This window comes from Abramis brama (genome assembly GCF_963993115.1).
Source record: "Abramis brama genome assembly, chromosome: 24".
In the NCBI taxonomy this organism is placed as follows: Eukaryota; Metazoa; Chordata; class Actinopteri; order Cypriniformes; family Leuciscidae; genus Abramis; species Abramis brama.
This window is the reverse complement of record NC_139986.1, coordinates 14,519,545-14,807,902: the sequence shown is the minus strand read 5'-3', so window position 1 is coordinate 14,807,902 and position 288,358 is coordinate 14,519,545. Positions and strand designations below refer to the sequence as shown.

At 37.6% G+C, this 288,358-nt stretch overlaps 6 protein-coding genes across 9 annotated transcripts; 3 read left to right on the top strand and 3 right to left on the bottom strand.

The window, feature by feature from the left end:
- Nucleotides 1–86,681: 86,681 nt before the first annotated feature.
- socs6a (suppressor of cytokine signaling 6a) lies at nucleotides 86,682–93,015 on the bottom strand. The gene is made up of 2 exons (XM_084102673.1): nucleotides 92,636–93,015; nucleotides 86,682–91,283 (listed from the first exon to the last, which is right to left on the bottom strand). Exon 2 carries the CDS (start codon nucleotides 91,164–91,166, stop codon nucleotides 89,592–89,594), a length of 1,575 nt encoding a protein of 524 aa, XP_083958799.1. The 5' UTR covers nucleotides 91,167–91,283; nucleotides 92,636–93,015; the 3' UTR covers nucleotides 86,682–89,591.
- Nucleotides 93,016–100,356: 7,341 nt separating this feature from the next.
- rttn (rotatin) lies at nucleotides 100,357–160,959 on the top strand. Of its 2 annotated transcripts, none has more exons than XM_084103407.1 (49): nucleotides 100,357–100,493; nucleotides 100,967–101,154; nucleotides 101,402–101,597; nucleotides 101,824–101,901; nucleotides 103,140–103,230; nucleotides 103,323–103,437; nucleotides 104,236–104,383; nucleotides 105,078–105,243; nucleotides 106,849–107,033; nucleotides 107,154–107,269; nucleotides 108,653–108,823; nucleotides 109,084–109,296; nucleotides 110,072–110,184; nucleotides 110,301–110,427; nucleotides 111,976–112,101; nucleotides 112,370–112,486; nucleotides 112,931–113,070; nucleotides 115,690–115,861; nucleotides 116,029–116,128; nucleotides 116,684–116,772; nucleotides 120,583–120,700; nucleotides 122,157–122,253; nucleotides 123,133–123,198; nucleotides 123,369–123,560; nucleotides 124,837–125,076; nucleotides 126,219–126,363; nucleotides 129,179–129,351; nucleotides 132,833–133,052; nucleotides 133,643–133,771; nucleotides 134,247–134,357; nucleotides 137,981–138,139; nucleotides 140,067–140,144; nucleotides 140,314–140,491; nucleotides 140,777–140,874; nucleotides 141,674–141,770; nucleotides 141,887–142,082; nucleotides 142,744–142,831; nucleotides 147,488–147,638; nucleotides 147,740–147,877; nucleotides 148,478–148,686; nucleotides 149,665–149,770; nucleotides 150,305–150,402; nucleotides 151,348–151,425; nucleotides 152,996–153,122; nucleotides 157,314–157,522; nucleotides 157,687–157,963; nucleotides 159,964–160,067; nucleotides 160,525–160,594; nucleotides 160,741–160,959. In XM_084103407.1, exons 1-49 carry the CDS (start codon nucleotides 100,463–100,465, stop codon nucleotides 160,821–160,823), a joined length of 6,717 nt encoding a protein of 2,238 aa, XP_083959533.1. In that variant the 5' UTR covers nucleotides 100,357–100,462; the 3' UTR covers nucleotides 160,824–160,959. The 2 variants fall into 2 exon arrangements, with proteins under 2 accessions (XP_083959533.1, XP_083959532.1); XM_084103406.1 differs by having other exon boundaries at nucleotides 151,345–151,425.
- A 298-nt stretch (nucleotides 160,960–161,257) lies between these two features.
- cd226 (CD226 molecule) lies at nucleotides 161,258–171,198 on the top strand. 2 transcript variants are annotated; one of them, XM_084103408.1, is made up of 6 exons: nucleotides 161,258–161,462; nucleotides 162,696–163,022; nucleotides 164,665–165,021; nucleotides 168,618–168,714; nucleotides 169,265–169,319; nucleotides 169,937–171,198. In XM_084103408.1, exons 1-6 carry the CDS (start codon nucleotides 161,396–161,398, stop codon nucleotides 170,066–170,068), a joined length of 1,035 nt encoding a protein of 344 aa, XP_083959534.1. In that variant the 5' UTR covers nucleotides 161,258–161,395; the 3' UTR covers nucleotides 170,069–171,198. The 2 variants fall into 2 exon arrangements, with proteins under 2 accessions (XP_083959534.1, XP_083959535.1); XM_084103409.1 differs by having other exon boundaries at nucleotides 170,666–171,039.
- Nucleotides 171,199–171,408: 210 nt separating this feature from the next.
- Nucleotides 171,409–255,290, bottom strand: dok6 (docking protein 6). 2 transcript variants are annotated; one of them, XM_084103410.1, is made up of 8 exons: nucleotides 254,975–255,290; nucleotides 214,319–214,426; nucleotides 207,926–208,040; nucleotides 202,135–202,254; nucleotides 195,534–195,723; nucleotides 195,102–195,240; nucleotides 193,241–193,349; nucleotides 171,409–175,124 (listed from the first exon to the last, which is right to left on the bottom strand). In XM_084103410.1, the coding sequence occupies exons 1-8, from the start codon at nucleotides 255,038–255,040 to the stop codon at nucleotides 174,976–174,978; spliced, it is 996 nt and encodes a 331-aa protein (XP_083959536.1). In that variant the 5' UTR covers nucleotides 255,041–255,290; the 3' UTR covers nucleotides 171,409–174,975. The 2 variants fall into 2 exon arrangements, with proteins under 2 accessions (XP_083959536.1, XP_083959537.1); XM_084103411.1 differs by lacking the exon at nucleotides 193,241–193,349 and having other exon boundaries at nucleotides 174,973–175,124.
- Nucleotides 255,291–260,497: 5,207 nt separating this feature from the next.
- LOC311075757 (uncharacterized protein) lies at nucleotides 260,498–269,015 on the top strand. Its single transcript, XM_084103342.1, has 18 exons — nucleotides 260,498–260,673; nucleotides 261,886–261,961; nucleotides 262,068–262,197; nucleotides 262,500–262,568; nucleotides 263,013–263,405; nucleotides 263,536–263,637; nucleotides 263,718–263,950; nucleotides 264,283–264,461; nucleotides 264,717–264,810; nucleotides 265,286–265,412; nucleotides 265,502–265,713; nucleotides 265,937–266,054; nucleotides 266,144–266,235; nucleotides 266,315–266,432; nucleotides 267,598–267,702; nucleotides 267,811–267,996; nucleotides 268,084–268,263; nucleotides 268,434–269,015. The coding sequence occupies exons 1-18, from the start codon at nucleotides 260,603–260,605 to the stop codon at nucleotides 268,682–268,684; spliced, it is 2,736 nt and encodes a 911-aa protein (XP_083959468.1). The 5' UTR covers nucleotides 260,498–260,602; the 3' UTR covers nucleotides 268,685–269,015.
- A 3,190-nt stretch (nucleotides 269,016–272,205) lies between these two features.
- On the bottom strand, nucleotides 272,206–279,480 carry LOC311075690 (uncharacterized protein). Its single transcript, XM_084103237.1, has 10 exons — nucleotides 279,340–279,480; nucleotides 278,095–278,177; nucleotides 276,482–276,616; nucleotides 274,911–275,076; nucleotides 274,270–274,672; nucleotides 273,838–273,899; nucleotides 273,403–273,470; nucleotides 273,057–273,100; nucleotides 272,534–272,594; nucleotides 272,206–272,345 (listed from the first exon to the last, which is right to left on the bottom strand). Exons 2-9 carry the CDS (start codon nucleotides 278,170–278,172, stop codon nucleotides 272,534–272,536), a joined length of 1,017 nt encoding a protein of 338 aa, XP_083959363.1. The 5' UTR covers nucleotides 278,173–278,177; nucleotides 279,340–279,480; the 3' UTR covers nucleotides 272,206–272,345.
- Between the last annotated feature and the right edge of the window lie 8,878 nt (nucleotides 279,481–288,358).

Below are 288,358 nucleotides of genomic sequence, written 5' to 3'. Positions count from 1 at the left end.
CAACTCTCCTATGACATGTTTCTGTGTGCTTCAGAGCACCCAACTCTCTTCCACAATCCACCCACAGAATGCCAATGATCGGAATAAGGGTCTCAGCTACAGATACAGCCACTCAGGTATGACTGGATGTCAGAAATCAGTCTCACAAGCTGCAATTACACTATTTTCCTCCTCCATTGGCAGGTCCTTGCTAGCTCCAGACCGATGCTCTCATTTACATGACCTTTGAATGGGGTGGTTCATATTCAACAAAGGCCCTGTACCGGAACCGCAGAGGCTGCAAACGCTAGCTGTTATTATATCCTCTACTGCTCTCCCACATAATACGTAATGAATATTAATACACTCACTCTACAGTACAGACTGATGGGTTATTAAAGGTAATTATGGGTAAACTTTGCCAATACCGAATCATTGAAATGTTCTTCTGTGTATAACAGTTGGAGTAGTAGTTATCTGTTGGAAGAAATCCTGCCACTTCTGCCATCTCTTACAGCAAAAATGAAAATTCTGTCATCATGTACTCACGTTCTGAAATTTATTTTTTTTAAAGACTGTACCAAGGCTGACATCAATAATTCGAAAAATCATTGAAAACTCATGTTGTGCCAAATTTGAATATGCACATATTAAAATCATACAAATCTACAGATGAGGGGAAAATGAATGAATAATTGTAATATGTAATAATGATTATAATATATAAATAGTAGCAATGAACTCTGCTCTTCACACAAAACTATTGTACCAGCAACTGGTGTGCTTTATTTTATTTTATTTTTATTTTTTATTTTTTTATTATGTATTTATTTTTATCCTGTTCAATTTAGTTAGATAGATAGTCATTTTTGGTGCTTGACTGATCACTATTCACTTTCATTGTATGAAAAAGAGCGGCATTAACATTCTGCGAAATATCTAATTTTGTGAGCAACAAAAAAATAATAAAGGTGAGTAAATGATGACAAGATTATATTCTGGAGGAGCAATCAATCTGAATCAAGTAAAAAAAATACAATAAACTGTTTCGGAACATCAAGAACCAAACTAAGGTGGAAACATACTATAAACTGAAGTAAAGCTGAAGCATTATTAGCATAGCTATTTTAAAAAATCTGAGCGATTGCCACAAACTAAGTGTGACACATCAAAGGTATTTTCTTAAAATATGTATTCTTTAAAGTTACAAAATTAATATCAATGAAATACCTGTTAACACAGAGTTTAACCAATATAATTTTATTAGCATAAATGCTAAGTGATTACAGTAATGATAATTTGAAACCAGCTAAACATAGGAGGAATAGGGTTTTTTTGCACGACCCCATTTATGTTGTCTGACTGCATCAGAGTTCTCCATGGAAGAGCCTGCAGGGTTCCTGTACATCTGACATACAGCAGCCATATGAATAAAATCTGGAGCCACAGCCTCAAAGGAATCCTCACAGAATACATTACTGAAAAATAAAACTGACTTTTCAAAGTATTACCAATGTCAGGTAAGAAATTAATAAGCTTCAGAACCGCAGCATTTGAAGATGGTTTCAAGGTAGCAATGTTTCTTTCATTTGATACTTTCCTTCATTTCGATTGCTCCGGTGCATATTAAGGAAGAGACGTCAAGAAGATCGATGGATCACGTTTGCATCCACCCAAATTTCTACAAAACAGCCATCTCGCTTTTAACTCGTCAAAGAAAATCAAATATAGCCATGCATTGTGGAATTGAGACGAACATGGGACTAGATCTGAGCGCCGGTCCTAAAAGACATGAACCTGCAGGGTTTGGCTTTCAGCATATGTTCAGAAATACCCACGCACTCAGCAGGATTTGTGCATAAAGAAGAAGAGAAAAGAGAACGAAGGAGGGCTAGTTTTGAGAAGTAGAGGAGGGGTTGCGGAGGAGCTGTGAACTCCAGGGGCAGGGGGTATTGGAAAGAGAAGGATCACACCACAGATAGCGAGGGCGGTACAACTGGAGCCGGCTTAATTTGAGGGGTGCTCAGCTTGGCCCTTCTTCTCAAGAGCCATGGAGAGGTCTTGCGGCAATCCACTGATCAAAATGGCAAAGGAGCTGGAGAGGTACAGCACAAACATAGAATATCAATCATCCATGGATGAATTTGATGCATGTGCGAATGGTGCAACATGGTTCTTACCAAGTGGAAAACATTTAAAAACGGATGATAATTCTGAATAGCAAACATGCATTCAGTGTTAGGTCACGCTTTGTTTTCTGCACGTTCCTCCTTGTGATTCGTTCATCCCTGCAGAGGAAGAGGAAACACCTGGGGTCGGCACTCCTGTTCCTATTCCTCTGTTTCTGCCTGGCTGACTCACCTCGTCATAGGCCGTAATTAAAACCACAGGTGGGAGTTGCAACACTCTCGGTCTCCTCCCGTCACAGAAGGACACCATATGGTTCAAAGGAAGGTTATTTATTCAAAGAAAAAGAAGGGGTTAAAACATCAAAAGGAGCTAACTTTTGATCAGACTGAAAAGTGCAGGCTGGAACAAAGGGGATCACTGTCCTTCAAATCATTCTGCAACATAAAGCATGAAATCTGAGTTGTTGTCCAGCGTGGCCATGCTGTGATTGTAGTTGGACCGGACTTTTCCCCTTAACACCTCATGGGATCGTGTTGTTTGATCCGCCCTGCAACAAATACTCCTGACGATATCATTCAAGCGTCCATGATCACACATTGATGACCAACTTTTCATTCATTCAAGCAAAACAGGTCAATGACATATGAGAGTGTTTATGATAAAGAAAGGAGAAATTGTAATAATTGTAGCGCATGTATATGTACAGTATAGTGAGAGAGAGAGAGAGAGAGAGAGAAACGTCCTCCCACTTTCAACTGCTTTTTTTCCAGCAAATAAATTTAGTATGTGTAAATATTTGTATGAACATAAAAAGATTCAACAACTGGGACATAAACAGAACAAATTTCACACACATCTGACAAACAGAAATGAAATAATGAGTCTCTGAACAGAGCGGGGGTCAATATCAAAAGTAGCAGTCAGTGCATCTCATCTTCATGGACGGAGAAAGATTTGCCAGCTCTTGCTGTGAGATGTTACTTTACTCTTTCGCAAGGCATTTGCAAGTTCTCGATCACATCTGCGGGGACATATGGTGACATGTGGTTTGGCATTGCAAGGACAATCAGCTGTCCTTCCTGTTTCTCTGTAGCAGTCTCTTATGCGTCTTACATTACGGACATTGCAGTTTATAGTTCTGGCCACATCTGCAGATCTCAAGCCTCCCTGCAGCAGAACTATGGAATATTTTTGCAGGTGTTCAGGGACCCTAGGCATCTTTCGGTAACACTTTATTTTGATGGTCCCTTTTGAACATTCTGTTGACTATAAGTAACTTTGCAACTACATGTGAACTAACTCTCATTAGAGTATTAGTGTACTGTCTGCTTAATATCTGATAACTCTTTATTGTGATGGTCCTCCAACAGACACTCTACTGACTATAAGTAACTGTGCAACTACATGTCAACTTATTCTAACCCTAACCCTACCAGTCTACTAATACTCTACTAATACTCTACTAATACTCTAATGAGAGTTAGTAGACATGTAGGTGCAATGTTACTGCTAGACAACAGAATGTGTTAAAGGGACCATCAAAATAAAGTGAAACCCATCTTTCTCCTTGTGTTTTTCAGAGTCAGTAGAAATGTCCTTGAAACTGAAACCTTAATTTTCTTCCACCTGTAAACTGTTATTGTGTTAAAGGGAACCAATCATGCAAAATTCACTTTTATAAGGTGTTTGAACACAGATGTGTGTCCACAGTGTGTGTAAACAACCAGCCTATAATGGTAAAAATCCACCCAATACTTTTTTTTATAATCCCCATAAATCATTAACAATCTCTCCAAACACACGGTTCCAGATTTCCCCCTACTCTTGCGTAAGAGTAGAGAAGCTCCACCCATGACTGGTGAGGATCTGCCCCGAGTGAGAAACACAGAGTCCGCTATTTCTGTTTACTCGCTGTATCAGCTAGAGATTAAATGTCTGCGCCAAAAAAACATTACAAATGTTCTGTTGTTGAATGTACCAACAAACAAAAGAGTCTCCATAGACTCCCGGTGTCCGAGTCACTGAGGACACCATGGTTGGAATTTAATTTTCAAAGGAAATGTCCTGAAGAAAATCGATAAAGTCTTATACAAAGAGCATAGTCACCTCGATAAATGTTACATGCGTTCTGAAGAGAATACATGTTTAAACAAACAGGCTCTAGTCCAGGGTGGTCATTCATACATTTGGGAGTCTGCTTACGCTGTTGCTTCCGTCTTTTCACCTTTATTACAATACAGTACTGTAACAGTCACAGCCTGTTACAAGGCAGGCTATCTTTTTCTGGGGGCTATGTTCATCCTAGCCACTAGGGGTCACTAGTAGCACTCCATGTTTAGATTTAAAAGGGGAAGTAGCAGAAGGAGAATTATACCCAGGGGGCCAATGTTTCGTAAAAATTTGAAGCTTCTCCGGGCGCCGCCATTGATTAGCGGACCCCCACCTGCTGTTAGCATTCCATTGACTCCCATTCATTTTGGCGTCACTTTGACAGCGAATAACTTTACATCTGAGGCGTTTAAGTTTCTCCTGCTCCTAGCTCATGGACACCTCCTACTCACACTCTCCGTCTCTGCAAGTTTCAGAAGGGAATGATTCCGATTTCTCTCGGCACAGCTACTAGAAGACAGACGGGTTGCTCACGTCACATCTACGTCGTCAATCTCAGGGTATTTTGCAAATATGATCCCCTCTTTTATTAAGTGTGCTTGCTGAAAGCAGCACACTTATTGTTCTTCTTAAGTTTTCTTCTTCTTCTTCTTCTTCTTATTCCCGGGAGATAAATTTTGGCCAACTCCTGCGCCTAGGCCCTTTGAGACAGAGACACCGTTCCAACTTTAAAACGTATGGTCAGTACCGGTGTAAGTTGCTCGCAAAGATGACATCACGAGTCCATGTCGTTCGTCCACCATAGTGGATTGAACAGAAAGTGAAACTAAATTTTCACAGGTCACAAATTTGGTCCGAACTTCACGAAACTGGACGTACATGATCCTTGGACCAAGCCTCACAAAAGTTAATAGAAGGATTTTTGATTTTTGGAAGCGTTTGCCCGTCACAGCCAAACGAAATCAGCGGCGTAGTCGCCAAACAGGAAGTCGTCCATATCTCAGGAACTCTGTCACGTATCGAAACCAAACTTTGTACATGAACTTGGGACTCCAATGTGAGGAAGCACAAGATCTGATTTTTTTTGTATTTTTTTTTATTTCAGGCTAATTGACAAACCCATTTACCTATGTCTATGCAAAAGTTTCACCTCACACTTTTAATGTTAATGCATTTAGACAGTAGGTCGCACTGTTGGATTACATTTCACAGAGCTGCCAAGTCAGTGTATAGACTGCATTCGTTTTTACTAGGTTTGTCTTAATAAATGCAGGGCCTGAATTTCGTTTTTTGCATCGGTCTAATTTAATCATCTTCATTTATTAATATATACAGATTTGTATGCATGAATTGTGCATTTCCAGTTCTCAAAACAGTAAATAACAACAACAAAAAAAACTTTATACAAAATACATCATGCTCTTCTTCGCTAACCGAACAAACAATTCATTGTCTGTGGCTGTGTTTGTGCGCACGGGAAATATGCTGCGCATAACAATAAAAAAAAAGGAGAAAATGCGCAGTCACATGCTCAAACAATCAACAACGTTGCTCTAGAGGTGCGTTGTGGACTGCGAAGTGGACTTCACAGGGTTTTTCGCCATCTTAAGTGAGATTCCAATCTGAAGGGAGCGAACATGTTCAGTTCGAAGGGCACTGCGCACGGCATAGGGAATAAGGGAACATCGATACATTGTCACGGTTCACGAATGCATTGCTTTCTTTTTGTCTCGTGCATTTGTTATTTGTGTATGTGTGTGTGTGTCGCGTGGATCTGTGGGTGTGGCCGGAGCAATCATGCTCATTCATCAATCTGCAATCATCATCGGCGCCAGCTGCGACTCATCATCACTTCCATAAATACTCACCGTTTTCTCCTCTCCATTGTCAGATCGTTGTTGAAGTCTTGTGCTGTCTGGTGTCCTGATCCTGTGTTCCTGTTCCCGTTTCTGTGATCGTGTGGTGTTTGTTCCTGGATTCCTGTTCGCTGTTCTGTTCGTCATTCACGCCGGAATTCACCATCACCGTCACTTCACTCAGCACCAGCCCAGACTCACCCGTGTTTGACCATCGAGGTCCCTGCGTCACCCGCCAGTGTTGTTGCCTTGTATGTTCATCTGTGTTTCAAATAAAGAGTTTATTGCACCTGCTATTGCTTCCTCGTTCTCACATCATGACAGAACGATCTGACCATGGCATGGAAGCAGCAGGCGGAGCTCAGATTTCCATGGAGACGTTCGTCAACAGCAGTCTTCAACGCATGGACGCCCAGGAGGAGGGGCTTTAACAACACTGGCCGTGCTGTTCAGGCTCTGGTGGCGCAGGTGTCCGAGCTCACCCAGCAAATTCAACAACTGCGAGCTCCCACTGCGCCGCCCACACCGTTCGTTCCTTCCACACCATCTGATCCTCTCTCCCAGTCGGAACCTCGTCTACCTGTGCCTGAGAGGTATGCCGGAGAACCCAGTTTCTGTCGAGCATTCCTGACAGGATGCTCCATGCACTTTGCACTGCAACCTAGAACCTTCAACAATGAGCGATCCAAGGTCGCATTCGTCCTCTCTTTGCTGACTGGGAGAGCGGCACTTTGGGGAACGGCGGTGTGGGAAAACCAAGACCCATGCTGCGAGTCGTTCCAGGCACTCTCCGCCGCCATGAAGCGGGTCTTTGACCGTGCGGTCGCCGGAAGAGAGGCGGCGAGGGTGCTCGCTGAACTTCGCCAGGGAGAGAGGTCAGTTTCGGACTATTCGATCGAATTCCGGACTCTCGCGGCAGAGTGCCGATGGAACGACGAGGCGCAGTGGGATATGTTCCTGCATGGGCTGGCTGACTGCGTCCAGAGGGAGATCTACGCCCTGGACCTGCCCACCACCTTGGATGAACTGATTGAGTTAGCACTACGAGTTGATGCAAGACTGTCGAGAGTCGAGCGACGCGTCCTTTCCAGTCGAGCTCTTGGAGGAGCGGAGAGTCTGCGGTCCAGTGGCACGGACGCGGTCAGCCCTACCTACGATCCCGAGCCCATGCAGGTAGGGCGAGCTCGGCTTTCCCGGGAGGAGAAGGAGAGGCGGAGGTCCCAAGGCCTTTGCCTTTACTGCGGCGGAGCTGGACATTTTCTGAACACGTGTCCGGTAAAAGGCCACGCCCGATAGTAACAGTGAGGCTACTATCGGGTGGGATCTCCGCCGAGAAGACCTCATCGACATCTACCCTCCTCCCGGTAAGACTAAGATGGTCAACACGTCAGCACGACTGTCAAGCACTATTGGACTACGGGGCGGAAGGTAATTTTATGGACTGCACCCTCGCACACCACCTTCAGATTCCCCTTCAGTCACTCCCACATGACATTTCAGTTCACGCACTCAATGGTCAAGAGCTTCCCATGATTTCACTGTCTACTGGACCCATTACCCTCATCACATCTGGTAACCACTCAGAGACTCTGACATTTTACATCATGGACTCACCTCTTGCACCCATAGTACTCGGACATCCGTGGTTAACTCAACACAACCCAAGAGTGGACTGGCTCCGGAGGTCCATTACGGAGTGGAGCACTAAATGTCATGAGTCCTGTCTTGTGTCTGCCTGTTCGTCTGTTCCTATGTCTGTGTTACAGGAGAAAGCAGTGGATTTGTCTAACGTGCCCGCGGAGTACCACGACCTGAAGGAGGTGTTCAGTAAGTCTCGAGCTGCTTCTCTGCCTCCGCATCGTCCCTACGACTGTGCCATAGATTTATTGCCAGGTAAATCTCCGCCTAAGGGCAAGTTATATTCGCTTTCTGCTCCAGAAAGGGAGGCCATGGAGAAATACATTTCTGATTCTCTAGCAACGAAGTTCATTCGCCCTTCCTCTTCTCCAGCGGGGGCGGGGTTCTTTTTTGTGGGGAAGAAGGACGGATCTCTGCGACCTTGTATTGATTACCGGGGGTTGAACAACATCACGGTAAAGAATACTTATCCTTTGCCGTTGATGTCTTCAGCTTTCGAGAGGTTGCAGGGAGCATCACTCTTCACGAAATTGGACTTGCGTAATGCTTATCATTTGGTCCGCATCAGGGAGGGGGATGAATGGAAGACTGCTTTTAACACCCCCAGGGGTCACTTTGAATACTTGGTCATGCCCTTCGGGTTGTCCAACTCCCCAGCAGTCTTCCAGGCCCTCGTCAATGACGTGCTGCGAGATATGGTCGATCAGTTCATATATGTCTACCTGGATGACATATTGATTTTTTCTTCTTCTCTCCAGGAACATGTGCAGCACGTCCGACGAGTGCTTCAGAGGTTGCTAGAGAATGGGCTTTTTGTCAAGGCAGAGAAATGCGAGTTCCACGCACAGTCGGTTCCATTTCTGGGGTACATCATTTCGTCTGAGGGAGTACGTATGGACCCTGAGAAAGTTAAGGCTGTGGTGGAGTGGCCAATCCCAGATTCCCGCAAGGCCCTGCAGAGGTTTCTGGGATTCGCCAACTTCTACCGACGTTTTATTCGTAACTTCAGCCAACTAGCCGCACCTCTGACTGCTTTGACCTCCCCCAGAACTACGTTCAGGTGGTCAGACGCGGCAGAGGCCGCGTTTGCCAAACTGAAAGACCGCTTTGTTTCGGCCCCAATTCTGATAGCCCCTGATTCCTCACGTCAGTTTGTGGTGGAGGTCGACGCGTCAGAGGTGGGGGTAGGTGCAGTGTTGTCCCAACGTTCTTCCACAGACGAGAAGATGCATCCCTGCGCGTTTTTATCCCATCGCTTGTCCCCAGCCGAACGTAACTATGACATTGGTAACAGAGAGTTGTTGGCAGTCAAGTTAGCGTTGGAGGAATGGCGTCACTGGTTAGAAGGGTCGGGGGTACCTTTTATCATCTGGACCGATCACAAGAATTTGGAATATATCAGGTCCGCTAAAAGATTGAACTCCAGGCAGGCTCGGTGGGCACTTTTTTTCGGTCGTTTTGATTTTACTCTCTCGTACCGCCCGGGTTTCAAAAACATCAAACCCGATTCTTTATCACGCATTTTTGATCGTTCCGAACGCCTGGTTACTCCCGAGTGCATTTTACCCGAGACCCTATTTGTCTCCACACTCACATGGGAGGTCGAATCGAAGGTCAAGAAGGCCTTAGAAGGGGTAACGCCCCCGGTCGGTTGCCCACCGAACCGTTTATTTGTGCCGGAGGGATTACGGTCAGACGTTATTCAGTGGGGGCATTGTTCCAACGTAGCCTGTCATCCAGGAGTGACCCGTACTAGTTTTCTGGTTAAGCAACGATTCTGGTGGCCACTTATGGCCCGGGACATTCACAGTTTTGTTTTGGCTTGCTCGGTTTGTGCCATTGGTAAGTCTTCCAATCGACCCCCAGATGGGTTACTCCAACCGCTGCCTGTCCCTTCGAGACCCTGGTCCCATATCGCACTAGATTTTATTACCGCCCTCCCGCCCTCTCAGGGCAACACGGTAGTTTTAACCGTGGTGGACCGGTTCTCGAAGGCGACTCACTTTATTCCCTTGCCCAAATTACCCTCAGCCAAGGAGACAGCGGTGACCATCGTAGATCACGTCTTTCGTTTACATGGCCTCCCGATTGACGTGGTCTCCGACAGAGGACCCCAATTTGTGTCCAAATTTTGGCAAGAGTTTTGTAAATTACTGGGCGCGACTGTCAGTCTATCCTCAGGGTTTCATCCCCAGAGCAATGGCCAGACCGAGAGAGCCAACCAGGATCTGGAAAGAATGTTGCGGTGTTTGGTATCCAAGAATCCTTCTTCCTGGAGTCAGCAACTGTCTATGGTGGAGTACGCCCACAATACGTTACCAGTGTCATCCACGGGCCTGTCTCCGTTTGAGTGTAGTGTAGGTTACCAGCCACCTATCTTTCCCAGTCTGGAGTCCGAAGTCGCGGTCCCCTCCGCACACGCCTTTGTCCAGAGGTGTCACCGCACCTGGACTAGAGCCCGTGAGACTCTACTCCAGGTGAGGTCGCGCACCAAGGCTAAAGCCGATCGCCACCGGTCTAAGCCTCCCGTATACGTCGTTGGTCAAAAAGTGTGGCTTTCTACTAAGAATATTCCTCTCCGTTCCGTCTCTAATAAGCTCGCACCCAAATTCATTGGCCCGTTCACTGTCACCAAGATCATTAGTCCGGTGGCAGTCCGCCTCAACCTTCCTCCAGCGTACAGGAGAATTCACCCCGTTTTCCATGTATCCAAAATTAAGCCTGTGTTTCGATCAGCGATTAACCCGCCAGTCCCGGTTCCTCCCCCGCCGCGTCTCGTAGATGGGGAACCTACTTATTCTGTAAATCGTATTCTGGACTCTAGGCGGAGGGGACGCGGAGTCCAGTACTTGGTGGACTGGGAAGGTTACGGTCCGGAGGAGAGGAGTTGGGTACCTACGAGAGACATTCTGGATCACTCCCTTATCGATGATTACAATCGACAGGTAAGGGAGTCTGGGAACGCCAGGAGGCGTTCCTAGGAGGGGGGGTACTGTCACGGTTCACGAATGCATTGCTTTCTTTTTGTCTCATGCATTTGTTATTTGTGTATGTGTGTGTGTGTCGCGTGGATCTGTGGGTGTGGCCGGAGCAATCATGCTCATTCATCAATCTGCAATCATCATCGGCGCCAGCTGCGACTCATCATCACTTCCATAAATACTCACCGTTTTCTCCTCTCCATTGTCAGATCGTTGTTGAAGTCTTGTGCTGTCTGGTGTCCTGATCCTGTGTTCCTGTTCCCGTTTCTGTGATCGTGTGGTGTTTGTTCCTGGATTCCTGTTCGCTGTTCTGTTCGTCATTCACGCCGGAATTCACCATCACCGTCACTTCACTCAGCACCAGCCCAGACTCACCCGTGTTTGACCATCGAGGTCCCTGCGTCACCCGCCAGTGTTGTTGCCTTGTATGTTCATCTGTGTTTCAAATAAAGAGTTTATTGCACCTGCTATTGCTTCCTCGTTCTCACATCATGACATACATCACTTCACAGGAAGTGGAGAGCGATGATCACCCAACTGTCGCGCACCACGTCATCACCAGTCAGAACGGTCATAACTAACGATGGAGGAGTTTACGTATGTGTGTAAGTATTCATACATTTCGCCATTGTTATACAAATGACAGTATTTTTAACGGTTATTGTTGTGAATATTACATATACTACTTTTGATGATTATAATTTACCTCAGTGAATGCAGCCAGCTTAGCTAGTTTGTGAAGTAAAGTGATTTTATTTTAGGTAGTTGTAAAATAGTGCAATATAATTGTAAATATATAATATAATAATAAAAATTAAAATATGAATGTAGTCCTATATGTATGTTATATCATAATCTGCGCGACCCCGTCGTTGACTTTCTTTGATGACGTTTGCAGGGCGTTTCAAATGAGCGGTTATTGTCAGTGAAGTCCACTTCAACTGATATACCGTGCTCAGGGAGTAGGGGAGCAGTGAACACTGCGTATGGACCCTGTCGAATGGAACGCACCTTAGATGTGTAAAAACAAGTGGAAAGCGCGGGCGCGCCACTCTCTCCTTTCCACAAGCGCTTGCTGTCCCGTGGCGTCTGTCGTTGCTATGCAACCATGAACTGCGCTCTCCATGATGACAAGGAAGTATCAGCAAAAGATTAATTGATTTCTAGCCCTTGCATTAGCTTTACTACTAGATATATTTATGGAGATGAAAAATAATAAGGCGCCCTGTAGCTATGATCAGCTGTTCGGCTGAACATTCAATGTTGTTATGCTGCAAGCTGATCAGTTGGTTCGTTGCTGCCGCACTCTATCACTCGCACCATAAAGAGCAAATTGTTTTTTAATGTTTCAATTTAGTGATTAAAATGACATAATTTGGAAGCGGATAATTTCTTCACAAACAGCTCATTATGACTCAATGTTAGAATGCTGCACCTACACTCGATAGTGTGAATAAGATCAGCGCAACGCAGACCACTGCATTGACAGCGTGAAACATGATCTGTCTACGGCCAGGGCTCAGCGGAAGACAGAAAATGCCGGTCCAGCGCTGATTGAGAAATTAAATTAGAAAATAAAAGACAGTTTGACATATTTTTTCTCGCATCTGTGAATTTATTTTTTAATCATTTGCTCTGAGATGAAGCGAATATATTTGTGCGGGAATTTCTCGCACTATAAAAGCTAACCTTGCGGGAATGGTTTAAATTATGCGCAATCCCCACATTCCCGCACCAAAATTCAAGCCCTGAAATGGCAGCGGGATGTGTAACTCTAGCATATGGCGCATATGTCATATAAAGTTAGGCAAGGCCAAACAGCGTTATCCATGTTGTTGCGATTGCATCGCTAGAATAAGCTAATAGTGAAACTGATAGCGTTTTTCATTTAATTACAATATGAGGACTGATGGTAGGCTATAAAAATCAGCGTTTCTGTGTAGGTGATTACAACCATCTTGACAGCAGCAATCAAAGCATCGCTAATTACGGTAGACCTTAATTTGAGATAGTAAATTTGTTCCTAATCAAAGGGAACACTCAACCACAGAACAGCTGGGTGAGTTTTGTATTGGCTTATTGGATACAGTAAATTAAGATTGTCAACTTCTTTTCAATACTATTTCATCAACCAAAACACTCCCACTCTCTGCTGTATATTCATAACCAATTATTTCAAAACCAACAACCAAGCCACATAAACAATGCCATTGGCACTAGTCTACATTGCAGACATGTCTCTTAATGCACATAACTTTTCACCTTTTTGCACAATCTTGAAAAAAGTACTATTGTTGAAATTCTCAGATCAAGCAAACTTCAACGCACCCTTATCCACTACCTGCTAACGTTAGTGAACCGCACCCGAGCAAGCACACTTTGCAGTTCCTCCGGAAATGCATTTTTCTAGTTTATTTTTGTAACTTATCAGTTCTAAGCAGCTGGGACAGTTACAGTACATAACACAAATGCAACAGCATGTCATAAAAGCAAGATGACAACATGAGCTATAACCGTAATTAAACTAAACTATAGCCTACCTGTTCTATCTCCATGCAGCATACAGTATATTCTCTGGCTCTATAGGCATTTTACAACAGTTCCCAAACAAGCATATGTTCAGTGATATAGCCTATAGATTATGATGACGGAACATGCTAATGTAGGGGATCTACAAATTCTATGTGAAGATTTTCATTTAGATTTTTGACACGGGTGCCGCCATTTTGGTATGACTAGTTGCACGTAGAGAGAGTGGAGAAGAGCAGCGGCGAGCTGAAGAGGAATGTTGATCTCGGGTATTTAATCACGTTAAAAAGTTACGTTTAGACCCGCGACATAAATTATTCTCGTTCACTAAGCTGAACAGCCAATCAGAGTTCCCTCTTTCACCGACGGGCCGACGCCGATTCAACATGTCGAATCGGCCGAAAAAAAGCTGACGAGGACCAATTTCAGCCGACGGTCCGGAACACACTGAGAAAACTTAGTTGGCCGACGCACAAAAACTACCATTTTCTGTCAGTGAGTGATCAGGGGCCTCATTTATAAACGTTGCGTACGCACAAAAGAAGGCGTACGCCGCTCTCTACGCAATAATTGGTATTTATAAAAAGCAAACTTGACAGGAAAATGTGCGGTCCTTCACGCAAACTCTGACCCAGGCGTACGCACAAAAACGGGTGAAATGAGAAATGGCGACACCGTTGGCAGATGGAAGAAACACGTGAAAGTGTGTGAAACTGTAGAGCGTTGTGTAAAAGAAATGGTAATACTGCCTCTCATAAATAACATGAAGACTTCACAAAGCAAGTCTTACAATTAACAGCCTACACGAACACCCGTTTGATCGATCTGCAGTGTAAAACAAACAAAATCAAACGAAGATTACAACAGAAATGCAAATTAACACGTATTTGCAAAAAGAAAAGTGAAATATGTTCTGCAATAATATTGGCATGTTATGCAATTCATCCTCTGGCGATGGCGCGCTAGACGCTTTTTTGCATCGACTTTGATGTCCGACCATTTCTTTTTATTTCGGCCACTGTGAGGCTGCAACATTAACGGTGTCTGCAACCTTTTGCCACTCAAGTGCCTTTTTGGCATTAGTAATGCCCACACTGTGCCCTCCAAACAACATTTTACTCCTCTTTTCCACCTCGCCAACGATAATTTCTACTTCACATTGAGTGAAGTTACGTTTCTTGGTTTTACTCTCTGTGTTTGCCATGATTTCGCAATCGATGAATATTAACTTGTGGGCATTTCACGGACTATTTATGGGCAACTACGGGCGTGACATGAAGCCGCAAATGCTGCGCTACATTTAGAATTGATTGTGATTTATTAAGGGAAAACTGCGTAGGATGTGCGTGCGCACGGTTTTATAAATCTGAATATTTCTGTGCGTATGCACGTCCTATGTTTCATCCATATGCCACTTCTGACGCAAATACTACGCAAAGTTTTATAAATGAGGCCCCAGGACTGAACTGTTCAATCGTGCAGTTATCTTTCATGGAACTGTGATTAGTGAATTTTCCTGCAAATGGATTCATAGACCTTCTTTTGTGCGCATACCTGAAATTTTTGGACCCGTGAACTCATGGACAGAGTATAACTTGTTCCTTTCTATTCCTGGATTTTTGAATTGGTTCTTGGATTTTTGAACTTCTGAATTGAAGTGAACTTCCAAGTGAACTTTATTTGAAAGGTTGAGTTAACTGAATGTATCAGTGAAACGTTTCAGTCTAGTAAAGAAGTGGCACTGATTGTTATTTTGTTGAGATTGAACTGAAACCAACACAAATTTGTTGATTTTCTCTCTTTATTGTTTTCCACATTTTTATTTCACTTTGATTTGACTGCACTTGAAATAGTTTTTATGCTTCCTGTGAAACAAAGAAACAGAATAATTTCAATTCATGCCGTATAAATAAATGTTTTTTTGTTAGTTAAGCTAAAACTGTTTTGCAGTCAACTAGGTTTAACTCCTGAGTTTTCTACATACGCACACTTCAGGTGGCTGTCGTATATTGAGTCAATCCTGAAGCCCACCTCGCCGCCTCTTGAGCCTTTACAAGTTGCTACACAATAGACACAAGCGTGCCGCACAAGCCCTGAAAAGTAAAGCCAAAGCGTCTCGATCGCCCCCCGGTGACTGGTCCTAGTATAGGTCATAAACCCCGCCTTCCCATGTTATTTAACGGCACGTGAGACCATCTTTTTTCCAAAGATGGTTTCTGTCATTTACTGTAGTTTTTATCATGCTGATGTAAGTTCAAGTGTTTGTTTTTAAAATAAGTTTGTTTTTAGTTTGTTATTACTCCGGTTCGAACATAGTTGACTGACAGTTTCTGACATTTTCAGTGCGTGAGAGAACACCGGAGCATGAGCTCTTGAAGCTCCGCCCTCTTCTTGAAAGGGGGCCTGGGAGCACCAGCTCATTTGCATTTAAAGGGACACACACAAAAATGGCGCCCCCAAAAGTGCCAATTTTAACATGCTATAAAAAAATTATCTGTGGGGTATTTTGAGCTGAAACTTCACATACAAACTTTGGGGACATCAGAGACTTATTGTAAAAAGGGGGCATAATAGGTCTCCTTTAAGGACTGATCCACAGGTGCATGTGCAATAATTGTTTATTGTTCATTGAATGAGCATGAAAAACATTGTTTAAACACTTTCAAATAAAGATCTGTAAAGCTCATTTGGATTTTACAAAATTCCTGAAATATCCTGAAAAAGGATTATTTATTTTTTTATTTTATTTTTTATATATTCTAAATTTATAAACTACATTTTATGGAGTCAAACCACATGGCATTTTACAATATAGACTAACCTTGCCTTGTCATCAAAATGTCAAAGTTTAAAATATCAGATATTTTAAGACGTGTTGACCTGACAGACAGACAGTCATGAGTCATTTTTGTTTGTTTTTTTCAAATATTGATAAAACGTTTTGTTAAACTATTACATCATCTTCCAGGAAGCTACTTCCGATTTTTTTTAATGTTTTTTCTTGCGCCTCCAAAAGATTATAACAATGAAATTAATACAGAAAATAAATGCATGGTCAATACAGGGGTGTATTCAAGTTATCATACTCATTTTCATTTATTTTTATTGGATTATTAAATAAATTAATAAATTGGATGAAAACAATTGTCATGATATTAACCTAAATATTACCATGACAAATCAACAATATGCCTCAGATGGTGAAGCACCAAGCTAGTGCTAAATTTAATAGTTTTTTTTTTTTTAAATTGTTATTATTTTGTGTAAGAATTTCAGCCCACCGGGGGAGCTGTTTTACACTCTTGTAAACACAGAGAGCATCGCTCCCCTGTGAAAGCATCATTTAAAAATGTTGTCTCAATGGGATGATAAAAAGCCATCCAATGTGCTACAATTTAAGCTTGCATGAAATCCCATTGTTCTCAGACCAGTGATGATAATCCCAGCTGTAAGAGTAGAGAGCATTTGCACCAATGAGATTAAACCCGTGCTGGGTTTTTTTCTGTTGTGTTTTCTCATGTAGGGCCTGCAAGGCAGTTACACAGGGAGCGTAGTGTTCAGAAAGCATAAACAGAAACAGAATGCTTCATCTGCTGGATTTATTCAATGTGTCTGCAGCATCTGTTAAGGCCAATACCAATTCAAGAGCTTGTGGGGGCAAAGAATTTTCCTAATATTCTTATTTGAAGTGATTTATTGTATTTCTGTAAATGGGAATGGGTTGATTTTATCAACATCCATTTTTAGCACAGGACATTTGTGAATTATAAAGTTTGGCAGTCACCCACAGATAAGGCCTAGAATACAACATGGATATTCCAAAACTGATTTTTTTAATAGATTCTTTTATTTTCTATATCTCAATATGATGGTGAAACTCCTCCCATTATGACATCACCACATACACAATAATGAAGCCACACCCACTAGGTGCTTTTTACTTCAGGGTGAAAATAATTGTTTCTAAATGAGCAAAATTCTGTTCAACTTTTTTTGCCCTTTTTTAGGACCTCTCTGTTTCTGACATCTTGCAGCTCAAATGCTTATATGCAGGACGCAGAAGCCAAAACCGCAGAATTCTGATCAGCCCGTTACCCTGTGACCCTGCCGAGGCAGCGTTCACATAAATCAATATGTCCATTTGCTCATGGTAACACCCATCCGCTCAGGGTGGCAGCTGTAAAAATATTAGCAATGAGGATTCTAAAATACCACATGCATTTCAATACCTGATTCTGGAGCATGCATTTGAATAAATATGACCTACAAGAGTGAAGAGGAGTCATTTTTATTACAATTGCAATAAAAAGAGTGTTATTTGTTCCTAAAATAGTTTTCAAAGCTTTTTGCCCACAGTCTCAAAAGCAATATGTTTCAATTAGTGGGAAAGCTGTTCTGAATTTAAAGGCTTTTCCTGGTTCGCTAAGTGCCTTATTTTGCATAAGGTAACTTCATGTAGTAAAACATTTTAATAAATAAACCAAAAACCTATATACAAGCATATATAAATAGCTGAAATAACATATTTTGCTTTTAACATGGTGTGAATCATGTTCTTTCAATAGCTTTTGAACAAATGAAAAGCTGTTCCCCCAACAATCAGACTGCACCTGGTCTTGTAGGCTATATACAGAATGTCTTTGAACCTATACTGCACGACAGAGACCATTAAAACACAACAACAAGAATATCTATCTCAGGTCCCATATGGTTTACAGCTACCTCTATGAATCCCAGCACGGTTCTCCTGCCTGGATGAACTCCCATCAGATTAAACCCACTCTCGCTGACTTGAACTCACCCCTCACCTCGCCTTTCCCCACATGACCAAACCAGTCCCTGGAGTCCTAAACTCACCCATCTATCCATCTCTCATCTAGCTCACAATTCTGACAACTTTACAAACCCAAATTTCAGCCCAAATAGGGGTGCTGTACAACCATTGTGCCCTTGATAAAGACACATAACCCCTGCCTGCAATGATGATACTGTAAGGGTTCGACTTCGTTCACATAGAACACATTTTTTCCACTCCACTGTGCTACTTTTCCATTGTTTTTCTATGTAAACGCACTAGAAGGGTGTATTATGCAGCGTCTCACATATGACATTTGAAAAAGACTTTAAAAAAAACTTGTTTCTAGACCTTATTTCATTTCAGTGACCTGCATCTCTCTCAAAAATGTGTTCTGTGTGAACCGTCCCTTAACTCCTTCCCCAACATTGATGAGATTACTTTAGAATAAAATGCATCTGTTAGGGGCCGTTCATACAGAACATGTTTTTGTATTCAACTGTGCTACTTTTCCATTGTTTTTCTTTTTAAACACAGGCTAGATGGACACATTTCACTGATGCGTTTGTGGCTTTTACAGCATCTTGTGCATGACATGGCGTTCTAAAATCACGGTCTGCAAGTTAATAGAAGTGAAACTTACAAAAAGTTCATAAAGAGATCGTAAAACTAATCCATATGAATTGAGCAGTTTAAAAATTTTGGACGAATTAACCCCTTGCCATTAACATACCATTAAAGAGAAAAATGTTGAACCCGGTATACGACTGTGCAAGCTTTAGCGGTGTTGGACTCAATTATGTTTTGTGGAAGTGTTGTTTCGACAACGACAGCGAAGAATAGAAAATATCTGACAGCTAGATGATGTGACTGACCAATCAGAATTGAGAATTCTAAAGAGCTATCTAATAAGGTGTGATGTTAGGCAAGATACCAATGCAAGAATCAAAGATTCTATGAATGATTGATCACTGAAGGACGAGTGAACAATGCTCACCGAGAACAGGGTGAACATTTTGAGTATTATTGTAGATACTGCATATATACCTCATAACATCAAGGCCTTACAAAAATAATTCCATTTAAAATGTATTGATAGCTGTAGGTATCGGAGCAGATTTTATTTTTAAACAAATAATTTCTTACTAAAAATCTTTAGTGGTGCAATTCAGTGGCTGTCTGAGTGATGCTGCACATCAGTAAAATCACTGTGAAACATTTGAAAACCTGAAAAATATTCTGACAGTTTTTATAGGTAGAATGATATCTGAGAAGTGTCCTTGATATCAGAAAGTTTGCATCTAGATAAAAGTTCTCAAACTTTGAGAGAAAAATAAAACAATTTTCTATCCTTCTACCTTGCATTTCTACCCTTGACAAATCTGAAATAGGTCGCAACATCAATGACTGTTTGTTTTCTTGTGGTTTGAAGTGAACAAGAGAAATCAGACTGAGCTTTCGAATAACTAAGACTAAATGTCACACGTGAATTGAGAAGAGCATTGAAATCAAATTAATCATTTAGAAATGTTTTAGTCATTAATTATGAACTAGACATTTTATTTAACAAAAACATTTCAAAATACAAAATAATCAATCCCCCCAAAAATTTGTATGCAGTCAAAGCAACACAAATTGATTAAAGTATCTATAATTTAGACAAAGCCGCTTCCAACACACCATTTACATTCATACTATGAAACTACGCTCTAATGTCAAATACTGTATTTTATTTAAAAGATGAAAGTTTTATTTAAAAGCTGATAAGTAACTTCACCATTCACACTGCCCTAAGCACCCTCTTTCAAAATCTGATCATGATATTATATCCACATCAAGGCTTAGTAATACCTGCAGTTAATTTGGCTACTGTCTCATATGCATTCCTGCTAAAGATTTCTAATTTATACACAAAGAGAACCGACAAACACCACAGAGAGGAGATACAATTCAAATAAATAAATGAGTAATGTTACTGTTATTCACTCGTTCATGTAGATTCACATCTCCTATTTCTTTTTAAACCATAGATCATCTTCCTTTGCTCTCCTCGGGATTGTCATGAGCCGTCATCAGTGCCACTGAACCTTGAACCAGTCTGCAGATAAGGAATTTCAGTCTACTGCATAAGTGCGCGGCACCCTCCGACTGCAAATGAAGTCTGACGAGACTTAAAGGCTTCCGTGTCAAATACTCATCAGAAAACATGACACATGTCTTTTCCTTGAAAAGGCCATCAGCTCTGCTTTAGATAGATAGCTGTTTCTGTTTCATCCCATGCCTCCTGCTAAAATCAATTTGGTTTCATATTTAGCAAATTTGGAGAGTAAAAATCTGCAAATGTGAATTGCACAAATCTGAGTGAACAGCAAAGATACTTTTATATTATGTTAAATTTTCTCTGATTTCTGAACCACAAATGTTCAGTCTTTGCACTCTTTGGCACCCAAGAGACAAATGGAAATCTACCAATGTAATCTCAAGAATAATCAACTGTGATTGTCCCATGTGATCCATCGCTATCAGCATAATATGTTATTCTCTTTTCTATTTCAATGACTTGTACTCAACACTTTTATTGCAGCAATTTCTTCGCTGCCATGTGACAAACCCCTTGCCCCTGGAAAGAAGGATGGATGAATAGAACAAGGAAACAAAAAATGGATGGATGCATGGATGGTAAAGAGTGAGGAAAAGGATGGAACAAAAAAAACAGATGGATGGTTCATGGATGGTAAAGAGTAAGGAAAGGATGGAACAAAAAACAGATGGATGGAAAAGGGAAAGAAGAGATTAATGGAACAAAAACGGATGGTTGGATGGATGGATGGAAGGAAGGAAGGAAGGAAGGAAGGAAGGAAGGAAGGAAGGAAGGAAGGAAGGAAGGAAGGAAGGAAGGAAAAGGGAAATAAGAGATTAATGTAACAAAAAATGGATGGATGCATGGATGGTAAAGAGTGAGGAAAGGATGAAACAAAAAAATAGATGCATGGATGGAAAAGGGAAAGAAGATATGAATGGAACAAAAAAAAGATGGATGGATGAAAAGGGAAAGAACAAAAGAACAAAAAAACAGGAACAAAGGATGGATGATGGATGGGAACAAAAAAGGATGAAAGGAAAGATAGATGGATGGATAGAAAGAGAAAAAGCGATGGATGGGTCAAAAATAAAGGATGGATGGATGGATGGATGGATGGGTAGAAAAAGGGATGGATGGATTAAAAAATAAAAGAAGGAAGGATGAATGTTTAGATGGAAAAGGGAAAGAAGAGATTAATGGAACCAAAAACAAAGGGATGGATGGATGGATGGATGGATGGATGGATGGATGGATGGATGGATTTAAAAAACAAAGGAAGGAATGTACGCATGGATGGATGATGAATGGAAAGAAAAGAGGGGGAAAGGGATGAAAGATGAATGATGAATGAATGGATTAAACTAAGGACAAGAAAAAAGAAAGAAAGAAAGAAATTATTTCTCCAGTCACAGCCATACTTTGTCAGCGTGATGCATCTGTCTTAAGGGTTCATGAGTCTCATTGACTCATCAAAGCCTGCAAGCATCTGCTGCTAGAATATTCACACACACTCATTCCTGGACTCCTGTAACCAGTGTTTTTACCTTCCACCAATTCCCTCCAGAAGAGAACTCCACATATTAGTAATGTGTTCCCGGTACCCTTACCACTGGCATCAATAAAGCAGTGTGTGCAGCAGCCTGTGGGTATAGAGTCACTCTGAACTGTCATGACACACACTTCACGTGTCAAAGTCCTCCAGCATCAGACACATTCCTCACTTAGCCACATCAACTAGAGGATTCCTCCTGAGCAGAAACTGTGCCTTTGTCACCAGCAAAAAATAATGACAGGGTTGGAAAAATGTGCTAGTAAACCCCACAGTTTAAGGCTTAAAATTTACAAATGCAGATTATGAATATAGTTTTACTAGTCACAAACAGTTTATAACCATCCACCATGGGAAAATCCTGAAAAATCGCAGTTAAAAGGATAGTTCACCCAAAAATGAAAATTAACCCATGATTTACTCACCCTCAAGTCATCCTAAGTGTATATGACATTCTTCTTTCAGACTAAAACAATCTGGCCCTATTTTAACGATCTGAAACGCAAGTGTCAAAGAGCAAAGCGCAAGTAACTTTGTGGGCGGGTCTCGGCGCTGTTGCTATTTTCCCGGTGGGATAAATGACTTTTGCGCCCGGCGCAAATCTAAAATGGGTTGGTCTGAAGTAGCTTCATTATTCATAGGTGTGGTTTGGGCGTAACGTGAAATAAACCAATCAGAGCGTCATCTCACATTCCCTTTAAGAGCAGACGTGCTTTTTCCTTGGCGTATTGCTATTATAACGGCGGATTTGCCAGACGCTCGCCAGGAGCGGTTCACAGCCGAGGAGAGCAACGCTCTCGTCACGGTCGTAAAAGAGAGAGAAGTGACATTGGGGATGGAGAAACACACCCAAATTAGCTTCGGTTAAACAGGTATATAATAATGTGAGTAAATGTGTAAGCTAGATGCATGCTTTTATAATAAATCTATCTATCTATCTATCTATCTATCTATCTATCTATCTATCTATCGTTTGTAATAATATGATTTGCAAAAATGAAAACTGCTGCTTCTGTGTAGATTAGAGAATCAAAGTGTATGCGCGTTGTGCACGCTATACATTATGGTCAAGCATGCGCCCTTAAAATAGCATAATGAACAACGCGCAACGCGCCACTGACTTTAGACTAGGTTTTTTCTGGCCAGTCGCGGAATTGTTTTCTAAACCTGTAAAATAGCACCAGGGATTGTTTGCGCCGGAACACGCCTCCTTTTTTGTGCTGAACCGCCCTGGGAGCGCAAGTTCATTCCCTAGTTTAGCGACGTGCTTCTGTGGAGGGAAAAGCGCGCTTTGCGCGGGTGCAAAATAGGAATGAAACATGCGTCGGTGTACAAAGTCAATTGCGCTGGGTGCAAGATAGGGCCCTCTGTCTTATATTTAAAAAAAAGTCCTGGCTCTTCCAAGCTTTAAAATGGCAGTGAATTGCTGTTTCTTTTTTGAAGTCCATAAAAGTGCATCTATCCATCATAAAAGCGCAACAACCAAAGAACATATGCAGTCTACTTACGCCTAAAGCTCAACTTACTCAACTTGTGACGTCGGAAGTAGCGTAGTGCATCATGGCGCAGCGTAAATATCAGCAGTCATCACATTACTCGCATGAGTTGCGCTTTAGACTTAAAGGGGTGGTTGATTATGATTTCACTTTTATAACTTTAGTTAGTGTGTAATATTGCTGTTTGAGCATAAACAACATCTGCAAAGTTACAATGCTCAAAGTTCAAAGCAAAGGGAGATATTTGCTTTTAAAGAAATCACTTTTTAAGGACTACAACAAACGGCTGGTTGGGACTACACAACATTTCTCCCGGGTTAGTGACATCACCAACCCTAATATTTACATAAACCCGGCCCCGGAACACGATTTATAGATTATCAAGACAGAATATGCTAATCAATGACTAGAAGATAACTACACATAAGCTACATAAATTCATCAACTAACCATTCAGAAACGTCCTGTTGCATTCTACATGTTGTTACCTCTTTTTGAGTCTCTCCATCATTGTCTGAATTCGGTTTGAACATAAAAGGCTAAAACTTTTAGAAATTTTCAGTGCATGTCTGTGTGAGTGCAAGCTGTTGAAGCTCCGCCCTTTGTGCCGGGAGCAGCAGCTCATTTGCATTTAAAGGAACAGACACAAAACGGTGCGTTTTTGCTCACCCTCAAAAAGTGACAACTTTAACATGCTATATAAAAATATCTGTGGGGTATTTTGAGCTAAAACTTCACATACACACACTGGGGACATCAAAGACTTATTTTACATCTTGTGAAAAGGGCATTATACCACCCCTTTAAGTGGAATTCGTATTTTTGTTTGACCGGAAGCTAGTTATTTTACTTTATAAAGTTTTAAATATGGATATTTTTCTTACACAAACACAACGCTTCGCTTCAGAAGGCCTTTATTAACCCGCCAGAGCCTTGTGGAGTTCGTTTATGATGGATAGATGCACTTTTATGATGGATAGATGCACTTTTATGATGGATAGGTGCACTTTTATGGGCTTCAAAACAGAAACAGCCATTTACTGCCATTATAACGCTTGGAAGAGCCAGGACATTTTTTTATATAACTCCGATTGTATTCGTCTGAAAGAAGAATGTCATATACACCTAGGATGACTTGAGGGTGAGTAAATCATGGGCTAATTTTCATTTTTGGGTGAATTATCCCTTTAATTCACCCCCACAAATCACTCGCCTTCTGTCGCGTGTTTGTAAAATTGCTCGTGCCCATTTTCTTTATGATGTCCAGTGAGTAACTGGTTTTCTTTTTATGTTGACATTTATATGTGCAGGTTTTCCACAAGTTAACGTTCAGCACTAGAACCCTTCAGCATGCTCATTTCTTCCACCCCCTCAGTGAACTTGACCTCGGGACCTTTCTATGCTCTGGCATGGCTTGCCAACAATCTCCTTTTATTGAACTCAATACTGCAGTTCTTTGGAAGCACTGGAGACAGGGAGAGCAAACCAGACTAAATTGGGCATCAATATTTAATCATAACAGACTCAATATCTAGCGCAATATTTTTAGATCAAGAAAACACTGGTGTGATAACAAATGGATAACTTAATAGAATGTTTTACTGGAGCAATTAACCTCAACACCATATAATAACAAATTCTCATCCATACTAGACTAAATGCTGGACTTTAGCAAGTAAGAAGTCGTCTTCAAACAAACTTACATGAGGAAAATTAATTATAATGAGTGCATTATTCAAATATTAATGAGTCGGTTTATTTTCAATGCACTCTCCATTGCAGAATTACATATTTGTGCCTTTCATCAAATGCAGCACAATACATAAAATGTGACTATGGCACTTTTTATTAAGTTATGAAGGCATTAATATGTGATGTATATTCTGAATACAGACACACACTACAAGAAAATTTTTTGGACGTAGGTCATTTATGTTTATGTTATGCAATTTGCGTTTCTCATAAAGACTTTCCAGTCTAAAAGCTTATGGTTTAATGCTTGAAATTAGGTTTGTAAAGAAATATAAATTGTGCATACATTAATTTCTTTACAAAACCAAATTCTGTGGTTGTTTTTTAATAAATGTGTAATCGAATTAAATCTATAATTTAATTTTTTATTCTTTTTTTTAATAAAATGTTATTTATTTTTTTAAATTAATTAACAGATAAATTGGATCGGATAAGGAATGTGAACTCTATAATATTTTACACAAAATTGGGACAGTCTATGAAATTAGTGGAAAGAAACACCATAAGATAATGAAATGGTTACAGCTGACTGAGTTAAATACATTAACATAATACTCCTTTAAAACAGTCTTCTCTTTTTTTCTTTTTTAAATAATTTGTTCTTTATTTATGCAAGAACTGCTAGCTACTCTGTGCATATAAACAGGGTTTGAAATTAACTTTTTCACTCGCCAGCCAATCTGGATACTACAATTTTAAGTTACCGGCCATTCAGGACTTCAACTAGCCAAAAAAAAACTACATTAACTACATCAGACCTTATGTATGTATTATAAAATTTGGATTTCATACATTCATTTCTTATTCAAAATCTCCTCACTTCCTCTTTCATCCTCATCACCAAAAATGTATTTTAGGTGGACAGATCAATACAGTACAAAGAACATAAAAAAATGTAGGATGTTGGAAAATAATAATGTCTTTTCTGTTACCCAATTGCGTTTTAATCTTTGCTATTGCTTCAATGCAAATGAACAAGCACGCCATTATTTGTTGTGTAGTGGCAGATTTGGCTTACATGAATGAACTTCTCCAGCAAAGTGAGTAAACATAATAAGTAACCTGAAACATTGGCTAGTGATTTGACAGCGTTACCCGCCACAGTTGATTTTTACACGCATTTGGCAGGTGTTAATTTCAAACCGTGCACATAAATATATAATAAATATCGCACTGCTATTATCTAAACCCTCCCTGAATATCAATTAGAATTAAAATGCAGTTGTGAAAAGATGAGTTTGCGTAAAGCTATGAAATGTGTATAACTGGTGTAAATGAAGCCTCTTAACCTTCTCTCAAACTTGCACATCTTCCACATATCCCACAATTCTCCACAGATAAACCATGCGGGATGTTGAAGTTTTCTGACAGGCGCTTGCTTGAAACCGTTATAAACACCATCACTAGCGTTGCACCGCCACTGTTGTGACAAGCTGTGGCAAATATAACATGACATGACACTGTGGATGTGATAACATGACATTCTCCTTCTGGTTCCAGTGAAATCACCTGATGTGTGGCCAGTAATGAGGGCATGCCTTTGACGCGTGGTGTCATGCCGCAGAAAAATCAATTGTCAGGATCTTCAATGTATGTCAAAATCATTCGTCATAATGCACGGCAGCTTATTGTCTCTGCTCGCAGGTTCTCCGCTCAAAATTCCTGACTCAAAATGCCAGCCCAGGTGTATGCACTATAAAAAGGGGTGAAAGGCTTTAAATCATATAGGTAAGTCATTTTTAAATCACAAATAATTGGGTTTGTTTCAGGGTTAACTTGGAAATACACCTCCTAAAGAAACACAATTTTTCCTTTTTTTGCATGTAGCTTAGGACAAAGCATGTCAGTGTGATTTACCATCACAGACAAGAAGTCGTCAAGCTTTCATGAGTTATTCCCAGCAGCGCCAAAGCTCTTGAGTCTTGCATCCATTTTACTTCATATATCAAACTACATCTCAAAAAGAAAACATAATGGCTGCTACTGACAAATCATATCTGTCAGTATGTTCGCCAAATGTCGGAAATGCCACCACCAGCAGAGCAATTGTTTGTTTTGAGAGAATAATGTTTCAGGAGCATTTTAGGAGAACGTTTTGTGAGTATGAAGAAGCAAGTAACAAGAACTGGGTTTTGATGCATATTTTCTTATTCAATCCTGATTTGTTTTAAGGATAATGAGGAATGTAGTTATCATGTGCCTACATGAGCAACGGCATGTGTGCTGTTCATGTTTTGTAATTTCAGGTAAGAAATAATTGCAAATACATGCACAAACTGTTGTATGAGAAGGAGTAAGGCATAAGTCAAAGGGTTAGTTCACCCAAAAATGAAAATTCTGTCAGTAATTACTCACCCTCATGTTGTTCCAACCCCGTAAGACTTTCGTTCATCTTCGGAACACAAGTTAAGATATTTTTGATGAAATCTGAGAGCTGGCTCACACCTTCATAGGCTGCTAGGTAATCGATATCTGCCATCCCAGAAAAGTTAGTAAAGAAAGTGATGTGATGTGTAGATGTGGCCTGGATCTGGGCCGACACTATGTTGCTGTCCGGGTAAAGAATCTTTCCAACATTCTCAGGAGTTGGTGTTGCCACTAATGTGTGTTACAGTTTCTCTCAGCTATGGCTGACCCTTTAACTTTGCACATTACAAAATTATTAATTAAAAAAGAATTACATTCAAACTATCCAGTTCATAAAAATAAACGTAAACACACACACGTCTAACTACGGTTGCAGACGCACAGTTGACTACGGATCTGTGTTTTGAATATTCTAAAATGGCAGATTGCTTTGAATTAGATGCTGTACTTGGTAGCGCAGGAGGCTCTGGTTAGGACTCTCAAGGACATTCACAGAGTTGTCCATAAGCCACTCTTGCATTTTCTTAGCTGTGTGCTTAGGGTCATTGTCCTGTTGGAAGGTGAACCTTCTGCCCAGTCCGAGGTTCTGCGTGCTCTGAATTAGGTTTTCATTAAGGATATCTTTGTATTTTGCTGCATTGAGCTTTCCTATAGCCTGTCGTGTCCTTCATTCCCTACCGCTGAAAAACACCCCCACAGCATGATGCTGCCACCACCGTGCTTTACCAAATGGTAGTGTGCAGGTGATGAATGGTGCCTGGTTTCCTATAGACTTGACGCTTGGAACTGAGGTTCATCAGGCCAGAGAATCTTGTTTCTCACAGTCTGAGAGTCCTATCGGTGTTTTTTGTTTTGTTTTATAAATTCCAAGTGGGTTTTCATGCATCTTCACTGAGGAGAGGCTTGAGCCAGGCCACTCTGCCACACACCCCAGACCAGTGGAGTGTTGCAGTGATGTTTGTCCTTCTGTAAGCATCTTCCATCTCCATATATGATTATGGGAGCTCAACCAGAGTGAACATCAGCTTCTTGGTCACTACTCTAACCATCAATTGCTCAGTTTGGCCAGGAGGCCAACTCTAGGAAGATCTTCTTCCATTAAGCATTATGGAGGATCCTACAGGACCCAATGCAAATCTCACAGAAGCAGGCGTTTTTTATCTTTGCAGAGGGTGGGAGTGGGCGGTCAAAAATTATAGCGTAGGTCCCATGGTCCTGTGGTCCCGCAGTCCTCCGATTTCCCACGTAACAAGAAAGGAGTGACAAATGAAAGTTCAACGCAGTCAATCAGTAACATTCTCTTCCTTCAATGCAATCTGGAATAGGCTAGGCCAAATTAATAATTTAATTTAATTTGTTTAAGTACGTTTAATGTTTTTTTAGTATTTATTTTCTTTTTGCTATATGTTACCATATTGTTCAGAATATAAGACAACCCTGACAATGAAAATAATTTTCATACTGCATAATTTTCATATTTAAATTTTTGCATTGAAAGTATGGTAAATACTGCTAAAATGGTAAATGGACTGCATTTATATAGCGCTTTCAACAGACCCATGGCCACCAAAGTGCTTTACATATTGCCTCACATTCACCCATTCATTCACCGACAGCAGTGTCAGCCATGCAAGGCGCCATCCAGCTCGTCGGGAGCAGCTGGTGTTAGGTGTCTTGCTCATGGACACCTCGACACTTGGTCAGGTGGAACCGGGGATTGAACCACCAACTTTCCAGTTTGCAGACAACCTACATGAACCACTGAGCCACTACCGCCCCTCAAAATGTTCCAAAGATCACATTTAAAAATAAACACTTTTTGGCATACCATAAAAATAACCTGTAGCCCATATGAATAATATAACAAAGGCTATCCATATCATAGTGAAAACTTGTAGCCTACCAAAATTTCATTAACAGCAGAAGTGAAATCTTATTTGAAATCCAGGTACCGTCTTACGTTTTTAAATCACATACAGGGGATGTTTGGTCCTGTCAGCGAGGCACGCAAACATGTCGTGCGGCTCTTAGACATTAAGCTTTTCTTTGACTGTTTGCGTTTTTAAGACTGTCTTTTTGCGCTATCTTCTCTGACACATTGTATTTCTCGGCAGACTCGTTTTATGCGTATTTGGTGCCACCTACTGTTGAGGGTGTATTACTGACATGTAAAAGTCTAGACCCTGAATATAAGGCACCGTTTACACGACACCGTTTTCAAATAAAAACGGAAGACTTTATGCATTTTGGCCGTTCATTTACACGACAACGGAAACTGAACATGCAAACTTTTGAAAACTGTTTCAAAGTGCACGTTTTTGAAAACGACACCCTTATCTCTGTGTAAACTACAAAAACGCGAATCTGTGAAAACGGTGTTTAGTCTTTTTTTTTTTTTTTTTTTTTCAAATGAAAGGATACAGATATTGACAGTAAGACAATAAGGGGGGCATACAGACATCATCACAAGTGGTTGTAAGAATTACACAAATCAACACAATATTTTGTCATCATGAAAAATTAAAGGTTCCTACAACAGACTCAAAAATGATGTTTTCGAAGCCATTTACATTTTCTTAAAGGAAAAAAGGGACTTATATCAGAGAACATTCTAAAATTAGGATTACAGTGAATGTTTCTGGCTTTGTGAAGATGACATGTACCCAGAAGACAAAGTAATAATACAGCATTATCAAGATTAACATTAGAATTAAAATCGTACAAAAAATTATAGATTATGTTAATTTGTGTCTATAGGCATGTGCATTCGGCTCGAGTGCACTGTTGTAAAAGAACGTTTAATTATACACAATGTTTTATCTCTGTTATTCTGAACATTTTGCATACCCTAATGTCTGAAATGTTTTCACAATTTCTACAAAGCTGTAACAGAACATTTGCGGGTGCGGGCAGGAGTGGGCGTTAATGGTCAGAAATTCAGCGGGAGCTGTAAGAAAACAGTCCAGTGCAGGGCTTCCTTCAATGCAGCAGAATTTTTTTTGTAGTCGACCTCAGATCTGTGTCTCAACACAATCCTGTCACTGAGCTCTGCAGGCTGTTCCTTTGACCTCATGGCTTGGTTTTTGCTCTGATATGCAATTTCAGCTGTTAGACCTTTTATTGACAGGTGTGCCTTTCCAAATTGAAGTGTAAAAACATCTCCAGCAAAACTGGAATGCCCCTGAGCTAAATTTTTCAAATAGAATTATTTCAGTTTTTTACTTGTAATACATTTTTATCAGTTTGTCATTATGGTGTATGGAGTGTAGATTGATGTGAAAAAACAACAACAATTTAAAGCAGTTTAGCATAAGACTGCAACAAAAAAGGTGGGGAAAAAAATGAAGGGGTACCAATACTTTCACAAGGCACTGTATATATGCTTAAACTATATGAATCCAGATAAGTATATGAATTCAGTAGATGATTTGTCAGACTGATTCAAACCTGTAACTCCTGATTTTGTGAGTCTTTCTGAATGAATAATTAAAATAATCATTTGTTTGAACCATTCATGAGAGTCAGTTGTTTGTGAATAAGAGTAAGACCACACTTGTGCCACGGCCGGCGGCTGTAATGAAAGCGCACGATGACGAAGATACTCAAATAGTCTTTAATCCAAGAATTCAAAACAATAAACAGGAGAATAACTCAAACACAACCACGAACACATTAACATCAAACAATACAAGACGAGGAACAGACTGGACCTGAGGGCTTAAATGCACGGGCAAACAAAGGAGCTAAAGAGATGGATTAACACGACACATCTGAACAAAATACTCAAAGCAATCAGAAACCAGTCACAAACAGGCAGGGAACGGAGGAGAACTGAACTAAATAACAATCTAGAAGATTAACAAAGAAACTCAGACATGATCAGGAAAGAAAAACAGGTTGAAAAACACAAAATATGACAGCTTGTTGCACTGTATGATTAAAAAACAGCTTTTAAGAGTCATTTGGTCACATGCATGCACCACCACTGAAAAGCAATGAAGGAAGCATTACTAGAGTAAAGATTTTAAGGATTTTAAGAATTGATAATGAGACTGTTCAAATTAAGATTGCAATTAATTGAAAACAATATATATATTATCCATCCCTCAAAGTCAGTTCTTGACAAAAGCAGAAAATTCCTGAACAAAAAAAAATGTATGAACAAATTCCTAAAAAGCTCAAAAGTCAGACTACACTCAGTCCAATAGCGAGGCATATTCTTCCAATTACAGCGGTAAAATATGGGTATTTCTCTGTAGGGAATGTGTTCTTTAACCCAACTGATTTGACACAGAGGAGCTAGCTTTCAGCCAAAACAAGTAAGGGCTATTTGAACCAGGATATGTCAACGAATTAAACAGGAGGAGGGTGGAGGACAATGCCTGGCATACTCTCAAACTCTCAGTGGGGACCCCACACTTGTCTGCGAGAGCTGCCATCTCCCACTGCACCTTGACGTGGGCTGAAATATTGGTTTTCACATTAGCGGCTAATAAGGAGCAGCAGCACTAGCGATGCACCCTACTTGTGTCTTTCATGTGTCCAATTACCGACAGATCCCCACAAAATCATATTCACCTCTTCCTGTCTTTAATTACATACTCATCACTCCACTTTTCCCATGTGTCAGACTCAGGCACACCAACCCTTATTCACTGCTACCACCATGACTGAGATTGTGGCTTTAATAAAGAATAACGATGCTTACAGAAACATCAACCCATGGATCTGTGTGGAGGCTTTTGGCTTAATGTGTGAAGTGCCTTTGTCAAAGTCACACAAACATATTTAAGCACAGCGGCAAGGATATGTCAAGAGATAAAAGGTATATAGTTGAAATCCCTTATGCTATAGATGCATGCAGTATTTCAAGAGAAAGAATGTAGGGGTCTGACAGCTACGAAAGATGACAGTGCAGGTGATTTATGAATTATTAGGCTGAGAAAACCTTGTTCGTAAGCAGAAACAAGAATATCAAGTAGATCCAAATCTATAAAAGATCAAAAACATACTCCTCAACGCTTCAGATTAGTGAACAATGACATCAGATTCTGGATGGCCTGCAAAATCAAACTGTTGCCGACAATGCTGGACTGTAACTAATTAAAGGCAACAACTACATTTCGCACAGTAGTTCAGCTGTACAAACCATTTTTTAGAAACATGCTAAATTTTTCCTCAAGTAGTGGTGTCATATACACAAATGGTGGTGACAAATACACAATGTGTATGTTAAATTGTATTTGGCACGCAATGTTACTGTAGAGTTGAAGGGATCAATTACACTCTCCTAAAAGGTCCTTTCTATCATATAGCGTTAAAAAGTCAGAGTCATGTTCGTGAATGAATTTGTTCATGGAGTTTCGAAGAGATTCGAACAGATTCGAAGGCATCAGTTCAAGCAACAACTGACCAATATACTGTATGCATAAAAAGCCTGAACTGTTTCGGCTCTGATTCAGTTAAAAATGGCACGTAGATTATGTAGTGTCGTGACTCAGGCCAACCGCTGCCTTGATTGTAGGTAATTTACTGTAGGTTATGGGTAGCGTGTGGATAAACAGTGGTTGCTCTGAAGCCAATGAAAATGTAGTTGGCATGGGCCGTGTGCTGTGACAATGCATTCTTCCAACAGCATGGTTTAAAGGTTATAAATATATTATTCATTATATTGATCTATGAATGTTATTGATCTATGAATGCATGAACTCTTCAGAAAATGAAGTTCCACTTTTTTCACCTGTCTGATAATTATTGTTAACAAGATTTGCTTCTGATTAAAGAAAACAGTTGTTGCAAAAACACATCGACATCCTTGTATGCACCCAATGGACTGCCTGTCCGTTATTTCTGTCCTTTTTTTGGAAATAAAACTTTAACTCTGTCTCTTTTATTTTATTTTTCTTCCAGAAGGAACTGACTTTGACGGTCTGTCTAAATGAGGTGATTATGAGTGATCTTATTGGTATTCTATTGAGTTAAAGCAGGTTGGAGTTACTATTTCAACACTGTGAATAAGGTGAGAATCATCATGCAGAAAGTTGATTCAAGGTCAGAGCAAAAAGGGCATGCACTACAATGAACATGCTCTGCACGTACTTGAAAGTGTTTGTCAAATTATACAGAAAAAAAAGTTTCCATTCTGTTCTATGGTGACACAATTGCTTTATGTAAAGTCGAAGGCTATCCAACAACCCTGTCTTGTTCTGGTGAAAATATCATGTCTTTCAATCACCCTATCGGCTGTAAGCTGTGATGAAGGATTGACCTTTTCCTGTTCTTTGCCTTCGTTTTGCTCAGGTTTCTGCTGAAATGAAGCTGATGGTGTGATTAAGATGCACACGCTCAGAATGAAGGATCTGGACAATTCTGGGAAATGGAAATTGACACAGCAGCCAGAAATAAAGATGCTCTATTTGGTCAGAGGACAGAGCTGACTAAAGAGAGACTTTAGACATTTAACTCATATTATTTATACTGCAGTTTAAGTGGAAGTGTGTCATTATCTTGATGTTAATAACTAATAACTACTAGTAAGCCATTTTTTGTGCTATGAAGTTATGAAAACATTGATGTTTGCTAAAAGTCCCCTTGCAGTCAATAATTGTATGCTTTAAAACTCATCTTTGATCACCAAAATGACATTTAAATGGTTTTTTTTCCCCTGTGAAAAAAGATTTATTCATGCCTTAAAAATAGCTTAACTCTGTTATAGCGTAACTCTTCACCCTTGCTTCATTTTGTATACGCAGTTCCCCGCCTCCACTCACTCATACAGAATCGTCTACAAATCGATGTATCAGAATGGTAATGCATTTTATGTATTGCTCTCTACAACGTTGGATGCATAACGGTAATTAATATGATTAGCCTTTTGCTTGACTACGTTATCAAACAGCTAATAATGTGTTGCTAATGTTACACAAACCATGTTCCCGTTCGCCTTCTCAGAGTCAGACAGGTGCCTTCTAAAGATCAGCATCCTTACAAATGCTTTGAACAACTCAGAACGTCACTGGAGAAAGACATGTAGTTCATCATAACATCGTAATATACATCATATGCATAATTCACCCGCTATATTGCTAAAATATACCCGATTTTTCATATCAACAGAAAAATATACAGGGATAACCTGGCTTCTCTTGAGACTCCCCTGATTCGCAGCATAGTAACCAGTGCTGAGGAAAGTTACTTTTAAAAGTAATGCATTAATTAATATTGTGTTACTCCCTAAAAAAGTAACTAATTTCATGACTTTTACAGTTACTTTTTATGGGAAGTAATGTGTTACGTTACTTTTTCTCATGTGGGCTGGGCTTGTTTGTTTGTTCTTTAAATCACAAAAAAAGTTATATTTCAGGCAAATACAGGACCTTTCACACCAAAAGTGAAATGATTAAGACTCAGGCTGAAGGAAATGCAAATTCACGCCTGTACAGTAGAGGGCGCAGCTCAAACAAACCTTTCAGCTGTGCTGCTGTTCTGGATCGCAGAAGAATAGAACGCAGAAGAAGAAAGTTCAACTTTCTTCAGCAATAAAAAAAAAATCACAAATATTATGTTTGTCCAAAGCCATTTTGGCTTATTAGTATGGTTGAATTGGTTTATCGAAAGTCAGCAGCAAAAACCAACATGTTCACACGGCGCACACAATGTCTCTGAACTTACTCCTGATTTCTCTCAACATGGGGACAGGAGAGAAGTCAGTCAATTCATGGGAAAACAAAGTAGCTTGCGTTACTTGAAAAAGTAACTTTAAAAGTAATGTGTTACTTTACTAGTTACTTGAAAAAGTAATCTGATTACATAACTTGCGTTACTTGTAATGCATTACCCCAAACACTGATAGTAACGATATGCAAAAGCCCTCCAGCACAATGACGTGATTGGTTACAGGGTAGTTTGTGACGCCAGAAAAAACTTTCACTGCAGTTTTAAAGAGAAAATACTCAGCAATGGTGTTGACTTATGAATTTGCACATGGTTTGTTTTAAAGCATATTAAAACACCACATAGACATACTGTATAACAATAAAAACTTGATTTTCACCATAGGGGGTCTTTAAGAATCCTGATCAGTTCAGTATAGCAACACTGGCTCAACCTGTCAATCAATCTGATTGTCCAGCCAATCACAGACAGGGTTGAAAGCAATCAGACTTTGCAATTGGATTTGGTGTAAAAATTGCACATTCAACTGTAAATAGTCAGACTAAAACTTCAGTTTGGTAATTTGTGAGAAAAAATATTTTGTTTGAAGAGGTATCCATTCTGCACGCTGTCCTACTGTAAAAATAGACATTAATAAGTAGATGCCACAGCTGCTTCTGATAATGCGCGTTCACCACATTGGAAAGGTTAATATTCACCCATAAATTAATTAAAGTGAACTGACAGAAATATTGATGCATGGTTATAAACAAACTAAAACCATAAAAAACTCTTAAAATAAACAGTTGAAATAAAATATGATATATATATTTTTTAAAACAATTGCAATGGCAACCTTTCTCATTTTCATTGAGTTTAGACTTGATGTAATAACTAAAACTAATAAAAATGGCAAAAAAACTAAAACTGTACAAGTAAAATTAAAATGGAAAATATAACAATAAAAAAACTATAATAGTATCTCAATAGTAGTAGTAGTAGTATGATGGATCATAGCAAATGTTATTACAGTGTTCCTGTTATACTACAATATAAATAATAATAATAATAATAATAATAATAATAACATTACATTTCCATGACTTTCCAAAAGAGGAAAATAATGAGAGATGGAAAATGGCAGCCAGAGTTGAGAAATCCACAAAGCCTGAGTTTTATCTGAAAGAGGGAGAAAAATGAATCATGTTGAAGAAGGGATGGTTTTCGTCATGGCTTGTTTGGAATAATTGCAAGCTTTTGTCCTTAAACTATATAAGAGTCTAAACCTTTAATTAACAACCGTGCACAACCTGCATAATAAACCTTCCTATACAAAGACCTGTATCCTGTATCCAAAACTTTATGTAAAATATGCTGAAAGGTATCTATTTATATAACATGGTTACTTTTTGTCATTACAATTTAATGTCATAATTTCTCACACACCATTAATATAAAACTACTGATCATTCAGAAAATGAGCTGACAAATAAAACAAGAAAATATTTACAACCACCTTAATTGAAGAGATATCAGTCAAAAAAGTTAGTACTTCTGAGTATGTCTCTAAAGCCAATTTGGGAAAACCCAGCTAACACGGAACGTTCTCAGAACTTTGGATAACATTTGGTCTAAGGTTCTCGAGTCTCAAAGTTATGAACGCTACTTCATCGGAATGGTACGAAATGCTGTGCGATTTGCGGCAGACACTATGGGACCACAAAAAAAACATGGACTTGATTCAAAAAACCTAAATGGTCGTTAAAAAAAAAATATTCACACTTGTTTTGTTCACGGTTAGAAATGACTGCCATAGGAAATGAATGGGAAATACAAAAAATATAAAAAAAGAGCAATTTTTACAATCTAGAAATCAGCCACAATGCATAAAAAAAGCACACAACAGTAAAGGGGTGACAGTCAATGATCAAGAGTATTCTGTCCTCAGTGTGTGTGACTGTACACAAATCGACAGATAGCTAACATGCTTCAAGAGAAAGTCAGAGGCTGGAGTAAAGTTCAAGGCTCTTTACTGTTGTCGTAATTCTCAAGAAGGAATCTTTGTAAAACTGAAATGATACAGAAAGATAGCACCAATCACTGAATGCTATTCAAACACGTCATACATTAACAGACATAAAATAATACACCTTTAAGCTACAAAGTTGTAACATATATTACATTCAGCTGGTATGTTTATAGCTGTAAATAACTTGTAAATATAGTATGTGCAGCTCAACAGCTAAACTAACAAACTATGAAAGGCTATACAATAGCAGTTTTCACGTTAACAAATAAATATTCAAGTAACATCACAGAACGTCTTACATGACGCATGTGTATCAATGTAATTAACTATAAATTCAAATACAACTTACAAGCGATGCTTTCCCAAGGCACAAACAGAAATGGAGACAGGATAAGGTGACTAGAGCTGCAAGCTGACCGCATGGAATATAACTACTAATGTGTTTCCTGATCAGACTGCATCATGTGATAAAATCAACCAATGAAAGCAATGAAAGAATTATATATGAACACAATGAATTACTCCTAGATGACCACTAGGGGGAGAAAGTAACAAACTAAATGCAAAGTATTCTTACAGAACATGACACTCCCCGCCTGGTATTGATTAAATACCACTATCTGAATAATCTTATTGTGTCTGAATAAAAAAGGGGGAACTAAATCAGTTTAATTCCTCAGCACTCTTGAGAAGGATCGTCTCAGAAACAGGTCTCAAGAAGGTCCTCGCTGATCCAGATTTTGTGACCTTGAGTTCGATCTTCCTGACCTTCCCATCTTCATCAGGGAATGTCTTTGTAACCAGAGCTATGGGCCATTCATTCCACTTCGCCCGGTTATCCTTAAGCAGAACCAGGTCACCTTTCTCAATGTTAGTTCGTACGTCCTGCCACTTGCTTCGGCTTTGCAGTGTAGGAAGGTACTCACGTCTCCATCTGCTCCAAAACGTGTTAGCCAGATGCTGCACCCATCTCCACTGCTGGGGGTGAAGGTCTGTGCTGTCAAAGGTTCCCGGAGGAGGAGGGTAAGTAGACATCTTCTGAGTCAGAAGTGTAGCAGGGGTAAGGAGAAAGGGTGACTCCGGGTCTGAAGAAATAGGTGCAAGTGGCCTAGCATTAATAATTGCCGTGATCTCTGCCATTAAAGTAGACAACACCTCATGAGTGAGGCATGAAGGGTTGGTTTGCATGAGCATGGAGTTGAGTATCCGTCTGGCGAAACCAATCATTCGCTCCCAAGATCCTCCCATGTGGGAGGAATGCGGAGAGTTAAACACCCAAGTGCAACCCTCTTCACCCAAGTACCTCCTTACATTGGGCTCTTTGGGATCGGTAAGGAGTATGTGCAGCTCCTTACAGGCATCTGTAAAGTTGGTTCCACAGTCTGAACGGATTTGCTTAGCAGGTCCCCGCAGAGCAAAGAATCGGCGCAACGCATTGATGAAGCTTGACGTGTCCATCGCCTCTATCAGCTCTATGTGCACGGCCCGTGTGCTCATGCAGATGAAAAGTACAGCCCACCTTTTGCTGTTAGCCTGTCCACCGCGGGTTTGTCTTGTGGTGACAGCCCATGGGCCGAAAACGTCAAGTCCCACGTAGGTGAAGGGTGGCTCTGTACTCAGACGATCTGAGGGTAGATCTGCCATCTTCTGTTCAGCGCTTTTCCCACGAAGCTTGTTACATGTAACACATTTGTGAAGGATACTGCTGATACATTTCTTAGCTCCAATGATCCAGAATCCAGCTGTGCGGACAGAGCCTTCTGTAAAAACACGACCTTGGTGCTTAACCTTGTCATGGTAATGACGCACGAGCAATGTTGCAACATGGCTGCGACCTAGAATGATGAGAGGGAACTTTTCATTAGTGTCGAGTACCACATGGTTGAGCCTGCCTCCTATTCTCAGGAGACCCTCTTCGTCCACATAGGGGTTCAGCTTTCTCAATGAACTATCTTTTGAGATGTCTTTCCCAGCAACCAAGCAGGCGAACTCTTTGCTGTAAGTTTCTCTTTGCACACATTTGACAATAAGAGTTCCTGCCTTGGACAGCTCTTCTGCCGTGTGAGGTTTTTCGCATTGATGCCAGCCACTACAGATGTCATCCTTGGTTTTTACTGCACTTCTTTGAGACTGAATGATGTGTGTCAGGAATGCTATAGCTCGCACCAGAGACTTCCAAGATGAGAACCGTTCAAAACGATGAGATCCCAGACTAGATGATGGAGTAGAGAGAGTGGTGGCATGAGAACGCACATCAACATCTGCATCTGGATCAATGAGTCCATATGACTCCTCTCCTGAAGTGGCTACTCCTTCAGGAAGGGACAAAAACAGAGGCCCTGTGAGCCAGGTTGTGCTAGCTAATTCGGCCGCAGGTACAGAACGTGTAGCATGATCTGCCGGATTCTGTGTGGTGCAGACATAGTGCCACTGCTCAGGTTTGGTGGACTTCCTGATTCGCTGGACTCTGTTGGAAACGTACACATAAAACCGCCTGGTCTGATTGTATATTTAATTTCATTTATTTAAGGACAGTGCACATTAATCAACATTTCTGTAAATGTGCCAGTGTTAGCCAGCAGGCTAATTTTCAACTGTAGTCCATATGTACCCCAAGACGACCTTGCTGTCTGTGTAAAACCGCAATGTGTCTACACTGATGTCCAACTCACTCTCTATCAACTCTGCCATTTCTACTGCCAATACAGCTGCTCCCAGTTCCAATCTTGGGATAGTGTGAGCAGATGAGGGCACCAGTTTTGCCTTTCCCAAAACAAATCCCACGTGACACACTCCATCATCGTTGATCACCTTGAGGTAAGCTACAGCAGCAATGGCCTTCACCGAGGCATCTGAGAAGATGTGGAGCTCTTTCTTTTGAGTGTTGGTAAGGGTGGTAGGTGTGTAAGCTCTTGGAATCTTGAGCTCACTCAGGTCTTGCAAGGAGTCTTTCCACATTCTCCATTCAGTTTCTTTCTCACGTGGAAGAGGCTTATCCCAGTCGAGGGCTTCAATGCTAGTGAGCTCTCGTAACAGGAACTTCCCTTGTACAATGATTGGCGCCACAAATCCGAGAGGGTCAAACAGACTGTTCACGGTGGCTAGAACGCCTCTACGGGTAAAAGGCTTCTCGGTAGATGCTACTCTGAAGGTGAAAACGTCATGTTTAAGATCCCAGCTGAGCCCTAAGCTGCGTTGAATGAGGGCTGAATTGTCATTGAAGTCTAGGTTCTGCAAACCCTTTGAGACTTGAGGCCGTCGTCGATGTAGAAGTCGCGCTCCACAAAGTGTTGGGCCTCTGAGCCATACTCACTTGCTCCATGTTGTGCCGCGCGACGAAGACCATAGATAGCTACTGCTGGCGACGGACTGTTGCCGAATACATGGACTTTCATCCTGTACTCAACAATCTCCTTGCCAGGTTCGTTGTCCCTGAACCAGAGGAACCGAAGGAAGTCTCGATGGTCTTCTCTGACAGTAAAACTGTAAAACATCTGCTCAATGTCTGCTACCACTGCTACTGACTCTCTGCGGAAGTGTAGTAAGACTCCAAGTAAGCTGTTGTTCAGATCTGGGCCTTTAAGTAACACATCGTTGAGAGAAATCCCATGATGCTGAGCACTGGAATCAAACACGACTCTAATCTGATTCGGCTTCTGAGGGTGGTACACACCGAAGATGGGTAAGTACCATTGTTCCTCTCCCTCTTGCAGCGGTGGAGCTAACTCTGCCTGGTCGTGATCAAACATCTTTTGCATGAAGTTCACAAAGTGAGTTTTCATTTCAGGCTTTCTTTCAAATGTGCGGCACAAAGAGGCAAGGCGATTAAAAGCTTGCTCTCGATTGTTTGGCAGCTGTCGCCGTGGTGATCGAAATGGAAGAGGCGCCACCCAGCTGTTGGACTCATCCATAAACATTTCTTTATCCATAAGCTCCAGGAAAAGCTCATTTTCGATGGAGAGACCCACTTTGTCATCATCCTTGGTTCTCTCAAAGATCGTGCTGCCGAGGCTGCAGTCATGGAGGACTGGGGTATGGTGTGTAAGGCCGTGAAGAGATGTGCAGTGTAGTCCTTCATTGCCAAACCTCTCCTTGACTTGAATATGATTGGGACATGGAGTAAGGAGAGATGGACGTCCATTTTCAAGCACGTTAGTCCGAAAAGAAGTCACAGACTCTGTCTTGTGGGCTGAGCCCAAGCAGACGTTACCTATAACAACCCAGCCAAGGTCTAATCTTTGAGCGTAGGGTGCTCTCGGTGGCCCATTGCGTTGTTCTCTGACTTTGTGAACCTGGAGGATGTCGCGTCCCAGAAGAAGGAGTATCTGGGCCTCTAGATCTAGGTGTGGTATCTTGTGAGCTATGGACTTCAGATGTGTGTGGTGCTGTGCGGCTGCTGGAGTTGGAATCTCCGTGCGGTCATTTGGTATGTGATTGCATTCAATGAGTGTGGGAAGCATCACGCTTGTTGTTTCATCCAGTGACTCCACCATGAACCCTGTGGCTCTTCTACCAAACGCTTCAGTGACCCCTGAACATGTGCGCAGAATGTATGGCGAGTTTGACCCTTCAATTTGAAAGAGGTCAAAGAATTCAGACCTGGCCAAGGACCTGTTGCTCTGATCATCCAGAGCGACATACATTTTCACAGCTTTGTCAGGGCGTGCTTTAGGATAAACTTTCACTAGGCAAATCTTGGAACATGATCTAGGTTCCTTACCGTCATCACAGACCTCTGTGCACCTAGAGGTGACTGCCAGCTGAAATGTTTCTCCTTCACCCTCCCCGCCATGCTCTAAGGAGGGACCTCTCCTGTCCCATGGTGGGGGTCCAGGGTGCAGTGCTGCAATATGGCTGTCGCTCTCACATTCTGTGCACTTCAAAGCTACCTCACAGTTCTTTGCCAGGTGAATGGTAGAAGAGCAACATCTGAAACAGATCCCATTTTCTTTATGAAAAGCCTTGCGCTCTTCTAGTGACTTACTTCGAAAACCTCTACACTTTTTCAGAGGATGTGGTTTCTTGTGGATAGGGCATTGTTTGTCTATTTCTCCTCGCCTGCTGCTTGAACTGTCCGCCTGAGAAGCTGTTTGTAGCGACGCGATTCCAGTCTTGTGAGCAGAGACATAGCCTTTGCCATATGCTGGTCTCTTTTCCACTCGTTCAAACTTTGTTGGACCTGTAGTGAACCTGTGGGAACTATTCAATGGGGTTACAGGGGCTGTTGAGAGAGTGAAGCTTGGGTCGTTTCTTCGGCGTGCTTCACTGCATCTGAAGTCTGTGAAGTATGCAAATGGAGGAAAACATACCTTGTGTTGCTCCTTGTATTGTGAGCCTTGAGCTAACCACCTCTCTTGCAGACCAATTGGCAACTTCTCAACGATAGGGTTGACACCCCTGGCGGTGTCCAAGTATGAGAGCCCTGGCAGATAACCCTCAGATTTTGCAGACACTAACTCCCTTAGCAGGTCTCCCAGCTCCCTGAGCTTTACGGGGTCCTTATGACTGATTTTAGGAAAGTTCTCTATCCTCTCAAAGAGAGCTCTTTCAATAACCTCGGGGGAGCCATAGCACTCCTCTAGGCGATCCCAAGCCATTCTTAAACCTATATCAGGGCTGGCAACATGCACAGAACGAATCCGTATGACGTGCTCTGAAGACTGATTTCCTAACCATTTTGTTAAGAGGTCAAGCTCCTCGCCAGCACTTAAGTTCAGTCCTGCAATAGCATTGCAAATGAAGACTTCCATGCCCAGTAATTTTCTGGACGATCATTAAATTTGATCAGGTCAGAATTCACAAGCTCTCGACGTACCAAGTACCTGGCAATATCACTCATACCTGCCCTGTCGCCCGCATGCCCTATATGTGGCTGTAATGAGGCTCTACTGTGCGCAGAGCAAGGGTGTGGATGAGTAGAGAGGAGGTGATCAAAGGAGTGATGATGAATTGCTGGCGTTGGCCTTTCGGGCTGCTGCGCTTTATGGCTATCGTCCCTTGTGGTGAGTTGACGAACCACGGCCGTCGCTCTTTCTGGCTGTTGTGCTCGGCCTGAATTGCACCCTCATTCTTGGGTAAGAAATGAGAAGCACTGCTGGGACCAGGGAAACGCTCCTTTCTGTCTGATTGGACATCGGGTTTGATGAGCGGCAACAGTGATGGCGTGTATGGTTCAAGTACTGGGGGTTTTTCATCACTGAGACGTAGCTGGGAGTGGTGTTCGACGTATTCACGGGTGCGCTGCATGGCGGCTTGAACTGAATCGTGGAGACTCCTACTGCCCTGTGTACCTTCGATCTCTGCTGCTGCCTCAAGAACTTCAGCTTCAGCCAAGGCTACTGCAATCTCCCTCTCATGCTCCAAAGCTGATAACTCAGCGGCTATACGTGTCTCCTTGACCTTCAAATCAGCTGCAAGATGTGCCTCTTTTATCTTCAATTCAGCTTCTCTCTGAACGAAGGTGGCACGTGCACGTGCAGCTTCAACTTTAGCACGGGCCTTAGCAGCGGCCCTGCTAGCTGAGGATACTTTAGATGTGCTTGATGAGGTGGAAAGTTGTGATCTTGCTTCGCATGCTGTCTCTTGATCTTTAACACCATCGTCAGTGATGGACGATTTTTCCAATCCAGCTTCACTGGTATGTGACATTATGGTTAACGATCCTCCAAGATGTATTAGAAGGGATGTATAAAGAGGCCTTAGTATGCTTGAGAGGGTGTACTGGCTCAGTTCCTAATCTTCTTGTTGCTGTTTTGCCCGCCGTGAAGTCGCTTTTTTACTATTCTGTCCTCAGTGTGTGTGACTGTACACAAATCGACAGATAGCAAACATGCTTCAAGAGAAAGTCAGAGGCTGGAGTAAAGTTCAAGGCTCTTTACTGTTGTCGTAATTCTCAAGAAGGAATCTTTGTAAAACTGAAATGATACAGAAAGATAGCACCAATCACTGAATGCTATTCAAACACGTCATACATTAACAGACATAAAATAATACACCTTTAAGCTACAAAGTTGTAACATATATTACATTCAGCTGGTATGCTTATAGCTGTAAATAACTTGTAAATATAGTATGTGCAGCTCAACAGCTAAACTAACAAACTATGAAAGGCTATACAATAGCAGTTTTCACGTTAACAAATAAATATTCAAGTAACATCACAGAACGTCTTACATGACGAATGTGTATCAATGTAATTAATTATAAATTCAAATACAACTTACAAGCGATGCTTTCCCAAGGCACAAACAGAAATGGAGACAGGATAAGGTGACTAGAGCTGCAAGCTGACCGCATGGAATATAACTACTAATGTGTTTCCTGGGCTGCGTTCAGCCCCGACAAAACGTTGCACAACGTTTTTTAAACAGAAACGGTGATGCGTTGAACACATTGTTCTGATGACGCAAGAGTTGCAACTATGGCAGCTGAGAAGGCTATTCTTTGTGTTCTTTGTGAAGAATTTTCGGAGCCTGATGAAGTCGGTATAAATATGTGTTTAATACTACAAAATATGCCCGATGTTACAGTTACTGCACTTGCCACCCAGAACAAAAGAGAACATCCCAATCGAGTGAAGGGATTGCTGAAACTGAAATGGAAGCACACATCTTACCTAATTCAGACTAAAACACATCTATTTAGCCTCACAGATACTTTATTTGTAGTTCATACTGTTTTAATACCCTGTATTTTCTTTCTCATTTTTAGGAAAAGCACTTAATTACCATTGTTTATTTCTATACCAATACACTTGCAATGAAGCTAAAAATATAAACAACTACATCATTTTGTTGATATCCTATATTTTACAATAAAACTTTCGACAAACATGTCTTCTAATATCCTCAGTTGTTGCGTATACCGAGCTGCATCGAACACATTTGTAAATGTAATACTTTCCTTGAACCCATTGTGCGAGTTCACTTTAATACCACGTGCTTTATATACATGTTGTTGCTGATTGGACTGCAGTTCTGACACACCCACCAAACAAGAGAAAACGTACCTCAAACCCCGTTGCAAAATTACCTATTAATTGTCATTTAAGTGAAATTACAGAACTTAAATATACGAGCTTGATAAAAATGATCATTCTAGAAGAAATTTTCAGATGGCACTTAGAGGCTTTTGCATCTGAACTCTTCATATATATACACTCACCTAAAGGATTATTAAGAACACCATACTAATACTGTGTTTGACCCCCTTTCGCCTTCAGAACTGCCTTAATTCTACGTGGCATTGATTCAACAAGGTGCTGAAAGCATTCTTTAGAAATGTTGGCCCATATTGATAGGATAGCATCTTGCAGTTGATGGAGATTTGTGGGATGCACATCCAGGGCACGAAGCTCCCGTTCCACCACATCCCAAAGATGCTCTATAGCAGGGGTGTCAAACTCAGTTCCTGGAGGGCCACAACCCTGCAGAGTTTAGCTCCAACCAGCTCCAAAAACACCTGCCTGGAAGTTTCTAGTAATCCTGAAGACCTTGATTAGCTGATCAGGTGTGTTTAATTAGGGTTGGAGCTAAACTCTGCAGGGTTGTGGCCCTCCAGGAACTGAGTTTGACACCCCTGCTCTATAGGGTTGAGATCTGGTGACTGTGAGGGCCATTTTAGTACAGTGAACTCATTGTCATGTTCAAGAAACCAATTTGAAATGATTCGAGCTTTGTGACATGGTGCATTATCCTGCTGGAAGTATCCATCAGAGGATGGGTACATGGTGGTCATAAAGGGATGGACATGGTCAGAAACAATGCTCAGGTAGGCCATGGCATTTAAACGATGCCCAATTGGCACTAAGGGGCCTAAAGTGTGCCAAGAAAACATCCCCCACACCATTACACCACCACCACCAGCCTGCACAGTGGTAACAAGGCATGATGGATCCATGTTCTCATTCTGTTTACGCCAAATTCTGACTCTACCATCTGAATGTCTCAACAGAAATCGAGACTCATCAGACCAGGCAACATTTTTCCAGTCTTCAACTGTCCAATTTTGGTGAGCTTGTGCAAATTGTAGCCTCTTTTTCCTATTTGTAGTGGAGATGAGTGGTACCCGGTGGGGTCTTCTGCTGTTGTAGCCCATCCGCCTCAAGGTTGTGCGTGTTGTGGCTTCACAAATGCTTTGCTGCATACCTCGGTTGTAACGAGTGGTTATTTCAGTCAAAGTTTCTCTTCTATCAGCTTGAATCAGTCGGCCCATTCTCCTCTGACCTCTAGCATCAACAAGGCATTTTCGCCCACAGGACTGCCGCATACTGGATGTTTTTCCCTTTTCACACCATTCTTTGTAAACCCTAGAAATGGTTGTGCGTGAAAATCCCAGTAACTGAGCAGATTGTGAAATACACAGACCGGCCCGTCTGGCACCAACAACCATGCCACGCTCAAAATTGCTTAAATCACCTTTCTTTCCCATTCTGACATTCAGTTTGGAGTTCAGGAGATTGTCTTGACCAGGACCACACCCCTAAATGCATTGAAGCAACTGCCATGTGATTGGTTAATTAGATAATTGCATTAATGAGAAATTGAACAGGTGTTCCTAATAATCCTTTAGGTGAGTGTATATATATATATATTATACATTTTTTATAAATATTAATTAGTAACATAAAATTATCTTAAAATACAAAAGAAAAAGCAAAAAACACTTAAACGCATACCTCGGGTCTTTAGTGAGCCGGGACGTTGTTCACTACCCTCCCACTTATTCATTTTTTAAAGTTAGACGTCAACCTTCTTAGTATTCCTCAATCAATTAATTAAAAACAATATAACAAGGAAAAAAATAATGCATCGCTAACAACCCGTGGTGTGTAACAGTGCAAGTATATTTTTTCTGCACAACAATAAACTTTGACTGAATAAGTGCAATTCACATTTATTCCACAAGATGGCATTGTCTGATACACAAGGATGAAGTGATGTTTCACTCATAGTTACTGCAGGCAGAAAACAAAAGAATGGGATGTATCATCAGCAAAACTTTAAATGGCTCAGCGATTACCTGCAGAGCAAGTACTGAACGCAATAAAATATTAGTGGCACTGTCAAAATAATGATTTTTGAACATGTTGAAAATGATAGTTTTGAGAATTTGTTTGAGATCGCGAATATGAGCCAGATGCTGAATGTACTGGGAAATGAGCTTGAAAACTGAAATGCTGTTCATTTCATCACAGCATTGCTGTCGCTTACCATGCTAAATTAAAGCGAAGACACATCATCAAACTTCTTCCTGTCGCAAAATTCTTAATTTCTCTTAGAAAACTTTCTCTTAGAAAAGCATTTGCTTCCTTAGCGAACTCCAAATGCAAAGCAAATCCTGGAAAGCCACCCACTCTAATATCAACACTGTCCAATCTCACAATGTTTCATTGAGCTGAACACGCTTCAGCTTTCAGATACTATCCCGCAATGCTGGCATAAAAAAAGCCCAGAACATTTTCTAATTAAAGTGCCAAGGACCTACTTGCACCTGCAAATGATTAAAATGAAACAGCCATGGTCTGCCTAATTTGCACAGTCACAGATGTATTAAGATCATCTCTGTGGACATCTGCATATTCATAACACTCCATGACTCAAGGGAAATGATAATGTTCCTTAAATGCAGACATTGCAAAATTTGCACAATTAACAAATGTGTGTGTAGAATCAAGGTTTAGTAATATCAGGGAGAAGGCTTGGAAACTACCCTTGTGAGCTGTGTGCTGAGATTATTTATAGACATCATGAAAGCCTGTGCACTAGGGATGGGCCATACCACTTATATTCATTTTGATCCCATATATGAAGGCCAATACCGATACCAATATGATACGGCTATTAAACATAACTTCTGATGATACATAAAATGGCAAGGTATTTAATATTATATTTTAAACCTTGAAATTACCATTTAACCTGCCATTAATCAAACTTATGTTTTTGTATACCTTATACATTTTATGTAAAATACACACATATATATAAACACACACACACACACACACACATATACATATACATATACATATACATATACATATACATATACATATACATATACATATACATATACATATACATACATATACATGAGTACCATGAGTCCAGCAGGCGTAATGATATGACGCAGCGCCTGAAAATAGGTCTAATAGGTTAGACAAACTTAGTCCCGGTCACGTTGGAAGTTACCGAGCTGGGGACTGTTTTCAGGCGCTGCGTCATATCATTACGCCTGCTGGACCCATGGTACGGCAGCAAAGTTTCTTGATTATTACGCAGGGATGAGAGTATAGTTCCTAGCCATATCAGCCTAGAAAATCGCAACTTTTCATTTTCCGTCGGTCTTAGTACACGATGTAACTACAGAAGAGTCAAGTTTTAAATAGGAAAAATATCGAAACTCTTTGGGCATTTTTTTGAGAGAGATGCTAATGGTCCTGTCCGATTCAATGATCTATGCTAAGCTATAAGTGGTACCGCCAGACCCGGAGATTGGCTGAATGGATTCGAAAACGGTAAAACTCAACTGTTTAACTCTGGGGGAGTTGGAAAATGAGCCTATTTCCAAAAAAAGTGGAGTATCTCTTTAAATAAAGTCTTAAATGACCGTAAAGAGTTGCGAGGACATCTGATATGTGTCAGATCATGTGCATCAGATCTTAAAGTGATAGCAACCTAATAAAACTGCTACTGTGATGTCTGTCATTATTAATCATTGTTAATAAAAGAACAAAAGACAAAGAGAAAATCACTCACTGCTCTTGATTGAATAACATTTGTAGCTTTAATAGGGATTAATCTATATTTAAATTATAATTTATGCAGTGAAGACTGTGAAGTGTTTGATAACTTTATTCAATTTCTGTATACCTGTTAGATCAAATATTTAAAATATACTGTATGTTGTTTCTACATTAATTTTGAGATTAAATGTGAAATTACTACAATAAAAATATATATATTTTTTTTTTTAATGGTGCAATTAATCACGATTAATTACAGAATTTTTTTTGATTAATTAGTTCATATATATATATATATATATATATATATATATATTCAGTAGTCAACATTTGTAGTGGATCAAAACCTTTCATCAAAGTTATACATGAATTTTGAACAATACCCGTTCTTGTCTTAGGACAACTTTGATGAAAGATTTTGATCCACTTCAAATGTTGACTACTGAATATGAACTAATTAATTGCAAATTATACTGGCCACCTGTTGCCTGCTGCTAAGCATATAACTGTAACGTTCTAACACCGGATCCTAAATGAGGGTTTAACATCGCGAAAGCGGCACTAATCCTGCTCCAGGAGCAGAGTTTCATAACCCTGGGTAAAAAGCTGTGCTAACCCTTACTTCTAAATTGCAAGTGTGAAATGTTCCTTTACTCTGAGTTAAAAGCGGTGTTTAGGACAATGTTAACTCGTGGTTAAGTGCAGTGTGAAAAGCCCTATAATGAGCCCATCTCTGTGTGCTGATTTATGTCACTCTCTGCTGAGCTAAGCAGTTTGAGCAAAGCATCATGGGGGGTTGACATCTCACCGAGTCTAAGATGAAATCAGGTGTCCCATACAGAGGGGGCACAGTCGACAAGAAGCCATTTTTAACACCCTCAGCAAAAACTTTATTTCATGAACAAAATACAAACAAGGCCCTCCGTTTATAATAACTCAAGACAAACACGCCACTTTCTTGGGAAATTAAGACTTTTTGGATTTTTTGCCGTAGTGGCAGAATTTCCCAAACCTGAATTACAGAGCAATTTGCAACGTCTTTGATGTGGTAAATATAAGGCCTTGCTGAAAAATATACAGACTGCAGGGTAAGAGTGATCAAGGCTGCTCCACGGCAGAAAACACAGAACTGGAGTTTGCTACCGGGCTTTCCTTTCGTGCAAAAAAAACTGCTTAGATCAGAGTCCAAAAGCATCTTCATCTGCTTCGATTATACCACTGTGGATAGAAAATTTGATGACTATTAAGGAGCAAAACTAGGATGCTGACGTGGTAACCTCCAAAAGAGGGACAGGGCATTGTGGGAGGAAGGCCAAGGGGGTGATAGACATTCTAATGAGGGGATATACTGCACACATTCATCTCTGGATGTTTGGCGCTTTCTGCTATGAGCTGATCAGCGAGCCTGCTTTTCCTTCAAGTAGTTAAAATAAAGCACATTTTCAGAGAAAAACTGATTGATTTGTTGATCAGAAAATGCATTTGTGCTTTTTAATACTTTTATGAATTGTTTTCCTTTTTGTGAGCTGGTGTTGTTGCGTCAGCACGGAGCATGGATGTATCAGGAGAATTTGTGTTATTACTGTCGATCAATAGGGGCTGCTCTATTGGTGAGACACTTTGGTATGGATGACGGGGCATGGCAGTTGTTGGGAATTAAATTAGGGGGAGGAGAGAGAGAGGCCGGGTGATGAAGAGTATCAATCATCCTGTCTCGCATGTGAAGTTATTTGTGGGTTAGACAGAATCGGCAATAATGAAAGTTCACTTGTTTTCACACACAAAGGGTTTGTGGACAAATGTATTTCTCTGGGAAACGCTGTGTGTGTGTGTGTTATTTAGCTATAGATTGGGAACTAAATCATCCCCAGAAGTTTACTGAAAACAAAACCTTCTATTGGGAATTTCCTCTATTGGAAATTACTTGGAATGAAGAAAAAGGTATAAAACATAATATTTAGAAAAAATATTTAAAAATAAATAAAAGTATTTGGGCCGACTTTATATTGTATTTAAGCAGTATATACTAACATTTAAATTAATAATTTAACACAATGCACATATTATGTACGTTTTTACATTGTACGTATTTTTTTTTATTCCTGCATGTAGTTTACAAATAATTTATATAATTACATCTCTAATTATACTGTTGACCCTTCTCTTACCCCTTAACCCACCCTTAAACCTACCCATACCAATAAACCTCTCTAACCACATCCACATCCCACCTCAGTAGCAGCAAAATACAATACAACATGAAGACAATAAGTACTGTACATTGTACCAAACTATTATTTATTTATTTTTGTAGCACTTTATTTAGAAGGTCCACTTTAGTTATTTTACTAAGTAACTTTGCAACTCAACGAAAATCAACGACTCAATGAATATCAAAAAGCACAACTTTATCACGTTTAGACTCAGAGAGCACATTAACATCAGTTTATTGAAATTGCAAAGAGAATGACCACATGTTGATAGCAGGCGGAAACAGCGTGATGAGGGATGTCTGAAAGTAATAGTCTTTTCCTGAATATAACAGAGTGGGAGAATGATGGTTGAGAAGCACAAACCTCAGTTGTCTTTGACCAGAAGGAAACCACAGTGCCAGGGAAATGCACGGAGACGAAGGAGAACGACTATGGAGATAGTGATGGCAATTTTAAAACACTGCTTCATGAAGCTTCGAAACCTTTAGGAATCTTTTGCTCCGAATCAATGGTTTGGAGCATGTTTCAAACTGCCAGAGACACATGATTTCAGTAAACAAGGCTTCATTACGTCATAACTGTTTCGAACCGTTTTGAAACACTTCGAAATTTCAATGGTTCACTGCTGTTGAAAATTAACGTTGCTCTTTGTGTTCGCTCTGTGACTGCTATGAGAGACAGTCGCAGTTAGATTGATATTAGAATATCATATTAATAAAACCTGGATGACTTGTGTTGCTAAATGACATGCAGTTCATTTAAAAATATATTGTATGATGGAGAAAGCTCTCTCTGATTATGCCATGTTAGCCAACATAGTAGTGTCTCTGAGGCATGGTAAAAACATGGTACTCATGGTAAATCAAGAAAACAAATGATTCAAACAATGAGACTAACCGTGTTAAGCTATAAAACAATGATTAGTTTTCTCTTGATAAATGTATCCAAACAGTTGCTCAGCTGTCTAATAAAACATAATATATTAAAGTGTCTTTGGTGTTTCCATGTTTTCTGCAAAAGTAAAACTGGAAATCGAGGGTAACTCGTATATGACATTATCGACAGGCGACACAATGACACGGTCCGTCTTCTGGTTAAAATTGCTGATTTCTCTGGATTTAAACATTGTTGGAAACATTTAGGATAATGCAAGTACAGAAGACAAAAAATATATATTACACTGTTCTAGTGGTTGTTGGATATTAACATCTTACATATTGCTTTAAGTAAGGACAAGATAGTTACAGACACCTTTATGTGTGACCAAATAATCTATAAAAAATATTATGAAAATTAATAATATATGTATAAAAATCAATTTAGAATAAAAGTACACATTTCTTCAGAAAGGGCTTAGATTAAGCCAGGAGTAGGCCTTATTTAAATTATAGGACCTTTAAGTAGCTTTTTTTAAATGCACCTTTAAAAAAACATTACTGATGTGCATCTTGAGACAAAACAATGGCAATGACATATTTTAAGATATGTCAGTGTGAGTTGCTTTCAGTTAAGACAGCTCAAACATCCATTTTAGTCCGGGACTAAGCTTAAGCCTTGCCTGGGAAACCGGGCACTCGCTTGGACCTCGACTTGAGTGTAAAAGAAGAAAGTAAGAGAGAAAGTGAGAGAGAAAATAACCAACTTGCTGCAAAAGTCAAAAAAGCTATTGTCAAGTTTTAAGTGTTCTTTTTTAATGATCTCTGAGGGAGCTGCCCTTGTTTCCCCACAACAAGCACTACCAGCTTTTCTCCATAGGGTCCTACATGACATCACCGCTACCAGTGATAAAGACTACAGTGTCAAGAGTTTGTTTAATGACACAGGAGAGCAGAAACTCTGGCAGTATTTATGTTCCTTGAACAGAGCATTTCTATGGCATCTGTTCAATGAGAGTGTTTCTTCAACTATGGCCATGTTTGCCCCTGTGGACTCCTTTAAACTCATTTAAAACAGTTTTTACATTTGCATTAGTTTATGTAATCTGTCCACAGAGACTGTACTATTTGTATGAAAAACTTATCAAATTTATCATAATTTTAACATCATGTAAAAAAAAAAAAAAATCTGCTGTTCTAAATGATGCATAATATAAATAATCTGTTCTGTTTCATCTCAAGCTCTTCACTGAGCTCCTTGTTAACCAAGTAGGCTACAGCATGTTGGTTGTGATGGAAATGACAGCACAGCTGAGTGACAGTCGTAAATTGTGTAGAAATTCAAGTTTTTACATAAAAATTTAAATGACTTATGTTTATTTAACTGTTAGTTTAGATTGACTGCATTTTTATTTTTTACGATGGATTTTCATAATTTAAGGGCAGCGATTACAAAATCTGTGTCTGGGAGATCTAAAATAAGAGATCTGGAAAATCTATATGTAAAAGGCATTTAAAAGACAAAAATAAATAAAAACGAATGCAAAACTTTCCAAGACACTTTCATTCTGACCTTTATACACCACCATTCAAATGTTTTTTGTTTTTTTACGATTCTGTGATAAACTGAAAGATCAAAAGACCAGCATTTATTTGAAATACAAATCTGTTGCAACATCATAAATGTCTTTACTGTCACTTTTGATGATTTTAATGCAGTCTTGCTGAATAAAATTTTTCTTTTGTTTCAAAAGAAATAAAAATCAGACCCCAAACTTTTTAATATAATTGTTGAAATCTATCAGTTTTAATGAAAATCAAACCATGGAACATATACTAAGTGCATATATTTGAATAAACACCCACATACAACATGCAATTCCCTGTTCAAAATATGGCAATGAATGCTTTTGTCAGGACCAGTTCCTCCTAGTACGTTTAAAGTGGCCCTATGCTTTTTTAATATTACCTTTCTTGTAGGGTGTAATATAGTTTGTGAAAGTAAAAGGTCTGCAAAGTTTTAAAGATCAAAGTGCACAACAAATAAGCTCCTAAAACAACTGACAAAAGTCATCAGCAATTCCAGTCTTACTTCCTGTTACAAACCCACATATGTTTGCAACAGATTTGCATAATGCCAGCCTATGGTCTTCATTGGCTGCCCATGAAAAAACGTCTACTTTGACTGACCCTCAAATACTGTAGTTGTAGCTGAGTCCTGGAAGTGTTAAGTTCGTGTTGTCGACATTTTGAGAAGACGCTGTTTTCTGCACTGCGAATCCACTTTGCATGCACTTCCAAAAGATGAGAACTCGCGCTGGAACTGATACAGTAAAACTGACGACATTGTTACTGTTTGTATCACTATGTATACAAAAGCTGATGAAGCCTGTGGAGATAAAATTCATATATGGTAATAGGCGTTTCATTTCTGCCACGCGCTGTATGTGGTAGACCAATCACAACAGACTGGACCGTCTGACCAATCAGAGCAGAGTAGGCTCTCAGGAAAGGAGGGGTTTAGAGAGAGTGGATCTTTTATCAAGCCATTTCAGACACTGTGAAAAAAGAGGTGATGTGCTATGTATATTATGAGTAAATTTAAATGTTTTTTGACCTTGTGTGCATGTAAACCTGTTGTAGGAGACCTCCAAAACAAAATGAAGAACCTTTAAAATTGCAAGTTTAAAGAGATCCAATCACAATTTTTCTCTTTCAAAAAGAATATTTGTGGCATTACTGTTTAATTGCTTATGAAGCAAAATTATCTGTCAGTGTGCTGTGGAGGTTGGTGATATAAGGTTTATCTCAAATAGATTGATCCCAGGAAGCCAGATGTCTCAGATTTCCAAAGCTGTGGAAGTGGATGGAGTCAATGAATGGATCAGAGAAGAGGGAAGGGTGAAAAGGAGGGGATGCTGGCTAAATGCATTTGAAAGGAGGGCCCATAGGCTGTGGATCCACCCTTGGGTCCAAGACGGCAGTGATTCTGACAGCTGGGTGAGAATGTGACTGATGTGTGACAGCAGAAAAAGTGGCGGTCAGGGAAAAGCAGCTGTTCACGACTCGGAGCACAAGTGGATCTCATAAAGCAACTCAAGGAAACGATGGACCTATGATATCTGTGATATCTTGGATGGACTACATACAGTAAGGTCCAGAAGTCTGATATTTTTCAGATTGCACCATGAGTTTACTGATGACATAAGCAAATTTGTGACAATTATCATGTGACTCTGTCACGTCCGTTTCCACTGAAGCTCAAGTCAAGATGTTCTTTGGATCATTCTCACATCATGCTGGAGAACATGATCATCAGGATTTACACAAACTTGCCGAGCTCGAGTTCTGTTGTTAATAAAGCAAAAGACAAGCCAAATACTAACGCATTCATGTTAATTTTTCAATTCTACTTTACACATTATAACTTTTATAATCTAATCTGAAAAGCAGCATTGTCATAAATTGTCTCAGACTTTTGGACCTCAGTGTATATCTGATAACACATATCTGATATCTTATTGTGCATAAGTTGTGCATGCTATTTTACATTTGTACAAGATGTGTTCCACACATTAACTAGGCTACATTATAGTTGATTCTGACATAAATCAATAAACTGATCTGTCTTATACTGCCAGGTTAAGTTGAATGCAAATGTAATGTAAAATGGACAATTTATGCACATATTCTACTGATGTAGCTGTAACACTTCACCATAACTGCCCAAATTAAATGTGAGGAGAAATATGATTAAGGATTATTCATAATACTGATAATTTCCATAGACAGGTTACTGTATAATTCTCTCACTAACCTTTGCATCTACAGTACAGTTCAAAGGTTTGAGCTCACCAACGCTTCATTTATTTGATTAAAAAAAATTGGCAAAAACAGTAATATTGGCAAATATTATTAAAAAATTTCAAATAACCGTTTTATATTTGAATACTTAAACATTTAATTTATTTCTGTAATCGCAAAGCTGAATTTTCAGCATCATTACTCAGTCTTCAGTGTCACATGATCCTTCAGAAATCATTCTAATATGCTGATTTGGTGCTGAAGAAACATTTCTTATTATCAATATTGAAAACATTGAAAACAGTTGTGCTGCTTAATATTCTTCTGGAAAATGTGATATTTTTTTCAGAACTTAATTTATTTGAAATAGAAATTGCTTGTAAGGATTTAAAAGTCTTTACTAATTCCTCCTTGCAGAAAAGAAGTATTAAAGGGGTGATTATGATTTCACTTTTCTAACTTTAGTTAGTGTGTAATGTTGCTGTTTGAGCATAAACAACATCTGCAAAGTTACAACACTCAAAGTTCAAGGCAAAGGGAGATATTTTCTTTTAAAGAAAAAGCTTTTTAAGAACTACACAAACGGCTGGTTGGGACTATACGAGCTTCTTCCCGGGTTAGTGACATCATGAACCCTAAAATGTACATAAGCCCTGCCCCCGGAACACGATTTATAGATTATCATGACAGAATATGCTAATCAATGACTAGAAGATAACTACATATAAGCTACCTAAATTCATCAACTAACCATTCAGAAATGTTGTCTACATGTTGTCACTTCTTCTTGAGTCTCTCCATCATTGTCTGACTCCGGTTTGAACATAAAAGGCTAAAAGGAACACAAAAGTTTTTGAAATTTTCAGTGCATGTCTGTGTGAGTGCAAGCTGCTGAAGCTCTGCCCCCTGTACCGGGAGCAGCAGCTCATTTGCATTTAAAGGGACAGACACAAAACAAGGTTTTTGCTCACCCTCAAAAAGTGACAACTTTAACATGCTATATAAAAATATCTGTGGGGTATTTTGAGCTAAAACTTCACATACACACTCTGGGGACATCAGAGATTTATTTTACATCTTGTGAAAAGGGCGTTATACCACCCCTTTAATTTCTTACTGACCCCCAACTTTTAACTAAGTGTACAAAGTGACGAAGGCTCTCTAATCGAAAGACACAACTGAAAGAACCTATTTTGAGAGTCTTTGCACAATATGTATTACAGATTTGCCCATATATAAACTGCTATACTCACAATTGCTGTCACTCACAATTTTCGAGAATTATCCCAACAAGATTCGGCCTCTGTGAAATGAAGTGTATCAGGCCAGAGCTAAACAGTAAAACAGGGGCTTCCAAAGTCCGGCCCGGGGACGAAATTCAAATGGCCAGCAGCTTATCTATTAAAATATGTGGCTCGCCATGCATAATTTACAAATCATGCAGTTGCGCAATGTCAACACAAGGTGACAGCACTATATTTTAGGCCAGGTGTAGCAGTAAACTGTGAGTGACAACAATTTGATAAGCAGATGCTGGAAAAAATGGAAGTGCATCATATCTTGCTTTCCAAATAAGCGCCCTGTCGAGTCGCGCTGCAGAACTTCTCCGTCGCACAAGAAAAACTCAGAGATAGAGGAGACAGGTATATATTGTACACCTCCAAATGGGGTTTGAATCAGAAAAAAAAAAAAATCATTTTATAATACCACAAACCCATCTGGATATGCAAAAAACAGCAGTTTGTCACAGAGGTCTCTGAAATAAACTTCAAACGTCTCTCTAGTTTTAAGTCTTATATAAAATATAAGGATAAAATGCTGACATTCTCAACAATACTACTGACGCGGAAAACAAGAGAAACATTGTGCCACAACGATCCAGTTAGAAGGCTTTTCAACCCACAAATCACCAAAATTTACCATGTATTTAGACATACATTAAATAAGTTATGAAATATAGGCCAAATTACATAAATATTTGTTATAAGCTAGCATTTTTGTTCATTTGTATTCATACTAAATGTGTTTATACTGGACTAATTACCATAAAGCCATTCTAGATATAGTTACTTTTTCCTAGGGGTGGGAATCTCTAGGCACCTCACGATTCGATTACGATTCAGAGGGCTGCGATGTGATGCTAAAACGATTATCGATGCATCTTTTTTTTGTGTGTGACTACTTGGTACTTTTAAAGCAAAGTGTTTATAATGACCCATAAAGAATTTACTTCCAATACTTCCTATATTGATTTTATTAATAAAACAAATGGAAATGATTTGGCAAGTCAACTGTAGGTTACATTTGCCAGCATATGTCCCAACATTGCAAAGAACCAACAGGAAAATAAATGTGTGCCTGTACTAGCAGCATACTTGTAGTAAATTAATACAAACTTCAGCATATTCTGAATCTCTAACATTTAATAATATACTTCTAACCAACATCCTGTTATGTGCAATGAGTAATATAATCCTTCAGACAAAAAAAAAAACATTTTGCTGTAGCAAAATCACAAAACAGCTTTCGTTCAAAAATATAGAATTATGTACCAGCAGCTCTCATACAAAAATGAGGTAACACTTTAGAATACTGTTCCTTCATTAATGAATAACTACACAGGAACAAATGAGTAATGCACTATTAACATTGTAGTAACTACTATTAACTAACAAGAAACTCTGATTAACGAATTAGTAAGTAATAGCGCTCAGTCGAATGTGGTAGTTCACTATTAGCTAATCAGTAACTACTATTTTTCATACCTCACTGAAGACTACTAAGAACTACTATATACAGGTTCATAATTAATATTAATAATGCATAATATATAATAATGTAATGGTAACTCATTAGTAATTAATCAAGTGTTACTACATCCTTCTAAAGGAACTACTAATAATTTGGATCAGTATTATAAAGTGAAAAACATGATAACAACCTAATATTGACTGAAGTCATTGTAAGTTTTAAGGCTTTTGTAAGGTTTTTGATAGTAATGACTCAAGTGTTACTACATATTTCTAAAGGAACTATTAATTATTTGGATCAGTATTCTAAAGTGAAGATCATGGGAACACATGTAATGACTAAAGTGTTACCAAATCCATTGTAAGGAATTACTATTCAAAATCTTACAAAAATCTCAAAAGCTTATGACTTCAGTCAATATTAGGTTGTTATCATGTTTTTCACTTTAGAATACTGATCCAAATAATTAGTAGTTCCTTTAGAATGATGTAGTAATACTTGAGTCATTACTAGTGGGTTACCATTACCTTTTATTATAAATTATGCATTATTCATGTTAATTATGAACCTGTAGATAGTAGTTCTCTGGGAGGTATGAAAAAAATAGTAGTTATTGATTAGCTAATAATGAACTACTACATTCATCTGAGCGCTATTACTTACTAATTTGTTAATCAGAGTTTCTTGTTAGTTAATAGTAGTTACTAGAATGTTAATAATGCGTTACTTGTTTGTTCCTGTGTAATTATTCATTAATGAAGGAACAGTATTCTAAAGTGTTACCAAAAATGATTGTGGACTTACAAATATTCTGAATAATTAGTAATACAAAGCCGCTCTTATACACAAATAATAAAGAGAATAATGTGCTGTATACCACAATCAAAAACAGCTTAAACAAAAAAAAGTATATGAACATCTGCAGAGAGCACAGTCAAAATGTAACTTTTTGTGACTGGCATTGCACTGATACACACTGACACTGTGACTGTGGAGGGCAGTACAGTAAACCTACGTATAACGTACGTATAACAGATCGGTTTACAGCATATTGATGTGAAAACTAAACAATACAGAAAGCAGCTCTCATAAAAAATAAAAAATAAAATAATAAAAAAATACGTCACAATGAAATTGCCAATTTTCCATGCGTTAGCTTGAAGAGAGTGCCGTTTGAATTTCGCACTCAGCCACCATGCGTCTCTGTTTGAGTTCCCAGAGTTCCGCCTTTTGCGTTTCGTCAACGTTATTAGAGAAAAAAAAAATTCTAAAATCAATTTTGGACATTTGTGAATCGATTCAGAATCGTCGACGTCCGCATCGCGATGCATATAAGAATCGATTTTTTCCCCCCACCCCTGCTCTCAAATGTGCATTTCCGAGATACACAACATGTAATATTATTGATATTAGGCCTATATGTGCGGTGCAGTGCAGTGCTACTAAATCAGGTGCTGGTTCCACTGGACTGGTCTCAAATGTTAGTCCCTGTATATAAGTTTGGACATCCCTGCCGTAAACAGAACAAATGAACCACTATCCCTGGTAATGTTACACCGGAAAGGGGCTTAAAATGGCTTATAGGGAGGTTGATAGAGGAGAAGAGGAATTACGGGAGTGTTTTATAAGAACTAAAAACGCTCAGTAAAAGAGGTCTACATCAGCAGGATCTGTGCCATCAGCAGTCTGCTAAGTTAGAGCGCTAAGTGACACCTGAACACACAGAAGATGAATGTTGCAAACAGAACACACAAGCTCAAATAATAAAACGAAAATGTGTTTGCTATTTTATCCTCTGTGATAAATTGGCGTGTTTATAAAACCATCCTTACAGGAAGTAATATTATCAAACAATGCTGCGCTTTCAGAGCCATCCACCTAATAATTCGGGAGTATGCGATGACGAGCAACTTTCTTCCCAAGGGCACTTCAAAAATTGCAGTTGATAAATTAGTCTGACTGCCACATTAATACAGAAGAACGAAAAAATTGTGGAAGTGCGGGAGGAAAAATAACTTTTTCAGGATCTCTTGACACGCCGCCTGGTGCTTTCTGACTTCTACAGAATCAATTATTATGGAAGCTAATCGAATGGAGATAATTGGTCACAGTGTATATTAAACAGTCCTACACAGGCTCTTGTGGGGATGGATACAGAGTCAGGGGGGCTGAGGGGCCACTCCAGGGCCAGAGGGCGAGAGGGGAGAGGGGATGACGCACTTGGCAGTGCCGGAGAGTGGGAGGCTCAGCTTGCGGAGTGTGCCTCGCTGCACGACTTAAACACTCCTCAAAGCTGGAGAGGGGCTCGTTTTGAGTGTGTGTTTAATAGGATATGCAAATCTCTTACAGTCAGAGAGCATGTGAGCTTCTGGGTGTGTTCGGGTTTTAATGATCATCATCAGACTGAAAATCATGGTAAAAATATAGAGCTAAAGTCGCTCTCACATCTCCACACCCCTCATCTGTAATCAATCTGTAATCTGGGACGTCTGTAATCAATATTTTATGCTTCCTCAATAAAAAAAAATAAAAACCTCTTAGTCTATATGGTGACTAAAAACAGGGCACAATTTTACCCAAACACAAAACGATCTAGGCGCATGGTCTAAAACGCACGGCGCAAGTTCACTTAGGGCGTGTCCAAATCCACTTTTGCTAGTTTAACGACGGGAAAAATGGCCTAAAAGGGTTGTCCCTATTCTCATGATGAGTAATGGGTGTGTTTTGGGATTAACGTGCGTTAAACCAATCGGAGTCTCATCTCCCATTACCTTTAAATGCCAGTTGCACTCGCGCCATGGCAGATTTGCTATTTACATGATGGAATTTGACAGTGGAAAGACCAAAGCCGTCTCCAGAGCACAACGGAACTGCTCGTGCGCGAGGTAAAAGTGCACAAGCAGACCATCTACGGGACAAGCCGGATTCCACCATATCTTTATGTACACAATAATAATATTTTACATTGTAATCCTTTTAAATATTTGGCATGTTTGTGTGCTGCTGTGCGTCCCTGTGTGTTTAATAAGCAGAGTGTATGCGCGTTGTGGACCCGCCTTTAGGCGCACATTACTAACGCGCTCATTAAATAACAAAACAAATATTTCTGTTGCCTCAAAATAGCAACGTGCCAACAATGCGCCAGAACACACCTCGTTTTCAGACCAGCACGCCCATTGGGTGCCAAAATGGGCGCAAATGCATTTGCTATTTAAACAACGTGGCACAGGACGTGAAAATGATAACTGCGTCGGACTGAAACTAGCAAAAAACACTTGTGTCGCGCTTGCGCCGGGTGTAAGATAATTTCATGTCTTTCATTTCGGGTCCTAAAATCATTTCTTGTCTTTTCTGTTAAAGGGTTAGTTCACCCAAAAATGAAACTTCTGTCATTAATTACTCACCCTCATGTCGTTCCAAACCCGTAAGACCCAAAACCCGTTCATCTTCGGAACACAAATTAAGATATTTTTGATGAAATCCGAGAGCTTTCTGAACCAGCCATAGGCAGCAATGTCATTGCAACATTGCAAAGGCGCAGAAAAGTAGTAAAGACATCATTAAAATAGTCCATGTGACTACAGAGGTTGCAATGTCATGAAGCGACGAGAATACTTTTTGTGCGCAAAAAAACCCCAAAATAACAACTTCATTCAACAATCTCTTCTCTTCCACCACCTCTGACGTAGAACCCGGAAGCACTGTACTGTGATTACTACGCGAATAGCGAAGGAGATCTGACAAAGAAGAGAAGAAATTGTTGAATAAAGTCGTTATTTTTGCACAAAAAGTATTCTCGTCGCTTCATAACATTACATTTGAACCTCTTTATTTACATGGACTATTTTAACGATGTCTTTACTACCTTTCTGGGCCTTGAAAGTTGCAATGACGTTGCTGTCTATGGAGGGATCAGAAAGCTCTTGGATTTAATAAAAAATATCTTAATTTGTGTTCCGAAAATGAACGAACATCTTACGGGTTTGGAACGACTCTGACATTTTTGGGTGAATGAACCCTTTAAAATATTTATTTTTAACGTAAGGTAACTTACAGTTGATGAATTTACTGTTGTATTTTTATGGTATTTCCCTTTACAATAAAAAAAAAAATTAAGTAGATCCATCTTTGCCACAAAGTCTTGCCTCTTTCTCTCTCCCTCCCCTTTGTTTCTACCATAAAGCAGACACAATTTACAAAAACACTAAGATTGAATAATCTTATTTAAATGCCATCTGTCCTTTTCCCTACAGCGGATAAACAAAGAACCACTTAAAAGTAATGTGTGTAGTTTTTCAATGTTAAAATACTTTCTCCCAGCTATAAGCAAGCAATTTAAACCACCTTTTCACTACTTACAGCAAACAGCTAGACACCAGAAGTCAGTCATTTCCAATGGAAAGCCACACTGGGGCGTACGCAGGATTTTCAGATCTGATTTGATGAATGTGATGTTTTCTGATCAAAACTATGACCGTGAAGTGATAGTTCATCCTAAATACCTCCTATATTGAATGGACAGCTAAATAAGTAAGAAATAATTATTTATGTTGTTTAACATTTTAGCCTTAGTGCCATTCATATTCCCTCCAAAACTAGTGGCTGTCATTTGTTCTGTATGAATAATTTATTCAAGATTATTTATTGATAAGCAGAGGGTAAATGCTCCTGTTTTCACGCTGCTTTAGTGTAAATCTATGTGTAAAAATGCGTTCATCACTTGGCGGGCGAATTATGACCCATTTGTATCCGAAGATTGCTGTTCAGGTAAACCTGTTTTAAAACACTCACGATTTTAGCAATTCCATTTGTTGACACTAGTGGCACCATTGAAATATAAAGGAAAAATGCTCTTCATATCTAATATTTAGAGGGAAAGGTGCACTGTAAATTAGGAACTTAAAATAATATGATTGATGATTGATGAAATATCAGTGTAGCTAATAATTATAAAATAAAATATTAAATGATTTGTTGTTTTAATTGTGGTGCACATGAAATGGTTGAAATAGAATGAATCAAAATGCTGCGTAATGAAGAATCATTTAGAGAGTACAGTAAGATACGAGTACAGCTGAGAATGGTGCAAGGTGCCCTTATTAATTAAAAGCTGTACACACACACACAGCCTTCTGGGACATTATCCCTTTGTATCCTCCGAGTACAGCGTTCTCTGCATCTCATAAAAAATCTGATTGTACAAATAACACTGGGTCCCCTGTAACAGAGATGGGAGACTCCTTGAAATTGTTGTTTGTGACTCGTGAGAAACGAGAAAGAGAACAGCTTGGCAGCTTCCCCGGGGACAGACATTCATGCTATTTACAGCTGGTGGTTGTTTTTAAATACTCACATATTTAATTAGCAGACAGCACAAACATTTCTCACATGCAGGCTCAACGTCAACATTCTGGCCAGGTGTAAGGATAGGTGTAGGTGAGGATGAGGAAGCATCTGTACAATGAGGGAACATTATGGTTAGTGAGTGATATTACTGTATTTTTTCTGAATATCAAACTAATGCAGAAGAAGGGATTTTTAGACATTTATTTAGAGCTGTCAAATGATTAAATTAAAGTCAAAGTCAAATTGATTACATGATATGTAAATGAATTGAATGAATTATGAATATTTGCTTATAAAACAATAATGTAAAGCATTGAGTAAACATAACAAAGAGCCTATCACTGGCCTACAGTCCACAGCAATCAAATCCACGTATGTCAATTAAACATTTTCAGTGCAATTGTGTTTAGATTTAAAAAATATATATATATATATATATTTCATAAATGTACACATCCAGACTTGACTGGTTGCTTTTTTTGATGCCATGAGCACTATAAGCATGGCCGTATCCTGATGAAATGTACATATTGTCATGATTCTGCCATCTTGTTCTTGATTTTCTCTCGTCTTGCGGCAGAATCATGACAGGCCCTTGTTTTCATGTGCAGCACATGGCCATATGTTTGGCCATGTGCTTGCGTTGTCTCGTCATGTAACCCCGCCCCCTTGTTACCCTTGGTTAGTCATTATTGTTTCATCTGTGTCACCTGCTGTCTTCATTAGTTTCTCCCTATTTAATCCCCTTGTGTTTGCTGTCCTGGGTTGGTTCATTGTGAAACCTGCTATGGTGTTACATGTTATCTGCTATCTTTCATTGTGAGACTTTGTTCATCTCTGTGAGTCAAGAGCGTCATCAAGAGAAAGTTCTGTTTCTGTATTTGCTATTTGTTTGTAGTCTAGTTATGTCAAGTCATAGTCCAGTTTAGTCACTCGTTGTCCTGTCTTGTCGTGTTTTGCCCCCTCGTGGGCTTTGTTTTCCCTATTATTTGTATATAATAAACCTTGTGTGTCCTGTAAACTGTCTGCTCATAACACATATAGGACAAAAGGAGGACCCTAGTGTTTTGTTTTTTGTATTAGCAGTTTATAATACCTCTTAGGCTACTATTCAATTCTACATTTATTTTAGTATTTTTCAGGAATGATTTAGTTGTAGTCACACTTAATTGACATTGTCCTAACCAACCCCTAACCCTACACGTAGGCCTACCCGTTTCTACATTTAACCTAATTTGTTTCAATATATGTGCAACTATTCTGGTTTTAAATTCAGGTTTCTTGGAAAGAAAGACTATTTTCTGTGTACATGCAAAACTTAATTCAGTAAACAGTAAAATAATTGCTCTACAATGGTGTGTTTATTAGTACGTTAATTAATAAAAAATAATTTGAAAACAAATACCAGTTTACAACATCCAGCAGCACAATGAACTGTTTTTGCACAGCTAAATAATAACTGGAGACTGCTGACACCGAAAGCACCACAAATTAAAGTTTAAAATGGTCATGCCTGCTCTTATGTTAAAAAAAAAAGGTTGGAAAGAGAATGAAAAAAAAATATATATATATTTCTGTGGGTCTATAGTCTTTGTATCTGTTTGTTTGAAGTTTGAATCAGGTCTCCTCTGTTGGAGTAGAGTTGGCTAGTGGTGCTATAAAACTAGGGTCCTATGCAGTCCTCAAACTGCAGCCTCCTACGGGACGTGGACGTTTGCGTTCCCTCGCAAAACCGGTTGTGAGCTCGGACAAACACTCCCTGTTTAATGTCCCGCTGGCAGTGTTTCAGACAGATCCGTACGTTAACATTGGAGCATTTCATAGTGTTTGAACTTGGACTCAAATACTGATAACAAGAATTGATGATGTATTTACACATTTAAATGCAATACATTTTTTACCAAAAGAAGTTACATAGTGTACCTTTAAATGTATTAATCACAGCATTTCATAATACCATTTATAATATTTAAATAAATGAATTAACATCTCTAATTTAAAAAAATTAGTCAAAATCATCATTCTTAATGCAACATGCACTTGAAAACTGTGTAAGGCAGGAAAGGATAGTGTCTTTCAATATGATGTTGGAAGGGGAAAAAATCTCTCCCACTTCAGATCTTTCTCATCTGTATTTCAGTCGATCCCTCAAAGAAGAAAAATCCAAAAAGATTACATCAGGTTGTCATACCTGTGACAGACAGTAGCTAACACTGAAAAATATTTGATTTAAGATGAAAAAATATCTCCAGTGCAATACATGAAGAGTTCAGATGCAAAAAAGTGCCATCTGAAATTTTCTTCTAGAATGATCATTTTTATCAAGCTCGTATATTTAAGTTCAGTAATTTCACTTAAATGGCAATGAAAATTACCTATTAATTGTCATTTAAGTGAAATTACTGAACTTAAATATACGAGCTTGATAAAAAATGATCATTCTAGAAGAAATTTTCAAATGGCACTTAGAGGCTTTTGCATCTGAACTCTTCACATGATTTGGCATATATTTGCCACATAAAATAATGTGAAAAAGAGATTTACACCTTAATGAGGAGACCGGGGCTAGTTGTCACACGGCGAAGTTTGGAATTTCAGTAACTGTAAGGTTCTGAATCAAAAGTCTAATTAAGCAAATGCATGTTTTCTCCAGCAGGTTTGCTTGTTCTAGTATTCCACGACACGACACCATATTCAACTGAAAATGGACAACTTTTTATGCATTTTGGCCTCATTTACATGACAACGGCATTTTGGGGCCATCAAAACGCAAGCTTTTGGGTTTCAAAGTGCAAGGTTTTGAAAACGATGCCTTTACCGTCGCTGTGTAAACAACAAAAACATGAATTTGTGAAGACTATGATGTCATGCGCATGCATATTTCGTGTTCACGGGGTGTTTCTTGACAGTGACATCGCCATCTACTGGCCTGGCATGCATAATACAGCCTTTCAAGTCATTTTCACAGATCCGTGTGAATGGGGATCGTTTTCACAACGTTGTTGTCTGTTTTTAGTACAGTTCGTCTTATCTAGTTACTTATTAGAAACAACTACTTCAAAAGTTCATTTTCGGTATGGGAGTGTGTAATTTACATTGTAGACCAAAACGTCAAAGTTTCAAGTTATGTTTACCACAAGCTTTATTTTACTCATGAATTGAAAAACCCCATGGGAAAATCTTGATGGAACCAGTAGTGAATTGGTCTTCCTGGTTTTAATGTCATCCCTGTGCCACTCTATAGTGGTGATCAGTTACACTTGTGCCTATACTGATTTATTTTTTAATGAAGTGAACAACTGTGTGATAATTAATTAAACTGTGTCTCTTCTATACAACAAATAATATATTTTACAGCATAAAATTCAAACAGGTACAATTCACAGGGATGCCACCACATCTGAAGTGGAAAGAAACAAAGCATATGTACAAGAAAAGCATGTGATCACTCAACCATGTGAATAATAAATTACACAAGGTCTGAGTGATTACTCATGATATCAGATAAGATAGAGGTTTTGCTGGTAACATCACTATACCCAAGACCTCACTCCGGGGAATAAGATAAGTGCACGCTAACGATATGAAACTCGCAAAATCTCTGATAGGGCAACATGAATCTGAGGCAACGTCAATTAACTGGATTTGCGGGTTTAACCTGTCAACAGGATGTCATAACAGCTTTTATCACTGTGCACACTGTTGAGTGTGAGAGGCATCATATTTAATCATGCTCTCCCTCGCTCTTTCCCCCGCTTTCTTTCTCTTTTTTACTTTTTTTTTTTTTGGAGTAAAAATATGTCCCCACGCAATGCAAACTCCCCAGACACAGTGTTGTTTACTGCAGATTAACAAAGGGGAGGCAAGACGAGTTTCTGACACCAGCTCAAGTGAACAAGCAAGCGTAATACCAGCAAGGAGTGAGAATTTTTAAGCAAAAGTTGGGCTGCATTTGGGAGAACTGTTTACTTTTGTTTGCTAGTTCGCTACTTGGACTTTATTTATTTATTCATTCATTCATTTATTTGTTTGTATATTTATGAATGTATGCAAGTGTGGTATAAAAAAAGTTCAGCTTTTGCCCTCGCAGTACTGCAGGAGAGCTAGGTTTTAGTGTTTTTCAGAGCAGAAAGCATCTGATATTGTGTACTCCTATGGGAACACATGTAAGAACTCATCCTTTAGGACTTGCGTAGGGACACATGACGGAATACAGTCGTGTTGGTAAAATAGCAGCATGTAACATGACAGCATGTCTAAGGATAACTGACTTTTTTATTGAAAATTATGGGTTGCTTACTTGCTTTTGGTAAAAATGTCTTCCAAAAGCAAATGCATACATTTTTAAAGTGTACCAGACAAATAGGATTTGAGGACAAGACTTGTTTTTTAAAGTCACAATGACATCAAAATGGACAATTCTATTTTTAAATGGAATATTGCAGTATTTATTATAAAATATTTATCCGTGCACATTATGTGCCCTCGTCATCTTTAATCAAAATAACATCCCCTCCCTCTAGCAATGAAATCTCTTCTCTTCTTTGATGACGTGTTTTTCGGCATGAGGGCGGGACAACCTGTCACTCAAAATTAGATCACAGCAATTAGGAAATCACAACGATCCAATGATCCAGTCAATTCCCCATGGACAAAATCAAGTCCTGCCAAGTCTTAGGAACAATTGCATTGCCTGCTGATGTTCCCAGCATGCAATAAAACACATATATAGCTCTGTGTGCACAGGGGCAAACAATAAACAACACTTCAGTTCTGTTTAAATGCAACCTTTCACCATGGTTCACCATATATATGAGCTACAAAATGCTTTGAGATTGGATAAATATCAGACCACCTTCCCGGATAACTGCCTTTATCCAGGGAGGTTCCTCAAGGGAGCTTTGCGTCATATATGGAGTGGGTGCTTGTGTCCTGCGGATCTGCGTTCACCGTCAAGGATACCACCAGCCTCACACCCCATCCAGTGCCCAGCCAGAACCAGCCAAATGGCGAGGATCGTTGACCTGAGCCCACCGCAGGTAGCGCGACGGAGCCCGCTATGTATGAACCTGCGCCCACAAGAGCGACCGAAGACCACATCGCCACGGAGCCCGAGCAGTGTTTGCCTGACCAGGTGTGTGAGTCGGCCGAGTCATCCATCGCCGAGGGAGTGCTGGTGGACGTCGAGGGTTCGGAAGCTGCTCCGCCTTCCACCTCGGTGTGCTACGCTCTGCCTCGACCTGTCGCCCTGGCTCCCGCACCTGCGCTCCTTCCACGCTCGACCTCGCCGTGGACCATCGGCCATTCAGTCTCGCCAGATTCCCTCGGCACGTCAGCTCCACTGAGGTCAGACATCGATTCACCTTCTCTGCGGACTTGCAGACCATCCGCTGCTCTCTGGTCCTCCACCCTTTCTGCTACGGCTTGCTCCGCCCAGCCTCAGGCTCCACCTCCGCCCTCGGTCGCTCCAACTCGCCCTCAGACCTCCGGACCCCCACCTCGCTCTCGGAAGGTCGTCGCTGCGGCTCCGTCGCGGCCACCAGGATCTTCACCATCTCTTCACCACCTCTCTATGCAATGTTTCTTGTCATTTTGCCATACCCCTTATTCTATAAAAACTGTTGTATTCGTGTTCGCTGGTGGGATTCTCAATGGAATTTGTTTGAGATCTTCCGGCCTTGCCTCTTCTTGGGGGAGATTCTTTGAGAAATGCTCGAGATCCTCCGGCCGTGATTAAAGCATTTAAGGGACATTTACTGAAGTCTGTTTGTCGATTATTGCTGCACAGCAAGCAAACTAGTTAGGGGAACAGGTATTAGCACCAAGCCGACGTCGACTGTAGACACACTAGGGTATAGGAATAGACTCAGCCGCCGTCGATGTGTGAACGCGCTAGAGTATAGGATTAGCACCCAGCCGACGTCGATGTGTAAACGCGCTAGAGTATAGGATTAGCACCCAGCCGACGTCGATGTGTAGACGCGCTAGGGTATAGGGTTAGACTCGGCCGACGTCGACTGTAGATGCGCTAGACCAGGGATAGGCAACTCCGGTCCTGGAGGGCCACTGTCCTGCAGAGTTTAGCTCCAACCCTAATTAAACACACCTGAACAAGGCAATCAGTGTTTTCAGGATTACTAGATAGATACAGGCAGGTGAGTTTTTATCAGGGCTGAAGCTAAACTCTGCAGGACAGTGGCCCTCCAGGACCGGAGTTGCCTATCCCTGCGCTAGACTATAAATATTATAGGACGTAGTTAGGTTTAGGGAAAAATCTACCACAGATCTCTTATTAATAAACCTTCGTGTTGGATATTATTGTCTGCCAGCAACCACCTGTGACAGTCATAGGAATAATATTATAACAACATTATTATTATTATTATGTAGTGTAATGTAGACCGAGGCACTATATCACAGCTAGAAAAAAGGTTTGAGTCACCTTTAAAGTTCAGGTACAAGTCAATGCACAGACTTTATGGAGTTGGAGCTCTTAATTTTGAACTCTTAAAGTGCACCAGATTGAATTTAACTTTAAAATGTACAAAAATGTACCTAAACACAAATATACCCCCGGACCCCCCTAGAAGACAGAGGTCCCCCCACTACAGTTTCACAAAATCCTGTGGGAAACACTGGAATGGTTCACTGAAAATGGTTATTTTATGGCATCATCATGAAAAACACATTTTGAAACCTTTTAAGAGTGGGAATCCATGCAATTTGGAATTTAGCGGGAGGGCGAAAGATTTCCCTACACAGGTTTCGTATTGGTTTCTGTTGCCACAAATTTGCCACAAATTTGACCAACAGACAGCTGTACATGTATCATACTACTCTATTGGCTATAAACAATGGACCCTTTTTGCCTGCGGTATTTCTGTGACATATATGTTTCTATTTTCAGAAATATTAAATTACAAACACTTAAGAGTGTCACATCTGCCTGTTGTTTTTCGTTAATGTAAAGCAAATCACTTTAAAATAACATTCTGGTTAAAATTCCATTAAAAAAGATTCAAAAATTAGATATTTTGGAGATAAGTGGAGGCTAATAGCAGCAGGCCACGCACTTCATTGCATTGTTATTGAGGTGCAGTAGGCAAAGTCCAACGTATAATAGCCCTTCACATCAGGCTATAATGTAATTAGCCACTGAACACATTTAAATGACATGAGTATAATACATCAGTACTTCCTCCACTGGTATAATTTCTTTGCGACCTGTCAAGCCACTTAGTGGAAATGAACATTATCAGCACTTACAAGAATGTAACCCTTGAATAAAAAGAAAGTGCTGCATAGAAAATGAACAGTTTTTGTCCAAAACGATCGAAAAACTGAAATCAATTTTCATAATTTGTTCAAAAGCACTTTTGTGTTTTAGAGAAGACGGGTGAGTCAGTCTGGCCGTTTTGTATTTGCAACTCTATTTCACCTATCAGTCCACTATTCATACCATTTTCATTTCATTCTTCAAAACCTCAGTTCTCGTCAGTTTAGTGATTTGAATGGCCTTTGGAACATTTGCCTCTTGAAACCACTGTTTCTTGATTTCTAAAAGTCAATAATATAAGTCCTTATTTGAAAATCATTGTTTCTTACTTTGCTACCTTTCACAGTAACTGTAGAAATACACTATCTATCAGCTCGATGCTGCATTATTTATTCCTCTAAACACCACCTACGCCTGCTCCAGATTTCGATTCTCTCTCCTTTTCATTTTCTATTTCTCTTTGCATCTATTTCTCTCTCTGTCTCTTCGACGGAGCGGTTGCGCTCATGGTGCAAGATGACAGTTCTTCTCCGTTGTGATTCATGGATCCAAATGCTGCACATATTGCATATTTTGCATTGTAAAATCATGTTTGTTGAGCAGAAAAGAAAAAGTATGTCTGACAGGAAGTATAAGCATTCATTATTTCCTTCTCCCTAAAGCTTGGTTCTTTTCAGTTGCAAAAATATAGAAATAAACATTTGAAGGAGGCTAAAAAAATATATATGACAGTAGACACCAGAGTAGTTAGACAGAATGCTAATTCTTGGAAACAGCACTGTTGATTTATGCAGCTCGATTAAATGTGGCTTATTCTTTTTTTATACTCTACCAACAACAAATATATATAAATATATTCCAATTCAACCCAGGGTCCATGCACAGCTTGGTTAAGTGCACGTAGATTGCAGGAACGAACTTGAATGACAATAGTGTGCGGTAGAGTGTTCTTATTATTGTCATATATATGTATATATATATATATATATATATATATATATATATATATATATATATATATATATATATATATATATATATAGGCTTCTTATATCAATAAATATAAGTCTTTATGGTCACTGAATTGTGATAGGTGGCTGTTTCTTCAACTGGCTCATTTGACACTATGGATGTTTAGAAAATAAACTATGTTGCACTTTTGTATTTAATTTATCTAAAGAGTGTGCAACAATGGACATGTATCACATTTAGATTCTGTCATTTTTTGTCATGTTGTCTGAAGTCACTTTTTTTCTGAACAATCAAATGTAATCTCAATATGTATATTGTATTATTATCATAATGTGGCGGAAATTACTGTTGTGGAAATGATATTTTAAACATTTTTGGAATAAAATGGCAGACTCCTGGAATATAATTGCAGTCTTAGGCTAATTTCATAGCAAGCATTTTATGTATACCAAATATGCACAATTAGTTTCACACTTTTCACATGAGGCTGAGAACACAGTGCTTGCATTCTCAGTGTTCATTAGTTTACGATCTGTATAACAGTCCTGTCTAATACGTTATTACATAAAAAGTTATTATACATAGAAAGTAGACAGTAATGAAAAGTTATTAGCGTATGCCGTGCGGTTGATATCCAGTGTTGCTAGCTGAGCAGAAATACATAATAATGTTTCGCTTCCCCCTCAAAGTTGCGTGAAGAAATATAAATTGAAAAAAAATGGATTTTCTCCTTAGCATATAGGAGGCCCATCAATGTTTTTCATGTTCGTAGAGTTAGTTTGTGAGGTAAATATATAGGCTGTAATCTGTGTGTTTACACAGCCTTTTTAAAAATGGCGGGTGCTGGTGTTTTGCGTGCGTTCGGCCAATCAGCGTATATTACGTCACTGGTAGTTCCTATTGTGCTGGTTTAGACCCTACTCTGAAGTAGGAGCTAAATTAGTTCCTCCAAAAGGAGTTCCTAGAACTAAAATCGTTTCTAGTTCCTGCGGTGCAAACGTGCCAAAATCCGAGAAATTCCACCAATAGTTCTAGGAACTATGAAAAGGTTCCTCCGGTGCGAAAGCCCCTTATATAATCTCTAAGACACGCATTGAATATTATTTTTGCTCTAAAATATCTGAATAAACTGAATACTGTCACAGATCTGCACTACATCTCCCATCACCCTCCTTGGCTCTCACCTGCACCTCATCATCACCCTCATTACCTCCACCACATATACACACACTTCAGCCCCACTCCGGTCTCGTTTACACAAAGTGGGCTTATCATCCTGTCTACAAAAAAAAAATAATCAAGGTGTAAACTAAATATTTTAAATATATATATTTCTATTGAAAACAATGGTAACACTTGATAAGTATACAGTAACAACGCACATACATAATTTCAAAACTATTAGTTTCTAGTTAATTAATAGTTTATGAATTGTAGTTAACTCATTAATAGACTAATATACAAATAGTGACTTCATTCATTGTCACTGTAATTAATGAAGTGTTATTGTTTGATTAGCTCATATATAAAGAGTTAGATAAGGTGTTGTTAACAACCTATTAACCATAATATATATATATATATATATATATATATATACATACATACACACATGATACTCAGCTCTATATTTCTTCACGTCCTGACGAAACTTACCAATTCACAAAATTAACGGAATCCATAGCTGATATAAAAAACTGGATGACTAGTAATTTCCTAATACTTAAAAAAACAGAGATTCTAATTGTTGGACAAATTAACTTCCTCACGTAATAACCTAGAATACTGTCTAACACTTGATGGATGTTCTATCAAGTCTTCGTTGTCGTTTATGGAACCTGGGTGTGCTCTTTGATAGCAATCTTTAATTTGAAAGTCACGTTTCTAGTATTTGTAAAACCGCATTCTTACATCTTAAAAATATATCTAAATTACGATATATGCTTTCAGTGACAAATGTGGAAGAGTTAGTTCACGCGTTCATGATATCAAGGCTAGATTATTGTAATGCTCTAATGGGTGGTTGCCCTGCATGCATAATAAACAAACTAAAGCTGGTCCAAAACGCAGCAGCTAGAGTTCTTACCAGAACCAGGAAGTATGACCATATTAGCTCTGTCCTGTCAACACTGCATTGGCTCCCACTCTAAAAAATGCTGGGTTAAAAACAACCCAATTTGGGTTATTTTGGCAACCCAGCGCTGGGTTGTTTTAACCCAACTAGTTGGGTTAAATGTTTGACCCAGCATGCTGGGTTGTCATTTTAATTATGGGTTAAAAATTACTACAGTGCTGGGTTAATGTAACCCAAAATGGGTTGGAAATTTAAACTAGAAATTTTAGTCATTAAAATGACTAAAATAACACATCTACTGTACAGCAATACAGACTTCAGTAATCAAAATATGAAAATTTATTTTTGTTTTATCAAGTAAAATTGTCCATTTGTGAATACATTATTTTTTTAAATTTCCCATCACTCCCTCCCCACTGACAAAATTCAATGAAAATGCATGAAACCATATCACAGAAAGACTTGAAATAACTTCTTGAAGAAAATATGAAGTGAAATCTAAAAACATTTACATCAAGATCTTGAGCATAAGATATCATGTGAGAGAAATACTCAGTAAGAATCAATTGTAGTGTAATTGTACTGTAGAAGAAAAGTACAAGTATTTAGAAGTAATAGTAAATATAAAAAGAACAACAGCATAAAAGAGGCAAGGTCGCAGGCAGTAATAACCTGTTTGTCAGCAAAAATGAGTCAGAAAAAATAACCTTTTGAAGAAAATATGAATTTGAAATCTTAAAACATTTCAAAGCATTTACATCAACATCTTGAGCATAACATCTCATGTGAGAGAAATACTCACAGTAAGAATCAATTGTAGTGTAATTGTACTGTAGAAGAAAAGTACAAGTATTTAGAAGTAATAGTTTAGAAATAATAGTAGTAAATATAAAAAGAACAAACAGCATAAAAGAGGCAAGGTCACAGACAGTAATAACAAAAACTACTGTATGTCAGCAAAAATGAATGCTCGCAAAACTCTCATTGTTGGTGTTTCATCCCCAGAAAGTCCATACACCACAGTCTGTAAAAACTGCCACACTGTGGAACACTGTTTCGGGTAGTCTATGTCAAATACGTAGAACGCCTTAAAGCAAACATCAACTGCAGCAAGCAATGTATTTTGCTCGAGTGCCTCTCCGTTTATAATGGCAAAGGCTTGAAAGCACTGGTTGTCTCCAAGCATGAGAACATGTGGAAATTCAGAGTCTTTTGAGCGCAGGTACTCAGCCATATTGGTCCCAATCTGACAACAACAAAAAAAAGAAGAGGGGGAAAAAAAAAGAATTGGCATCAATTTAGAACGCAAAAATTTAAAACTAATGTAAATACCTTTAGGAACAGTAAAGGCTATGACACACCAAGCCAACCATCGGCTGTTGTTAATATATTAAACATTGTATCATTTTTTTAATACTGCTGATTACTTACAAAGCACTAAATGGTTTAGCTCCCCAGTACTTGAGCAAGCTCTTAACGCATTATAGTCCTTCACGTCTATTGCGATCACTGTGAACTTTCCTAAACTTTGGAACAGTCTTCCTAACATTGTCCGGGAAGCAGACACACTCTGGCTGCATCTACACTTGGCATTAACATGCGATCACCATGCGATCAAGCAGATCGGATCATAAGCCAATCAGGACACGGTGCGTTTACACCTGTCCACATTAAGTCGCTTCTGTATCTGGATAACAGATCGGATCTCGCATTCCCGCCAAAAAAAAAAAAAAGGATGGCTCCGGTGCAAAGTCGACCTGAAGTGGTGGGTTTTCTTTTAAAAACAGTTTTCAGTCGTCGTACATTTTACAAATCTCGCAAAATGAGGAGGATGAAGAGGCTGCAAGTACTAATAATGTGGATAGATGCCGTAATGGAAACGGTACAGAGAAACGTATCCGAGAACGTTGGAAAAATGTGCGTTCTTTACAGAAAATGAATGGTTCTGCAACTTTAGAGTGCGAAAGCAAACATTTCATGTACTACTTTGCACTCGACTGTATCGCAAAATCACACAGCTACGTGCAGCAATTCCTGGAGAGAGGAGGGGGAATAATGACAGTGGGCGGGGTTTTGTGTGACGTCCACCTGTGAATGCAGACACGATGGCTGGATTGCGTTTACATTACACTGAGATCCAATCACAATGCGTCCTCGACTTGTCTTTTCAATGTGTATGTGGACAACATCCGTTTTCATGTTTTCCAAATTTTGCTGTACAAACTGTATATTCTATCCCCTAATCCTAAACCTACCCCTGATCCTAACTGACGAATTTTAACGATGTGCTCTAATGAGTATTTGTATGCATTTCTAACAACATTATCTTTTTTTAAGTGGTTATGTTTAGCTTTGTGGATAGGCTTAATATATTTGTAAACGAATACGAAAGGTTGGTTTGAAAGTACATTTCCCAATATTCCGTGACCTAATCTAAAGTGAGAACTATTTACAGTTAATAAGCTGTTAAAGCATTATCTAACTTTTTATACATGAGCTAATTAAAGGGGAACTTGGCAACCATTTCAACTTAATAAAACAGTTTAGAAATCATTTGGATGGTTAAATAACCTGTTCTTGTGAAAATGGTGACTTTCCCTGCTCGCCCTAGCATTCCCAGGCGTAAAACCAACCTTGCAACATGGGGACTAAAGTCCCGGTAATTTGGAAATAGGAAGTCTCATGAGAAGCGAGAACGAGCGAGAAACACAAACTGCTTTACGGCAATTCGACATAAACACACACGCCATATGATGCTGTGTATGATGTATTACCCACCTCAGTAGACATAGCTCCACACGATAAAGTTGGCTGGCTCCGATAATAACAGGAGGAGGGTGCCGCAAGTGAGTTGTTTTACGACAGTGTTGTGAAATATACGTCCCACAGCTGTAGGGGGAGCTCGTTGAGAAAACATGTGACAACAAAAGTGAAAATCAGCGAAGAAATGGCTAGAGTTGCCAAGTTCCCCTTTAAACTATAATAATTTGCTAATTACAGTGACAATGAACAAATAACTCATTGTTTGTATATAGTATATAAATGTAAATATAAACTATTAATTACCTATAAACTAATAGTTTGTAAAGGATTTGTAAATACTTTATTACTGAATACTTTTTACATTGCACAGCGCTGGTCTCAGCCAACCCAACACTCCATCACAACTTCTCCATTCAGGGTCGTCAACCATAACTACATTCAGGCCAGCCAGGAACCTTGGAGTTGTGATTGATGAATAGTTAAATTTCACAGACCACATAACTGCCCGGTCCTGCAGATTTGCCTTATACAACATTAGGAAGACCAGGCCCTTCCTATCAGAGAATGCAACACAACTTATTGTCCAAGCTCATGTTCTTTCCAGACTGGAATTTTGTAATGCTCTCTTGGGAGGCCTTCCATCGTGTACTGTCAAACCTCTGCAAATGATCCAGAATGCTGCAGCAAACGTGGTCTTTAACGAGCCCAAGAGAGCGCATGTAACACCTCTCTTCACCTCTACTAATCATAGCTTCATTTAAAATTAAGATGCATTGTACTAATCATAACTTCACTTAGAATTAAACATTTATATTCACCAAACCCATTTAATCGTGCTCAGTCAATCTATCAAGTTGAAGTGAAAAATATGTGTTGGCTGAACAAGTCCTTCATCCAAAAAACTGTATACGCATGCACAAAATGTGCCAGAGGAAAAGCATTGGTGTGAAGAATTCAAATGCGGATTCGCGGGAGAGCGAGCAGAGCCAAAACAAGCATTCCCAAGAGAATACACATTCATTGTCACAAGTTTCAAGATGTTATTGGTCAGAAATGACCATCCATTGGAAATGAATGGGCGAGATCGAAAATAAGAGAATCATTTAGTATTCAGGAGCATGTTCATCATATTCATGTTCGCACATGCGTGCTTGCAAAGATAAAGGCCTCTGACCTATGTGTGTGAGGATACATGCATACTTGCACTACTGCACATCCATCCACCCACACAAATTTTTTCCATATTTTGTTGAATATTGATGAAATGATCCACAAATAATGCTTTTTTCACTCAAAAACTGAGGTGCATGAGCTCAGAGCAATGAGGCCTATGATCAATCAGTTCAAAAAGAAACCTGTCCTAATTAAAAGAAAACAAGCTGACAATATTTGGTGATAATATAGCATAACAAATGATTTACAAAGAATTTTTAAAAGGCCGGTCATTTTTGAACGGGAACAACAAAGGTGTTACAGGGTTTTCTCTACCCAAAATCTTAAGTTTTTCTACATTTAAAATTGAAAAAATAAAAAATAAATGAAAGCAAGGTAAAAATGATTAAATAAAAGGTAAAAACATATATAATAAATCAAACCCCATAGTTGAAGAAACAACCACATGTGTGGCATAAGAAACTTCCACAGCTCATAATCCCTGTCAATCAAAACACAAAGGAGGTTCAACATCAAAAGTGAGACTAAAGACTAAGATGTCAGCTTAACTCAGGTTCGAGTTATAGTAAATAACAGTCAACATTTTCATAAAGAGTCAATGATAACAGCCAAACAGAGGTCTCCGTTTAGGGGAAAGTCTTTTTCTTTTCTTTTTTTCTTTTTTTTTCAAAGAACAGCATAGCTATTGCCTCATTTTGAGCCTAACTTGATAAGAAAATGTTTTGCATAACTCATGAAGCCTCTGTTTTCAAGTGCATATTCCCCAGTAAAATGAATTCATCAGCTCTTTTTTTTTCCGCCAGATGGATTAATGATTCAGATAAATGCTGGTAATGTAACATCAGCGCACAAAAATGGTTACATACCCCCCATTATCTTGTTTTCTTTCTTCTCAAAATAACGTTAAAACCTCACCAGGATTTCAGAGCAGCTGACAGTTTGTGGAATAAATAAATCACATGCATTCTTTTATCTAACAGACAGATATTTAACAGTCATCCTCAAACAGAATTATTTCAGTTCTGCACAAGCCAGCTCCCAAAGTTCATTATTAATGCATAGCTTATGGCTACTCCTCTTCATCAAGGCTGCATTACATTATTTACAAACCAAAAACAATTGTGGGAAAAGCATAATACAAGGCCAGGGACGCCGTTAGAAAAAAAGCAGTTTGCATAATGGATGTGAAAAAAAAGTCATTCTTCGTGCACACGTTACATAATGAACGTGTTGAGGTATTGTATATTCAAGGAAGCAGCACTTCCTAAACTCATCTATTTGTTTTAAGAGGGAAGTAAATGGACAGATCTAGGGCAACCTAAGCGGAGTCTCTGTACTGAAGAATGGTGCTCCGTTGCTTTACGGCCCTAATGGGAAGACAATTTCATAGCAAAGATTCTGGTGTGTGAGAAGAAAAAAAAGGGCAGAAATAGACATAAATGCACTTAAACAGCTGATCAAGGGAAAAATCCAAAGCAGAACATAAAATATTTTCCTTTTTATGTTTTTTTTCTGTATTGCTGCAGACTTCAGAGAGGTTTGGGACTCAGCAATCTATTACGGGTCAGGGGAAAAGATGAGACACAACTAATAATCGACCGTTTTACTGTAGTTCGCTCTGGTGAAAAGACCCAGAGGAGAGATGTTTAGGAGAGAAACATTTCACATAAAACCAGTTGCATGATGTTCACATGGGTTCATATTTTGCCCACAGCAAACTGCCTTTTTTTTTTGTCTTTTTTTTTTCACAGGGTGATACATTTAAAATATGAACTGCAAAAACAGTGGTTACTTGTCATGTTCTTTTTATGTTTGTTTGCAAGCAATCCCTAACAATCCCATGTGACACAACAAAACTGATTTGCTCAGAGCATACTTTTGAATCAACTCCACAAATCTCATACACTATCGTTCAACAGTTTTGGGCCGATAAGATTTTTAAAAATGTTTTTAAAACGAAATATCTTATGTTCGCAAAGGCTGCATGCAATTTGATGAAAAATATGTTTAAAACAGACATTTATATATGAAGAGTTCAGATGCAAAAGCCTCTAAGTGCCATCTGGAAATTTTTTCTAGAATGATCATTTTTATCAAGCTCGTATGACAATAGGTAATTTTCATAGCCATTTAAGTGAAATTACTGAATTTAAATATACAAGCTTGATAAAAATTATCATTCTAGAAGAAAATTTCAGATGGCACTTAGAGGCTTTTGCATCTGAACTCTTCATAAATAAATATATATATGTAATGTATATGTATGTATATATGTATGTATGTATGTATGTATGTATGTGTGTATGTATGTATGTATGTGTTTACGTGTGTGTGTGTATGTGTATATACATTTATATTTATGTATATATATATATATATATAATATATATATGTGTATATATATATGTGTGTGTATATATATATATGTCTATACATGCGTATATATATATATATATATATATATATATATATAAACTGAATATATCAACCTAATTAAAAGTTTTATTTATATATATCTATATAGGCTATATATATAAAACCTAATATATATATATGTTTTATATATATAGGGCGCACAAAGCACCCTTTAGCGTCCATATGAGACGCATAACCCTACCACAGACCTAAACCTACCCATAACCGAAGCGTCTCATATTGACGCTAAGGGTGCTTTGTGCGTCGGATATTGACGAACTTTCGAAAGCGTCAGTTACATGACGCCTAAACCTACCCATAACCGAAGCGTCTCATATGGACGCTAAAGGGTGCTTTGTGCGTCGGATATTGAATGTCTGAAAGTGACGATTTGGGGATGAGAATGTGTTGCATATATATAACTTTTAATTAGGTTTGTAACCTTTAAAAAGTATAGTAACATCTTGGAAACTTTCAGGGGATTTCTTAATAAATTCTGAAAGGACAAACCGTTAATACCGAATGACCTGATTTGATTTTCTAAGGCCTGTATCATGTTTCCCAATTTTAAAGAATGATTGAGTGCAGTACGTCCAATACGGAGACAAGAAATAACCATATCTACCCTTCTTTTTCTACAAACTGCTTACAAACTTCCCTTTGTACATTATACAAGTGTCTACCCTTTCCCTCCTTATCCCACATTCCTTTTATTGCTTTTTTATTAACCCTTTAATTTTAAATTTGCTTAATGAAATATTTAGTCCTATTTGTACATTTTCCAAGGTCTTGGCTAAAGCATCTGCTTCCTCTTTCCCTTCCACCGCTACATGAGATGGTACCCATGCTAAGATAATTTTGTAACCTTGTTGTTTGTAGGATTTCAAATAATATATCTTCTCTGGATGTTGATTTACAATACATTATTATTTTTAACACAGAATAGGAGTCTTAGTTTAACATTAAGAGGATTCATGTCCTCCGCACTGAATTGCCAACATAGCTAATTGCGATCATCTCTGTCATGTAAACAGATAAATGATTGGTTGTCCTTTTACTATTGTATATTTTAGGAATGACCACTGCTGAAGCTGTTCATCCAGATTCTGGATCTATTGAGCCATCTGTATATTCGATTGTATTTCATATCCATATGTTGCCTCACTGCCATCTCCTTTGAAACACATCTTTGTTTATCCAGAATTATGTTTTTCAACTGAAGATCAACTGAAGGATAAAGATATAGACTACAGCAGAAAACTGAATGATCTTCTCATAATAGTTTTTAAATATGCTTTATGCTGAGAAAATATTGCTTTTGACATTTCTATTCTGCAATCCTTCATTCTTGGTCAGCATATATATTCACGTTGTTCATCATTGCATGAGAACAGTGTCCCGCATTTTAATTGGTGCCTTGTTGTCTATGTGTAATCTTTAAGACTCACGCTGAATATTATTTTTGCTCTAAAATATCCATATCAAGGGATTTTCCACAGCTAGAAAAAGGCAAGTTTAAAAGCAAAGCTAGTTCCTCCTCTCACCCTTTAGATGTATCATCCAAGCTTTCCTTTAAAAAGATAGATTTTTTCCTTTTTTTTAAATAGCCACCTTTCCCGTTCTGACTTTTTAGGATTCTCAAAACAGACATGTCATTTACATAGAAGTCAATGATGTATGCACATAAAATCAAGCCCTTTCTAGCCTAAGGGTTGACATGTTTAACATACATGATTTTTTAATTCAACACATAGACCTACATGGCTTGAGTGAGGCTAAATGTCTGTGCCACAATAATTCGTCATCATCTGCTGTACAAGAAAGCATATAGTAAAGAGAAATAGTAAGCCACCTTTAGAACAGTAAACAAGTAAATGCACAGCATGTTAAACAGGGCAATGTCTGATGGTTCAGAACATCATTAATCAGAGCCGCATTGCTGGTAGAAAGATTGAGAGATTTGCAGATCATGTAAACGCTGGTGAGACAAAGCAGAAACGATGCAGAAAGGTAATACAGAGAAACACTGCCTAGAGGATTCACACACACTTTGTGGTGTGAAGGCTTTTGTTGGTTAAGTGTGTGACATGCTGATAAGGAATTGGTAGGGGCAAAAATTCTGAGGGATACAAGCAGGTGGGACCAAATTGTGAGCGATTAAAGGGTGTTGCAATTAAAGCACAAAGCAAATGGACACCTTAAATCAGAAGATTTTTGGTAGTGTTGTCATAAATTATGCATTTTCATTAATAGATGTGATTTTATGTAGTGCTATGATGAGAAATTAGAACAAACTTGATAGATGAACTTGAAGAACATGCTTTTAAAGGGATAGTTTACGCACAAATGAAAATCCTGTCATCATTTGCTCAGGTCGTTTCAAACCTGTTTGCCCTTGTGAAAAAGAATTACATTTTAGCATGCAGTTTTAAAAGGTGTATTGAAGAGTTTTATTATTACATATACTTTAAAAGAAATGTAATGGTTCCAGACTTGATCTTTAATTACAATTAAATAAAAATGTATTATAGTTTACATTTATACTAAATGTAAAATGTTTTTGCATTGCTTTAGTTATACAAGTTTCAACTCATTTTTTAAGTCAGTTTAATGTAATTTAAGTTGAAATGACATAAACATCCAAGTTGATTGTACTTAAAAATTTAAGGCAGATTTTTTTTTTTTTTTTTTTTTGTACAGTGTACTTGTCACCCTTTTCCATGCAATTACAATAAATATATATATATGATTTGTGTGCTATATTCCAAGTCTTCTGAACAGACTGAAAGAAAAAAAAAAGGTTTGGAACGACATGAGGGTGAGAAAATGATAAACGATCCTCAATACTTAATTAATTTGTCACTACTACTAAATTGTTCACATTGATTTTATTAACTGCATTAACCATAATATTCACACAATGGGTAGTGTCAAATTATTTTTTGGTGTGACATGGAATTTCATATAGATTACGAGTGATTGCGCAATAAAAAACAGTCTTGGCTTCCATCAGTGGTGAGAAACCAACTCTTTGGATTGGTGCAAAGGGAACATATGCCAAAGATACCTGCTCCTGAGACGCTATCAGAGACTAACTTGACAAAGGAACACCTGCTAGGATTTTATCTTTCTCTTCTAACAGTATGGCTAGGATTTTAAAGGACCAATAGTGGGGTGCTCTTCCTTGAAGTATGGCTACAGAGTTCTCCCCAACCACTTCCTGATGGGCACCACCTGTTCTCTTTGCCACATGAGGATCTGCGGATCACTGGGGGAAGGGAATATTGTCACCATAACACTGCTGGAGCCTCCTCTCTCTCTTTATTCTCTGTCACCTGTTGTCCTTCAGGTACCAGATGTGACTGTTTGCGCAATAAAGGCCATATTCTAGGAGTCTATCTGGCGGGATTCCAGCTTGAATGACTTTAGTTTCTCATACTTAAAACGATAGTCATGCCAAAAATTGTTTACTCATGATGTTCAAAACCTTCATGCCTTTCTTTCTTTTGTGGAACACAAAAGAGAATATTTATGTCTGTGAGGTCCAATGTTGTTTTGAACCCCAGTGACTTTCACTGCATGTACAATAGCAGTTGAAACAAGAAGCGAGCCTTATAGAGACTTGAGACTCTTTTGATAAGCAATCAAGCACCTAGCAACCACCCAGAACATCCTAGCAACCATATATTAGCAACATTCTAAAAACAACTCACTTAGCAACCACATAACAACGTCCTAGGATTGTGGTGGCGACTTTTGCTAGCTACACTTTTTTTTCATTAAATGTAGTTTCTTTTAGTCTTTCACAAAATTATCTTTCTGAAATTATTTTTAGGGGGCATTCAAAATGGGGCATTTTGTGCAGATATTGAATGCAAATGTCAATCTGTATCCTAATTATCGGAATATATTGGCTTCATGTGAGTTATTGATGATAGATTTCTTTTTAATATTTAATTGATCATGCTCACTTTTTTTTCGCATTTAGGTTGACTTCACCTTTAATGCTTACTGACATTATATCACATTGAATAACACTAATACATCAATTCACACTTTTGTAATGAGCCAATCTCAAAATATTTTTTCTCCATTTTTTTAATATAATGTTGTGATTCCTAAATTCAATTGTAGTATTTAAAGTTCCCCTGTAGTCAATAATAATGTTATACCTTAAAACTCATATTTGATCACCAAAATGACACATAAAAAAAAAATCCTTGAAAAAAAAATTACTTCATGCCTTAAAATAGCTTGAATACACCCTTGCCTCATTTAGTATACATGGTTCTATGAATATGCAAATTAGCCCCGCCTCCACTCACACCAGCTCCGAGATCCACTCATTGTCAAATAATGCATCGACGTGATTGGTTACAAGGTAGTTTGTGACGTCAGAAACACCAGCGATTTCAAACCATGTTTTTGAGACTTTCTTTAGTTCACTGCAGTTTTAATGAAAAAATACTCAGCAATGGTGTTGACTTATGAATTTGCACATGGTTTGTCTTAAAGCATATTAAAATACCACAAAGACATATAAACAACATTAAAACCTTGATTTTCACCACATGGGGACTTTGAAATAATTGATTTATTTTAATGAAAATAGTAGCCTATAGAATTTTAATATGATTTAATATTTATCAGTTATTGGCCATAACAAAGAACTGGCCAAAAATAATTGTTAAGTACTTGTAATACATACACCCCATTATCTACAGAGCCTAAAGGAACATGGGATGAGATGGGAAGAAAAAATATGTCAATGCTTTTGCATTTGCTGCGAAATGTTTGCGTTCCCCTGAAAAAATTGCGTTCAATTGCAAAGAACGCTGAAGTTTCTTGGGGGACCGGAAAGAAGGCAAAAGCTTTGAAATATATTTTTCCTCGCATCACCATGACCATTAGGGGCTCCGCACATATCCATTTAAAAGCATCAATAGGCCTACAATAAAAACTGACAGAGACAAAATTAAACATTGAACAACAAACTGCCAGTAACCCAAAACCAAGCCATTGTCAACAAAAAAAAAATGGCATTAATTGATTAATTAATTATGCTCAGTAAATAAGTTATGAGTGCAGGTTACCCATAGCTTCAGTGGTGATTGATTAGACCTTTGGCATGGGATCACAGGCTGTTCTCAAAAGTGAACCTTTAGTTGGCTACCCCACAAATAAAAACATCTGATGCCAGCAGGCACTTTGGGTCTCATCATTATGCTTCAGACCAAAGTTCCTTCTGCCGTGTCATTTTAAAGCCATAGCTGTGTTCACTGGGTAATTTGAGTTGTCTTCATCATCCGCTGACAAATGGAACTTCATGCAGAGGACCAGATGGCAAGGCTAAGTCATAAATCTACAAAATAAGACATTTGATTGATGACTTACGGGATAAAGAAACACGCCCAGTAAAAAACAAACCGAACAGCGAATCTATTCTCTAATCGAAACTGACGTAACAACAGCAAATCTGGAGCGATTCAAATGTAATTTGGGTTTCTCAATAGTATAGCTAATGAACTCCAAGTCATGAATATTTTTTAGTTAAATCAGTTTTGGTACTCAGGATAAAAATTTACCCAACAGTATGTGAAACGCATATTAAACAGCGTTGAAGTTCTTACCTAAACAATGCGAGGATAACAGACGGAGGCTTTGAAAACACAGTATGACAGATCCATAATACCAACTGTATCCTGAAGCAGAATATGTAGCTGAATATCAAAACAAACCTACTCTTCTTTTCACACAGAAAGTTTGGCTCACTCGGTTTGGCACATTTAAAAGGGCGTGCTATTTCATGAGGGTGGCATCCTAGTGTGACAAGTTATCACCACCTTACCATGAATAAAACATCTTGCACCCAGAAAAAGAATAAATATGTGCCTGATCCACATTGAAGAACTAAGTATATTCTATATTTTTCATATATATCAGCAGATACAAACTTTTTATGCGTTTTGTCCGTTAAAACAGCGTTTTTTGAGGCCTGAAAACGCAAACTTTTGCAAACGGGTTTCATTTTGAAAACGTTAACCGTTACTGCCGCGCAACGCGAATTTGTGAAAACGTTGACGTCATGCATGTTACGTGTTCAGTCTATAGTGTTTCTTTACAAAGTGACATCTCCAACTATTGGCCTGGCATATATAACACAGCATTTTTAGTCGTTTTCGTGGATGTGTGTGAACGGGGATCGTTGTCATCTGTATGTGGAAATTAAAAAAAAAAAAAAAAAAAAAAAAAAAATGCAAAGGAAAACCATTCCCATTTTTAGTGCACTGTTGTTATGTAAACGTAAATGAAATATAGTACAGAATAAAGATTTGAATAAGTTTTTTTATTCATAATTTATACCAGCAGATACAAAAATGTTTTAACTGTATCCAAATGTGCAAGAAAACACTATTGGTACTTTCATTGATTCAAATGAACAAGAACTGACTTTGGGAAACTGACCATGTAAACTGGAGTGAGCAGACCCTTTTCAACAAAAAGGACTGAATTCAGAGCATTATCATCACCGATTAAAAACGTTGACTACAATTTTTGCATCTGACTTTCTCAAGACTATACCAAAGTCATTGTGAATACATAGGCCTATATCTAGGTGACATTCTATCTCCCCCATTTTGTAATTAAAAAGGCAATCATAATCGTAAAGCAGCACAAATGTGTATGACACATTAAAGAAATACATTTGTAAAATTGTACCAAGATGTTTAAGAAAGAGATATAAACAAAGATAAACTAATTTGTACTAAATACATCATGTAAACATTCACCTTCATTCGCAGCACAAGGACAACAGAACATGGATCAGAAAAATAGATATTTCAGTGAAGCTTGTTAAGTGCTCAACTGTCAACGGTTCAAAAACTTCAGTAATCCGAACAAGAGACATCTAACGACATACAGACAAGGTCATGAAAATGATATTGAACGTGGAGTCCCGGCAACTTTTTTTTTTTTTTTTTTTTGAAACACATGCTCACACACACTGAACATTTTCAGTGTTCATCTAATTATGCCACACATCTGGGAAAAACAAAAGAAATTCAATGTACATTGCGGTCAAACACTCAAGTTTCACATTTATTTTTTGCATTAGTCCACTTCCACATTCTTGGTAAATGCATTTTCAACGGATTGAAAATCTTGTGCCTTGCCTAAGACATTCCTCCTTTTGTTACTTACTCGTCCACACTCTCTCATTCTCAAACACGCACAATTTAGGTGATTCTTCTGACATCCAACAACAACAAAAAACCTTCATTTAATGGGAAAATGGCCGTTTTTGCCCATTCAAATACAGCAAGATTCAGCATTTAAAATAAGCTCCTTTCAGTTGTGTAAAGGAGCGATTCCCGTCTCAAACTGTTCCCTCATACGCATCACATAAAACATTTTTCGCTGAAGGAATGAACTCTATGGGTTGTTTTCACTAATAAATATTAAAACTGTTTATTTGACAGCTAACCGTCAAAGTCTTCCCAATGTGTCTCACGAATACTTTCCGCGGCATTGTTCACCAGTTTCTGTGAACGCCACTTGGCACTTAAAAAAAAAAAAAAAGGCCCTTAAAAGCCTTGGACCATATGTGGTGTGAAAACCACAAATAGAAAGATCTGGCTGATTCACACACATTCAATATGCCAGCTAAAGAGACATTTATAAGCTCCCGTTTGCCGATTATCCCAATCTAGTCCAAAGCCAACCGGTGTCGACTTGCATGAGGACAGTGCACATGCAAAACCATTTCATGTCAAATTTATCCCAGCATTTAAGTAATGCACATAAACCACTAACTCTCACAAAATATGAGCTTCCGATGACTGACGATTTCTCCTATGTGAAGCCCTATTAAAGGCCTCTTTAAAGGATAGATGAGCAACACATAATTCCCTTTCAGGTGACAGGAAAGAGGATAGGTGGTGTGGGGAAAACAATGCACAACAGATGAATTCTCAAATATCTGAATGCAACATTTTTGGTTTGAAGCAGTGTTTATGGAATATTGACAGGCTGACATGCTGCTATTATGGAGGGCAGACGGTGAGGAAAGCCTGCTGTCGGTTCTGCGAGGGGGAAAAATCTCCCATAATCACTCAAGAACTTATGAATGCATAATTCCTTTGGGATATTTGCAGATTAATTGAATGTTTGGTTATGGTTCAAGTGTAAACAAGCCATTTAAGGTGAAATGTTTCTATAAAACTGTGCTTTTGGGTTTGGTAGGTTGTTGCGAACAATTCTTGGCATTGTTTTCTTCTCTCAACCAGAGCTTCTACAACAACAACGACTGACGGCAATCATTCCAGCACTAGAATATGAAATACTTGAAATGCTGTTTAAAAAAAAAAAAAAAAAAAAAAAAAAAATGTTTGTGAACCATTACAAATCTTTACTTCATGTAAATGAGCCAAAAATGATTTAGACAGAACAGAATACTGTGTGAACCACACTATACAATATAAATAAAAAAAACTAAACTTTTGTTCTTACCTGCTCCCTTTTTGTATAACATCACAGATTCGTGGCATTCTGCATGTATTCTTCTATAACATTTGTTTTAGATGTGATTCACAGTCCTTTCTTTCTGGCCTTCTCATACCTGACTGACTGAATTTGTTGTTGCACAGATCTACAAAAGTCTAATGGACGAATAAATGATTTACTGTAAACCTCCAATAAATGTAGAATATTAATGCTAAATAAATTCTTTTTCTCTTACAAAAGTTGTCTGCTGATATTTGACGATAACTGTATTCCACTAAAATTCTGTCATCCAGCATATTCACAAATTTCATTAAAAGTACCGATTTGTAGAAGAAAAACTATCAAAACCTGACAAAAACGTGGCTGACATCATATTTCTAGAAAGGAGCAAGTTCCTTTTAAAGGTGCAATCGCATTTACCATTGTTCGGCAAATTTTTGCAGGCGAAATCCAAGCTTTGATGTTAGTATTAGCATTACTGCAGTCAATATGAATATGTGTATTAGGGATGGCATCAAAAATCCTGACTGGTTTTTGGACATCACTCTGAAAAGCCTTGCGAAACATAAAACACTGAATCTGAGCAACAACAAATTTACTATTCATTTCTGTGGGAAGATCGGATAATCAACTTATGCAACTGATCACTTGACCTCCATACATGTAAACTGTTTTAAGAATGTGTCACTCAACAAAAAGTGCAATTTACTACCATATCCCACTACAGTCCGTTCAGTAGTGCTTCTCCTGCAAATAATCTTTCATTTTGTTTGGTAAAGGCAGTTTTTGAATCAGATCTATCCGTGTGTACTGTCGAATGACGAAGCGACAAAGATATTGCAGCGAACGGACTTGCATGAACCGCGAGACAGGATTGGTCAACCGAACGGGGTAAGTGGCGGACCCCGGCAGACGGGATCTGGAGTAACAGAAAGCGCCATTTTCTGAGTCTTTTATAGAGTGCTCGATGAGATCTACAATAGAAGTGTGACCTTCTACGTCAGGCTGCTCATAAAAGCTAAATCTGCCATTCGAGTGTTCGATCCTGGTGTGAAGCGTCTTTCCCTGTGACCGAAAGCTCAAACTGAGGAGATAGCGATCGTCTGAACTGTCCCTCACCAAAAAAGAGCCATCTGGAAGGTTGATGAGCTTCTCCTCTGCCTCCCATCGAGTTATAGGTCCCCAGTACCAACCCTGCTTGGCCAGTTTTTTAAGTTCCTCCGTAAGGCTTGTTACAACCATGGGTCCGCTGGTTTGGAAAGAATCGTACACCCTGCTAACACCAGGAGCGGAATTGGGGTCAAAGTTCAGGTGATGCCTCACTCTCTCGACAACATGAGAGTCTGCACCACTGAACCCAGAGAGGGTTCTTGGAATATCGTTGGCGGAAAGAGGTGACAGTGAGGGAGAAAATAAAGGTGTGTCTGCTCTGGAATTGGACAGGACCATTGACGGAGTACCAGGAAGGTGTCCGTTCACCGCCTGCTCCATGAGAATGTCTGGCGGCACGAGATTGTGGTCATCCGGGCACTGGTCCACGTGCGAGTCAGATTCGACCTGATCGACCACTTCCATTGGCGAGGGGCCATCCAAGCAGAAGGATTGGGACGAATTTGGGTACATTCCCTCATCTAAAGGCATTGTGTACTGGATGTAGTCCTGAGGTGTGAGTCCAATAGGCACGTGATCCTCAATGTTCAAATGCAAGCTACCACTCTGAGTCTCCATGTCCTTCAGAGACTGGCTCTGATCCTGGAACAGACCTTCTATTTGGATGTCATGGAACTCCTTTCTGATGCCATTGAGGGAGGGACTGGGGTTCGGGGAGTGGACCATAGCTTTGACTTTCACCTCCATCTTGATGCAAGCCTCCTCCGAGCTGACAGGCCGGAAAGGCCATGGAGAAGGGCTGTAATGGTGGCTTCGGAGGGACGAGGATCTTAAGGGACGCTGGGCTTTGACTTCATTGAAGCTTATCGGGACTGACGAGGAAGAGAACGTGTCATCATCATCTCCAGAGCCTACCGCAGTGGAACCTCCTTTGACTTTCGCTTTCTGTTTGGTAGACAGTCTCCTCTTTAGAGTGCCCATAAGACTCTCGCTCTTTGATCGGTTCTTATGACCCTTCTCATCCTCCCCATTAAGATCACAACCTACCAGCCCTTTAGTGTAACAGCCTCCAAAGAGAGAGTCATCCTTGGCAAACTCAGCTGCTAAAGACGGCTGCTGGAGCATGACGAAATCCCCATCTTCTTTGCCCTTTATGTTCAGTGACTTTCTGATCGTCTTCAGACTGATCTTCTTCATCCTTGTACACCCCAGGTGAGGGCATGGGATGGTCTTATCTGCTGACCGATGAAGGCTAACCTAGTCCGGCCATGTGACTTGGGAACGTCAATCATGTGAACGCCAAGCCTTTGTCATCTGCAAAAGATGAGATAAAAAAAAACAATATGAAAAAGTGATCTAACCACTAAACATGAAGAGTACTCAATTTTTTTTATCATGACATTTAAAGTCATCTGTGAAAGTGGTTGACCCATAAATGCCTCTTTTTTTTTTTCAGTTTGACCGATAAGTGTCGTAAACGGGACTTTTATTTTGACAGTGCTGAGAACCCAGCACCAAAGCGCAGATACATGACATGAGCACCCATTTTAAGTCTTCATTAGTTTTCGCTCGTTGTTTAAGAGTTCTGTATAATACAAAGGCAAACTCTATAACCATTTAATATAGCCTACCTTTGAGTTTGACATTCAGAAAATTCGCATTTATATCGAAACAGAATCATTTCCATTCCATGGACGAGAATCCATGAACCGCATTTTTAAAGGCTATTGTTTGCTTAGGTCTATTTTTATTATGACAATAATTGTATCCAACTAAACAAAATAATAGACGATTATTCAATTGCCAAAATAGTTGTTAGTGACAGCCCAAAATGAAAGAAGTGCATTAATATAGAGCAGTGATTAAACTGACTGGAACTACGGTCTTAATGCACACCTTCCAGCCAGTCAGAATCGAGTATTCAGACAGACCATGGTATTACCTATTATGTTTAGGCCTGATTTCACAGACAGGGCTTAGATTAAACCAAAATTAGGCTTTAGTTGAATTAGGACATTTAAGTAGCTTTAGGCTTTTATAAACATGCTTTAGAAAAAAAAAACATAACTGATGTGCATCTAGAGACAAAACAATGGCTCTGACATATTATTTTAAGATGTAAGTGCAAGTTGCTTTCAGAATAAGAAAGCTCAGGGAAAACAGGGGGAAATGTTATACTGTCAGATGTTTAATGTTTTACTTAAATTGTATTATGATCAAATCAACATGAGGGCTAGTCAGGCAGTTACAAATGATTTGTTTATATAAAACCATCAAATCAGTTTACACATTCTTCCCAACATTTAAAACCAGACATACTTATAATCATCCTTGATGTTCATCAAAATCAGCAGTTTACAGCAGATCTGACATAACGTTAGGCCTTTATCAACACACTTAACGTTAGCCTAAATGTTACAGCAGCATCTAACTCAATAACTATAGAGCAACATAGAACCATAAACTAAAAGGCTGAAGTTTAATAAATTATAAAAAAATAATAAAAAAAATACGTTTGAACAATCAAAAAAGTTAGGACTTGTCACGCAAAATAAACAGGCCTGGATTGAGCTGAATTAGCTAGCAGGCTACGGGACATTCATCGTGTCGGACACAAATAGAGAGTGCAAATATGCACGTACATTCAACAAATTACGTCCACTTACCACTTTAAACAGAGTTTAATCACCCTCTCTCGTTTCAGAAAGATGGATCTGGGTCGAACATGTCCGTAGACCTGACGACGAGGGTTGCATTTAGCATTAGCGCGCTAATAATAGACAGCTAGCTGCTAAGCTAATCCAGCAACAGCTCCCTCACTCGAACAAGAGCTGCTTTACTACATTAAAACCCACTACTCGTGGTCTGTCATCATCTCATGCACGTAAGGAGCCGAGGCTGTTTTCTCCTCATCTGTATTTGCCAGTTTGATGAGAGAAACATTCCTTTAATTTTTCAAGACAGCTCCATTTCTTTTTTCCCCTTTTTGTGCTAGCTAGCCACTTTGGCTACAGCCTGTTCCTCTCCCTCTTCCTTTGTTGACTGTTGCATTATGGGAAAAGACTCTGAAAGGATAACAAGAGGGAGGAGGGTGTCTGCTGGTCCACTTCTCTATATAGATCAGTGGTCTGGACTAAGATTTATTTATTTGCTGATTGTGAAATAACCAACATAAACACGTAAATCACATTTGTTGTGCAACAAACTATGATTTTTACAACGTTTGACACTTTGAATTGGCTATGCAGCAGATTATTACTTTATATTCAAGTGCTTATTGTATTATATCTTAATTGTGATATTATATAATATGTGAAATATGCAGGGGAAGAGTGTCAGGGTTGTGCTGTAACACAAGGTCAGTTTAACAAGTCAGAAAATAACTATAGTGATGTCATCAATATCATACAATCACCTGGCATGCGACTGTGAGCAATTGTACATTTTATGACCAAAAAAAAGGACAGTATTTACTATCAAGATTATTGTTGTGCCTTGCAATTGTATTATAGATGCAATTATTTGACTTACATAATATAAGCTGTTTCTCTAGTTTAATTTGATGCTGTGCATTCATGCTAACTTCAAACCCACATGCTACAGTATAACAGTTAGCTATGTTATGGCTGTTTGGGGTGGGGATAGTTTTAACAGTTCATTAAAAATGTTACAACCAACCTCTTATAATGATTCCAATGAGTCCAGTTATCAATCACACTCTTTTAAAGCAAAGTCACGTGAGTTTTTTTGTTGCGCATCTGGGGATTTATGTGGTAAATGTGTTTTCATCTTGGTTTACGCATGTCGTCTTATCAGATAAAAAACATCCGGCTCATTTGAGCGCATCCTTTTTTGTGTGCACATTTTCAGAATTACGTGTGAGATAGATTGTAACAACTAAACTCAATCTGTGGTTGTAGTACTAGTCCTAGTGAGTTTTATTTTGTAGTTGACAAATGTGGCTACAGTGTATCAAAGTTTGAGAGATCTTGCACAAACAACCATTGATCTTTTTGTCTGTCTTTCTGTCTGTCCATCCATCCATCCATCTAGCTAGCTAGCTAGCTGTCTATTTATTTAATGTGAAATAGCCAACTTAATGTAAATTTACATTTGTTGTGCATCAAACCATCACATAATAATATAATTGACTTAGTTTGACACTTTGAATGGGCTATGCAGCAGATTATTTATTACCTATATTCAAGTATTTATTAAACTGTGTATCCATCATTTATGTATTATATCAAATATGCTATAAAGAGTGTCAGTATTTGATTGTTTGTTCGTTTTACACATCTGCAAATTTGAAAAAAGTCGACAACATAGTTCACAGAAGAAGAATCACAGAATCTTATTCAAATTAAGATCTAATCACATACTAAATGGTGTTAACCATCAACACTATTAACACTGTTATATAATATTATGGGAGTGAATTATTTGGGAAATTCTGAAATTCATGTGAATTCACGTTTCACTCAAATTGTAATGCTAATAATAATATTTTTTTTAATATGGAAAACAGAATCATTTTCATTGAATTATTCACTGCATTTATTTAACAGTAGTGTTGTGTTATGTTCTGAGGGTAGGTTTTAAAAACACATACACAATCAGATTAAGTGTTTGACCATTTTAATATTATTATTTGTATCATTTATTTAGCCTATATTTATGAATATTTTGTCAGATAGCTATTTCTTTTTCTAAATGCTGCAATGTTATTAGAGACAAAGCATGAACTTTAAGTAATTCATTGGTGGCCTAATTAGTGTCAGTATTGTTTTAAAGTGGGTAATTGTGTTTACTGCTGTTGGGCTAATTTGAGCCTCACGCTCTGAGATGTGTTTTTTCCCCTCCCTTTAAGTTAACCTGTCAAGTTAATAAAATGCCTTGGTGAACCTGCTGGAGCTCTTTATGCAGAGACAGCCTCAGCAAAGAGTCTAATTCATGCCCCTATTAAGGCTTATCAAGCTGAACCACATTATATCCAGAGAGGAGGAGAGAACATGTTTCGTTAAAAGAGCACAGTCGTGCTTATAAAGTGGTTTTAGAAGACGAATCCGGATCTTTGTATAAAAACAGATTGTTTGTATGCACATTGCATGCTTTCTATGTTTTTCAAAAGCAGGAGATTATCATGTGTCATATCCTATATGATTTTTCCCTATTTTGTATGAAAGCTGCATGAGCCAGAAATGATTTGCTCAATATGTCTGTAGCATCTCTCACATTGATTTAGTCCTTCAGCTTGACTGTTTTCGCTGGGGGGGTGGTTGTCAGAGGTCCCTCGGTGCCCACCCTAATATCTTCAACACTTGCAGTGGAGCGGAAGACGTGTATTACAGACATGTCAGACAGTGATGGTACCAGTGGGACCACTTGGGTTTTTGTTGTCTGAGATTACTTGGCTCTTGCACTCCGGTCCGAGGTCATTTATTGGATTGATCATGTTTACCTCTTTAGCGTATGCCTTCTTACTTTCCTTTCAAGTCAACAAGTGCATGCTCCGGATGCATTAGCATGCAGGAAAGGCGATCCGTGAGCTAGTCCTTCAAAACCTCTGCTCGCTCCACATGGAGAGTCCTTAAAGTGTCTGAGAGAGTTTGCATTAATTGCACCTGAAACAGCTGGAGCCTCACAGAATGTAATGAGTCAGCTATAGTACGACTCGAGCTGAATGCAATCACCATGTGCTCAAAAACCAAAAAAAACACCATCGCTATTTAATTTAACCTACTTTAGCTTGTAAAACATGTTTTGCTCATTGTCTTTAAACTGAGTCTATCCTTTTTGGGTCGTTTGGGTGTTAATGTGCTTTGAAGAAGTCTGAGGATTGTGTCGGGAATGAACTCTTTGAATAAGCGTGCTTATAATAATGATGGCCTGGTTGTGAAATGTTAAAGTATGATGTGCTGGAGGCATGAGTCGTTTATGTAACTTTGACATGCACTTTCTGTTTTTACTTCAGCCTTTTTTTTTTTTCAGCTTTATTGACCCACTTCATCGACATCAAACTAGAAATGTTTGTGTTTTTACATTCATGTTATGCTGGATATTATTTAGGATCATTAAAATAGCCTTTAATTGAAATTATTTAGGCCTATGTGCGTCCATCATGTCGGAAAGACTGTATTCATGTATCATAAGCTATGTTCCATCCACAAGATTTTTATGTGCATTTTGGGATATCGGATAAAAAAAAAATATTGGATGGCCACACCAAGACGCAGATAAAGACCGATTTCATTGCATAGCATCTGAAATGTTGTTTTGGTCATTCTGAAAATGCCTTAGCCAAAGGCTGTTGTCAAAGTGGTTTGGTACAATTACCTCCTAGAACTGTCTTACACGACTGCATTCCTAAACAGCAGCCATCCGTACAACTGATGTACGCCCAACTGCTAGAGAATACCCATAATGCACTGTGAGAGTGAATGAATTCCCACGTCTGACCAGTAGATGGCGCCGGCAGCTGAATCATCCACCCAACTGTTTTACAAACCTCTGGTCCAATCAGGCGGTCAGGGTTTCATATTATTTTGAAGGTACCCCCGGGAGCCGCCATTGGCTAACAAGCCTTCACCTGCTGTTAGCATCCCATTGACTCCCATTCATTTTCGCGTCACTTTGACAGCGAATAACTTTACATCTGAGGCGTTTAAAGACTCCATTTGTCCATTGTTTATTTCTAAAGAAACACGACAATGTATAAAAGGCTCCATTACCTTGTATCTTACGTTATGGCCCCGTAGAAGCAGTTTTTGTAAAAGTAGGCTAACGATTGCGTCATAACCACGCGACTCTCTGGAAATTACCGTAGAGACAGGAAGAGAAGCTCGCAATCAATCGGGGGGACGTGGAGGCATAAAGTCCGATAAAGTAAAGGGAGAAGCCCATAGAGAGTCATGACGTTGCTCCTGCTCCTAGCTCATGGACAGCTCCTACTCACACTCTCCGTCTCTGCGAGATTCGGAAGGGAATGGTTCCGATTTCGCTTGGCACGGCTACTAGAAAACTTACAACTGTCAGGCAGGCTGCTCACGTCACATCCACGTCGTCAAGCTCAGTTTGAGTCTGCGCAGTACGCTCGGCAATCAGGAAGTGACTGCTTCTAATGTGCTTCAACTTCTCTCCGTTGAAACCTATGGGGTCGCTGTGTCCAGTTTATATACTGTCTATGGGTCCAATGTGGGTACAGCGTAATATCATACAGGGATAAATTACTTTAAATCGATTATTATATTGTTTAATTAAGGTTTATACATGACAGAGTTAAAGATGAATATTTTAATTTTATTACTGGAGCTGCCAGTTTGCTAAGTTTCAAACGATTATTAAACAGCAAGCACAAACTATGCAAAATTAAGGCACACTCAGTGTCCGAACTGAGTCTCGTTTTCATTCACTCCCTCAAGTGAATTATATTAGTAGAGTAAAGTAGGGAATAGTGAATAAGAGCGATTTCGAACACAGCCAATGTTTTCCAATTGTTTCTTTAAAACGGGTCACTGAATTGCAAAGGCCGCCTCTGAGGGGGAAGTTAAAATCATCATGAAATAAAAAATTACAATTCTTGTTTTTTTTAATGGAATTTTGCAGTATTTATTATAAATGATTTATCCGTGCACATCATTATTTAGGCCTATTTATTTTTTAATTTATGTCCCCTCACAATCTTTAATCGAAATAACTTCCCCTCCCACTTAAAGCAGCATCTCTTCTCTGATGATGTGTTTACTGACACGAGGGCGGGACAACCTGTCACTCACATGACATCACAGCAATGGCAAACCACAATGATCCAATTCCCGATGGAGAAGACCTGCCCTACATTTTTTCTTGTTCCAGAAGCCGTTTCACTCAGATATAGGTTACAATATGGAAGAAAAGACTAGGCTATCATAAACTCTGTTACATGTCGACTTTAAAAAAGAAAAATACAAAATGAAAGCTTAAACTTTTGAGCCCTTTAGGGTATTTCGATTTTAATGTTTTGACACATTTAAAAAATAATGATGTGTACAGATAAATTATTTATAATAAACACTCCAATATCCCATAAAAAAATAATAATTGTACATTTTTATTTCTTGACTTTAACAAAGCAAAAAAAAAAAAAAAAAAACTGTCATAGGCAGCCCACAGTGTTTCAAAATAACCAAATCAAAGTTTCTGGTCTTTGCGATATCAAATGTGTTTGGGTTATGTTCCATATTGGACTCTTAGTGCGGAATATTCATGATGAGCCCGGGCAGGAGCACGAGTGCAAGCCAGGGCGATAGATTTGGTTCATCAGCCAAGCACTTTATCTCACAGTGGGAGAAGACGCAGAGCGATCCTCTCCGTAATCACAGGTTCGCATATCCGAAAGAGACAGCCATGCGGAAAATAAAACAGGGAAATCAGTCCAAAGGTCTCCAGGTCAGGGATGTGCTGAGAGTCATATCAACCGGTCAGACTGCTCAGGGAGGAGACCGCAGCACTGTGGTATTTTAGACAAATAGAGTGATTTAGACAGTGAAGCTTCGGTGTACCAGAGGAGTTGATGAATCATACAGAACCCAGGACACATTCATCTGAAGGTGCAGTCTGTTTCCTCAGGCTGGAATGCTTTGAATGACTGATCTCAGATCCAGACTGATTACCAGCAGGGTCTATCACAGTGAGCACATGGTGAACATTTAGGTGTTTAAACCATATTTCATCCGCCACATACAGGCCTTTAGTTCTGATATAAAGATGGATGGAAGAGGGGAGAAAACTCATCCAGTGCTATCCTGAAGACCTGTCTATGAAATCAACTGAAATTGTTTTATAATCAATCTTTTGTGGATTGTAGGCTCATCAGACTGTAGAAAGTGCTGAACGGTTTGATTCAAGATTATTAATAAAGAAAAACAGATACACAGAACGTCAGTTTCAGTTTATTATATAATAAAGGATGACACTGGAAATGTTTGTAAGGACAACATAATAACAAACATGGCATAACAAATAAGTGAATTAGGCTAAATAGATTAAAATAACAGATAGCCTACAGTAAAGGGCTCAAAAGTTTAAGCTTTCATTTTGTATTTTTCTTTTTTAAAGTCGACATGTAACAAGTTTATGAGAGCCTTTCTTCCCTATTGTGATGTATATCCAAGTGAAACGGCTTCTGGTACAAGAAAAAAATGTAGGACGGGACTTCATTTTGTCCATCTGGAATGTCCATTTTGTCCATTTTCAAATGATAAAACTGTGTTTATTTTCAGGTTCAAATTAGATGTTTTAACAATATAGCCTTCAGTGTGACTTGTTTTGACCCCAACACATGAAGTTTTTAATTTTCTGGTAGTTTTCTGGTAAAAACTAGCAATGTCTTGCACTCCTTATCTTTCCTGAGCATGTCCTTTTGACGTATATTAGGCCTATGTTTTAAATCTACATAGATCAAGATAAATGCTCTGCCTGTTATGTAACTGCCCGTGTCTATTATTTGTAAAAAAAAAAAAAAAAAGAAAAAACCCCTGAAAAATATTTGTGCTGGATATCTTGGTCTGTATTACTAAATTCACAGCTTTTAAAAATCAGATGAAACACACTGTCTCCTGTCACCTACTGCTTATATTATAAGACCATTTTAAGTAATAAAAAGGTGCCTGCAGAGCCATCTTTCAAAATCCTTTAATTATCACTTTTGTAGGATCCCACTGTGTTAGCCTATCACCAACCAGAGTGTGAAAATGTTAGTCACCGACTCACCAAATAAATATGACCTGCAAAATCATTCTACACATTTAGAGCACGCTTTATATAGGCCTATCCACTATTTCTAATGTTTGGTAAAATGTGAATTTGCTAGGAAGAAAGTTGGGGGAATGTGCAATGATGCCTCGTGTTTGGAAAATAAAACAGATCACTGTACTTATCCCACTGTATTAAATAAGATTATTTTTCTTGTGTGTACACAGTGTAGTTGATAAAGGTATCAGTGTTGCAATAAACAGTGACATTTCTAGCTGGTGAAAAGAGTCACAGTACAAATGCCACCTAAGAAATCAATTAAATACACCTCCTAGTCCTCTAAAATATGTTCCTCGTCGTAGCTAGATCAACATGAGAGACTGCATGAAGATTATTTAGTAATCTATAAAAATTTAAAAGGTAAAGCATGGTAGGCTACTATGGCAAATTTTACAGAAGCTTTACAATACTTTTCACAAGGGGACATTCAGATAAATTATATACAGAATACAATTATTGATGTGCTTATTTATTTTGCAAACATATCTTTGTTTCAAGCAGTTGTGAAGTTTGAGCATACTCAGTTTAGCACAGCATCTCACTGACATAAACCGGAAGTGCCTGACAGTGGCGCGCTAGTTGAAAACAGACCCGCGCTGCTGCCAGCGATGATGACGAGGATGTGACGTTTAAGTTAACAGAAAACCGCCGTTGCTCACAGTAAATGTTGTCCTTTTTGTTTTCCACCTGTGAGATAAACTATGGAGTTATCATCACTCATAAAGAAAATCGGTAAGACGCTTAGTACAACAGACAGACGACTTTCGGAAGTTAAACAACAAACAGCTGATTTTGAAGTAGCTTGATAAGCTAAACAAGTGAAGCTATATGTTTTGATCAGTTATTTGGGGTAAACGTGTGCATAATTATCCATCGTGTTAATATTGTTGTCGTATCTCGCAAAAACGTCATGCTTTAGTTTGTTGAAGTCATATAAAGGCTAATGTGATGTTGCGCGTGCATTTTGATAGCTTTGTTATGAGCTCGCGAATAATCTGTCAAACTTCTTTTTGTTGTTTAGTTTATGAAAATAAAATCTAACTACACTTTTTTGTAACTTGAATAGTGTTTTATCTGCAATCTGTGTGTTGTGGCATTATGCAAATGCATGTCAACTGAGATATTGCTACGTTGATGCTTTGCATATAATTCGTTGCATTACATGATACTGTATTATTTATACATCATTGTTTTTTCTCCATAAGGACACTCCTTAGTGGAAATCAGAGTTCGGGCTCTTAAAAATATCAGAAGTAAACTGGATCATGATCTCATCGCTGTTCCTGATCTGGTCCAGGAAAAGATGCTGTTTGTTTTCCTTCTGGAATGGTTTAATTTTCCAGAAGTACCCATGCAGGAGGAAGTTCTGGACTTGATCAGCATGCTGTCCAAGGTAGATAATGTTCAGAATGTACGTAAAATGACTCGAGTGTCTTTATATTGTCAGGCTGTGTTTAGTGAAATGACAGGAAGTGATGTTTTAATGGGCCTATTGCAGTGGCACTATTCATTACCAATCAGCTCGGGAGGAAATAAAGTACAAGGGGATGTCAGTATCCACACAAAGAACCAGGCAGATTATTCTACGCGATGGCATGTTTTGAGTAGTATCTAATTTTAGTTTCCCTGTCATGTCAAAGCACCCAACCGGAGCCCAAATGCTACGAGAGGTAGGGGCTGTCGAATTCCTAACACAGCTCTCGCCTAATGTGGATCTTCGTCTCCGAACAACCGTAGACGGCATCTTCGATCAGCTCTTCCACCTCCCAGAGGCCTTGCCTGGTTGTCCACCCACCACCTCCTACGAGCCGCACTCTGTTCCCGCGCTGCAGACAGGTATAAAAACATTACATCGATTTTATATCCGTCTGTTCTGCAGATTACTGTAGATATCGATGTCATTATAACCAATGTCAAGGTTGCCACGTGGTCCTTTTAAATAGCTGTCTGACTGCAGCTTCGGAATGAACATGAGTAGACTGTATGATTCAAAGCAGAGAAGAGCTTGAAAGTGCTGGTTTCTGCTGTGCTTTTCAACTACAGCTGCTTTTTCTGTTCTCAGAAGAGGACTCGTCGGCTAGGGGATATTTCCAGTGCAGTAAACCCAAGCAGACAGATGCTCCCACCCCCAGAGTATCATGTAGGTGACATCAACATCAAATTACTTTTTGTTTAACTAACTTTAACGGAGAGCTTAAACTCATTAAATCTTCACTGTAGAATTTATGTTAAATAATCTAAACACCGGTGAATTGTCAGGACTCGGGACCGGTAGTACAGATTTGTAGAATAATGTTGTAGCAATTTTGAGCAACTTATCTTTATGTCTGTCAAAAAGATATATATTTTAAAAATTATTTTACAATTTAATACAATTTAAAAACAGTTTTCTATATGAATATGTTTTAAAATGTAGTTTTTGTTGGAAAGGTTGAATTTTTAGGGGCCATTATAGTCTTCAGTTTCACATAATCCTTCAGAAATCATTTTAATATGCTGAATTGCTGCTCAAGAAATGTTAAAACATTTGTGCTGCTTAAAATTTTGTGGAAACTGATATAATTCATTTTTCAGGATTCTTTGAGTAGAATGTTCACAAGAACAGCATTTATTTGAAATACTTTTTTTGGTAACAATTTAAAAGGTGTTACTGTCAATTTTAATCAAGTTAACACACCCTTGCTGAAGAAGAAAACTACTAATTTCTTTAAAAAAATCTTATTGCCCCTCAACCTTTTGAAGTTTGAATGGTAGTATATTTTTAATAAAGCATTCTAGTTTTTCTAAAAAAAAACAGGAATTAATTTATAATTTTCAGGCATTCTAACTGATGCTTTTAAAAATATCAAATCATTTTCGCTATTCTGTCAAAACCTTATCTGTTATCTAGCCATACAACCCTGCTGACATATTTGTGTATGTTATTTTTATTTAAGAACCAGGCATAAAAACGCATGTGCATGATCGGCAAACATATTATTTCAACCAAAAATGTAAATTCTGTCATCGTTTACTTACCCTCATGTCGTTCCAAATCTGGATGACTTTCTTTCGTCTGTGCAACACAAAAGATGTTTTAAACAATGTTCATTGTTTTGTTCATTGAATTTGCAAAAAGCTCTATTCGTCCATACAATGAGGGTCAATGGGGTCCAATGTTGTTTGGACCTAAATGTTCTTCAAATTATTTTCTTTTGTGAAGAAAGAAAGTCATACAGGTTTTTACCAAGCCTGCACTATACCTGACAGTCTGATTGGGCAAGCAACAGTCACTTAGCCCAAAACTCTTTCAAACGGGCCCTGGAACATCCTTTTTGTTGAAATTTGGCATTTACACTTATTTAAGATCTTTATATCTTTTATTTCTTTACCCCGCAGTCAATACTTCTGTTAGATGCTTGAAGTTCTCAGTTTTTCCATGGCTGTCTTTGAACACAACAGATCGACATATCTTGTCATCAAATGAAAGGTATTTGTACCCTCTGCTTTGTGTAATTTTACCACTGTTACCACCATGTATGTCTTATTGCCAAAATGACCTGTTGCTTGTTCAATCTTTAGTTCCCTTAGAAGCGGCAACCACAACTTGGTCCGAACCACATGTGAGCTGCTTCGTGACGTCATCATGCAAGACTTCCCCGCTGAAATATTCCTGCAAAGGCCGAGTACAGTTCAAGTAAGATTTAAATTTAATTTCTGTCTTCAATCTGTCAGTTGTTTTAATCCCTGATGGGAGCTTCATAAGTTGAGTGACGGTGATGAAAGTGATATTGTGGGCTCCGTAATCCCCATTCCGTTCTATAATTGAATGCCACGGAATCTGATTGGTCCTACAATAGGTTCTAGTCCTGAAAGTATTGAAATGACAGCGGAAAATCATGTCTTATGTCTAGGACTGTACCGTGATGATTAGCTGGCAAGATGACACTAGCCATTTTAGTACTAGCGTTTAAAACCAAGTGACAAGCATTGCTGTATTTCTGTCAAAAATGTGTTGGCATGGATGCGTTTGAGATAATTTTTCCGAGATACGCAAGTCGTCTCAATGCCCTCAATGAAAATAATTCATCATTCTGATGTGCTAGAATAAAGCTTTGAATTGTTTTGCAAGCGTTCTCTTTGGTTCTTAATGCTCTTGATCTTTTGTCTAATTGTTTAAAAATTGAAAGTGCCACTGATTCTGACTCGGTGATCAGTTCAATTAGGTTTATTGAATCACCCTGATTCATCGGCATACTAGCTTCGGTACCACTGGAGGGGTAGTGAATTTTAAATTGGTACAAATTACACAACTTAAAAGTCAGTGTCAGGTGGTGGCCTTTTATTTAGTGCCTAATTGAATGTTGAATCACTGCTTTAAAACACTTGCACCATTTGGATCAGTTGTAATGTTAGAACAGTTCTACACATGTTCTGGTAGGTTTACAAGACAACATCAACTTCTGTTTTCATATAGTGCTGTTTTCCCCTCTAGAGTCTGCTGTCACTTCTCGGCCTGAATGTTGATGGTGATGTCAGTTACCTGACGTTGCAGGCATTGGCCTGTCTGGAACAGCTTTGTAGGAACTTGAGGAGTCGCCTACGTTTCTACAGAGATCCAAGCTTTTGCTCAGCCAAGCAAGGTACCCACCAACACCATCTTTTATGAATGTGTTAACTTGTCCTAATGTAAAGGTTCACTCTTATGAGCTGATCTGATGCATTCTCTTGACATTATTAAAATCAGTTATATACAATACCACTGGAAATTTTGGGGCCGGTATGATTTTTTATGATGTTTTTGAAAGAAGTCTCTCATGGTCTTGTATAGTAAAAATGGTAATGCTGAGTGGTAATGTTTAAAATAACTGTTTTCTATTTTAATATAGTTTGAAATGTAATTTATTCCAAATGGCAAAGCTGATTTTTTTTGCATCATTACTTTAGTCCCCAGTCATTCAGAAATCATTCTAATGTGCTGATTTCTTCTTCTACTTCTTATTCTTATTATTATAATTGAAAACGGCTGTGCTGCTTAATATTGTTGTGAAAATCGCGATACATTTTTTTTCATGATTTTTTTCATGAATAGAAAGTTAGAACAGCATTTATTTGAAATAGAAACCTTTTGTAACGTTATAAATGTCTTTACTGACATTTTGGTTAATTTAACATATTCTTGCTGAATAAAAGTATACATTTCTTCAAAAAATTCTTACTGATCCCAAACTTTTGAACAGAAGTGTATTGTTCAGCAGTTCTTCTAAATGTGATTTTTAACTTAGATAATTTTCTAAATGCTGAATCAAAATCTTTCTTATTATTTAACCCCTTTAGACCCTGTTTCTCAGAACTCCTCTATCTCCTACCCTCATGAGGTGAGGGGTACCCAGCGGTCTGGGGTTTCTTCTCCTGAGGAAAGTTCCCCCAGACCCTCTGTGGTGGGCCGACCCGTTCAGAGGGCACGCGGGGATGGCCAGGACGGAGATGCTGCCTCTTCTAGGTGCTTACTAAGCTTTGTTCTCTACCTTTAAAATAAAATTGAAAATAGAATTTTCTGGATGATCTGTTAGACGTAATGTTCATAACACAAAGCTCCCTCCCATGGTCATGGAACACCTGGAAATTGTGTTTTCATGCCTTGAAAAGTCAGGGAAATTTCGAGTCGGTAAAAGCTATAATATAATTGGTTAAATTGCTCTTTGGACATACAATTATTTTTTTACTATCATGTTTTTATATATTTATTTTAATTTACACAGAGAAATCAAAAACAGCCCATTTAATTCAAGAGATTTAGAGAGGGGGGGTGGAAATAGTCATGCTAAACTAAATCTGTTTTTTTTTTTTTTTTTTTACAAGACATGCAAGGTGCACTATGCAGGATTTTCAGGTACTGTTTGTAAACATAACAGTCAAACTTGGCAATATAGAGCGGCAAAGCGCTTATGCGCATCCCGTGCGCAGAATGATGCGCTTGAAGCAACATGGAGTCAAATTTACGTCCACATGAATGGCATACCCAGGGTTTCCCAACAGAACATTAACAAGTGCTTCGTACTCCCTCCACCGAATTGCCGTCCCATAGTGCGTCCTGATGCCATCACTTTCACAGGTAAACAGCGCAGACGTACACGGCTGTCAACGTGATGTAAAAGAAAACGGGACTCATCTGACCAGGAGACCTTCTTCCACTGCTCCAAGGTTCAATTCCAATGCTTGCGTGCACAATGTAGGTGCTTTTGATGGTGGACAGTGGTCATCATATAGGCACTCTTGATTGGTCTACGGCTATGCAGCCACATACACACTGTGATGCACTGTGTGTTGTGACACATTTCTCCCATGACCATCATTAAACATTTTTTTTACTTGTGCCACAGTAGACCTTCTGTTGGCTCGGACCAGACGGGATAGCCTTAGTTTCCTTCTTGCACCCACTGGCCAAAGGCTGCGGCACAGAAATGTCCAGAGCACAGGAATTTAAGAAGAAAATATGAAAGTACAGGCACAGGGCATTGTCTCTGTAGACACAAATATCACTGCACACTTCTAATGGACCATAAGTAATGATTGACAGGCGCTACTTTTTTATGAGTATATACTTAAAAAAAAATAAAATCCTATAGTGCACTTTTAATGTTCAACTGTTTGGGGTCTGTAAGATTTTTTTTAATAATTAATACTTTTTTTCTGCAAGGATGCATTAAATTGATCAAAAGTGACAGTAAAAACATTTACATTGTTACAAAAAATGTAATCAGTAAATGCAAACAAACCTATTTGTTTCAGGTTTTTTCCACAAAAAATTAAGCAGCACTGTTTTCATCTTTGATAATAAGAAATGTTTCATGAGCAGGAAACCACCATATTAGAATGATTTCTGAAGAATCATGTGACACTGAAGACTGAAGTAATTGCTGCCGAAAAAGTGTGACTTTTTAATGACTAAATTTAGGTTTATGTTGGAAAAGATGAGAACTAAACAGCGAAAGTATTCGTCACTGCCTTAAGCTTTTTCTTTTTCTTTTTTTTTCTTTTTTTTATATTGCTCACAACCGTTCACGTCGTTTGCAATTAAGGATTCTTTTTGATATGTGTGGTACAGCGGTAGCAGCAGTCAGAGAGGGGCTCCCCCCAGGCCATCCCAACAGTCTCCGCTCCCGCAGCCCCACCCGGAGCTCCCCCCAGAGATGGAAGCAGAGGACTCGCTGGAGCTGCAGCTGCAGCAGTGGAGCCTGGCTAGATTCGCCGTGGCGGCCGTTGAGCACGCTCTCCCTCTCATCAGGACAGGTGAGAGTCCTCTTAAACCCTCTTTCCTGCTTCCAGCTGCTGCTGTTCCCCTCACACGTGTGCTTCCATCGCTCATCATATTCCTGTCTTCTTTTTTTTCTCCCATCCCCGCTTTCTCAGAGAGCCTGAAGGTTTTCCAACGGGTGCTAGAGCTGCTGGCAGAGGCGCAGGGGCTGCTGGGAGACAGCGTAGCCCCCGAGGTGTGGGACGAGCACAGCCTGACTGCGACAGAGCTGGCAAGTGTCTTCAACAGCACTCCTCCATGGTGCAGATCCACAGCCAATGTGGCTGATGTCTGCATTAGTGCATACAAACACACACCTGTCGCCCGCTCCGTTTCACCCACTTCACTTACTCTGAGGGACAGATGCTCATCGTAGAACGTTAAGCTATCAGCGCAAATCAGTCATGGCACGACCGTTGTTTTTTAGGCCAGGTTCACCACTTAGAAGTCCCTGAATACATCTGCTTTTTCAATCTACAGGGTGGGCCATTTATATGGATACACCGTAATAACATGGGAATGGTTGGTGATATTAAAGTCCTGTTTGTGGCACATTAGTATATATTAGTACACACCACCCATCTTGAGGAGTTTGCCCCCTCACATATACTAATGTGCCACAAACAGGACTTTAATATCACCAACCATTCCCATGTTATTACGGTGTATCCATATAAATGGCCCACCCTGTATATCATTTGTATTGGTTTAAAAAAATACAATATGCTGTAAGTCGCTTCAATAATGCTCTATTCAACAGCATTAGGTAATGCAATAGCTAACATGGAATAACAATGATCATTTTAATGTATTTATTAGTCTTAATGTTAATGTATTAATACATTTTTAACATTTCAAGTTGTATAGATTAACATTAATGTATTACGAATGAACATTAAAAATGAAAAATACAATATTTATAAATGAACCTAGATTAATAGATTCTTTAAGTATTTTTTTATTTTTTATTCGTTGTACCTAATGCATTAACCAATGTTAATGTTTTTTTAGCCTTATTTTTAGTGTTTCCCAATAACCATCTATATGTCAACATTTAGGTATAATGAACTTACATTCTTTGTCAGCATTTTATTATTATATTACGTTACATAAATTAACACTTTTCAAATACATGTTAGGTCATAATGTAAAAACTAATGTTAACATGTATTGTGTTCTTATTGTAAAGTTTTACTATTCTCATTATGCAAAGTTGATCTCATTCAGCGTATGAGTATTTTACATAAAATTACATCAGTGCATTGCATACAAAGGATTATGTAGGTCGCATTACACTGATATATCCAAATTTGCCTCGTCCAATGATGATTATTGCCTGTAGAAATCTTTTTAAACTAACTCATTGTGCTTAGTGTGTGTGTGCACACCTATGAGAACGTTCTCCACCGAATATGATTATGCATATTTCACGGCATGCCTCTCTCCCTCATTGATCTTTAATACATGCTCATGGCATTTTATCTTGAAAAACTGCTGTCATCTGAAAACTTTCTTTGAAATGCACAGGACTCTTGCTGCCCCCTGCTGGCCGGAAAAAGACATGAGATCAATAAGTCTCTTTGTAATTTAGTTGTTTTTTTTTGTCTCGTAAAAGAGGGAGAAATTACAGGCATGCATAGAGACGTTGGGAGACGTTATGTGCCACCACCATGGCATGACTTCCTCTGAACAGCCAGAATCATCTGTGATCCACCACCGAATGGTCTTCACGGGCACTGCCATTTTCACAATACGTCTCCTGCAAACCTTGTTACCTGTGGAGAAGGTGAGTGAGCATATGGCTGTGCCATTCTTAGACATTAATAAGCCGTGCCACCGTGGACATATGGCCGTGTCCTTTATGGTCATTATTAAAACAAATGAGAGTGTGAAACACACCAGAAGTCGCTGTGAAAGGGTCAATTGTTCAGTTAAGCTGTAGACCTAAGGGCAGCACTGTAATTATAGACAAATTCATTAGAGTGTGTGCTTGTTTACTGCACATATGTGTGTTTATTACCTTATGTGTGTTGTCTTTGCAAACAGGCTGAAGATAACCTTCCGGAAAGTACAGTGGCTGCCATTTTCCTCTTGTGTCTTGACGCATCCTTCTGTGTGGCGTACCCCCTCATCCATGAGTCAGCCGTGGCGTACCTAGAGCAGGCTTGCTTTGAAAGATACAGCCTGTATCGTAGAGTATACCGTGTTTCTCACTGCATGGAGGCTACATGCGCCTTTTTAAAGGATGCACAGGCTGAGGTAATGAATTTTCAAGAGCTACTAACATGTAGGATATCTGCTTGAAGAATATATTTCTTCTAGTGGATTCATTATTAAGGCATGTAGTTGATATTTAAACTCTGCACTATTGTCTTACTAAATGAGTCACCATGAAATTCAAAACGAACAATTCTTATTTTTTTAAGGAATATTGGATTATTTACAGATAAACGAGTTATCCGTGCACATCATTTTTTTTTTATTCATGCGGCCCTTGTAATTTTTAATCAAAATAACTTACCCTCTACATTTTTTCTTGTTTAAGAAGCTGTTTTAAAATTCTACACCTATTGTCTAAATAAATTAAAAAGAAAACACAAAAAACTAAAATATATTGAAATATTGACTCAAGTTGAGATTTGCTAAAGATTTAATGTTTTAGTGTTATTAAATTATTAGTGAAAGGTAATATCTAATTATGAAAATAAAGTAAATGGGCATGAAATCAAAGTAACCTCCCGTCTCTCTTGAAACCACATCTCTTCTCTTCTCTGATGACATGTCCACTGCCAAGAGGGCGGGACAACCTGTCACTCACATGACATCACAGCAATAGTAAACCACAACAATCCAACAATTCGCTCAATTCCCAATGGACAAAATCAAGTATATATATATCACATTAAGGAAGAAAAGAGTATCACAACTTCCATTTCATGCTAACTTTAAAGGACCTGCTCACTAAAAGATTATTATTTACTCAGCCTTATGTCGAATTGCAATTAGTGCTTCAAGTGGAAATTTTGCTTTACAGGGCGATAAGAATTGGCATGAGCTATTGGAGCTCGCTGACCAAGGAATAGATGCTTTTCCGTACCATCAGCACTTACCGATGGTGAAGGAATGCGTCCAAATTTGCTCCTACCTGTGAGTTTCTCACAATTACAGAAACCGTAAAAACACCATTGACATCTGCTGTTTTGTCTGGCACTGTGGAAGAAGTGTCATCGTATAAAAATCTGTAAAATCGTGTCTCTTCGTAGGTGGAAATTTGCACAAGCAAGCCCGCTCCTGCAGTCGGAGAGTCAGAAGATATTTCTGAAGCTTTTGTCTCACCCTCTGTCCCAAGTGAAGGTGGAAACCTACTCCTGCACTCTGAGCGTTTTGAAGGTACAAGATGTGCACTGAAAACTAGGGAGCTTATTTTTAACCACTTCCTGTAGATAAGTGACAGAAAAGAAAAAGGAAAAAGTTCACCTAGATTTGGAACTGAAAATTCCAGCTTAACCATCTTCTGATTTTTGCTGGAAGTATATGGTTTTTTACAGGGTCAAACTTATCTAACATTCTTTGTGGTTGATTTGCTGGACTAGTACCTGCTAGGGCAAAAGTTAACCCATTAATCCAGTGCTTCCTGCACCACAGGTCAGTGTTGACTCTCAAAAAAGAATGGTCACTATAGATTCAGGAACAAATGATTTTTGTGACGCATGTTCCAGGTCCTGCCAATATCGAGCAACTTCGCACAGCCACAATCAACAACCTTGTTTTTTATTTTATTTTTACAATACAGTAAAACTGCACGTTTTAAGCGGGTCGCACACCGGACGCGCAGCTCAGCGCCGCGCCGCGCCACGTCTAGGACAACTCTCACCTGAAAATCCGATAACATCAGCAATTTTCTGATTTCTGTAAATAAATATAAAACTAAATGTATATTGCAGCACAGGGTGAAGTCCGTATATACATTAACTACGATTTGAGACACATAAATGTAAATTTAATATAAAACTATGTAAATGGCGCTCTGTGGCGCGGCAGGATTTTGAACACGGTCCTGAGCCGTTGCTGGGCGCCGCGGACAGACGGCGCCGGTGTGTGTACTCTCATAGAGAATAATGTGTTCGAATTTAAAAGACGTGGCGCGGCGCGGCGCTGAGCTGCGCGTCCGGTGTGCGACCCCCTTTAGAGTGGCCTTTTATTGTGGCCAGCCTAAGGCACACCTGTGCAATAATCATGCTGTCTAATCAGCATCTTGATGTGCCACACCTGTGAGGTGGATGGATTATCTCGGCAAAGGAGACGTGCTCACTAACACAGATTTAGACAGATTTGTGAACAATATTTGAGAGAAATAGGCCTTTTGTGTACATAGAAAAAGTCTTAGATCTTTGAGTTCAGTTATAATTTTGTTATAATTTTGTTCAGTGTATATATTATATCATTGTTATATTATATTATAATCAAAAATGATGTAAGTATTTAACATTTTCAGTACCAAAAAGTTCACTAAAACATAATTTGAAAGAAATTAATCTTTTTTTTCGACAAGGATGCATTAAATTAAATCAAAAGATGCATTTATAATGTTACAAAATGTTTATATTTCAAATAAATGCTGTCCTTTCTATTCATCAAACATGTAAATGTTTTTACTGCATCTTTGAATACATAAATGCAGCCTTGATAACCATAAGAGACATCTTTCAAAAACATTCAAAAACCTAACCAACCCCAAACCTCTGAACAATAGTGCATATATTTAAAATGATACAAAAGTTTATATTCCAAAGCAAAGCATGCACCAAAAAATGCACTTTTACCCCCTGCAATTACACTTCCTAGCAATTCTATTACACTCCACATAGGGTGTTGGTGACTCTTGAACCCTGTAGACGGTAATATCCCCACCCTAACTTGCTGTTCTCACCCCCACAGGAGTGCTTGGGAGTTCAGAATGTGGCCAAACCGGCCTCATCCATCTGCAGCGGAGTGCATTTCTTGCTTCACTCCCGTGTCCTGTATGAGATCAGTGTGTTTGGCCTTCAAGACCAAGCAAGAGAGGTGAATAATTAATCTTCCTGTTTCCAGCGAGACCCCAAGTAATGCACAAAGAAGAAATATTTTGATACACCAATACACAGCTCGCTTATAAATAATGTATCCACGGTGTATGTTTAATGGGCTACTGAGGTCATGCTAAACCAGTGATTGACATTGGAAATGCCCCCGTCTCACTGCTGTAGGTGGCGTTTGGTGGATTTGGATGAGGTAGCTTGTTGTAAGTGCAATATCATAGTGCCATCAACTAACTTTTATGTGTGTTCCAAAGGTGAGCGCTGCTGCCAAGGATATTCTACTCTATCTGCTGAAGGGACGATTGATGATGACAGCCGCAAGTTGGAGCAGATTTAATGAGGCACTTTACCCGGTCATTCCTATATTACAGGTGCAAACACTCTTTCCTTTCTCCACATCTCTCTTCACACACACACAAGCGCATAGCAGCAATATAACCGTCAAACTTGGCTGAAAAAATAATTTCCAATGTAATATTAACATGATTGCAAGACGCCCGAGGCTGAATGGTAATATCCATGTTACGCCGCATTCTATTTTAAACATGGTTATCTTGTACTTTTCAACTACAGAAGCTGCGTTTCATTTTTTGAAGGGTGGGGTTGGAGTGGCATTGATTATTCATAAATCTTGTCAAGGTCATCACATTTGATTCATTTTAGCTGAAGCCTCTCAGTAATTGGTTTGTGCTGTCAATAAAGCAGTGGTGAAATAGTCGGAATTGTGTTTTTATTTATTGTTGTTCCAAGTTGTATTTAGGTTTTGGAAGTCTGTTTTCTGCTGTGTTAAAGCTTTGTGCGTTTATGTATATTAGAGTTACGCCAGTACTGATGATGCCCTGGGAAACTGTATCTTGCTGTTAAGTGAAGCATCTGCTGAGAAGGAAGATGAGGTTTGTTCACCGCCTACTAGACTACGGATGGCCCTCCGGCTTCTGTTCACCAAGCATCACACGTGAGTTTAAAGTGCAAATCAATTTGGATTTATATCACCTTCTTATGGCAATAATTACCAAAAGATGAAAATTCTGTCATCATTTACTCACCCGTATCATTTTCTTCTGTGAAACACAACAGGAGATGGTTGTAGAATGTTATTGCTGCTCTTTTACAACGGAATTGAATGGGAACTGTGAAAGTCAAGGTTAATAAGCATTGTAAAAGTAGTTCCACATGGATATAGTCTTCTGAAACTATACAGTAGCTTTCCCAAGTGAAAAAGAAGTGCCATACATTGTATTGTATGTGCACTTGTAGTGTACTTGTAGTTTACAAATCTTGAAAATGTTCTTGCATGAAATAATATAAATATGATGTAATAAAATGAAACAAAAGTCTACTTAACTTACACTTTTACTACGGTTTCCTTACACAATTAATCACACTATAAATAGTGCACTTTGTAATCATTGTTTTAATAATCTTTTGTCATGCTTTAAAAACCTGTTGACTAACATACTAAAGCACATGTAAAGTACTTGATCATTTTAACTAGTATTCGATAATACATTTAAAGTTAATATATTTTATATGTATTAAATTGCAACTTCATCATTAATTACAAACATATTTAAATACCTGAAATATAAGTTTTAATAAAAAATGACATTAAAGGACATTTTATTTTACCATTAATGCTTGTTGGTACATTCAGCAGTGAAATATATATATATATATATATATATATAATATATATATATATATTTATATATTTATATATTTATTTATATATATATATATATATAATGTTTTTTTTTTTTTTTTCAGTAGAATCAATTATGAAATTACACAAAGATGTACTTAAGTGGGTCAAAAAAGCACTCAAGTTCAGCTAATTGCATTTAATATAAAGTTAAACTATTTAATTGCAGTAAACATTCAATTAAGTGTCAGAAAAAATACATTAATTTGGCGCTTAACTATATTCTTTTAAAATATATTATTTTGGTAACACTTTACAATAAGGTTTATAAACGTTAGTTGATGTATTAACTAACATGAACGCAATGCATTTGTTACTGTATTTTTTTAATCTTTGTTAATGTTAAAGGCAGGGTAGGTAGGATTTTTCTAAAAAAAAAAACATTCCAAATTTGTTTAAACTGTCTTTATATACCAATAATTAAAATGTAAGTACTCTGAAAAAGAGAGTATAAAAATCATCACAGCTAATTATTTCCATTCACTCCACCCCCTCCCTTCTGAGCTCCTTCCAAAGCCACGCCCCCAAAACACATGAACGCGCGACGCCAAACGCTCAGGCTCAGCTGGAAGACGCATTTATTTACTTATTTATTTACCTGAGACGAGTGCAGAGGAAGGAGCGCAGTGCATGCAGTGACATAATATCAGAATCACATGTAATAAAATACCTAACTTTATCACTAGAAATATAAACAAATAAGATGGCTTTTAGTACTCACTATCAAGCTAGCATATCGATACTGGTAAAGTTTAAAATATATTTTGTTTGATTCGGTAACGAGCTATATTTAGGCTATAGGTATAAGGCAAAGCTAAAAACAGGTTGCATTGATACACGTTTTTCCATTACCATCAGTTAAACTGTGATGAAGGTGAATTTCGTGTAAGAGTCATAACATATACGGTGTTTTGCATGTAAGAGTTTTCATGATGAAAACATTGTTGACTCTGATGAGGACTAACGTTACAGTCCGGAGACAAGTACCGCATCGTCGGTTCAAGGACAGGTCCGGGGTCGAGGGCGAAGCAGAGGAGGTCGTTCAAGAGTGCGGGAAACCAGGGTCCGAGGAAGTAGTTTTTGCCTTGTTTGCCTTCGCTGACTGCATATGCAGGTGCTTTGAATTTTGAATGCTCTTTTTCTCTGCCATAATTTTACTCTTCGTAGGTTCCGCGCCTCTCTTGCACTCCTCAAATCAAACGGGTGCGCGCGCATATGGGCAGATCTTGTAGCAACGGGGTGGTAACCATGGTTGCGAGAGAGAGTGACAGTCGGCCAAACCAATCAATTGTTTCGTCCCGGATGGAAATAATGAGCTGTGTTTATTGCAGATTAAAAGGTCTACAGTCACTCAATTTTACTCTCTTTTTCAGAGCACTTACATTTTAATTATGTATTGGTATATAAAGACAGTTTAAACAAATTTGAAAAAAAGTTTTTTATAAAAATCCTACCTACCCTACCTTTAATACAAATAAACTGTTCATTGTTTATTCATGTTAGTTCACAGTGCATTAATGTTAACAAATACAACTCTTGATTTCAATAATGTAAATGAAGTTAACATTAACAAAGATTAATAAATGCATAAGTGCAGTTCATTATAAGTCCATTTGAACTAATGCAGTTAATTAATGTTAACTAATGAAACCTTATTGTAAAGTGTTAACATTATTTCTATTTAAAAGTATGCTAAAGTTTACTTTTTCACAAAGGCTAACAGACTGAAAGTTATGTTATTCACAGAAAACATTGCTGGACAGTCATGATCAGCATTCAGTTTCATTGAATGGAAAAAAGCAGGTTTGACATTGAGCTTAATAACTTCTTACCAAAGTTTGTAAATACTGTGATTCTGTTTGCAACTTTTAGCGTGAGGAATAAAGCAGTCCAACATCTGCTACCACAACTGACCAGCGCTGAGGGAGCCGGCAACTCCAGACCAACCCTGGACAGCTCCACATTATCATGTTTACCAAATCTCTATGTTCTTAATAAAAGTGTGGACATAAAGTTGAGCAATTCAGAAAAGTCATATGTGAAGGTAAAATGCTGCTCCCTCACTCAGCAGCCTATTAATAATACACTCTTGTGTTGCTTTGAATCCACTGTATGGAGTAGTTATTATTGGCATTGACACCATGTAAAAAACAATTGCTCTGTTCTTAACAAAATCTTAAGTAAACGTTTTTTTTTTTTTTTTTTAAACAGGTGGAGTCTGTTAATAAATTGTACAATATCCTTACGTCGGAAACGGTAGATCTAGTTTTGCGGAAATCTGCGGCTGATCAGTTGGCTATTGTTCTGCAAGGTGAGGAATCCATCTGTGCATCCCATTGTTTTTATCATTAACTAAATCTAAAATTAAAATGTAAACTATGGAAAAAAATGCATTACTTGGAATTGTACTTGAAGTGCTAAAATAACAAACTAAATAAACTAAAACTTAAATGCTTAAACTTAATAAAAAACTATATAAAAATACAAAAAATAAAATTTAAAAACGATTATAGTATATCAGTTATACTAAAATAACACTGGTGTATCCATCCTTCCAAATTAACCTCAGGCTGAGAAGACACCATATTTAATTCATAGATGTTCAATAGATTTGTTTTTACACTCTTTTTGTCTTTTAGATTAATGTAGACATTATAACCTTATGAGTGAACTTCATCAAATTAAACATGTTGTCTATCCAAAAGTGAGGTCCATTTCTCTTGAAACACCTCACAAACCAATTTTAAGTGTTTTGAAGAATGCTTTTGATCTTTGAAACATAAATTGACAAAGCAAATAACACATATTTCAACATATGCTAGAAACAAAGCCGGTCTTGATTTATTTTTCATTATGTTCTTTATAGATTCATCAATGCATGCGGTGCTGAAGGCCTTGGGCTTATCAGACAAGCTCATATCTTTCATCACGGAGTGTGTCAACAACAATGTGGCGGTAAACATCACATTCTCTTTTGTTCAGTGAGCCTTTTATCCTGAATGAATTCAGGAAACTGGTGCCTGGGCATGATGCTTGAGTTAATGGTTTCAGTCAAGAGTGAGTCAGTCTTAATTCGCATCTCTTGCATGATCTCAGCATCCCTAGGCTGAAAGCTGCCAGCTTTGTCAAGTATTCCAGCCTGCTAATATGGCTAATTAGCGAGAATTATGCACAGAAATGTCTGGCAATTACGCCACGAGCAGAATCCGATACGTCTCCTCCATTTGCCATGCCTAGTTAGTGCTGTTACCATCAATTACGTCACTGCTTTGGCTGTTTGTTTTGACTACTTGTCTAACTTTTTGTGTTGTTGTAGTTTTACAGTGAATGTTATGACTGCGGTTGTGATTGTGTTTGTGTAAACACTTCTAGACTCGTGATGAATTATGACTTTTTCCTCTAAAACCTGTGGCATAACACCACTCCAAACAGCTTAGGCCCCGTTTACATGTACATGGTTATTTTGAAAAACGGAGACTTTGAATTTCCCTTCGATTGTGCCCTTCGTTTACACGCAAACGGACAATTCGCCTCTGAAAACGATTCTTTCTAAAAACTCCGTCCAGAGTGGAGATTTTGGAAAACTTTGTTTGCATGTAAACTGAGAAAAACTGAGTTTTAGGCAGCCGACGTCACAGTATGCGACAGAACTTGCACCTGCGTCAAAAGTGCGACCTATGTTTAACAGGAGCTCTACCTCCTGGTCAGTCCATACGAATGATGATCCTGGCGCCATCTTTGTTCAAAAGAGAAAGAGGAAGTGATTCGTTGCTGTTGTTGCTATTTTCGGGATTCTGATTGGCTAACGTGGGCTTGAGCTTCTCGTTACACTTCCACCTACAGGTTTGGCATGCTCTTGACGGCATATATACACTGGTTCGTGTAAACAAACACTTTTCTGAAAACTGATGGGTGTGCACAATGTTATTTTTGAAAGCGGACAGGGTGAAATGTCCGTTTATGAAAATAGCCGGCCACATGTAAACGTAGCCTTAGCAGTGCAGTAGTTTATCGCAGATGTGTGGTTTTTCCTGGGGTCAGCTAGAGATGGGAGAAACAAAACCTTTCAAATCTTTGAATCAGTTGAACCACTTGCCTTGCAAAGTGATAATTTTTCTTTTTTTTTTCTTTTGAAACGGCACATGCTGGTGACGCTTGCTGGTCAGAATAGTGAAAATGCAACAAACTCAACCCAAACATGCATAAAAACACGTTTTACAAACCAATTACAAATGTTTTATTGAAAGTATATTATCAATTAAGTGCAATCAACAAATCATTTAATACCATTACATATGTAGTGTCTGTATTAGGGGTGTGCAAAGCAGCCGGTATTTGTATCTGTATTTGTATTTGTTGAGGGGGGAAAAGTATTTGTATTTGTATTTGTATTCGAGTAAAATTCAAAATAGGTGTAAAAATCCATTTTTTTTGCGTTACACTTCTAATTTACGTTATAGTGTAAGTATTCTTTAATTATATCCATTATAATAATTATGGATATGCAATATTGGTTGATGTTTTTTATAAATCCAGCAATGAACATGTAACAAGGAACGTCATTAAAAAGAAAATAACATAACAGCCATTACCTACGTTAACGTTACTCTGTCAACAGCCTATTGTCTAAATTACCGAGCTAACAGAGCTACTAGTGTTGTCACGGTGCCAAAATTTCAGTATTCGTTACCAATACCAGTGAAAATCCACAGTTCTCGGTACCAATTTCGGTACCAAAGCTTAATTTAGATTAAATTTACATATATTAAAGTGTATATCACGGTTACAAAGATGGAAACTGTAGTATTAAAAACACTTTACAATAAGATTCCATTTGTTAGATAACATTAGATAAAATGACCTAACAATAAACAATAGTTATATACTGTCGCAATTATTCTCCTTGGGGTTAATTTAAAAATACATTTTTAACATTACTTACATTATTGTTTATGTTAACATTATTTAATGCACAATGAATGAAGTGAACAAACATGACCAATCAAGTGTTTGTATTAAATAACATTCACAAACATTAATTAATGTTGTAAAAATATATTGTTCACTCAATGTGTTTATGTTAGATAACACATTAAGTAATGTTAATGAATAGTATCTTATTGTAGTGTTACCAAACTATACAGGAGATAAAACGTGTTTTATTTGACTTGACTGTACTTTTATTTAATCCAAAACTGCATTCATATTTAATTTTAAAAGGGCTTTTTAAACCTGCTAAGAGTTATCCAGCCAAGAATAAGCCTAGAACTGCTTTTCTGATGGACTGATATTAATGACATAATGACGGCTTTTTATTTCATTTCTCATCTCCATAAATATATCTAAAGCTAATGCAAGGGCTAGAAAACAATTAATTATTTGCTGATACTTCCTCGTCATCATGGAGAGCGCAGTTCGCACCGCTTTCTCCTTTCCACAAGCGCTTGCTCTCCCGTACGTCTGTCGTTGCTATGTAACCATGGACATAGGCGCGCCGCTCGATTCTATTATGAGCGCGCTTGCCGCGCACCTACATTTGAAATCTGAACGCGCAAAAAACGCGCTATGTTAACGACGTATGTGTCTTTTTCCTCCTTTCTTATCAACAAGTGGATTTACAGCCACCACATCAGCAGCGCCGCCGGTCGCCATGTCTCATGAGGAAATGCAGCTTTTTGATATAAAGTTTTTCTTGTTCCCGAATACAAATATATAATTACAAGTATTTGTTCGAAATAAGTATTCGTAAAAAACACATTATTTGTGCCTTTCCGAATACCGTATTCGGGTTCGGCTCCACCCCTAGTCTGTATACTATGTGTTAATTTAATAAATTGTAGGCTTGTTTTAGCCGCGTTTCCACCGAAATTACCCGGAAATTTGTCCCAGGAACTTTTTTTCTCCCAGACCTATTGCTTCCTGCTTTTCCACCGCTGTCTAAAGTACCGTGAAGTTTAGGACTGCACGCAACCGCATTTTTAAAAATGGCAGGTGAAATGAAATGCTGCATGGAGTCAACCAATCAAAATGCAGGATTAACTCATCCAATCAGCATGTTCAGCGCCCAAGTCCCACCCCTGAAAGTTCCTGAACTTTGAAAAAGTACTACCTCGCAAGCAGGGACTTTCTAAGGGGGACATTTTTACCCGGAACTTCATTTAGACCCTGGTTCCTGCGGTTGAAACACACAGAGTACATCCCAAAATCCCTAGTTCCTGGGGAAAGTTGCTGCGGTGGAAACCCCAGCTTTTGTTTATTTTATGGAGAGCTTGATTTATTAGTCTAATAAAGTTAACTGTAACTGCTCCTTTTTATTCTACAAATGTGTCATTAAAATACCTACAAGTTTATAAAAACTGATCCGAGATCAGGTTAAAAAAAACACGCACGTAGAGACTTGTTTCATGGATTCACAAAGGTGGCCCCTAGCAGTAAACTATTGAAATTTTGGAATGTTTCAAAACAGTTATGGTGTAACCAAGCCACATTTGGTGAAATGATGTGACTTTGACAGTTTGATAAATGCTCTGAATCACTGGTTTGCATTTACAAAGGTTTCGAAGATTAACAAAGCAATGTTTCAAAAGCTCCCATCACTAGGGTCGAGACAGTGTCAAAGTTCTTTTGATGATAATCCAAGCCTTCTTTAGACTGTTTGTTATTCAGTACTTCAAGGGGGCTCAGACCATCTCAACTATGTCTTATCTGGGGGGGATCTATTGATATTAGAAGGTTTTGCATTCAGGCTTTGTATTCATTATCCAGAGCATGGATTGCATGTTGGAGCCCAGCATATGCATGCTGAGGAAGCTGGTGTTTGCAGACCCCTCTCTGCGTCACAGTCTGGCTCAGCAGACGTCTCTTCTCATCAGGCTGCTCAGAGGTACGGCACGTAAAACATCCCTCTGACCTTTCATTCAGCCTACTGTAGATAGTTGGTTAATTAGTCCTAAGAACCAAAGTTTTGTAGACACCTTTTTTAGATGTTAGTTTCCTTATTATTTTTCATCCTCTTGGAGTTTATGTCAGCCCCTTTGGCACAGTGATTGGGAAGGCCCTCAGTGTTCATGGTGCCAGTTTTGGGGTCCTTCTCTCAATCCCTCTAGCGCCACCAACAGTTCATAGTTTATTGCAATAGCATGTACAGTAACGTTCAAGATTTTGGGGTCGGTATGTTTTTTTTCTTCTTTTAAAAAAATAAAGTCTCTTATGCTCACCAAGGCTGCATTCATTTGATCAAAAATACAGTGATACAGTTTAAAATAACTGTTTTCTATTTAGTGCTAAAGAAACATTTCTTATTGTTTTCAATTTTGAAAAGTTGAGCTGCTTAATATTTTTGTTTAAAAAATGCTTTGAAGAATAGAAAGTTAAAAAGAACAACATTTATTTCAAAAATAAATATATTTTTTTACATTATGCATGTCTGTACTGTCATTTTTGGTCAATTTGATTTACTGAAATTAAATTAATCAAAAACATTTTTCATGTAATGTGTCCATGCTGAATTAAGTATTTAAAAAAAACATACTAACCCCAAACTTTTTGGATTGTTACAATTTTACAGCTTAGAAACAAAATAGTTTTCCTCAAATTTCTTGGATCATGCTGATTTATTTGTCAGTGATCTTCAGACGATGGTGGTGAAAGGTTTTTAAAAAATATAGTTTTGGAAAATAGGTTAAACTCATTCTCATTCACCATATATTTGTGAAGGCTTAATTGCTTTATTTTGATATGTGCAAAGTCTGAAGTCAGCACCACATACTGGTCAATTGTTACAAGAAATAACATATCTTCTTCTAGCCTTTCAACCAAAAAGAAAATATCAAAAGATCATGGAGTCACAAGATCCACTGGTGTGTTTGGCCACTTAATTGCTGCTTGCTGTTGCATTTTGTTTATTTACTGCTGGAAATTCAGAGCTATTGACATGACCCTTCCAGTTCTCTAGTCTAGACAATGCACAAATGGCAAATGTAATATTTATTCATGTCCAGACATTTAGAAACATGTCCAGTGAAGAGCTCCCCAATAAGCTGTTTGCGAATGTTTGTGATCGTCTAGAGTACGATCGTAAAATTAGTTTTTCTGACTCAAGCCCTATTTGTTTTGTTTTACTTTCACATCTATAATGGATGAGGTGGGTTGTTTTCCTTGTTATAGTTTTGTTTTCATGTTTTATTCCACCTTGGTCCCAGGATGCGGCCCTTAAAATCTGTTTGCCTCAACTAACCATTTTTAATGCGAATACATGCTGTACAATTCAAGCTACGACACATTTGTACATTTTAATGATTGCTTCCCTGGTCATTTCAATTTTCTTTTTTCTTTTGAAGCATCTCTGTTGATAAAGGAGAGTCAGGGTGATGTGAGCGAGGCTGCCTCATTGATGTGCATTCTGCTGTTTGATGAAATCGCACGAATGGACGTTTGGTAAGTTTTTTTTGTTGTTGTATGATCTCACACTCCATTGGTCGATATGTAAAATATCTGCAGCTGGTTTCATCAAACCCTGTCAGTTAAAAAAAACCCTGTAAAGCCAGCTTTCCACTATCTCTGATGTGTGAAACTTTGTATTACTAGCAGTTTATTGTCGCTTTAAGATGAATCACTTGTTGTATTCTTCAGTTGTATGTTTTGATAAAAGCGTCTGCTAAATTAATAAATGTAAAAGTAATGTAAATCTTCGACATTTACATACGATTGTCGCATTTCAACCCCTAGTGGCAGTCGCATGGAACTTTCAAATTAAACGTGAAGCAACCATTACCCTCTGCTTATTCGCCACGGTAAAATGAAGGATTTGAATGAATATAATAAATGTATGAATATACCCACACAAAACAAATGACCTCTAAATTCGTCTCAAAGAAAAACATAGTGGGTTTTCTGGGGCTAATCAACATAAATAATGATGAAATAATGATGAAATCACCTCGCATTCATAGTTTTTAGAATACATCACATCCGAAGCTCAAATCAGATCTGAAATTTCCACATACGCTATGCATATGTTCAGAACTCCATGAACCTCCCGTACTACTCTACATTGAAAATGAATGATTTCTGGTCTGTCGCTTGTCGGAGATAAAAAGTGGAAAGGCGGCTTAATAGTGATTACATTCTTATAATTATGAGTAAGGGTTTTGTTTAACTTAAAGAGATATTTCACCCAAAAATGAAAGTCAGTGGGGTCTAGTGTTGTTTTTGTCTCCAATGTCTTTCATAATGTAGATAAAAACCGTTGAAATATGGTAAAAACCAGAATGCTTTGGCTCGCGTTACATTTTATCATCTTTGTGCCATGATCAGGACTGACAAAGCTGGCTCAGACACAGGCCTGTCTTCCTTCTCACTGCCTGCTGCCATTATACGGAGGTAAATCACATCCATTACGACATTCTAGCTGTGCATTTAAAAGAAACAGCCGTTTAATTCCCCCATAACCTGACTTTCATAGGTGTCATGGGAAAATTAAATGTTGATTTAACTATTATTTGACAGATTAACTGTATATGAAATGTATTACATCTCATATTTTCTTACAGGTATAATCTTCCGTTCCAAGCGCCTTTACACCATGCAGTGAGTCCCTACTGTTCAGTTCTCCCTCCATATTCAGACCTGCTGAGTCTGAAGCCTGCCTGGGAAGCACTGCAGATCACCTGGAACACAGCATGGCATTCTGGGATTGATGGACTGCTAGAGCATCTGAGGGGGTTTAGGAGTGATGTACTGGAGTAAGTAGAATTTACTCGCATGCTTGCATAAGTTCATTGTGGTGAGTGTTTTAAGGGAAAATTTTATTTAAAGTGCCCCATTATGCTTTTTTTCAGATATTACGTTTCATGTTGTGTGTAATATAGCTGTTTGCGAATGTAAAATATCAAAGTGCATGTTAAATAGAGGTACTGAACCGATTTAGAACGGCCTGAAACGAGCCGTCAGTAATTCCAGCCTGTACTTCCTGTACGAACCCAAATAGGTTTGTAACATATTTGCATAATGTCAGCCTTTGGTCTTCATTGGTTGCATGTGAACAACATCTAATTTGACCCGCCCTAAAAAAATCTGTAGTTGTAGCTGAAGCCTGGAAAAGTTTGGTTTGCGCTGTTGACATGTTGGGACCGAATCCTTGATTGAACGGTTTCAGACACTGTGAGAAAAGAGGTGATGCTTCATGCTTCAATGTATATTATGAGAAAATTTAAGTGTCTTTGGACTTGGATGCATGTAACTTGGATGCCTGTTTTAGACCTCCAAAACAAGAATAGGAATCTTTAAAATAGCATAATAGGTGCACTTTTGACATTCTCAAAGCCTTTTATTTGTTTTCAAGCACTCAAATTGTATTGAGCACTAGGAGTTTTAGGCAGTAAATCTGGATCATCTTAAGAGTTAAGATAGATCGTTTTTTTTTTATTGCTGAACTGTTCGGAAACTTTTGCAGTAGAACTTAACGTCATTTTAATACACAGAAGCTGTTGATTTGTTACCAAGTATAAAATTATTACAGATCTGCTGATCTGCTGGCAGTAAACTTGTCTGGCCTCCCTAAAGGAATAAATGAAAAAATAAAAAATGTCATTATTTACGGTCGCTCCAAACCTCTATGCTGTAATTTATCTGTGGAAGAAATGTTTTTTTTTTTTTTTTTTAAGCTTTATGCTTCCGATACATAGTGACCATCTGTGCCAAACTTAAAAAAACAACAAGGTGCCATAAAAGTTGATTTGTGCACTGTTCCGAGTCTTCTGAAGCCATATGATAGTTTTGTGTGAGGATTCTGAGGAACCTAACAATTTAAGTTTTTAAAATAGTTATTCATTAATAATCATCACCGAGGCTCATATCTAACATGTTTGCATCCAGAATAATAAAAAAAAATGCTTACGACACATGCAAGAATTAGTGACATTTTAGCCTCAGTGACATCAACATGCCACGTGGGTTAGAGTGCTGAAAGGCTTAACTCTTTTCGTAACCCCTCGTTTTCTGCTTCCTCCTCACCCTAAGGTTTCATGGTGATCTGGTGCTGTCCGAATCTCAGGTGGTGGTGTTAAGAATAAGCAATATAAGGTCCGGGTTAGGGGACTGCATTCACGGGGTCCGTGATGCAAGCTCCCACAGCACCGTGACCTTTGCCTTGACCAGAATGCACCTTTACCTTTTCGCTGACCGCCTTGCACTCAAATCCACTGCCCAGAGCAGCAAGAACATCCTGCAAACCCTAAGCTGGCACAACGCTGTAGAGAGGTAAACACACTGTGTGTGATCTATACATTTATTTTCCGTATACCTCCAGATATGTGATTTGTGATCGCCAGGCATGACTTTGCATGAGTTTGATGGAGTGCGCCAGCATTACACAGCCTTAAACAATGAATGAGCTGACACCTTCAGACACGAAGCAGAACGATATTTTATCTTTGGCAAAAGAGAGCGTAGAAGTGACTCTGAAACTAAATATAGTACCATTCAAAAGTTTTGGGTCAGTAAGTTTTTTTTTTTTTTTTTTTTTTTTAAGAAATGTATTCAGCAAAGACACATTCAATCGATTAAAGGAATTTTTCACTTAAAAATGAAAATTCTGTCATCATTTACTCACCCTCAAGTTGTTTCAAACCTGTATGAATTTATTTCTTTTTTATTTTGAAGAATGTCGGTGACCAGACAGTTGATGGGCTTCATTGACTTCCATAGTAGGAAGAAAAAAAAAAAAACTATGGAAGTCAATGAAGCCCATCAACTGTTTGGTTGACATTCTTCAAAATAAAGAAGAAATAAATTCATACAGGTTTGAAACAACCTGAGGGTGAGTAAATGATGACGGAATGTTCCTTTAAACCTGTCCTAACCTGTTTCTAACCTGTTAAAAAGTTATCATGTAAAATATACACTACCATTCAAAATGTCTGGTCAGTACGATTTTTGTCAATACATATTGAGCAAGGATGAATTCAGTTGATTAAAAGTGACAGTAAATGCATTTATAATATTACAAAAGATTGTTTTTCTTAAAATGCTATTCTTTTGAACTTCCTGTTCATCAAATAATTCTGAAAAAATTATTCACAAAAATATTAAGCATCACAACTGTTTGAAAATAAGAAATAATTAGACAGTTAATGATTTGTGAGGGATCATGTGACACTGGAGATTTGACATCACAGCAATAACATACAATTTTAAAATCTATTAAAGAAAACAGTTGTTTTAAATTGCTTCTTTTTTTTTTTACAATATTGATGAAATTACTGTATTTTTCCTAAAAACACACATATATGCAATTATGCATTAGACATGCGCATAAGCGACTCCTTTCAAAAACATTTTAAAATCTTACCAACACCAAACTTTTGAATGCCAACATAATCCCTTTTTTTTTAACATAACAGATTTATTATGGTACGTCCAGCTTGCCATCAAGATGAGAGGCTCTTGGTGGACATTGTCTCATTCCTTAACACCTTCTTCAAGCAGAATCAGTCTGAATTGGATCACCAGGACCTAAAATGGCTCCTAGAATTACTCCTAAACCAGGTATTTCTGAATAAACCCGTGCCACAAACCACAGCCGTGTTGAATCCTTGATGGAGTGCTTTTATTTCTCTTTGGAGCCCTCGTAAAAACAATAAAGAGACTTATTGTACCTTGATAATTAAATTAGCTTACCCTCCTGCCTCAAATGAACACAGTGTGGTGTATTTATTAGGAGGAGCTGAAATAAATCGCACTGCGGAGCAATACAAATACATTAATGTTGAATTAACGCTTGTAACGGAGAGACGTTCTTCAGCTGTCATTGTTTTTGTTTCTCACACTGGGGAAGAATGGCTTTATTTACTAAAAGTCTATTCCTGCCTTACCTCACATTAATGTGTATGTATGTATGCAAACAAACCTGCCTTGACGCTTGACAGAGAACGCTGGGTTTGATGAAACGCCTGGTGGGGGAGGTGGTGAAATGCAGAGAGCATCCACAGTCGCTGGAGTGTTTCTCAAACATCTGTGCTGTCTAAATGAGAAACAGGCACAACCGTGTTTTTTCCAGTGGTGCCTGCTAAGACAAGCACATGCTTATTAATATCCTTTTGCACAAAATTTTGGTATGCTGCATCATTAGAGCTTTGGACATGAATGATTGCTCAAATTGTGTGGCTTACTGAAGAGGAGCGATTACTAAAAAAAAAAAAAAAAAAAAAAATCCCATAGACTTGCATTGAAAAAGGGCCACACAAATATCAAAGGAGAGGAATATCACAGAGAATTACGGGTGGGTTAAAAAGCAATCACTTCGTAATGTCTTAGCAAACACTTAAAAACCACACCGAACACCATAGCAACTACCTAGCAATTCTTTAGCAACCATCTCTAACCCCCTAGCAAATGACTAGCGATGCACAAGGAACCTTAGAAACCCTTTTCTTCTATACAAACCAAAACACCTAAGCAACCGCCCAGAACACCCAACAGCAACTTCCCAACTATTCCTGAGTAACCACCAAGACTACCAATCAGAACACCCACCACACACATTACACTTTTTTTTTTTTTTTTTTACCTGCCTAACAACCATTCTGAACATCCTAGCGATCTTCTAGTGGCCCTAGCATCTAGTGGTGCAACGGATCACTAAACTTACAGTTCGGATCATAGCACGTTTTTTTTAAATCACGGATCAGACAATTTTTCAGATCAGCAAAAAATAAATAAATAAATAAATAAATACACAAATTACAACCACAGATAAATGCAATATAACAAAATTACAAATTAAGTAAGGTCTAACAGTAGTTTTCAGGTACAGAAATGTAATCATTAAATGTAATATAGTGTTCACTGTATAAATTAAATATAGATTAATCTTTGTTAAAATGTCTTTAGTTGTTTTATTAACATTTAAATGGTTAGTTCACCCAAAAAATTTAAATGATCTCATAATTTACTCAGCCATCCTAGGTGTATATGACTAGGAAAAAAATATATTTAAGTTTATAAATGATAATAATTTGCTTCCGAAATAGAGTTCCGGCGGAAGAGTGACCTCTGACCCGACACATGACGTATGATGTAGGAGTATTGTAAGCTTAGGTGAGGGTAGACGCCTATCGCGGTTCAAAAAAATAGGACTGGGCAACAAACTCAAGCTCCTCCAACATTTCTCTTAAAATATTCTCGTTTTAGACTTCTAATTTGTGGCCGGTGTTTTGTTTTGCTCTATCCTCTGCGCTTCCGCGTTCGTCAATATGTCATGTGTCAGGTTACTCTTCTGCCGAAACTCTATTCTTGTACAGCCGTTAACTGAAGCCAGTGATTCTATTATAAATATGGATATTTTTCTTAAAAAAACACACTGCTTCACTTCAGAAGGCTTTTATTAACCCCCTGGAGCCATATGGATTACTTTTATGATGGATGGATGTGCTTTTTTGGGGCTTCAAAATCTCAGTTACTATTCACTTCTATTACAAAGCTCGGAAGAGCCAGGATATTTTTAATATAACTATATATAAATATAACTCAGATTGTGTTTGGCTGAAAGTAGAAAGATTTTTGGGTGAGCTAACCCTTTAATGACTTAGCAGCAGGTATTATATAGGTTGCTGTCACTTTAAGCCCCAATGAACAGATCCAATGTAATGATACACATTCAATGTTTACGAGAATACTTGCAGAGACGGGTATTTTACCATAATTTTATGTGTATGTGTCCGTTCAAGCGCAAGAAGATGTGAAAGAGGAATCAATTTGAATCAATCTGAAGGCTTCTGTGTGTGCGTGCATTGGGTGTGTGCAGCTGCACGCTCAGATAACAGCGCACAATTGAGTTCTCTTTCGCCTCTTGCGCTTGAATGGTTTAAAATCGCTTAAATGTCAAAATTGTCAAGAAAAGACGTGCAAATGATAAAGTTTCACTCGATGATGGTTAAACTTAGCAATTAATCCGCGAATCACATGCGTGACGAACCGTGGGGCCTGGTCCGTACGGATCACAGATCAACTGCGATCCGTTGCACCCTTACAAGCAACTAGCCAGAACACCCTAAAAATCACACAGAACACCCTAGCACAGCAACCACCCAAATATTATGACAGTGGCTTTAACATGGGGAACTCCGCACACATTTTCTTCAGAATGTATAAAATCTACTTTTGTCCCTGCTTATATGCAGGATTAAGATTTCTAGTGTTGCTGAATGAGGAATTTGTAATAAAGCTGCTATTTTTAGTATTCGTTCCTGTGGAGGATAAGGATTGGGTCATCAAATTGTGTTCAGCTGAATCAGGAGGTATAAGATGGCAGTAATTGACAGATCACATTGTTAAGTAGCTGTGTATTCGTGTGTGTGTGTAGGAGTCACACACCCTGCTGAACTTGTTGCTGAGTGCTGAACTGCAGACCCACACACAGATCCAGTCGCAGGGGGAAGCGGACAAGCTTCAGGCCCACCTCAGTCACCGGCTACAGAGAGAACTGACAGGCCTCTTCAACACTCTGCTGCTTCGAATGACACACACTCCTGACAGGTAACACACACACACAGTGGTGGGTGACGTGACTCACAGACACTGAATGAGTCACCCTCTCACACACACCAAATGACTCGCTTGGCTCATTTAACAACAGACCCACACTTACTGACTCACTCATATTCTTTAACACATGGAGTCAACCATCAGACCGCTCTATCTATAGAACAAACCCACACACACTGTGGCACCAGAGTACTGTCTTGGACCTAATTCCTGTTTGAAGGCTGTAGGAATTAAAGTTCTTCAGTATCTCCCTTGACTGTTAGGCCTTAATACACTACCAATCAAAAAATAGGGATCAGTAAGATTATTATTTATTTTTTTATTGTTTAAAGAATTCTCTTCTGCTCAGTAGAAAAACAGTAATATAAGCCATGGCCCCAGGAAGCTTCTAAAAACGTTTTTATTAAGTCAAATCAAGATATCACTTTTTGATAAAAGATCACTGGTCTTTTTTTTTCTATCAAGATGATTGGTTTGCAGGCTGCTGTGCATTTTAATTAAATCTTCAAATGTATTCAAGAGCCGTAGCAGCTATTGAGTTTAACATGCACCTGCGGTTAGTGAGGGTGCTAAAACACTCTGTCACATCTGTTTACTCCCCAAAACACACTCATTGAAACCATTTAGACCGACAAGGCAGATTTGTTATTCCTAAAACACTCTTCCTTTTCTCTCTGTACATGCATAAAATGTTTTGCTATCCTAATTAGGAGACTTCTGCTTCTACCTGCCATCTGGGGGGAAATACAAATCTAATGACGCTTTTGATTTAATCTTGTTATTTACGGAATGACTCTTCTGAAAACTCCATAAGGATCCGTAAATTGGAAACTCCCACTGTTAGTTGTTGATGTATCAAGGCCCTGTAATGCAAATCTGATCTACTAAGACATTTCCCTGCATGCATTTTCAGTTTATGAGCAGCAATCTAACATGTATCGTTTGTTCAGGGTGCTTGTTATGGTCCTTATATGTTATGATCGTTTAAGTTTGTAATTCTTCATAATACAAGAAACGTTATTTAAAATGGCATGAATATGTTTCTTTGCAAAAAATAAATAAAAAAGTATACTATAGGTTTAAACATGAAAGGAGTGGTCTGGTGTTGCAAAAAGAATAGAAAGCATCAATTATTTTAATTAACTAAAAAAAAACAAAAAACATTTTAATAGATAATTAAAATTAAAACACAATCAGGGCATTTAAAATCTGCAACTTTTTGGTTACCGGCCCTGGTACTACTCATACTACTAAGCTACATATATTATCAGTGTTGAAAACAGCATTTAAAAAAGAAATAAAGTCTTTTGTTACATTATAAATGTCTTGTTTATAAATAATTTATAAATTAGTCATTTTTGGTCAATATAATGCATCCTTGTTACATAAAAAAAAATCGTATTGACAAACTAATGAACGGTAGTGCATATAGTGCTTACGGTGGCCCATTAGTGCACGTCACAAAAAAACTGATACAGCAAACGCAAGTTAACAACATAGCGGAATCAAGCCACAAGACAACATAATCAAACCAGAACACAACGGATCAAGCCAGAACACAACAGATCAAGCTACAATGTAACGGATCAAGCCGCAACACAACGGATCAAGCCACAACACAATGGATCAAGCCGCAACACAACGGATCAAGCTGCAACACAACGAATCAAGCCGCAACACAACGAATCAAGCCGCAACACAACGGAATCAAGCCGCAATACAACGAATCAAGCCGCAACATAACGGAATCAAGCCGCAACATAACGGAATCAAGCCGCAACATAACGGAATCAAGCCGCAACATAACGGAATCAAGCCGCAACACAACGGATCAAGCCGCAACACAACGGATCAAGCCGCAACACAACGGATCAAGCCGCAACACAGCGAATCAAGCCGCAACACAACGGAATCAAGCCGCAACACAACGGAATCAAGCCGCAACACAACGAATCAAGCCGCAACATAACGGAATCAAGCCGCAACATAACGGAATCAAGCCGCAACATAACGGAATCAAGCCGCAACATAACGGAATCAAGCCGCAACACTACGGAATCAAGCCGCAACACAACGGAATCAAGCCGCAACACAACGGAATCAAGCCGCAACACAACGGATCAAGCCGCAACACAACGGATCAAGCCGCAACACAACGGATCAAGCCGCAACACAACGGATCAAGCCGCAACACAACGGATCAAGCCGCAACACAACGGATCAAGCCGCAACACAACGGATCAAGCCGCAACACAACGGATCAAGCCGCAACACAACGGATCAAGCCGCAACACAACGGAATCAAGCCGCAACACAACGAATCAAGCCGCAACATAACGGAATCAAGCCGCAACATAACGGAATCAAGCCGCAACATAACGGAATCAAGCCGCAACACAACGGAATCAAGCCGCAACACAACGAATCAAGCCGCAACATAACGGAATCAAGCCGCAACATAACGGAATCAAGCCGCAACATAACGGAATCAAGCCGCAACATAACGGAATCAAGCCGCAACATAACGGAATCAAGCCGCAACACAACGGATCAAGCCGCAACACAGCGAATCAAGCCGCAACACAACGGAATCAAGCCGCAACACAACGGAATCAAGCCGCAACACAACGAATCAAGCCGCAACATAACGGAATCAAGCCGCAACATAACGGAATCAAGCCGCAACATAACGGAATCAAGCCGCAACATAACGGAATCAAGCCGCAACATTACGGAATCAAGCCGCAACACAACGGAATCAAGCCGCAACACAACGGATCAAGCCGCAACACAACGGATCAAGCCGCAACACAACGGATCAAGCCGCAACACAACGGATCAAGCCGCAACACAACGGATCAAGCCGCAACACAACGGATCAAGCCGCAACACAACGGATCAAGCCGCAACACAACGGATCAAGCCGCAACACAACGGATCAAGCCGCAACACAACGGAATCAAGCCGCAACACAACGAATCAAGCCGCAACATAACGGAATCAAGCCGCAACATAACGGAATCAAGCCGCAACATAACGGAATCAAGCCGCAACACAACGGAATCAAGCCGCAACACAACGAATCAAGCCGCAACATAACGGAATCAAGCCGCAACATAACGGAATCAAGCCGCAACACAACAAAACAAACCACAACACAAATGATCATGTCGCAACACAACGGAATCAAGCCACAGCATACCGCAATCAAGCCACAACAGAAAAAACTTTTTTGGAGTGTGTAGCAGCCATCAAAATCAAAATTTGTTTATATTTACAAAATACAATTAAGTTGTTCAGTGAAAACTGAAAATCTTTGCACTTTTGTCAGTCAAATAAAGTTGAAAGAGAATTAACAAATTACAGATTCTTGATTTTAATTGCATTTTACAAAATGTCCCAACTTTTCTTGATTTGGGGTTGTATTATGATCACTCTGTTCCTCACTTTGCATTTTTCGTCTACTTTTAAGGGTGTGTGGGGTTCTGTCCGGACCGTTTGCTTCTGAGCTGTCTCTGCGCCTGCTACAGTGCCTGCGCTTGTCCGACGCTCCATGCTTCTACGGCCTGCCCTCTCTTGAGCGCACGCTCAGGACCATGGCCCATGTGACCGCCCTGCCCGGCTGGAGCACACACGCACACAGCATGGAGCCAAACACACTCTGCCTCAAATACCTCAGTGGCCTCTTGGAAGTATGCATACACACATGTTCTCAAGTGCCTCGGTCACACACTAGAATATATTTTGCGCAGATTATATACACGCTTCCTGTTTCTTTCATCCAGACAGAACACATTAAACGCACACTCACACGCAGGGTCCAAGATGTTCCCAAAAACTTGAGCATGAATCACTTCATACAAATCAGCCGAGTCTCAACTGTATCTCATATTTTTGCATCAATATTGCTCTATAACCTAATTAAACTCTTAACTTAAAGGAATAGTTCACTTAAAAATGAAAATGTTGTCATCATTTACTCACCCTCAAGTTGTTTCAAACCTGTATGAATTTCTTTCTTCTGCTGAACACAAAGGAAGATATTTTGAAGAATGTCGGTAACCAGATAGTTGATGGACCCCATTGACTTTAGTAGGAAAAAAAAAAAATACTATGGAAGTCAATGGGGTCCAGCAACTGTTTGGCATACTTGAATATACCTTGACATCTAGGTGGGTTAGTAAAAAAAAAACAGCAAATGAAAATATGTAATTGAAACACAAATTACCCCTATTTGTCTCCCAGACAGCTAATTATGATCGTGTTTGACTGCTCTTCCCAGGTCATCTCTTCATTCTACGTTGATTTGGGAGGAAACTCAATGTCCTTCATGGGCAAAGGAGTGACAAAAAATGCTGTTATCTGCCTGCTTCACCTGTCACATGAGATGATGAAAGAAACCAAAAATGAGGTCAGAAACGCCTTTGCAATTGAAAATTATATCAAAAGGCTTTGAAACTGACACAAGGGGGTGCTAACACTTCTTCTAATCAATTTAGTGAACATGATATTGGTCGATTATATTGTTTTATAACTAGAAACCTGTTTAAGGGATAGTTCACCCAAAAATGAAAATTCTGTCATCATTTACTCCCCCTCATGTTGTTCCAAATCGGTACGAGTTTCTTTCTTCTGATGAACATAAAAGAAGATATTATGAAGAATGTTGGTAACCAAATTCTTCAAAATATTTCTTCTTTTATGTTCATCAGAAGACATAAACTCATACCGATTTGGAACAACATGAGGGGGAGTAAATGATGACAGAATTTTCATTTTTAAGTGAACTATCCCTTTAATACTAAGTTTGATCATTATACTACCAATTAAGTATCGGTTACATTAGTACAGCAGTTTTACGCTCCACGCTTTGTGTGTTGTTTAAGGACTGGATATCTTTGTGGTCTTTGGGGCGTGAGCAAAGTTCTGATGAGCAGAGTGCCGCCCAGCTTGGCTTGGCCTGGTTAATTCCCCTGTGGGTGGACCGAGACCCTGAGGTGAGACCTTCACGTCTAAAATAAACATTGGGACTATATTGTTTTGAATAGTTGACATGAAATACTTTTTGGAAGTTTACATCTCCTGTGTTGTGACATGCTAAGTTTAATCTAAAACAGTTTTTGTTAATTATTTTATTCTCATTATGAATGCAGCTTTCCTGTATACATTAATTGAGGGACTACATTGATTTTTTTTAATTTTTTTTAATATAAATACACCATATGACCATTTAAAATGAACTAATGGGGAAGTTAACTTTTTGGGGTTTTTTTCTTTCTATTTATTAACATTTTGAATTCGCTTAGTTTTATATATTTTTTTATAGTATATATTTTTAGTCATTTTATGTGCTTTTGTCATTCTTAATTTCTATTTTTTTTAACATATTTATTACCTTTATTTAACCAGAAAAAAGCAGCAGCACAATTAACAAGGTTGCAGACATAAAAACATATAACATATAACATCAACATATAACATATAACAATTTATGCCGGTAATAAATAGTGAGTTACAAGGTCATAAAATGAAATCAAAGTTTCATATATATTTGTCACAAGCGATAAACAACAGCAAGGATCGTCCGAATAGTCAGTCATAACATCTACAGCCAGTTTGTGTAGCCTCCATGTCATTTAAAAGTAATTTAAAATCAACCAATGAAACCGGCTCCTTAAAGGACAAATCCAGTGAAAAATGAACCTGGGGTTAATTAACACATGGTTACCGAGTCGATCGTTCCCTGCGATGCGTTTTCATGAAAATCGAATGTAAAGAGTAGCTCATAACACTAGTATATGGGGCACAGAGTAAGTAAAAGTAAATCGCTAGTTAATACCACTAACAAGGCTCAAAATAGCCTCACACTAACACGGTAGCATAATGAGGGTCCCTACATGCAAACCGAAGCATTGAGAACTTTGTACTGTAAGTGTACAGACAGTTTAATAAGAAGATACTTTATAAAGACAGTACATTACACGTTTACATGCAGGAGCCATCTTGGAAAACAGTCTCGACTAATCGAGCCACGAACGCCGTGCTAAGTGAGCTTGTTGATAGGAATTACGTTTGTGAAATCTAACGTAGCACGGCGTTCGTGGCTCGATTAGTCGAGACTGTTTTCCAAGATGGCTCCTGCATGTAAACGCGTAATGTACTGTCTTTATAAAGTATCTTCTTATTAAACTGTCTGTACACTTACAAAGTTCTCAATGCTTCGGTTTGCATGTAGGGACCCTCATTATGCTACCGTGTTAGTGTGAGGCTATTTTGAGCCTTGTTAGTGGTATTAACTAGCGATTTACTTTTACTTACTCTGTGCCCCATATACTAGTGTTAAGAGCTAATCTGTTTTTAAAGATAAAACTCTTTACATTCGATTTTCATGAAAACGCATCGCAGGGAACGATCGACTTGGTAACCATGTGTTAATTAACCCCAGGTTCATTTTTCACTGGATTTGTCCTTTAAGATTCAGGACATTTTGCAGCCCCTTTTCCCAATTCGGTCCGGACTTGAGGGACAGATAAAAATAATAAGTCCTCAGAACGAAGACAATATCTACCTGTACCTTTCTTTTTGATGTAAGATTGAAGGTATAGAGGAAGCAGACCAAGAATAGCTTTGTAGATAAAAATGTACCAATGATTAAGTCTACGGGTGGACAATGCAGACCAACCAACCCGATCATACAAAATACAGTGATGAGTAAGTGCTCTAAAGTTTGTGATAAACCTAAGAGCTCCGTGATAAACAGTATCCAACTATTTCAAGCTTGTAATGGACGCATGTAAATAACATCGCCATAGTCCAGCACTGACATGAAAGTGGCAGCAACAAGCCTCCTTTTGGCCTCAAAGGAAAAACAGGACTTGTTTCTAAAATAAAAACCCAGTTTCAGCTTCAGTTTTTTTTACCAACTGCTGAATGTGAGGTTTAAAAGAGAGTGAATCATCAATTAGGATACCAAGATACTTGTACTGAGATACAGACTCAATCTCGGAGCCCTGAGTAGTAGTGATAGGTAGAAGGTTCCGTGACTTTGATTTTGCACTGGAAAACCACATAAGTTTTGTTTTGTCGTCATTCAAAACAAGTTTTAAATCGGACAAGGTACGTTGTACAGTATCAAAAGCAAGTTGTAGCTGACAAAGAGCTTGGTTTGGAGTTGATGCAGAGCAGTATATCACAGTATCATCGACATAGAAATGAAAATTTGCGTTGGAGACATTTTGATCAAGATTGTAGATGTATAATATAAATAGGAGTGGTCCCAGCACTGACCCCTGGGGCACACCCTTAAATATACTAAGAGGGCTTATTTAGCTTTAATTTATTTTTATTTCAGTTTTAGCATTAGCAATTTTAGTACCATAACTTAAGCTTATTTCTATTTTATTTTATGACAGCATCATTTAAATTAAATTCAATAAACAACACTGCCAGTTAAAGAACATGATATATTTTCCCATATACATTTATATAAATTTTAAACCTAAAATTATTTTGACAAAAGTCCATGGACATGAAATACATGAAAGTTGAATGAGCAAAGTTCTGATGAGCAGAGTGCCGCCCAGCTTGGCTTTGCCTGGTTAATTCCCCTGTGGGTGGACCGAGACCCTGAGGTGAGACCTTCACGTCTAAAATAAACATTGGGACTATACAACATGAAGTATTGTTTTGAATAGTTGACATGAAATACTTTTTGGAGGTTTATATCTCCTGTGTTGTGACATGCTAAGTTTAATCTAAAACAGTTTTTGCTAATTATTTTATTCTCATTATGAATGCAGATTTCCTGTATACATGTTAATTGAGAGACTACATTGATTATTTTATTTTTATTTATTTTTTACACCCTGGGACCATTTAAAATGAACTAATGGGGAAGTTAACTTTTTTGTATTATTTTGTATTTTTTTTTCAATTTATTAACATTTTGAATTAGCTTAGTTTTATATTTTCAGTTTTCATTTTAGTTTTAGTAATTTTATGTGCTTTTGTCATTCTTAAAATTTCTATTTAGCTTTAATTTATTTTTATTTCAGTTTTAGTATTAGTAATTTTAGTACCATAACTTAGCTTATTTCAGTTAGTTGTCAAAGCAAATTTCTATTTTATTTTATGACAGCATCATTTAATTTAAATTCAATAAACAACACTGCCAGTTAAAGAACATGATATATTTTCCCATATGCATTTATGTAAATTTTAAACCTAAAATTATTTTGACAAAAGTCCATGGACATGAAATACATGAAAGTTGAATCAGCTACCCACAGATTTTTTCAGTTGTGTTAAAAGATGTACATTCACTGTACATTGGCGCTGAATGCAATCATAGTCTATGTAAAATTATTATATATGTGTCTGTAATTGTGATGATAACCTTATCTAGCAATTTGTGTGCCTTGGCCTTCTATTTTGGATGGTTTTCCCAAGTACCCGTGCATGTCCAGGCCTCCCTCAGATCAGCAGATGCTGAGCACTGAAAATAATGGGCATGATAAACACAAATTTGTGCCAGTGCTACATGCCAAAGAGCCCATGGCAGTTAGCACTGCCAAGCACATGTGCAGGGTCTGAGCACGAGTGTGTGTTTGTCTGGCTCTAGGTGCGCTGTGCCAGCCTGGCTGTGGGTGCGGCTCTGAGTTCACTGGAGAGAGGGTGTGTGGCGCTGTCAGAGAGTTGCCAGAACATTTTAGGCGGCCTGTGGGCCACGGTACTCAACATCCTGCTGGAGAGACAGGAGTGCAGTATGGTGCGCCGAGAGGTGAGTCCATCCAGCTACAGCTTGAACACAACACAAAAAACTGAATGTTTACCCCGACTGAGTCTAGAGACCAGCACTCTGACCGCTCACTGGCCATCTGATGCATATTGGACTCAAAAAATCAAAAGTGCTTGTTGAAATCACCAGTTCAAAACTGACAGGCTCATTTTTCTTTGTGGCACAATTTATTCCAGATAAACCCGCCCTAGGTCACATATAATGAAATTAGTGAGGGCTAATGTAAATCCAGCCGGTTGTTACTCCACTTTGTGTCAGGGTCCTGATCACCATGTCAGGGTTTCATTTGCTATAACAACCAACTGGATGTACATTATCTCGCTTATTACACAGCTACTTGCCTCATAAGTGAGTAAGTAGACATGAAATATTGATTTGAGTTGAAATATTTTATTAGCTCGCCTCATTAAATGCAAATCCTCAAAGAAAACCATTTCTTATTAAGCAGATTTGAGCCTAGATGAACAAACAAAATGGACATGTAAGGGATAATGTCATGTCACTTATTATATAGCTTTTCACCATATAAATAATGACAGGGACATGAAATATTGATTTGAGAAGAAACTGCTTTAATGGATTATAAGATGATAAACTGTTAAGATTTTACAGTGTGCAAAACAATCACAAGAAGATCACTTCAACAATATTACTGTTGGCCTACTATTAATACAGAAGTCCTTTGGTTTCATTTTACAGTAAATACAGTCGATACTCGATGACTGAGGTGCAAGATGGCACCAGATATGTTGAAATGAAACGAGAGAGAGCACATCTGTGGTGTGATACGAGAGACATGAAAGAAGCGCTGGCCTCTAATTTTCGGATGTATTAGACAATGTTTACTTTATGGTGTTTGTCATACCTGCAAACTCTTTGCATTTCAGTGAGGGAAGTTTTGATGCCATTATCTTATCCATATAATGCCTAAAAAAGTAGTGTTTATAAGAGCAGTTCTGCTTTGTTCACAGGGGTAACAGTTAAATTTTTACTGCTCCATAAGGGCCATCTGTCAAAGAGTGAATTTGCATTTTCATTCAAAGCATCTGCCGTTTTTGTTCAGAGCCCAATGTGAAGATTGACCCATATTTTTACACAGCTTACACTGGAATGTAAGGCTGAAATGTTAGGTTTATAATTTTATAAAACTAGTTTTTGTCAAAACTTGGCAATGTTATTCCCCAATTTGAGCTGGGAACAGAAATGTTATACCCCTCACGAACGACTACCGCACAAACATAAACAAAACACAATGTAAAATAGTCCAGGCCTGGTCCTCTCTCGTCCTTCACTGTCTTCACTCCTCCTTTTCCATCCGGAGCTCCTCCGTGAGACACTTGAGGACGCTCATTAGAAATCACACCACTGGCCTCGCTCTGTTCCCACGGCTCTTGGCTCACACCTTGCAGATACCCAGTTATTGGGGAATGTCACACCTGACCAATCAGAACCAAGCATTTCAGAGAGCCGTGTAATAAAGTGCGCTTACTAGCTTTACAAATCAATCAGACGGCCACTTCCTGTATAAATGGGCGGTTCTCGGTTAGAATAAGCTGCAATGATGATTAGACTTAGTTGCAAGACAGAAAGGGTCCGGAAGTCATGTTATTTCAGATCTGTGATCGATTTCTGAATGTTTTATTATTAGTACAGGTTTCGAACTAGGCGTATTTGACCAGGAAGAGAGGGAAAAAAAGAGGTTAAACCCATATATACACAGTGGCACTACACAGAAAAGAATCTTAACTATTCCTCAGTCACAGTTTAAAAGGAATGTGTTTGCATTTCTCTCTTTTGAAGGAATTTGCTTGCTTTCTGCGATTCCACTGAGAATTCAACCAGCATGCATTTCCATTAATTTGCAAGAAGATGGCAGTGTTTCTGACTTTTATGTTTTTCTTCCCTATAGGCAGCGTTTATTTTGCAAAACCTCCTTGTGATGCCAATGCCTGCTAATGCAGAAGAGGCCAAAGAGTGTGCCTGGCAGGTATGTTTACATGAGAATAAACTTTCAGAACTGAATATCAATATCACAGCTGGTCTTAAAAGCTCTGTAGACATAACAAATCTGTCTATGGTGATTTCTGGTTTCCTCAGTATTAAATTTCCCCCTTTTCTTAACATTTTATCTTGTGTCCTTTTCTTGTGTCTCCCAGAGCCCATGCGTGCATGATGAGGATTCAGGACTGTGTCTGGTTGGGCTTCCTGCCCTGCAGGCTCTGTTGTACCACTGCCAGTTTTTTGAAAGCGTGGGCCAGATGGTGAAGAGCTGTTACATGGGCAGACATGCCTTCACCCTCAGCCCCCCTCCTCCGCCAGCCAATGTCACCCAGGGTACGTCGTCCACGCGCCCAGAGCACTGCCAGCTATTAGTGGATGTCTGACTCTTTGGCATCCATATGCTTACACAAATTATTAATACTGTTCTGTACTAGAGATCATGGCGGGTGTGCCGCATATTTTAGATGATGGTGTTTTTATATTTATCATTCTTGTTATAACAAAATGTTAATGTTAGTACGCTGTTAGAGGTAATTATTCCAGTGCATATAATTTAGTTGTAAATATGACTGTTTTATTTGTAAATGAAGCAGTCTGTGTTTCTTTCTGTTCGTGTAGAGACAGATCTGAATGATTCTCTAAAGCACTGGAGAGAGATGCTTGCTCCTCTAAACCAAACTCAAGGCTCAGGATCCATGTCCACCTCCAGTACTCTGGTTAGTAGACCATTTCATTTGTGGTTGACCAATGTTTTTTTGTTTTTTTTTACCAATATGTTTTTTTTCTAGTGAATATCCTGAACAGGATGACAGGATGGCTGATTTAATGTCCATAAATTATACACTACTGAGTTTGGGGTCAGTAAGATTTCCTTTTTGAAAGAAATTAATACTTTTATTCACAAGGACACATTTAATGTCAACAGTGACCGTAAAGATATTCATTATCTTTATAAGATTTCTTTAAATGCGGTTTTGTTATACATTACTATTCATCAAAGTATCCAGAAAAAAAAATAAAAAATTAGGTTACACAAAACTGTTTTTCAAAATTGATAATAAGAAATGTTTCTTGAGCAGCAAATCAGCATATTATAATGTTTTTTGAAGGATCATATGACACTGAAGACTGGAGTAATGATGCTGTAAATCCAGCTTTGCCATCACAGTATTCATAATATTTCAGAATATTACTATTTTCATTTTTGAATAAATAAATGCTGCCTTTGTGATCATAAGAGACTTCTTTCAAAAAAAAAATTAAAATTGTACTTACCCAAAACTTTTGAGCAGTAGTGTATTTAATGTAAGATATTGTGTTATAATGTAATGTAAAATAATATAGTTATTATTAGTTTTATAATATAATATAATATAATATAATATAATATAATATAATATAATATAATATAATATAATATAATTTAATATCCTTTCCACTATATTATATTATATCATATTATATTAAATATGCAACTGTTTTCAAATTGTTATCATGCCGGTTTGTGTTCTTCAGATTCCATCAGGAAGCTCTAGTGGGACACATTCTCCAGTGCCGACTTCAGGTGTTGCTGGAATCCAGGACACTCCAGTTAACAGACTCACTGCTCAGGGTATGACTTTTTTTAGGGGGAGGGGAGATTTTTACTGACAGTTTAGTCTTGAGAGGAATGTTTCTTTCAGTCTTTAGTGATTTGAGTCTTTATGCTGTTAATTCTTTGTGTTGTAGGTCAGAGTGACACGGACAGCTCAGACTCCGCCCTCACTCAAGAGTCCCACCCAGGGGGAAGGACCGAGCCTGTTGCTATAGTAACCCCTCACCTGTTGCTATCTGTTTGTGGTCTATTGGACAACCTGCTGGCTGTGCTTCCTGAGTTTAGTCTCTCTGCCCTCAAGCACAACCAAATACTTCAGAGCATGGCCAGGTTAGAGAGACCTGTGAGGACAAACAGATATTGTGCAGAATTCTGGCATTATTTATATATTGTAATCATCATACTGACGCTTCATTAGTCAAGTCACCTTTATTTATATATGCATTGTTTCAAAGCAGCTTTACAGTAATAGATGGAAAATTATTAAAAGCAGCTCTACAGAACACAGTAAAATTAGTGACTTTATTTTCACTAATATAAATGTTTACTAAAAAAAAAGTTAATATTAGCAGTTAATCACAGACACGCATTGCACATGTATGACATAATGCAGACACGTGCACCAGGGTTATTGTCGTTAACTAAAACTATTAACTGCTAAAACTACTAAAACTGTGCTCACCTCTTACCCCATTTTCACACATTTACTTTTCTCATGGTTTACCTAATAACACTTTACCACAACCACATCCTGCCTGCCTTCTGCCCACTCTCACTAAATGCCAAAATGTGGTATGGATTTGTCTGTTGGCTAAGAGAAAGACCCACGTAAAATGTAAAAAAAGGACACAAAACATGTTTTAAGTTAGATTCCATTTATTTTTTTATGTTTGTTTGTTTGTTTCTATATGTATTCATCTATTTAGACTGGGAAAAAACCCTGTGAGCTCAGCTGCATGACTTCCTGTTGGTTTTGTGCTGTCTGTTTTAGTGTGGTGGATGCGGCGACCATATCTCAATGTGTCAGTGAGTTAAGGACACCTCTTCTGCCAGCTGCTATGGAAGATGCTAGGAACCAGGTGCATTATGGGATTTTCTACCTCCACTTAAACACCAATCTGTCATAAGGGAATGTGCGCCTGCAGAACGCCACTGAAAGCCAGGAAAATATCCACAAAATTGGAACACAAACACATTCACAAACTTCTATACGTCCTCCACAACATGCATGTTTTTTTGTTTTTTTTGATAATTTGATTAATACTTTTAACTAACAATGTAGTACTGTTAAGGTCAATTCACATCGCCCCAACAGATGGCAACAGGCACTCCGAGTCTGTTGCCGTCTGTGGGAGCTTGTTTACGCCGATTGAACGTGTTGAATCGGAATTAGAATGTCTGAGAAGTGACGTGCTGTAATCTGCTTCTGTTGGCGCAGTGTGAATTGGTCTTTAGTGGTATCTCACACATTTTACCATGAATAAATCCCTTCCCCTTCAAAAATGTACACATTAACTGCTAAACAAGTCAGCAGATTTTGATGCAAACTCTCAAGTGTATGTGAACAGCAAAGTATAGTCAATTTGATAGTATATCTGAACTCCACACATGCACACTAGAAAGTTTCATCTGTTCAGTGTCTGGGATATTTTTCTTCAGAAGTTATGACTGATAAAAATGTCTTTAAACTCATTTAAACTAGAATTGGGATATATCTTAACTAACTTATAAAAGCTAGCTTAACTTACTTAAATGCTTAAAGGGGTGGTTGATTATGATTTCACTTTTCTGTTTTTGCTGTTTGAGCATAAATAACATCTGCAAAGTTACAACGCTCAAAGTTCAAAGCAAAGGAAGATATTTGCTTTTAAAGAAATAATTTTTTAAGGACTACAACAAACGGCTGGTAGGGACTACACGACATTCCTCCCTAAAATTTACATAAACCCCACCCCTGGGAACATGCATGTTGAGAAGAGGAAGAGTTGTTGTAGTAGAGCACATTTGTGAGTCTGCTCAAGCTGTCGCATCCGTCTTTTCACATGCAATACACTACGTAACACAAATGCAATAGCATGTCACTCTGTAGGCATCTTATAACGATTTATAGATTATCATGACAGAATATTCTAATTGAAGATAGTTAACTCCACATCAGCAACATAAATTCATCAACCAACCATTCAGAAACATCCTGTTGCATTCTACGTTGTCACTTCTTCTTGAGTCTTTCCAACATTGTCCGACTCCAGTTTAAACATAAAAGGCAGAACAGTTTCTGATAAGCTCTTGAAGCTCCGCCCTCTGTGCCGGGAGCAGCAGCTCATTTGCATTTAAAGGGACACACACGAAACAACGTGTTTTTACTGACTCTCAAAAAGGGACAATTTTATAATTGATGTAAAAAATTATCTGTGGGGTATTGTGATCTAAAACTTCACATACACACTCTGGGGACAACAGAGACTTATTTTACATATTGTAAAAAGGGTCATTATACCACCCCTTTAAACTAACATCGTCAATGTGGTGGTCAGTTATTTTAGCGGTCTTCGGGAGGTTGTTGTTTTGTTTCTTCAGTTTGTAGGGCATCTAGAGGGCAAACTAATCACGGCACGTGTGAGCCTACAGAGATACGCTGTTAAAAAAATCTGGCATACTATGCTGATGACATTTTTTTACATCACACGCACAGGTTTTTACACTAAGCTAGGGTATTTGATATGGAGGACATTTTCTGCCAAATTTAAATAAATAAATTAAATGATTAAAATGAAAATTAAAACCAGATTAACGATTTCATTACAGAAAACAGTACGCAAAATATGTGACAAAATTGAGAATGAAATTAAATGATTTCATTTTCACAGCATTATCCCTGTCAAATTGAAAAATAAAATGCAATTGGTGATTTCACATTTCATTTTCACTATGAAAAAGAAAGTACAAATACAGTTTTTACAATGCTCTTTAGTAACGCTCACGCAATAATAGTGACACAATTCAAATACAAATGTAAATTTTCGTTTTCATTTTAATTCCTCTTTTATTTCACAGTTTTCATTTTCGTTTTCATTTTCAAAGACAACCTGCATGCAAATTCTATGTTAATGAGTGGGTGTGGCTTATTCTAGTAATGGCGCTAGAGGCACGCCTTCTGTAAAGCGAAGTCGTCGACGTCCCGTGTGCATGAGTTGAATGTGTGAAACGAAATTATTTAAATAATATAGTAATCGAGACGATGAGATATGGCGAAATCTGTTAGTGAGCTTTTGCGGGAAGCTGCCGCAGCATTAGAACATGGAAACAACCAGCCTGACCATGTTAGTTATGATGTTAGACTCAGACTAGACCATAATCGACGATGAGGTTCATTCATGTATTAGGCTGTTTTGGAAATTCAACTATTTGGGTGTACAAAGGTCTTAGTAACACAATTTCTACAACAATTATAGCCAGACATTAATACCCACTAGCTTTAACCGAGAACCTCGGACAATGTTTCATATTCGCGTCGTGCCTAACAACGCCCTTCAGCCGTGACTTATTCAGATACAGCACTAGCCTGTATCTGTCCGCTGTTTAACTGTTACGTGTCTTTTGGTTATTTTAAGTTTGTGTACAAAAATAATCACAATGCTGATTTTCATTTCCAGTAACAACTTCTGGATGAGACCGAGAAAGCGAGTGTACCTGCATTTACAGTAGGCTAGATATTTCCTTCAGGTCAGTCCTATATTCATAATAAAAAATCTGTTTGAATACCCGGTGTGATATCTTGTACTTTTAACAGTTAATAGGGGTTGTCCGTGCCTATAGTCATGTCAGTTGCGTCTTTCTTCTCCGTGATCACAAGTTTGAGTCATTTCAAAAGTCTTCTCTACTGACTGACTGACTCACTCATTAAGACAGTCTTTGTCTCCATCTAATGGAGAAATAATGTAACTTCTTCTGTTGCAAATGGTCAGGGACTATTTTTTTTTCTCCAGCGGAAGGAATTGGCTTTTAGTGATTCATTTTACTTCATGAAAGTTGCATATATACATATGTTTCGGGATTAATATTTGTATTGCGTGGTAACCGTTTTATAAAAGCAATAAGGTAGGCTACTCTAGGCTAGTGCTGTATCTGAATAAGTCACGGCTGAAGGGCGTTGTTAGGCACGACGCGAATGAAACATTGGCCGAGGTTCTCGGTTAAAGCCAGTGGGTATTAATGTCTGGCTATAATTGTTGTAGAAATTGTGTTACTAAGACTTCTGTACACTCAAATAGTTGAATTTCCAAAACAGCCTAATACATGAATGAACCTCATCGTCGATTATGGTCTAGCCTGAGTCTAACATCATAACTAACATGGTCAGGCTGGTTGTTTCCATGTTCTAATGCTGCGGCAGCTTCCCGCAAAAGCTCACTAACAGATTTCACCATATCTCATCGTCTCGATTACAATATAATCACATTTAAATAATTTTGTTTCACACATTAAACTCATGCGGGACGTCGATGACTTCGCTTTACAGAAGGCGTGTCTCAGCGCCGTTACTAGAATAAGCCACACCCACTCATTAACATAGAATTTGCATGCAGGTTGTCTTTGAAAATGAAAACGAAAATGAAAACTGTGAAATAAAAGAGGAATTAAAATGAAAACGAAAATTTACATTTGTATTTGAATTGTGTTACTAAAGAGCATTGTAAAAACTGCATTTGTAGTTTCTTTTTCACGTTTGGCTTTTCATTTTAATATTGGCAGTCTTGCCTCGAGACTGTAGTGAAAATGAAATGTGAAATCACCAATTGCATTTTATTTTTCAATTTGACAGGGATAATGCTGTGAAAATGAAATAATTTAATTTCATTCTCAATTTTGTCACATATTTTGCGTACTGTTTTCTGTAATGAAATCGTTAATCTGGTTTTAATTTTCATTTTAATCATTTAATTTATTTATTTAAATTTGGCAGAAAATGCCCTCCATACTTTGAACAATGTATTCTTTGTGCTTAAAGGGATAGTTCATTAAAAAAGGAAAATTCTGTCATTTCCTAAAAGGTCATAAAGATGATTTAATTTAGACTTTTATTCACACAAACGCATGCGTGTCACGTGCTAGAACAAACTTCATTTGTTCTCATGCATCAAGCACAAACGTCTGAGCTTCTGTGTTTACCATATTCGATGTGCTCTATGTATGCGTGTCAATAATTAAGATGTACTTAAAAGCCTAAATGAAATCTGTTTATAAAGTGATTGAATCTCTTCACAAGAATTAGATTAAACTGTTCTATTCATAGAGCTTTTATTACCTTTTTAGATCCTCTAAGTTTTGATTACCTTGACTTTCAGTGGAAGGGCAGAAACCTGTCAGGTTTCGTTAAAATATCTTAATTTGTGTTTTGAAGATTAACCAGTCTTATGGGGTTGGAACAAGGGTGAATGATGACAGAAATGTTTTGGGTGAACCAACCCTTTACGCCCATCATAACCTTTTTAATTTAAGTACACACACTCATGCTAGAAAAATGCTATTCTACCTCAAGTACAATACAAGGGCATCATGGTTCCTGGTTCAGTTCCACTTTGTCTTCAACACAGTGCCAATTAGTCGGCTATTTGTTGTCGTTTAGGGTTGTGAAACCAAAGTGCTGCATGTGTGTTTTTTTTCACAGGTAACTCGGCACTCGTTACCACTGACTATCTTTCCCTCCCATCACCCCCTTGTTTCTCCCTCAGGTGCTGAGTAGCTTGTATTATGTGCAAAGTTTGTGTAAGCTCCTGCAGTCAGCAGCGATGCACAGTGAGGATGCGCCGTTCCACCGAGAGCTCTTCAAACCCCTGCTGAACAACCTAATTTCCATCCTCACGCTGTCTGTCGCTGACTTGGGTAACACAAAACGTCCTCAGCAAATCCAAAACCTTCCAAACAAGACCTTCAAATGAAAGAAAAGTGTTTTTAGATGAGTGTGTGGTTGTTTTGGTCCTTAGATGCGCAGGCCCAGGGTGCAGTGCTCAACACCTGGGCGGATGTGTTGATGCTCCTGGCTACTCTGCTGCGCAGGAACCAAGCTGCGGTCGGCCCATCTGTCGGTGTGGCACTGGGGAAACACTGGCAGTGCTTTTCAGGTGACACACACACACATACACACACCAAAGTGTGTTACAAAGGGTAGAGACAGGCAAATGGAGAGGGAAGGCAGAGGGAAACAGAAGAGTACAAAGAAAAAATGGTGGCAAGCCTGATGAAAGTGCATGGGGACGGAAGGGAAAGAAAGATTGAGGAGTTTAGATGGAAGAGGATGTGCTGGATAGATGTTGAGAATGAAGGAGACAGATGAGGAGATGGAGACAGATGCAGTGGGAGGCCAGCTCATTATGCTTGTATATGTGGATGGGTGTCCCTGCTGCATATGACAGACTGGGACAGAGACAGGAAGAACAATCAGCCTGCTTTAGATCTGATGGATGTGGTAGAAAATCCTAAAACAGGTGGGTGGGCAGTAGACTCGCTGACTTGCCTGCAGGTATCCAGGCTTTGGAAGCCCTTTTTAAAAGCCTGCGAGTTTGGAGAGACTTTACGTCAGATGTTCCCTTGTGGTGACGATTGTTTGTTGTGAAGTTTCATATATTTTGCATCTTCTTGTCTCGAAGTTTGAGTTCGAGAAAAGCTCTGAAAACTAAATATTAGTATTCTTTATGTTTAGTCTTTGCCCTCTCTCGTGACAGATACCATCCGAGTGTGTTTGAACCAATCGGGCGCAGAGTCTTCTCTCTACACGTCGACCCTGCACTTTCTGTGTGTGTTGTTCACAGAGGAGGCTAAGAGGAGATCAGGAGGCTACACTGAGGATCTGACCAGCAAGGGCCCAAGCTCTTCACTAACAGCGGTCCTGTCTTTTGAGCCTGGAGAGGTCATGTGTGAACTATTATTAGAGGTAACAGATTTAGTTTAGGTTGTGAATGGTCACAGATACAGCTTCTGTTGGCTGTTCATAGACAAGTTCCGCCCACAAAATTGACAAGCACTTTAACAAAACGGGCAATCTCAAATATGATTGACTGACTATAAAACATGTGACAAGTGCAATTGTAATGTCTATTTATGGTTTTTCATGTTTTTGAGGGAAAATTTATTTATGTTCTCAAATCTGATTGAAAATGGTGTGTATGTATTAGGGATGTGCCCGAAGCTGAATACCTAATTCGGAAAAGTTACGGAAACGAATAACGAATTCTGCCGAATAATAGAAAAAATATTATTCACTCCTCATGTTTGCTGGATAGCAGGTGAGCCAGGGGATAGTATGATATTATAGCTATATAATTATTTTATATTTATTATAGCTATATACATCTCTACACAATATGAGTGTGTGAAATGAATGAACACAAATCAAGCTGCCGTCTCAGTGCATCATAATCAGAGCTGATATTTCTCTGTCTTACTCTCGGAGATGGCAAGCATTTATGTATTCTTTATAATTTGTTCAGATTTGCATTTGTATGCATAGTAAAAGTTGTTTTAGATTAGTTACTATTTAAAACTATTTATAGAGTCTGACTCTGCTTATTTGAGATTGTGGATGATTCCTGACATAACTCATACACAAAGTTCCTCTGGAAAATACAAAATAAAGATTATTTAACATTTAGCATTATTATTTTAATTAAAAGATATAATTTTTTTTTTTTTTTTTTTTAAATCGGGATCTGGAAAGGTCCCAGTGCTGGGACTCGAACTCGGGTCGCCCAATAATTAGAATAAATGATGCATTTTTTATACATTTTATAATAAACACAATTATAATAGGTATATTACAGTTATATTAATGAATGTTTTTTTTCAATTGCAGATTCTTTTTTTTCAGTATCCAAAATTCATTGTTTTCATTTATTTATTGTTTCATTTACAGCAATATGAGAAGATTCTGTTCCAGGATCCCTTCAAAAAGGTGATGGCCAAAACGTTCATGTCTCTGTTAGCCTGTAGCTCCAGTGCTCAGAGTTACGCATGTAAAGGTAAAGATCATTTCAATGTTTTCAACGCATAATTACACAATGAGGAACTATATGCATACGCTAGTGTTCACAACGCAAAGCTCCCTCCCCATTCCACTCAAACCATTTATGGAAATTAAACCACACTGTTTTGTTTAACAGAGAAATCATCATAGTTTTGATGTCATAACATTTGCATATGTTTGCTACATTTACATATTAATTAATATTAACCTTAAAGGTACAGTAGCATAAACATCCTGTGTTATTCTTTAGGAGTCAAGGAGGGTGGAAAATTATCATGTATAATAAAATTACTACGCATTACTTGCCTAACATAAAAAGTAAACTTCAGGTGGGAAAGGTGCTACATAGTGTAGAAAATGGCCCCCTTAATGCATAGCAGTTAGAAAGGTGCTATAACCTCAACTAGGAGGAAATCTTGCATACACATTCATTTTAGTCCCAGGTTACATTATATTTGTGTTTAATGCCTGATGTCACTGTCTGATGGATGAGTACATAGACAGATACATGTCTCTTCTCCCTCTTCAGCTGGAGTGATTGACAGCTGTGTGGAACGCATGAAGCACATTTACGCAGAGCTTCACCTGGAGTCTGTGAAAACGGGCAAGAGCACTCACAGGAGGAAGGTACATAGGGTTCCAGCAACATGACAGACCGATTCAACATCAGAAACACTGAAAACCCGTTAAGAGGGAGGAGGGAGGTAGAGGGGGAGCCCGTGCTGTCACAGATGTGACAAAAATGTCAAAACTGAAGCAATCCTTTGGTTCAGTTGATTTAACCAGTTGATTTCCTCCTGGTTCCACTTTATAAAAACTTTCATTAATAACATCAACAATCATTATTGCTTATATAATGCAGATATTTGGTGATCTTCATTATATAAACTTGATTCATATATGGGTCAGTGACAAATATGTCCAAGATGGTCTTTTTAAAACATCTGATGTAAAACTCATGGTTTTCGCATGGTTTTTTTTAATATTATATATTTTTTTATTTTAAGAAATAATCATGGTAATTATGCCAAATTATTCTTTCATTTTTATATTATTTAATTAAGCCCTTTTAATAATACTTTCTTTGTTACAATCTTAGGGTTGTTAAACCACCTTGGCAATTTTGTTTTGTTTTGTTTGGGTTTTTTAATGTATAAAACAGACAAAAGTTACTATCATGTCTCTTACCATTATTTAAATTTGAAAATATGGGAACTAATCTGTGTGTTTGAAGTAGGACGTTCCTGGATCAACATCCTTTGTTGGTCCTCGAATGACAAGACTATTAAATAATCACTGCGGTCTAAATTGAAATGAATGTATTTCTAGAAATAACAAAAGATGCTGATCCAGGAACATGCCAAACTTCAGTAAATAACAGTGTGCTCTGTGAATTTATGTACTGCAATTTAGGTTAAGATTTATTAACTTATGACGTGTTACAGTTATAATTAATACTAACAGAGAAAATGCTAAATAAATGTATGCATTTACAAATAAGATGGTATAAAAATTTGCATTATCAGCATGATCTCTTGTTCTAACCGCTCTGTCTTTGTTCAATGTCAGCAGGTGGAGAACAGCATGAAAGAACTTAAGATGATTCTTGAGATACTGCGAAATTGCCTCTATCAACATAATGAATGCAAAGTACGTCATATCAAATAATGTTCCCCGTGATTATTATTCAAGCAGTTATATTCATCATACAGTATCTGCAGAGGCGCAGACGTTCTCAAAAGGGGTCTTGTGGGTTTGAAACACTGTGGGTTTGCATGCAGATTTTCCTGTAAGGACTGAGATGCAGTCTTTACAAGAAAACCTGCATGACACCCAGCAAGATGCCTGTGTGCGTGTTATGAGTCGTGATCATTTCTGTGAAGTACAAAGGAAAGTCAGTCTCCCGGAGACTGTTGGATAACTGTTTTACCAATTTAGCAGCCTAATTTACAGCCTTTCAATGAACCTTCGAAAAACACTATTTTTCTACTTTTGGAATTAACTTTTTCTACTCGAGGGGTGTGTTCACACTTAACAATGTTCGTTTTGATTAAAACAAACCCTGGTGAGATTGCTGTTAATGCACAGTTTGGAAACAGTTCTTCTAACCCTAATTGATGGAGTGTGTAACTCCATTTCATCCAGAGTGCTTGACTTTTGCATTGTCGATACAAGATCTTGACCCAAAATTGATGCACCTCTTGATGGAAATAAATGCTGTGATATTATTTCCATCAAGAGGTGCATCAATTTTGGGTCAAGATCTTGTATTGACAAATAAGAGCCAAACACTCTGTAAAGTTTTCCAGCAAGACTTTCACTGAATTTGGACTCAGAGGTGCAAATTCATGTGTGAAAATGATTCTTCATGCTCAATGATACTTCTCCTAGTCATTTTTTCACAATTTGAGCCTGATGAATCTTGACACTGTCATCCTGGAATATGGCCATGATACGTCTTACATGGTTGTTTAGGAAATTAAAAGCTACACACTCCATCAATTTGATTAGAATAACTGTTGCCAAACATATAACATGTTATATAAACATAATAATAACTGCAATAAAGATTGAATCATACTCTTAAAGGTGCAGTCTGTAAGAATGACAGCTAGTGGATGAAACACGTTTATCCGTGTTTTAATATGCTTTCGTTTATAAGGATTGTTAGATAACCAAGGCTTTTTTGGTTGGGTAGAATCTGCAATCTCTGACCCAGTTTGTTTGCTTGCTGCAATACGCTGTGTTTCCTGCCAACTAGCATCCCAGGGTGTCGAAATACTGTTGGGTGAACTGGCAGTGGTTCACCCAACAGACATTCCAACACGAAACGTACATGTCAAAATAAAATAACTGGTTGTAGAAGTGTTTTTCAGAGAAACGAGTATGTGAACTCAGCATGTTTCCTAAATATCTGCAAGCATATTATAGTATTTTTATGCTTTAGTAGAGTGAAAAAGTTACATACAGCACCTTTAAGCATTTGCCCATTTAAATCCAAAACGTGAATTCATTTACAAATAAAATTAATTTAGGGATTTACTAGATTACATTTAACAGTCTTTTTAGTGATTTTAAAGATTAAACTTAAGTGAGTGTTAGCTTTCAGCAAAGGTAATGTAAATGTTATAAATTAGCATGAACGATTAAATATCCAATTTTGACTGATTACAACAAATGTCAATGTGTTGATTAATGAATGAATAATTTCTCCTCACAGGCTGTGGCTACAGAGCTGCGTCTGGCAGCGGTGCTGTTGGCCCTGTGGCCCTGGTTCCTGCTGGACGACCTCACCATGACTTCAGCCCTGGAACTGCTCTGTGTCTACACTGCTAACTGCACAGCTGGTCAGTGTTCTGAGAGGTGGAGAGGAACAAGAGTGAGAAAAGGGGAATGACAGAGAAAGAGGATTAGAAAGTCAAGAGACAGGGTGCTGAGATGATGTATAAGCTTTGTGCTCACTGTAACCCTCTCATGAGTCATGTCCTGGTACAGTGGGAGCCATTGTGTGCCAAATGTAAGGCTGATATGATTCCGACAGCTACAGAAAGGATTGTGTCATAAGTCCTATTCGTACAGGATTAACTTTACAAGGGTAGATGGAGTAATGTAATTTTACCACAGAACGTCTGTAATATTAATGGCCAATTCGCACGGGATAAAATGTCTCAGTAAAACTAGCAGAAGTGGGAGGAGTAACTCCATTTGCGCATCGCCGCCACCTTCCTGTCGCCATGTGCGTATTACGTTGCTTCCTGATATCACGTTCGCAAACACATATAACCTATACTTATTAGGGCTGGGACGATATACCTATCTCCCGATTTGATACTATCATGATACTTGGGTGCCGATACGATATGTGTTGCGAATATATAAAAAAAAAAAAAAGAAATTATTTTTTTATTTTGTATTTATTTATTTATTTATTTTTAACACTAGACCATGGGGAAAAGTTAAATCATTCACTTGTACAGACTGTACATGATGTATACGATGAATCATATTTACAAAAACAATTCATCACATCTTTTTTTTACTTATTTCAGAATCATCATACAGTACTACATTCTCTTGAATAAATGATTCAATTACAAATACATTTTTTAACAGTCACTTCTCGCCATTGTGGCGAAACAATGTAATCGATCAATGCGTTATTTTAAGCACCAAAGCAAAAGCTGATTTACTCTTTGATCGCTATCGTAGACATCAGTGTTTATATTTGAACTTTAAACTTTTATCCCATCACTTCTATGATGATTTGAACTATTGTATCACATAAATAATGATACTATGAGGTTGAAAAGACTGCTGTTTCATGACTACTCTCTCTGGGTCAACGGCAGCGCCAACACAGATTTTAATGTTGCGATATGATTTTGTCAAAGGCTTAATAGACAGAAAAAATGGAAGAAGATTGCGTGGGTGTTTGAATCGAGATCAACGTCTTTTAAAGATGAATCTTGCAGCTCTATTGTCTCATCTCTCTCTCAGCATATGAGTAGTGCGAGGCCTTTTCAATGCATTCAGTCTCTTCACGTCTCTTCCACGCATCCACTTGAAAGGGATGTTACGTCACTTAACACTCAAAGATAACGACACATTTCATCCTCTGTTGGAACGAAAGTGGCCAACTTCGGTCAACCTTGTCTATAAGCAAGGACAAAAATAAAGCAATTTAATTTGTATTAATATCGATTCTGTAATTAAAAAAAAATAGATTTTAAATGTTTTATTATTTTTTTAATCGCGATACCTAGGTTAATCGATTTTTTTTTTCTTTTTTTTTCCCAGCTCTAATATTTATATATATTTAAAACAGTTATGTCCGGTCAAACGATGTATTAATTAACTTCTGATTGGATTGTGTTGCTAAAAGGCACTTACCGAACGCTAAAAGATGTTTTCACAGAGAAGCTCTGGTAATTATTACTTTACCCCACCTCTCCATGTTAAACTAGTCCTGTCCAAATAGGGCTATAGTCTAAGTGTGCTGCCAGATTACTGGAAGGGAAGCTAGGATGGAGCAGTTTTGCAGCTATATATATATAAATAAGTGCATGGAGCATGTCAGAAACAGAATGCGCATTTGTATACTGTATCAGTGTAGACTGTGTCAGTGATTATAGTGGGTACTATTTGCTTTTGGCGTGACGTAATACGATGCTCACATCCAATGTAGGCAAATGTAAGCCATTAAGTGACTAAATACCAGTGGGCGGGGCCTATGCTGCGATGATGGTGAGATGATTCGTCAATGTCTTGCTCTGGAAGCAGTCATATACAAATGTGCTTCACAGATCAAGCAATATCAAAACGAGACGTTTTTGAAGCTTGATTAAATAAATGCTTTGTTTTATAATGAGGACGTTTTAAGATATGAACCTTGGAAGATGTTTTAATGGTACAAAGACCTCTTATATGTCAAAACATCAAGGCAAATTTGATTTCTCATGCTATGACCTGTGGTCCGTCCTTCGGATGAGACGTTAACCCGAGGTCCTGACACCCTGTGGTCATTTAAAATCCTGTGGCACTTCTGGTAAACAGTAGGGGTGTAACCCTGGTGTCCTGGTCAAATTCCCTCTCTCGGCCCTTATCAATTATGGACTCCTAATAATCGGCATCCTTTCAATTGGCGCCATCCTGGCACCGTTGTCCAGTTGGATGCTGCACATTGATGGTGGGTAAGGAGAGACCCCTGTAAAGCACTTTGGGTGTACAGTAGTACATAAGAAAAGCGCTATATAAATGTGTCATTCATTCATTCATGACCTCTTTAAAAAGCAAAATCTGAAATTAATGGTCACTACCTCTAATGAAAGTTATGAAAATATAATATAAAAATAAAATAGCATTTAATATTTCATGGAGAATTTAGCCTTAAGAAGCATTTTTATTTATAACAACCTCATAAGAAAAGGGTCTGACGATTACCAACCACTGTTGATTATATTAGACAAGATTGTTAGCTGCAGTACCTCCCTTTTCTATAAATATAGAATATATATTATGTATTAGGAAAAATCTAGAGAAAACCAGGAAGAAATTCATCCTTCAGACACTAAAATAAATCTGTACGTTAATCTTTAAAAACTGAATTGTGTGTGTGAGAGCAAGGCGGTTACACATGAAAGCGTTTACACTTTTGTGTGTGAGAGTGAGAGTGAGAGAGACTACTTTTGTACATGAAAGTGTCTGTTCGTGAGTGTGTTAACCTTAACACAATGATTGCTCAATGTCACATTTCTGATCTCATGGAAAGCTGTGCTTCAGCACAGGATGTGGCTTCACACCTGTGAAGAGCCAGCAATGCATGGGCGTATAGTCATTTTGTATGTATACGTCTAACGTCTGTGGGTGTGCATGTGTTTTTAGGCCTATATTTGTGTGTGCGTTTGGGCTTTCACTATAGTTTAACAACAATAGGCTACAATAGCGTGCTTCATGTGTGGTGTTTCTCAAGGTCTGTGCTTACAGCAGGTGATGTTTAAAGTTCACGAGCTTGGTCCATCAGTTATGGAATCAGCCCTCCAGCAATTTTCCTTCCCATCATACTCTGTCCTGTGTCACTTTTTATTGTATAATTCATTAACCTGCTACACACAACCCTCATTCTTTCATCTGGCCGATTAATATTGGATTTATTCTGCAAGCAAAACTGAGTTCTGCTGAGTTCTCTCAATAATCCAGTAGAGTAATGTTAAATGATTCACCCGCAGTCATGCTATTCTTAAAAATATGTCTGTCAACTTACCCAGAAGTGAGACATTTAGTGGTTTTGAGACTACTAAATGCAGCATTGTTAGACCTGGAGGAAATACATTTTTATCTAGATATATTTAGAATTAAAATACAATGGAAGTTTCCATTTGAGTTTCCAAGCTCATTGTTACGCAACTGTGCAGTGATATTTTGAGGCAGTAAAGATGGTTGTGTGGTTTTATATCAGATTACTGTTTCCTGTAGCATTTATTCCTGTGAATGCAAAGCTGAATTTACCCGTTTTCAGTGTCACATGATCCTTCAGAAATCATTCTAATATGCTGATTTGGTTCATCAGCATTTCATCAAACATTTCTTATTATCATCAACAGTTGAAAACCGTTGTGCTGCTTAATATTTTTGTGGAAACCGTGATACTTTTTTTCAGGACTCTTTGATAAATAGAAAGATCAAAAGATATATAATTTTTTGTAACAATATAAAAGTCTTTACTCTTTACTGTCACTTTTGACTGAATTAATGCATCCTTGCTGAATATGAGACCGTGTGTGTGCGTGTGTGTGTGGCAACGTGTTTAAAGCTAAAAAATGTATTGTTATGTAAGGGTTTGGCCTAATTTTAGGGTTTAGGATGGTTTCTGATAAGAAACACTGATCAACAGTTCTGTTTCCTTAACGTTCTTATATAATCTTTCTGAAATAGTTACTTGGTTTCTTGTAACTCTTTGTATACGTTATAGTCTTTGTACACATGCTATTTTTCCATAGTCAAGTTATCTCTTTCTCTGTCTGTCCTTCATTCTCTTTCAGCATGCAGTGCTTTATGTAGCAGCAGCAGTTGTAGCTCTGGCTCAGTTCAGGCCGTTCTTCCTAAGACTGCGGTCACAAATTCACTGATGCATGGGGTGATGAAACTGGCCTCCCAGGTTGCCCCTGACAACAGCAGCATCCACAGTCTGTCTTTCTCATTGCTGGCCAACCTGGCCATCTCAAGGGACTGCAAAGGGGCACTGCTGAAGGTAACTCACTGGCTAATGTTTAAACAAGACAATTCATGGGATTGAGTGTCTATACAGTGAATAATGTAGTTGAGAACTTCTGATTGCAAATCCACTTTTTAGTTTCATAGAGAAATTCACAAAGAGAAGTGTTAACAAACGCTTCTTTCTTGTTCTTTCCCTAGAGTAACTTCCTGCAGCACTTCCTGTCCCTCCCCATGCCTAAGGCAGGTGGTCGAGGTGGCGTTTCGACAGGGGATCCTCTGTCCCTGTGGCTCAGGCTGCTGCTGAACGTGTCGTTCGGGGAGGACGGACAGCAGATGATCCTCAGGCTCCGGGGGGCTTTGGAGCTGCTGGTCGAACTGGCCCAGTCCAAACACTCCAGCACTAAACCCACCATCCTGCTCATTCTCCACAACATCTGTTTCTGCTCCGCTAACAAGCCCAAAGTCTTAGCCAACGGTATGAGTGCTGGATTTACTGGGCTTTAGGTGTTAATGTTCGACCAACATGTTTCTTTTTGAGTGGTTGATGCCAATGTCAGTCTCTAATAAGGCTCAGCAGGCATGGTTAACAAAATAGCCAAATGTTGTCTGAATAATTGGCCTGGCTGATATATCAACCTGTTTTTTTCCCCAAAAGTAACAATAACATAATAGTAACACTTTACAATAAGGTGTTATTAGTTAACGTTAATGCATTAACTAACAATGAGCAATACATTTGTTACCGTTTTTATTCATCTTTATTAATGTTAGTTAATAAAAATACTGTTCATTGTTCATATAAGCTCAAGTCCATTAAATATTAAAGGGATAGTTCACCCAAAAATGAAAATTCTGTCATTAATTACTCGTGTCGTCCAAACCCATAAGACTTTTGTTCATCTTTTTGATAAAATATGAGAACTTTCTGTACTCTCCATAGACAGCTATGCAACTTCCACTTTGAAGCTTCAAAAATTTAATAAAGAGATCGTGAAACTAATCCACATGAATTAAGTGGTTTAGTCCAAATCTTCTGAAGAGACTCGATCGCTTTATATGATAAAAAGATTTCATTTTGGCTTTTATTCACATAGGACAGAAAGCTCTTGTGTTCTGAAGATGAATGAAAGTCTTACAGGTTTGGAACAATGAGGGTGAGTAATTAATGACAGAATTTTTAGGTGAACTAACACTTTAACAGATACAACTTTTGATTTTAATAATGTATTAGTGAATGTTGAAAGGCGTGGCACGGTGGCTCAGTGGGTAGCACTCACAGCAAGAAGGTCCCTGGTTCAAGTCCTTTCTGTGTAGAGTTTGTCAGTGTTTGTGTGTGCGTGTGTGCGCGCGTCCCAGGATATATACACACACATACAGTACATATATCAATAATTAATTCTAAGTAATAAAAATGTCATTATTGGTAGTGAGGACTTGCACAGTTTCACACTGTTTTATGAGTACATTCATATCATGTCAAGTCAATGATCTAATTTCCTTTGCTTTCTATGAAAAGAAATTTGGCGGAAATGTTGATGTAATGTGTAAAACTATATTCACTCCATTGCGGCTGTTGTGACACATCTGTACTTCAGTGTTGATGTGTTTGTGTATGTGTTGCCATAAGTGTTAGTGTGCTGGAGTCTATGTCACGGACAAAAAATTTAATTTAAAAAAATAATAATTTTCTTTTTTATTATTATTTATAAAATATTTTGTTCACTAACATATATATATATATATATATATATATATATATATATATATATATATATATATATATATATATATATATATATATATATATATATTATTTGAGGTTTTGTTTTATTCTGTGTGGAGGCAGTCATCCGTGAGGGGCTGCCGTCTTTACTTTCATTTTGTATTTATTTATTAAAGTCTTTAAATGTTCGCCGGTTCCCGCCTCCTCCTTCCCATAACAACGAACTACGTTACACTACATTAGTAGTATTTTTCGTTATTGGTTTAACAAATGTTGTTAACAAATTAAACCTTATTGTAAAGTGTTACCAAAATAGGATTTTTTTTTGGTTTGTGACAGATTCCAGCCTGTTAAGATGTGTTTAACACTCCCTGTGTAAAAGTGATCCACCACACACAAACACTTACGGCAACACATACACACACAAACACTGAAGTACAGATGTGTCACAACAGCCGCAATGGAGTCATAATAGTTTAACACATTGCACCGTTTCTGCCCAATTCCTTTTTATAGAAAGCGAAGGAAATGAGATGATTGACTTGACATGATGTGAATGTACTCATAAAACAGTGTGAAACTGTGCAAATCCACACTACCAATAATGTCATTTTTATTACTTTTTACAATTAAACATTGATACATGTATGCACAGTATGTATGTACAATATGGTGTGTGTGTGTTTATGTTTGTGTGTGTGTGTTATATTTACATTTACATATACATATATTTAAACTTCTTTTTATTTCAGATAAAGCTGTTGAGCTATTAGTCTCTTGTTTGAGCAGTAGCTCATCAGATATACGTACCATAGGAGCTTCAGCACTTTGGGCTTTATTGCACAACAATCAGAAGGTAATGTAATTTATTCAGTGGCATTCACTTGTTATATAATGCTTTTTACAAACAGTTAAAGGGATAGTTCACCCAAAAATGAAAATGTTGGCATCATTTACCCACCCTCATATCGTTCCAAACCCGTTTCGTTCATCTTTGGAACACAAATGAAGATCTTTTTAATGAAATCTGAGAGCTTTCTGGCCCTCCATTGACAGCCTATGCAACTACCACTTTTAAGCCACAGAAACAACATGACAGAATTTTCACTTTTGGGTGAACTGTCCCTTCAGTGAATTATTGGGAAAAATATGAAATAGTTGTACTAGACTCAAGCAACAGTTCTTTGGCAGCGGGATGTGAAATAAGGCACTATTCATGATAATTTTTATAAACACAAATTACTTGCGAGTCTCACACTTGGAGATCCGTCTCACCTTTTATCTTCCCATCCTGCATGTCTCCTCTTGCAAAGGCAAAGGCCACTTTGAAGTGTCCTTCCATCAGACTGAAAGTTGAAGAGGCATACGTGTCCGCCAGGAAAGGTGCGAATATATTCAGTTTGATCATAGGAGAGCCTCTCGTTTTTACTCTTCAGATGGTACTACAGCAGTAGATACATCAGGATTGGATCTTTTTTCTGTGAATGTGTGGTAATTGTGTGTCTGTTTGTTTGTTTTTGTTCATGTAGAAGAAGAGCACAGAAGTGACAAACCCCTGAACATCTATCTTCTGAAGTGCCTGAGAAATCTCACACACATCTTCAACTCTTAAGTGCCTCACTGGTGATGGAGGTCATTGAAGTCACCTAATAATGTGAATGTATATTTATGTTTTGGTACATACTATGAAACAGTTTTTGTATATTTTTGTTTTGTAGAAAATCAATAAATGAACTGGTTTTACAGTAGACGCCTCTCCATTTTCCAGCTGTCAGATTGGTATGACTGGATGATGAAATCTCTTTAATTATCACATGTCGGTAAAGGACTAGTACACCCGAAGTTTATCATTTCACCATTTTTGGGTGTACTATCCTGTTATGGATGAATCACGTATGGTCATTATTTTTGTTTTACTTTTATTTTGATGTATTCATATCATAGGGGAATTCAGAGATTGGTTTCCTATCCGCTCTTTCAGTTTTGGTAGAACAAAAAAAAAAACTGTGTGTGGGCTAGAATTGTGGCCATTGTATTTTGGTGAACTTTTTAACACCTCCTCTGTGACAGTGTTTAACCGCTGGTTGAGGAGGTGATTGCAGACACTTGCAGCTGAACACAGATAGTGCCTGTGGTCGCCTCAGTCCTGTCAATGCTGTATTCATTCTGTCTCAGAGGAGCAAGATGGTGGCAGTACAAAAGGATTACTGGTACTTCTTGGTACTCATGATGGCGCTCTGTTTTCTGAAAGGTAATGTAGTTTTTTTAGCAAAGGTAGGAACTTTTGGCTGTAGTTAAATGATTTGTTATAAGCAATTGTTTGTGCCTTATTGGTAATTTATATCTATATTTAAGGACGCGTAAGCATGAATGGCTGTTCACTTGCATTATAAACAGTGTTCCTGTTTACGTACGAGTTGAATTGACTGTTTATTGATGATGAATATAAATTTAAAAACTATTGAAGGAAACGGCTGCAGTAACTGATTTTGCTTAGTTTAAAAAGGAGGATATGTGGTTACATAAAAAGTAACTTTCATTTGTACTTGTGGTTGTTGCTTACATTGTATTTTGTACCCTTGTAAAACTAAACGAACTATAACAGTTTAATAAACTTAAATCTTAAGATGGTCTGCTGCAATTTCACCAAAAAACTGGAGAAAGAAGTGAAAACCAGCAACAGTTGTTGGTTGGATAACTAGGAGAACATTGTATTTGGGCACATGCCTTTATTTAGGTATAATATATATATATATATATATATATATATATATATATATATATATATAAATATAAATTTATACAAATCTGAAAAAAAAAATCATTGTAATTGATGTAATATTTATATTTAATAATATAAGTGTCTACTGTCACCTTTGAAATATTTAATGTGTCCTTGTAGAATGTTGCAGAAAATTCTCTCTATATATATTTTTTTATAATCTTAAAGTCAGTTTCCGCAAAAATATTAACAGCACTGTTTTCAACACTGATAATAATAAGAAATTTCTTTAGCAGCAAATCAGCATATTAGACTTCTGAAAGATCATGTGACACTGAAGACTGGAGTAATGTTGCTGAAAACTTAGCTGTGCCATTTTAATATATATTTAAATTAATAATATTTCACAATATCAATGTTTTACTGTATCTTTGATCAAATAAATGAGGCCAGGGTGAGATTTTTTTTTTGTGTGTGTGCGCACATTGCAACACACATTCTTGCCAACCTCAAACTTTTGTATGGTAGTATATTTCATTGGCTTCTTTGCAAAATCTCTAACAAATTAGTTTTGAAATCTAGCATAACAAAAAACAATGTGTAATTATGTATCTTTTAGTTGGTTTTGTATTCCAAATATACAATAGCTTTATTGACATTGGTGTAAGTAATACAATAATCCTATTTAATATTCCCCCTTTTGTGTCTTTTTAAAAAAAAAATCTGTGTCTGCCTTCCCACACTTCCGCAATGATCTTCTAGGCTCTGTTCAGATGAAAGCCTCAGAGTCAACAGTCATACTGCAGGAGGGAATGATATTGGACTGCCTGTGTCCGTGGACTGGCCAGCTCACTATGGTCTCTTGGACTAAAAAGTCTCTTTCACAACCTGTAGCTGTTTATCATCCTCAGTATGGCACCAACTTCGAATCATCTTTTGACGGTAGAGTGGAGTTTCTGAAAACCACCCAGATGGATGGCAGCATTTCCATAAGTAACGTCACCGAGGATGACATCGGCCAGTATCATTGCTCTCTGCAGACATATCCTCAGGGTTCATGGACAAAAGACACATTTGTCAAAAAAGCAGGTGATTGAAAACATTTCACTTTTGCCATCTTCAGCATTACAGATGAAAACACATGAGCTAATTAGTGGTCAACCAATATATACCGCCAAGGCTGATATTTAAAAAAAAATTAAATTACGAGACGACAAATTTTTCTGTTTGGCCGATAAATGTCAAAAAATACTTTTATTTTAACAGTGCCATGAACGCAGCACCCATTCTCCGCCTTCATTCGTTTTGTTTAACAGTTCTATCTAGAATATTCGGCATGAGAAGCAAGTTGCGATAGTCTTTTCTTTCCTATTGTAACGTATTTCCGAGTGAAACGGCTACTCGAACAAGAAACATGTAGGGTGGGATTTGATTTTGTCCATCAGGAATTTGTTGGATTGCTTGGTTTGCTATTGCTGTGATGTCATGTGATTGACAGGTTGCCCCGCCCTCGTGCCAGTAAACGCATCATCAGAGAAGAGATGTCATTGTTTGAGAGAGGGGAAGTTGTTTTGATTTAAAGATTACGAGGGCACATGCATTAAAACAATTATGTGCACAGATAAATCATTTATAGTAAATACTGCAATATTCCATAAAAAAACCCCTGAAATTGTTCATTTTGATTTCATGGTAACTTTAAAGAAATCAAATGGTATATTATTAAGTATATTATTATTATTCTATTATCAGTAATAAAACAAAAAACAAATGCTACAATACTTTCTCGCATAACATCGCCATTCAGAAAATATGCATGTATATCATCTAAACAAGTCTTAGAATATGTAATAAACATTTAGTTCCACGAACCCCAATCTTTGGTGAATCCAAATAGGATTACAGAATTAAGACGTTCTGTAAAACATATAAATCTGTTAATTTTACAGATCTACTTTTTATCACTTTTTTGCATAAGGATATATATTTTCTGATTTCTAATATGTTAAATAAATGTAAATACATTTTTATTGCAGCAATTGTTATCCATGTATTATTTACTGTCTTTAAATGAAATAGCGTGATATCATATATAGCCAACCGGTTTTAAATCGACCATCCTGCTCTCTAAAGCCCCTTTCACACAGAGATTCCGGAAAATACACGGATAAAGTGACCCGGGATTTGACCCAGGTTCGTTTGATTTTGTTATTTGTTATTGAATTTTGACCCCCTGCCAAATTATTACCCCCCTTGTTGAAGTCAGCACCTGATTGCCTAACCCCTCCCCCACAACTAATCCTAAACCTACCAATGCTGGGGGGGTAATAATTTGGCGGGGGTCGAAATTCGGCACAACACCGGGATTATCGCGCTGTGTGAAAGGGGCTGATATCGGCCCTCGAAAAAATCCATACTGGTCGAGCACTAAATTCAATAGGTATAACCCTGATATTCTGTTTTTGCGATAGATCTGTATATTTCTATGGCATTGCTGTAGTATGTACTGTAGCTGGTTTAGTGGATTGTAATGTTTGAAGAGAATGTCAAAAGTCAGTAAACCAGGAAGATTTGAAAATTAGCGGTTCATTCATAAATCCGTAAAATCTTAACTTCATGCTGTGGAAATACAAACCGGAAAACAGAACACAACGAGTGCAGTGCCGAAAAGGGGCGGGGCTACATAATGTCTTATGATCTCGAATAACATGTCTCTTACTTTTTTTTCTAGCAATCACCACCACCATCTCTATTCAACCGGACACTAAGTTGGTGGTGGCAGAGAACGACAACCTGACCATTAAATGTGACCTTGTCCACAACGGTGAGGTTTTACAAGTAAGCATAGAGAAACTGAACGCTGAGGAGGGCAGTAGCAATATTATAGCAACGTGTCAGATGCTGAGCGAAGGAGTGGAGCTGAATGAGTTCGACAGTAGAGGACGAGTGAACTGCAGTGATGCTATGGAGGTCAGTCTACACCTCACCAACATCATTAAAGAAGACGGAGGACTGTACCGCTGCAACTTCAGCACAGAGGCCGGTGTGCAGTCCACCACAGTCCTGCTGACCACTCTACCTGCTCAAGGTAGGACAAGGATGGGACGGCTTTAAAATCTTTCTTACCGCACCTTTTTGTCCACACTGCGTCCTTTTGAGAGGATGACCAGTACCAGTCAAAGGTTATTCATGTGTCCAAACTTTTGAATGGTAGTGTTTGTAAGTAAAAACCCTATCATGCAATCATTTTCTGTTAAAAAAAAGATGATAATTATTTTTAAAAATAATAAAACAGATCTCAAGCATTTTGACTGAAAGCCCCCCATTGTCCACTAAAACAATAAAAAACAAAATAATTATAATTAAAACGTTTGGCGCTGAATTGATATAAGATATATCTTAATATTTAGCTTAGTTGTCGATTATTTTAATGCTTGTTTTGTTATTTGTAACATTAAACTTATCTTGAGGCCCCCTAGTGGGCCCTGGCCCTTTGTTTGAGAACCACTACCATACTAAAATGTATGAATTTTTACAGACAAAAATTGTTTAAACCCTTAAACGCATAACTCAGGTCTTTTAACGACCTGGGATGTCATTAATTACCCTCCCCCTCATTCATTTTTTAAAGTTAGACATCAAAATTCGTAGTATTCCCTAAATCTATTGATTATAAACATAATTTCTGCAGACATTAAACAAAATAACAAGAATCATCTGCAGAATTTATTACTGCAGAGCAAGTACTGAACGCAATCAAATATTAGTGTCACTGTCACTTGATGGTAGGATCTGGTGAAGAAGCTGTCAGCGATCAAAATATTGATTTTGAAGATGTTGAAAATCATAGTTTTGATAATATGATTGAGATTGTGAATATGAGCCAGATGCTGAATTTACCTGGAAATGAGCTTTAACAATGACAGTGATGATGGTAAAAAGCATCTGCTCTAATTGAACTCCAAAAGGTAACGAAATTTTAAACTAAAATTGAGTTCCAAAAGGTAACGAAATATGCTTTATTTTATTCCTTTGTCATTGTTAATACAATATCAGGAGAGTTTTGTACTATTACAGTATTTAGAGAGCCATCTGTGTTAGATATAGATCCGGGTCGCTAAAGTCCAGAATATGTAATAATGCTTGGCGAAACATTCATGCATTTAAGGGTTAGCACAAAATATGAAACTGACTGTCCTAAACCAAAATTTTGAGTAATCCATCAAGTTTTTGTGAATTAAATTTTATTCACAACATTTTTGACCAAATGATTAAAAATCCCATAGGAAATGCATATCATTTTGACCCCCTTTGCGAAGACTTAAGGTACGGTCATTAGCAAAATTTCTGTAAATTTGAGGGCAGTGTCACCAGCACCTGATTTGGTAGCACCACACTGCACGTGTAATATTACATGTTTTGTCTCTTGGAAATGCACATTTAGCTTGAGTTGACAATAGCAGTAGCTTGAGTTGAGACGCAAATTTATTTTCATTAAAGGCACAATAATAGCCTGGATGCCAGCCGAACTTAGCCCCGTCCGGAAGTTCGCTCTGGACTTGATTCGTTGTGGAGCAACTATGCTCGAACCAGAGCTGTTCGGACCAATCAAATTGTCATGGCGGGCTTTATACGATGATGAACAGATGATCAACAGTAACGTAATCATCCACGTCACCAAATTCGTTTACAACAAAGTTGGCTGCCGCTGGAGAATTGAGATGTATGGAAGGCCAAAAGGTGTGAAACTGTCGTGTAAACACGTAATTACGTGTTAACACGCAATTTACGTGTTAACACGTCATTACGTATCAACGCGTTTTGGCCCTTTTGGCCTTCCATAGAGATGTGTAGATTCCGTCATCGTGTCTGTTATTGAAGATATTGACGACAGCGCATTAATTTTAAAAGAGGAACAGAGAATCACGATCAAGGCATTTGTCGATCGGAAAGATGAATGAAGAACATACGCCACTTACTCCGTTGCTCTGATTGGTTGTAGGTCTATCCAATTGAGTGCAGAGGCATTTTCTTTCCTGGTTCGGTTGAAACATGCCCGTCAGGCTAACAATATGTAAGTTTTTTTGGATTAAAATATCCAAAAACCACTAGAGCGATGTTATATATTTTGATGAATTTTGTACTTACATGATCTCAAATGTTTCCAATAATTTTTAAATCCAGAGAAATCAGCAATTTTAACCAGTCTAACGTCCTGTGTCATTGCGTTGCCTGTCAATTATGTCATATCCCCGCTACCCTTGATTTCCGGTTTTACTTCCATAGAAACCATGAAAACACCAAAGATGCTTTAATATATTATTTGTTTTATTTGACATGCGAGCAACTGTTTGGATACCTTTATCAACAGAAAACGAATCATCGTTATATAGCTCAACACGGTTTACCGCGAGTAACGTGTTTGTACCATGCTGCCTCAGAGACAACACTATTTTGACAAGTGGCTAACCTAACAAAATCAGAAAGATCTTTATTTGTAGTAACAGAAATACAGCATTTTCTCCACCATACAATATATTTTAAAAGTAATTGCATGACATTTAGCAACACAAGTCGTCCAGCTTTTATTAATATATTCTAATATTGATCTAGCACTGCAATGTGCTGCTAGTGTCTCAAACCAGTTACTGAGCGAACGCACAGTTAACTTTCAAAACACCCAAATGTAGCTTTAGTATGATTGTTTTCACCAAGTAAAATTATACAGACAAATTCATATTAAAATATGAGCCGAGAAAAAAAACAAAAAACACTTTGATGTATTTTAAACAGGCCTATATATATTCTTGGAGAAGACTACTAACAACTATCATGAACATATCAAATACGTTTTGATTAAAAATTATTCTTAGAAATATTAACAAATCAGCATTATAACTTTGCAGAGCTATGGTCTATAACCTAATAATCCATCCTCACGTTCATCGCATATATTGGCCTAATTCATTTGAAGACAAGCTGAAATATGTGCTTATACATGGTGCTGGTTAATGTTTGGAGCACTAGAGTATACTGTATATGAAATATGTCCATAAAAGCTTGAAACACGCTTGCTCCAGTCCGGATATGAACTGTGATCCACGTTGCGAGTGTTAAACTTATCGCGCCGTTCCGCGCAGAAACATCTCTCTTGCGCGCTCTGCGTGTTCTTACATATTAAATATTGTTACAGTCGTATTCTCCATGTGTTGGTACTCAAATTTAAGCTTTAACGGCATCATAGGAAAATGCCAACAACACTTTTGTGTTACAGTCCTGAGGAAACAAACACTACACGTGTGTCCGAACTTGAACAGAAAGTGTGAACGAACAGCGCTAAAACAGTATTTTGTGACTTTTGAATTGATGTAATGTGATCTCAAGCATAATACAGCACAATGATTGGATTAAAAAGTTCATTGTCATGAATAAATGCGTACTCTCCAGCCAGAGCAGCCAATCACCACTTTGAATTAACGCATAGGCCTATATCTCACTTTTCGTGACGTTGGTTAAACTTTGCTTTTCAAACCTGAATGAAATGGCTAAAAAAAAACAAAAAAACCCCTATTTTCCCATAATGAGTGCTATTGTTGTTTTCATTGACGTGCAACCTATCAGTTAACATTTAAAAAAATGTCTTTCAGGATTCAGTGACCCTTTAAAATTTGTCTCTCATTTCAGATTTGAAGGGTCTTCATCACATGCTGTATGTGTATATTGGAGGAGGGCTGGTTGGTTTCGCTCTTCTGATGATTTTATTAGTGACGTGGCTGAACAGGTAAGTCATCTTACTTTATTAATCATAAAGATGTTTGTTTTTTTCACTTCAGGTTCAATCCACCTCGTGAGGATTTGCTTTAGAGAGTGATAAACACAGCCAAAAGCATAATTTCTTATTTTTTATATGGAAGTAATTAGAGGTAACATAAATAAATAGGAAGTATGAACCGATTCATTGCTGGTATAATAGCGCAGACTTGTGTTCTGTGCATGTTGTGACTGAATTAAGACTGAAGGTTGAAGAACAATGCATTTCCCATAGCTTTCATTAAGTATGAAGATAAAAGCGTCTGGTTTGTGAAGAGGTCTCTCAGACAACTGGCTGTGAAATCCCGTCCCCTCCTCGCCTTCACCATATGTCCAGCACACTTGCTGCCAGCCTCACGAAGTTTTATACTGAGTGCGCAGTTTGTTATTTTGCAGTGAAGCGAGCTTATCTCCATACGGCAGTGTTTGCTTTGCTGCTCCTTAATGAAATGATTAAGTGGCCTTTTATGTCTGTCATCTAGAGTTAAACCATAACTTGATTTCTAAACTGGTTTTCACAGGATGAAAAGGAAGAGGGAGGACTACAGAATCAAACTGCACCCTGCCAAAAGACAGGTAAATATGTCAATCAGTTTTGCTCCGCACAGCTGACCATGTGTTGCTGCTGCGTGAATCTCACGGAGAAATGTCCACGATCATATTTCACTCCAAACGTTCAAAAATTATGATTTTGTATATATATATATATATATAAAAACTAAAACTATTACAAATATTTTTTGTTCATATATTTAAATTTTAGTTAACAATAGCAAAACTTAAGTATGACCTGGACATATTATAGTATATTATACAGTATATTATACAGTATATAAACATACGGCTGTTCATGGGACATTTTTCATTGTTGGGATCAGCACATCATGCCTCAATGTCCACTGTAAAAACACAAGGCAAAGCAAAGATAGCAATTCTTATACTCATATCAGTATCCAATCTCTCCTGAATCCATTTTCACTTGACAAAACATAGTTCTGAGAAAATCTGGACTTTATATTTTCTATTAAATTGTTTATAATATTGAATTGAAAAGTGGTGTCATGTTAAACGTGTCTTTGCTTAGCTGCCGCATTCTCCTTAACTACTGAAAAACCCTTAACACAGATGTTTTGCAGTAGTACTAATGCTTCTTTTATTCATAACTCAAACTGAATGTTTTCTTTCTGTGGCAGCGTAACCCATATGATCATGGCTGTGTCTATGACAGGATGAAAAAGGGGACCAAAAGTGAGGCGAGAGATAAAGAAATCTATGTTAACTTTCAGATAGTGAGGGCTCATAAAAAACAAAAACAAAAGAGATGAGATACCACCACTCAGTAGTTCAAACTGATAAATCGGCATCTACGTGGAAGAACTAGCTTTGGCTGAAGAGCAGAAATCATAAAACACAAACCAAACATCAGTGCCAAGAAATGCTTTCGCACCTGAATACTAATGGATGGATCAGAGGGGAAATTCCTAATAATGCAGAAGATTAATGGAGCCGTGCGTATAATTTGTCATTTGATGAACCACTTACCACCATCATCATCATCATCGTCATCTTCATCAGTGCATTAACCATTCAAACCTGGCCCAGACCCCACATTTCATGGCATTTCATTGCATAATGGTGCTGGATGTTTGCTGCTCATGTGCACATTGTGGAAAAATGTCCTCTCTTCTCCTCGGTGAAGACTGTTTGACAGGTAATCTGCTTAAGAAGCTTTCTGGACTGTATCAAAGCCAGATTTAAGCTGAGCACGGTCACTCTGAACAGACACCGAAGCAACGCTTTAGCTTGAGTGACTCTAATTATCAAATGATCGGATCTCAGAGAGCTTCTGAGTGGATGAATCTTCTCAGAATCACATCCTTGTCTCGTGTCTCAGTTTGAGCTCGAATGCTTTCTCTCTGCAGAAATGGACGTACCAGCCTCACGAATGAAAACGAGGATACGAAGGCTTCATTACTCGTAGGTCGAACTGACAATGCTCAGCTTACAGGCGGAATATGATTTGCATTGTGAGGAATAATGACTTTAAATGATTCGGATCATTCAAGAGTTCAGATATGGTGTTTGAGCACAGGGCACTTAACATGTACAGGAATAAAATGAATCACATTTCGATGCTTCTATTCTATCCTTGATCTCTCAAAGCAATCTGTATTTGATTACGAATCAAAAATTAGGCTCGGTACTCTGAAAAGACGTGGGATTTGGCTTCATGAGACTGTATTATGCCTGAATGATGGTGTTCTTTAAGACTTATAATATAAAGATATTAACATTTAATGTAGACTTTTTGCTTTTCTTATATCAAGTATGAAGGGAAAGATCACATCTACATTTCTAAAGTTTGGGGTTAGTAAGATTTCTTTTATTTTAAAAGCAAGGAGACAGTAAATATTGCCATTTCAAATAAATGCTGTTCTTTAGAACTTTATTCATCTAAAAAAAAAAAAAAAAAAATCACTTTTTTCAATATTGATAAGAAATGTTTTGATTTCTGAAGGATAATGTGACACTGAAAAATGGAGTAATGATGCTGAAAACTCAGCGTTGCCATCACAGCAATATAATTTCACAATATTACTGTTCTCACTGTATTTAAGAAATGTATATACACACACATCACAGACGCATATACTGTATTCAGGGGTTTCTGTAAAGTCCATTTTATTTTACTCAGTAAACATTGACACATCCACACAGGACAAAATCTACTTAATGCCTTAAAATAAAACATGGATTAAAAACAACATACAATTACAAATAAGCATACACACACACAAACTAAAACTGGTGTAAATGCTATAACACAACAAGAAAGACATCTTCCAAGAAATGATTTCTGGAAAATCCCAAAGGGAAATTCCCGAGCAATGGAATATCATGGTGTTAAACAACACAGTGTTTGACCAAATATCCCTTAGAAACCTCCTTAGAAAAGGACATTCCCTTTTTAAAGACATTTTTAAATTATGTACAATGCATACCGTAAGAAAACAGAGGTTTGATGCACATTCAAGTGCTACTAAACGTTGCCTAGAATGAATTCTGAGCATCGGCAAATAATTACATGTGGAAAAGGGTGGAAAAAAGTACAATTCATAATGTGCTTCTAAAACATTTAGCTCCACATCATGACATATGTTATTATTCTAGTCAAATCAGGTTTTTCTACCACAATGAGACAAAAGATCAACAGTCATTTAAAGGTATTTTATGGTCAAGTTGTAAAGTAAATTGATTGTCTCACTGAATGCATTATTGTTTCTGTGCACACTTCTTGTCATCCTATCTATACAAGACCATTTGAAAAAACCAAAGACATTCAGAAGAGTTAAGCATTTTCCTGTGCGGGGAGAGAACAGATATTTTGTTCTGCTTTTAGACAAATGCAGTGTCAACAGATAAACGTAATTCAGTTACACATGTTGGATGGTTGGAGGGATGCTAATTGAATCAGCGTTCCAGCCAGAGTCTCAGTCTAGCAGAGTCTGAAGGCACTTCTTCTGCAGTGTGAGAGGCTTCAGATGAACTGAACCTCCCATCCAGTGTGTCGACACTTTTCACAAATTAAATTTCATAGAAAATAAAGTTGTTTTGGGGGTACATTGAACAGAATAGTTCATCCAAAAATGTAACTGATCATTTTTCACCCTCGTGTCATTCCAAACCTGTATGACTGTCGTCGTCTTAACCGCTGTGATCAGATAATTGACTCCAGATCACTCGGATTAGTAAATTAATCATTCAGACTGCGTTTTTCATCTAAAGGGACATGACGTTTTTCATTAAATTGATTTATATTCATAAACATGCGAATGGTGGAGTCCGGAAATGCTAGTTTCATATTTCGTTGCGTTCCAAAGTTCAAGTTTAGGCATTTATCCGGATACGTTTGAAAACGGTGTTTTTCGTTTAAAAAAAGCTCTCCGTCCAAAAGTTTCTCATCCACACTGAAACGTCGGAAAACGCTTCACGCATATAGGCCTACGTAAAACCTCATAAAAACTCACTGAGATGATACAGACGAAACAGACAAAATTTGCGTCCCAAATGACGCACTAGACCTACACTATGTACTCAACCGCGTAGTGTACGCATTTTATAAGGTTATTTTGTCATTCAACATGGGAGTCTGTGACAGTTGAGTGCATAAAGTGTCCAACATTCCACACTTAATTTTTTCGGTTGATTAAGTGCATCATCCGAGTAGCCTATACAACTTTTTCTATTTGGAATTTTCAGTGTGAACACACTACTTGCACTATTTATACTACAAAACGTAATTTAATAGTGCTTAAGCACACAAATCTGGACGCATTTATATGTAATATAATAAAGCTCTCATGCTATTCTTCAGGCAGGATAATTTTATTTAGCAAAATATCTCACCATTCACTAATGCGTCCAGTTCGCACTCACTCACTCATGATTTTTAGACTCATATGTTTGGTCTAAAACGCAACTAACGTAAATTTTCCGTCATCTTTGCAGGACTGTGATATGAAGAGTGTACAAAGTAACATATTTTAGCAACAGTGTGTAAGTGAATAGCATATTACAGGCACAATAGCAGTATAAACATACATATCTATCGGTTTTATGAGTCGCATGACTAAACGTGTCAGCGTTTTCACAGTTCACACTACAATGAGAAAATGGCGTTTTCAAATTGATCCACTTGGGAAAGCGTTTTCAAAAAGCTGTTTCTGCAGGACAAAACTGGCATCTCAGTGTGGACGGAAGGCCAAACCGGAGAGAAAAAGATGCGTTTTCAAACGAAAATGTATTAGTGTGGACAAGGCCTACAGTAAGTAAACTCTGACATGCAAATTCGTATTGACCAATAGAAGATTGATACGCCCTTAGCTGAATTAAAAGAACGCAAACTTTGAATCTACAGGACTGCACTGTTGTAGTACATTGGAGTAAGATTGCACATTTGATGTATTGAAATATGTACTTAAAAAGACGCCGCAGAGTGTGACGTCATATTGCGATCGTTGCAGTGTCCGTAGAAATTTGCTCAAAGTTTAATGTGACTACGGCTTAACGGATTCATTGAAAAGATCTGATTCAAAACAATGATTTGTTCATGGTTTAGACGTGATTGGAATCTGATCTAAACTAAATTGACTGTCCACAATGTGTATCGAAACTGTTCAGATGATTTGTGTGTCCCATGCGCACTTTCGTTTTCCGGAATATCTGCATTGGTTTGCGTTATGTTGCGTTGGTCCGCATACGGCAATAACAGCATGGAGGGGTTTGCAGTGTTGCATTTAAAAAAAAATATATAGTATGTATATATAGTATGATATGTGTTTACGTGGCATGAGAAAGTAAAAAAAAAAAAATGCTACGATCAGAGCGGTCAGACTGAAACCGATTTCCAGAAATGAGACTTGAATAGGATTTCAGACCACATTTGAATGTAGCTCAAAACGCATTTGTAAATATCAGATTTCATGTTGTTGTTTTTGCTGTTCACACTTGTTAAATATGATCAGATTTGGACTGACAGTCTAAACAAGTCTTTTGAGTCCTTTTTGAAGCTTTTCCAGATTTCATGGAAAAGAGCAACCAGCACAGTCTTTGAAATATCTTCTTTTGTGTTCCACAGAAGAAACAAAAACATACGAGTTTGGAAAGTGAATAAACAGTGACAGAATATCAATTTTTGGGTGAACTATCCCTTTAAAAGTAAGCTTTTTTTCCAGTTTTCCCCAAAACACCACACAGCACGCATCTACAGACATCATGGCATAATAAAACCCAAAGAAAACGACAAAAGAGCAAAACAAGCTCTAATTTAAAAGTGCAGGGTGCTAAACACAAACATGTTCCTTGTTTGACAGAAGCTAAGTGGGTGTCCCATTACAAAGACTATGGATGCAAGCGCTACAGCGCTTTAATATTTACAGTATATCTGAAAAATAACTGCGGAAAGTCCATTTGTCTTAAACTACACAAGGAAAATAAAGTATATGGTACAACTTTTTGGCATTTGTTGTTGTTTTTTTTCTTCAACGTACAAAAAGAGGCTCCTAGAGTTCTTAGTATACACCCTGTTCTACAAATAATTAAGTCATACATATACATACATATATATAGAGAGAGAGAAAAAGAGAGTTCATACTGTTCATGTGTCTATGAGCTTCCTAAAGCTTTGGAATGTCCGGGAGTCGTGGCTTTCGTCAAGCCGTGACAGTGCATGTCAACGGAGCGGCGAGGCGCTGCAGTTCCTATCGTGGCCACTAGAGGCCGCTGTTGCTTGATCCTGGTTCTGCTCCTGCTCAGTCTGCTCGGAGAGGAAGCTTTGAAACGTCTGAGCCCGTGGAATGAGTGTCATAGTCAAACTCGTACCTTGACAGAGCCAGAGAGATCATTATGCATGTTATTGACACGGCACTGATTCGAAAAGGCATTCGAGTGAAGGTAATAAGAACTGTACAGCAAAACACATTCCTGCGCATTGATTAACTTGCGCTTTTTGAACTTGCGCATTGATCGTTTTGTGCATTAATAACACAGTTCCTCAAACTAGAAGGGAAAAGAGATTTTGGCAACTCTCCACGTATCAGTGTTTGGCACGCTCGCGGGAGAGGTAACGTTAGATGGCTTAACTCGATTTTCTAGAGGTGATTGTGAGATCAATTATGGATGAGGAGTAGAATAATACCCAGGGTGAGACGAGGATACCTGCTCTCCAAATAGGCGAATCACACAAAACTTGTTTCTTAACAACAGCGAGCACATATATAGAGCACTGACTCAAACAAATACAGTCTCACCGAGCGCACGACACAAACCTTATATAGAAACCAAGCGAGCCGCTTCTGAGGAACGTACAGGTATTGCATGGAAGACTGTCACCTCGTAGAATCTTACAGGTGGGTGGGTGTTTTGGTAAAAATATTTCCTGAGGTTTTTTTTTTTTAGCTAAACAGGAGTTCTGAATCCTGCTCCAGTGCTAGTGCCAGCATGCCTACTATTTCCACTGGATCCATGCATGCTTTTAATCTATATCACCCCAAGACACGAGATCTTGTTTGGTGAGGACTGTGAGGGAGAATCCACAGTTGGCATAAAATGAAAATTCACCTAATCTATTTTATAAATGCAGGTTAAGATCTTATTGTGAACCACGTATATATTTTAGTTTTTGTACATGCAATGTTTAATCAAAATGTCATACTGCTGAAATGGCAGATTTCTCCAATCATTTGCTCTGCTTAACCCTGTAAAGCTGATATATTGTGTTTTTATGGTTCATCTAGTATGATATGGAGCTCAAAATCAAGGAGGACAAAAACAACTCAGGCCCAAACTGAGCCAAAGATATGCAATTTGTTGCAGATGTTGTTATATTTGACCAAACCCAAACATCTCCAAAAACTATCTTATACTTTATGATCAAAATATTTTAAGTTCAGAGCAAAAAGACTATAAAAGCGCAGCATAGGTTTTATTTGAACATACACATGTATGTAGACAGTTTACTTTTTATACTATTGCTAGAACATTCCTTTGTGTGTGTAACTGATACGGACTGACAACAAAGTGTTTGTTAATATGGTGATTTTCAGCGGATACTGTGTTAATTTAAGTGATGATATGCAGTGAAACACATTGATTTTCTTTATATCATACTTAATTTTATTATCCTTGATCTTGCTTGTCCGCTTTGCTTAGCAAAGTAAAACATCACTAACATGACTTGAGATTTTATGCCTAAGATCTGATCAATAGACAGTAGGCCTATAGAGTTTTGACTAATTATGAATAATAGAATCTTTAAAGATGAAAGTGAAATAGATGCTTTATGTATTTATACTACCGTTAAAAAGTAAGGAAGGTTTTTTAAAAGTTATTATTTTATTCAGCAAGGACAGTAAGGCATTTATAATGTTACAAAAATCTATAAATGCTGTTCTTTGAACTTCTATTAATCACAAAATCCTGAAGAAAAATAAATTCTACAAAAATATTAAGCAGCACAACTGTTCTCAACATTGATCATAATAATAAACGTTTCTTGAGCATCAAATCAGCATATTAGAATGATTCCTGAAGGATCATGACACTGAAGACTGGAGTACTGATGCTGAAAATTCAGCTTTGCATCACAGGAATAAAATACATTTTAAACTATATTAAAATAGAAAACCGTTAGTTAAATTATAATGTAAACGGTAATAATAATTCCCAATATTACTGTACTTTTGATCAAATAAATGTAGCCTTGGTGAGCATAAGAGATTTAAGGGAACATTAAAATAGTATCAATGATGCTAAAATAACACTGTCTAGGGCTTCTGTTTTGGTAATAAATTTGTAATATTAATTAATAATAATACTAGTTTTGGGTCAGTAAGATTTTTTTTTAATTTGTAATTTTTTTTTTTTTCCATATTTTCTGGATTCATTTAGTTAGGCTAAATGTTCAGTCACTTCATTGTATTTTTTGTCTGTATAGTTTTTATTCATTTTCATTTCAGTTTTAGTCATTTCAGTACATCAAGTTACACTTAATGAAAAGAAAAAATCTTGCCTTGGCAACTAACTGCAATAAAATCATTTAAAAGTTCAGTTAACGTTTGATTTATTTTTTTTAGTTTTAGTCAACTATAATAACCCTGGCTCTAAAGCATGACATAATGTCCCGTTGTCCATATTTGTTGCATAATCTGACATAATTCCTCTTGCTTAAAGCCTGTGTGCATCTTCAACTGTGTGAACTAGGTGCAGTTTAGTTCCAACCCTCCTCATCTGAATGGGTTTTCCTGAACACACGGCAGGTGTGTCCGAGAAGGGTTGAATCTAACCTCTGCGTTGAGGGATCCTGCAGCAGGACACACTCGCTCTGGTACATGATTCACACAGCACAGAGGGTGTCCTCTCATCCAGATGTTACACTTTTGATGTAAGCGGATTTGCGGGAGCCATATGAACCCACGGACAGTCGGAGCGCCGCTTGTCCTGCATGCTTGGTAAACATGTAATGCATCTGCGGCCCAAGCGACCTGCCAACACACATAATCCACATGCGTGTTTCCATCACCTTAGGAAATTGCAGTCAGGGTTCTGTGATGATCTGAGCTGCCAGTGAGCTCTACAGGATGGAGGAAATGAAGCAACGGCCAGATAAACAGAGCTGGATGATAACACACACACACCAAACCTCAATATTTGCAATGTCTAGAGTCTACAAGCTGTATCACTTTCTTATAACAAAGGCAATACAGTGTACCTGAACAACCAGGAAACTATATCTTGATCAAATACTGAGTCAAACCATAATGAAAAATCAGACTACGTGACTGTAGTCTGCAGTATGAATCCATTATTCATTTCAACAGACAGAAATACAGCAATATGACATGCAAAAAAACAAATATGTTTATAGATTATATATGTATATATTTAATAATTATTATTGTATAACAAAAAAAATGAATGAATTAAACAAATGTCTTTTATTTGTCTTTATGTGAATATTTGTTCATTTTATATTGTTTCTTTTACAAAAAAATTCAAAATGATGGGATTTTTTAATGAAAATAATCCCAACAAATGTTTTGTAAATCACAACATATTTTCCCGCTAACATTTATATTAGTAAAAACGGTTATTCAAAGAGACACTATTGTTATCATTAACTAAATATAAACTATTAATGATTTATGATTTATTTTATTTCAGCTTTATTTCAAATACAAAAAAAATAAATAATAATAATAAAAAGATTAAACATTTGTATTTATTTTTTTTATGAAAAAAATCCCAGTGCAGATTTTCAGTAAATGGCACTACATTTTCACTGGCTATTAGTTAACATTTATATTAGTAAAACTGGTTATTCAAAGTGACAGTTTTGTTATCGTTAACTAAAACTATTAAAATGTTTAAAATGAACTATTACATTTTTTTTTTATTTCAGCTTCATTTCGAATACATTTTTACTTTTAAATTGTAGTTAAATACAGTTATTAAACAGAAATCTTAAAAATTAGAAATGTTATCTTGGCAACTACCTGAAATTAAATTGATCATTGAAGTATAAAATTAGAAAAATTTAAATAAAAATAAAGCTAAATAGAAATGCTTTAAAAAAAAATCCAAATGAATCAAACACCACATAACAAAATGACTAAAAGCTAAACTAAAATTAAACTGTAAAACTTTTTAAACCAAACACTAGAGGAGGCACTAAATGACAATCTCCTCTTATATTTATGTCATTAAAGGAGTAAACATGCACATAAAATGTAGTGATTTATTTTCAAACACTGGCATGGTGTTACATTTATTCTAGCAAATAACATCAACAGAAGCGCTGCTGTGTTTGACTCCCAGATTTTGACTGCAAACAGCCAATTAGCCAACACCATCAGATCCCACCGCAGGGGCTCGAACTAACAACAACCAGAGAAGAAAACAAAGTGACAACCTCTCGATTCTTCTTCTTCCTTAGTTCCTATGAAATGACAGAAGCCAAACATGCCTTTCGAACTTCACTTGAAACAAGCCAGCCTTTAGAAAAAAAGCCATTATACTGCATCTGTTGCTCAAAGTTCTGGCCCTGTTTCAGCTTGGTAGGACAAAAAAAAAAGAAGGAGGAATTATTGTCCGGGATGGTAAACACGCATATTTGTTTTGTGCAAGACAGTTACTGCAGCGCCAGGGCTCTGGGTTAGACCATAACTGTCTCACACACACACACACACACACACACACACACACGCATGCACAAGAGGCTGCAATACACTGATCTAACCTGGTGGGACAAAGACGATTTGTCATTGGCTTGACATTAAAGGGATACTCCACTTTTTCTGGAAATAGGCTCATTTTCCAACTCCCCCAGAGTTAAACAGTTGAGTTTTACCGTTTTCGAATCCATTCAGCCGATCTCTGGGTCTGGTAGCACTTTTAGCATGGCTTAGCATAGATCATTGAATTGGACAGGACCATTAGCATCTCTCTCAAAAAAATGACCAAAGAGTTTCGATATTTTTCCTATTTAAAACTTGACTCTTCTGTAGTTACATCGTGTACTAAGACCGACGGAAAATGTAAAGTTGCGATATTCTAGGCTGATATGGCTAGGAACTATACTCTTACGTCGAAAACGGTAAGACTCAACTGTTTAACGTAAAATGAGCCTATTTCCAAAAAAAGTGGAGTATCCCTTTAAATAAAAAGAAGAACACACCAGTCTGTCTAGAGTTGTACTTGCTTTAACCTGTTGTATTCATTGTGTAAATGTAATTATTTTAATACTTTGAACATTTTGTAATCCTTCACATTATAGTTTTATTGTTCTGTCAGCTTGTTTCCGCCATGGAATAAAACGTAATTGCGGTAATTGCGACTCATATTTCGGACTTTTTTTTCTCCGAATTTTGAGTTTATATCCGCAATTCATACTTTGTAACTAGCAATTGCAAGTTTGTATCTTACAATTGTGAGAAATGGTTAGAATTGCGAGATATAAACTTGCAATTGCAAGAAACAAGAAATATATGTTGCGACTTTTTTTCCGCAATTCGTCAATCTTGCGAAAGTTTTATATCTCACAATTCTGACTTTATTTTGCGCAATTCCAACTTTATAACTCACAATTCTGAGCTTTTTTTTTCTGTTTAATTGTGAGAGAAATTTGGAACTGCGAGAAAAAAATTGTAAGATATAAACTTCAGAATTGTGAGATTAGGCCTTAGTTCAATTAGGGCATTTAAGTAGATTTAGAGAGATAGATAGGCATTTAAGTAGATTAATGTGCCTTAGAATTTTTTTTAAGATATGTCAGTGCAAGTTGCTTTCAGTTAAAACAGCTCAAACATGCATTTTAGTCCGGGACTAGCTTAAGCCTTGTCTGTGAAAACGAGATAAACTCGCAATTGCAAGAAAAAAAGTCAGAATTGTATAAAAAAGACATTTCCATTTAATCATTTAGCAGATGCTTTTATCCAAAGCGACTTACAAATGAGGAGAGCAATAGAAGCACTTAAACTAACAATATGACAACAATATGCAAGTGCTGTGACCAGTCCCAGTTTAATCTAATGCAGTATACGTAATTATTTTTGTTGAACAAACGAGACTTCAACGCGACTATAGAACGTGAGCACAGTAAACAAACAATCTTTAACTACAACTGCCCTAATCAAATTAGAAAAAGATACAAAAACACTTACAGTTACTGTCACCTCCTGTTGCTTGACTGCTTCTTCCTGACGCAATTGCCTTTTTTATTTTTTATTCTGTAGCAGAAACAAGCTTCCATGGACAGAAAGATGTAGCTGTGAAAGAGGAAAGCAGTGCCACTGCTGCACTTCCAGCATGACATCTCAGTGCCACTTGCTTCATGGGTATGTTGCATCAGCTTAGTGTAGTTGTGGCAAAAATGGACACTTGAGTTGCAACCGATACACCACAAACAAATAACAATGTGTGCATTGCACAGTTTAACTTAGTTACAACATATACACTCACCTAAAGGATTATTAGGAACACCTGTTCAATTTCTCATTAATGCAATTATCTAATCAACCAATCACATGGCAGTTGCTTCAATGCATTTAGGGGTGTGGTCCTGGTCAAGACAATCTCCTGAACTCCAAAACTGAATGTCAGAATGGGAAAGAAAGATGATTTAAGCAGTTTTGAGCGTGGCATGGTTGTTGGTGCCAGACGGGCCGGTCTGAGTATTTCACAATCTGCTCAGTTACTGGAATTTTCACGCACAACCATTTCTAGGGTTTACAAAGAATGGTGTGAAAAGGGAAAAACATCCAGTATGCGGCAGTCCTGTGGGCGAAAATGCCTTGTTGATGCTAGAGGTCAGAGGAGAATGGGCCGACTGATTCAAGCTGATAGAAGAGCAACTTTGACTGAAATAACCACTCGTTACAACCGAGGTATGCAGCAAAGCATTTGTGAAGCCACAACACGCACAACCTTGAGGCGGATGGGCTACAACAGCAGAAGACCCCACCGGGTACCACTCATCTCCACTACAAATAGGAAAAAGAGGCTACAATTTGCACAAGCTCACCAAAATTGGACAGTTGAAGACTGGAAAAATGTTGCCTGGTCTGATGAGTCTCGATTTCTGTTGAGACATTCAGATGGTAGAGTCAGAATTTGGCGTAAACAGAATGAGAACATGGATCCATCATGCCTTGTTACCACTGTGCAGGCTGGTGGTGGTGGTGTAATGGTGTGGGGGATGTTTTCTTGGCACACTTTAGGCCCCTTAGTGCCAATTGGGCATCGTTTAAATGCCACGGCCTACCTGAGCATTGTTTCTGACCATGTCCATCCCTTTATGACCACCATGTACCCATCCTCTGATGGCTACTTCCAGCAGGATAATGCACCATGTCACAAAGCTCGAATCATTTCAAATTGGTTTCTTGAACATGACAATGAGTGCACTGTACTAAAATGGCCCCCACAGTCACCAGATCTCAACCCAATAGAGCATCTTTGGGATGTGGTGGAACGGGAGCTTCGTGCCCTGGATGTGCATCCCACAAATCTCCATCAACTGCAAGATGCTATCCTATCAATATGGGCCAACATTTCTAAAGAATGCTTTCAGCACCTTGTTGAATCAATACCACGTAGAATTAAGGCAGTTCTGAAGGCGAAAGGGGGTCAAACACAGTATTAGTATGGTGTTCCTAATAATCCTTTAGGTGAGTGTAGACAACCTCACATGTAAACTAGATATTTATGGAAACCTCTGACCAGTAGTAATGGTTGCCGATTGCTTCTTTTAAATGACTTTGATCCTTCAAAAACGAACATAATGTGAATAATGAGATGTTAGTGGCTCTAAAGCAAACTAGGGGTGCACCGAAATTTCGGCCGCCGAAAATTTTCGGCCGAAATGGCATTATCGGTTTCGGGCCGAAATAAAAAAAAACAGCCGAAAACGTTTAACCGAAAATGAATGTCACCCGCCCCTCCCATCCGTGCGCAATCGCTTAGGTTTCACTCACGGTCGAGCTGTTATCACGCGTCTGCCTATCAAAGATTAAGCATGTCAAAGGGCTGTCACTTATTGCACAATCGATCGGACCAACCAACACAAGTTTCGAAAATGAAAATAGGGAATCGATTTTAACGGCCTTCTCTCGGAGCGCGTCCAGCTCGTCACTACAGTATACGCTCGCAGCGAACGCGCGTCACACAGCAACTGCAGGTTCTGACACACACACACACACACACACACACACACACACACACACAAATAGCCTATTTCTGCATAATATAGTGCATAATATGTAGCCTTCAGTAATGCTTTTCATTGATGTTATGGCAGCAGTCCACATTGCTGACTTGTGCGCCCTCTTTACGGTCGTCCTAATGCCTGTTTAGTTGTCCGTGGATTTGCCTATATTTGGCGTTGAAAACGGATCAACGCCAAATATAGGCAATTTACTAACGATTCAATGAACACTTAGCCTATGTTTCAAAAATCGAACTGGATTTATTTTTCACAAAAGTGACAGCCCTATACGAGAGGACACCAAAGTTGCAATATGTAACATTTGTTCTGCAAAAATCTCCAAAATTGTGGATTTTTTTTGCACAACTTTTAAAAAACTATTTTATTTGATGGAACATAAAACTTGAAGAATAATATTATTTGGTATTATTATTTATATTTATTGTTAAAAATATTTTATGTTTTGTTATGTAACTGTTAATAAAATTTGATTATTATATTGTGATTTTTCATTTCAGATCCATTAAATTCAAGCAGTATATATACGTTTTTAAAAGAAGCCATTTTCGGCTTCAGTTTCGGTTTTCGGCCAAGAGCATCCTAAATTTTCGGTTTCGGTTTCGGCCCAGAATTTTCATTTCGGTGCATCACTAAAGCAAACCAATGTAAATGGTATAATCCACTGTATGTTAAGATGTAACCGATCTTAACAGCTCGTCCGTAATCCAAAACATCCACACCTGGTTCACCCGGTTCCCCAGCTCTACTTTTTCCAATGTAAATCTGTGGTGAAAAATTGAAAGCCATAGACCTTATTCACAGCAGCACCATCTTTGATTTTCAAAGTCCATGTGAACCAGAAGGTGAAACCAACTTTACTTCAGTATTGTGATGTATTTCCAAATCAAACAGAACATTGAATAGAGGGCGGGATTTTACTTTAGCGCACCTCCTCTCCATCCCTCGCTCATAGCAGACTGGCGATTGAGAGTGGTTAAGCGTTTTCAACCCAAGCCGTCAAACTGACGTAACCAGAGAAGGAACGCCATTCCAGAGCGGGAGTGACTTTTCAGATTTTGATTAAAGATTACCATGAAATTTTTTTCTGTGTATTAACTTGCCTCGTCTCAATTTTGACTTCATGGCAACTTTAACAGGAATGAAAGCGAGGCTATGAGGGACAGACATACATCTTTTCAGAGAGTTACTGTTATTTAATGTGTTTTTGGATTGACCTGCTGACAAAAAAACTGCTAAAATTTCTTTCTAAGAAATGTCAGTAGACAAAAAACTTCAGACAACATGGAACAGCAGTAGAAAATTATAAGTGATCTAGGAGTTTTATACAGGCTTTTCCAGCAGATGCCATTGAAAACATGATAAGTCTATCCTGTCATGGCGCTGCTCTGAATAAGGTCTATTGGGACAGATTTCAGGCTGCCTTGCTTGTTTTCACATTACCTTACGCAAACCTCGCTCCAGTCCAAGACGAATATCAATTTGCTTCATCTGTGTGTATATTAGTCTGCATCAGGTCAATAACTAGTTGGCATGTCTGTTCTTCCTAAGTGGAGTAGCGTATCAAATTAATGAAAGTATAAACCCTTTAGTTTAAATGTGTCCATGTGAATGTAGTTCTGTTTTGGCAATAAATACTACATTAAGGTAATTTTAAATAGCGTTCTATGCATGTGTCATGTGTACTAAAAACCTGTCAATCAACATGAGAGAAGGCAAAATAACAGGTTGTCAGGCAGAATAACATTGTGCATGTGTTCAGCGATTAGAAAATAAAGCTTACAAAATGTTTATTATAAACTAGCCCAAGAATCCGCCCAAGACACATTCACTGTCAGGAGCTGCTACTGGGTGCATATGAATGAATGAATGAAATAAATCAATTTGACTGGGGAAAACATTTTTCCAACATTAGTAAACTCCCATTTTCCTGCTCTGAAAGTTAATTTACATCAAGCCCAATCTGCTGCTCACATGTAACCAGCCATCACCAGACAACCACTCTCCGCAAGGTGATTACAAACCTAAAGGCCAAAGTAAATGAGCCAAACTAATGAAGGCAGAGGAAAAGGTTTTAAGCAAAAGCCTCCATTTTCAAAAATCTATAATTGGGTAGTTGACAAATAACAGGTCCATGATCAGAAAAGGAATAAGTAATACTAGTTAACAAGAACAGCTGTAGCTGTTGTCCATTAGAGCAACAGAACAATACTTCTCTGCAAAATAACACCTACTCATATTTTGCTGAAGGAAAGATTCAACACACACACACATATATATACATACTGTAGCACAATCTTTGACAGGGATCAGAAGAGGCCCAATCAGTTGAAAAGCTGTAGGTGCAGCTGGTCAAAGGGACACACATGGGACTGATCAGGCTTATCAAACCACTCCAGAGCGTCCCCAAGACCTGAGCGCAGCGTGTGAGCATGTTTATATAATAAGAAAAGCTCTCTCCATTCTACCCTTGTCTGAATCTTCCAGAAAAGCCTCTTTATATCATCACTGCTAGGTTGGAGGTGCTGGGAACGTGCTGTCTGGCAGGGAGGCACACAGATTGGGTTTGTTGTCTATTGATTTCAGATTAGCGAGACGGTGAGGAATGCGAATATGGGCATTTTTGAGTCTGTATATGGACTGGACTCACTCAGCTCCAACCCAGACAACCATGTGCTTAGTGCAGGTGTCCTGAGGAAAGTGTGGAACTGAAGTGTGTGTAAGAGTGTGTGTGTGTTCCAGGTTAAGATATATAATGTAAAGTTTGTATAGTAGAAAAATCATGTCTTCACATGTCTTCATTGCGATCTCAAAACTCTGCCAGTTGATAATAACCTAGAATATAAAAATCGATTGCTGGCGGTAGATCCTTTTCCTATTTAGCACTAAACTCTGGAACAGTCTTCATAGCATTGTCCGGGAAGCAGACACACTCTGTCAGTTTAAATCTAGACTAAAAATCACATCTCTTTAACCTGGCATACACATAGAAAATTATACATTCCTATTATTCAAATCAGTTAAATGATTATCAGGCTGCATAAATTAGGTCAGCCGGAACCGGGAACACTTCCTATAACACCCGATGTACCTGTTACATCATAAGTAGAATGGCATCTACGCTAATGTTAGTCTTTCTGCTTATTCCGAGGTTTACTGTAGTCAGACGGATCTGAGCCGTATCCAGACCAGATGGAGGACCTGCACCTAGACACGACCACAACGCATGATGTAGTCAGCCTGATCCGGGCCGTATCCAGACCAGATGGAGGACCTGCACCTAGACACGACCACAACGCATGATGTAGTCAGCCGGATCCGGGCCGTATCCAGACCAGATGGAGGACCTGCACCTAGACACGACCACAACGCATGATGTAGTCAGCCTGATCCGGGCCGTATCCAGACCAGATGGAGGACCTGCACCTAGACACGACCACAACGCATGATGTAGTCAGCCTGATCCGGGCCGTATCCAGACCAGATGGAGGACCTGCACCTAGACACAACCACAACGCATGATGTAGTCAGCCGGATCTGGGCCGTATCCAGACTAGATGGGAGGACCTGCACCTAGACACGACCACAACGCATGATGTAGTCAGCCGGATCCGGGCCGTATCCAGACCAGATGGAGGACCTGCACCTAGACACGACCACAACGCATGATGTAGTCAGCCTGATCCGGGCCATATCCAGACCAGATGGAGGTCCTGCACCTAGACACGACCACAACGCATCCCTGAAGTGTCAGCAGAGATTGTGTCAACTATACTCTCATCGACACGACAGCCATCAGCACTGATCCTCAACAAACCCGTCTCCATACCGGCGTGACTCCGATCTTCAACCAGATGGAACTGGATATTATTCTGATTGTTCCAAACCAATCTGACTTCTGACCTATAATGCTGCCTGAATCATAATCATACACTGTTCGTTCATTGGCCAGAGCAAAAATTCTGGGAAACTATCTTGGGAAACTATCCCAAAAACTATCCATTTAATGTGCCGCTTTAGTGTCTTTAGCGGGAGAGAGAAGCAATGCGTACGGAATGGAAATGGCTTGAATGAAGCACATTTGGCTCTAGATAAAAATATTATAGGATATAGTGCTGAAAGATCATTAACATAAATTACCCTGAGCACTTGTGGTGTAAACCGCTCTATCATTTTGACGCACTGCTCACTTTTAAACTGTAGAAAAGGTTAAATGGTGCTGCTGTTGTTATTATGTCCCGTGGTCCGGTTGGAACCAAGCCGGGGTCCGGTATTTGAGGATGCTTGATGTATAGTGTATATAGTATGTGACACAGCACAATAAAAATGAACTCGAAAATAAAAGTACCTTTACATCCATGTAAAATATTTTTTTTTCATTTTTACAAACACACCAAAAAAAAATAATAAAACAAAAAAAAATAATATATATATATATATATATATATATATATATATATATTTGCATACAAATTTTAAGAATTCCAAATTCTCTTTTTTTTGTGTTTTCTATTTTAAAGCTTTAATTAAATTTTAATAAATCAAAAAGCATGTCAAATTAACTGAATTCATAAAATTGTTGAAAGTGCTGCACAACAGTTTTACTGTTTATAAGATGGATGAAAAAGTGTAAAATAATATTTTAATAAGTATTATTATCATTATTACATTGAAAAGTACATTCTACTATACAATGGTAATATATTTCTGTCATAATTTGGTGGGTTGTAGTGAATACCTGCGAGTTTCTGTGTATATGATGATAGTTTTATTAGATGAAATGGTAAAATGCTGGTGAAGTGACTCTCAGATCAGCTCTGGAGTTGAAGTTCATGTGTTTTCCACATCGCAAAATACTCTAAATAGAGCTGATTCAAAGGCATCATTATGCCATTATTATTTCACCTACTCTAAGGTAGTTAAAGTCATACACAAGAACTGCAAGGCTATTTGTAACAGGTTAATTATTAAGTGTGCTACATGTCTCGGAAGGAGCGGAAGGAGGTGATCCATTTTTAACAGAATACATACAGTATGACTCATTATGTGAGTCAGCAAATCCATAGCTGCTGACTAAAAATTTATCTTGTGACCAAATGTACACTGCCAGTTTGGCCTCAGTTTCACCAATCTTTCACCTGAGCTGTGACTGAATGAACATCAGCACAACACTTTCCAGGCATTATTTATCATTCACAAAGTGACATGAAGTCATGTTCTTTCCTGCCACTGCCAGATGTGGATATTAGCTGGAGAACTTACTGTAAACATTTAAAGAGCAGATATTCATCTTTATGTTGTGGTTCATATATCAGTATGCGGGGAAAACACATTCTTTCAATATCTTATAATGCATTACATTATAATAACCTATTAATAATATCATCAGAATTTTCTTTTCTTTTTTTCTTTTTTGGTTGAACAATGTAAATGAATTGATGTAGATTCTAATAGTTAGAAATGTCATTAAACTGATTTACACACTACGGTTCAAACGTCTGGGGACAGTAAGATTTTTGGCAATCACTTTAGTCATTCTACTAACTATAAGTAACTTTGCAGCTACATGTCATCTAACTCTCATTAGAGTATTAGTAGACTGTCTGCTTAATATCTGCTAACACTTTATTTTGATGGTCCACAAACATACATTCTACTTCTAAAAGTAACTTTGCAACAACACGTCAACTTATTCTAATAACCCTAACCTAACAGTCTACTAATACTCTAATGAGAGTTTGTTGACATGTAGTTGCAAAGTTACTTATAGTTTTGAAAATGATATGTTCAACAAGACTGCAATTATTTGATCAAAAAAAAGTTAATTTAGTTAATTTAAAATCTATTTTAATATACTGTATTTTAACATGTGATTAATTCATGGCAAAGTTGAATTTTCAGCATCATTACTTCAGTGTCACATGATCCTTCAGAAATCATTCTAATATGCTGATTTTGTGTTCAATCATTTCATATTATTATGTAAAATCAGTTTTTGCTTAATATTTTTGAGGAAGCCATGATACATTTTTTCAGGATTCTTTCATAAACAAAGTTCAGCATTTATTTTAAATAGATTTTTTTTAACATTATAAATGTCTTTACTGTCACTTTTGATCAATTAAATGCATCCTTTTTAAATCTTTTCTGATCCCAAACTCTTGAACAGTAGTGCAAGTTCAGTACGAACCACGAACATTTATTTATTTGTATTAAATATTTTAATCATTCTGTGTCATTTTTCATTGTCAATCTTTTCACTATTTACATGTTTATGCGCAAAAAGCTATAATATTCAAAGTAGTTGACTGCCATTCTCCTCTGTGTGCGTTATTGAATAAATAGCCTAGCCTATTTAACATCGTTACAGGCACCTCGCGAGCATTCATTCATTCAACTATTTTAAAAGACTGGAATAAACACCAGCACACACAAGCAATCCTTTTAATAGTCAATTTCATTTAAAAATGTAAACCCAACAGGTATAAAATGTCAGAAATGGGAAAAAACTGTTAATGAGAGGACGAGCATAGGACTGCTGCAGCTTAGTGGATAAATATATTTAGCTATTTATTATTCAGAATACACAGTTGGAAAGAAAATATATTTATAGGAACATTTCAGCAGGCTCAAGATAATTAATAAAGAGATCATTATTCATTGTTAATCAATTGGCAGCCATAAAACATAGTGATAATCTACATTCTCGTGTATGTAGGTACGCTGGACGCTCTAACCGGAAACTTCCGATATGTATTAACTAGAACGCGGAAGTAGTTGTGCAAGTAGTCCATTCATCTTTGTTCGTTGATTTAGTATCCATTGTTCAGGTGTGAATGATTAGATTTATTCCATGAATTGTATATTAGCCTATCGTACACAGCAGTGCGGTGGGTTGTTCATATGCATGCTGATTGATTAAAAAAAGCATCTTATGCTGTACATGCCATCTTACGCAGGTGGCAAAGTCCTCTATTCAGCACAATTCGTAAGGAGTGTGCTGTTGCACGGCAGAGATCTTTATAATATTTTCCATTTTCCTCTCACGGAAAGGCGCGCGCTCTCATTGACTCTTCAACCTAAACACCGTCCTTCAACATGGTGATGCACTCAATTTATTCATTGAAAAAAGAAAAAAAGCAGCATTCTGCTGAATTTGTATTTCTGAGAGAAGCTGATGAGGAGGGGGAACATTCACTATATCAGGCTAACATCTCAACAATGGGAATGCCACAATGATGAACGAGACCGAGGTTTTAAGGCTGGCTGCCTCAGAGCTAGATACATCAGCATCTGGAGCTGCCTCAAAACATTTTTTCACTGATTAGGGACGCAAATATCTTGCCATTATAGCCAATAATCTTTTTGTGTGCGTTCATATGTTCAAATTTCCTGCTTGTGTCTTGTGAAATTGCGTAAGAGTAAAAAACACAGGTTATTCGCATATGACAATGGACGATTTTGACAGCTTGACAGAGACCGAAGCACCAAACCCATGTGGCGTCCAGGCAGATTAACTCATCTCTCTCCCAGCAGATGGACACATCATTTCCCTAATGCTACATGTCACCGGACCACATGGACCTATACACACGCTTTCAATCCAACTCTCAAAAGCATTAGCTAAAAAGGAGCCGTGGAAAAAGAAAAAGAAAATCAATGGCGCCCAAATAGCAAGATGCAAAACGTATTGTTGTAGCATTGATTTAAATGTGCATCAGTGAGTGGTTTACATGAGTGATACAAATGTCTAAAAGAATAGTTCAAAAATAAAAATAAAATCTGTAAATATTCCCTGAATCTGTATGGTAGTTTTCAGTTAAACAAAAATGAGTATTTACTGTATAGCAGAATGTCCAAGATGCTCTTTTCCATACACTAAATGTTTTAGTGAATCTTAACTTACATGTGGTCTTTTCCTCACACAAAGCTATTAAAGCTTCTGAAGACTTAGAAAAAAGTCAAACAAAATACTTTTATGATAATTTTATGGTGCCTTTTGTCCATGCAGCAAGACTATCTTTTAATGCTCCTATTTAGAATTTTAGAGAACTGACTAATTCTAAAGTACATGATTATTTCCTCTATTAATAGTTCAAGGGCAACTTATGTATATGGGATGGATACAATATTTTTTAAAACCTATATAGAGGCACTCTTTCCTCCTATTTCCAAAATTGTTAATTGGTCTATAAATGATGTGTTTGGAAAGAGCTTGGAAAACTGCAATAATACACAAGTGTTTAAATCAGGTGATCGCATGGCTAGTATCAATTATAGACCAATTAGTATCCTGCAGAAAAATTTATTTTTGAACAGATACTATATCACATTTGAATAGTACTCCATTCTCATTACATCCGATGCAATTTGGGTTTCGAAAGTCATTCTACAAAACTGAAAATCATTGTACAGAAACTGCTAATTGTTTTCTTTTAGAAAATATAAAATCTAAATTGGACCAAGGAGGTGTGGTGGGAGCTGTCTATCTAGATTTAAAGCAAGGTTTTGATAAGTTATCAAATTATAATTTCTCACGAGAGGTAATTAAATGGATAAGATCATACCTTGCTGATACTAAACAGTGTGTCTGGGTAGGCCATAAGACTTCACAAATAGTTACTAATTCTGTTGGCGTACCTCAAGGTTCAATATTGGGTCCTTTGTTATTCAGTTTGTTTATTAATTACCTACTTACGTTTGTGCATCTACTGGTAATTGTCACATGTATGCTGATGATATGGTAATATATATGCATGCTAAAAGCAAAAAGCAAGTCGGTTATTAAATTCACGTTTACATCTTAATGTTAGTAAAACTGCATGTATGTTTTTATCAAAGTCTGCAAATACTGTAGAGATCCAGATCCAGATGTTATAGTATCAGTAGTCCATGAGTATAAATGTTTAGGCATATTAATAAATTGACAATTTCCATTTAAAAAACAAGTTTAAGAAACTTGTGAATTAAATTAAATTGAATCTGGTAAATTTGGTACATATTAGAAATAATTTAACCACTGAGGCCTCAAAATTATACAATGCAATGATCTTTTCACATATGAATTACTGCCTTACCAGCTTGACGCAGACAAGGTGGGACTACATTGCAATCAACAGAAAGACTTTTTAAACTAGGAAAATATAATTATATTTGCAGATATTTTACTTGTGTATAAACTTTTGTACGGCATGGCCTCACCTCCACTTAATGACTTTATTAGACAAAATCCTAACTCATCTACTAGAACCACTACTAGAGGGGATTGTACAATAACACACAGTAGAAGTGCTTTCGGGCAGTGAGCCTTTTCCTACAGAGCTCCACATACCTGGAATACTATACCTACATAATTAAGAAATATTACATCTTTTTCTACATTGATAAAACAAACAGTGGTTATTGGATAATCAAACATGCCTTCATAATTTGGTGTAGTGGCATGTTTCTGTCTCCTTATTTAAAGTAATTTTGTGTTAATATGCTCTGGTTATGGCTATGTTTGCTGGAATGTGTTTTTACATGATTTTTTATGTACATTAACCTGCCAGGTACTACAGATGAAAATTAGCCTGTATGGCTAAATCTGGCACACTTACATCATGGACTTGAGTGCTCATCATGTTAATTAATGTGCATTGTTTATTTTAAAGAATAAAGAATAAATGTGACGTAAGCATATTTCACTTTAAAATGCAGTATGAATTGATTTGCTGGCATAACAGGAGAGACATCAAAATGTTTTAATAAACAAATACAGTAAGGTTTTGCAGACACAATTGTTTTAATAAGATGAATTCATGTTCATCAGCTACTTTATGCAAATCCGCTCCCTATGCGGAACACAGCTTTACTGGTAATTCAGAATCACTATGGAAACCTTCCATGCTTAATTTATGTTCACTTAAAGTATTGAATTAAATCCACCAGTCTGATTCCCAGCTAGACTAATGCAGCACCACATTCAAACCGTCTTACAAAACACTACTGGAGAAAGGGCAGCGGGATGTAAAAGAGCACGGAAATGTGTTGCCATATTATTGCTTTGCTCAATCGCCAGATTGATTTACTTTACCCAAGTGAAAGGGCCAGTGTTGCTCACTGATTTATAAATGTACCAAATGGAGCTTCAGATGAAATCGTCACCCTCGTAAGTACGGCGAACATTTAAAGATGCTGTTTTAACTGAGCTGTGGAGTGGGAAAGAGCTCCGTCTTACCTTGGTAATTGCAGATGTCTCCCACGCTGTTCTGACGCGTGATGTGGTGCCAGTAAGCGCTTCGCGGGAGAGATATCGACTTTGTTAATGTGCTCTCGTTTGAAAGAGTCTGTGAGGCAGAGCAGAAAATCATTGGGTTACATTGCTTATATTTCCAGTCAAATTACTCGGAAAGGCCCTACACTGAGAGGATTTCAAAGACCGAGGCTCGCAGTAAACAGCATTAGGCTGTTTTGATCATTACAGATGACAGGTGGAGTGTGATGTCATTACAGCCTTTTATTGTAGCATTTTAAGAGAATTTCGTAATTCGAACAAATAATACTCGTGGCGGGACTCTAGATCAAGATTTCAGAGCGAGCAGCATTTTTTGGCAGGGGTCCTGAATGCGAGATCTGAACGGAGGGCCATATGGTCAAGTTTTATCAGCCTCCACTGAAGGCCTTAGAGATGACAGCACAGATTCACTGCCAGCCGGATTTAAATAGTGCAGGAAAGACCATCCGCGCCAGGCGACTGAACGATTCATCAACCTCGCTCGCTTCAGGAGGTTACAGAGAAATATCCAAAATGTGCTTTCAGTGATATGCTGACAATAATAATGGCAAGATCACATTTCAAGGCATCACTGTTTAGATGCAGAAAGCTTTGAATGATGAAAACCTCTTCAGGCTGTTATTTCTGTTGTTATCTTGCGTCTCTAATCCATTTACATGTACATATTTGGTACTAGACGCTTTTATCCAAAGCGACTTCAGTTGCAGCTGATTTTTATCAGTATGCGTGTTCTTGGGAATCAAACTCTTGACCTTGATGTTGCTAATAACGTCATGCTTTATCAGTCGAGATATTGGAACACATAAGTGCATCATTTTTGAAGGTATTCGACCAACAGTGTTCTGTGACCTGCGTGCTGTACAAGCAAGGACATGGGAAAACTTAGAGGAATCCTAATCAAGTAGCAAGATGCAATCCTGATCCACATCTGATCTAAGGTATTTTTATTTTATTTTTTAAATGTTGTAGATATATGTAGCATACATGAATCTCTGAAATAATCACATATACAATACCATTCAAAAGTTTGGGGTCAGTAAACTTTTAATGTTTTTTTGGGTTTTTTTTATGTTTTTGAAAGCCTCTTATCTTATTTAAAACAGTAATATTGTGAAATATTATTTCAATTTATTTTATTTTTATATATTTTGAAAAGTGATTTATTCCTGTGATAGCTGAATTTTCAGCATCATCACTCCAGTCTTCAGTGTCACATGATCCTTCAGAAATCATTCTAATATGTTGATTTGGCGCTCAAGAAACATTTCTTATGATCAATGTTAAAAACAGTTGCTTTATTATTTATTTATTTATTTATTTTGGAAACCGTGATGCAGTATTTATTTGAAATAAAAACCTTTTATAACATTTAAAATGTCACTTTTATCAATTTAATATGTCCTTGCTAAATAAAAGTCTTAATTTATTTTAAAAAACAAAATCTTACTGACCTCCAAATTTTGAACAGTAATTAATTTTGAGTATTTAAAAAAATCTTTTGCATTTTCTATTAGGTGATTGAATTCATAGTTTTTCCAGTAACTGTCAAAAGTTAAAAAGATTAGAAGTAATACTCTGCATTTTCTGTGCACATGGAAGGTATTATTATTATTTTAGCAAAATGAATAAAGAACCCCAGAATCCCTCCATTTTGAACACTACAATTAAGACTCATTTGTGAAATATGCTTGTACTAATATTACAGAATAATACACAAAGCAAATTGTTATAAAATACTAAATAAGAAATGCCTTTTCGCTCCAGTGTGCCCTATAGAGTATTGAGATGTGAAGTTTTACTATACCTGTGAGCTCTTCTCCATCTCCATCATCATGCGTTCATGTTGCTCGGCGATGGACAGTGTGGCAGAATGAACTCTCTGATAGATCATCTCACCTTCTCTGGTCTGGAACGTGAACAAACCCTCCCCTGTATCACACATCCTGTAAAAGCAAAACACACATGCACACACACACACACACACACACACACACACCCCTAAGCATTATTGCTTCTATTAGATTGCAGTACACTCGCACACTTGTTGTAATAGGCTGAACAGTAGGAGTACACTTTAAGGGCAGCCTGTAAGGGAAAGCTTATGTTAAATGTGGAGCACCTTCATGAATCAGCGAATCAATATGCAGAGCAGCAGAATCAGGACTATTGGATTTAGGATGAAAACATCTTCTCAGACAAAAGCACACCCAACTAGAATCGAATGGCGTTCACACACCTCCCGGACTCAAATGTGAACCAGGTTGAGTCTCTGCCGTATCTCCTCAGGGAGTTGAGCGGCCACATCACCAGCTTGACTCTGGCATTATGGACGTCCCAAAGGTAGATGTTTTCATGGGTGATCTGCATTGTGCACTCTCCATATATGTCCAGGTTTGGGGTAGGCATCAAGTAAACATTAAATCTCTCTGGAAAAAAAATAAAAATAATTAAAAGTCATAAGTACTGCAGATTGGGGGTTTGTTTAGATAACAAAAAAAAGAAAAAGAAAATAAACACAATTAAAAGCAAATAATGTTACAAGACTGGATGTTTGTTGATTTGATTGATAAATAAATAAATAAATAAATAAATAAACAAACAAACAAACAATTAATGTTTTACTTATTACAAAAACAAAAACTTAACAAAACTTCAATTGATCTTATACAAAAGGATTTATATATACGTTTGAATTATTATACATTATAACAACATGCAAATAATGTGACCAGACTGGGGATTAAAATTTGTTGATTATAAATAAAAATAAAATAAATCATTACAACCATTAAAATATACATTTTAGACAAAAATTTAAATTGTAATACAATTAAAATTAAATAAATAAAAAAATAATTAAAAATTAATTAAAAATTAAAAAAAGAACACTTCTTTTGATCTTATAAAAAGGATTTATATACGTTTGAATTATTTTGCATTAACAACATGCAAATAAATCGACAAGACTGGGGGATTGTTGATTTGATAAAAAATTATGTATAATAAATTGAATAAATGAATAAATTAATAAAACAAACAATTAAAGCCATTAAAATATTAGTTTTAGACTTAAAAAAATAATTTGATATTATAAAAAGGGTTTATATATGTTTTAATAATTTTGCATTAACAGCATGCAAATAATGTGACAAGACTGGGGGTTTGTTGATAAAAAAAAAAATGAAAACCATTTAAATAGAATACTTAATTTCCTCTTATAAAAAGGATTCATATATACGCTTTAATTATTTTGCAATAACCACATGCAAATAATGTGACAAGATTATAATACATTATATGTATTATATAATATTATACATTTTATATTATATAATATATAATGTAATATATTTATCGAAATTGTGTTCACAGCTCATTTTACTTCCATTAGTATTACCAAGTAAAACAGGATATTTAATGCAAAAAAACCTGACTTTTTTTATTGACTTTTTTTTCATTGGGAATTGATTAAATCACTAAAAGTGGGCGTTATATGCCAGAATGGAGCCATGAAGCTGAAGCTGAAGGGGTTGTCAAAAAAATGTTGGACTATTTTTGCAGAAATGTTGTTTAATCTATTTAGCTACAAGCACAGATGAAGCTCACCCAACAAACCTAGGGATTTATATTAAGCAGGTTGACAAAACTTAAGTGGTTTAAGTAAATGACTCATAGAAGTCCATCATGATTTGTGAGGAAGAAAATTCATAACAGGGTAAACAGTTTCTTCAACAGATATGAAAAGGTTGCCGACTGCTGTTTGATTGACATTTCTTTTAATAATAATTACATTTGGTAAAAAAAAAAAAAAAAGGCCAACCACTGTGGCGGTACAGTCCATTCAGCTGTCATATTTACAGACATCTAAAACAGCTTGGGTAAATGCAGCTTTTATTTGCGCAGCTGACAGATTCTGCTCTGCCTAAAGATGACAGAGAATTAAAGGGTACGGCTGGAGAGCGAGAGAACATCTTAACAGAGCCATCTAGCATGATTATTATTTTTCCCTTCTTGCAGATGCAGCTCTTGCAGTGCACAAAGGTCAACAGATTGTTGCCATAGAGCCGCAGTGGAGCCAACCGTGGCTGGAGTAACCACACCATCTCAATTAGCTTCAAAAAGACAAGGGTGCACTTCATAATCCAAATTAATAGTGCCTAATTATACCTAATGCTTCAAAATAAGCTATGTGTCTCTCCGGAGGAAGAGGCAATGTAATGTGGGGTCTATTTTAGGGATTGTGAAAATTAACTCTGATTTAATTATCGCAGCCCGCCGTTAGAGGGTCTAATTGAAGCGCAAAATGGCAAACTATCTGCTCGTTATTCCTCAGCTGTCGAATAGCGCAGAAACGATCATTTCGCTGACCTCCAGCTGATATAATCATATACACATTGCGCTCTCGTTATGAAAACAAATCAATATTTGCCTGTCATTTGATTGAAAAAAAACGTGACGATCACGACACGGTGTCTGACGCAGCGTAATGCTTCAATGCTTCAGCGGCACTAGGAGATGAACTGATATTGATTTTCGGAATTATGCTTAAAAAACACTCACATAAACACAGACACAACTCTGACCATCTCAGAATGAGATGGTCTGATCTTAGAGGAGATGAAGTTGCTTTTAAGCAGTGGAACATAAAAGGAAGATATTTTGAAGAATGTTGGTTACCAAACTGTTTTGGTTACCATTGACTTCCATTGTATGGAAAAAATAGACATTAGACAAATAGACATTTCTCAAAATATCTTATTTTATGTTCTACGGAAGAAAGTCATACGGGTTTGAAACGACATGAGGGTAAGTAAATGAAGTTTCACTCATTTTTATCCCATTAATCTCATCCCATTACTTATGCAATTGTAAATGCAGTGTAAATGCATTCATGCCACCTCTGAACTGCAATAAATAGTCTTTAAATGTATCTAGATACCAATTCAGATGCAGCTTAAAAAAAAAAAAAAAAACATAACCGTTGTAGCCTAAAAGTTTACGTGTAATAACATGTTGAATCAAATAAAATATTTCTTTTTAAAGCTACTTTTGTCTATTTCATGCTTCTCATTTAACACATTAATGACTTTAAATTACCTTTTGGGGGTAATTTCTCAGCCAAATGTGATGTGCGATTAAGTATATTAATTAATCGGCATATCATGTAATTAGTTCGATAAAAATTGTAATTGCTTGACAGCCCTTATGATAATAATTTTAATGATAATTTTATTTATAATATATATATATATATATATATATATATATATATATATATATATATATATATATATATATATACACATATACATACACATATATACATATATGCACATACAGTGAGGAAAATAAGTATTTGAACACCCTGCTATTTTGCAAGTTCTCCCACTTAGAAATCATGGAGGGGTCTGAAATTGTCATCATAGGTGCATGTCCACTGTGAGAGACATAATCTAAAAAAAAACAATCCAGAAATCACAATGTATGATTTTTTAACTATTTATTTGTATGATACAGCTGCAAATAAGTATTTGAACACCTGAGAAAATCAATGTTAATATTTGGTACAGTAGCCTTTGTTTGCAATTACAGAGGTCAAACGTTTCCTGTAGTTTTTCACCAGGTTTGCACACACTGCAGGAGGGATTTTGGCCCACTCCTCCACACAGATCTTCTCTAGATCAGTCAGGTTTCTGGGCTGTCGCTGAGAAACACGGAGTTTGAGCTCCCTCCAAAGATTCTCTATTGGTGTCATGATTCTGCCATCTAGTCATTGTCATTCTTTAATTCTTGAGGCAGGATCATGACAGACCCATGTTTTGTGTGCAAGCACATGGCCTTTTGTTTGGGCCATGTGCTTGTGTTGTCTCGTTCCTCGCCCCGCCCCCTTGTTATCCTCGTTTAGTCATCATTGCTTTACCCTTGTCACCTGTTTCCCTCATTAGTTTTTCCCTATTTAATCCCCTCGTGTTTGCTGTCCTGGGCTGGTTCATTGTCATTCATTGTGTGAAACAATCTGTGAGTAACCTGTTGAAAGTCTTGTCTAGAAAGAAGAGTTTGATCCTGTCTTAGCGGTTAGTTTTTTGTCTGAGTCTGAGTCCAGTCTTGTCAGTCCAAATTAGTCTATCCTGTCTTGTTTTGCCCCCTCGTGGGTTTTGTTTTCCTGTTTATTCTGTCTAGTTGTATCAATAAACCGTGTATATTGCATACTGTCTGCATTTGGGTTCATCTCCTCCACATCCACATAACAATTGGGTTTAGGTCTGGAGACTGGCTAGGCCACGCCAGAACCTTGATATGCTTCTTACAGAGCCACTCCTTGGTTATCCTGGCTGTGTGCTTCGGGTCATTGTCATGTTGGAAGACCCAGCCTCGACCCATCTTCAATGCTCTAACTGAGGGAAGGAGGTTGTTCCCCAAAATCTCGCAATACATGGCCCCGGTCATCCTCTCCTTAATACAGTGCAGTCGCCCTGTCCCATGTGCAGAAAAACACCCCCAAAGCATGATGCTACCAGCCCCATGCTTCACAGTAGGGATGGTGTTCTTGGGATGGTACTCATCATTCTTCTTCCTCCAAACACGTTTAGTGGAATTATGACCAAAAAGTTCTATTTTGGTCTCATCTGACCACATGACTTTCTCCCATGACTCCTCTGGATCATCCAAATGGTCATTGGCAATCTTAAGACGGGCCTTGACATGTGCTGGTTTAAGCAGGGGAACTTTTCGCGCCATGCATGATTTCAAACCATGACGTCTTAGTGTATTACCAACAGTAACCTTGGAAACGGTGGTCCCAGCTCTTTTCAGGTCATTGACCAGCTCCTCCCATGTAGTTCTGGGCTGATTTCTCACCTTTCTTAGGATCATTGAGACCCCACGAGGTGAGATCTTGCATGGAGCCCCAGTCCAAGGGAGACTGATAGTCATGTTTAGCGTCTTCCATTTTCTAATGATTGCTCCAACAGTGGACCTTTTTTCACCAAGCTGCTTGGCAATTTCCCCGTAGCCCTTTCCAGCCTTGTGGAGGTGTACAATTTTGTCTCTAGTGTCTTTGGACAGCTCTTTGGTCTTGGCCATGTTAGTAGTTGGATTCTTACTGATTGTATGGGGTGGACAGGTGTCTTTATGCAGCTAACGACCTCAAACAGGTGCATCTAATTTAGGATAATAAATGGAGTGGAGGTGGACATTTTAAAGGCAGACTAACAGGTCTTTGAGGGTCAGAATTCTAGCTGATAGACAGGTGTTCAAATACTTATTTGCAGCTGTATCATACAAATAAATAGTTTAAAAATCATATATTGTGATTTCTGGATTTTTTTTTTTAGATTATGTCTCTCACAGTGGACATGCACCTACGATGACAATTTCAGACCCCTCCATGATTTCCAAGTGGGAGAACTTGCAAAATAGCAGGGTGTTCAAATACTTATTTTCCTCACTGTACATACATACATACATACATACATACATACATACATACATACATGCATACATACATGCATGCATACGCTTTCGTTTCTGCTTTGAAAGCCGCAAGACCACGCAGAACGGTGAGAGAATCAGGAATGGTGAGAGAACATTGTGCTTGGTATGTTTTTTTTTATCTTCAAACTAAACTTGGGCCTTCAGCAGACAAAGTTTAAATCCCGTCTGTTCAAGATCTTTATTGTCACTTGGTACAATGAAATTCTTATTTTGTTTACCCCTCACGATAGAGATGGGGTAGAAGTGGAACAGACAATAAAACTACAAAGACATTTGATATAAAAGAAAATACAGGAATATGTATAAAAATATCAAAAACTGGCTAGTGCGCTTCCCATAATGTTTACGCATTAGGTCAGTGTAGGCGGTCTTCTGTGGATGTTCGGACGCATTTGATCACATGAGCATTTACACTATGAAAGTCAAATGAATTTTCCACTACTGTTCCTCTGGACAAGCTCAAAATGTTTTACACCTTTATTTAAACTTGGCTATCCATTAAAAAACATGCCAACATGTTTTGGCCTCTGTGGCCTTCTTCAGGGCAAATTCAAAATTTTGAATGTTGGCATGTTTTTTAATGGATAGCCAAGTTTAAATAAAGGCTTTTTGAACTTATATTCCTTTTGAGTGACTCAGAACTACTGTTTATTTGGGAAACATCTTGGATCTCCAAGCTGAAGAGCACCAGAGGAACACACCTCTCAATACCCAAGTAGCACTCCTAGTAACTCGTTTGTGGATGTTTTACACCTTTTTTTCATCTTAATACCAGGTGTAAATAGGGCCTAATAATTGCTGGCTGCTAAGAGCATGAAACATCAAATGAAACATGCAATGTAATGTTCCTTAAAACATTGTTCATTTTTGTACAATGAACAGTTTTGGGCGTCACTTGATCTCCAATGTAAAATCTGGGTCCGAAAGCAAAACCAGTTTAGAACCACGGCTTTAAAATGTAACTTTAAATTTAAAACACTGCCATTCACTCTAGAAGAAAACAAATTGAATTCACTAAAGATTCTCACTCATTCTCTTAAGTGAATTGTTTTTTTTGTTGTGTTTTTTTTTCAGAGGTGCTATACGCATTCATCCAGCTTTCTTCTGCGTCATAATCTCATCCATCTCTATGACAAGCTTCATTATGGGCCGACGCTCTGATGCACGGCAGTACCCATTAGTGCTTAGTAAAGATCCTTGGCCAGAGCAGATCATTTATAAACATGAGAACAGACCTGGAGGGACTGTGTTTAACAAACACATTTGGTCCTTGTAATAGAATCATTTAGGGAGGACAAGAGTAAAAATCACCCAAAAAAGCTGGGCTCTAATTGGATACTGACCGTTCTGTTCCCTCTGCACCCCTGCTGCTAACAAGTCCGGTTCTCCCAGGCTGATGTCATTAAGTCTGCTGCCCAGACACTCCAAACACAATAACTTCCACCACTCTTCAGCCTCCAGCTCTGTGGACACACACATCCATATCATCATGTTTATATGCAAACATACAGGAGCAGCAAACAGGGAACGAGTAGAAGAAAAACGCATTTACACATTCAGCACTAATGCACAAAACAGGCAATTTGCGAAGGCTACACTGGTGATGAATGTTATTTTTCTAGTCATCATCGACCGGCTTAGCCTTTCTATGAATAATTATTGAATGTTTAATGTTACAAGAGATTTGGGTTTTAAAACTAAAATAGCCAGTAGACATGTCCAGAACAGAAGTGACAGACAGACAGGCAAGTTTATAGGTTTGGACACAGTCTAAAAATGTGAGTAAAAACCAGCTGTCAAGTAAGAAAACAGAATCACTGAACATTTTTAGGAAGTGCAATGATGGAAGAAAGAAAGAAATTCATACAGGTTTGCAACAACATGAGGGAAAAGGATGACAGGTTTTCTTTTTTTTTAGGTGAACTTTACTATTTATTACACTTACTCATATATATAAATGGATATTTTATATAGTTATGTTATATACTTTCGGTCAAAAGTTTGGAATAATACGATTTTTTTATGTTTTTGAAAGAAGTCTCTTATGCTCATCAAGGCTGCATTTATTTGATCAAAAATACAGTAAAAACAGTAATATTGTATAATATTATTACAGTTTAAATTAACTGTTTTATTTTAACATGTAATTTATTTCTTTGATGGCCAAGCTGAATTTTTTTGCAGCCATCACTCCAGATTGCTCTCAATAAAATGCTGATTTGGCACTCAATTATTATTATTAGTTATTTTTAATATGGTTTCTTATCATCAATGTTGAACACAGTTTTTGCTGCTTAATATTTTTTGCGATAACCATGATACATTTTTTTTTAATGGACATTTGAAATGGAAATAGAAATCTTTTGTAACATTATAAATGTTTTTAACAGTTATTTTAAATTGTAATAATATTTTATAACAATACTGTTTCACTGTATTTTTTAAATTAAAAATGCAGTCTTGGTGAGCATCACTTCTTGGTGACTTCTTTCAAAAACACACAAAAATCGTAATTCTTCCAAACTGTTAACTGCCAGTGTATAAAGTGATATATTTATAGTTATACACATACATAATGCAGGAGCTTAATGCACAGTAAAAAAAAATATTTATGGATGGCACATTTTCTCAGTTTACACATTACTGGCAGGTGTTGCAATAGTTATTTTGGCCCCTGTGTGCACACAAAAGAAAAACACAAATAGCATTCTGTAGGAGTTGAGCATGTTGAGTAAGCCACTTGCATGCATTTATATGACTTCTTGTTTTTTTTCTTGGCAGTTAGTTTATGGAATTCTTGAAAAGCTCTCAGACTCTGAACAGAATCATTCTAACGAGTAAACCTTGCAAACGAACATCCACTCAAAAGCACCTTTGCATTTAAGCACAATGACACAAAGGGAGAACTAATTATGACTACGGCAACTACAAAATGAGCTCCGTCCACGCCACTCCTCCTTGTGACATGGGTTTGAAAGCTCAACATTATGAGATAAGATTTGTCTAATTATGCGGCAATAGTTCGTGACCTGGTCGAGTTTGTGTATTCAGCGGAGCTTGTTTGAATAACAATGGCTGTTGATGTTTCCCTAAGTATATTTAAGCTGTAGTAATTGAAGCTTAAAATGAATACTGTATGTCTATTCACATTTTAATTTTGCTTGATTGAGTAATGTGAGCAGGCACCATTCAAAATATTCAATCAGAAAAGTAAAAAAAATGACTAGAACTTGTTTCAGTGCCAAATGCATTATAGTACAATAAAATCCTATCAAATGAGTTGTGCACACAGATCCAAAAGCTGGAAATAAAACCACAGTGCCTTGGATTATCTACATCTAAATGTATTCAATCACAAACAAATCATTGTCTACATTGTCTCCTTTTTTATACAAGCTTTTTGTTGGAGTTTTTGCATGGCCTCTCTCCTGAGACGGTGACCTTTAAGTGTGTCTAAATTCAAACACACTTTTGGGCCCACTGAGTGGATAATTGGATAAACAAATACTTCATCAGCATGGCAAACTCTCAAGTGCTCAGGCAGCTATGTGCACAAACACAAAGATGCCCGGTGGAATCACAGCACTTTACAGCACAACATCTTCACATGCTTAATGGTTCACTCGGAGCACAGGGAATGAGAAGAACTACATGATGAATAGTTAGGAGAGAGAAAATGGGTCAGGATGGATGAAAATAGATTAACGTGGCAACATCAAATTGATAATGAAAATAATCATCGATGAATTTCATCGATCTGTAGGGTCTCTGGGCCCTGCATTGAGAAGGTGAAGCCACTTTAAAGCACTGAAAAATGCATTTACATGGGAGGGGAAATTTTAATTACATTTTGCCTGTGAGCATTTTCATTTAGCAAAGTAGAGCATCTTAAAAGCAAGAAAGCAATATTCATTGTTAAACATCAAATTTAAGTTTTAAATTAACATTTACATTTATGCATGTGACCAAACATCTTATAGAAGGTATACCTTTCTTCTTTTTTTTCATGCATTCCCTGAAAACATATTCAAGACCTTGGCATTGCTAATGTCATGCTCTACTGAATTTTTATATTAGGAATATCTACACGTTTGGGGTCAGTAAGATTTGTTAATGTTTTTGAAAGAAATCTAAAATGCTTACCAAGGCTGCATTTATTTGCACAATAGTAATATTGTGAAATATTATTAAAATGGTTTTCTATTTTCAAAGCATCATTAGGATTCTTGAAGTTCAAAAGAACATTTTTTTAAAAAAATCATAACGACCCCAAAACCTTTGAACGGTTTATTATTATACTTATATATTTTAATTTATTTTAGGGCTCATTTGTTTATGGGTGCAAAATGTATACATTATAAAACAATTTAATTTGCATAAAAATCAAAAAAAGGGGGAACTCCAAGTTAAAACTCCCAGAAGAAGGCATGTAGCCGAAACGCGTTGGAGTTTTTTAGAAGGTTAATTTGACCAAGCCATAATAATAAAGGCTTTTTAACTTTTGCAATTGAGAGTGCCTTGGAGTTCCCCCTTTTTTTGATTTTTGGCATTTAATTTCCCATCCAAAGAGCACCTCTATCTTAACCAAACTTTGGAGTCCAGGAAGCGCTCCTCTACCCTTCCTTTTTTCAATTTAATTTGCATATTGAGCAAACATTAAGCAAAATGTGAAATCTTGATTCAAATTAGTTATAAATCACAGCCCTCATAGTCAGACATGATAATTCTAAGAGAGAGAGAGATAGAGAGAGAGAAAGTGAGAGAGAAGAAAAGGGTCAGATCAGCACAAGCATAACCTGACAGACTCAGAGGGAGGTGAGGAAGTGGAAGTGAAGGATCAAGGGAGGTCGAGTCCCTACATGTGGCGGACATGTGAGGGACACGAGCTCCATATGGCCGGAGTTAGTGGGAAAGGGGAAGCTCGAGAGGGGGCGGCTCGTGGACATGTACCTGTGCCAAAATTAAAAGAGCCACAAGGAGAGTTTAGCACACTCACACACGCGCCTGAGGTCCACATTGACACAAAGGTGATTTACTCCCAAGGACAACAAGGTGATCTAATACAGCAGGACACATTACCAACAAACAAGCACAGAAAAGTCTTTGAAAGTGTCACAGATGCAACACTGAAGGACTGAAGACTTCATTTAAACGGCCTCAAGGCAAACCCTTGGTGTACGCCCATATCTCGCACAGCTCTTATGCCCTATGCCCGCACTACCCGTTTCCCATTAATATCCTGGCTCTGAAGGGAGTGGAAGAGAGTCGAGGCAGAGCTGGGGGTGGGGAGGTTATTGTGGTAAATGGATTCAGGAGAACATTCCTCGCCTCCCCCTGGCAGTGCGGAAGACCCCAGAGGTGCTAATGATATCCCAGCGGGTCCACTGTGCTGCTCCCCCTGTGCACATCCACTCCACTGCCTCTCCATCCCGTCTTCCCCTTCTCTCCTTCTCTCTCCTCTCCTATCCTACCTTGGAATTTTGCTCGACAGGAAAATGTGAAGGCAAAGGACAAATTCAGTGCTAGATTAAGACAAGTTTTCTCTTCTTCTGGTCTAATAATGTCTTTGTGACCACATTATTGTGGGTGGAATTCACTAAGAATTATTTGGACCTGCTGTTATTATGGTTTATCAGCACATACTCGCTAAAGAAATGATAAAAGTCAGGTACACTCAAAAAAAGACTGTTCGTGTTTGTCTACACTGCACCATGGATTTATGCCTGGGTATGACGTTCTTTTCAATGATCTGATAAATAACTGCTGCCATGATCACAAGAAAATGTATACAAATGTCTCTTTTTCAATGAAATGCCATTCAATAGTGCTGAGTTTTGCGAATTAGGCTCATTATAAATTATAAATATATTTAAATAAAGCTATTTACATAAAAAGGAGGTGTTTTCTGATGTGAATGACGTCATTTAAATACTCATTATTAAGCATTTTATCTGTGCATTTAGTACTACGTTAAAAAAGATGCAGGTTATCGGTTCAAAATATGATGTGGAAAAGCGGATAAAGCATATTTATCCATTTACATTTATTCATTCATACAGCGCATGTGTATTTAAAATGCCATAGGAGCTATACGCTATTTTTCAATTTTTTTATCGTTCAAGTTTATTTAATGTTTTGTCTCTTATGCTTGTCTTGTCTCTTTTCAGCATCATTACTCCAGTCTTCAGTGTCACATGATCCTTCAGAAATCATAATCTAATATTCTGATTTGCTGCTTGAGGAACATTTCTTATTATTATCAATGTAGAAAACAGTTGTCTGCTTAATAATTTTGAGGAAACTGTGATCAAAAGAATAGCATTTATTTGAAATAGAAATAATTTGTAATATTGTCTTTCCTGTCACTTTTGATCAATTTAAAGAGCCCTTACTAAATAAAACCATTAATTTCTTTAAAAAAAAAAATAAAATAAAAAAGTTATATCGACCCCAAACTAAAAATTTCTCTCAAACAAACAAAATGTTACATTTAATTAGGGATAATCATGCTTTATTCGGCCCGGTAAAATGACGATTGTGGTAAACCCCAGAACTGAATATTAAAACTATTTTAAAATCATTTCGCAACCAAGTTAGTGCTAACTCATCTTTGTATTCTGGATGTATTTTTTCCCCCTGCGAGAACACTTTGATCAGTTTTGACATTGCCATCTTTCCACTACAATATTTTCAGTGTGAAAGGAGGGAAAACACATGGGAAAAGACACTTTCTGCTGCCAAGCTAATGGTGAGTAAAGCATCTCATTCATATTTCAAATGCGTGTTTGTGTTTTAAGCCTTACTTTTGTTGTTTTGTTTTCTAACTGCTGATCTGTCTGTTGCCTTTGGCTATATTCATTCTCTTAGACACAAGCTAGACACAGTTTAAATAAAAAAATCCCTGTATATCCCAATGGGCTCTTCTAACACTTACCGTACTAGCCTTAATGTTTTGCAGCACCTTCTCCAGTTTCAAGGTATAAATGGAATAACTCAAAGAATAAACGATTATCTCTGATATGTGAAAACCAATACTTGCGCATCTTGAAATATATATATATATATATGAAGTCATTTTGGATACAATCCAGCACTACAACAAATACTTTTCTCATAGTTGGAGACAATGCTTACCTGACTCACAGGCAAATGTCTTTGACGTCTCATCACAGAAAATAATTGCCACTGCGTGTTTCTTGGTCTCTCGTGGCATTCGCGTAATGTTCTTAATGTTGTGGAGCTCAGTAATCTGCAGAAGAAAAAGACAAAACTCATTACCAAAATTAACAAACTCAGGAGGAGGAGGAAACGAAGAAAGGAGGATGACATTGAGGTAATGTAGTCACTGTTATCTGAAAATGAAATGATTTGAAATTACTGCTGTGCCTGGATTTATGGAGCAATGGAGATGAGAGTTAATGCTTGCCCTCTCTATTGTCACACTAATGACCAAACACCAAAGAGCAGTTGGACATTGGAAATTTTAAATAAATCTTAATGTTCATAATATTTCTATACGTTCAAGTACGTTTTAGACAGGGTTACATCAACCTTGGTTCATTGTGAAAACGTGCCGCGGTTTCTTGTACAATACTAGGTTGTGACCTCAAAAAACGTACTTTAGTGCATGATTTGTACATTTATACATTTTGACATTGCACTTGTAATGCAGAGTGCTAGGATTGGAGTCCCTTGAAACAAGATTTACCATAAAAGAGCTCAATGACTTTTAGAAGCAGCAAAAATGGCATTGTTGCATCAGCAAATCGTTAACGCTATTGTTCGGTTTACAGTAGTGTTTAGTGTAGGTGGTGTGTAGGGCTTGACATTAACTTTTTTTGCTCACCACACTGTGGCTAGTGGTTTTCCAAAGTTACTAGCCACTCAGCATTTTCACTGGCCACAATTATGACATCGATACCATGGGGGAAAAATGCCATATATATATATTTTTTATTATTTCATAATTTGGCAGCATGTATATTAGGCTACTGTCACTTTAAGTCCTGACACACAGATATACACAAGCATTTTCTTCCTCAACATATGTTCACTTAAAACATAACTGACTATATTTATGTGAATACTCACCAAGATCGGTTTTTGACATTATTTTGTGTCTATTTGACTGTTTAAGTCCAATAAGCAGTAAAAAAAGAACTCAATTTAGTACTTAGAGGCGACTTTATGTGTGAGCACAAATCTGCAGGAACGAGTAAAATTATATGCACTCCCATGTCGAAATTCAAGCCCTGTAACACCAACAATATTCATCCAGAGCAAATGAAACGAGTGAGTGAAGGGAGGCAGGTTTGTGTTTCAACTCGTTGTCGGAGAAATGAAAGAGCGAGAAAGTGCAGCTGGTATCATGTATGTATTCTGCAGAAAATGAGTATTGGTAGCGATCCAGATATGTATCGATAAGTATCGAAAAATGTATATTTTTGACAACTCTACATTGCACTTAGTTTATTATTTCAGATGCCTTTTTAAAAGACTACAATTGAAAAATGTAGCCTATTATATATAAAATTCAACCTGCTAAAGTGGCTAGTAGGAGTGACTGCATTACACGCCACTGCTGACGGGTGTTAATGTCAAGCCCTGGTGGAATGTTATTTTAGAGATAGAGCATCAACCTTTTAGTGCCGCTGACTGGACATTTCACATTGAAAGTGTTGCAAAACGTGCAAGACGCAATGTAATATAATTTTGCAGAAATGTAACCACAGACACTTTTTTTCTCAATGAGGGTTACACAGACACATATTTCTTCATCCAATGCTTTATTATACTTAAAGAGATCGGAAAATGGCCTCAAGATGACTTAAAATTATTTAAAATAAGACAAAACAATCAGTAAAATAAGCCAAAACAATTAAAAATCAAGATGCTTCATATTTTAATTCACCCATCAGCATTTTAAGCCTAATCTTAAAAGTGTGATTTCTATAAAGTATGTAGTATTTTATATCTTACAACTAGATGGGCATTTTTATAATGAATATACTTTTTTAGTCAAGCCAAGCTCTAAAATAATCGATGAGGTAGAAATTGTGCAAGTAAAAATATTTGTAAAAATCCATATCCTTATCACGAAAAACTGTGAAAATCATGGGACCTTTGAATAATTGTTTTGGATAATGGTGGTTCCTGGAGTAAAAAATTTTGGGAGCCACTGATCTAGAAACAAAACACAAAAAACATAAGAAATGTTCTTGCAAATTGGTTTCATCCAGTAGACTAAATAAGGAAGATAATGGGATAATTAGCGATGTGACTAAGCTGTCACCATACTGCAATTAGAAAGAATGAATGCTGATATTGTTTTGTGATTGCTTGCGCTTTAATAAATTAAGCTAGCAGGGATGTGAATTTGAATAAGATTTTTCATCCATGATTTAAAATATTTTCACATCCATGACAAACACTATTACCTCAGAGAAAAGCAGCCTCCTTACTGACAGTACAAAATAAGCAGTCTATATTTAAAATGCTCTTCAGGGACATTTCACTTCATCTTCTAGCATCACACCCCTCAAAAAAAAAAAAAAAAAAAAAAAAACCCAAACACCTTACACAAAGTTTACCAACACTTCTTCCGAGCTCTGTTAAAATAGTTAAAATGTAGTCGAGACAGCAGACGCTACACCTCACCTCTCAGCATAGCCGGTGGCATTTCTTGATTTGAGAGTATATGCTTTGCCTGTGGCAACAGGTAAGGTGTTTGAATCTGAATGTGTTTGTGTTGTGCTTGAGTGTGGGTTCAAGGTATTTCAGTCTGATGAAGGGTTTGCTCAAGCCAAGGCTTTGAAAGAACTTCTCCAGCTTGAGAGCATCACAGTGAATGGATGATGCGAAAATAAGAAATGTTACTTTGCCAACTTGCTGAAATAAGTTGAAGTACTGAAATAAAAATAAATTAAAGGAGCTGTATGTAAGAAATGTATTTCAATTAATCATAAAATGGCCCTGATATGTCACTAGACATTAAGAAATCATGTTCATTTCAAATACTTATATCACTGACAACAGTAGTACGGCCAGGATATTGTCATTTAAAAAGTGAAGTTGCAGCCCTCAACTGATGTTGATGTCATCTTGTGTTTTGGCCTGAAGCGCCACCCTCCACCTATCTACCAATCACGAAGTCAGTAGTGTTTCGGCATCCGGGTTGCCAGCTCAGCTCTAGTTACCACAGCTGCAGCTACAAACGTTCCTGCTGGATCCTGCAGCCTATCTGGCAACCTCGAGTCAGGGGGGAGGGGGAGGGGATACACCGCTCTACAGTAATTTGAAAGTGATTGCAGTACCAGTTTTGGCCACAATCTTACATACGGCTCCTTTAAAGCTAAATAGAGCTATAAAAAATTAAGAATAAAAATGGCAAAAAATGATTAAAAATGAATTTAAAATTAAATAAAAACTGAAAATATTAAAACAAAAAACAATGTAAAATAGTAATACTATGGTGCATAAATAATACTAAAATTACACTGTTAAATAAATTGATGCTATTAATCAAGTTTTTCATGTTTTCTTATAGATATTTGAAGTCTTCCAATAAAGCGTGTATTAACCAGAAGATGAATCTCTCACCTAAACGCCACACATTTAGTCAGAAACAGTTTTGTCAAAAAGTGTTATGCACTAGCTGCAGATATTCATGATGTCCATTTAAAAAAAAAAAAACAGAATATTGCTTTAAAAAACATAAGGTTGCATTCAATTAATTAATCTCTTAATTTTCAAATGATTGTCAAAAACACCCAGTTTTGTTTACACAAAAATTGTTGACACACACACACAAGTACTGTCCCCCTGTTCTTAACATACACATAAATTGTAAGAATATGACTAATACTGATAAATAAACAGTAGGCCTATGAGGTTAAGCTATTAAATATCAGTCACAATGTTGGTGTGAGCCACCACAGTTATTTAAAAATATACAAAATAACCCAAAGTGAAAGGTTATGGAAAAAACAGTTACCATGGTGAATACACAGTACTAACAAGAACTGTTAATGGAACATGGAAACTGCTCCTGATGAATAGAATGAACTTCATACCTGCATGCAAACTTGCAAACCATTCTCAGCTAACACATGACGTACCAGTAACGTGATTTATTGGCATTTTACTTTTATTTTGTGACTTACTAATTTACAACGTAACGACGTTGCACGCTCGTACTTTCTTTTGCGCTTTATATATATAGTGAAGCGATATACAGCACACGCTGCCGCATTTACGCGTGCAAGTGAAGAGTAATCGTAATTGCGGTTAGAAATTCGATTAATAGTGCAGCCCTAAAATAAATAATCCATTATTTATTGGCTTTAATATATTGGCCAAATGTTCTTATCGGGCCAATAACGATAACATTAAAAATGAACATATATCGGCCGAAACCTAGATGGTGGCCGATATATTGTGCATCCCTAATGTTAAGATCAGATGTATCTATTATTATTAAATAATAGATATACCTATTGATTAAAAATGTATTACATACATAATACACTAATCCAATTGAGCACATACTATATCAACGAGTTCAAATCGGAATATCATGAACATCAAATATGAACAAAATGGGACTTAAAGTATGTCAAGTATACATCAGGTATAATAGAAAATTAGCTTAACCATTGTATCTTTAAATCTTCAATAGCAAAAAAAAAACAACTGAACTAGTGCAGAGACATCAGAGTTACACCTACACCAGATCTGCCTGTTACAGCGTCTTCATCACACATACTGAAAAGCCGGGCTGTTGCTTTGTACCACATTCACTCATCTCCCTCATGTCTAATGTGTAATCTTATTAGCGGGCTTGTTAGAGCTGATAAAGGCACGTTCCCACAATGCAGCGACATCAAACCGCGGTGTCACGGCCCTAATCTACAACCGCATCTGTGCTCATTATTCTAGAATGTTCTGCATGTTCGCCGCATAAGATCATCAGCCATCGCCCTGATAATGAGCCCTAATTGGAATATTTTCAAAAGGGCTTGAGGACAGGAAAGGGATGTAATGCTCGAAATTATTCACTTTAAAAGAGGGTCTGGTTCCTGGGCGGAAACCTGGTGCAATTGCAAAATGCCCTTTATGGATTTTAATTTGGCTATATACGTTATAAAACTAATTCTGATACTGCAATTAGGAAAAAAATTCTGATAATTAGAAAAAAAACAATCTCAAATTCTCTGATGGGAATTTAGGTAGACTATAAAAATGGTCTAAAACTATCAGGCATGATCAAATAACCATTCAAAAGTTTGGGCTCAGTATATTTTTTTTTTAAGGAATTAATATTTAATTCAGCAAATATGCATTAAATTCAAAAGTGACAGTAAAGACATTTACAATATTACAAAAGACTTTATCTCAAATCAACATTTTTTTTTTTTTTTTTTATGTCTCTTGAGCAGCATATTATTATCAGAATGATTTCTGAAGGATCATGTGACACTGCAAGACTGGAGTAATGATTCTGAAAATTCAGCTTTACATCACAGAAATAAATTACATTTTAAAATATATTCAATTAGAAAACTGTTATTTTAAACAGTAATAATATTTAACAATATTAATGTTTTACAGTATTTTTGATCAAATAAATACAAATAAAATAATAAATATATTTGCATTTTCATCTAAATAATACTGTAAGTGATGTCCAAACTAGGAAACGTGACCTTCACCCTTAAAATATTTTATAAACCCTTTTTTTTTTTTTTGATTTTGAAAGCATATTGCAAGGTTAAGCTTGGAGTCAAGGGTTTTATTTGTGATAATGCATGATGCCAAATTGTGCGGAAATAATATTTGACAAGGCTGCCATACAAAGAAATAATGAATACATGCAAAAACATCCATGTTCTTCCCTCATATTTAAAAAATATACAATCATTTCTTAATATTTTGATGGTTTGATCAAACTTGTAGGGTCATTAAAAGCAAAGATGGATGGATGGATGGATGGATGGATGGATGGATGGATGGATGGATGGATGGATGGATGGATGGATGGATGGATGGATGGATGGATGGATGGATGGATGGATGGATGGATGGATGGATGGATGGATGGATGGATGGATGGACAACACTCTGACCAACACTCCACAGAGAACACATCATATTATCAACTGACACAACACAAATAAAAAGACATGTGCTTATGTTTACACCTTTAACCTGAGCTACTGTCAGCTCCAAAAGTATCACACAGCGATCGCTCCGGAATGCCTATGACCCCTGCTAACTAAATAATTAGACTCAGAGATTCTTTCCCGGCATGAACCCTTGAGCCAGAGCCCTCACTGTCAGAGGAACTTCTCAAAAGGGACGCTGTGCAAATAAATGATGCAGGTAATGAATAGAGCTATCCTTGAGCCTGGAATGAACTGAGGGTGCATGTTAAACAGAATGGACCCAATGTGGCTCTTAATTTAGTGATTTGTAAACGTGATCAAAATGAAGTTTTCAATCAAGATGAAACAAGGAAGTCACATTTACCTTGTGAAAGCTTCTGAAGTAAGCAGCTTTTTCATCCGGATATTTCTCTAATCGCCGTGGTCCTTTACTGGACGCCTTCTTGAATACAAGCCAGCATCTTCTGAAGATCTGTTACAGAAAGATGCATTTGTATTTACTGCAATGTACCGCAAAACAACAAATCATAATTCTAATAAATAAAAAAAATCTAATTAAATCAAAAATCTGCATTACGTGACAAGCCGAATTACAAGAACAATACTATGTGTACCATCTATTATTGTATTATTTAAATATAAACTATTTATAAAAAATGCACGTTTAAATAATATAATAAATATAGACAGCACACACACACACGTAACTTATTACTGTAATATGCTGTAATACAGACAGCACACACATACATGGAGCTAGAATTGTGTCTTTATTACATGTGAGAAAATAAATGATCTGAGAGAAAAAAAAAAGTTTGAGAGAAAAAGTTATCACACTGATAGCAAAAAAGCATTTCATGAGAGAAAAAAGAATGTTTGAGAGAAAAGGTTTTCATACCAATAGCAAAAAATAATATTTGAGACTAAAAAAAGTTGTGAGAAAAAGTATTTTCTCATAGAACATACAAAAAAATTGAAATTTTTAAAATTATTTCTGAGAAAAAAAAATCTCTCTCAAAATACTTTGAAAAAAACTCTCAAATATATATTTTTTGCTATCAGTGTGAAAACATTTTCTCAAAAAAAAAAAAAGTGTTTCTCTCAAAATGCTTTTCTTTGCTCTTGATGCAATTTCTTGCTCTCGTGTCAGGATTTTGCTTTTGCTGTGAAAATTGTGTCATGGCCAGGGCCACGTTACTATTGGCCAGTCGGGTGAGCATCGTCCTTGTCTTGGGAGTCAAACTGAATCATTACACCATTGTTCGGTTCACCGGCATAGATGCCACCTCTGCCTTAGTTGAGCATATAATACACAATATAATACACATTCATTCATGAATATGAGTGCTATTTTTTAATGTTTAATCTTCAGTGATGCTGAACTTGCTCAGCCAGCTACTACCCATCGAGTTGTGTGTGTGTCATCATCTTACCCATAGCCTACGCGTAGGAGCTTCAAAATCTAAGTTTTGTCCCCCCACTATTTCCCGATGTAAGATTTTGTTTTGCATTGCCTGCCTATCTCTGCCGATTTCGGAGTCTCCAAATGAATCCATTCTGCAACTTTTAAATACATAATTACATTTTTAAAAACTAAATTATAGGGTCCGAAAGTTTGTCGTTTTGTCGCTATGGTTACACACACACACACACACACACACACCGTTGGCGGTGCGCTCAAAGTCATCTGTCAGTTGTGCAGTTACCCAAAATCTCCTGAATGAAGTTAAAACCCATGTCACTGGATGAAATAAAATCGACTAGCAAAAATACAGGAGGCTGCCTTACAAACGAGTGTGTGGAGGATATTGTCATTTCGCCGTAAGGTTTTTTATTTTTTAAATAAGAGACGATCTAGGGCTGAAATGTGTTTTTTTAAATCAAGTGATCAAAGTGCTTGTTGCCGCTGCGATCAGTGGCACGGATTAAGGTAGTGGACCATTAAGGTATACGTTATTCAAATAGGCGAATCTATGTATTTAGTCACACGAAAATTCTTGGCACTGACAACATATATTAGGCTACATCTCATTAAATAACAACTTACCCATGTAGCCTACTATTTAAATCGATTGCTGGACATCGTAATGTTATTGTACATATATCTGATATTGATATTGCCCCTCCGTATATTCACCAGGCCCACCTATTAATGACATTCTGTATCCGCCACTAGGAAAGGAAACGTGGAAGTTAAAATACTGAAATAAATACTGATAACATATTTTGAGCATTTAAGTGCTTATATATATATATATATATATATATATATATATATATATATATATATTGCTCCTACGCCCCTAATCTTACCCAAACATTGGAGTGTCCGTGCTCAACTAAGGCAGAGGTGGCATCTATGCCGGTGAACCGAACAATGGTGTAATGATTCAGTTCAACTCCCAAGACAAGACGATGCTCACCCGACTGGCCAATAGGAACGTGGCCCTGCCCATGACACAATTTTCACAGAAAAAGCAAAATCCTGACACGAGAGCAAGAAATTGCATCGAGAGCAAAGAAAAGCGTTTTGAGAGAAACACTCTTTTTTTTAGAGAAAATGTTTTCACACTGATAGCAAAAAATATATATTTGAGAGTTTTTTTCAAAGTATTTTGAGAGACATTTTTTTTCTCAAATTTCAAATTTATATTTTTTTATGTTCTATGAGAAAATACTTTCTCTCAAAACTTTTTTTAGTCTCAAATATTATTATTTTTTGCTATTGGTATGAAAACTTTTTCTCTCAAACATTCTTTTTTCTCTCATGAAATGCTTTTTTGCTATCAGTGTGATAACTTTTTCTCTCAAACTTTTTTTTTTTTCTCTCAGATCATTTATTTTCTTGCATGTAATAAAGAGACAATTCTAGCTCCATATATCTGTGCTGTCTATATTTATTATATTATACAAATTTCTTTCAAATAAGTACACAGCATTTGGTAACACTTTAGTGTCCTTGTTACAAGTTAGTTCAAGTTCATGTACTTACTATAGTAATAACAGTACATTATTCATAATTACATGCACCTAACACTAATCCTAGTAGTGTTGTTAATTAACTCAGAACTTAAATGTATAATTACACCGTAACAAGGACACCTTACAATAAAGTGTAACCAAAAATTCTACAAAAATAATGACAGGCAGTTTATTATTGACAGCATCTACCCGCTTGCAATGCATACAATATAGAAAACATTTCCATAAAATTATTTTTTCAGACAAATAAAACACTCTGGCCATACTTTCTGATGTTACACAATGTACCGCTGAGCCATAAAAACCATGAAAGAGCCTCTAGATATCAATTTCAGCACTCGTTTCAGTGTCCATTCGTCCGAGTTTGCCCCTGCATACTATTTAAAGAAATAAAGGACTCAAATTCTCTCCGAAACATTCCTCCAAGCAACGTCTGAGACTTTCACAGATTAAACACTCACATTCCCCTGACAGTGTTTCAAGGTCAACAGAAAAGAGAGAGTGTGAGAGAATGTGCACAATCTCTATTAAAAAAAGAATCCACAAACACACACACATACTTATTTCAATCTGTTTCCCCTGACACCTGTGTTTATTATCTTATACTGCCCAAAAACAGACGCAGTTCTCTCCCCAAAAGGCATGGTCAAAATCATAGCTTTGCCTAATCAATAACCCAGCAGTTCCATAATTAACAAATGAGGTTTGAATGGCCTTTTCTCAGCAGGACCCTCCACATCTGTTTAATATCTCTGATTTATTCACATAATAAAACATGCTCTCTTCAAATGTAGTTGAACATTTTACAATGGATATTTACTGAGGCTTAAGAGTCCACCTGGATCAGCGCCAAAGTTCACTCTAAAAAATGCTGGGCTGTTTCAATCATGTTTGAACCCAACAGTTGGTTTACATTTGAAATGAAATTTTTTAACCAAACGGTTGGGTTTGTCCATATTTGACCCAAAAATGGGTTGAAAATTGAAACAACCCAGCATTTTTTAGAGTGTTTATTTTCTTAATAATGGTATCCCGAAGTCCAGCTTTCAAAAAGAAATTCTGCTCACCTACACTCTAAAAAAGGCTGGGTTAAAAACAACCCAACTGGCAACCCAGCACTGGGTAAATATTGGACAGAACACAAGCTGGGTTAAAGTAGGTTGCACACTTTAACACACCTTCTGCTCATATTGACTAAAATCTGGGCTAATTTTACCCAATAAATGGTTATTATTTCCATTTCCTTACAGCAAACGTTATTTATATATTTACTTAATTTATATAAATTATTTATATTACATATATAATTGGACATTAAACAGTTTAAATCAAAGAATTTTATTTGATGGTAAGTTCATTCACAACACAATACAATACCTTTAGGAAGTGACAGGAGCAAATGGAACACATTTTAGACTGTACATTCTGTTTCGGGCCGAACATAGAAGTGCAACCCGATCACACTTACTGTAAAAACATAAGACCCAGCATTTTTTTTGCTCAACTTTTGAGGTTAGGATGATAATTTTTCGGAAGGGATACTCCATATCCTGCTTCAGGCAGCCAATATTCATTTGTTGATGTATGTGAAATCCTGTCGGGATTCATATCCATGGGCAAGATTAATTTGTTTACTCCACTGATGTAGTGCATGGAAAAAGAACAATGCTTAATTTGGCACTCAACATAATTGATCTAGGTGCATTCCTGTACACCGCCTGCTGCTCCTGATACCTGCTATGTGTGTCGAGCCAAAAGGTTACAGGCAAAATAGCTCCATTTCATCCACATTGTTGCAAATGAGAAAATCAGAAATAATGAAACTGTGCACGCATGCCATCTCTTATCAAATGTGGTTATAGGAATTTGAGATTTACAAAACCAGTACGTTCTCTGCTATTTGCTGAATTTTTGGGATGCGACTTATGATAGACGGGGGTGCTGCTTATTCATGTCCATTCATATTAACATGCATGCACCCTCTGACAATTCACTAATATAAATTTTCATTTATTTTTTGCAACAGCATAAGCTATCTATAATCTCAGCTTTTTATTGATTTTAGTCTAGGAATTCAATTTTAAGCAGAGCCAGCTAGAAGAAACCGGCATCAACCATTCATTTCGAATGAATTGTTTCGACATTATGACATTCAGCTGCCTCTTGACCTTCTAGAAGCAAACTTTCAGATTCTTCTCACACCAACACTTTGTTTTTAAGACAGACTTTTAGCTGAGTCCTAGAAAGCAGCCAAGTAGATGCGCCATGACCTATATATTATATATTTATATAATAAATAGTTGCATTATATAAGTAAATTATATATTATATAACTATTTATTATATAAGTAAATAGTTGTAGTATAATAATTAGCAAATAGTTAAAGTAAACAGATGGTAAAAAGTGTTTTGCAGTGGGTTTTTTTTGCTTCTATTTTTTAATTTACATGGAATTTTAGAAAAACATCTGCGACAAAGGTAAAAATGGTGGTAAATTAAACTTAAAGGTAGGGTGTGCAATTTTCGAAGAGGCTAGCAACAGCGAGCTAGCTTTGAAAGCACAAGATCCCACCCTCCCTTGAGAGCGTCTCCAAAACCACGCCTCCTTCAAAACACATTACACGTACAGCAGGGAGCAAACAAGCGTCACGAGAGACGGCATTAAACTACCTCTAAAAAAAAATATAACGTTACAATAATAATGATCAAAAAACAACAAAGATCAGTGAGCTGTACCACCTGACTGCAGCAGATTCCTTTCGCCATTGATAGTGTTGCCATTGAAGCACATAAATTCGAGTCACGAACCGCTCTGAGAATAAAGTCAGGGGTTTCCATCTCTTCCAAATTACAGTAGTTATGGCGTGAAATGAATGCTGCATAAGCTCATTGTTTTGGGTCTGTTGGAACTGTAAAAGGTGGCTGCTGTTTCAGTTGCAGTGCTTGCACTGACGCCTGTCTAACTTTGTTTTGTCACATTACAAGTAGTTCCGAAATCAAACCAAACTTGTCAGTAAGGCTGGCGCCATTATCTCTTTAAGTTCATCCAAACATGATTCAGTAAAACTGACTGATGTTTTGGGGTTTTTTTCCTAAAAAGCTGCTGATTTTCTGCAACAATCTAAATAGGTGCCCACTGATTTTTTTAAAGGTTGACACGGGCAAGTAAATGCAACTTGAGTGTGTAATAGCTTTATATAAATGCTAATTCTGACCATGGCATTTATATTTTTTCACAGTATTATCCCCAAATAAACACACTACTCTTAGCCAATTTTCACTTTAATGCAACCATGGCCAAAGTCATCAACCCTAACTATGACTGACATAAATGAATTTGCAATCAGCCACCCTCTCCATCACTTAGTGCAGCTCAATGGACGGTAGGAGTTACAGGCAGACAGTATCTCTCCGAGCTCTCTGATTGCGCACAGAAATTTCAAAGGCTGATTAATGAACAAGTCTTCTGTCTCTGAATTGGATTGTTTAATTATGAATCAGGACACTGTGTACCCTCCAAACCGTCAAAATTATATGTACACACACAAGGGCTCTTCAGTGGAAACACAGCAAGGTAAATTTAGCCACTTCATTAAGAACCAACCATAAAAAGGTGTATAGAAAAAAATCTGCAGAGTTTGATTAGAATTGATGCATGCAATAGAAGATTCAATAGAGCAATTAATTCACTGTAGATCCTTGTACACGATTCTCCAATGAAAACCACCGCTTAAATTACTAGAAGGTTGAAATAAGCCAAAATGGTAATTGTTATGACTGAATCATGCAACAGGGCAGTATACACCCCAAAAGTGTAAAATAAACTAAATAAACATTTTCATATGATTCTACATTCTTTACACTATAAAATATATATATTGTATTGTGATTTAAGCTATTGTCAATGTACTTCTTCCTATTACATTTTTAATATTGTTGAAAAGTGGTTATTTTTTATTAAAATATGTAAAATGTATATATACAAATAAATGTAAAATGTTTACTACAGTTAAGGACAGCCTACACACGAGATACCACAAACATTACAATTAAAAAAAAATCATAGATTTGACAGATTTGTTCCTATAGTGTGTGGAGAGCAGTGATGTGACCAAGACAGCACACCACACACTAACAGATTCCATTCACAAACAACCTGAGTCCCGACTGTGAACACGGGGAAATCTAGCAAAATCTCTCATGGTCAAATGTGACTACAGAGTAAACAAACATGGCGGACGACGGGTAAAAAGAAATGGAGATAATAGTGTTTGGACTATTAAACGGAATATTAATGGATTTTTTTTTAGGTTTTAATGAAGTCGTGGAGACGACGTTAACATAGACTTTACATGTTACAGATTGAGCTGGAGGTACAGTCAAACGAAAATGTATTCAGACACAACCTTCAACATTTCTCACATTATCACAGTTTATTCACTATAGTTTAGAAAATGGTAACAAAAAATGTCAAGAACTCAGAGTTATCAAATCAGTTGATATTTCACTGGTTTTGGCCATCCTTCTAGACCGTGTCACAAATGAATAAGGTTGAATAGCTGTCAGCTGTTAAATTTAAGTACACAATAAGATAATATCAATTTAGGTCAACCATTTACCAAGCAATGCTAATTTTGTTCAGTCTGTGGTGTTAAAAGGTCGCATTAGTATGTAAAGAAAAAACACTTAAAGCGTAACTCTCGCCAAAATTGAACCTAGGCTCTTTTTGTTAATCTACCCGAGTCAAACTTTCGCTTAAAAGCATAATTAGAATGGAAACGGCACTTTTAAGATTGACCGTATTTTCGTTTTAGGTCAAAATGCTTTTTGAATGGGAGTGCTTGGGGCACTACTATGATAGCATCAAAATTGCTATTTTTAACACACTGAGAAGGCTCGAACATGAAACTTTGCTCGAAGTATCACCAGGGGCTCTACACATGAACTTGAGCATTGACTACATTGTTTGTGTACACAGAGTTTACTAAAAAGAAAGGTTTTGTACGACTCACTTTATCAGTTAGTGTTACCGGTGGCTGGAATTTTGTCAGTCAAAAGTAGTCGATCTCCGAATGCAACGTAATGAACTGACTCCATATGAGGAAATGTCATGAACTTGTAATTTCAATGAAAAGCATGAGAACTTAGATAAAAAAAATTCCGTGAATTTATATGGAAACAAGCTTTAGGAGCTCCATCTTTACTCTCCTCCCTGTTACGTTGCATTCGGAGATTAACTATTTTTTACTCAAAATGCCGGCGGACACAAACACAGTGAGTTGTTCAAAATCTTTCTTTTTAGTAAACTCTGTGTACACAAACAATGTTCTCAATGCTCGAGTTCATGTGTAGAACCCTGGTGATACTTCGAACAAAGTTTCATGTTGTGTCGAGCCTTCTTAGTGTTTTAAAAATAGCAATTTTGATGCTATCATAGAAGTGCCCCATGCACTCCCATTCAAAAGGCATTTTGACCTAAAACGAAAATACGGTCAATCTTAAAAGTGGAGTTTCCATTCTAATTATGCTTTTAAACGAAAGTTTCACTCGGGTAGATTAACAAAAAGAGCCGAGGTTCAATTTTGCCGAGAGTTACCCTTTAAGCAAAACATGTTCAGGTCAAAGTGTCTGAATAATTTTTGGTAACGAAATTTTATAAATTTGACTGGTAGACTGCATGAATAATTTTTGGGTATAATATGTCACAGTTTACTTTATTTTGCTATCCTCACTTACATAAATGAACTATAGTGTCCTGCACCCACTAGTAAAAAAATATAAAATATTATGCCTGGTATAAATTTTTTGGTTTGACTGTAAGTCTTCTGTCAGCTTGCTTTCTGTTTGGGTATTGTTTCGTTCCCCGTGACACTCTACGGAGTGTGTGCTTGTCTGTCCAAGGGGATCCCCCCACACTACAGGATTTCTGATCGTACATATTCAAAATGTTGGGCCCAAAATCTGCCCGATTATCTTGTAGTGCGTGCCCAGCTTAAGTTATGGTCATCAAACAGCATTCACAATTTTCACTTTTTCAGTGACTTTACATTGCAAGTTTTAGACAGACTGTTTTAGTAACTCTTTCTGCAGGTTATATTGTTATTCCATAGGTGGTGAAAAGATCTATCTATCTATCTATCTATCTATCTATCTATCTATCTATCTATCTATCTATCTATCTAATAAAATATGAAACTATGAACTGAATCAAGAGTTCACCTAAAGGCAGAGAATTCAGATATGATCCAAAAGCAAATGAATGCTACCATAACCCTTTAAGCATGCAGGAATGTCTGTTCATGACATTGGCTTATCAAAAGACAATGCAGCTCAGTCAGAGAGATGGCTGACCTTTTCATGTGCCAGCAAGATGATGTGAGCCACCTTGGAGGCTCCACTGTCTGACGTTTCACCTCTCTAATAAAATTTGTCTCTGCTGTGATCCACAAACCACCCGCTGCTAGCGGAGAAAGTTATCTGATTACTTATAAGACACAGCAATCATACTCACTCTGCACCCAGAGTGGGCAAAAGACAGAGAATCAACACTTCTGTAACTTGCTTTCTCTGTAAGCCCAGATAAATCTGAACAGACTGAATACACTGATTAAATACACTGCACACTACCGTGTCACTTGTAAACAAATGATAATCAGTTTTCAATGCAAACATTTGTAGAAAACTCACTTAGGTTGTCATCAGATGTGTCTAGATGAAGAAAAATGATTTACAGTAATAGTAGGTCCACAGAAAGTGACAGAAATGGGGCTCTAAGAAAACAACATGTGCGACACATCTTTTTATACTTGGTACGCTACCATTGAGGGCTTTTTGATCATTCTACACTACTGTTTAAAAGTTTGGGGTTGCTAAAATATTTTAAATGTTTTTTTTTCTAAGTTTTTCTATAATCAACAAGGCTGTATTTATTTGATGAAATACAGTAAAAACAGTACTACTGTGAAATATTACAATTCAAAATAGCTTTTTTCTAATATTTTGTTTTTTAAATGTGATGAATTCTTATAATGACTAAGCTGAATTTTCAGCAGCCATTACTCCAGTCTTCAGTGTCACATGATCCTTCAGAAGTCAGTCTGATATGCAGATTTGGTCCTGAAGAAACATTTCTTATTATCATCAGTGTTGAAAGCATTTGTGCTGCTTAATAATTTAACCCTCTGGGGCCTAAGGCGTTTTTGGGGTCCTTGAGATGTTCTGACATGCCCTTACATTTGTGCTTTTTTCAGTTGCTTATAAACATATTAATGGCAAAGGTGTAATTACACTCTATTTAGCACAAACAGGGCTACCATAATATGTGAACAACATGTATGTACGTTTGTATTTTTGAGAAAAATAATGTCGCCATTTTGTCGCCTAGAGTTTTTTCTTCAAAATGATCTGAAAATCATCCTGCCTAATCATTCACATAAAACAATAGCCTACATTGATTTAAATTTTGTAAGACACTTTTTGTTTGGAAAGGCAATATGCGGGTTCCAAACGATCCAACACCATCATGAATATTGAGTAGTTCACACCTGAGGAGACAATGGGGCCCGCATAATGAGGCATAATGAGCCTTTCATTCAGGTGTGTGACTGAGCCACAAGAAAGAATGCAAGGACAAAAAAAATAAAATAATTTTATATATATATATATATATATATATATATATATATATATATATATATATATATATATATATATTTATATTTATATTTATATATATATATATATATATATATATATATATATATATTATATATATATATATATTATATATATATATATATAGAGAGAGAGAGAGAGAGAGAGAGAGAGAGAGTGAGGAAAATAAGTATTTGAACACCCTGCTATTTTGCAAGTTCTCCCACTTGGAAATCATGGAGGGGTCTGAAATTGTCATTGTAGGTGCATGTCCACTGTGAGAGACATAATCTAAAAAAAAAAATCCAGAAATCACAATGTATGATTTTTTTTTTACTATTTATTTGTATGATACAGCTGCAAATAAGTATTTGAACACCTGAGAAAATCAATGTTAATATTTGGTACAGTAGCCTTTGTTTGCAATTACAGAGGTCAAACGTTTCCTGTAGTTTTTCACCAGGTTTGCACACACTGCAGGAGGGATTTTGGCCCACTCCTCCACACAGATCTTCTCTAGATCAGTCAGGTTTCTGGGCTGTCGCTGAGAAACACGGAGTTTGAGCTCCCTCCAAAGATTCTCTATTGGGTTTAGGTCTGGAGACTGGCTAGGCCACGCCAGAACCTTGATATGCTTCTTACAGAGCCACTCCTTGGTTATCCTGGCTGTGTGCTTTGGGTCATTGTCATGTTGGAAGACCCAGCCTCGACCCATCTTCAATGCTCTAACTGAGGGAAGGAGGTTGTTCCCCAAAATCTCGCAATACATGGCCCCGGTCATCCTCTCCTTAATACAGTGCAGTCGCCCTGTCCCATGTGCAGAAAAACACCCCCAAAGCATGATGCTACCACCCCCATGCTTCACAGTAGGGATGGTGTTCTTGGGATGGTACTCATCATTCTTCTTCCTCCAAACACGTTTAGTGGAATTATGACCAAAAAGTTCTATTTTGGTCTCATCTGACCACATGACTTTCTCCCATGACTCCTCTGGATCATCCAAATGGTCATTGGCAAACTTAAGACGGGCCTTGACATGGGCTGGTTTAAGCAGGGGAACCTTCCGTGCCATGCATGATTTCAAACCATGACGTCTTAGTGTATTACCAACAGTAACCTTGGAAACGGTGGTCCCAGCTCTTTTCAGGTCATTGACTAGCTCCTCCCGTGTAGTTCTGGGCTGATTTCTCACCTTTCTTAGGATCATTGAGACCCCACGAGGTGAGATCTTGCATGGAGCCCCAGTCCGAGGGAGATTGACAGTCATGTTTAGCTTCTTCCATTTTCGAATGATTGCTCCAACAGTGGACCTTTTTTCACCAAGCTGCTTGGCAATTTCCCCGTAGCCCTTTCCAGCCTTGTGGAGGTGTACAATTTTGTCTCTAGTGTCTTTGGACAGCTCTTTGGTCTTGGCCATGTTAGTAGTTGGATTCTTACTGATTGTATGGGGTGGACAGGTGTCTTTATGCAGCTAACGACCTCAAACAGGTGCATCTAATTTAGGATAATAAATGGAGTGGAGGTGGACATTTTAAAGGCAGACTAACAGGTCTTTGAGGGTCAGAATTCTATCTGATAGACAGGTGTTCAAATACTTATTTGCAGCTGTATCATACAAATAAATAGTTAAAAAATCATATATTGTGATTTCTGGATTTCTTTTTTTAGATTATGTCTCTCACAGTGGACATGCACCTACGATGACAATTTCAGACCCCTCCATGATTTCCAAGTGGGAGAACTTGCAAAATAGCAGGGTGTTCAAATACTTATTTTACTCACTGTAATTGGTTCACAGTTGTTGTTGTTTTTTTCCACAAATTGTGCTTGCAAATTGTATAATATCCAAGGTAAACATTTCTAGTAATTGTGCAGTTAATTGTTCTCATACTGTATTTTCAGATTTGGCAAATGTGTCACTAATAAAACACAATAAAAATTGTTTAAAGAGAAGGCTTATATTCACCTTTTAAGATTTTGCTTACATCTATCCTTATATATATATTTTTTTTTTGTGCTATTTTATTAAAAAGGTTATACAATTACAACAACAATTAGTAGTATATATAGTAATAGTATATATATATTTAACATATGAGCAGAAATTGGCAACATTATAAGCTTATTTGATGTGGCAGTATTTTACAGTAAAAACTTTATAATCTATCCGATTTTTGTAGTCGATTTTTACTCATCTCAGTATAGCAATAGAGTTTGGTAAAAGCTGTTCATTCATTCACACACAAAAACGCGATTCATTTTTAAACAGTATTTTTGCCAGCTGTAGTAGCTACACAACAGCGCGCATCTGTGCATTCATTCATTCACACTCAGAAACGCGATTCATATTTAAACAGTCTTTTTGCGTGTACACTTGCGATTAGAACAAAGCAAATATTGAACTGACCTATTCCTCAGCTGGATCTGTTTGCTCCTCGAAATGAAACTTCCAGCACTTCTGAGGTAAATTTTCCATGATTATTATTAAGATAGTATTATTCCTCACAGCGTCGTAAAGTACATGAGTCTGAAAGTGAACTCGCGGTGTGTGTTATCCAGCTGATGTGGGCGTTTCACAGGTTTGTATGGATCGCCTCGGATTATTTGCGTTTGAATAGCGCGCGCTCTCCGTGGGCAGGGTCACATTAAAACATAATGAGCTGAGATGAGAACGACTGACATCTCTCTCTTTTTTTTTATAAAGATTACTTCATTTAAAAGAAGAGAATTCAAGCTTCATGCCTGTGTGTCTGTATGCCTGTTTGACTGAGTATTCGCTGAGTTACAGTTCATTTTCGGACGCATTTCAGAATGGAGTTCACTGACAGAGAGAAAGCAGATCTCGCATCATGTTTATTTTTCTTTATTTGGCAAAAAGCACAACACGTTTTTATTGTGAGTATACACAAAAATAATACACACTTAACAAGATTGATGTATGAAACTGGTATGCAAGATCAAAGTCAACAGAGTATTTTGAATCTCTTTTGCACTGAAAAAAAAAAAACGAGCCTATCGCGCCGGCGCGATTGTCGACCCCAGGGGAATCGTGCTTTTTTAAGGATTCTTTGATGAATTGAAAGTTATTTTAAAAAAAGTTATGTTTGGTAACATTATAAATGTCTTTACTGTCACTGTTGGTAAATGCAATGTGTCCTCGCTGAATAAACATACTACTTTCTTTAAAAAATAAAACAATCCCAAACTTTTAAACAGTATAGTGTACATTGTATACGTTTTGTTCATTTCAATGGGTTTCATGCAAATTACTTTCTATAATGCCCACATACAGCCAACAGACACTCCCACTTTTTTAATAACGACAAAGATCTCAATCCCATCTGCATAAGTACATAAACACAGACGTTATGCTAATATGATAATAACTGTGAATGTAAACTGTAAACTGTATATGAATCCAGTGCAATTACAGGTCATCTGCAAAGACACACAAATACACATTAAAGCTACAAGAGAATTGCTAAATACACACACAAAAAGCAATTTCTGCTGATTCTGAGAAGCCGTAAAGAATGAAGCTGCAAGAATGACGAGTACTGATGTTGTTTGGGAATATCCTGACACTGTGAGTACCATTTGCCATACAAACAAAAAAAGGGCTGTTTTGACATGATTGCCAAGCTGTTTTGGGACAGAGCTGTAGAGGATGCTGTGATTAGATTTGTTATCTGGACGAGCGGTTGCTAAGGCCATCATTACTGCAATCACATCCAGACTTCTGTTTGCATGCTGATCAAGCTTTTATTTAACTCTTACACTCAGATTGGTAGCATATGAGATGTATATATATATATATATATATATATATATATATATATATATATATATATATATATATATATATATATACATAAAAAACATATATACACATACACATACATATACACATATATATATATGGGCTAAGTAAATGATGACAGAAATGTTCACTCTTGGGTGAACTAGCTCTTTATTACGGTGGCCCAGTAGTGCACAACACAACGAAATTTAAAAAGCAAACATAAGTTCACAACACAACGAAATGAATCCACAACACAACGGAAATGAGCCACAACACATCGGAAAATGTACAACACAACGAAATAAAGCCGCAACACAATGGAAATGCTCCCGAGGGCTCTCGGAACGCGATAAAGTTAGTTTTCCATGCCACTGAGTCTAAATCAAATCAAATCAAATCAAGTATATTTGTATAGCGCTTTTCACAATACAGATTGTATCAAAGCAGCTTCACAGTATTAAAATAAAATAATACAACAAAGTTTGTTTCTAGTGGAATTTATTGATTGATAGAATAAAATTAAATATCCCCAAAATATCCCCAACTGAGCAAGCCAAAGGCAACAGTGGCAAGGAACCGAAAAAACTCCATCAAGCGGCCTAATGGTGTCCTAAAACTCCATCAGGTGACCTAATGGAGAAAAAAAAAACCTTGGGAGAACCCAGGCTCAGTCGGGGGCCAGTTCTCCTCTGGCATTTATGAACTAGAGGCCGGATTGTAGTTTGAAACTGTGAGATTAACAATATTATATGAATGCCTGGCTGAAAAGATGCGTCTTTAATCTAGTTTTAAACTGGGAGAGTGAGTCCGAGCAACGAACAGTATCAGGAAGGCTATTCCAGAGTTTTGGAGCCAAATGTGAAAATGTTCTCCCTCCTTTGGTGGATCTGGATATCCTAGGTATGACCAAAAGCCTTGAATTTATTGATCTTAAAGAGCGCGATGGATTATAGGGTGATAGAAGATCTGTTAAATAGACTGGAGCTAAGCCGTTTAGGGCTTTATAAGTCAGTAGCAATACCTTGTAATTAATACGGAACTTTATAGGTAACCAATGTAGTGATGATAAAATCGGTGTTATATGATCATATTTTCTTGATCTAGTAAGAACTCTAGCGGCTGCATTTTGGACTAACTGTAGCTTGTTTATTGAGGATGCAGGACAACCGGCTAATAAAGCATTACAGTAATCTAGTCTCGAGGTCATGAATGCATGAACTAACTTTTCTGCATCAGAAACTGATAGCATATTACGTAGCTTAGCAATGTTTCTAAGGTGGAAAAAGGCTGTTTTTGTAACATACGAAATATGATTTTCAAAAGACAGGTTACAATCGAGTATAACACCCAGGTCTTTTACTGTAGAGGATAAAGTAACAGGACATCCTACGATGTCAAAGTTGTATTGTGAGAGGTTCTGTGGGCGGTTTTTTGAACCGATAAGTATTACCTCTGTCTTGTCTGGATTTAATAATAGAAAATTACGCGTCATCCAATCTTTTATATCTTTAACACACTCTGTCAATTTGGATAATTTAGCGTTTTCATCCGGCCGTGATGAAATATATATTTGAGTGTCATCAGCATAACAATGGAAACTAATTCCATGTTTCCTTATAATATTTCCAAGTGGCAGCATATATATTGAGAATAATAGAGGGCCCTAGATGGAGTCTAGTGGCATGGAAAACTATTTGTTTTTAAAGTATATTTTATGTCGATATACAATGGTTGCATACTGTAAAAACGAATCGTGGTATTGATAAATTAAGACTGACGACTCTATAGAACAATGGCAAGGAAAACTAACTTTACCGCGCTCCGAGAACCCTCTAGTGGTCGGGAGCATTTCCGTTGTGTTGCGGCTTTATTTCGTTGTGTTGTACATTTTCTGTTGTGTTGTGGCTCATTTCCGTTGTGTTGTGGATTCATTTCGTTGTGTTGTGGCTTAATTTCGTTGTGTTGTGAACTTATGTTTGCTTTTTAAATTTCGTTGTGTTGTGCACTACTGGGCCACCGTACTTTATAGCTGTTAGGCAGGTAAACCATCAGTTTTACTTTGCCTATAAAACAAGTACATGTAAAAGTTTAATGTTGGGCCCTGGGTTAGATTTCACTCCCACTGGCTGCAATCCCAACTTTAGGTTGATGCATCGCAGGTGTAGACATTTAATTTATTAATTTGCTCAGTGACTAGGGCTGCGTCCAAAATCTTTAAATTGCTGCCTTCGCAGGATGCATTGCAAGGTAGGAAGGCATCAAGGCACATTTGAATCCAATGTTAGCTTTACTTCCTGTCTCCTGAGATACCTTCATCTGATTGATTTTGAAGGCAGCATAGATATATTCTTCTCTGCCTTTTATATCCCACAATCTTGTGCGTTCCACTCTGTGACAGTTAAGCTAAAAAGGAAAGATGGTGTCTGAAAGTTGCGGTTGGTGTTCAGTTGTGAACATTTTTAAACAATGTTTTCCACATTTAAATGTCATTTCTAGCGAGAAATTACTATTACTGGTAATTAAATATTAGCTTAGTTTTCACCAAAGCTCTCTCTACTTTGCTATAGATCATTAAACCATTACGCTGCCTTCGAAATCTGTCCGAAATCAGTTTTGTGAGTTACCTTCATGCGCAAACGCTCCCTGCAAAGTCACACTGCCTGATAGGGCAGCAAGGCAACAAGTCAGCTTCCTAAGTTTTTGGACGCAGCCAACAACTGCTCCGGAAAGTGAAACTTCTTCCTGGTTAATCATAGATTACACTATCTGGGGCATTCCGAAAGTGAAACACACCATTGCCCCAGTAGCAAGTAATCACAGTATAGCGCCGGCTCATTTCCCATGCACGGACGCTCTTTAATAAAATATCCATGGGCTTCCACCCAAGTCCAGAAATGTAATATGGAGTTAATGGCATACAGCAAAGTGACACACAAACCAGTGGCATGTGGTCGCCTTGTGAAATGAGGAGGCAAAGTATCTTCTCTGGGCTAAATCTCCTTTTTTAGTCCAATGTAAATTCCAGGTTAAAGCTTGGAAAACCATTTACCTGACAGTATTAACAAGCAAATATAATATACTAAAAGTCCATAATAAACTAGAAGTCTAACCAACCAAACATTTTAAGCATTCTGTTGTCAATTTTTTTGCCTTCCTTACCTCCTAGAAGAAAGCACCGCTGGCACACACTCACACAGAGCCACACACTTTCACATATCAAAGAGATGCACGCACACACAACCCAACAAGGTCAAGCTGTGTCAGCATAGGGCTAATCCAAAGCCAAGCCTTTCAAAGATCTGCATGGATGATAACACTGCCAGCAAGAACCAATGTCCAGCATAGCGCAGGAGGGACAGAGAGAGACATTCTTGGCTTATAGCATTAGCATAACAGTGTATTAACTTATTTCACTAGCACAAATTCGGTCCAACAAAGCACCCATGCCTCTTTCCCGGTTACTGCAGCCAACAGATCTGAAAGCTGCAGGAGGAAATAGAATTCAGGTGACATTCAGCAGGTGCTGATGACTCACAAACATTTGGGTTATCAGAGCTGCCACATCCCTGTTTCGTATCAGGAACAGAAAGTTCGGTAACACAGTTCAGATGTTCTCTCTATAGACTAATTATACTGTTGATATCAACATCAAGTTATCATTTCTTTAACGTCAGTCGCATAATTTAAATCCTGAATAATTAACACTTCTTATTTTGTGCATGCGTTCTAACACTTAAGGCATCATTTCATTCAGGTGCAAGGAGAAAGAGGAGGGGAGAGAGAAAACTCCACATGGAGCATGTAGGTCACTCTAACCTTTTGTGAAGAACATTAGTTAAAATGTCAGGTTTGAGGCAGGTCTAACCGCCTGCCTCAGCTCTGCACATATACTAGTACATTACCAAAATAGCTGCAAAATAATGTTGAAACAATATGTAGGTCAAGTTTTCTCATCTTAAAGTGAGGCAGTGGCAGCGGGGATCATTCGGATACTAAAAACCTACATATGCAAGCGTTAAAATCTACAGTTATTAAATATTGAGGTTAGAAGCTTTTTAATTCATTTTCAAGTTTGGTACCAGATCTTTGGTTTTACCAGCATGTTTAGTTCAAGTACATAAAAGTCGGTACGATTTTTTTTATGAGTCAGTAATGGTTTTTAATGCTTTTGAAAGTCTCTTAAGCTCCAAGGCTACATTTAATTTTCAAGAAACATAATTATTAATGTTGAAATCAGCTGTGCTGCTTAAAGTCCCCCTGTAGTCAATAATTTTTTTCCCTTAAAACTCACCTTTGATCACTAAAACGACATATTTAAACGTTTCTTCATGCCTTAAAATAGCTTAAATGTAACTCTACACCCTTGCCTCATTTAGTATACGCAGTTCTATGAATATGCAAATTAGCCCAGCCTCCACTCACTTACACCAGCTCAGAGATTCACTCGTTGACGATCACACGTTGACGTGGTTTGTGATGTCAGAAACACCAGCGATTTCAAACCGCGTTTTCGAGACCGTCTTTAGTTCACTGCAGTTTTAAGGAAGAAATACTCAGCAATGGTGTTGACTTATGAATTAGCACATGGTTTGTCATAAAGCATATTTAACCACATAGACATAAACAATATTAAAAGCTTGATTTTCACCACAGGGGGAAACCGTGATACTTTTTTCGGATTCTTTGATTAATAGTAAGAACAGTATTTATATGAGTTAGAAATCCTTTGTAACATAAATGCCTTTACTGCCACTTTTATTTAATTTAATGCATCCTTGCTGAATAAAACTACATACACATTTGTGGTCAAAAAATAAAAAATAAACAAAATGTTTAGGGTTTACTGACCCTAAACATCTGATCTATAACAGCAGAAGTCCCACAATGTTTCTGTAAAGGTACAGCTCACCAAACAAATTAAATAAATTAAATAATATATATATATATAGTTTTTAGTATATAGTATATATAAAAAAGGTGTGTAAATTACAGAATATATATATATATATATATATATATATATATATATATATATATATATATATATATATATATATATATATATATATATACAGTGAGGAAAATAAGTATTTGAACACCCTGCTATTTTGCAAGTTCTCCCACTTGGAAATCATGGAGGGGTCTGAAATTGTCATCGTAGGTGCATGTCCACTGTGAGAGACATAATCTAAAAAAAAAAATCCAGAAATCACAATATATGATTTTTTAACTATTTATTTGTATGATACAGCTGCAAATAAGTATTTGAACACCTGTCTATCAGCTAGAATTCTGACCCTCAAAGACCTGTTAGTCTGCCTTTAAAATGTCCACCTCCACTCCATTTATTATCCTAAATTAGATGCACCTGTTTGAGGTCGTTAGCTGCATAAAGACACCTGTCCACCCCATACAATCAGTAAGAATCCAACTACTAACATGGCCAAGACCAAAGAGCTGTCCAAAGACACTAGAGACAAAATTGTACACCTCCACAAGGCTGGAAAGGGCTACGGGGAAATTGCCAAGCAGCTTGGTGAAAAAAGGTCCACTGTTGGAGCAATCATTAGAAAATGGAAGAAGCTAAACATGACTGTCAATCTCCCTCGGACTGGGGCTCCATGCAAGATCTCACCACGTGGGGTCTCAATGATCCTAAGAAAGGTGAGAAATCAGCCCAGAACTACACGGGAGGAGCTGGTCAATGACCTGAAAAGAGCTGGGACCACCGTTTCCAAGGTTACTGTTGGTAATACACAAAGACGTCATGGTTTGAAATCATGCATGGCACGGAAGGTTCCCCTGCTTAAACCAGCACATGTCAAGGCCCGTCTTAAGTTTGCCAATGACCATTTGGATGATCCAGAGGAGTCATGGGAGAAAGTCATGTGGTCAGATGAGACCAAAATAGAACTTTTTGGTCATAATTCCACTAAACGTGTTTGGAGGAAGAAGAAAGATGAGTACCACCCCAAGAACACCATCCCTACTGTGAAGCATGGGGGTGGTAGCATCATGCTTTGGGGGTGTTTTTCTGCACATGGGACAGGGCGACTGCACTGTATTAAGGAGAGGATGACCGGGGCCATGTATTGCGAGATTTTGGGGAACAACCTCCTTCCCTCAGTTAGAGCATTGAAGATGGGTCGAGGCTGGGTCTTCCAACATGACAATGACCCGAAGCACACAGCCAGGATAACCAAGGAGTGGCTCTGTAAGAAGCATATCAAGGTTCTGGCGTGGCCTAGCCAGTCTCCAGACCTAAACCCAATAGAGAATCTTTGGAGGGAGCTCAAACTCCGTGTTTCTCAGCGACAGCCCAGAAACCTGACTGATCTAGAGAAGATCTGTGTGGAGGAGTGGGCCAAAATTCCTCCTGCAGTGTGTGCAAACCTGGTGAAAAACTACAGGAAACGTTTGACCTCTGTAATTGCAAACAAAGGCTACTGTACAAAATATTAACATTGATTTTCTCAGGTGTTCAAATACTTATTTGCAGCTGTATCATACAAATAAATAGTTAAAAAATCATACATTGTGATTTCTGGATTTTTTTTTTTAGATTATGTCTCTCACAGTGGACATGCACCTACGATGACAATTTCAGACCCCTCCATGATTTCTAAGTGGGAGAACTTGCAAAATAGCAGGGTGTTCAAATACTTATTTTCCTCACTGTATATATATATATATATATATATTCTGTATTTTTTGCTTTCTTTCCTACAAAGAACACAAAAGGAGACTTTTCATATCACAGTGTTTTTTATACAATTACAATGGGCACTGGAGCTTTCAAGCTTCAAAAAGAATGCAAAACCCCATAAAAGTAGTCCTTTTGACTCAATAGCAATATAATGATGGAGAGACCAAAACTTTAATTATATTTCACTGATAATTTTCCACTCCAGTGGGCTGTTAACTACTGGAACTGGATCAAAGTCAGTAAGTTGATCCTAAGATCAGCTTGATTTGTGAAATAATTATTAAATCTGGATTTGTGAAATATCACTCAGAGAGAATCACTTTGTAAACTCTAACCAACCGATTCAACAATTTGCTCGTCAAATGGACATGCCAAGGATAGCTAAAATGTATTTAAAGATGCATACATTTTTGCTTGCAAGTCCAAAGATTCAATACCACAAACCTCTCAAACTTTCCAGTCACTAGCTCTTTCTCAGAAGCATTCACTGTAGAACTCTGGGAACTTGTTAAAAAAAAAAAAAAAAAAAAAAAAATCACTCTGTTTCCATTTCTTTTGTGCACCCTGAAACTGAATAGAAGCCAATCAGACTATTACAGGCAGTTCTAGGTATTTCTGTGTGCAAGATGTATCAGACAGTCTATGAACAGTCTGTGGGTGTGCTGTCTGAGACTATAAGGCGGATAACTACCATATATACTCTCATCCCATCTCTCTAATGGGGAATTTCATTTTTTTAATCATGCACGGTCACTTGCCTATGGAATCTTTTCTTTTATCCACTGCCTCTATTATGGGGCTCTCATACAAAAGCTGTACAATCCATAAATCTGCCCAGGGACAAATACAGACCAGGAAACACTACGCTATGCACAGAACTGTCAAGCTGGATGATCTATATGCCATAATAAAATATCAACAAGGGAATAATCAAACAAACAAACACGCCACCTCAATTTTTTTTTTAGAGATGCATATACCATGCATGAATAACCTGGGGGTGGGACAGGGATGCATACAGGATTTCACCAGTTTCAGTGGACACTGTTGGTTGAATTGTCAATTATCAAATGGAAGATACAGCAAACCACCCAGAAACCATCTAGAAAAGGTCATCTGTCAAAGCCCTCCAACCGAACAAGTAGGAGATTTGTGAGAGATGCCATAGAGAGGCCAACAATCACTTTGAAGGAGCTAAAGAGTTCAGTCGCTGAGGAGGAAGTGAAGGCGTATCCGTGAAGCGTGAAGCGTATCAAGCGTTCTGTAGTGCACTGAGAGGGTGGACATAAATGAAGCTATTTCTCTAAAATAAATTAATTGCATAAAAGCCAATCTAAACTTTGACAAAATGCATATAATGACCCACAGGCAATGTCTGAAAAATGTAGTTAGAAAATTTTTATTCGTTGGGTCATAATGGTCAAATCATTGTTGATATTCTAAGCTGCTGAAATTTATTTGAATGCTGACAGTGTGCTGTTAGTTAGTTTGTATGGTAAAATACATTATATTTACATTAAATAAATGATATTTTAATGCATTTGTGTTTTTGTCACAATAATTTTGTAACCAAACGCAAAGTTTCTTGGGGACATGCAAACGTTTTGCAAGACAACACAAAGTTTAATTGGGTAATGCAAAAGTATTATTGGGGGAACACAATTTTTTTTTTTTTTTAAAGCGAACAAAGTTGTTTGGGGCAATGCAAAAGTTTTGCAAGAGAACGCAAAAGCACTAAAATATAATTTTTCCTCCCATCTCTTTTTTCTTTTTCTTCGCCATGTCCCACACACAAATATACATTTCTAGCCAATTAAATATTTAGTTAACTACACTTTCATTGATTAAGCAGATGCTTTAAAGCTACACTGTGTAGGATTTTCTCCCATCTAGCGGTGAAATTGTTTATGACTACCAACTGAATATTACTTTCTAGCCCCTCCCATTCCGAGGGCGTTTTAACTCCTACGGTGGCCGTATTATTTCAAATCTGCCGGCAGTCGCGAGTAATCTCCCCCTCGCATTCGTCACGGTGCCACTGTGTAAAAACGCAAAAGGCGAAGCTTGAATTTCCAGGTATGTCCCTCTTTGGCACATGTATTTTCAAGATGGAGGCGCAACATGGCTGCCGCCATTCGAGCGGCTCGCTCGTATGTATTCTAAATGGCAGATTCTACGCTTACGAGAATACTTGATTAGTTGGTAGAAGTAATTACACATTAATGAGCACATATCATTTTGAAAGAACAAAGTGTTTTTTGCTAAGAATCGACTTAAAAAAATTACACAGTGTAGCTTTAATCCAAAACGATTTACAAATGAGGAACATCACCAGCAATTTGTCAGGTTTCAAGTTTCAAGAGCTACACAAGCAGAAGTAAAATGCAGAAGAGAAAGAGTTGTTATAGTAAGTGCCTTTGTTCCAGAAGATTACTGAAACTTTGGGAACTGTATCAAATTTTATGACTTTTCTATGTCTTCCATGAACACGGACAACCTATGTTTAAGACCTATTATTCATTGACTATCTTTCAGACAACGCACTGACTAGTCAATTATATCATGTTGCACATCCCTACCTGGAACTGAGCACTTGTGTAAACAACATATTTCAAATATTTATTTAATTTTGTATATTTTCTTACATGAAAATGCTATACACAAGTCATTTTTGAGTCAGTGTTTTTGAAATAAAATAGTGATTAAAATAGAATGACGGTTTGTAATAAAATAAAATAATTGGTTTAGGGTCTGATTGCATTTTCAAAGGCTCTTTGAATTATTCATGAGAAAAGCTCTATCTTATTTAGACACATGGTTGAAAAACTCAAGGATGCTTTGATTTTCTGTCAGTTTAACTTGTTTACCTTCACGCCACCGTGACAACCATCTCCCACATGACAACATGATCAGTGGAGAATAATGAAGTGGAGTTTGGGGACACTGTTGGTTTGCTATTTTTGGACTGATCACCAAGGCTAAGCACGTGCACTCAAGCACCTGAATTGGTAAACAAGCAGGATTAATGCAGGGTTATTGTTTAAAGATTGTTCCAAGAAATCACTGAGGTCCTTCCAGAAAGTCAGGTGCATGTCTATATACATTTCTGGTAAAAGTATTAATCTAGTATGAAACCTATGTGACACAGATTAGCAGAGACCCGAAGAACTTAAATGCACCAGTCCACAAAGAAAATATCTATTCTGTGTCATTGCATGCTTATTTTTATACTCGCTTTTCTCTAAAAGAATGAATTTGATTCATGATTCAGGATAACTGATGCATAACAGCCTGGTTTCAAAAGGAAATCAAAGCCAAGTGTCTACAGAAACATTCTGAAAAGTAACCAAGTGAATGACAAAAGGATATCATTGTTATACTGTAAATCAGGGGTGGGGAACGTTGGTCCTGGAGGGCCATTCTCCTGCAAAGTTTAGTCCCAAACCTAATCAAACACACCTGAACAAGCTAATCAATGTCTTCAGGATCACTAAGGCTACAATCAGGTGAGTTTTTTTTCAGGGTTGGAGCTAAACTCTGCAGGACAGTGGCCCTCCTGGACCAACGTTCCCCACCCCTGCTGTAAATGGAGGACTGTGGTCAGAAATGTACGGTTCAAAAACCCTTAATGGAATAGAAAGGTCATGCAAACCTGAAAGGATGCTTTTATCAAGAACCACAGTAGCCTACAAATTCACAATCTTATATGAATCTCCATTCCAGGGAATATATTTCATCATATTCATGACATATAATTTTGTTCCAGGCAATGTTCCCATAAATTACATGTTGTCTTTACTATCCAGGCCATTTGTCTTCCCTACATCTCCTACCAATGGCAATATATTTCCCTGGAATTTTTTATTTTTTTTGGCCAAAATGAAAATTGTGCCTAATAAAAGGCAGAATTCATTCTGCTGTGCAATAAAACACTTTATATTCATAAAAAAAAAAGATTTGGCTCAGCAGCCATCTCTTTGCTCATTATAGTCTATTGCACTTATATTGCGGGTGACTGCTATTTCAAAACCTAATGCCTATGGCATATATGTGTGAGGGACTGTTCATCATTCTTGCAGATATGACAAAGCAGAATGGGCAACCATTAAGTAAACTAGATTTGATGGGAGAGAGCGGGCAGCAAATCTCCAAAATAAGCCATTGTGGGATCTGAAAAAAAATTATCACAAAACTCATTTCTGCTTGTAAATAACACATTTTTAAGTAGCCGGACAACACTTCACAGATTATTTGAACTTCTACTAATCCTTAGCTTTAGAGAAAATACAAACCAAAGACTGACAGCATTCATGGAAAGCTGTTTGCATAACTTACTGCAGGGATCAGGTGCTTAGTGAGTGGCTCTCCAATTAAAACAGAGCATGGAAACTCCCACGTACTGTACACTGCTACACTCGGTCAGCTAAACTACACTTCGCTCAACTTAGTTTTGCACTTGGAGCAAGATACAAATATTATTAGACTTCTGCAGTAAATGATGAAGTTTTTTTTTTTTTTTTATATTTGTTATTAAAAAAAAGTTGATATGATGATAATTAAACTACCAATTAAAACATACTTTTGACAAAAATATGACAGGAAAAAAAAACAGCATGATATTAACAATGTGCTTTTTAGAAGTAAAAAGGAAAAAAATGCAGAAAGAATCACAGCTGGCCAGTGCAAATTGTAACTACTGTATACAGTATATTTACAGTATGTAAAATTAAATTAGAAAATGTTAAATATAACTTATTTAATATGGAACCCACAACAATTCACTTATATAAAAATTAATTGTCCCTGTTTTTAATTCATAGATAAAAACAAGTGAGATTTCAGTGATATTTTGACCACTGAACAAGGAAATGTCTCGGATTTCAATTTCAGAAATCTGGTCACCTTTTGAAGATGCCGTTGCTCGAACAACGGGCAGCATGTAATGCATTATCAATAACAGTCTCTATAATACAGAAATACATTTTTGCAGTAGTATCAAACAAGCAAGAGGGCTGTTGTTCCTGAAAATCAGCATGGGAAAACAACATGAATGCTTTAATTGCCACAATTATGGACTTCTATTTTGATATTGTTTTGTTTCCTTTAGTTCCTGTTTCCTTTAGGTCTGTTTAGTTTCAGTTTCCTGGGTTCCTGAGCATGTCCTCATTTGTTTCTATAGTTACTAATAATTTGCACCTGTCTTTCATTATGTTCGCCTTGTATTTATACACCTTGTTATATTCAGTCCCATGTCGGTTCTCATTTATGTAGTTAGCATTTCTCATATGTTGTTCCTGTGATCTGCATTATAAATAAAGATGGTCTATTTGTATCTTCTTCATCTATGTGTGTGCTGACTACACGCTACATCAATAAATAAGAAGTTCAATAAATAAGAAGTTAAGTAACTTAAGCAGTATATTTGCAAGTTACTCTGTCAATACGATGTTTCTGTCTGCAGATGAATAGTTCCAAACAAAGCCACAGAGAGAACCATTATGCGTCTCAGTGCAACACACAGTAATGGCGTTCCAGAAAGATCATTGTTTGAATGAATAGGGTGAGTGAATAATTCAATGAATAACTTGTTTAATTCCTGAATGAATCAGCGTTGTTGAAAAAAATCGGTTGATTGAATGATTTAATAACTTTCATGTAGACAGTCACTTGCAGCCAACTCCAGGCAAGAGACAAGCTTCGTTTCTAAGGTTAAATGAAGCTTTGCCAAACACCCAGGCTTTCCTCTCAACCTTTTTATCATAAAAAGGTTCATTACTCGAAGCTTTTCAGCACAGTCTGCATTGTGGCCTGTGGCTGATTTTTTTTTTTTTTTTTTTTTGTTGAAAAAAATACTGTCAAAGTGAATAATTTGTGTCCGTGTACTAGCACTAAAATAATTAAAATAAAATAAACAATTACATAGATAAAATCTGCGATCTGTCTGTTTTTAACCATAACCCAGCCCAGTTCAACTGTAATTCCAAAATCAATTGAACACTGAGCTCTTCATATATAAATTACAGTATTTATTGTTAAAAACAAAACAAAAACAAAATACAATGAATAAGAGGAAGGAAAACTGCACTGGGTTTCGCTCCTTTTAAACCAGACATTGAAGCGTTCACGTGGTTCTCAGATTAGCCATGCTTCAGATGTCATAAATCACATGCTTTTGGCAAAAATGAATCAGGCTCTGATAAAGTCATTCAATGTGAAAGAGAAATATTTCAGTCTGTAAATTTCATTTGGTGTAAAACAGACTAAAATTAATGAGTATGACATAAAAATATGAAAACGTAGTCAAAATAAGAAGTGGAAAAAAAATGTATCTTGTAATACAGAGACATATTATAGGCTAAACTTTGAAGCAGTCCAGAGGCACATGGTATCCTTAAACTAGGGTCATAAGTAAACATAACTGTACATGGTCTACAAAATTATGAGGAAAAGAATAAAGCCAAGCTATACTATGGATTGTGGTTTATCTGAGGGTGCATGAAAAACACATTTTCGCTTCTGGCAGAGGAAAGCAGATAGCATGTCCACATAGCAATTTCTCAGAGGCCTGAAGCATCAAGAACTTTCTCAGCTTGAGAGAGAAGGAGGGGGTATAAATAGGAAACTGAGATGTTCTTTGGGAAAAAGAGTGATAGAACAGTGAAGTAAAATTGTCCTGCAGAAAACAAAACCCTAAAAGTGTGTTCAATGGGCCATGCTAGTGTGACTGGGGCTGGGCTGTCCAGATTGGGTGCTGTTGCTTTAACCAAAGCACACACTGTACTGTTCTGTGCTCAGAGACACTAGACAGCAGAATGACTAGAGATTAGCAAGACCCAGGAGACACAGACATGATTAATGCGTGCCAAATGATTAGAAGAGACAGCAGCTGGGTGAATGGACCTATGGTGGATTCATTCAGAGGTGAACATTTTCCATACAAATGGAAAAAGTCTCTGAAGACTGAAACCATACAACTGTGTTTACAGGGTATGCTACTCAGAAAAGTAAGACTTGGCCGTTTTACCATCTCTCCTTCTCTGAAATATTCTCTGAGAATATATGATTTAGCTCTTAGATTAAGACAGATGTGACAGGACTGGTAAATTTGGATACGGAGAGCTTGGGAAGTGAGAATTATAAAAGAGATTTGCAAAGTTCTTAACTTATCTTATCTTTTTAACTTTTAAGACTCACAACTTGCACAAAAAGGATGCAAAAACAAAATTTAAGCATATATGTGGTCCATACTAACTAGAAAAGTTTTTCATGTAATGCACTTTTTTTGGCCAAAATTTATTTCAGAGAAAAATATTTTTAGTACAAAAATATATTACAAGGCGTGCGTGTGTGTGTGTGTGTGTGTGTGTGCCAAATGTAGTGTTCTGAAATAAGGAGGCAAAGTTTTATTTTAAAGGGACAATGTGGTGATATCCAAGTTGGTGAGTTGTTTACTTTTTAATTTGTATTCCTATTAACACCATCATTTAATCATTCAGACTGATTCATGGATGCAGAACACGCACGAGAACAAAAGCTGGGATTTATCTCGTGAACCAATCATAGCCAATCATAATCAATCATAGCGTGATGGAGGCATATCCTCCTCTCACATGATATATATATGGGCCATTATACAGAATTGGTGCAAACTGCTGTCCCACAACCAAAAAAAAAAAAAAACTTAAGCAATTCTTAGATGTTTACTAAGATCCTTTTATTGTCTATTGAAACCCACAATAATGTTTAACATATCAGTAGGCTTAATATATATAAAATCATCATTTATTGGGTACTTTCAATTGGGAGGTGGCTGTCCCGAACCCTAACCCCTAAATTTCAACTTATGAAAATGAATGATATTGAAATATATCTTTTAGATTAAAAAAAAACTGATGTTCAGAAAAAAATATATATTTTATATTTTCTTTGTAAATCATGAAACTTCATGTAAAAAAAAAACGTGTCCCGCATTTTCATGTCACTACCGAAACAGTGTATGTTTTAGTCCACTGGCTGAGACTGATTTTAAAGGAGTCATGACCTGTAATTTTCACTTTTCCACGAGAAAAAATGCATGTTATGATTGCCTAACGATTATACACTGGCCGGGAAGCCGATATTTAAAAGTGAAGCGTTTGTTTACCCCTGGGTTCGTCAACCAGCCCACGTGCACTCAAATACGTGATGTTAATTTCTGCGCCGACTTGACGTCAAGTCGGCGGAGGATATACGATATATGGACACCGCAGACCTATGCTGCAGGAAGCCCGCCCTGCCTCTCTCCCCCTCATATTCAGTCGAGCGCCGGCATTACTGAATTCCGATTCGAAGTACGCACTCGACCGTGAAAGATGCAGAAACGTTCACAACTTGCACCATGATGTCATTTTGGAATGATATGCTGAAGCGTTACCTGCGGTGTCGACCCCCTCCTTCCTGCCACCAATCAACGCGCCCCTCATTTGCATTATTACAATGACAGTCCACGACAGCCAAAATATAGCATCAGATCTCGCGAGACAATAATGACTTCAGAAATAAGGGTCAGAGGAGCTCTGTGTTTATTTTTTTTTCCACTTTTTTTCAACTTTTCTTTTTTAGAAGGGCCTGAAAGACTATAATAGAGCGTGGGTATCCAAGGTAATACTAGGTTATGACTCCTTTAACTACACCCCTACAATTTTGATCAGAAAATATTTACGTGTCCCTCTCTCTCATAGCTACATGGTAAGTAGGTCCCATCATTTTGAGGTAAAGTGTTAAAAAGTCTGAAAATACGTGTGTAACTTAAAGGAATTTTTTGTAGAGATTTAGTATGCAAGTTAAAATTCTGTAATGTGATGTGGCCGCTACCAAAACATTACTGTCACTACCGAAAATGTGCAGTCACGACCGAAACATGGGATGTTTTGCCAAAAATAAAGTATTGAAGTATTGAATTATCAACTAAGATGTTATGATAGTGTTTGGTTCAAAGTATATTCAAACTAATGAATTCTTAACTTTGAAATCAGTATGATTAACTTTATGCCTTTTACAAAGAAAAATTGGATTCAAAATACAACAAATCTCATAAACTACACTTGAAATAATATTGTTAAAATTGTAATTGTTATGTTTGCCTTCAGAACTGCCTGAATTCTTCATGGAATTGATTCAACAATGTGCTGGAAACATTCCTCAGAGATTCTGGTCCATGTTGACATGATAGCATCACTGTGGGCCAGATACATGTTCAACAGCTCAATGCAAATGATCTAATCAGCCAATCATATGGCAGCAACTACATGCATTTAGGCACAGACATGGTCAAGATCTGCGGAAGTTCAAACTGAGCATCAGAACGGGTGAATTAAGTGACTTGGTTGTTGGTGCCAGAAAGGCTGGTCTGAGTTTTTCAGAAACTGCTGATCTACAGGGATTTTCATGCATCTATAAGGAATCTATAAGGTTTACAGAGAAAATATCCAGTGAGCGGCAGTTCTGCTGGCAAAAAATGCCTTGTTGATTTCAGAGGTCAGAGGAGAATGGCCAGACTGGTTCGAGCTGATAGAAAGGCAACAGTAACACAAATAACTCTTTACAACCGAGGTATGCCAAAGAACATCTCTGAACTCACAACACATTGAATCTTGAAGCAGAGATGAGCTACAGCAGCAGAAGACACACCGGGTGCCGCTCCTGTCAGCTAAGATCAGGAAATTGAGGCTACAATTCACACAGGCTCAACAAAATTGGACAATATAAGATTTGAAAAAAGTTGCCTAGTCTGATGAGTCTCGATTTCTGCTGCAACATTCAGATGCTAGGGTAAGAATTTGGTGCAAACAGCATGAAAGCATGGATCCATCCTGCCTTGTATCAACGGTTCAGGTTGGTGCTGGGAGTGTAATGGGGTAGAGGATATCATATCATGTCTATCCCTTTATAACCACAGTGCGTCCATCTTGATGGCTACTTCCAGCAGGATAACACGCCATGTCACAAAGCTCAAATCATTTCAAACTGGTTTCTTGAACATGTCAATGAGTTCACTATAATCAAATGGCCTCCAGAGGACCTTTGAGATGTGGTGGAATGAGAGATTTGCATCATGGATGTGCAGCCGACAAATCTGCAGCAACTGCGTGATGCTATCATGCCAATATGATCTGAGGAATTTTTCCATTTATTAGGCTACCTAATAAAGTGGCCAGTGAGTGTATATCTGAAAACATACACAGTACTTTTTGCCATCTTGGCTGTGCAAAAAACAGGCCAAAATTAAATTCATCATTCAGTAAATACCTTCACCTCCAGTGGGTTGTTAAATAGTCAATTAGTTGTTAAGATTGTCGAGATAGGGACAGTGAATAGGGACTTAACATTTTCATTATGTTCCTCATATAAAGCTACTTTATAGCTTTAGAAGACTTAAAATAAAGTTTTATAGACTACTTTTATAGTACTTTTATGGTGGGGATTTTTTGTAATTTTGGAGCTTGACATCCCCAGTTATCATTCACATTCATTATAGTGAAAATGGGATATCCTCCTGGATATCCTACTGTTATCCTAAAATATTCACTTTTGTGTTCTACAAAAAAAGAAGCTTGAAATGACATGGTGGGTAAATACTGACAGAAACTCTGTGTGAACTCTTTCTTTATAACATGAAAAGATGACAAGCTTCAGTCTAGTAGTCTGCACTCAGCTAAGAAGTTGGAAAATCAAGAAAATCAAAGATAAAGGGCTCTTTTCAGATTCAACATGACTTTTCAGTCTGATGATTGGCAAAATGGCAGCTCTCAAATGACCTTGGATGAAAGACTACTGACTATTTCCTCACTTTTTCCCTTTTGCGCTTTCAAGATTATTTAACTTCTAGACAAGTATAAAGTAAGAAAGCAGTATGAAATACATAAATAACTGCTCAGAGTGTTGTGATACAAAATGCATCCAGAGCATGAGAACGAGAACATGAAATGACACAAACAGCACTGGCTCACTCAACATTGAAGATCCTACACAATCACACATCCATGACAGTTAATAGTAATGTTTACTCCTGTTCAAAACAAAAGTGTGTTCTGTAATTAAAAACAGCAGGGATCGGTGATGTAAAATGTTGGAGTGAAGACTGAGAGGAGATTTATCTGCGAGAAAAATGGCACAATAGTGCAGCATTATTCACTCTGAATAACATTTGCTGCTTCTGCTGCTGTGGGGGGCAATTCATCAGCCCTAATAAGAGCCTCCAATTTGTCTTCCGCTCTTTGTTTGAATCAATTTGATGAAAGCTGGATAAACAGTATTAGCATGAACATGAAAACAGCATTGGTATATGGCATAGTAACATGTAACGTAGCTGTGTGCACACAAGAGACACTAGAAAGAATTATGCAAACCTGCTGTCAGATAATAAGCATCCATACAGTACATCAGTGGTAACTTAAGAATTGGTTTAGTTAGCACATAGCTGAAATAAAATATTTGCAAAAGTGTGGGTTTGAATATTTAAGGTATAGTTCCATAGTGAAATGACCCAAACCTAATGTTTTGCCTATGTGGACAATTGAATTACCTAATGGTAAATATACCGTTTTTTATGTTGAAATTGGACACTTGCAATGGGGTCCAAATTAAAAAAGGAAATAAATAAAATGTAAGTATTTTGAATACGTTTTAAACAAATTACGAAATATTTAAGATTCTGCATTATTTCTAGGTCACTAATCAAATAAGTGAATTTGTGACACTGATGTGACATTTACAGCAGTTTTAAGTTTTTGAAAATTATTTGTAATCATTTAAAGTGCCCCTATTATGCTATTTTAAAGGTTACTCATTTTGTTTTGGAGGTTATAGGTTTACATGCATTCAAGGTCAAAAAACACTTTAAAACGGTTTGATAAAGGATTCTAAACCCCTTCTTTCTGAGAGCCTATACTTTGCTCTGATTGGTCAGACGGCCCAGTCTGTTGCAGCATGTATCGGAAAATAAATGTCCATAATTTCAACTTCAGAGGCTTCCTCAGCACATGATACACAGTGATACGAACAGTAATAATGACATCGATTTTATTGTATCAATTCAAGGCTGAGTCCTCATCCTTTGGAAGTGCATGCAAAGTGGTTTTGCTTTCACAGCGCAGAAGACAGCATCTTCTTGACATGTTGACAACGCAAACCAAACTCTTCCAGGCTTCAGCTACACAACTACAGTGTTTGAGGACGGGTCAAAGTAGACTTTTTTTGCGTGCAGCCAATGAAAACCATAGGCTGGCATTATGCAGATTTGTTACAAACTGTAGATTTGTGCAAGAAGTAAGCCTGGAATTACTGACGATTCGCTTCAGACGGTTCAGAATCGATTCTTTCTTTTGGAAGACAATAACTCCATTTATTATGCACTTTGATCTTTGACACTTTGCAGACCTTTTACATTCACAAACAGATATTACACACTTCATGAAATGTAATATCTGAAAAAAAATTATTGGGCACTATAAATGGCTTAAAATAATCCTTTTTGATTTGGTCAAGAATTTTCACTAATAATTTGCTGGTAAATTTACTCTCATAATCGTTATTTACAACTTTAAAAATATTTGAAATGTAGGCCTATATCAAATTGCAAATTGTCAGCTGTTTGACATGACATGTCTTAACATGTAGTGAGACCATATATATCTATTAGAAGGGCTTTACAGCTAGACACTTTCATTGTCCAGAACATCGTGTTAGGCTGATCTCTGTTAAACATTAATCTCTGGCATTACTAAACTGCCTGTACGTTTAGAGACAGATGACAATATACAGTTGTCAAATATGGGTCAAGTACTGGCTTGCAACAACAGCTTAAATAAGATTACAGTTCTGCTGAAAGTGTTGAGAGGAAGGCCGCTTTAAGTCGACCGCTCCAGGGTAAGCCTGGTTGATTCTCTATGGATTTACAATGCATTATAAGGCTGTTTGTAATTGTCATAAACCGTGGCTGTCAGGGACAACAAAGACAACATATCCAAGGTTAAAGGGCATTTCAGGACAGAGTTTGCATGGACAAGGAATACCATTCACTGTCCAACGAAAAATTTGTAGAAAGGCTGAACGCAAATGGAAACGGGACAGGCAACTTGTCTCATTACAAATGTTCAAAAACTCTCTAACATCACACCAGAATGCTGCTAAGTCTGCGAAAGCAGTTGGAATTCTACTTAATTGATTCCAATCACTCTAACCCAAAGGTTCTGTTTTCAATCATTCAGTCTGTTGTAAATCCATCTGTTAACACAATGTCTGTTGCCTCAGATGCTCTATGTGAAGACTTCCAAAGATTTTTTATTAACAAAATCACTAACTTAAAGGGGTGGTTGATTATGATTTCACTTTTCTAACTTTAGTTAGTGTGTAATGTTGCTGTTTGAGCATAAACAACATCTGCAAAGTTACAATGCTCAAAGTTCAAAGCAAAGGGAGATATTTTCTTTTAAAGAAATCACTTTTTAAGGACTACATGACATTCCTCCCAGGTTAGTGACATCACCAACCCTAAAATTTACATAAACCCCGCCCCCTGAACACGATTTATAGATTATCAAGACAGAATATGCTAATCAATGACTAGAAGATAACTACACATCAGGTACATAAATTCATCAACTAACCATTCAGAAACGTCCTGTTGCATTCTACATGTTATCACTTCTTCTTGAGTCTCTCCATCATTGACTCCATTGACATCATCTGACTCCGGTTTGAACATAAAAGGCTAAAAGTTTTTGAAATTTTCAGAGCATGTATGTGTGAGGTAAAATGACACAAGCTGTTGAAGCTCCGCCCTCTGTACCGGGAGCAGCAGCACATTTGCATTTAAAGGAACAGACACAAAACAGTGCGTTTTTGCTCACCCTCAAAAAGTGACAACTTTAACATGCTATATAAAAATATCTGTGGGGTATTTTGAGCAAAAACTTCACATACACACTCTGGGGACATCAAATACTTATTTTACATCTTGTGAAAAGGGCATTATACCACCCCTTTAAGACTTAGCGTCTGCCCTAATTTAACTGTCCCCCCAATCTTGACACCTGCTTCTGGTTTTTGGAGGTTTTTGATCCTAACCTTCATTTTGTCCTAATGATATCATTCACCCGAGATTTTTAAAATGAATCATTGATTCGGTTGGGCCAGGTATGGTATCTCTTATCAACAAGTGTTTCAAAATGGGCTCTGTTCCTGCCAATCTTAAAGTGACTACCGTCACTCCTCTGCTCAAGAAGCCATCACTAGATCCTTCTGTTTAAAAAAAAAATTGGCCTATCTCTGTCTTACCTTTCATTTCTACGCTATTGGAGAAAATTGTGCTGGATCAACTCCAACACTTTTTGTCAAATAATTGTATCTATGAGGTTTTTCAATCTGGTTTTAGGACTGCTCACAGCACTGAGTCCGCCCTCCTGAGAGTGTTAAAAGATATTTATCTCTCCACTGATTCCGGAGATACTGTGGTTCTTGTTCTCTTAAGATCTTTCAGCAGATTTTGATACCATTGACCACCCTACTCTTTTATCTAGACTAGAGTCTTGGGTGGGTCTAAAAGCTTCTGTTCTGACATGGTTTCAGTCATACCTGTCTGACAGAAAGTTTTTAGTAAAGATGGGTAATTTCTCCAGCTCCATGGCACCTCTGACCTGTGGTCTTCCACAGGGCTCTATTTTGGCTCCCTCTCTATTTTCTCTCTACATGCTACCAACGGGCTCTATTCTAAGGAAACATGGTGTATCATTTCATTTTTACGCGGACGACACCCAGATTTATATTCCAATCAAGGGAAACAACCCTGTAGCGATAAATTCTCTTCTGCTATGCTTAGAGGAGGTTAAAGCGTGGCTAGCCCAAATTTTCCTCTTTCTAAATGAAGACAAGACTGAAGTGATTGTTTTCGGCCCAAATGAAAATTCTCAGTGTATAAGCCCCGATTTAGAGAGTATATCGGCTTTTAAATCCCAAGGAGTGCTTGGCTGTTCTTGTTGACCAGCTTTTTAAATTTGACAAACACATTTAATCCATAATCAGTTCCAGTTTCTACCAACTTCGTCTATTGTCTAAAATCAAAGGCTTTCTCACTCCGAAAACTCTGGAAATGGCTGTTCATGCATTTATAACGTCTCGGCTAGATTACTGAAATTCCTTATATTGCGGTGTATCGAGTTCTCAAATTGCTCGTCTTCAGTTAGTCCAAAATGCTGCGGCCAGACTTATTCATAAGTGCCGCAAATATGAACACATCTCTCCGATTCTCAAATCTCTACACTGGCTGCCAGTTCGACAGAGAATAGATTTTAAAATTCTACTCTTTGTTTTTAAATCTCTACATAACTTAGCTCCTGCCTATCTCTCTGAACTTGTTCATCCTCACACTCCGTCCAGAAACCTAAGATCCTACGATCAGGCTCTGCTGGTAGTCCCTCACGTTAGACTCAAGCATAGAGGGGAGCGTGCATTTGCGGTGACAGGGCCACGACTCTGGAACACCCTGCCTATAGAGGTTAGAACGGCCCTTACCCTGTCTGTCTTCAAGTCTCTGTTAAAAACCTACCTGTTTTCTTTAGCATATTTATCTCTATTCTTAGGTTGGTTTTGCTATTTTATATTTGAGTCTGATACTGTTTTGCCACTCCTGTTTTTCCATTCTATATTTGAGTCTGATATTGCTTTGCCACTTCTGTTTTACCATTTTATATTTGAGCCTGAAACTGTTTTGCTACTCCAATTTTAAGGTTGCTCTTAGCTTTGCTGCTTTTATTTGTGTTTTATGTTGTTCTGCAGATATTATTTTCTTATCATTTATCTGGTTGTTCTGTAAAGCACTTTGGTCAGCCTAGTGGCTGTTGTAAATGTGCTATATAAATAAAGTGAACTTGAACTTGAGTTTGCATGGACAAGGAATACCATTCACTGTCTACTGGGCAGAGATAAATTAAACTGATACAAATAATAGAAATAGGTGGTATAAAAATCACAAAGTTTTAAACACATTAATGCCCGGTTCCACAGACAAGGCTTAAGCCTAGTCTCAAACTAAAATTTCTGTTATGCTTGTTTTGTTTTTGTTTGATCTATCTATCTATCTATCTATCTATCTATCTATCTATCTATCTATCTATCTATCTATCTATCTATCTATCTATCTATCTGTCTATCTATCTATCTTTTTGGCCAGTCATTGCACATAATAAATTTGAACATGTTCTTCTGCTTCCCGATGGTCTTATTCACTTTCCCAGTGTTTTAATGGTAATAATTGCTGAAGGGTGGCCTAATGTTCCCCTTCTAATTCCCTAGACTTTTAAAAACAGTGAAGGGTCGTAACAGCTGTCTTAACTGAAAGCAACTTGCACTGACACATCTTAAAATATGTCAATGCCATTGTTTTGTCTCAAGATGAACACATTTAAAGCTACTTAAATTACCCATTTTAACTTAAGGCATAATTCTAATAAATGATGATGATGATTCATAATAAATAAAATTATATTTTAAATAAATGCTGTTCTTTTTAACTTTCCATTCATCAAAGAATCCTGCATTTTTTTAAAAGGTTTCCACAGAAATATTAAGCAGCACAACTGTTTTCAACATTGATGATTATAATAATAAAAATGATTATGTTTAATTATTATTAATATCATTAAAATATTTCTTGAGCACCTAATCAGCATATTAAAATGATTTCTGAAGTATCACGTGACACTAAAGACTAAAAAAAAAGCTTTGCCATCACAGGAATAAATCAGTATTTTAAAATAGATTCAAATAGAAAACTGCTATTTTAAATGGTAATCATTTTTCACATTATTAATGTTTTTACTTTTGATCAAATAAATGCAGCCTTGGTGAGCCTAACAGACTTATTTCAAAAACATTAAAACATCTTACAGACCCCAATCTTTTGAATGCTATTGTATATTAACTCATTTAAAAAATACTTTAAATTGTGACACTCAAACAGTAAAATCTGTATTCGTCAAGTTCAAGCATTCAACCCTTTTACCAGTGTTGTTAAAAAAAAAAAAAAAAAAAAAAAAATGGATCAAACAAATATTTGGTCCCAGCGCACCCCTACTGAGTGACAGCTTAATTTAGATGATTAAAATAAATAGAAAATAACACAGCTTGTATAATATTGACCTCCTGTGGTTGTACGATCAACATTTTCTAGAGGTTAGGCACGTCCCGAAAGAGGGAGAAAAAAAATGTGTCAGGCCCTATTTCGTACCCTATTTGTGGAAAGTGTTGAAAAAGTGACTACATTTTTACCTTTGTTTTTACCCCATTTAGTTTTTAATTTGCCTTACATTTCTAGGTCTCAGAAGATTGAGAAAGAGAGGAGAGGGAAAACAAGAGGAACAGAGAGAGAGAGATCAGAGGGAAACCCTAAGCTGATCCTGCTGTTCAAAACATGATACTCGCACCAAAAAAAAAAGACTGTGCCAGCACTGATGAGACAAGTAGTCCTTCCCTTTAAAGCAGTCTTCAAAAGAGCAGCTGCCCGTTTCATCAGCATATTTTATCCAATGATCAGATTCCACTCAAATAGATACAAATGGCTGATAAAGACCAGTAATAGAGGCTTTTTGAATATGAGTAAAAGCATTTTAAACCTTACTTTTCTGCCGTTTTAACCATCAGATGGTTATCATCAACATTTATACTGATATTTATATAATAGATAAAGGTTTTTACACAGATGCGTGTCAGATGGGAAAATGCCAAAGGTGCAGAAGACCGTGAGTTCAAAGGGCATTGTGTCAATGTGAGAAGGTCGGTTAATGTCAGGTGCGTTGAACTGTAAATTCATATTTTATCAAAGCAACTACTAACACACTTTTTTTTCACACTTTTTTTAAAAAACATTCATTCTGTTCAATTAATGGCAAATGCAGCCATGAAGATGTACCGCACATAATGGAAAAATAATGAGAGGGGTTATATTTCTTCACAGTACTATTAGATGCTAATTCTATGCTCTGTGAGCAAGAACAATGCATGTAGCAATACTGAGCAGTTTCCTTTATTTTAGTTTCAATGAAATGTGACCATGCACTACTGTATATTTGAATCTGAAATGCAGCTGGTAAGTTTATATGTGACCAATAAAAATCAAAACGCAATATGAAGCTGCACTTCAAAAAATGCATTTAGACTAAGCCCACACTATGGAAGCAATATCTGTGGAAAAACACTTTATCTCATGTCTCATATCACATGTCTACAGGTAAAAACAAACCATCTTGGTCAAACATCCCTGAGACATCAAATATAACTAAATATTGAATAGAACATAAGTATTTATGTTTTATTGCTAAAATAGACATTTCTCAAACTTAAGACAAAAACAATGTTCATTATTTGTTAATTTATTTACAGTATAATAATATATTACATTAAGTAAAAACTATACAATATAGTAGCAGAATAACAACTGTTACCACTGACTTTACCGTTCTTTTTAAGTAAAATAAATAAATAATAAATGCAGAAATGATATATACATTTCTTCATTTATTCTATAAAATAAATAAATAAAACCAAAAATTATTCAGACACCAGATATAATTTGATATTTTTTTACTAGTGGGTGCAGGACACTGTAGTTAATTTATGTAAGTGAGGATAGCAAAATAAAATAAACGTTGACATTTTATACCCAAAAATTCTTCATACAGTCTACCAGTCAAATTTAAAAAAAAAATTGTTACCAAAAATTATTCAGACACTTTGACCTGGCCATGTTTTGCTTAAGTGTTTTTTGATTGCTAATGTGATCTTTTAACACCACAGACTGAACAAAATTAAGCATTGCTTGGTATTATCTAATTGTGTACTTTACATATACATATACATATATATATCATTATATATACACACACACAAGTTACAATTATATACGTGTATATACATTTGTGTATACTTTATAAATTTGTGTATATAATATATATGTGTATATATACTGTGCATAATGTACTCCACTGCACTGTCTTGTATATTGAAATTTATATTGTATTGCATTGTATACTGCATTGCTACAGATAGCAACAATTCACAAAACATAAAAAAAAAAATAATTTCATACATTTTTGCCAATAAACTTCAATAGATACTACATATATTCAGCTGTGAAATCCTCTTCAAACCCCTTACGCTGCTATAAAACAATAATCAGCATCGTTTTCATCATATCATACGATTGCATAAGAAAGTGAAATCTTTCTTGGTTGGATGACTTCACCTGCTGTATCACACAGACCTGATGACCTACAGTACTCACTCTATTCACAGCTGCAGAATCAGGAGGACAATAAACAGATGATGCTGCATCTGTAGACTTGACTAATGTGTCTTCTCATAGGCAAAGAAACTACTGAAGACAGCAGATTCCTGATTAACTCTTTAAAATGTAATAAACTTAATCTATTTAACAGAAAATGCAATTATAACTTTAAAAATAAACCGTATTTGAATAAATAAATAATCATGCTTAAAGCAAATATTATGTTTATGGTAAAACAAGGTGACAAGTTTTTTTTTTTTTTTTTAAACCCATAATTACTCAAAGTTGATTCATAAATCAATGAATGAGTATTGTACTAATTTTCTTGTTCAGATGGATAACATCAGAGCAGGATTCAAACTGTAGGCTATACACTGAATGATAAACATGCTGAAAAGGAAACAACTGGTCATTAAGAATAAAACATAAAGTAGAGTTGCTCGTGCACATTGATAGCATGTTCTTGATAAGCGCGCGCTGCTTAAAGCCCTTTTTTAATATAGATGCCCCAAAATTACTGACCACACTGTAACGTCCAGCAGATATTGACTATACTCACCCCCAATTTCTTACTCCGAATCCTCACGTAGCCCTGCTTCACTATATCGTTGAAGTTTGAAGCCATCCTAACAGCCTCTCTGTCCTCGTCCCCCGTCTCGGCTGCGAGTCCCCTCAGAAGTCACCACGACATTCAGTCCTCAAACAACCTGCCTCGGTTCCTCAGTGTCTCGTTGCCTCAGTGCCGCTGCTGCTGTTGCTGCTGCTCGGGCAACCGAACCGGCTCGAACGGCTCATTCCACACGAGAATAGGGAGACAGCGCGCAGCGCGCGTCAGATAATTTAATTCAGTAAAGAAGAGTGCAGCTTCCTGGAATGCACCATGAGAGGGCTGTCAGAGGGGTGGATGCAGTGAACTACTTGCGTAAAATGGAACCATTTATTGATTTACTTACTTACTTACTTACTCATATTAGGAATTTTTTGGAAATATGTTAAATTTCAGTTTCACACACAGGAACAGGAAATTTTCTCTACTGTGGATATCAGAATATAACAGTGGTAGACTATATTATAATAAAGGCATATAGGCTAAGAAAATGTTTTTATTTCACTGTCACACAGGCACAATACATTTCATTTTGATGTGGATATCAAAAATGAACCCCTGTATATTATAAAAAGTAATTTAGGCCTACTAAAGAAAAAACAAAATCATACAATTTGGCCACAATTTATTGATTATGATGATTATTATCAAGAACAGTCCTCTTTCTAAAAGATTGCTGCCATAAATTTTTAAGTACAATCAACTTGGATGTTGAAGTCATTTCAACTTAATTTACATTACACTGACTTAAAAAGATTAGTTGAATATTGTTTAACTTATTTTGATGAGTAAAGCAATGTAAAAACATATGTTGTCATAACTTATTGATCATATAATTTATTAATTCTTAATCCATGTGATTTTATTTCATTTTGATGTAATTATGTGATGTTTAAGCAAGTTTAAACCATGTTTAAGCCACAAAAATCATTGATTGATTGATTGATTGATTGATTGATTGATTGATTCATTTGGGGAGGGAGAATTCTGCATTGAAACTAATGTCACAGTGCATAAATTCTTAATTGTCCTAAAACAGGCCTTAAATAAGAAAAAAAATAAGAAAAATTAATTTAATGTTAGTATGAAATATGAAATATGAGTCTTTTAGGTTACATGTTATTATAATCATGCCTCAAACATGTCACATTAAGTAATAAAATATTGATTTACATCTAACTAACTACATGTGATATCTTTAAACATTTTGAGAATTAATTTTCATTCATTAGCAAAATACAGTTTTACTTTCATATGAGAATTATCTTATAATAGATAACTAGTGGATGGGAGATTTGTTTTGCTGATTGGATCCTTGGGATTAAAATATCAAAGCAGATCAAAAGCAAATGAGAAAAAAAAAGTACAGAAATGGATGGGATGTTATATTCATATATTAGAGCGTGCTGAAGCTCCACTGACACAAATGCTGAAAATGCCTGAAAAAGCCTCCTCCTTTAATCCTACTTTATAGAGACGTCCTGCCTGTGGAAAAGTGGCAAAACCAATTTGATACAGTTGATGACACAGTTACACGTGTGAGAGGGTTTTCTGCATCTCTCATCACAATGAAAGATGTTACGTGAATAAACATCTCTCACATTACTGAAGTCAAATGGTAAAATGGATCAGGCACACAATCCACATGGGTGATCACATAATATGATCTTTTCAGTAAAGTATATATATATATATATATATATATATATATATTATATATTAGTTTGGCTCCCTGTCTTTCTTATCATCTTGTCATACATCCATTCCACTAACACTGGAGTGGAAAAAAATAGTAGACAGAAGAAGAACAATAGTTATTTTGAGAGCTATCATTTTTCATTTGTTTAATATGTTTTGAGGCACAACATTATACCACCGTTTCTTCTCTTGACCATGAAAATTACATTAAATTAATTCAATCATTTCATTAAAATGAAAGACATAAACATAGAAAGAGAATATGTTGCAAATCTATGTTACTCAAAGGCACCGAAGTTTATACGAGACAATGAGTGAAATAAAAGTTGTACAATGACATGACCCTCATTTTTTGAACCATTATTGAATTATAAAACATAATTTTTTAATGAAATCATTAAGCATTCATAAAACATTAAACATTTCATGCATATACAATGACTTGAAAACACCTCTCAAAGAACATGCTTAACCTTCCTGAATTGAAGTCATTTTTTGAGGTGGCATAATATATTACCTTTAAAAAAAAAAAATGAATGCAAGTCAGGATGGATCCATGCTTTCATGTAGTTTACACCAAATTCTGACTCTACCATCTGAATGTTGCAGCAGAATTCGACACTCATCAGACCAGGGAATGTTTTTTTAAATCTTCTATTCTCCAATTTTGTTGAGCCTGTGAATTGTAGCCTCAGTTTCCTGATCTTAGCTGACAGGAGCGGCACCCGGTGTGTCTTCTGCTGCTGTAGCTCATCTCTGCTTCAAGATTCAATGTGTTGTGAGTTCAGAGATGTTCTTCTGCACACCTCGGTTGTAATGAGTGGTTATTTGTGTTACTGTTGCCTTTCTATCAGCTCGAACCAGTCTGGCCATTCTCCTCTGACCTCTGAAATCAACAAGGCATTTTCGCCCGCAGAACTACCGCTCACTGGATATTCTTTGTAAATCTTAGAAATGGTTGTGCATGAAAATCCCAGTAGATCAGCAACAGTTGAACAGGTGAACCTCTAGTGAGTTATATTGGTAGAATAAAGCAACAACACATTGACCTCAACAAAACATCATGTGTTAAGAAAGCAGATCATTTTGCATTCAAGTCTCACAACCAACGTTTCATCTTTCTTTTTTTTTACACAGACACGCAACCCTTAGATGAAGTACCTTTCACAGCAACTTTATTTGCAAGCCTTTCACTTACTGTAATGCATAAAAAAAAGAAATCTCCACTGTCCACCCTGAGGAGTCTGGTATAGTTATGATTTATTCATAACAGTTAGGAAATAGTTTGAGCGGCTCCTTGACCTTCACTTTTGAGGTAACATACTTCAGCAGCCCAGCTGCCTTTGAAGTAATTTATTTGCTGATGACAAAGATAACTCACTTATAAATGAAAGCTCTACACAATGTAACCCTTGATGTATAATGCCTGCTACAGACTGTGTGGTTTCAGCACTCCTATAAGATCATTACAAATCACACTGTACGACATGGATCTATAAACTTGGGTATGACATGTATGATGTAGACTGTATGATGATGACACCTTTTAAATCGTAGGCTATGACGCAAGTTAGTATAAAAGAATAAAACATCATCCGCACTAGTGGTAAACAAACAGAGCAAGATGAATCACACTTTGGCAGTTGTGGTTTTGAAAAAAGAGGAGGAAGTGAAAGTGGAGAATATGGATGCGGCCATGGCCAGGGAAAAGAAGCCAACTTGGCATGTGAGTTTTGAAAATGCTTGAGATAGTTTTAAGTTTTAGCCTCCTGTCGCGTTGATCAATACGCCATTTCCTGTTGCATTTTTATTGGCTAGTCAGTAGACGTAGGTCGTAGCAGCAAACACACCGAAATGATCATGCCAAATTTCTGACACTGACAGAGGACCACCGTTTAGGAGCCACAGAAATCGATTGGTCATCTTTCGTCTGGGACAGCCCAAAATCGTACAACGCGTACCGGGCATAAGGAGTCTGAGAGCTGTCACTGAAGGTGACAAAGTGTTCACTCGAAGATGGAACAAAGCCTTCCACTGGAATAAACTTCACACATTCCATTGTGCAGTGTGTGAAGTGTGAACTCCAAACTATTAATCACAGGCTGGCTGTGCTATATTGAGATTTACTGTCAAAAAATGTGTGCCTCGTCACACTTCTAACTGTCACACTCATTCACACAAATACACGCTGTGCATGTGAAATGTCACAATCTCGCTGCATGTTTGATCATGCTTGATAACTCAGCTGAAAGCACATTCTAAACAGACGACTATTTTCATTCAACATCTAGTATTTTTTTCTTTGTTATTAAACGATTTCTTGCTGTGTATGAAGGCCATTGAATGGTTCTCTCTTTTTCTATTCCTTATATGACCTTTCCAAGTCATAGGGCTAGAGCCTATTTCATTTTCTTAGACCAGAGGCAGAAGAACGTTCCCTGGACAGATGGCCAGTCCATCACAGGGCTCTCTCACACACACAGGCAATTTTTTTTTTTTGACTGTCCAATTCACCTAACCTTGATTCTTTGGACTGTGGGGAAAACCGGAGTTGCTGGTCACCATTGACTTCCATATGGAAAATAAAAATACTATGGAAGTCAATGGCTACAGTCAACTGTCTGCATTCTTCAAAATACTGTATCTTCTTTTGTGTTCAGCAGAAGAAAGAAACTCATACAGGTTTGGAACAACAACAGGGTGAGTAAATGATGACAGAATTTTCTATCCCTTTGAAATCACTATGAAATCAAAATTTGTGTTTTTAATTAAATATTGCATATTATAAATGATTTTATCTGTTCGCATCATAATTTTTTCTTAATTAACGTGCCCTCGTAATCTTTAATCAAAATAACTTCTTCCTCTTGCAGCGACATCTCTTCTCTTCTCTGATGATGTGTTCACTGGCGCGAGGGCGGGACAACCTGTCACTCACATGACATCACAGCAATAGCAAACCACAACAATCGAAACAATTCCCGATGGGCAAAATCAAGTCCTGCGCTAAATCTTTTCTTGTTCGAGAAGCCGTTTCACTCAGATCACAACAGATCACAACTCAGGTCACAAGACTATCGCAACTTCCATTTCATATCGACTTTAAAGATTATTCTTTAATATGAACTTTGGCAGTAAATAAATACCTGCTGCTTTTGGCTATTAAGATTAGCTGGTGAGAAATTCTTAAATCAAAATATCATAAATCATAAAAATATCTCCTGTGCTCTAGAAACATGACTGAGATGACAAAAACCTGCACTGTCAGCTGTCACAGCAGCTATTGTCCATTAGATGGCAATGTTACATTTGATGCATGTACAAACCTAAGGGTCCAGTTAGTACATGCCAGTACTTGTCACATGGTCATTGAGCTGAACTCCTGCCAACATTTCAGTCCTTCCCTTGGATCACCTGACTATTTATATCTGAGTAATTTTCATATACTTTCATTTGGATGCTTACTTTATATATTTGAGTCTCTTACAAAAGAAAATATTTGAAAAGCAAATGCAGGCCTATTTTAAAGCTTGTTTCTTGTCATTTTTCTTTCGTGAAATGTTTCCTGATGCTTGTTTTCAGAACCAAGAGCAAAATGTAGGCTACCACACAGGGGGATTGTTAACTATATATATATATATATATATATATATAGTTAACAATCCCCCTGTGTGGTTCATTTGGTTCATTTTTATCAAGCTCGTATATTTATGCAACCCGTTCTCATCAGTCTGCGTATAAATAACACGACTTTACACTTTCAAATTGCGTGCAATGAATACGCCAAAATCCAATTTTGCGTGCATATGATACGCCAATCCTTCCCATTAACTTCGGTGGAGAGCAGATGCGTCTAAATACCACGCATCACCTTCAACTGCAATGACGTCACCAACGAGGCTCAGTTCGCCTGCACCTGATGCGCGTATCGTAATCGTTACACCTTCAAACAGGTAAGTAAGGGCAGCAATCCTTTTTTTTGTAATGAGATCACGGTGTTAACTGTATTATTTTAATTATTTCAGTGTTTCTGTTACATGGGTCGCGTCAAAATGGCAGCGTAATGCGTTAAAATTAGTTGTTAGTGGAACCGTGGGCTGCTCCGTTAGCACAGCTGGTATCCTACCATTGACATTAGCCTAAGCTAACTTCTGCTGTATGCATGTTGCAGTTTGAAAGAAATAAAAAAGTGTTTTTAATCATGTTTTGACATGGCTGATGACAGCACTACAAATCAACAGAGTGAATTAGTGTTTGCTAAAGTTTTTAGCTAAAGTGGCATGGTTAGCCTAAGCCTACGGAACCCCCTAGGGGTCAATATTAATAATGTGGACTAATTAGTGCGCATGGAATAATTCAGGCACGCGCAGACATTACTAGTTGCTTTGCAGATGCATGATTCTGTAGGGTTGGATTAGACTCCTCTCCCCAAGATATTTGATTTCTAATGTCATCATATAAAGTGCATTTTACCTAAATTGCACATTGTTGGTTTGGTTGCTTCTATTTAGGGCTGTGAAATGATTAATCACTGTCCATAATTATTTTGTATATATATAAATACACACACATGCATGTATATATTTAAGAAATATTTGCATATATATATATATATATATATATATATATATATATATATATATATATATAATTTGTATTATAAATAAATATTTTATATATAAATATTTTTTTCTTAAATATTTACATGCATGTGTGTGTATTTATATATACAAAATAATTCTGCACACTACACACATATATTATGTGAACACAAACTTTTATTTTGGATGTGATTAATCATTTCACAGCCCTACTTCTATTGCTCTCTTCATTTGTAAGTGGCATTAGATAAAAGCATCACATGATTAAATGTAAAGGAAAATTAAGCAAGATTTAGACTAGACCCTTTGTCTGTGAGTGTGGCCTTGGTAAAATAAACAATTGAATACAGAAATATCATTATAGTTACAACCAGGTTGAAATGAAAATCTGCATTCTCCTGCAAATAGTCAGACACCACTATCCTCTACCGGAAAATTAAACTTTTTAACCTTTACCCTCATATCACTGATGTGGTCCAAACTTTCCATTCAATTATAATAGTCAGCAAGTTTGAGTTGCAGGCAGATCTCAGATCTAACTGACACCTTTATTTTTGGTTTAAGTACAATGTCAAGAGGAAATAAGAACAAACTAGAAGCTGTTCTTCAGCTTGGGGATGCATTTGTTGAAGAGATACAGGCAAGTTTCATACTTGTTATACACAAATGTGTAATTAATTAACTCCAGTTAGTTAATGCCTATGTTTCAAATTCACCCATCTACTTTTCATTACATGTGCATAAAGAAACGTAACACAGAGTTACAAACTCAGAAGGCTGAAGTCACAGGACAATCTAAAGTGACCTGGTGGAAGAGGGACTGTGATGGGCAGCGTGTGACCACCAGCAAGCGGAGGAAAAAAGCTTCATCTGCTGGTTAGTGTACATCTTATCTAATTTATGTCAAATACTTCAAATGGAGAGTGATGATGTGTGATTTAGAGTAGGTGCTGGTTTGATAATGCTGTTGTTACTCAATATTCTGTATGCTTGCACATTCATAATGTAAATTATGGTTTGATAGTAGTACATAGATAGTACATAGGTTTGATAGTTTCCATGTTGCAAGTTTGCCAAAGGTTTCAGCTTTTATTTTTGTACATCTGGCAAAGAGTTTGAAAGAATTGTACTCTAATAAGAATTCTAATGGGGTTTATATTATTTTTACTTTCAAACAGTTGGTACCGGTACTTCTGCATGTGCTAGTTCCACCATCACAGCTTCATGTACTAGCTACCAAGATCCTGGTAAGTAGAAAAACTACTTTAAAAAACACTTTTCATAATATGTTATGCTTCAAATGAAAACAAGGAGTTACGTAAAAAGGAAGCCTCGTTATACATGATCTTTTGCTATGTTTAGTAACTCATCTAACGATGTTCCTTTTCTAAATGCTTTTTCCACAGTCCCCTAACATGCCTCAAATATTAGAGTTACCACAATTTGGTGCATCAAGCCCTGTCAACATGACAGAAATAGGAACACTTTAGACAATAGCATCACTGTTTCTCAGAAAAATCACATGGTTGTTGTTTAGTTTCACAATTAAGTGGGCAACACTACTGACAGCCAGCACCTACACAGAATCTTAAGGGTCATGGATTTGATTGCTCATTTCAAACGATCCTTTCACCCTCTGCCTTCTCTGCTATCACTGGACTGTTTTTATTTTTCTCTTTCTCTCTCTGAAGATTTTAATATGCAGAGGCTTGAGGACCTTCTACGGGATTCAGAGAGCATTGATGGGCAAGATTTTGCTCAGCAGCCATCTTTGTCCAGTTGGTGTCAAAGACAGAAAGGGGTCCAACGATGCTGGCAACAGGCGAGGCCACAAAACATTCATAACTTGTTGTCAGCTGAGAACATTGTCCAGATAAAGTGCAACCACTGTCACGTGACAGAAGCCATCATCCGTTGCATGGAATGTTTGCCCTCAGAGTGGTTTTGTGCAGACTGTGATCAACTGGTACATAAACGCCACACTCTGCACAGTAGGCAGACCACCATGTATGGCTTTTATAAATACATTCCCCCAACAGAGTTTGTGAAACTCCATGATGATAAGTACATCATCTGTGAACAAGGTTGGTGTCTCTCTTTCAGTTGATTTGCAGTTTTTCATCAACACACAACATAATTCATTATGTTTTCCAAGTACTTGCTAACAATCCAAACATTCTTTAATGTCATCCTGATTGTCCTTTGCTCTTTCAGATTGTTTGCTGCCAGCAGCCTTTCCTCAAAATATATGCTCCTGTGACACTGGAGATGTTGCAATCTCTGTTGGTAGATCCATCATACTGGTTTCCATAAATGGTAGGATTGGGTAAAAAAATATTGTTTATCTAACATTACTTTAGTTCCTTGTTAGTTATTTGTCTTTCATGTGCTCTCAGGCCGTTATAATCTTCACGTTCCGGTGCTAACATGCAAACATTGCAATAAGCAATGGGCTCCAGAAGTCAGTGACTTTGTAAGGAGTGGTTACTGGCCCGCTACCATGCAAGCACAGACACTTTTCCACCAAGATCTGTTCCATTCCTTTGAAGCTATGAAGACAACAGCTCCAGGAATGTCAGTGAAAGCCTTCACAGCAATGTTGGACCAGAGAACAAAGCGGTTTGGAAGAGTGAGTGAAAATTTGAAGCTGAAAGACAAATGCATTCGTTATTATAACGAGGTTATAAGTTATTATAAGTAGCTGTAAGGCTAGACAGTATGGCAAAAAGGGTGTTCGAGTCCAAACAGGGCGCAAATTCAAATATACCCACATATGAAGTCAAGTTCCACAAGTGGCTGTAATATTTCAGGTTACTGAAATTAACTGAACTGAAGACCATATTAGACAGCATTGCCAATTGCATCCTTTTTTTGGGTTTGAAAAGGTACATTGACAAAACATAAATGGGGTGACCTTATAGTTCATTGTCATTTAAAGTTGTTCTATAAATTGTTTTTCAGACTGGCAAAGTGAATGCAGATGCTTTTCAGAGGAGCTTTCTGCAATTTGTGTACTGCAACTCTGAAGAGGACCAACTTCTGGAAAAGGAGCCATTTGTCTGTCCAGCCTGTAGTCCTGAAATGGTGGCTGTTTCAGTGGATGGCAACAGAAAACTCTACAGGTTCCAGAAAGCAAACCAGTGAGTTTTGTGTACATATTAAAAACAGCCAATGTAGTTAATGTATGTACTTGCTATTAACATTATAATAATAATATAGTTCTCATTTTATTTAAAATTAAGCTGTTGATACTGTAGCTGTTGAATATAATGTCCATGTTAGACTTTGTAACCTTGTTTCTAAAAAAAGTGTCATATAAATACAATTATTATAATTTATTATTATTATGTAAAACTTCTTACTACAGTGGTTATCCAGAATACATTTTGTTGTAGGAGTGAAGAGCCAGGGTTCTTTGATGGAGTGTTTTTATCCCAAGACTCTGAGGTGTCCAGTTTTGTTGAGGAAGTCCGGGGGGCTGTCAAGAGTGTAAGTTTTCAATCAGGCTGAGCAGCGGGTATCTCTGGCTTATTTTATAACTAATTGGAAGTAAAGTTGGAAACACTGTAGTCTTATTAGGTGTTCAGATGAGGGAATCTTTGATCAGGTGTTGAGATGGCAATGGTAGGTTGCTGATGTTAGCGATGAAATCGGACTTTCACAAAGAGTGAAGTTGCAGAGCTGGATGAAAAAATACAACTAGATTCTAATCCAGAGGGCACAGTATATCTATAGTATTGGTTGCCGCACATACAGTATATCTGACACAATTTCTGACAAAGTTAGAGTCTATTGCAATTATCCTCCTGCATGCTAAATGGCAAATAATTTCAATTGGTTTGTTATACTCCAGGGTGTTGCAGATGGAAGATGGGTCAGGCAATCAAAGACAAAATCTAATCAGACTGTAATTGTTGGTGTGTGTGAGTGTGCAGCCCTGCTATTTAACTTTTTACTTTGGTAGACGGCAGGAAGAGCGATGTGTGGGGACTCCCACTGGACAGCAGCAAGAGAGACATCAAAGCAGGCCAACAAGTTGGATGAAGAAGGTGTGGAAATTGCTGTATGCAGGCATGGATTCCTCCTCAAAGGTTGGTATTGGTCTTGATAAATTGCAATGAAAAATATTTGTAGATGAAACATCTGAAGCCTATTCTTCATCATTTCATTTTTCCAAAAGGTCTGAATATGTATAGAGGAGAAATCTTTGCATATCCAATGTTTCTCCAAAAAGAGTTCCAGGCTGCTGCATTTTTGGCCATGGATGTGACCTGCCGTTATGTGCCATACCTTGAGAAGGTGTCAGAGGCCCTGACTCATCTTCAACCTCTTAAGAAAATGAAACATTGCTTGTCCGTGATGCATGCCAAAGCCCACAATACAAAATGCGAGGTGATGCTTTTAACTACTTTTACATTTCAGAGTGATGTATCCAACAATTAACGTAAAGTACCACAATGAATGATGTTGTGACCCAAACAACATCCCAGGAGTGTGTTTTGATTTGTACATGAGCCCCTATGTGCTTTCCTGTACAGCTGGTGACCTTGGGATTTGCATCAATATTGATCACCCTGTTGTCCACCCTGTTTAACAAGTCCACTGCTTCCTGTAGATTATGTGGAATGCAAGGAACCAGGAAGGTGCTGGAACCACTCTTGGCGAAGAAGTAGAGCAAGTGAATAGTTTTCTCTCCCGATGTGCCCTGACGACAAAGTACATGTCCAAGTCAGGTTTGTAAGCTTCTTTGCCCCCTGCTCCCCTGCAAATGTACACATTAACATTTTACAATTTATTGTGATTTTTCTATTGTTCTTTACAGTAAGAACTGATATGCTTACTGTCCATGCTATTGGGTGGAATCAACGTAAAGAGGACGGCCTCCACATTGCCTTGTCTTCCAGATTCAAAAAGGTATGTTCGTGTATCAGGCAGGAACATACTTTTTGGTATTTTATGAAATGACAGTGTGTTGTGTGTTGCTGTTTTGTAGACAGCAGAAAACACATTAGATGCAACAGAGAGCCTGAAGAAGATGCAGGACCAGTTGCATTGCAGTGATGACATGCTAAAGCAGTGGGTTGTTGATGTCAAGCAGTGGGCCAGTAGCGGTAAGGGCAATGTTGTTTTATACATGAACAGTGTTGGAGTAATTTAGTTGTAATGCATGTAGCTGTAGCTTAATGTTCAATTATGATGTGGGGATGGGCACTATTTGCAAGTCATAAGTCTTCAATTAGTATTTTGACTTAAAGAAAGTAAACATCTTAGCAATGAAAACAGAATGATTGGTGCATGTTCATGCAAATCAGACCAAAATGGAACAATATTATTTGAGGTAGGAAATGACAGACCAAGCAAAATGTGCCAGTAAAGCCCAATTTATACTTCTGCGTCGAACTCCCGCCGTAGCAACGTCGTAGGCTGTGTGTAGTGTGCGTACCCTGACGTGCAACTCTACAAAAATGTAACAACACGTCAACTCTACGCGAACGCAAGCGCTGTGATTGGTCTGCTAGGACCGCTCCCTCTGGTTTCACATGCTCCCTCTGCAAGTGTACTTGTGCGTCAACACGGACAACGACGCAGAAGTATATATGAAAACCGACGCGTAGTCTGTAGTGTAGTGGCTCCAGCGTAGGTCCGACACAGAAGTATAAATCAGCCTTAAGGCTCCATGTTTGCAGCATTCATGCATGCTCCACTTGTAATTCTGATATTTTCAAAAGACACTTGTTGGTTCTCATTATTGGTGCAAGTATCTCAGTTTTCTACAGATCTAGTTTCTGTTTCCAATGAGAAGCTATGAACCTAAGGATTTGACTTTTTTTCTTAATCCGCAAGAGCACCACGTGTTACTTCTGTCAGTTCAGAGGATATCAGGGTTTTTTTCATCTTTGAAAGTTTGGCCTATTGGTGGAGCTACAATAAAGGTCATGGGGTCACCAAATTCGATGTGTGGAATGGATAGGGGACATAATCCCCCATCAATGACTTTCATAAAGAAAGACTGTGGACTATGGACTCTCATAAACACACTCTTGAAAAGTGATGATAATAAAGATATCACACAGATTAGATGCCTATGCCTCTTGGCCTATGTTGCTTGGTCCCTAATTCTTGCTGAAACATGCAGTCAGTGTCCAGTACGGTATGAGAAAAACATACGAGATAGACATTTCTGTCCAAATTAAACATTGTCCTAAAGTGTGTTTGTTGCACACTGTCAAACTTAAATGTTTGAAACTTTTCTCTTTCTTCTTAACTTGAATTTAGGAAATGCAGCAGCCAGTTCTGTTGATGCTCGTGGTTTGCAGATCTCCATCGACACACTCTTTGTGAGCATTTGTCAGAAGAAACACTACCTTTATAGACAGAATGGTATGTATTAGTAAATGTAAGTGATGTAGATGCAAGTTATATTGTTTCTGTTCATTAAATGTCATGGCAGCTCTTTTGTAATACCATTGTTTTTTGCTCTTATTACAGATCGCAACAAAAGGCGTCAGAAGATTACTCAGAAGATTGCCCAAGAAAAGAAGCGCTTGCTAGATGAGATCCAGAGATACAACAAACAACCTGATGGTGATCCTGTGGACACACAATCAGTTGTGCATAAACTCTCCAACAAAGCTGCAGAGAGCATGATCTGGCCTTGGCAGGAACAGAACACAGGTTTTGTATTAATATTTAACTTTGTGTTTATTTAAATGTATCATCATCAAATTAGTTTATTAATGTATAATCTTTTCATTCCTTCAGACGGTATAGACATTCTCACCAAGAAGAAGCTTTTTGACCAACTAATGCTGGTCTCACGACTGACAGAAGAGAAGCAGATCCTTGTGAAGGAGATGATGCAGCACTGTCAGTACCTTAAGGACTCGATTGCAAAGGTCCAGACACTGATAGCCACCATTTCAGATTGCATAAAAACAGGAAGTAAGTGTATTGGCTCAAGAACTAAGGATACATGGACTTCAAAGATTATTTTATCCAATTATTATTTTCCAATTTGACTTTGTATTTAACATTTGTTCTAACATAAGCTCTCTCTGATAAAATGTTTAGTGTGATGGTAATTCCATTACTCTTCATGTGTGAACTTTTAGGCTATCCCAATGGATTCACAGAGGAGGCATCCAAGGGCCTCATCAGTCTACTTAAGAGAAGACTGTATAACCTTAGACTCAAGCAGCAGACTGTAGCATGCACATACAGAGGCATTCTCGAACCAACTCCTAGGCTGGTGGAAGAAGATGAAGGGGAAATGGAGGAAATGGACTGGCAACGTGACCTCAGCTCTGATGATGATGATGATGATGATGATGATGATGATGAGCTGGGGACTCAAGTCACTTGACTTAGGACTCAAGTCACAGTTGTAATCCCTTTTGCTTTGACTTGTACTTTGATGACTTGAAAAGGTTTCTAAAGTCTTGACAAAAGATCCTGTTTTTGTAAGTGAGTTAGATTGAAAGTGACAGTGACTCATCAGTTGTTTGTTTCTGCAGTTATCCGTATTTTGCTACATATGCTCTCAGAGTGTGTGTGTGTGTGTGTGTGTGTGTGTGTGTGTGTGTGTGTGTGTGTGTGTGTGTGTGTGTGAACTGATAATGTCTGTAAATATTTGCTGATACCTGTATATATACTGTATGTACGGAAACAGAAATACAAATTTGATTTGTCATCAGACTATTGAGTTGACTTTGGCTCATCACACATCAACCCTTACAAAAAGAGAGAGCTGGGAGCTTTCAGATTCAACCTAAACTGCCAACATTTTGAACATTAGAGGTCACAGTCACACCAGGTCACATATTAAGATAGATATATGAAACTTAGGTCTACATACTTTACACTGATAGTTAATGGCAGTGTAATATACTTCAATATTGACTATGTAAAACCATTGTAGTTATTGTCTAAATATATATATATATCAACCATATAATTAACCACATGTTATACATATGATCGGTTAGCAGGGTTGGGTCAGATTGCTTTGAATACAAACAACATGGCAATATAATCAGTTATGCAATTTACCTTTTAGCAACAGCCCAACTTGGAATATCATTTTAAGAAACTCAGTGATCTGAGGCCATGCAAAGTAAATGTCATGACCATATTCATCTGATTATCAACTCATCCCATGGTAAGGAGCAAGCAACATATAAGATGTGGAGACTGTTCATAACAGTGTCATCTTCAGAGATATGTAGGAAACTTTATAAACAGAGATATTGAGGCTACTACATTATATAATCCAGACCATGTAGGAACATTCAGGTGGTTTGGAAGAGCTAAAGCATGCCAGAAGGGGCATATAAAATCCCAATATATGCCCCTGTGTCAGTGGTACCTTCTCACCCATGCCATGAGCACTGATGCACAAATATCCTAACTTTTCTGGAAATGGGGTTTGCAGTTTCTCACTGTGATAGGTGTTGGAAGGGAGAAAATGTAAATAAAAAACTATTTGCCCTTTTCTGTAGAGATCAAAAAGATCTTTAAAAGATCTTTAAACAGAAATAAATGCAGAGGATACAACAGGGCCAACAGTATGTGTAATGAACTCTTGTTTTTAAATACCAATAATATTTTTACAAGTACAAGCAGAGATGACTACCCATCATAGACCATGGTCTTTTAGTGTGCGTTTTTTTTTAACCATCATAGCAGCATTAGCATAAATAGATATTCATATAAGCCGTGTGTGCGTGTACTTTTACAACTATCTTTGTGAGCAAAGTTTGAGGGTCAAGAGCTGGTTTTAGGGATCAGGTTATAATGAGGATTTTATTTGGGCAGGTTTAGGGTCAGGGTTCAGGTCAGACACTTAGTTGTGATGGGTAAGGTTAGGGTAAGGATCTAGAGATTGCATTGTGTCAATGAATGTCCTCACAAATATAGATACAAACGTGTGTGTGTGTGTGTGTGTGTGTGTGTGTGTGTGTGTGTGTGTGTGCGTGCATGCTTGTGTGTGTGTGTGTGTGTGTGTGTGTGTGTGTGTGTAAATCTGTTTACACAGTCAGAAACAAACAAAAAGCTATATTGAGTCTACGTGCTCCCTGAAACTAGACCTGAGATGGCTTGTGTCCGTGAAAAGAGAAAATGAAAACTTTGTTGTATAGCTGAACCAAATACATCGTTGGAAAGGCCGTGACCTGGAGAGTAACATATGTTAGTATGAAGATTCTACATGGCTCCTGCTTTGAAACACAGACCTTTGAAACGTCACCTCGGTGCATGTTTAAAGGCTTATAATTCAGCAACAAAAGGGGCTACAGATATGGGACCAACTGTTATAGAGAGCTCTTGACATGAGTATAGGGGGCAGTTAACCAAAATATGGGGGCAGTTAACCAAATATGGATAAAATATGGGTTAATTAATTTGACCCTATTTAACAATTAGATATTTAAAATCTCATTACATAGATGTGTTTACCATCCCACTAAACCCCCCACTGTACTCCCAACTCACTGTTTACAACCTCCAATTGAAAGAAAAACACTAATGTTTTAAAAACTACAATTCCCTTATATCCACACCATGCAGCTTGATACAAATAGGCACTACAGTTGTAGTTCTTCTGGTCTGCAAAGTAGGGTTGTAAATTAGGGTTGTAAAAAGATATATCTGCTGAATATATTAAATACCTACTACAGTCAAACTAGTAATTACACTGCATCTAGATGATCTATGTTAACAAAAAGTAGATATGTTGGTTTATTTCAGATATTTTAGCCAAAACAGGAACGCGGAAACTCCGCCCACAACATAATTGCACTTCCGTAACCTTATGCTGCCAAAAACTGAAGAAAAAAAGTTTTTTTCCAAGGAGAACTTATTAAAAGCGATAGCCTTAAAATGAACATAACGTATTTTTGAGTTATCAATTTGTTTTTCTGTGGAGAAATGTTGAAGATATCATTAAAAAAGCGGGTGTCTGTGAAGAAAATACTTCCGGGCGGAAGTACGTAATGCAAGCTACTACCATAGCAACGAACTAAAGATACAACCAGAGCATAAGATAATGCATTCACTGAGCGAAGATTATGAAAACAAAATGCAACTGTAAGGTTATTCTTAACACCAAAGCTGGCTATATACCTTGAGTACTACAAGGATTAAAAAGGTTACCCTTACGGAACAAAAATATATTGGAATATACTGCAAAATATTATAATATATTAATATAACTTATATTTCATATAACGTTACATATGCGAAACTAACGTTAGTGCTTAACGTTATATTTGTCAATACACTGCAATATGCATTGACCATGTATGGCTATATATATATATATTGATACATATTAAATATTTATAAATGCAAACAAAAATATCATTACATGTAATTTTCGCAGTTTTATCTATTTTTTTTTTTTTTTACAGTCTATGAGCTTTATCTATTGTGTACATTGCACATATCTGTTCCCATAAATGTGAATGTGTATTATACACACATATATACACCCATTCACGGAATGAGTTACAATCAGTGGTTCCAAAAGACTTCTAGTTCCCAGCATGGTTTGCCTCCATGTTAAAAGACAGTAAATGTTAAAAATAAGTGTTATTTCATATGTTTTGCTCAATATGAATAAAGGGGGATACCAATTTGTGTGTAATGTTCTATTATTTTGGTATTTAAACATTTTTGGGGTTACTATTGTACATGCAGGTGTGCTTGTGCTTTATTAACTAGCTTGAAATATGCGGCCAGAAAAAGGTGAAAATTAAACTTTGTTATAGGACAAAATGAAAGATATTTATACACCCCCTCAAGTACTCCAGTAACAATGTCAATTCCATGTTTTCAGAGAGGGACAAACAACAACAAAACTCGCAACAGAACTTTTATTGTGAAATGCTCATAGGAAATGCCAGACAATGCAAACTAGATTTTCTGGGTGAAAGGTTGTGAAAAAGGCAAACTGCACAATAAAACGATTGGCCTTTTGGATGATGGAAATATTGGATGCGATGAGGTCCTTCCCAACACCCAGCCCTAATGAACAAATAATGAAACAGATTTATAAACAAATACTACTTAATTTACAACATTTATGTAATTAATTCTATGCAATACAACTTTATTGTTGTCCACATGGCCCAGTTTAATGGACACAACATTTGTTTCAGAACATTTGTTTCTTTGCACCATCAATGTGACAACAGTATTTTTAGTAGACCTTCCTTTATGACACAGTCATTCTGATGTTCTCCTGTGGTTCCCAAGATGGGGGCCAGGCCTTTTGGCTGAAAAAATGGCAAAATAAAACGTAAAGAAATTATGCATTCAATTTCTGAAATAGGTTAAATATAAGGATAGCCTCTGACATGGTTTATAAACCATGATAGGCTTTACAAATTTCCCAGACAGAATGGGGTGGAGAAAGCAGAAGAGAATGTATATTTATATCCAAATTATATTATTGTCACTTTGTAATGACATTTTAAACTGTACATGTATGTTGTAGTTGTGTAGCTTAATCTCTCTGTAGGCAAAAACAGATGCCACATGTGGAGAGGTCTTAGTTCATCCGAATTAAGCAGCCCGTCTGACTTTCCAAAAAGAAATGTAACAGTGGTCCAGGCGCTTATTACATAAACTTAAATAACTCTCAATTCATGGTAAATCAGACAGGCTTCTTAATTAGGTTAACTGTCCCTTTAAGGACAACTCACAAGTCAACAAGTAAACAAGAAAGCTGATGTTACCATGAAGGACACGGGAGCCAATGGACCAAGACTTCTTTACAGCCCTTGGGAAGAGGGTAAAAGACAAACCTAAGTCATACTTTTATTTCATAATGAAATATTTCATTTAATTTTTCCTCCCAGCCTCTAAAAATCAATTGCCATATAAATACCAATACATCAAAGTTTTGGTTTAATATTTAGAACGCTCTAACAGCAAATGATTTAACATGTTAACTACTTAGTTTACATGTTATTTAGACTTTTCTGACAAAAGGCAACAATTTCATCACTATTCTCCTGGTGTAGTATAGTATTAATTTATGCACCTACAGTCGTACAGAATGTTCTCCGTATAGCTGCTCACCTTTTTTTCACGTGATTTGGACACATATTGCACTGGGAAAATGTCCAATGTGCTGTGATACTGGCAAGCTATAAAGAAAAATGAACAAATTAAGTAAGTACAAACCATTGCTATGTAACCATATAAACCCACAGAAAGGGTATTGTATGCATTTCTCTTTGAAATAATAGACCAGAAGTAAATGCACATGCACATCATAATTTCCCTGGATTATTCCGAAGCCCCGAAAACTCCAATGTAAAATGAGTCAATTAAGCAAGTAAAAGACATTTTCAACTAATATTACGGTAATAGTTATCAGACCTGTAATGTACTAAACTAGCAATAAGAAGATATTATATTGTGGGCCAAAAAGCTTTTAGATTAGGATTAGTTAAGAGTTTAGGACTTATTATTTAATTAATTTTGAATTAAAAATACTTAGCATTTTCCTACCATGGTCATTGTTTTGGCTTCTTTTACTTTTCCTTTTAGCTGAAATTTTGACAGCTGACTTCCTGTACAGAGAAACAAAAAACATGTGTAAACTGCAATAGAGGTGTGTGGTGTCTGCCTTGAATACCAGGTGAATACTTGCGAGTACACAACAATGCAGGACAATCTGTTGACACTTTCTCTGATGACTTCACCATTGGACATTGCATTATGGCACACCGGATGCCAAACTGCTGCCATACAAATAACTCCATGTTATAAGAAAAAGTAGAAAAAGAGCAACTTATGAAATACCATCTGACTTCTGAGTCTAGTGTGGTGTGCTGCTACTTTTTGTACATGGACACATTCTTTACCATTCTGTATCTCATATTCTACATAGTCAAGATTGCCCTTAATGCTCTGCCTCTTCTATTCTGTATTGACACTTACCTGTTTGCTGCTACTATTTTCTTCTTCGCCTCAATCTCTTTTTTCCCCATTTCCTCTGCCTGTTCTCTCTGCTGGTCTGTCTCCATCAGTCTCAGCTCTTCGAAGTCTTCCTGTCCCTCCATCTCTTGTCTCTCCACTTGGTCTTCCTGTACCTCTATCTCTCCTCTCTCACTCTCTACTCTCTCTTCCTGTACCTCTATCTCTCCTCTCTTCACTCTCTCACTCTCTACTCTGTCTTCCTGTGCCTCTATCTCCATCTCCTGCATGTCCCTCCTCTCAGTCTCTCCTATTTCATGTTGCCCCCCATGTCCTCTCTGGTCTTCATCATCTATTTCTTTTTCTGACTCATCTTCTTCTCCTGTGCTCTCTTGCTGCCCCACCTCCTCTCTTTCAAGATCACATGCTGTGATAAAAAAATAAAACAAAACAAGACATTTAAGATGCAGTATGTGGTTCAAAATGTGAGTAACCAAAGAAATATAAAAAGTTTAAGACAAAAGATAAGTAGAACAAAATTACCAATCTAGATTGTGTGAAAAATTCTCTGTACTGACATTTAAAACCAATCCAACTGGATAGGTACACAATACAGGATAAATCTTAGAGAGTCATGAATGTACTGATGTTGTGATGTGACCTACCTTCTAACAAACCTTCAAATAGGCACAATATCTTCTCCAAGACTGCATGCGCTACCACTGGCAGCTCATAGGGGAACTGGAGCTGGGCCATCCACTTTTTGTTTTGTGGTCTGTACTTTCCCCACAGCAGAAGGGGAAAGTACCCTAGGGCCTTCAGTTTCTCCACCTTAACATAGAAAAATAATAAGCAAACACACAGAGATTTCTAAGACAGGGTTACAAAGGCAAGAAAGACGTTATTATTATACACATACAAGCTGTCTTTAAAAAAGTTATTATGGGTTTTTATTAGGGGTGTAACGATACCCTCATGTTACGAATCAATACATATCACGATACTGAACTCACGATACGATACTATTGTGATACTTCAAGACATGTACAAGGTTAACAAAAAAAGTGCTGTTGATTAAAATGCTAAATTTAATGTTACATTGTGGGTGTAAATGAATAGGTTTGGACTTGGTGCTGATGCACGGGACAAAAAATATTCATGATTCTGAAGCTGAAAACAGAATCATTTTGGACGAATATGCTTGCACTCTGTTACTGACTAGATATATTTTAAATTTTGGCCACATTTTACTGGTAACATCAGACATTTGGCATTATCAAGACCTACACATATTCCCCCATTGCATCACTATACATTATATTCAACATTATATAGTAGTTTCATGAAGTTCTGACTAACACTAACTATACACAATACATATTGTCACTATCAGTCCATGATACATATTGTTGCATTTTTGTATTGCAATATATTGTGACACGATATATATTGTTACACCCCTAGTTTTTATAAGGGTGAATGTCCTTTCTGGAGTAACTGAGGCATATGCAAATGTATCTTTTCCTGTAAGAAATCAAACTTTCATTCTAAAAGATTCTGTACTGCCCCTGCATCAGCAAGTGACTTAACCTACTCTACTGCATGACCACACTGTAAAAAAAACCCCAAATTTTACAGGAAATAACTGATTTGTCCAGTAGTTGCTGATGGAATGATAGTTATATCAGCTCATTCGTGTGTGCTGTTGCTAGCTAATTGTTAACTGCAAGAGATTTCCATTTTATAGAGAATGTTTCACAATAATCAACTTGGAACTACCTGTAAAATAACTGTTTTTTGTAAAACACTTATGAATTAAGATATTTTACCTTAATTTTACAGTTTTTGTTTGGCAAACGCTTCTGCCAGTCATTGACCATTTCCTTTTTAACGATCTTTAACCAATATTTTCATTTTTACAGTGCAGTGAACCAAAAGAAAAACCTCTTAATGTAAAGTGGCCTTGGATACTGGGGCTGAATGAATACAAGTTGTAGGCTAATGTCTAAATTCTGTGTATTGTTTTAATATTTATATATGGACTAGCTAATTATTATCTGAAATATAATTATTATTATCTCAATGCAGTTGGGTTGATGACATCATGACAACATAACTGCATGACATTACCATAGTTGCTGCTTCCTTGCACAATGTAAATACAATTCTATATTTCTGTAATGTTGACAGGAACCTGAAATGCCTGACCAAAAGAGAAAGACAAAATTTTTATTACCAGCAGGGCACTGTTGTCAAAAATCTTTGCCTGATTGCGGGACTTTTTGACTTTTTGAGCCCATTCATTTGCTCTGGTCCGGAACCCTTTCATACGGGCCGTCTGCCTGGACTTCATGTCCAGCAGCTTCCCACACTGAGTAAGGGAGAGAGACAAGTGAGAGCGGTATGACTCACGGGAATAAAAAAAAACTGGGGTCCAGTTGATCAAGCATTACTGATTTTCTAGCCCTCTATTTACAAGGGCCTAAATAATAACTTGGATACCAAGTTTATGCAATTCATTGAACAGACAGACTAAATATGCAGCTGAGTCAATGCACTGGCACATTTTAATAATATTAAAAGGCATAATGCTAAAACCTAGTTAGATATGTATCCATATTTTAATGGAAAATACAAATGTCCATTATCGGGCCACAGACATTATAACTTAAAGGGATAGTTCACCCAAAAATGACAATTTTGTCATTGTTTACTCACCCTCAAGTTGTTCCAAACCTGGATGAGTTTTTCTTCTGCTGAACACAACTGAAGATATTTTAAAGAATGCTGGTAATCAAACAGTTGAAGCACCCATTGACTTCCATTGTATTTTTTTTTTCCTACAATGGAAGTCAATGGGTGCTTCAACTGTCTGGATACCAGCATTCTTTAAAATATCTTCAGTTGTGTTCAGCAGAATAAAGAAACTCATCCAGGTTTGGAACAACTTTGAGGGTGAGTAAACAATGACAAGTTTTGGGTGAACTATCCCTTTAAGTTGTCATTGTGGTATGCGCTAGTGTAGATGTTGCCATTTTCTTAAAATATGGATGATCTAAAAGAACTGAGTGACCACAGTGGAGATTCACTGCAATATAAAGTACTGTCTGTAATAGACAGATTCAATGTCAAATATATAGCCTTGTAAGAGGATGTCATTTAAAGGAACCAATAGTCAAAAATGCAATAACAGCGGGCCGGGTACCTTTCCATCAGGTGGGAAATGTAACATTTTGAAAAATACCTACTGTGATGCAAATTTGTATGGTAACAAAACTCTTTCTTTCTTTCTTTTTTATGATGAACTTAATGTCTCCACTGCAAACTCCTGTTTTATTGTCACTCTATTGCATGGGCAACAAATACTGAGATATTAGAAATAAATATACTTTATTTTAATTTGGACTTAATGACTCTGGCTTTAAAGCAAAACCAAGTAGGATTGTTTACCTTCAAATAATGTTTCCAAAATCATTTCAGTGGTTCAAGTCATGACAGGGTGAAAGGCACTTATGCCACCGCTTTGCGGTCCTTTATCTGGTATATTAGCTATGTAAGATTGCCAGATCGGGTCACGTTTCTGTAGTTCTAATGAGACATAAGAAAACTACAAATATGACTTGCTTTACGGCAAGCGCTACAATTGCCGATAGGTGGAGCGTACTTGAGCGAGCGTGCGCGTGCGACAGTAGGATGCGGTAGGCTAAATTATTTACGACAGCGGAAATGGACAATTCTGCTTCCAACCTGTAGGGCGACCGCAGAGGAAAAGTTCCTTGGTGTTGATTTAATGCATGAAAATGGGGGTTAGCAGTTAGACAGTTCAATAGCCTATTGTACATTATTTACCTTGGTGCATCTTCTATTGGCACAATTTATCTTTTCCATGCAACGGGTGCACTGTCGAAGAGTTGATCCACCTGGCATTTTCACTACAAACAAAACAAAAATAAATTATAATTATCGACATGCAACATAACAAAATATTTAATTCTGTGGGAGGGCCTGATGTGAGCATATCCTATGCCTTTCCAATGTCGCTACAAAGATAAACAACGACATAAATTTTTCTTTATTGTCCACCATGGATAAATTGTTTTGGACCTAGGGATGGGTGACATCAGACAAACTGCATATTAACTTAAGTAATCCAATTGATGTTAATGATATTGAAATGCAAGGTAAAGTAAGTGTGTGATATCAAAGTTAGTATGGGTAGCACTTTACACAACACACATTAGGCCTATAGGGTAATATCACAAAGTAACTTATTTTATGGTAATGACAAATAACTTTTGTAATATTAATGTGTATATTTTTGGCAAAAATGTGTAATTATTAGCATTACAACAGTACTACATCATCAATGTAGAAATTGATGTAATACTTTGGAAGCACTGGCTTACTACTACCTTCTCTATGTAATGGAACTTCCATATTCTTGAGGACAGATGAGGTTGTGTGACAGTACTGTTACCCAATAACTATTGTGAAATAGTGGGAATGACACAATGGCAGACATTCCAAGTCTCCCGGAAGTTCCGGGAGTCTACCGCATATTGACTCCCTGATGCCCGCAAATTAGTTAAAATCTCCCGATTAAAAAAAATCCCGAAACTCTTAGTTTATCTCTACTCCCGAACCGAATTAATCGGAACAACGATAGGCCTATGCAATGCAAAAAGCATCTCTCCCCTCCATGCGCACTAATTAGTCCACATTATTAATATTGACCCCTAGGGGGTCCCGTAGGCTTAGGCTAACCATGCCACTTTAGCTAAAAACTTTAGCAAACACTAATTCACTCTGTTGATTTGTAGTGCTGTCATCAGCCATGTCAAAACATGATTAAAAACACTTTTTTATTTCTTTCAAACTGCAACATGCATACAGCAGAAGTTAGCTTAGGCTAATGTCAATGGTAGGATACCAGCTGTGCTAACGGAGCAGCCCACGGTTCCACTAACAACTAATTTTAACGCATTACGCTGCCATTTTGACGCGACCCATGTAACAGAAACACTGAAATAATTAAAATAATACAGTTAACACCGTGATCTCATTACAAAAAAAAGGATTGCTGCCCTTACTTACCTGTTTGAAGGTGTAACGATTACGATACGCGCATCAGGTGCAGGCGAACTGAGCCTCGTTGGTGACGTCATTGCAGTTGAAGGTGATGCGTGGTATTTAGACGCATCTGCTCTCCACCGAAGTTAATGGGAAGGATTGGCGTATCATATGCACGCAAAATTGGATTTTGGCGTATTCATTGCACGCAATTTGAAAGTGTAAAGTCGTGTTATTTATACGCAGACTGATGAGAACGGGTTGATTTATGTTCAGTAATTCGTATATTTATGTTCAGTAATTTCACTTAAATGGCATTGAAAATGACCTATTAATTGTCATTTAAGTGAAATTACTGAACTTAAATATATGAGCTTGATAAAAATGATCATTCTAGAAGAAAATTTCAGATGGCACTTAGAGGCTTTTGCATCTGAACTCTTCATACATATATATATATATATATAAATAAATAAATAAAAAAAAAAAAAAATATATATATATATATATATATATATATATTTTAAAAATGAAATAAACCTTAACTGAAATAGAATATAAACTTATTTTATTTTAGTTACACTTTTAAAAAAAAAGTTGCTGCCTTAAAATTCCTTAAAAGTCATTTAAACTTAAATTACATTAAAATGACTGATAGCTAAAACTAAAATTGAAAACGACTTATTGAAATGTCTATATAGATATTTTTTACAAAAATAATAACTAATAAATTGACAAAAACACAAACTTTGAATAATTCAAAATATTTAAACACTATAATAATATTTCAGATGATATAGGTTTGTGTGAAATAATCTCATTATAAGAGCTAATATCAATCTGAGAGGAAATAAATAAAACTACTGAAGTTATGTTCATGTGACAATGAGCCTCATCCACTAATAATTCGTGCAGTTTGCATATTTATTATGTGCACAGGACATTTTGCACGCAAACATTTTCCACAAGTGCGTATATGCACACTAAAATAAAACAACGTCAACCTTTTGATGAATCAGGATTTCTGCGTGAAATCTTTTGCAGATTTTATGCAGAATTACAGTATGTGTGTATGCAGATTTTATCCAGATTTACAGTATATGCAGATTTTATCCAGAATTACAATATGTGTGTATGCAGATTTTATCCAGAATTACAGTATGTATGCATGCACAGTTAGTAGATGAAATCCAGCATAACAATGATTACATCAGTTTCCTTTGCACATTAATGTTTGACCTTGAAATAAAAATCCAAACTCTATAAAGGTAACACTGAAGCAGTGTAACTGAGTGCAGAGTGTGTTCAGAGAGTGCAATGTCATTTCAATAAAACAACCCCCTCCAGAGACACAATTTGTTTGCTTTTTTTGGAGTCATAAATATTTATATGCAATTAACAATGCTCTAGCTAATGAATTGTTTGAAGACGGGAATCAATTATGAATTAAAACAGTAAGGCTTCAAAATTGGTCATCAAAATAAGTCATGCAAGAATAAACCATCAGGGTATTAATGCTGCAATGCCTGTGCTAATTATAGAAAACCGCTTACCAGCATCATTCTCTATCACACACAAGTTCTGCTGTTCTCAGTTTTGGTGTCTGACGTCATCACAGGCAAACGTTTTGCAGGTGGTGTGATGTGGATAACTGCTAGATCTTGTTTCTCTGCTGTCCTTTGTTAAGGATGATGTTGGGCTGTTTTGTTCTGCTGAGCCTGTGGAGAGTTTGGTCCTCATGGGCTTCAGACAAGAATCAAGAATTCATCAATTGTCTGCATCCTCTACTCACCTTGTATTCAACAAACAATCAGGGCGCACTGTGTTTCGGCCAATGACAGGGAACTTATGACGTCAATTCTTTTATATAGTTGATCAATTATTCTCTTATAGGCTGGATGGTGCATTAACAACTGTGGATGAACAAAGTGGATGAACTTGGCTTAATTTTGTTTATACCAGAATATGTCTGGACTTCAGTTTGTACTTTTTTGTATTTTTTTTGAAAGGGGTGGTTGATTATGATTTCACATTTCTAACTTTAGTTAGTGTGTAATGTTGCTGTTTGAGCATAAACAACATCTGCAAAGTTCCAACGCTCAAAGTTCAAAGCAAAGGAAGATATTTGCTTTTAAAGAAATTGCTTTTTAAGGACTACAACAAAATACAACATTCCTCCCATGACATCACTAATGGTAACATTTCCATAAACCCCGCCCCCGGGAACGCGATTTATCATGGCAGAATATGCTCATCAATGACTAGATAGTTAACTCCATATCAGCAGCATAAATTCTTCAACTAACAATTCAGAAATGTCCTGTTGCTTTCTAGGCTACATGTTGTCACTTCTTCTTGAGTCTCTCCATCATTGTCTGACTCCGGTTTGAACATAAAAGGCTAAAAGTTTTGAAATTTTCAGTGCATGTCTGTGTGAGGTAAAAGGACAGGAGCTGTTGCAGCTCATTTGCATTTAAAGGGACAGACACAAAAACGGTGCGTTTTTGCTAACCCTCAAAAAGTGACAATTTTAACATGCTGGGCCCTATCTTGCACCCAGCGCAATTGACTTTGTACACTGTACATGTATCATTCCTATTTTGCACCCGCGCACAGCGGACTTTTCCCTCCACAGAATCATGGCGGTTAACTAAGAAATACACTTGCGCTCCCAGGGGCGGTTCAGCGCACAGAGGAGGCGTGTTCCAGCGCAAACGTTCCCTCATGCTATTTTGCAGGTTTAGAAAACAATTCTGCCACTGACCGAAAAAAACTAGTTTAAAGTCAGTGGCGCATGTTATTCATATGCTATTTTAAGGGCCATAATCAATGTAGCGTGTGCACAACGCGCATACACTTTGATTCTCTCATCTACACAGAAGCAGCAGTTTTCATTTTTGCAAATCATACATTATTACGATAGATAGATAGATAGATAGATAGATAGATAGATAGATAGATAGATAGATAGATAGATAGATAGATAGATAGTTTATTATAAAAGCATACATCTAGCTTACACATTTACCCAAATTATCATACGCCTGTTTAACCGAAGTTAATTTGGGTGTGTTTCTCCATCCCCAACGTCCCTGACGAGAACGTCGGTCTCCTCGGTTGTGAACCGCTCCTCGCGTGCGCCTGGCAAATCCGCCGTTATAATAGCAAACCGCCATGGAACAAGCGTGCCTGCTCTTAAAGGGAATGTGAGATGACACTCTGATTGGTTTATTTCACGTTACACCCCAAACCACACCTATGAGTAATGAAGCTAATTCAGACCAACCCATTTTAGATTTGCGTCGGGCGCAAGAGTCATTTATCCCGCCGGTATAATAGCAACAGCGCCCAAGACCCGCCCACAAAGTTACTTGCGTTTCGCGCTTGATACTTGCGTTTCAGATCGTTAAAATAGGGCCCGCTATGTTAAAACTTCACATACACACTCTGGGGACATCAAAGACTTATTTTACATCTTATGACAAGGGCATTATACCACCCCTTTAAACAAGACTCAGAGTTTATAATGATGTGTTGAAAGTGACTAAATTAGAACTATTATAATAACATGTACAGTAGTGGGCTAAAAATTATGTCAGGAGGGGATATTTGTTATTAATGACCCTACAAGTTCGATTAAACGTATTTACGTCAAATACATTATATATTTTTAATATTTTAAATATGAGGGAAGACTTGGTTATTATCTGACAAAATTATTTGGCAAAAACAGCTACAGGTTTTATTTTACTGTGCAAAACAAACACAGAAAAACAAAAAATCTCACAGGAAAAAGCATGTACATTGACTACTGTTACAGGAGAGGCTTCCTCTCCGCTTCCTCCGGATCGCCAGAGGGAACTTTCACCAGAATATTGACTATTGCTATTTGGACAAATCCCATAGGCCCTCATACCTGGTACTGATTACACACACCTGCAGTTCATCACACAAACACTATTTAATCACACCATACACACACCACCGTTGCGAAGTTTTGATTTGCCCTGGTGATCATTTCTGAGCGTTTCTACTGTGGACTATATTCTGTGTTTGATCTTGGACTGCTTCTTGTTGTTTGACTCCTTGCCGCCTGCCCTGACCTTTGCCTGTCTTTCGGATTGTGATTGTTTGCTACCTGCCCTGACCTCTTGCCTGTCCTCTGTTCTGTGAATGTTTGCTGCCTGCCTCAACCCTGTTTGTACCTGTTTTCGACTCTGAATTAATAAAGCTGTAGATGGATTCTCAATCCGATGACTCATCATTACAACTACACACGTTGGTTCTGTCTTTTTTTTTAGCATGTTCATAATTTTTTGTAAGACAGAAATTATGTCTGCACAATTTGACATGTTTTATTGTGTTATCAAAGATAAAACAATTGACTTCAAGCACAACAATTATGCTTAAATTTTTTTTAACCATACCTAACTAATACCTTTGAGTCCAATCTCAAACCCCTTAATGTTGTATTCAATTCTCTTTGCAGATTTATATTGAACTGTCCATTTAAAACTCATCATTGTTTTATGTATGATTCACTACACTGGTTGCAACCTAAACCACGAAGGGATTACCACTGGATTCTGTTTATTTTTAAATGTGTTTATTCCAATTGTCCCGCATACCTTAAACAGCACTTAATACCCTATTGCTCAACATACTCACTTAGACACCTCCAATGTCCAACATTTTTTACGGTACCAAGGTTACTTTCTGTAGCTGGTAGGAGAGCATTCCAATATAAAGCCCCTCATGACTGGAATAACCTTCCTCTTTTTTTGAGGTCTATTTCTACATTTGGTTTATTCAAATCGTCACTTTTTTCTTTTCTTAAAACTACATGTTCTTGTAATTAGGGGACACCAATGGTATTACATATAAATGGTTCATGTAAAAAACATTTAGTAATATGTGTACAATTATGACTTTCTTTGTCATTTTCTTTATCTTGATTTTCTTTTACATTTCTATGTGAGATGTGACTTATCCTGTATGTTACATTTTGTTATAAGGCATATTGATAATTGACGCATTAGTTTTTTAATGCATTCAGCTGATTATTTGTCAATATACTTTAATATGTGTGCTATGTTAATTGTGGGTGTAAGGGCAGGTGAGCGAGGTATTGTTTTGTTTATATGTTTGTATCTGTGTCTTTTTTGTATATGTACTGCGTGATTAACCTTTGTGTCTGTACATATGCGTAGGACCCCCTTGAAAATGAGATGATACATCTCAAGGGGTTATCCTGAAATAAATTCAATTCAATTCAATTCAATTCAATTCAATTCAATTCAACCAATTTCTATAATATTTCAGTAAAGGGTGAAGATTTTGATCATTGAATGTCAATTTTCCTAGGCCGGACATCAGTTTTGGCCACTACTGTAAAACTACTCGTTCTTATACTCATTTTAGTCACAATTGCAAGATTTTCAGTTTCAGTCCTTATTCACTGTAATCTCATGAAAAAGAGCAATTGAAAAATTGTGGAATTATGGATTTAAAAGGACATGATGGTAAGATGATGACATGATTTTAATTTATGAACATGAATTCTTCCTTTAATGTTTTGAACACGTCAAATTATATTTACTATTTATTATTACTGCATGCAACAAGTGATTGTAAGACTCGGTTAAATACTGATTATCCGGTATTGCTTATTGCTGTATAAGTTATTAAACTGGACAGGAAATGAATTGATTAAGAAGCAACTGTTGATAACTTCAGACCAGATTTCATTACACGAGCTGTCACTAGGGCCAGTGAGGGGGTAGAGACGTGTATTTTGGCTCACACTGTATTCATAGAAGTTTATCTGCTCACTCATTTAATCTGACAGGTTTAATATAAAGCAGGTGAAGTTTGTGGAGCTCTGAATCTTGGCTGGTTTTGGCAGAAATGTGTGGCCGCCACTGCCATTTCATTAAGACAAAGCGACTCTTTTACCTCACTGTGGGTACTGACAACGGCTCATGTGTGAACATGGAAAAAGAAGCGAAATGAAATCCATTTTATAAACAGAGAAAGGTCAGTGGTGACGTGGATGACCCAGTGCTCACCACAGTTTGTAACCTTAACTGCGTCCTGTATGTTGCTGTAACGGATGTGAACCATATAAACTGAGCAATATATATATAGTTGTAATCGAAGTTATTCAACCCCCATTGCTCATGAGGAATGGGCTAAAATTCCCCAGAAACGCTGCCAGAAGCTGGTCTCTGGTTGTACATCTCGTTTGCAGCAGGTCAGAACAGCAAAAGGGTATACAAAGTACTACTAAAGATGCTTGCCATGAAGGGGTTGAATAATTTTGAGACTGTAGAAGTCATTAAAAGTGGCATTTTCAGTTGAATTTGGGGAAACCACTTGAAACATTTGTTGTGTTGAGCTATTTTAATTATTTTTGTGTGATTTGTTCATTGCAAACAGCTGAAAGTCTGTAATTTTGCCAATAAACCTGATTTGCAAATGGAGATTGAATAATTTCGATTACAACTGTATATATGAAGAGTTCAGATGCAAAAGCCTCTAATAAGTGCCATCTGAAATTTTCTTCTAGAATGATAATTTTTATCAAGCTTGTATATTTAAGTTCAGTAATTTCACTTAAATGACAGTTCATAGGTAATTTTCATTGCCATTTAAGTGAAAATACTGAACTTAAATATACGCGCTTGATAAAAATGATCATTCTAGAAGAAAATTTCAGATGGCACTTGGAGGCTTTTGCATCTGAACTCTTCATATATAGATCAGATCGTCTTGACCATGTCTGTCTATATATATATATATATATATATATATGTGTGTGTGTGTGTGTATGTATAGACATGGTCAAGACGATCTGCTGAAGTTCAAACTAAGCATTAGAACGGGGAAGAAAGGTGTTTTAAGTTATTTTGAAAATGGTTGTTGGTGCCAGACGGCTGGACTGAGTATTTCAGAAACTGCTGATCTACTGGGATTTTCACGCACAGCAATCTCTAGGGTTTTTACAGAGAATGGTCAGAAAAAGAGAAAATATCCAGTTCTGAGGGTGAAAATGCCTTGTTGATTCCAGAGGTCAGAGGAGAATGGCCAGACTGGTTCGAGCTGATAGAAAGGCAACAGTAACACACATAACCACTCATTACAACCGAGGTCTGCAGAAGAACATCTCTGAACTCACAACACATTGAATCTTGAAGCAGAGATGAGCTACAGCAGCAAAAGACACACCGGGTGCCGCTCCTGTCAGCTAAGATCAGGAAACTGAGGCTACAATTCACACCGGCTCAACAAAATTGGAGAATAGAAGATTTAAAAAACGTTCCCTGGTCTGATGAGTGTTGAATTCTGCTGCAACATTCAGATGGAAGAGTCAGAATTTGGCGTGAACAACATGAAAGCATGGATCCATCCTGCCTTGTATCATCGGTTCAGGTTGGTGCTGGGAGTGTAATGGTGTAGGATATTTTCTTGGCACACTTTGAGCCCTTTACCAAGTGAGCATCGTTTAAACACCACAGCCTTCCAGAGTAATGTTGCTGATCATGTCCATCACTTTATAACCACAGTGTACACAACATCTGATGGCTACTTCCAGCAGGACAACATGCCATGTCTGTAATGGATGACAGACAGGATGTATATGCAACAACGCTCTTTATTGAAAACACACAGATGGTCAGAAAACTCAGCACACAGATGAACGCCAACACAGCGGGACAGGTGGGCGGACACAAACACTGGTGGTGTGGTGACGCAGGGACCTCGGTGGGCAACTGGTGCTGGTGCTGTAATCCAGTGGTGATCCCTCGTGAAGTGCTCGATGATTCCGTGAAGAGTGCAGAAATCCAGGAAGACACGACGAAGACAGGAAGATCCAAAACGGCACAGGGAACACAGGAACAGGCACGGGAAACACACCAGGAAAACCTCAACGATCTGACAACATGAGACACCAGTTACTGAGCTTATAAAGGGACACACAATTGAAACCAGCTGGCGCTACTGATCACTGATCAGTGACCACGCCCACAGACACACACACACACACAACAGACAGTGAATTCATGAACCGTGACAGTACCCCCTCCCCTAGGAACGCCTCCTGGCGTTCCCCGACGGACTTACCTGTCGATTGTAATCATCGATAAGGGAGTGATCCAGAATGTCTCTAGCAGGAACCCAACTTCTCTCCTCCGGACCGTAACCTTCCCAGTCCACCAGGTACTGAAATCCGCGTCCCCTCCTTCTCGAGTCCAGAATACGGTTAACCGAATAAGTTGGTTCCCCATCTACGAGACGCGGCGGGGGGGGAACCGGGACTGGCGGATTAATGCGTGCCCAAAACACAGGTTTAATCTTTGACACATGAAAGGCAGGATGAATTCTCCTGTACGCAGGAGGAAGTTTGAGTCGGACTGCCACCGGACTAATGATCTTGGTGACAGGAAACGGGCCGATGAATTTGGGAGCAAGTTTATTAGAAACGGAGCGGAGAGGAATGTTCTTGGTTGAAAGCCACACTTTTTGACCAACGACGTATACGGGAGGCTTCGACCGGTGGCGATCGGCCTTAGCCTTGGTGCGCACCCCCACTTGGAGAAGAGTCTCACGGGCTCTAGTCCAAGTGTGGCGACACCTCTGGACGAAGGCGTGAGCGGAGGGGACTGCGACTTCGGATTCCGTACTAGCAAAAACTGGTGGCTGGTAACCTAAACTACATTCAAACGGAGTGAGGCCCGTGGATGACACTGGTAATGAATTGTGGGCGTACTCCACCATAGAGAGTTGTTGGCTCCAGGAGGAAGGATTCTTGGAAACCAAACATCGCAACACTCTCTCCAGATCTTGGTTGGCTCTCTCCGTTTGACCATTGCTTTGAGGATGAAACCCCGAAGAGAGACTGACAGTCGCCCCAGTAACTTACAAAATTCTTGCCAAAATTTGGACACAAATTGGGGCCCCCTGTCGGAAACCACGTCCATCGGGAGGCCATGTAAGCGAAAGACGTGATCTATGACAGTTACCGCTGTCTCCTTGGCTGAGG

Excerpts from the sequence above, each read along its gene's own strand:
- LOC311075690 (XM_084103237.1), bottom strand. The coding sequence starts at position 278,172 with ATGCCAGGTGGATCAACTCTTCGACAGTGCACCCGTTGCATGGAAAAG. Across the intron at positions 276,617-278,094 it reads CCAATAGAAGATGCACCAAG|TGTGGGAAGCTGCTGGACAT; the intron begins GTAAATAATGTA and ends TCCCTTACTCAG. Across the intron at positions 272,595-273,056 it reads TGGCTCCCGTGTCCTTCATG|CCAAAAGGCCTGGCCCCCAT; the intron begins GTAACATCAGCT and ends CCATTTTTTCAG.
- rttn (XM_084103406.1), top strand. The coding sequence starts at position 100,463 with ATGGAGTTATCATCACTCATAAAGAAAATCG. Across the intron at positions 101,902-103,139 it reads TCCCACCCCCAGAGTATCAT|TCAATACTTCTGTTAGATGC; the intron begins GTAGGTGACATC and ends TTTACCCCGCAG. Across the intron at positions 134,358-137,980 it reads GGGTGGACCGAGACCCTGAG|GTGCGCTGTGCCAGCCTGGC; the intron begins GTGAGACCTTCA and ends GTCTGGCTCTAG.
- cd226 (XM_084103408.1), top strand. The coding sequence starts at position 161,396 with ATGGTGGCAGTACAAAAGGATTACTGGTACTTCTTGGTACTCATGATG. Across the intron at positions 163,023-164,664 it reads CACATTTGTCAAAAAAGCAG|CAATCACCACCACCATCTCT; the intron begins GTGATTGAAAAC and ends TTTTTTTTCTAG. Across the intron at positions 165,022-168,617 it reads GACCACTCTACCTGCTCAAG|ATTTGAAGGGTCTTCATCAC; the intron begins GTAGGACAAGGA and ends CTCTCATTTCAG.
- socs6a (XM_084102673.1), bottom strand. The coding sequence starts at position 91,166 with ATGAAGAAGATCAGTCTGAAGACGATCAGAAAGTCACTGAACATAAAG.
- LOC311075757 (XM_084103342.1), top strand. The coding sequence starts at position 260,603 with ATGACGTCACCAACGAGGCTCAGTTCGCCTGCACCTGATGCGCGTATC. Across the intron at positions 260,674-261,885 it reads ATCGTTACACCTTCAAACAG|TACAATGTCAAGAGGAAATA; the intron begins GTAAGTAAGGGC and ends TTTTGGTTTAAG. Across the intron at positions 267,997-268,083 it reads TTGGCAGGAACAGAACACAG|ACGGTATAGACATTCTCACC; the intron begins GTTTTGTATTAA and ends TCATTCCTTCAG.
- dok6 (XM_084103410.1), bottom strand. The coding sequence starts at position 255,040 with ATGGCTTCAAACTTCAACGATATAGTGAAGCAGGGCTACGTGAGGATT. Across the intron at positions 208,041-214,318 it reads ACTTCAGAAGCTTTCACAAG|ATTACTGAGCTCCACAACAT; the intron begins GTAAATGTGACT and ends TTTCTTCTGCAG. Across the intron at positions 193,350-195,101 it reads AGATGGAGAAGAGCTCACAG|ACTCTTTCAAACGAGAGCAC; the intron begins GTATAGTAAAAC and ends TCTGCCTCACAG.